The 264,252-nt window shown below is 40.1% G+C and overlaps 2 protein-coding genes across 6 annotated transcripts; both read left to right on the forward strand.

Moving 5' to 3' along the window:
- Positions 1 to 125,651: 125,651 nt before the first annotated feature.
- On the forward strand, positions 125,652 to 159,910 carry SEL1L (SEL1L adaptor subunit of ERAD E3 ubiquitin ligase). Of its 4 annotated transcripts, none has more exons than XM_030482064.1 (21): positions 125,652 to 125,884; positions 133,091 to 133,128; positions 133,478 to 133,700; positions 137,352 to 137,519; positions 138,129 to 138,234; positions 139,635 to 139,797; positions 141,385 to 141,438; positions 141,538 to 141,597; positions 142,228 to 142,309; positions 142,633 to 142,787; positions 143,543 to 143,599; positions 144,672 to 144,740; positions 145,990 to 146,067; positions 146,803 to 146,865; positions 147,596 to 147,683; positions 147,945 to 148,093; positions 148,658 to 148,823; positions 150,450 to 150,521; positions 151,641 to 151,813; positions 155,391 to 155,519; positions 155,914 to 159,414. In XM_030482064.1, the coding sequence occupies exons 1-21, from the start codon at positions 125,812 to 125,814 to the stop codon at positions 156,115 to 156,117; spliced, it is 2,370 nt and encodes a 789-aa protein (XP_030337924.1). In that variant the 5' UTR covers positions 125,652 to 125,811; the 3' UTR covers positions 156,118 to 159,414. The 4 variants fall into 4 exon arrangements, with proteins under 4 accessions (XP_030337924.1, XP_030337925.1, XP_030337926.1 ...); XM_030482063.1 differs by having other exon boundaries at positions 125,675 to 125,884; positions 150,447 to 150,521; positions 155,914 to 159,910; XM_030482065.1 differs by lacking the exons at positions 155,391 to 155,519; positions 155,914 to 159,414 and adding an exon at positions 153,523 to 153,843 and having other exon boundaries at positions 150,447 to 150,521.
- A 7,938-nt stretch (positions 159,911 to 167,848) lies between these two features.
- Positions 167,849 to 242,611, forward strand: STON2 (stonin 2). Of its 2 annotated transcripts, none has more exons than XM_030481629.1 (7): positions 167,849 to 168,050; positions 183,541 to 183,753; positions 184,163 to 184,417; positions 190,574 to 190,771; positions 229,659 to 231,494; positions 236,625 to 236,827; positions 238,119 to 242,611. In XM_030481629.1, the coding sequence occupies exons 2-7, from the start codon at positions 183,666 to 183,668 to the stop codon at positions 238,200 to 238,202; spliced, it is 2,664 nt and encodes an 887-aa protein (XP_030337489.1). In that variant the 5' UTR covers positions 167,849 to 168,050; positions 183,541 to 183,665; the 3' UTR covers positions 238,203 to 242,611. The 2 variants fall into 2 exon arrangements, with proteins under 2 accessions (XP_030337489.1, XP_030337491.1); XM_030481631.1 differs by lacking the exon at positions 167,849 to 168,050 and adding an exon at positions 172,684 to 172,711.
- The last annotated feature ends 21,641 nt before the right edge of the window (positions 242,612 to 264,252 follow it).

A 264,252-nucleotide genomic window follows, 5' to 3' on the forward strand; every position in this document is an offset into this window, starting at 1 on the left:
AAAATGTAGAAGTGCACTGCAAGAGGCATTCCAAGTCTGCATCCTAGCGAAGAACAAGCCTATTTCTTTTAAAGGTCCAACTTTTCACCTGCTCTCAGGACTCAGAGCAAGTAAGATGCACTCTAGATAGAACTGTCTCCTTAAGATAAGATACACAAAAGCACCAAATGATTATAACTTACTCCCTAGTTCTAGCCTGATTATGGATTCAGAGGAAAAAGTACCCTTGTTTCTACTATGAGAAAGATTTCCAGCTGTATCTTCACACTTCTTTTGAGACTTGTTCCACTACTGATCAAATCCTATTAATCCTGGGAGTTGGATCTGTGGACAAACACTTGCACTGCAAAAATAATCTACTATTCCATAAGATGAAAGAGGAATATCACAGGATCTCAGGCATGTATCTGCTTAGGTTAACAATCGCTTTTGGTTCATTGATTTTGACTGGGCTCTCTCACTGGTGGAGACCACACATACCAGGAGTTCCTAGGTTCATATCCTTATTGATCATATTTCTTTTCTGTTGGCAGTTAACATAGCTCAGACCTCCTATCACATTAGGTTAAAAAGCAGGTCACAGCTCTAAAGCTAAAAATATAAAACAGTCAATATCCGAAACCCAACCATGAAACATGTCAGTGACCTCATTTTTGGTGGAGCTTTCCCTCACCTTCAGATACCTCCCAAGAGTCAGACGCAAATGGAGTAAACACTTTCTCTAGGTTACGTTCATGAAGATACTTTGTGTGTTGGCCTCTAGTATCTTGTTATGACCCTGTGCAGCAGACATTGAAAGGCTATCTATCTTATTTGACCAATACTGCAGACAATAAACATTCTGGTGAGACTACACTAGCTTAACACAGTTGTCCAGTTTAATTTGTATTTGATACAACCATTCTCAAATACAGTACTAATTTGTACAGAGTCTTGGACTATAAAGAAAGGTTTGAATGCTGAGGAAATTCCACCGTTTAGATTGATTAAGCAATCTTACTCTGCTATCATCTCAAGAAGCCTTATCATTAGATTTAGTCCAAAATTACTACAGAGTGATGGGGAGCAGAATGCATTGCCTTATTGTAAAGGCTGTAAATGCAACTCTTTATGTTCAGGTAAATGATGATAGATGTTTTATCTTATTTTCCAACAGATCATCCCTCACAAAAGCAGCCAAACAAATGGAAGTGGGATACAACAACATAAATAATGTTCCATCTCCACTTGTCAAATCCTTCCTGCTGTCAAACCAACAAAAATATTTAAATTATTCAAACAGTGACATTGTCATGTTGAAGCTTTACAAATGTCTGATGTGTATATCAAGCCATGTGTTTATATCAGGGGAGATGGGGAAAGATTGTTGAGGTTAATACAAGGTAAAGAGAGAGTCTGCTTAGTGTGCCTTACTGTGTGGTGTACCCTAGAGTCTCTCTTCCAATAAGGCTAATAAAGGCTTTGGTTCTGAACACTGTTATATCAGCAATCATATTTAGTAATTCAACCAGCAGTAATACAAACCACTTGAGCAACAGGTAGGGAAACAGAAGGGGACAGTTCTTGCCAATTCCAGATCAAATACAGACATCCTTCTTATAAACAAAATAGTCACTACAGTCAAAGTAAGCTCTGAGTAAACCTCAGATGCTTCTTTGTGCAGCCATCTCTGAAAACTCTCAGAAAGTAGATTAGAAGCCTTATGATTTAGCTTGAGATGACCCATTCTTTAAATGAAGTGTTTAAACGGCTATGCTACACTAAACGCATACTGACGGGGGAAACTCACTTCCATCTAAGTGTTGTGTTACAGTCTATGTAGTTGGATGGGATATTCATGAAGCCAAGTGGCTGAAAAGTATTAAAACTAGTTTTATTACAAACCTTTTCAAAAGATTTTCCCATCCTCTGAGCATGTCACTGCTCTCCCTCAAACCTTTCTGATGGCAATGGGAAAAAAGCCACATTGCACATGAAGTGCTTTAAGTTAGCTTGTAGCATGATAGCTTCTAGCACAGAAAATACCTATCGACTATAGTATTCACAATCATTAATCACAGACTGAGTTTATGCACTGAAAAATGGGAAGGGAGAGAGAAGGAAGATGGTCTGGTGTTGTCAAATCTCTAATCTTCTCTCATTCTCTTAAAGGAAAAGTGGTCTGAGTAGCAAAGACCAATTGAACCTTGTTGGCTTGAGCACTCATTGGGTGGTGGAGATGAACCTGATGTTCTGAAGAATATGTAAGACAGCCACCTTTCTGCACTACATCTAATACCTATTCTTTTAGGGTGGCACCATACAGCGCTACTTCAACCATTTTCATTTCATTTAAAATTCAGCATTTTTCCTTCATGTTACAGTACATAAAATAGACCTGATATTTTTAATACTTTTCCTCCTCCATAATACAGCTTCTGATTAGGCAGCTGCAATTATATGTAGGTGTAAAAAGCAGACTACACATTATGAAAACATCAGCATTTATCACAGGGAAGTATATAGCTTTACAGCAAGACCTTCTCTACAGAATACAGAAAGATATCAGAGAGGTGCAGAAGAGAAAACCCACAAGTACCTTATTTATAGAATGTAGATATGATGGGGTTTTAAGCTGCCTGGCAGAGAAACATGAAAATTGTCAAAAGCTTATCCTTGAGAGCTGATTGAGAGTCCTGTTTCTGCCATTGACCAGCACCAGATACTCTGAAGGAAGGCTGCACATGAGACACTCGCCTCAAGCCTAAAGGTTCTGGTGAAAGGCTGAAATCTAAAATTGTCCCAGGCTGTGAGAAGGTTTGAAGAGCACATCACAGCAGGACAGTAACAGGATGTGCAGTAATGGGCTGCTTTACTTAACCCCCACTTCACTTCAGCCACCATTTCAAACTTTGGTTGTTGGGTTTAGGCCCTGAGGAAAACGTTTCAAGAACCTTCCCCCCAAGAAAAACAGTGAGACTAGTGGTACTTATGACAACTTCTGGTCATTTTGTTCCTTAGATAAATATTCTTTTCACATATACTGAGAAGCTATTGCCTTCAGTGATGACCTGCTACAGTCATTTTCAGGGTGTAATCACTTGTGTGAAAAACAATTATCTCCGCTTTGAATTTCTCAGTATATAACCCTATAAACTTTCAGATACATTTTTCTATAGAAATGTGCTAATATTAGTAAAATTGACATTTTGGACAAAAAGAAAAATGTGCGTCAGAATGCTAAAGAGGAATGCTTTTGCTGAATATGTGCTTTTCCCAGAGACATTGTTCAACAGCCTTATATTCTATTCAGGAGATACCCATATTCCTACACCAGCTCTTCACCTGCTCATCTCTCATTTCACACTCAACCTATTTTGATGCAACCTATTTTGGTGCAAATATTAAGATGGCCTTTATTTCTTTAAAATATATTTAGGTGGGTCTCATCCTGATTCTTTCCAGTGAAAAGGAAGGCAACTCAAATTGTGCTGGAGACCTGTTCTTGTGTGCTCTCACTGCAGAGTTAAAAGCCCAGAAAAGTGACCTTTTCTTTTTTTTTCTTATAAGTGGCTGGGGGTTTATTCCGGTTTGAGGTCAAATTTATGATTTCCTCCTTTACTAATGCTTCCTAGCCAACTGCAGCACTTGGCAATCCAGTTGGTATTTGCTCTTCCTCACCTCATCACCACAATAAGCATTCTGCAATGGAGCTTGATCTTCAAATTGATCTCTGTGAGGCAGCGAAGATTCAGCTCTTTCTGCTCTAGCTGTGGCTAGGCTACAAGCAAAAGAGCAGTAAAAACTTAATTTTAATCAGCAGCTATGACTTGAAGAAACTAAAAAAGTAGATAAGTCATAGAGGAAGTTTCTGCTTTATAGTTGCTTTTACGATTATTATGGTACTTAAACTCCATCTATAGTGTTTTGTTCTTTAATGCTAAATATTACCATGAGAATCCTGTTTCACTGCAAGTTAAGGGACAGTAAGTTTTGCATCAAAAGTGAATAGGCAAACTGCTGCAGGTAAAATGGGCCTGGCAGATGATCAGGATGCATTTAAACTGATAAATTAAAGCATTAAAATTTGTAACATAGCTAAAGTTTAGTTTCTTACTGCATACACACATGCGCATGTGCACATGCACAGATGTGTCTACTATACACACAAATGCAAGGTTGCAACTAATTTTCCAAGCTGTGAGACAAATGCATGGGCAGAATCGCCTCTACCTCTAAACAGAGATGACCACTTTTCTTCTCATGTAAATTTACTGAAGACAAGGGAATTACACCAAGGAGAGGACTGACCCAGAATGTCAACAGTTTTGAGAAAGAAGAGGTTTTATTTACTATGCAATTATTCATACAGAGGGACTTGCTTTCTCTTTTAAGAGGATGTGTCATGCAGTTTGACATCTGCTGCTTCTTTTGCAGAAGCTGTTTTCCCAGTTTGGGTGATGGCAGAACAAGCAGTGTCAGGGACATACATATTTGATTTGCCTGTCTTTGCAGCAGTAAAATAAAGTTTGCAAGCCAGCCATACCAAAACACATCGCACATCCTAGGACAATGGACAAGGTGGGATTCCTCCTGCCTGGCTGAAGAAAGATTGAGATGCATTGCAATGCATCTACCCTGCACCTATCGGTTTCCTGCTCTTTTCAGATCTTATCACTCCCCTTTTCTTCCTTTGATAATGCTTCAGTTCCTTGGCTACCAGCAGCACATCTTCCTCCTAGTGAATGTCTAGAACTTGATAAAATAGGACCAAGAAGTCTTTTCTGGCACCAAGACAAGTAGTTCAGGCTGATTTGTATATCCTTGGTTTAGAACTGCCTTCCCTCAAAACATACTGGCCATATTGATGCTCCATAGCACTTCCCTCAGGGTCTCCTTTCATATATAGTGATTTCTTTATGATTCCACAACATAATTCCAATAATTTTGTGCATTCCTTCCAGTTAAGAGCCAAAGGCCAAACACACATATGATTCCCACACACACGTGGGAATGGTTGGGCAGAAGAAATGCTTTAGTTTCTTCCTTGGCCCTTATTTGTTTAACACCACACACATACTGATTTTGACTGTCACTCTTCCTACAATCTTACGTAGCTTTCTACAGCAGATTTACTAGATATCTCTGTACCCTCTTGTGACCCAACTGGCATCACAGCTGCCTCTAGCCAATAGCTACTGGAACCCTTCTACTGGATTTCCTTTGCTCAAATATAGAAGTAATTCCACAGAGAATTATTATCAGTGCCTCTCTTTCTTCCTTCAAACTGAGTGCATTACCTTGCTTATATAGTCCAAGCTTGCCCCACATAATCCTAGACATACAACCAAATAAATAAGTCACCTTCAAAGGCAAGAGATAGGGAGACTCTAAGCCAAGTCAACTAAGAACAGCATTGATACACACTAGTTGATACACAAAACTAGGAGATACTGTAGGTGTCGGCATTTTTCTTCTCACAATATGGATGCCAAAATCGACCTTATCTGAGCATACTAGTTGATACACAAAACTAGGAGAAAAGACAGCCCTTAGTAGAAATAAACAGACTCCCACCATGTGTCTCAGTGCAGGTCTTAAAGATAGATATTCAGTGATGCTGGATCTCTCCATCACTGAATTCTTTTCCAGGACCAAAATCCAGGTCCCATATAAAGTTCCAAAGCAAACTCTTCCTACACCTCTTCGCATGTAGTTTCTATAGGAATAATCTCAGGTCCCTGCCATCACTCAGCACATTTATTACTCACCTTATAAATCAACATTTAGAAGCAAGTATTAACTCCAAAACCTCAAGAAGCTGCCAGCAAATACAAATTCGGAGACTAAACTCAGTGGGAGCAAATCCCTCTGTAAGCACTCTGTTTCTTGACAGATACCATCCCTCCTTTGCTCTTTTCAAAGAATGTGGTTATTTAACAAACAGCAAAACCTAGGAGGATACACAAGCTCCAGATGTACCAAGAAGGATCCACTGTCTTGATACCTCTTAGGACTGTTAACTGTGTCTCTCACACACAGCCATTAAGCAAATCGCATGCTTTTTACTATGGTGATTTCCAGTCAAAAGTGTTGGTATGGGCACCACCCAAAAATGAAATTACAAAGACAGTCACTGAAGTTCCGGGGCCAACATTGTTTAGTTCCTTATCAGGACTCGAGAAAAAGAGAGTACAAGGTAGTTTCTAGGAAAATCTAATCCAAACTTCACATGAAAATTATGTTGGCTTGGAGCTTAATCAGTATCTTAGAAATTGCATGCAAATTGACTGCTAAATTCATAGTTAATGTAAGTGTTATAAAACTCTGTCTTCTTGTAAGCTGAGAAACAACAAAAAGATGATTTACAAACTGGACAGTAAGCATATCAGCATACATAGAGTAAATAAGAAAGATCTTTGGTTTTGTATATGTAAGCTTCCTCCTGCTAGGTGGGATCCTTCTGTCTGAGTCTGCCTCTGTGTTGAAAAAGAGCTTTTATCTTTATGTGATAAGAATCTTACACAGCAGTAGCTCTCAGTCTGCAATCTCAGGGACAGTATGGTGCCAATCACCAGATGACGTTAGGAAGAAATTGCTTACAGAAGCGTTGTGATGAACTGATTTATTCTCCTGTAGTGTCAGTTCCAAACTTCCAACACAGTATCTTGTACAGTCCTTTAAACTGTCTGGGACACAGATCAATCTGACCACAGTGACACATACCAGTGACTGTGGTCACAGATACAGAAAGAAAAGACAAAGAAAACAGCTGAATAAAAAATAAATTATCATTGTGTAGTGACTGGATCTATACAGTGGCAACGCCTTAAATAAATGGTCCATATGGAGTATTTTATTTCTGATTCCAGAGCATTTCTGTCTGCCAGTTTTATAAAAGGAGACAAAAGAAACGCCTGAAACACATAGATATTCACCATGATCAAACTCATTTAAAATGCATCCCATAATTAAGGATTTTAAAAGAAAAAAATAGATTTTGTCCAATGTATTATTAAAGCATAAAAGGGTCCCCTAGGTCCCAATTAAGAAACTGATTAAAGAATGGTTGCGTTTAAAAAGCTGCAGGTAGGGAGTTCTGCTCTCAGCTGCCTTGAATTAGCATATTGATGGCACCACAGCTCTAGCTGGAAGGAAAGGCAGAGACCCAGCACACGTTTTGCTAGGCCAGCACAGTGCCTTCTGAGCACTTCTGCCTTATTCCAAGGAAAGAATTACTTACACAGTCATGTCTGAACAGCAGCAACAACAAAAAAATTACAGTACAGAAATGTACTGGGCAAGGTTTTTGCTGGTAGTGATACTGGGGGAATAGGTATTGTGATTGGAGCAACATGGAAAAGAACAAATGCTAAAACATAGGAAGTTTCTGGCTTGGATATGCCAGGACGTTAATCTATGGCCTTGATCTGTAGCAGAGCTATGGCCTCAGTTTCAGCATACAGCGAGGTATATTCCAAGTACCACCCTGAAATTTTCTTTATCCTGGATAACTATGCAGTCTTTAAGCTCATGATGGCAGCCCACTGCAGAACCATGTGCCCACATGCAAAGGGCATTTGTTTTTCAATTTAAGGACTCCCTGGTCTCTATAGTTTCTCAGGTTATAACAGCTCACTCTCACCTCTATGGTTTTCTTGCAAAAAGATTTTTCTCAGGTTTTGAAATGGCTTTCTCCCAAAAAGGGTGCATGAAGAAAAAGAATGAAAATGCAAACAAAGCCAAGAAAGTCATGGTTATAGCTGCCACAGCACCCATAACTTGGCTCTTCCCAGCACACACAGTACACTGTAATACTGAATTTGCTGCTAACCTTGACTGCACTGTATGTACAATACGTTATTGTGGGTTTGACCAGTCAGCTTGTTGCAGTCCGTTAAATACTAGGCGGCAGTTTTACATCTGCTGCTTATCAAACTTTGTTAGTCTCCTGGCCCCATTCTGGTTTCCATCACGACCTTTGTCACAGGTCCTGGACTAGAGTTTTATGGAAAATGAGGATTTTCATGATGCAAGGATGGAAGAATGGCCTAACGCTTCCCACCTGCACAACTCTGTATGGAACTGTACTCAGAAATAGCTGTAAGAGAGAGGACGCATGCTCAGGAAAGAAGATGTAGTAAGTCACCCAGCATTCCCTAGAACAGGGTATGCCCATAAACGATGTGTCTTTGTGTAGCACTTTGCTAAGCCTGAACAAGTACTAAATACCACATTCCTTGTGGGCTGAAATAAAACTGTTTTCTAGAGAACAATGCTTATGAATCCTCAGGTTTGTAGATGCATATTCAACAGTATTCAGAGATTACCTAAAGCTAGTGCGCATCAACACTTTCTTTGGAAATGCCACCTAAAAATGTCAACTGATGCCAACAATTTAAACAGACTCTGAAATACTGTGCATATGTGTATCCTTCACAAACGTAAGACAAATGAACACATGAGTTCTTCTTTCACATCCTGTCCTCCAAGGGCACCCAAAGACCTCGTGTCTTGTATCTGAATGTAAGATGAAAAAAAAAAGACATGGTGTTGCCTGCTATGCTGCAGACAGCAGAAGTAACACAAGAGACCCTTCACGCAGCAGTGAATGTTCAGGAAGAGTCTGTGTGAAGAAAAACAATTCTTTGGGGAAATCCCTGGAGTGCTGCTAACTTCTAAAATTGGATATATATTCTGACGAAGATACACAGAAACAAAACAGTCATCCTGGTCAGACAAAAGGTTAGTCTTAACTCAGTATTATGTCTCAGGGGACTGTAAATGCATAGAAAAAAGTATAAAACTAGGGCAAGCACATACAATACTTTCCTAAATACTCTTTCATGTTCCAAATATCTAGGTTTAATACTATTACTTTAAAATATGCAATCCTTCCCTCAAGAGGAACTCAGGTCATGAAAGGAAAATGAAAAGAAAGCAGTTGCTATGAGTGAATTCACATATTGCTACAACAATATCAGTCGTGCTCTTGAATCTATGCACAGGAGAGTTGCTGTTCTGAGTATGAGGAGGAGAGGATGCACTCTCATGCTAACCTTGTAGAGACCCTCATGATCAGGCAGGCCAACAGCAGCTCTTGACTACTTCCTTTAAACTCACCTAAATTCATAAACTTTTTCTTTTATAGATGAACCACTACAGTGAGGCAAAGAACAGTTTTCTTCTTAAATGCCCTATATTCACCTATAGCTTTTTATTTTGAATAAAATGCATTCATGTCTTAAGTGTAGTCATCTTTGCTGCATTGAAAACTAGTATTCTGCTGGCTTCTTAAAATCCCTGCTGTCACTGAAGTTAGGGAAAAAAAACAAAAAATATCTCAGAAAACTGTATTACAATAGTTTTTCATTTATGATGCAAATGGAGTAGTCATCTTCAAAATTTTAGTGAAATTATATGTGTTTGGAGAATGGCAAAACAAAATGAACATTTGACAGTCTTTGTTGTCAGTTCTTTTGATGTTCATAAATTTCAAGAATTCGGTTACAGTAACAGGGTTTCCATGTTATATGGAAAGCAGAAGAGCACACATAGTTATGCAATTAAATAAGCCCACATATCAATGCCCATTTATTTTAGCAATGTTGAGTGAGGTCCAAAAGGCAAAATAAATACAAGTCAAAAATAAATACAGGTCAATGGAGAAGAAGAAGAAATCAAGAGAGTTTATTCAATCAGCTCTTTACAGTTGCTTAAAAACAGTTCTAGAAAAAATCCTGGGGATGAAAAGCTGACATTTTCCCATGTTACATCACGGAAACCTGTTTTTTAATTATCCTAAATGGACTGGAATATCTGGAGTGCAACGCATAATATCTAGTGGCAGCTGGGTTATGAAAGAATTAGGACTCCAGCTAGTGATGTTTCTCGATCCCGGAACAAGTGGTTTGCACAAATCTTCCCTACTCTGGCTCAGTTTTTCTAACAGTAAACAAAGTTAGTACCAGTGATCTTATTACTAGTTTATCATCTTAAAGCTGATAGTGCTTCTAAAATCACTTGAGAGGGCATACAGAAATCCACGTACCCTGTAGCATTGTGGTGAAGCATTGCTGCAATACTAACTCAAAGGAGAATGCCCCACATCCTGCTAAACTCCCATGCTAATCCACTTGGCACTCCATAGGCAAGCCTGCAGACCTGTCAGAAATGGAAATTAGTGTGCATGTCCCCCTGTTGCTCTATTCAAGGTAAAATCTTTGGGACTTTGGGGAGCTGAAGAACTACATTAACAGACAGAATTTCCCTGGGCTGATTTCTAAACAGCTCTCTGGGGCCCTGCGAAATGCACCGAGGAGAGCTCCAGAAAAGGCACTCACTGTACCTGGAAGAGGACACAGAGGAAGAATACACAAAAGCTTTGGGTATCTACCTCACGCGAGGTAGAGTGAGGCCATTAAAGCCCTTTCTTGGAGATGGTGCATGTGCATTGATTTACTAGTGTAGTTTATATCCTTTGCAAAGAGCAGTGTTTATCTTGCAAGACTACCCTGGGGAGAAGCAAACAACTCTGGCCACTGACCTGTATTTTAACTAGGTTTCTTAAGACTAAGCCAGAAAAGCAAAGACGGGCAATTAATTTGATGCAGCAAGACAGCCCTGGTGTCCTTATCTCAGTGCAGATGTGCTCCAGTGCATGGAAACACAGAAAGAGAAGCCAAAGAATCAACACCTCCCTGTCCTGTATGTTTTTCCCTTACAACCTATCTTTTACCAGATCTATTATGCACCATGTCATACATTACTATCTAGAAAGCTATAAACGTTTAACACTGCAAGTAGGACCTACATTTTGTTTCTGTGTTTGCAGCTAATACAATGGAGTAATTAGTACTTTACACTTTACAACAGTCTATTTGTTTCTCAGGCCACTGTTTCAAGCTGCTCTAGCTTAATTTTTGCCAGCCACTTCTGTTGCCTTCTGTAGTCTGCTTAAGACGCATGTTTGCTCTGAGCCAAATCACCCGATATGGGAAGAATCTGGTCTCTGCCCAGATGCAATGAATTGGCTGCTACTGTCAAGTTATTCAAAATTTTGCTGCTCCTAGCAGCTTGTTTTATTAGTTCCCAATTTATATTAATTCCATATGCTGCAGTGTATTAATATCTCTCTTCCCTCTTGCCTTTAGAAATAAAAAATGTGATTTATCAGCAGCCTCTTTATACTGCCAGCATATAATTGCATGTGGGTTAATTGTTAAAGAAGTTCTGAGGGAGCTATACTAAAGGATCAATCCTTTTATTGCTGTAGTAATAAGCTTTTAATGGTTGGCAGGCTAGATCTGCTGGCCTTCCCAGGGAGGCAAACTTTAGCCATCCCCTTTCTGTCTGCCTATTAATCATTGGACTCCCATAACAGTATTCCAAGGGCAACAGAATTGCACAATGGAAAACAAGGAGCCAAGAACAAGACTCGTTGAATCTCATTATCTCCACTAATACATAAATACAATAACACTGACGATAATTTTCTTATGTAGTCTGAAAAGAAGCCCTGGATGCTCGTGGCCATGGTAAAGACACATCAAGCTTGTCTCCTCTAGGTCACTGATTCTGACCTACAGTCATTACCAATGGATGGCATGTTTAAAACCTCACACTCTGGGGAAACAGCCTGGCATCACCGACAGTTGTGACTTTCATAGTTGGTCACTGGAAAGCAATAGCAGGTTCATTCTGCAAGCCAAAGAGCAAACCTGCCAATTCAACTGCACTCCCAAGCCTGGGAAGAAAAAGAATTAAATTTGGTGCTGTATGTTTTATGGGTGAATAAAAATGCCAAGAAAAGAGGGGAGGGGGTGAAACTGGTCTGTTCAGGCAATGGAGCATAATGTCCATTGTCTGTATTACTTGGGATAGAAAAGGGATGGGCTTGTTTTCCCACATGGTCTGTCCAGTCCACATAACCAAACTGGTGACCTGAGAGAACAGTTACAGATACCCCTTCGGGACTTCAATTAGTATTACTAGTAAGACTTAGGATTACCTGAAATGTTCTACCACAGCTGCTCCTCCTGCTGAAGGGATAACATACATGACTCTACTTATCTAAACAGGCGTAAGTTGCTACAAACATCACTCCCCATCAGAGCATAAAGTCTTTTACGCCTGGCCCCAATGAAGCCACCTATCCAGGTTGATCCCCAGTCCCAAGGCAGCTGCAGAGCCATCTCTTCTCCCTGATATAAGGCAATGACTCATGGAGAAAACAGACTTCGACCTGAGGCATACAACTCAAGTACCTTGCCATGTTTGGTGAAAACATCATCCTTTACAAGACCAGTAGTCTTTTTTCCTGGAAATGTTAGACCTTGTTTTCATGACAGTACCTTTACTCAGTTCCCACCAGCAGGACAGTGTAAATGACTTCACACACTGCCAAGTGACAGATTTGTGGAGTCAAAAAATGGAGAGTGATCAAGTGAGCTACTTTCCTCAAGCCTCTGGGTAGGGCAGGAAATAAAGCAGATGGACGCACACTACTGACAAACCAACAACCATGCTACACTACTGCATACTGTGTCCCAAGGAAAGTGCTCTGTACACTCCAGCCAGGATGTGACCTAACAATTAAATGAGCCTGCTTCCTCGCTGACCCATCGACTATGAGGTGAGGATTCTGCGATTCAGCTCCTTTCAGGCATCATATTTAATTTCCATTTGAAGGAACCTATACACCATCTTGCAGGCAACGGCAGCCCTGGGCTGGTGGGAAATTACACACAAGCCTTTTAAGTTCTGTCATAAAAACCACAGGCCAAGCTAAATAACACTAGGCTTACTGCACATAAAGTAAATGATACCATCACACCTTATCACATATTACTTCTGCCAGAGTGTGAAGATTCAGATGATAACAACTGAGGAGTGCAGTGTGTTTGAGGACCTGGTGCTGAGGGAAGGAAGCAGCAATCTGGCTGTTTAATAAGCAGAAGAAACATCTTATTTCCTAGCAGTTACCTTGTGATCTAACACGCAACCCACATAGCTGTCCTTCAAAGAAGACGACCCAAAAAAGATTTTCACAGCCTACTTTTTCAGAATGAAATCTCATCTTTAAAAACAAAGACTGTTCTAAATACTGCTGAGTAGGAAAGAATATGAAAAAACACAGTGATTACAAAAATCAAATGGTTCCTTATTAAAAGAGCTACATTTAGAGAAGCTAAAACTGCAGTTAACTTTCCAGTCTTATGTGCCCAAATAAACTTTGCAGCACCATTTGTCCTTGCAGCTGACATGCTTCCCCCATCCTCCTTCCCACCCCCTAATAAACAAGAATATTTGTTTAAAGAGAAATGTAAGACTTTGGCACTGTGGTAGACAAGATTAGTAAACAAGTTTTTGCTTTAATCTTTCAATACCCTTTATCATTCAAATTAGGAGAATGGGTAAAATGCAAAATTTTTCTTTTTATACTTTGAGTGATCAGTAGTGAGAAATATGTTTTTGCAAGGGCAAATCAATTTTAATATTTTAGGATAAATACAGACAGAAACATCTGAAAGATTACTTCATTAAAAGATTCTTCTATTCTTATTTGTATGCCCTTTTCATCTGCATAGAGTTGAGCTCTTGGGTTCCCATATTTTGCGGTAGGACAGGCATAGAATACACCACCACCAGTAATGGGATGAACACTGCTAATGAACTACACTGCCAACAAACATATTTTGGATACAGACACAAAGTTAACATAGTCAGAATTATCCATGATGCAATTCTGTTATATATTCTACCCTTGTCCTTTGTTCCAAGGCAAAAAGCACATAAAATGAAAACTACACCAGATGGGAACCAAGGTATAACATTTCCCATTATTGTTGCTGGTAGCAGTATAACAGAGAATTGTGCTCTAATTTTCTAATTTGGTGGCATTTTATGGCCACTTTTTGACTAAATTTAAGCAACTACAGGAAATGCAGCAGTCAATCAAAGCCCTGTCATCTAGACTGCAATCTGTCTTTTGCTGTCAGCTGTACAAATGCATAGGATCTGGTGAAAGGTCTCCTTAAGGAGCCTGAGCAATAGCCCATTAAGGCACCCAGGTGCTAGGCCTGAAATGGCAAGAGCAGCAACGCAAGCCCCTGGCAGCCCTGAGCTATGTAGAGCAGAATCAGTCTAAAGGCAATGAAGTGCATTGTCAGTGGAAGCTGAGAGTTGAATAAACAAGCCTTGTTCCACCAGACTCTGCTTCTTAAGCCTGTTACTTACTGTCCAGTAAATTGGAAGTCGTCAGGATAAACAAGCTTTCAGGCCATGGGAACAGCTGGACACTAAGTGTAAAATGCTGCAATTTAGAAAGCAACATCCATTCCCTTATTGGATCTAGTAAATTAAAGACTCACCACCCATCGCTTTAGGGCAACCACCACCTTAATTTCAAACAGATAGAGGTGTATCTTGAAGCAATTAGCAATTAATACAGCTGGCATGCAGTGGAAAAACCCAGAAAAATTGGTTGCATCAATCATCTTTCAATATCCACTGTAATATCAAATAGAAATCTCATCTCCATATTATGATGCAGGTCAGAAACTGAACTGGTATTGCTATTAACTGAGATAAAACCCAACCTACACAATTTCAACCCTCATTTGAAATTCAGTTTATTAAATGCATCTCCCATTAAGCCAGTTTCATTATTTAAATAACATCATTCAATAAAAATACCTCAAGATTAAACTTGTGATTTAGCTGTAAGTCACAAGGAAAATGGTCTCACATATCTCTTCTAAGCACAGATTAAAATACCATTGCACAACTTGGCATGATTTGCACACTCTACTTGAGAGGAGTCTGGTCCTCATATATTAGAGATACATTTCAAGCTAGGACTAAGCATCCTTACATGGAAGATGCTCTGTGCTATCATCGACTCTACTTTCACACAGGCTCAGCTGTTGAAGCTGCACACACTGAAGGTCTGTACTACCTGGTACAGGTAATACGGCCTTGTCATCATCCAGACCTCACATAACAGGGGAGTTACAGGTCAGAAAGATGGTGTACCAACAATATTAGGTTGATGTGCTTGGAAATAATGCAAATGGAAGCATTGTTCACTCTCTTTTCTAATACAAGAACAAGGAGAAATCAACAGAAAATAAGCAGGCTGCAGGTACAGAAGAAACAGTAGGAGATTTCTCTCACATAGTTCAGCTGTTGAATTCCCTGTCACTGGAGATGGCATCTACTATATGTTTACAAGAAATAAAAAGACAATTGGACTAAATCCCAGAATAAAAATCCATCATGATTTAATAAGTACAAAGATACTACCTCCAGCTGATGAAGTCCTTGAGCCACAAATCATTGTATGCTGGAACAGTGCACCAGGGAGTTTTTCTGCAGGCTTAACCCAGTTCTCGGAGTCATCCCTGAGCACCCACCACAGCTGGCCAGTGCATGCATTTTATGTTCTGATCCAAGTACCAAAGGGTTAGACACCATATAAAAGCTTGGGTAATTAGGATGGAAAAACAAAACCAAAAAACACAGAAATTACTGTTGGATAGTGTCGTGGTTTGAGCCACCCCTTCTTCCGGGTCACGTGGTAGAGAGGGCTTACAATCAGACTGTAATTTGGGATGTGCATTCTCCAGAACCCCACAACACCTAAGAAAGCTTGTGTTTCTTTCTTTCTTTTACCCCCCGAGGAGAAAAAAAAAGATATGCAATTGCTAAAATATTTCATTATATACCTCCCAATGTATAGTGGTGATGGCCACGCTGGAAGCACAAACCAGACCAGTTTCATGATCAATGAGTCTATTGTATTACAAGTCATTACCATGAAGTACAGTGAAACAAGAACCTTAGCCCAGGCCCCCCAGCCGATAAACACTAAAACAGCAAATAGTGGCTGTAAGTAAGGTACAACATGCTGAAACTCTGAGATCAAGCGCAACACGTCTGAGAGCCAAATAATCACCACTGTGACGAGTAGTAACAATGAATGCTTATCACAAATATGATTAAACACACTCTGGTCAGATCTGTCGTTATCTCAACCTTTCGAGCCCCACGTTGGGCGCCAAAAAGAACTGTCGTGGTTTGAGCCCAGCCGGTAACTCAGAACCACAGCAGCCGCTCGCTCACTCCCTCCCTTCCTCCCCCCGCTCCCGGAGGGATGGGGAGGAGAATGGGAAGAATGTAACTCCCACGGGTTGAGATAAGAGCAGTCCCGCAACTAAGGTATAATACAAAACCACTACTGCTACCACCAATGATAATAATGATAAGGGAAATAACAAGGGGAGAGGATACAATTGCTCACCACCCGCCGACCGATACCCAGCCCGACCCGAGCAGTGATCTAGCCCTTCCGGGTAACTCCCCCCCGTTTATATACTGGGCATGACGTGCTGTGGTATGGAATACCCCTTTGGCCAGTTTGGGTCAGGTGTCCTGTCTCTGCTTCCGCCTGGCTTCCCCTCCTCCCTGGCAAAGCATGAGACTGAGAAAGTCCTTGGTTGGAATAAACATTACTTAGCAACAACTAAAAACATCAGTGTTATCAGCGTTGTTCCCAGGCTGAAAGTTAAAAAACACAGCACTGCACCAGCTACTAAGAAGGAGAAAAATGACTGCTATAGCTGAACCCAGGACAGATAGGAATAAGGCAAATTAATAGAGCTTTGTGCTGAGAATCTATGCCTTTGGGGATTACGTACGTATGGTTACATAATAAGGACAACACTCTCTGAATCTTAAGAGTCCCTTAATTTTCAGAAGCATCAAATTCATTGGTATATCCTAGAATATAAATTTAAAAACATGGGTCAAGTATGTACTATTTTACTGTTCTACAGAGGAGGAGCAGAAGTTTTGTTACTGGCAATGGAAGAAAGGATTGTCCAAGCATAATATTTCTTTGTCCAGGAAAAGACTGAATGAACCTGTAGTTTTCTTGCACTCAGAATCTTTCATCTGTGCATCCCAGTGCAAAGAGAACGTTAGTACTGAGAATAACAGAAATCAAGCTGCTTAAAGGACTTATACCCATTAAGAGAATTTTTACTGTTTCCATTTTCCAAGGGTGAAGAAACAACTCTGTCCAAATTAAAAAGTCAGACAAAGGGCCAGTTCAATAGGCAAATGAGTTTTCATACACAGTTAATTGTTGTGTCAAGGTTTCAAGATGATGATGCATTAAAAAGTGCACCAACAGCATGTTCCATTTATGTATGTCCTTCTTTGGGCATCTTCTAAACCACAGGTTAGAATACTCTGGCTGAACAATCTACCAAAATATGACGTAAACAGTTACAAAGGGAGAAAAGAATGACCAAGTGAAGCAACGAGAAACATATACATTTTCTTTTCCACAGTGTTTAGTAAACATGTATTAATCTTTAACACCTCTGCAAAACAAAGAATACAAGAGCTGATATTACCATTCAATAAATTCAAATAATAAAGGGTAGTTCTGCAAAGTCTATCTGAGTCTCTGTGTTTCACCCCACATTTCAATTTGAGATATCCACATTCCCAACTAAGCCTCCAGAGGCTTTCCAAAACATGGTCATGAATTCTTTCTTCAGGGTTGTTAAGCCAACCCTTACCAACAGTATGAATACAGGTCAGTAACACCCGCACTATGAGCCATGCATCCTGCATGAGTGGACAACATAAAGGGTCAACCTAAAGAATCTCATATCAGATCATGAGATCTAATATATCTGTGTACTATCGCCACAGGACTGCATCTCTCCAGGCACTGATGTGCAAAGGCTCTCACAATGCTAACCACAGAGTTACCGTATCAACCTCTTACCTTGCAGGAAGTGTCTGGATTTAGATAAATGGAGGAATCAGACATACACATCTTGCTAGAACAAGATCATAATAAACAGGCTAATATAACAGAAAGACACGTATAGGGAAATGGGATTTTAATACTTGTCTCCCTATTTAGCTGGAGGGAATAAACTACGCAAATGAACAGCAGGACCTTAAGACATTACTAATGTCCTTCCTGTGAGCAGAATATTTAATTGCATGTGTATTCCTTCCAAGGGGGAATGCAAGTCATTTTGGAGTGAGGAGTTGGGACAGATTTCATTTTTAATCTTAGATTCATGCAGCCACTCTCTAGCCTTGAATGCATGGTCTCTGCTTGTTTCAGTGCTCTTTGCATTAGGAAACAACAACACGCGCACACATGCACAAAGACAGATAACTGTAAAGGGGAAGATCATTTGCAAAGCGACAATGGCTCACTGAAAGGAGACGAAAAAACCCTGTGACTCCATGTAGAAGGAGAAGTGGTCAGGGTGAACACAGCAAGAGGTCACTGAACCACTAAGGCTAATATTTTTCTTTAATTCTCTCCTAGTTGATTCTAAATTACTGAAAGAAGATAAAATTTTAATAGCCAAGGTAAGTCTGCTAGCATATCACAATATTTACTGAGCCTAGAGAAAGGAGAGAGGAATCAGCAGCAACTGATTTGCATTTTGCCTCTTTTTTTTTTTTTGCTTTTTTTTTTTTTAATATATATAAGAAGAAAAATACCCATACATATAATTTGTTCACTTAATACCAAGAGGTTTGTGTCCTTTTGTTATCATCAGATATGACACTATGCCACTGAATGACACTCTCTGTTCCTAATGCCAGCTGAGATATTTTTACTTACTAACACAATGGGAGAAAAAACTATATTTACTGCAATCTTTAAATTCTACTGCCAAATAAGTTTTATTCTATGTCTCAGCCACATCCCCAAATCATCCAGCAAAGACATCCACTGTCACTTACAGATTAATATGTTTATTGGTTAAACAATTTGTAGGCGCTTATCTTCAGCAGGGAGTGCAGGATTTCGGACATTTCACTAACTGAACTTCTGGTTCTCTCCTACTCTTGGCTTTACGCATATTTCTACCCCCTCTCAGCAGGCAATAGATTGATGCCGCACTGTACTGCACTTCACTTCTGGAAAAACTGTGAGGTTGGAGTTCAGCCACAGGCAGGGCACTAAGAGTGAAATTAAAGCAAAGGATGCCAGAAGGCAGAAAATGGTAAAGTGCACTGCAAAAGCACTGAGCTCTGAGACATCTTGACAAAATACCATATTATCATGGCAAAGCAATTACAGTTCAGTCACTTCTACTGAGAGAAATGGGTCAGTTTTCTGTTCTCCCAACCTACTGGTTCAGAATCAAACAGGATTAAATTGATTTCCACTTCGCTCACTTGCAGATATATAATTAATAAGCAATAGGAATACACCTCCATTAAGAAAATTTCATACTAAAAATTATGGATGTGTGACAAAAAGTAAATTCTGTGGCTAAAGAACACAAGATCATTACCATAAATTAATTTACTCTTTAAGCAACCCTGTTAGAGGTCCTAGTTTTTCAAATGGGAAACTGGATCACAGCATGCTTAAAGAACAAAGTCACACCTTTTTCCCTAGGAGGTCTCCACCTTTTTTTCTAGAACTTTCAGTCTGATTTTCCCCTCCTTAATAGAAGAGCCCATGCCATAACCCTTCAGGACAGTACACACCAGACTCAGGTCTGCTTCCAACCACGGACTTTTTTAAAGATAAATATATAGAGCTTAGCAAGTCAGCAGAATGGGCTGGTGAGGAGTAGAAGGCACTGTTATCCATGTCAAAGAACAACTTTAAAACATTCTTGGCTTAATCTAGCAGAAATCTTCTGTACTGGGGAAAAGCGTGCAGGACAGGGACTGCCAGTGCCACCATGAGGTTTGACCCTGTATTCACTGATTACTGAGGCACAGTCACACACAGGGACTAGAACTGCATATGCAGTTTCTCTTCCTTTCCTCACAAATACTGAATTTCTGACAAAAATATAAGGAGGAGACAGAGAAACATAATATCAGTGAACAGTATCAAGGAAGTCTCCACTGGAAATACAGACTATGTCTATATCTTTTTGAACATGAAACGTATTTTCCCTTTACACTTCATTCAACAGAAAAAATCCCAGCCATTTTAACTGAATGACTGGATTTTATATCTGGGCTCTGGAATTGCTGCTGAGCAAAGAGAGTCATTAATCTATTTTCAAACCTGTACTAACAATTAGCTCTTAATGAATGTTTTTCATAAAACAGAAATAATCTCTTTTAAACTAAGGTGATTTCTGTACCTGCTCCAGCATGAGGCCCCTGTGCAACATCAGCGACACATGTCAGGTGCTTGAGAAAAGGTTTGCTTGTGACCTGCAGCAGGGGCACAGATAAACAGCAGATTTCAGAGTTCAGCTAGAAGTGGCATCACCTCCTATCCTTGCTTTGCTAGTGCACTTCATCAAAGGCCTGCAATGAGAAAACACCCACTCATAATCTAGAAAGCGAATTGTCATTTTTCAGCCAAAGATCTAACAGCACTTGACGAACCTGAAGAGTTTGACTACCACAGTATGCTGGCAACGCACTGAGAAGGGCTTTCAGGGGCAAAGTGAGACCATAGCTGGCGTGCCTCCCCACAGATGCCATGTGTGACTGTACCCCACATGGACTAATTCTGGTAGAGGCTTTTTCAGAGAATCATAGAATCATAGAATCATAGAATCGTAAGGGTTGGAAAGGACCTTAAGATCATCTAGTTCCAACCCCCCTGCCATGGGCAGGGACACCTTGCCCTAAACCATGTGGCTCAAGGCTCTGTCCAACCTGGCCTTGAACACTGCCAGGGATGAAGCATCCACAACCTCCCTGGGCAACCCATTCCAGTGCTTCACCACCCTCACTGTAAAGAACTTCTTCCTTATATCTAATCTAAACTTCCTCTGTTTAAGTTTGAACCCATTACCCCTTGTCCTACCACTACAGTCCCTAAGGAAGAGTCCCTCCCCAGCATCCTTGTAGACCCCCTTCAGATACTGGAAGGCTGCTATGAGGTCACCACGCAGCCTTCTCTTCTCCAGGCTGAACAGCCCCAACTTCCTCAGCCTGTCTTCATATGGGAGGTGCTCCAGCCCTCTTATCATCCTCGTGGCCCTCCTCTGGACTCGCTCCAACAGCTCCATGTCCTTTTTATGTTGAGGACACCAGAACTGTACGCAGTACTCCAAGTGGGGTCTCACAAGAGCAGAGTAGAGGGGCAGGATCACCTCCTTCGACCTGCTGGTCACGCTTCTTTTGATGCAGCCCAGGATACGGTTGGCTTTCTGGGCTGCAAGTGCACACTGCCGGCTCATGTTAAGCTTTTCATCAACCAACACCCCCAAGTCCTTTTCTGCAGGGCTGCTCTGAATCTCTTCTCTGCCCAGCCTGTAGCAGTGCCTGGGGTTGCCCCGACCCAGGTGTAGGACCTTGCACTTGGCTTGGTTAAACTTCATAAGGTTGGCATCGGCCCACCTCACAAGCGTGTCAAGGTCCCTCTGGATGGCATCCCTTCCCTCCAGCGTATCAACCGAACCACACAGCTTGGTGTCATCGGCAAACTTGCTGAGGGCGCACTCAATCCCACTGTCCATGTCACCGACAAAGATGTTGAACAGGACCGGTCCCAACACCGATCCCTGAGGGACACCACTCGTTACAGGTTTCCAACTGGACATCGAGCCATTTACCACAACTCTTTGCGTGCGGCCATCGAGCCAGTTTTTTATCCACCGAGTGGTCCATCTATCAAATTGATGTCTCTCCAATTTAGAGACAAGGATGTCATGTGGGACAGAAAAAATTCAGAGAAGCTTTTGAACTTAATACTTGTGCAGATATATAGAAAAAGGAAACTGAGCCACTGAGTCAGGCTAAAGTGAAGCCAGGACCCAGGAATTTTAATTACTATTCCACACACACTCGCTTTCACACTTCCATGAACACTCCCCCAAGCCCAGTTCATGGCTGGATCCAAACTGTTTAGTGCTGCTTCAATATAAGCAACTAGCGCGGGGCAGCCTCCTACCACACTGCTGCTTGATAATGAACTACTTAATGGTTCAATTAACAACTTTTAACAATAGCTTTCCTAATTTCCTCTTTTCACTGGTGTTTGTTTATTTATTTCATTCTGCTCCTCCTTCCTCCTCTTGTCAGGCAAATATAACTGGGAGAAATCTAATTAGCTGAGAATATTGCTTTGTAAAAACTTTGCTAATGACTTCTTTTGCCCATAAACCCTAGAGTGTCAGCTTCTCACAGCTTCCTGTGAAGCCTCATGATTTTGTATGTGAATTTTGATCCATACAAGAAAATTAATGACCAAACTCATATAGATTAATGTATCAAAAGAAGGCAATTTAGAACTAGCTGAAGAGATCTGTTCATTTGTTTATGGATCTGCTTGTGTACTTATCAAGAACATGCCACACAACTTTATCACATGAAAAACTTTCTAGTGAAGCCTCTGACTTTAAATGGGTCTTTTTTGCCTAGTTCAGCTACTTTTAGCCTAGGTTTCCTCTAGCTCTCTTAGCTTTAGGGCAGGCTTTTCCAAAATGGTGTCAAGGAAATATGATAAAACCCATGCTGTTAGTTCTTCTGTCATACACATCATCAACATGGTACTGTGGATCACAACACTTGACCTGGCTTGAATGAAGTACTTCAATTGCATTTGTCCCACCATCTCCTCCTCATTCACAACTTAACTCATGTCTCCTAAGCGGTACTTTGCTGTAATTGTCATAATTGGTGCTATTATAGCTTTGCTGGTTTCATCAGACCAGAACACATAAAAATCTTTACATGAGGTAAGATCCAAATCAGAACCAAATAATTACACTTTTTAGTCAGGTTGTGTTTTCCCCTTGTGTCAAAGTCAGAAGACCTGGGTGTATAGCACCAGAAAACCACAAGGAAAGCTGTTGCTGCAGACAGATCATCAGGCAAAGGCTCTTACAAGCTCTCAGTAATACAGTAGTTACATGAAGTGCCATTGCCTCTAGACCCTGGAAATTATTTTACCTCTCAGACTGTACGAAACCTAAGTCAAAATCAGACCAAAAAACAGCTTTCAGCTTATTTTTGAGTAAAGGATGGCAAACAGAAAATCTGGTTCAATGTACTTTTTCTAGGGTATATATATTTTCCCATTCTATCAGTAATTTGCACACTTTTCACATTGTAACATACTTCCCCCCCCCATAACTATATACAACACGATAACATAAAACTAGTTTCCCTTCTTTGTGAAGAGCTGCAGCCTCAACAGTAACCAGCATAAAGCTACTGTCTCCCTGACAAGGACTACAGGCACAGAATCTGAAATGCAAATCATACCAGCATTTATGTTTTAATAAACTGCATTGACAGCAGCAGATGGAGAAAAAGGGAACAGTGCACTCTAACTTTTAAAAAAGCTTGCCACAATTTCACTGTGTCAGACAGTAACCGAAAGTCAGATGAGCTTTATGGAAGTCACAAATGGGAACTTTTAAACATACAATATACACTACTGACATTTAAAAAGACAAACACCACGTACAGAGCAAAGGGAGCTAATTCAATAAAGTAAGGGCTTGGCGGAGAGTGTTTATTTGTCTTGGAAGACTTTTTTCTTTTTTTTAAAGAGCACCATTCACGTTGCTCATTTTCAGGCTTGGTTACTTCCCTGACGGATAATATTCCAGTTACTACCCTTATTAAAAAATACTAGACTATTTCACAGCAGTAGTCCCAATCGCTGTAGCCATACAATGCTGTGCATTATGCCATTCATCTTCAAAATGCTCCATAAAATATTGAAGACCAGTCCATAACACTGTGTTCTACCTTGAATAAAGGTAGTCTATAGCTATTCCAGCCGAAGAACTTCATTCTCTGCACCCAAATATTGCAGTTTCCCACTCGCATCTTTGTTTCTCTGAGGGGTTCAACAGAAGTGTGGATTTACTGAGTTTTTATTCCTTATTTGTCATCCAAATGAGAGCAGAGGCCTCTTTAAAAATCTAAGTATGACAGTAAATACCACACCCATAAAAAACTGGCCTTTCACTTTCTAAGGTTTCCTCAATGCTCTATGAAAAACTAAGCAGCCAAGGTAGAGTCTTCTACTAGAAGCCCATATACTAAAACAGTTTTCCCAAATCTAAACAGCACTGCACCGGATGACATTAAAAGCTTTAGAAGTGGCACTATGCAAAAACCATGTCAATGCATGACCCTTAGAAAGCTTTTTCAAATAATTCTCTAAGATGTTAGTTCAACTTACTAGCTTCAGTTGAAACTGAAGAGGAAACACAGAGGAAGGAAAAGAAACCCAAATTTTCCAGTTTGAAGGTTGTTTTTAATACTACCCTTTCATGCCAACAGTGTTATTATGAGTTATTTCTCATGAAGGCCACTTCCTGTAATCTTCAATACACTTAAGCTTGGTTATCAGCCGCTGCTTACTCAAGACCTTGGCAGAGCAGGGGTTAGCAGGCACTGTCTGTCTGCACTATGATGTGAGCACACATGATTTCCAGGTGGAGAGAAAAATTTCAATATTGCTCTAATTTTACATTGGGTCTGCATAAATATATTCTGTACCAAAACAAAGACGTTATGTTGCTAATTCATATACCATCGTAACAGATATATAACCTTGTGTCATTTAGATTTCTACTGTATCTTCAAAAAAAGAAGAAAGTTACAACTTCACTAATATACTGTTTATTTTAATGCAGAAGCACCTACAATTATATAAATGTTAAGTAACCATAGCTGATTAACTCCGTTAAGGTTAATTGCAGTTGAATGTAATTTAAAGATTCATTTGAAGTTAATTATATGTTCTTTTAATAATCAACATTTTCATATTGCAAAAAACAGATGGCAGGAAAATGCTTTCATGACTATTAAGTCCCCATTGAGGTCTAAGAGATAACAGGGAGATTTCTCTATGAAATGGATACAACTATTGTCCCTCTCAACTTCAGACACTTTAATGGGGTCTTATCACAAAACGTTGAGCAATTCTTTTCTGGAATTTAGACCACCTTTGGTACCTCAAATTGGTACCTCAAAACTTCAGTAACATATGCAAAATCAATCTGGAAAAATTTTGACTACAAGAGGCTTGTATCACAATGGGATGACAATCATTTCTGTCCTGGGTATTTCAACTCATCAAAGATCCAGTAGATCCTTTAACTTTTAAAAGAGATAATTTATTGGAGACTGAATATTCTAGTCTCACAGAATCATACTATTTTACCCAGTCCAAATTATTTTCAAAAGCACCTGGACTTCCAGAGAGGCACAGCCTTGTAAGTCTCAACACAAGAGCAGATACAAAAGTCCAAAAATATCACTGTTTCACACTTTTCCACCATGTTGCTTTACGGAAGCAGTTTCAACTACCTGCCCTGGTTTCTAGCAGAGATAAAAACTTTCATTTAACATATTAGAGGTTATATTTTGAATTCATATCTATCTTGTAAAATACCTGAAGTTAGTATTCTAAAAGTACTGAACAATGCCAGAGTGATATTTAGGGAAGTTAGATCTTTCACCTACATTTTCTGCTCATCATTCTAAAACCATAATGGTAATAGGCATCTATAAAAGTTAACAAAAAAGATTATTAGAAAGTATAGCCAAATTCTGCTATGAGAAGCCAGGTTCTCACCTCCCAGTGATCTTGCAAAGACTGTGTGAACAACTAGAAAAACATCTGTAAGAAACAAACAAAAAAAAGGGATGCTGACAGCAACATTTGTGAATTACAAGCAGGGACTTCTAAAAGAACTGAGACTGGAAGTGAAGAGTCCCTCTGCACTCCACAAGCTATAAAAAAAACACAAAACCCAACAGCTGAGCTGTTAACACAGTTTTCATTGACTTGACTGGGGATTACAGTGGGTCTGTGTTCAGTACAAACCCGAACACTTTCCTGCCATTGGAGTGTAGAACTATGCTGCTTCTGGTTCACACTGAGGTAAGAAATCAGGTGTCTTGTATTCTGGCTGTTGTTGGATATCTGGACCTTGCCACTGTAGCTGTGCTAAATTAGAGACATTCCACATCTGAGACAGTGTACTAACCCTATAAGAGGAAACCTTTCCATTACTTAACATAATGGCACTGTACCCAGAAGAGATAGGCAAAGCTCACTTGTAGGATGACCAGAGACATGTTGCCTACACATGTTGAAATGTCTAAAATTTTACCATCTCTGCATTTCATATTCAGCCAGTTGACTGTTCAGCATGTAGGCTATTACAACTAAATAATGTGCAAAAAGTGCTTGTCCTGGGTTCAGTATACAGATTCTAAGTTTTCTTCACGATAGCAGATGATGTTTTCAGACTGCCATCCTTGTAGTTCATGCAACTATCTTATATGTCTTTACTTTCTTCACACAATACACCTTTCAAGTTATCATCCTTCATTGTGCCAATGGGAACAGATATATGCTGTATCTCTTTTGTCTTCAGCGAGTTTAAAAGGCAAAGGATAATGTACCATCACCCATGATAAATCCATTTTTCATGAAGTACTTCTACTGTCTTTCCACCAGCGTAAAGCAGTTCGGATCTGACACCAACAGATGGAAATGGTCATGAGTAACAACTTTTAGTTGTTCCATGACACTTTGGAATACTTCCTTTAAGCTCAAATGGTTCCCAGGTTAAACTCTCATCACAAGTAACACTAGTGTCATGTCTCTTCTTCTGAGGACTGAGCACCAAGAATTTCTTCACAACATTGTTTTTCTTTACAGACAACCCCAACCTCAAGGCCCGGCGCCTTCTACTCTTCACAAGTCACATTGAGGAATGCAGGTGGTGAACAGGCATACACAAAACCAGAAGAGTCTCTAGACTGTCCCAGTAAACACATGCCTACAATAATTACTGCCAAATATAAAGAATGAAGCAGCAAGATGACTCAGCTACATGCCACAAAGTAACTTTCAGAGATCTATTTGTGTGAGAGTCATCAAGAGGGTTTTATTGTTGCCTTCGCAAAGACAAACATTTATTCATGTCAAGAAAAACAACTTGTAATATCATCTCATCTACTGTAAAATATCATCAAAATGATCTCTCAGAAAAGAAGTTAGCCAGACAGCTATAATTACTTCCCTTTATTGTGAATGCTGTAGATGCTCCTTGTGGAATAATATTTCATTTTCAAAGTCATCTCCTTTCTCACTTACCATTTTTGCTTGTATTCAGAATTTTTGACTCCTCCTCTCCCTACCTCATCCCCCACCCCAGTGGATAGCTTCTGTTGTCAATGCTTCTGCACATCCTTTTGCTAGACAACTATCCTATTTAATTGTTTTGGTTGAGACATAAAACCAAGGAGAACTCAAACAGATTTGAAAACCTAAGCCCTTCACTGAGTCTCCTGGGACATTCGGGAAAATAAGACTTATAGCTTGGCTGTTCTAGGAAAGGCGGAATCAGAGAATTGCACTTACAGGAGGTATAGTAAAAATCTCTGCACAACATTAAATAGTCTATTTTTTTACTGTTTGAGCTCTGCAACTCAGAACCGTAAGTGTGCAGGGACATGTTTATATTACAGGAACTACTGAGGGGATCCAGCAGAGAGTGAGTCCCAGTGGGCTCAAGTCGCAGCCAGCAGGTCAGGAGACAGGCCGATATCAACACCGTACAAAAGCAAGGTCAGGAACTGAGAAGTTAAGGTGTATATGATGTTGAAAGGCAAGGTAATAAGTTTGTTAGAAGTCAGAAAAATAGAGTCAAAAATAGCCACAAAGACTGGTTTTCCAGGAAGTACAGGATTGCTGGTCAGGAGTCTGGCTTCAATACAAAAGGGGCAGAGGAAGAGCAGAGAATAGAGAATCCAAATGGCTGCTCAAACAACGGAGCAAGGGTCAGAACTGGGAATCAGAGATGACTGCCCAACTCGCACATGCAAACAATAAGCGACCCAAAGCAAATGATGGGTTAAATCTTATGCACATCTGGATGCAGTAGATCACCCAACAGTTTTACAGACCAGTTCTCAACTGATTGGGCTTCTCAGGCTCTTTGCTGTCCAAGATGGAGTCCAGATGATGACAGAAGAGTTTGGTTGTCCAGCTGAAATCTAAGAGACTAATAACAACCTTTAAATAAATCATGACTTTCAGAACTCTGCAGCAAATACTGGTTCTTGTGACTTAATTTTTACTGAAGCATATACTGAAAACTTCCTTCATCACCCAGAAGAGGTTTTACAGAGTCAAGATATAGACCGAAGCACTGAAAGTTGAAAAATTAGATGCTTTGGGATATAAAATTCAGTTAACCATAACCAATGTTTGGGACCCCTTTGCAAGCAGCATGTAAGTTGCTTATTTCACAGCTCCCAGCAAATGCAACTGACAAGCTATCAACAAATAAAATTTACTTGTAGCTTTAAAATCCTGGTGTATGACATTTGTTGATTCAGTAATTGAAGGCAAAAGAAAAGCCAGATTAAAATTTGCATAGCAGAAGTTTCCTGACTTTGACTATCGTGGGCAAAAGGAGATTTTAGGATGCTGCAACTCCCCTAGGTGTTTTACACAGTACGAAGTGCTGGGAAGAACAGTGTCTGACAGGGTAGCAGGAGATGCAGTTCTGTTCTCTGGATCTCAGTTAACTGCTTGTTCTGCCCAGTAACCTCTGACAGGTAGTACTGTCAGAGCTCGTAAACTGCCTGCCCTCTGTGGCCACACTCTTTATAGAAGCTTAACCATGTCTATTAGGACTGTTATCATGGCTGCCTCAATGAAATTATTCCATTTAGAGTTTCTTGTCCTCTTGGAAACAAATGCTGCAAGCATGAACCGCATGAAGGTGTGGTTACACCTACACAGATACTAACCACAGATTAAATTAGACAGATGAAGCATCAGAAGTCAGGACGTTCTATAAACATAGATATTTAACATAAACAGATGACAGGTAGAGTAAGTGCCTGCTGATAATCTCTGTTAGTTTGATATAGTAATATAAAGCTTTATTTTAGGCTCAAGCAACAAGTACAGGATAAACTCAGACTTACTTAGCCAACTTTCAGGCCAAAGCAAGAAGAGGAAGGAATCCATAATCTGACTGCTAGTTCATTACTACAATACAGGGGACAGAAACCAATCTGTATCACAGACTGACAAAGAGTAACTTTGAGATGGAGTAAGGAGACTATACGACCCTGCTAAGATATACCTGGGTTTGAGTAAAATAATTCTTTTCAGCAGTGTTTTAAAACTGCATCCCCAGCTTCAATCAATCAAGCACATCTTGATGTAACAGGAATGCAGTTCAGAGGAACTTGAGCGGCAAAGTGCTAAAGAATGTTTTACATAAGAGAGTCACAGCATGAGGAGACTTGCTAAGAACTCCGCTGGCAGGACTCAAGAAAGAGCTGAGCAACTCTAATAAGATGATCAGGGTAAATGAAAGCAAAATATTAAAAAAAAAAAAAAAAGGCTGAAGAAGAAAAGAAAGGCCAATGCAATAGAAATCTTGTCTGACTACAAAGGCTGAAGAGATGAAAGGCAAAGGGAACTTCATGTGTTTTCTACCTTCTTGTTTTTGGGCTCAGATGTACTGGCACATCTCTGCAAATGTCAGCGAGTCAGAAAGCAAATCAAAAGAAACAGCTCTGATCTGGGGAGTGTGCTTTTGAAAGGAATACATCTACCGAGGGTGTAATGTGGCACATCAGGCCACCTGGATAATGAGGGGCAACAGATGAGAGGAAGGATGAATTATATCAGCTCCTAAATGAGAAGGCTGATGGCAGATTTGGGTCCATTTTGCTGGAGCTTTCATTAGGAATCATTTGTGTAGCAGCACTTTGGGCCTCAGCTTTGGCTCTGCTGTACAGAGCGAGTGATTTGGAACATGAGATTTCAAGGAACTAATCTCTGGCTTGGAGCCACAAATGACCAAGCTCTCTCCTCAAATCATTTCCAGAAGGCTTGCAAAACACTGAGCTAAAGTCCTTTTTCATTTTTGTTTCCTAGAGCTTCAAAGAACATTGTTAAGTTAAAAGAAATTGCCTAACCGCCATGACTTGTGAACTGTACCTAAAAATGTTGAATTATCTTTTAAGATTGCTAACTGGTTCAAGAATTTCTTGTGATATCCAAAGGCTTTTGTCTTATAATTGTAATAACTAAAAAAGTTACATTTATACATAAATGTAATGACAAATGTAAATTTTCTGGTGACGTTAAAAAAAAGAAAAGGAAATGAGTATGTAAATTGACAGAGGTTTAAATAAGCTTTTGAGATTTTGTCAAAAAGCTTTACACAGCAAGTTTACAATGGAAGTTCAGGAGAAATATGGATAAGTGTAACTATTGTGATGAAAAAACAAATGGTGCAACAATGTAAGTCAAAATGGCATGAAAAGGAATAGCCATGGTCTCTTTCATTTACATTTTAGCAATATGTTCATTTGAAGACTTTACCTTTAGGGTGAAATAAAAATAGGGTGGATATGTTAGCATGAACAACTTCTTAACTTGTGAGAAATACAGAATTAATCTTGTAACACTATTGCTATTGTTATTTTCATTGTATTTTGTGTTTTACTTCCACAAATATTCATGTAGCTACATGTTCCAGGGATTGAAGGATTCTGGGTGGAGAAGGACGTAAGCTACACACAGACACACATCAAACTGCTAGAAAGTTTATTACAAGATCCAGAATAGATATAAAATCCAGAGGTATAACCAGCTAGAAAGAGAGATAACTAAAGGCTACAAAAAACTAGGTTAGGCACAGATTCTTACAGAACCACATACTTATACAATGACCAAAAGACCAGCTCTGAGGTGCATCGTGAAGAGATGGGGTGGCAGGCACTACTTTAGCGGGTGTCCCTGCAGAGATAAAGTTGACCATAAAAGGTAGTTGGATCCACCTCCTTCTCGATCTCTCTCGAACCCTGGGCTTTTTATATGTCAAAAGTGCAGACCCATCCTGATGCAGGAGGCCAGCCTGTGTCAGCAGGAGTGGCCTTGCCGGCTCTTTTTCCTGCGCGCACTCGTTCTAATGCGGAGGCCCAGTCTGCGCCAGGAGGAGTGGCCTTGCCGGCCCTTTGCCGTACACACTCATTCTAGATGATTCGGGTGGTCCACCACGGACCAATTCCACAGTGTTAGACCCATCTAACACACTACATTTACTGTGCAACCTGAATTTCATTGCTTGCTGCTTCTCTTCAGAGAAGGAACTTTTCATTTACCCATATGAAAACACTATTCAAAATGCTGAAGGAATTAAAAAGCATGATCTAACTTAATTTATGGATAATCAATTAAACTAAAATAGCTAAATAAGAAAGGCAGAGCAAGTCAAAATCTTTTTGATTACAAATACATTTGGTGATTTAATTTAGAACTGGACATTGATACGTTTGTTTTTAAAAGAAGTTCTCCACTGACTAATCATCACTTACAAACACCTCGACAACAAGACAAGAAAGAGGAAGGCTTGAGTCAGGTAAATGATTAAGTACCAGTAATACTTTTTGACCAGTGCTTGGACTAGCTCTACTTTTTGATTGTCTCCAGAAAATTTGGTTCTTTTCTCATGAAATTTTGTATTATTCTTCTACCCAGTTTCACTCAGAGTTATAAGTGGAAATATTGAAAGAAAAAACATACTTGAAAAACAAAGCCATGAATAAGGTTATTTCTGTTCTGTTTCAAAGCCAGCGAGGTATGACAAAAAGCTCAAAGGAAAGTCTGTTCTAATAAGATTTCTCCTCTAAAGATTTTTGGATACACTTGGATACACATTTGAACCCTTCAGGGTTTATCTGATCAGAAATGAATTGCTGGCCAATCCTCTCATGTTCATGGGTCAAAGTCATGACCTGGAATGTCTTGTGCTGCTAGAAGTGGTAAAGCAATGAAACTAATAGCTTTATGAGAGTTAAAAGATTGAAACTGAATCAGGAGAAACACAGGATAATTAATTGGAGACCAGGAACTTTTTCAGGGTGTTTGGTATCCTATCTCAAATGCTATCGCAAGGCATTTCCACAAAAGCATAAGATATATATTTCACACGTTACAAATGAAGGTGCAAGCTCTCTTTATCCGGACGCATCCAGATCAATGCTGACTTTCATGTGAGGATGCAAATTTGAGATGGCAACAGATTGATAGAGAGACTTGAATTTGAGTCGTCCAGGGCAGAGTAGTTGATGGAAATACATAGTTTTAGAAAGAAAAAGGATTTGCTGGCTGACAGCTTTTAAGCACAGCTGCTTTCTGGGCACTAGGGAATTGCACAGTTTGCTCTTGCTTCGGTACGTTGCCACTTTAGTCATTTAAATCTCTGTCCAAGACTGTAAGTATTCGTGAATGAAACAGTCTAGCAATATAGTGCCTGAACCCATTTTCCTCTCTCAGAAGAGGAATAAGCTACAATATGAGTGCAGTCTGTTAACCAAAGTCCCTGTAATATCATGGAGACATAAGTCTTACAGCTCAAAAGTCTGCTCTCATTCTGACCCAAAAGCTTCATCTGAAAAGGACTGTGGGAAACCCAAATTATTACAGATGATGATTTTGGGGTCTAATGCAGGTTGAGATCGAAAGAAGTCTGAAGGAAATTGGACATACAACTTAGGTTTTACAGGGTTACCAACACTCAAGCACGAGTCTGTCCAACAAATAAGGGTTGCTGAGAGGAAGGGAGATTTCTCCATCACCTTTTTCTTTTCATTTCTGAGTAACAGTAGGGAATTACACAAAACAGCAGAGAAACACACCGCAGCATCCCCAGACCATGGGGCTGATCTGCAGTTCCCATGGAGACAAGTATGCTTACTTAGTCATTGAAAGAGAAAGGTCTTTTCTTTAACATTATCAGCTTTCTTATTTTTTAAAAAGGTAACACAGTTCAAAGCATTGCAATTCTGGTCTTTACAATTCCAAATCCAGAAGAAGTGGGTTTAAGACTTCATTCCATCATCATTCTCTTATTGAAATGTATGCAGCGAAACAATTAAGGGCAGAATTTGCTTGTAAAGCCCAAGGGCTTTCTGCAAAGAAATGCAGAGTTATGTCAAGCATAAAAAAATGAAAGAGCCAGTACTGTTTCTCTCTTCTGTGTATTTGCAACATTCTTGCTATGTACACATACTATCTCTGCTCTGTACAACAACCTTTTCCATTATTACCTACTTTACCTTCCTGAGCAGCATCCCGTGTTTTCTGAGCCAAAGACAGTGTGTTTTGTCAGCAATTGTGCATTTCTAGAGTAGACAGGGATTGGTAGTACTTGTGTAGGTTCGTTTGGCCAAAGATTGCCATATGTTACTTCAAAGATAGTAGTTGGGGGGGGTTTTTTGGGTTGGTTTTTTTTTTTTTTTATTTCCTATATGTTACTTGCCAGAAGTTTCTGAAGGTCTAAGCATAAGCCAAGAGCAGGTTTTAGTTGGTTCTCAGCACTGATCTCTCAACTTCATTGCTTAGAATTAGGAAAAAAAATTCAAAAGAAAAATAATCCAGACATAGTATTTGGATTTTTACATTAATTCCTGTGACTGTGAATAAGCTTCAAAACAAGAATTACTTACAGAAATGAGCCACGAAGGAATCAGAAAAATTGATCTACTTCAGATACTTTTAAATATGAAGTGTGAGAGATTCTCTGAATAGTGTATTTATTTTAACAGACCATGCAGAGAAGAAAGGCCTTGCAGAAGATCAGTTGGAGGCATAGGTCCTTAATTAGCTTGATGGACTTGAGCATGGATATGAGCAGGGGCCAGAAGGAAGCCAGATGGAAGCAGTAGCCATGTCCATGATACCATTAGTGTACGACAATACAAAATGCAGAGCCAAGTCAGAGACACGAACAGCTGTTATATTTATCGTAAATGCAACAACTGTTGGAGGATGTGAAATCAGCTGATTTTAAACATTAAAGAAAACATGAAAGCACAGTAAGCATGGCTGGACATTGCACCTAATCAGATGGGCTGTCCAGAAAAGATGGAGACAGCACTAAAGCAACAGAAAGAGATATGGATAAAGAAATCCAATTCATATCACATTATAGACAGAAACATGCAAGCCAGGAACCAGAAACATGGTGGCTTTATTTCATAGAGGGGAGAAGTGTAACTGGCAAATACATGGCCCGATGTCAATCAGGAAAAATATGAAGGAATAAATACTGGTAAATATAAAACCCCATGAACGATAATGTGATTTTATCTGCTAGGGTAACATTTTCTAGGGAAATTAGGTAAAATCTAATTCACTAGACTCAAGGAAAGTAATCAACATGCTCTCAGATGAAAAAATATTATTTAGCATGAAGAAGATCTGATGTGGTTCTCAACTGTAAGATGATTAAAGAGCTAGCCAGCATGAGGATTGAATTTCTGGTGATTACAGTTTTATAGGACTCTAATGTAGTATTTTAATTAATTAAGAGGACAGAAGGAGATGCCAATGGTATTTTCTGGTGAAAAAAAAAAAAAAAATGGAGAAGCATTGTCAACATAAATGAAAGCTGGTTTTGGTTTTATTTTGTTTTGTTTTGTTTTTTAAATAGGAAGACCTTGCCAGTGGTAAGTTCCAAAAGCTTTGAAAAACAGTGTCATAGTACAGAGCTGAGCTTCTACACTCTCTACCAGAACTACAATTCTGCTATTAAATGGGGAATCATCACTTGGAAAAAAACAAACAAACAATCAAAAATCAGAACTGTAAGTGTTAGTATTAGTTTATAGCTGCAAATACCAAGAATCATGATTCTGAGATTGACAAGCTCAATTCCAGGATATCGTACAAGGTAAAGTATTTCCAGTGAAACAGCCTGGTACTGTACAATCATAGAATCATGGTATAGTTAGGGTTGGAAAGGACCTTAAGATCATCTAGTCCCAACCCCTCTGCCATGGGCAGGGACACCTCGCACTAAACCATGTCACCCAAGGCTCTGTCCAACCTGGCCTTGAACACTGCCAGGGATGGAGCATCCACAACTTCCTTGGGCAACCCATTCCAGTGCCTCACCACCCTCACTGTAAAGAACTTCTTCCTTATATCTGACCTAAACTTCCCCTGTTTGAGTTTGAACCCATTACCCCTTGTCCTACCACTACAGTCCCTAAGGAAGAGTCCCTCCCCAGCATCCTCATAAGCCCCCTTCAGATACTGGAAGGCTGCTATGAGGTCACCACGCAGCCTTCTCTTCTCCAGGCTGAACAGCCCCAACTTTCTCAGCTTCTCTTCATATGGGAGGTGCTCTAGTCCCCTTATCATCCTCGTGGCCCTCTGGACTCGCTCCAACAGCTCCATGTCCTTTTTATGTTGAGGACACCAGAACTGTACACAGTACTCCAAGTGAGGTCTCACAAGAGCAGAGTAGAGGGGCAGGATCACCTCCTTTGACCTGCTGGTCACGCTTCTTTTGATGCAGCCCAGGATACGGTTGGCTTTCTGGGCTGCCAGCGCACACTGCTGGCTCATGTTAAGCTTCTCATCAACCAACACCCCCAAGTCCTTCTCCACAGGACTGCTCTCAATCTCTTCTCTGCCCAACCTGTAGCTGTGCCTGGGATTGCCCTGACCCAGGTGTAGGACCTTGCACTTGGCTTGGTTAAACTTCATAAGGTTGGCATCGGCCCACCTCACAAGCGTGTCAAGGTCCCTCTGGATGGCATCCCTTCCCTCCAGCATATCAACTGAACCACACAGCTTGGTGTCGTCAGCAAACTTGCTGAGGGCGCACTCAATCCCACTGTCCATGTTGTCGACAAAGATGTTGAACAGGACCGGTCCCAACACCGATCCCTGAGGGACACCACTCGTTACCGTTTTCCAACTGGACATTGAGCTGTTTACCACAACTCTTTGCATGCGGCCATCCAGCCAGTTCTTTATCCACCGAGTGGTCCATCTATCAAATTGATGTCTCTCCAGTTTAGAGACAAGGCAACAGCAGAATAATGTGACTCTATTTATTCTTGTTTAAGAAAAAAAATAATTTAAATTGGAACAAAGGGTGTTCCTGAAGGGAAAGGAGCAGTTAATTTAAGAAATAGCCACTGTTTGTCCAAGCAAAGTGTGAGCTGATGGAAAATATGACTGCTGTCTGTAAATACAGAGAGGAGGAAAATTAATTAAGCTAAAAAAAAAAAAAACAACCCCAACTAACAACAATCTGTAAAACTAGCAACAAATACAGGCATTCTAACCTTTAAAGCAGAGAGGTTCTGAAAATATCAGGAATTGGTAGGAGTATAAGAAAATTGCCTACATTTATGATAGAGCTAATATATGACAAACATTTTGTGACAGGACTTCAGAGACCAAGCACCTGCTCTTTGCCCTGGTTTGAGTGTAACATACCTCACCCTCATCGCTCTATGCTGACCTCTCTGCAGCTTGCCAACTTAGCTACCATCAACAAGGTAGGTGGGCTCTCACATCTAGCCTGGGCCTGATGCATTGACCGCTCATCTCAGTCCTGTGATCAGGATCCTCTCATCATGAAAATAACCTTTTGTCAGTGTCCCCTTAAATACAATTAATATATATAGAAATAGACATAGAAATATAAAGAGTTAATAACTAGCTGTTGTATAGAAATCAGTTTATAGAGATAAAGTTGGTTGCACATATGTTAGGGATGCAGTATTTTTCTTACCAAAAGATATTCTCGAGAGTAAGTACGGAAAGAACTAAACTAGAAACTATGCTACATTTGCTGTGTTCTTCATTAGAGCCACCAAACCAAAGGTGGGACAGATGTCTCTCTCTAACATCAGAAAAATATAACATCAGAAAAATATAACAAACAAACAAACAATGTTTGGCCGAACCCGAATTCATCCATTCTCAAAGCAGGTTCTGACTTTGAAGTGAAAGGGTACTTCTGCAGCTGAGGGTCTATGGCATGCGGCTAAGCAGTCTCGGTCCCTCCCACTAAAAGACTTAACACTACACACCGCTTGGAGCACAGTGAAATTGAGACTGATGATCGTCTGCTAACTCCAATGATTTGGTGACAGCACACTCGAAATTTTTATTGTCTGTTTTCTGGCACATTAACTGCCAGAGAGGTCAGAGAAGTCCCTCTCATGGCCATTATAAACAGTTGCACTGATCTCTTGCCCATTATTCCTTGTGAAAGAGAACCACTACATCTGGATTATTACAAATCCTTTTCTGTTACAGCAGCTCTGCATGAGTCACTGTGGCAGGGGAAATGCCATAGCTCTCCAAGCAGCTCTATAAAAAATATCTTTGGAAATAGGGCTCCATAGTACTGGGAGAATGTGACGTGCACAGCTCTATACCACATATCCTTCCTGCCAAGTGGGCACAGGAAAAATAACCTCAGCCAACAGTGTGGGAGCTCTTTCTCTTTTCAGGAGGTGATATTAAGCACATTCACCTTAGTAGTGAGGTCTACAGGAGCCCACTGTGTTCAGGAGTGTAATCTGCAGGGAAGAAATGGAGACTGCAAACCTCAAGAGAAAAACAAATTGATTAAATGCAGAAAGCATGAAGGCCCAGTCAGTATCACAAATGCCTCCAAGAGTTTCCTTAGTCAGGCTTAGTTTCTCTCAGTAGCTGTCATCTGCAGATCTAGCATGACCCTGTCTTGCATGTATGCTACTTTTCCACTAAATTGTGTACTGACTCAGAGAGGCAAGATGATGTCAATATCATTTTTCTAGAAGCTGTGTCCCAGTATTTGATCCCTGATACCCTGGCCAGATAAATTGGCAGCTTCACCACTACATTTCCTCCCCTTCATTTCCTCCCCATTCAATGTGGTGATCTCATTTACAATAACAGATCAAATTTAGAGGATACATACATTAAGTTATACTGAGTCTCACTGAGAAGTGATCAAAGAGCACAATGTGTCAACATTTTCTCTGATGAGGACATTACATCGGAAAGGATTCCCTGCTGTTTTAGAGTCAAAAGTTCCACAAACTAGAAAAAGAAAAAACTTAATCTTTTCTAAACCATAATAAAAACGGTTTTACATTTTTTTTCTTTTTTTTTTAATGAGGTAAGAGATTTCCTGTGATGTTATTGTCTTGCAACAAACCCAAATCCTAAAAGGCACAATTGTGACAGAGAGCAAAAAACAAAAAATGTGTGTTCTGATAAGACTGGCTGGTAAGAAAAGTTGCTCTGTACCTTTCATTGTCTTACTTCTACTGTATGATGCATCTATTGATATTTTATGCTTTTCTTAAAGCTTCAATTTCTAAAGGCCTCAAATCCCTAAGGCTTTCTAGGGGATAAAAAATAGTGTATTTTTTTAATGTGATGAATTTCTGTGAGGACTCTAGATACTAAGAATTTTCATTTGCTGTAGTAAATCAAAATTCACATTTTCAGGTTGGTACATCAGCCCAAAATTTCAGGATCCAGACATCTCTTTCATTATCTTTTCTTAGAAGTATATTCCCTTTCACCCACTGACATAATGCAGTTTCATCATTTCCTCCATCCTATCATAGTAGAGTTTCTGCACAGAATAGCTGCAAGGTGCCTCTGACTGCTTCACAATGCTGTTAAAAAAAGGTATTTACTCTCTGTCTCTTGTCATCTCTCAGAATGTTTTTGCAACATGAGTCAGCCCTGTCTGTTAGCAAGGAGAAAAACAGGGATGTACAAACATATAAGGTACGTATGGAGACAAATGAAGAAATTCTTTGGAAGAACCATGCTCATAGAAGGTTTCAGGCTATCATGGTGCACAAATGTCCATATTTCCTTCTATTGTATTCAATTTGATGATTCTTAATTAAACCCCTCTGATGAGTCCATCTGACTTTGGGCTCTAGAGCTACTTAAAGGAGGTTATTTCTCATCCTATTTGGTAATCATCCAATAAAGAGGTATTCAGTTCAAATATAAATCAATCATACTCATTGGGTCATCTCTGAACTCTTTACAAGATAGCATCTGTGTTGATGCACAAAAGCAGTAACACAGCTGACAGTTTTAATAGATCCTATGTATTAGGTGTGGATGTAAATTCAACAGCTCTACCATTGAGCAGAATAATAGACAGAATATTATTATGAATTATAATACGCAGAATAATAGACAAGATGCCTAAGGACTCTTAGAGGGATCTGATCAGAGAAGAGGAAGCAAGAAAGCAGATTTCCCCATTTCCCAGAGTTGATCACAAAGAAGCTAGATGGATAAGTTTGTCAGATAACACAGTGTTCAGCTTAACAAAAAGACCACAGGGTCAACAGCTGAAACAGCTGCATTAGATTAAATTCCTTCTAACACAATGTGTAGGTGGCAGAATATTCCAAGTCCAGAAATGTGCAAAATCAAAGCTTCAGAAGACCCTGAAAAGTCTTCGAAAATTTTAATTTTCCATTGTCATCTCACCTTCTAAGCAATTTCAACTAGCACCACTTGGCAGCTGTGACTTGAGACTTGAAAAAGCACCCACGTGTTTTCATATTCCACATCTACTGCATATAACAGAAACACTGCTTAATAACATCATTAAACTCTGTAACATTCTTACCTAATGAACAATTAATTTAATTAGACTGAAAGTTAATACAAATACTCTTTACTGGAAAATAAGCTGTGCTGACTTATTTGGTGGTTCCCGATTCCACAGTTCCCATCACACACCAATTCTTCCTGATCAAGGTCCTTGATAACTGGAGGGTGAAGAAAAATGTGAAAATTATATTAATTGAAAGGCATTTTCAAAGGCAATCAGTGCTAATGAGTCCAAAAAGAAAAGCTATAGCCAGCTAGAAAACTAAAGTAGCATGACACTTAACCCTTTGCTAAAGATGGTAATTAGCAGGAGGGTCAGGCTTAGTATTAATGAGGTAGCATTTTTATTTCAGTGAGATCAAGTTTAACAAGGCAATTGGTCTAGGCTAGTGAGGAACAGTTGCTAGTACCATCCAGAGCAACATGAAGAGGCAGATGCAAAATATTCAGGAAATATTAATGAAAAGACTGTTACCCATGGAAACCCATGGTATGGGGATACCTCTGGGGTTTCTAAAGGCATATGAATGATTAAGGAGGCCAAATCTTTGAGCTTGTTATCTGAATTCACTTGGGTACTCTTAAAAATCCCAGCCTAAAATTTAATTCTCTGCCAGTAGCACATAAATGTGCAATGTGGAGGTAAAGTATGGGGAGTCCTTCCCTTCATCCAATGAAACCAGCAGACCAAAACCTTGCCATACCATTCAAGCAATTCACATTGCACAGAGCAGCGTGATGGAGGACATCACACACTACCACCCTTGGCCTCACAACGACTGTTCAGCATCTTCATCTATGCAATGATTTTGTATTCATGAGAATGATACCTTTTAAACTATGTGCATAATGTCTTGTCTGTTCAATAGAATAAATAAAAAACACTGGAGAGAAGGGAAATACTAAGAACCACCCTACAGATCATCTCCTCCTACTATATTAATGTAACCCACTTCCTCAGCTAGGTGGGAATGAATTTGAATTTTATTTCTGAGGTGCTGAGAAAGAGGTTATATACATCTTGCTCACCACCTCTGTAAAAGCCACTGCATGGCATTAGCTGGCTTTAAGTCTTCATTTTTACACCCTGTGCCACGCTTAAGAGTCCTGGTTCTTATTGCATGATGAAGTGTTGGGCTTGACTTTTCCTACTAAGCATATTTGTGGCTGGGTGGTGGGATGGCACAATGGAAAGCACACACTTCATTCTCCACTTCCCCTCTCCTATAAGAGCTTCTCTCTATTCTTCCATATGAGCATGATCACATACATATGGATGCATGCAGAGCAGGATGCATGTGGCATAAGGCTCTCCCCAAGTATGCACATGCACAGCAGTGAAAGCAGTGTTTAAAGCAAACATGTCTTTGGTCAGGGATTCTTCTTGCCATACCCTGCCTATTGTTTCAGTATTCGGCAGAGCTTTGAATTCTCTTTGCTTAGTACCCTTTTCCTCTACACCATGAAGCATACACCAGGCCCTCACAGACACTGATCTTCTTGACATCCACTTCAGAATTAATAGGGTAATTAACAGGGAAAATGATAAAAAAACAGTCCGTTTAGACATATCAACAATAGGTTCTGGGGTACGGGGTGGTATTTTACCAAATGGTTCTCTGCCCATCTCTTTTAGTACCTTGATTTTCTTCAGTGAGCACCATACCTTTGCAGTTGCTCAGGAAAGCTGAGTCTTTTTCAAATACTAAATATTATTATTAAATATCAAGTATGCTATCAAATATGGCCTTCTACTCTCAAAGTCCCATCTATACTGAGATAAAGCTTCTCATTATAGATCTTGAGAAGACCTGAGTACCTGTAATCTCCAGGAAACAGACATCAGCTTCTAGATCTCTTGGATCAACCATTTCCATCAGCCCAATAACAGATTTTTCTCTAAGATTTTCAAGCAGTTACAATACTCCAGAAGGCCTTGTGAGCAACAGACAACTTTGAATAAAGAATAATGCTATACATACGGGCATACTGCAAGTACTGTCAGATACTTCTCACAATCAGGTCTCTGAAAATCCTCCCCATTTTTTCAATACAGAAAATTGTACACGTCATTACACAAAGTGGTTACTGAAATCTATAAAGCTTGAGAGATTGGTTATCTCCAGCAGTTAAGAGATAAGACTCTCTATTAATGCAGGTTAATGTGGTAATAAACCATTTGTTAAGAGCAGTAATTGACCAATTGTGTGAAAATATGCTGTATTTAATGAATAATGTCAGGAAAATAGAGTGCCTAGAAATCTGCTGGCATTGTTTTTCATATTTTTGTTATCTGTGGTAGTGGATATGGGTAAGTAGTTGCTTCTGATGGCAAATTGCTGTCAGAATCCATTACCCCATGAAGCAACAGAACTCCTTCCAGAGATAAGCTGTGATAAGCTAAATAAAAACAGAAGCTCAAAGTAAACACAGAAGTTCTCTATAACAACCTGTTGCTCCCCATGGGTTAAAATGTCATATATGATCTCTGACCATCAGATTTGCTAGTTTAACAGAATAGCTAGCTTTTCCAAACAGTCAAGTAATGCCTATATATTAACCAAGAGTAGAAACAAGACCTTTGGAGCTCTGTCTTCTTTTTTGTTGAGCTTCTGAAAGGGCTAAAACATAATATGAACTCCCAAATTATACAGAGAGAGAAGAAGAGATAAGTATTCATGTTAAAAAATCCCCAATTATTCTCATATCCCCAAAAGATAAGATTTCCTGCCCAGCTGACCCCCAAAACTAACAAAATGTGCTTCAACAGAATTTCATTATTTTTATCCTTCCTCCCCTTCCCATGTTTTTCTTGCACACCAATAGATTATATAGCATTCAGGCTTTCTTTTATTGCCTTCTTATTCTTTAGCTATACTCCTTTTCCACAGTACAGCTTTTCAGAAGTTAAAGTCTTGAAATGCCACTGAGAAACAAAAAAGTATAAACCAAAGGGAAACCATTCAGTTGTTTACTTCCCCTAGCAAAAAGTAGGACAAAGGGACAACAGGGAGGAAGATAAAAGAATTGTGTCACTAATTCAACATCTCTAGTTTTAAAAACTAAATGGAAGAAACATTTAAGGAAAGTTTTGCAAAAATACCTTAAAGATTCATGTCATCTTTTGATATTACAAAGACAGTAGTGGCTCTGGAAACAGTGAAAACAAATGTAAGGCTCTGAAAAGTCGTAACCACGTAGCATTCAAGGACCCTCAACTTGCCAGTTTTACAGTATTTACATAAGGAGAAATTAATCTTTTCAGATATTCCTAACAAAACAAGATTGTTATAATTCCCGTCATTATAGCAGGAATTAATTTCCCTATGACACAATGAATTATTGTAAATCCATATTTTTACTGAGATTTGATTATTAAAAAAATAAACCAATTTGAACTCCCATTTACCTTCTTATTTGCAACCATTCTGGAAACATAATTGATCTCTCACAGGCAATCACCAGATTCCAGGAAAGAATATAGGATTTATTTTTTTTTAGAGTATGCTTATCAATAAATACACAATGGTATAAAATGAAAATATGGATCTGAATTGAGACAGTTTAATTCAAGTAAAAAAAAAACAAAAGAAAAAACAACCTACTTAACATAATTACACCCTAAAAATAAGCAAACCAATGTTTCCCAGTTTAATTCTGAAAAGCACCAGTTTTATACTAGTTAATTTTGGAGACACTACTAATAAATCTTAGTATTTCCCAAAGAATTACAAATGGCTTGTAATTTAATTTTTATTAAGCTGTTACCAAGGCCTATGCTAATTAAATACAGGCATCAATAACAATTCTTCCAAAGTAAGATCTGTAAATGTAAATAATGTATTAAAATAAGTAAATACCATTGTGTTGCCCTGAAACAAGACAAGCCAAGAGCACAGAGAGACAATTAAAGAATTGCAAATTAGAAGAATGCCTGCTGCATTTTGCATGTATTTCACAATGACAAAACTCCTCTTTGTGTAAGCACTAAGGTTTGGCAACTAAGGTGGTGCCTTCTTCAAACAAAGGGTTTGTGAAAGAACCATTCCCCTGGGGCTGAGATGAAATAAAAGATAGGGAGGGATTAGAGAAGGTCACCAAGCAGAAGAGCAGCCTCCAACGGTTTACAGGAACAGACTTATTCCTGTTCTATGATAGAGACCCTGGTGCCAAGTGCTCTTCTCCCCATCCCAACAGACCTCGCACTCGCTGTGCCAAGAGTCAGTGACAAAATTCCTACTGTCTGCAATGGGAAAGAAGCAGATTCAGCAAGAGCAGGATCTTAGGTGCTTGTGTGTCTGGCTTTAGGTGTGTGCTTGGGAAAGTTTAAGAGATGGATCACATCATAAACATGGAGGGAAAGACTTGAATCTTCCTTTGCTGCCCTTGCAATACATTAATACGTCTTATTATCTGTATTCGAATAATATCTAGGGATCTCAATCAAGCTAGAGAGATTGATTTAATATTAAGAATTTATATGGTAAAAGAGAATCCTGGAAGATCTTATAATTTCAAAATAAAAGGTAGGAAAAAAGCAAATAAAAACTGTTTAGCATCTTATTTTGGAGCTCAGTTAGTGCCAAAAGGGTCCTGCCAACAGCACCACTGGTATTTGCTCATCCACCTCCTGGCAGACAAATTAATCATGCTAATTTTACAAATGGAAAGTGAAGGGCAAAAAGGCTGAAGAAATCAAGCTCACAGGAGAAGTTGCAGAGGTTGCAGTAAATAAATCCCACTATAATAAGACCAGTTCTTTAGATATTTGAGAAATACCTCTCTTTTAGGAACAGTTCAGTTTCCACATTTATTAGGGTGTGCCACTGAGACCAAAATACTGAATCTGAATATCTGGTTAGGTATACTATGACTAGGCATCCCAATGGGAGATGACACTGTACATTCAAATAACAGGAGATGCTAAAACAATCTGCCCTGAAATGAGGCAACAAACACAACAAAACAACAACAACAGAAAACACAAAACCAACATGTTGCTGGGTTTTTTTTTTTCTTTATAGCAGAAGAATGTTGAAAATTCTGTGTGTTAGCTGACAGCCATAGAAAAGTTTTCCATTAATTTATGCAAGCAAAATCAGACTGTCCAAGCTCTTCTGAACCAGGATGGCATACAGTCTTCTTAATGCATTGCTTTATAGTAATTGCTAACCTCCCCCCAGACACAAATAATCCATGGTGAATAATCATTTCTTATCTGAACTATACGTAATCAACAACAAAACTAGCTCCAGTCCTCCCCCAGATCACTCTGAAGTCTGTCTCTGCCTCAATGCTCCTGATGAGAACTGAGTCTCCCAGAGCTTGACTTGGGGAAAAGGGAGGGGAGGAAACAAAAACAAACCAATCTGTAACACCACCAAAAAAAAAAAAAAAAAAAAAAAAAGGAAGAAAAATAAATCCCAGGAATTATCAAAGACAAGGAGAAAATTAGAAAAAAACCTGGGCTCTACTTCAGATTCATGCTACTTTATGACCTTCAGGTTGATTTCCCATGATAATTCAACACTGCAACACCACAGAGGTCAGGGATGTAAATGACATTGCTAAGGTCCAGCCCTGTTTCAGAATGTGAAGAGCACCGTCCTTCAGTGAGATTCAATTAAATACAGCATAGAGAACTGGCCAAGATGACAGATTTTATTTGCATTCACAGAAGTACCTCCAAATAACTGATCACATAAAAGCAATATTATTTCTTAATATTCCACTGAATGATTTTAATAGACACAAATAAGGTCCAGACTTTTGGCCAGCATCTACCTACAGGCTGTAGCAACTCATTAATGCCTATGATCTGGACATCAAAGCTGAGAACAAGGACAGGGACTCCCCAAGCTTTGTTTCTGTTCTCTGAAACAGCAGGATGTATTGTCCCTGTTCGATGTCTGCAGCTAACTAGTTCCCAAAGGGGAGTTAGCAGATGATCCTAAAGACCAAACAGCCTGCGCTGCCTCACTACTAATTCTATCTAACTCCTGTATTTCAGTCATTTAACACCAGTCATGATTTTGGCTTTAAGCTCTTCTCACGTTGTTATTCATCTTAAAAATTCTGATGCTACCAAGCTCTACTCTAATCAGTCAGTGGAAGTGCAGAGGCCTCTCTGCATTTATGGAACAGATCGCAGTGGAAAAGCATAAAATCCAAGAAATTAATGCAATAACATACTTGGAATAGGTGCAGAGCCTCAACAGGAAACATTGCCTCACACACGTGGTACAAGCTGATGATTTTATACTCTTGCAATGATCCTGCGGGCTTCATGATTACATGCCCTTGCCTCTTGGAGAGGAAAAATGCTTGTGATCCCTGAGTTTGCTGTCTCCTGCCTTTGCAAAAAGCAGCCCCTCTGCAGTCCTCCCAGTGCCATGCCAAGCAGACACTGGGACCCTGAGAGAAGCCAACATCCTCGCACAGAGGAAGGTGCTACTGACACACACATCTCTCTTACACGAGAGCCAGCAGCTCACAGTTCCCAGTGACCACCAGGACCACGCTCCTAAGGCTGAACATGCACCGCCAGCCTGTAAAAGGCACAGGATCCCACAGAGTTTGCAGGAATATTCTTCTCTATCAGCCATTCTTGGTACATAAACAGCCAAAAATAATGGTGACAGAGTGTGAATATGTGAAAATGAAAGCTGACTGCAGCAAAGGAAAGAGTCCCTGCTCACTGTTCAATATGTCACTGCTCTGTGCATATAAAGAAAATGCAGATTCTCAGATTAACATACTTGGTGTTTAATGTTAGTGTAGGAGTGGAGTGCTCTTCTTCAGAAATATCTGGTAGTTTCAGCCTGCTTTTTACTTTTTAGCTACATATTTTCTTGGCTTTGTATTTTTAAAGTAAGCTCCAACAGCTCCAGCAATCTTCTGTTTGAACTGCATTTTGCTTTGTTCTGAATGCCAGTGCATTTCTAGGCATTAATCCTGCCTGTTTATTCTATGCACATGTTTGTTCATTCGCTTGGCTTGGCATGTAATGAGGTTGTTGGCAGTTGGGGCTTATTTTATTTGGTATCATTAGGTTTTATGATTCCTACAAGTTCCACATAGCAAAACATTCACCCTGATATTAAAATGCACAGAACAGTATCCCCCAATTCATACTGGCTCCAGAAGTGACCATGCAGACCCCATGAAATAAGTCTAATGAACATATTATTCCAGTGCTGACCTTTCTATGCCATTTTGTCTTCTAAAAGAAGAAAAATGTTTCTGGCCCTTCCCAATGACACGTCTTATGGTAAAGTGAAAAATGAATACACGCATGCACCATGTTCACAATCTCATTGAAAAACAGTCAACTTAAAAAAAAAAAAAAAAAAAGGCACCTTTGTGTTCAAACACCAGGTACTCCCTCAGGAAATAAGAACCAACCCAAGGTGACAGTGAAAAAAAAAAGCAGTTATCAGAGCAACAACTGCTGTCACAAAAGGCAGTTCCTGTGACACAGCCTTCTGGTCTGCACACCCCCTACAGGCGCTTCTCTCAGCAGTTGCTGGGTAAGGACCCAACGTGACAGCCACCCCAAATGTGCTGGTGTCGTGGTTTGAGCCCAGCCAGTAACTCAGAACCACACAGCCGCTCGCTCACTCCCCCCCCCCACCTTCTTCCTCCCCCCGCTCCTGGAGGGATGGGGAGGAGAATGGGAAGAATGCAACTCCCACGGGTTGAGATAAGAGCAGTCCCGCAACTAAGGTATAACACAAAACCACTACTGCTACCACCAATGATAATAACGATTAGTGAAATAACAAGGGGAGAGGATACAATTGCTCATCACCCGCCGACCGATACCCAGCCCGACCCGAGCAGTGATCTGGGCCTTCCGGGTAACTCCCCCCGGTTTATATACTGGGCATGACGTGCTGTGGTATGGAATACCCCTTTGGCTAGTTTGGGTCAGGTGTCCTGTCTCTGCTTCCTCCCGGCTTCCCCTCCTCCCTGGCAAAGCATGAGACTGAGAAAGTCCTTGGTTGGAATAAACATTACTTAGCAACAACTAAAAACATCGGTGTTATCAGCGTTGTTCCCAGGCTGAAAGTTAAAAAACACAGCACTGCACCAGCTACTAAGCAGGAGAAAAATGACTGCTATAGCTGAACCCAGGACAGCTGGTTCATGGGGCTCTGTAGATGTTTAGACCTCGTTTGTTCCTGGCATGTTCCTTCACCACCGGGTGATGGATCTGGAATAAATCTGAATATGTAGCCATGCTGTGGTGTGGAGGACAAAGCACTATGTAGCAGAAAAAGGTGAGCTTTCCCAAGGGATGCCAAGGAGAGAAAATTCACCCATAGCTGCTGGTATGGGATGCAGCATCACAGCTTTTTACCACGACCAGGTATCAGATGTAGCTGGACAGCAGAGCACAGAACCAATCCTCAGTGTCAAAGACAAGGCAGAAGAGAGGCCATGGAAGCTGTGCAGCAGATAACTTGAGGTACAGATGCAACAGCTGGGAACATGCAGAATGAATGAAATGTAAATCTCACACTGAGTGTGTGAAACTAGCTAAGCTAGACGTAAGAACTGTGGAAAAAGGCCAGCTGAAAGATATTCCAGCCCCTAAAGATGTAGGAAGGGTGTAGGGAGAGCGTTGTGGGCAAGAACATTGCCATGGGAGCAAAACCAAATCATTAAAAAATATTTTTAAATATTTTAAAAGGTATTTAGGAAGAAATTTGAATGTTTTTAATAGTTCTTGTAAAAAAAACAAGTGGTCAGCCTTCTTTTAAATTACAAGGAAGGAACCGTAACCATGGGTGGTATCGTTCATGTTTCTCTGACATTGCAGAACACTTAGGTATGGGGAGCACATTAGGATTACAGCTTTTGGTCCCCTCTGGATGTATAGCTAATGTAGATTGCTGTGAAGTGTATTGGCTTGAGACAGGGTTGTTCCCTAGACCATTATATACTAAATGTCTATTACAAAATTGTGTAGGACTGGATTCATTGACCCTGGTGATACATTCCTGTTCTATGCATCTGTTTCTTCATGCAGGGTTTATGAAGAACAAATTGAACATTTACAAGGATTGCACAGAGGATAATTTCGAAAAAGGTAGAACAAGATTTGTCATGTCTGGGCATCAGATTAAACATGCTTCTACTAACTTACCTCTATAAAGAACAGCATAACTTCTTTTGTATTTCTGATTATTCTGCACTTAATAATCAAGGTCGAGATTAATAAAAAGCAGGCATGTAATATATATCCTCAGGTTTCTTTGGGTGGGCTTGGGTTTTGTTTTTTTTAATGTCAAAATGCTCTATTTATCATACTCCAGTATCTCATAAATAATTGTATACACTGCACTGTAAACCCTAAAGGGAAATTCAGCTATTATAAAGAAACTACAAAAAACTTCATGTTCAGAAAACCAACATATCCATATATACTTCTTTCCTCATAAAAATCTCCCAGACACTTTCTAATTTGTTTTAATTATAAACTTCTATTCAGGGAACAAATGGTTTTTACATTATGCAGTATAAATAAATATAGCCAAACACAGAAATCTTTTTTCCCCCTAGACTGACTGAGCTTTTCAAATATTTGTCAGCAGGTTAAAATATACTTCTTACAAAAGCAATTAAAAGTAGTACCACAAATAGTCATTTCAATCCAGTCTCCTATAACATAAGCATTTTTGCCTGGACAATTGTGCTTAAAATAAATGTTCTTGTGTACTCCCTCTATTTTGCCCTCTCACTCCTGCAACATGTTACTCTCAATACTCTTAATGTGTTCAGCTCTTCCAAAAAAACAGATATATTTCCACAGAGGACCTATCTGTCAGATTATACTACTTGCTTCTCTTCAGAAATTCTGTCATCACCCTTTGAGACAGCACTTGGAAGATTATCCAAAAGCTGTTTCTATTAAACTGCAACAGAACACCACAGATAGAAACAAATTCCAGGTCTCCCCTCTGGCAAGCAATAGGCCTGCCTCTGAGCCTGTGTGCCCTGGGCTGCTCACATGACCTGCCCACCGTAAAACTGGGTGCTGCAAGATGAACTCAGAAGCTGGTTGGGGGGGTTTCTGCTTTTTCCTTTAAAATAAATACAAGTTCCAAACAGAGAGACTTCTTTTAAGTATAATACAGTAATGCAAATAACTGTAAAACAATCTTAAGAAGCTGTCCCATTAACATGACCATCCCATTTCCCCGCTACAGAACAGCGCAAGTTCTAAGTTCTACTAATGAACTACATTTAACCTTCAAGTGCTACTTTTATGAGCCAAGGTTATACCATTATGTCAGGTTACTAAATACAGCTAGAGCAATTTCATAGGTGGAGAAACTGAAGCACTGAAAAGCAATGCAACTCATCACAAAGCAGGGAAGACTGGAATCTTCATGGTTTTTTCACTCTACCCTCCCGCACTGCTATATGTAATGCGGAAGAAGAAAACTACTGCCAGTGTAAGAACAAGAGGAATTTAATTTTATTTCAGCCATATCTCAAGAATGTGGGAAACGGGAAAGTTGTATATTAGGCAGAATGGAAACCTGCATCTGAAAAATTAGTTTCAGGTATCAGGCACCACAAATCAAAATGCTCCCATACACCCAATTCTTCCAGTCAAACTCATTGATTTATTTTTATAAAGCTACACATAATTAATTCACCTTCTAGTTGTGCTGCAAACTCCAGAAGGTCTAAACCAGGATTCAGAACTGCAAGGAAACAAAGTTTCTTTCTGTCATATTTTTCTGCCTGTTGTGTGTTTTGGATGCCTCCTACTTCCCACGATTCTTGAGGGAGATTGAGAGGTTTAAAAACCAACTTTCCATGCGTATACAAGTGAAGGAAAAAAGCAGAAGATTCTGTGATCACCTGCCTCACTGAATCCCCTTTCCACACAGGACAGAGCGTAAAAATACTGAGCTCATTGTAAGATCACAGGGACGCTTTTCCTTTGAAAAACTATTTAGTAAGTACTCCTGCTCTTAAAGTTGCTCCTCTACCCCCCGCTTACAAAATTTGAAGTTTACATTAATAGCACAGAGATAACATTACTGGTTAAATATTCATACTTCATATGAATTTTGTATTTATTATTTCATTTAAGTGCAAGCACTTTTTAGTTTAGAGGCTGTGAAGTCAGCCTTATCAGGTGACAGTGCATCCAGGGAACATCCAAGCAGAACTGACATCCAGCCTACGCACTAACAGTGAGAAAAACCTGCCAGCTGTAATCACAACAGTGTCAGCTCTCCACAGGGGCAAGGATATTGACCACATGTCATCTGGAGCTTTCTGCCAGCTCTGCTGTGCTATGTTTTCTATGATTGACCAAAAATTTAATTTTAAACCAGGCTGATGAAATGTAACCCATGTGCCTAGTGGTGTGTAGTCAAGGAAATGCTATCTGCTCACATAAACCTTGCAGGTCTTAAGATGCAGCCTGTCGGTTTTGGTGATGAGTGTGTGGTAAAAGCCAAATCGACGCATGAATAGATGGGCGGCCCCTTAAAGTTAGGGTAACATTCGTTTATCTAGTCTTTACAGACTTTAAGCTGCAAGCATCTATATCCAAGCTAATTGTTTCAATTCTCTCTATAATCAGTGGAGATAACTTGCTTTTTAATTCACCCAATGGTTTTTACATGTATTTTAACAATACTACCCTGCTGAAAGCCTTTGGGGGATCTGATACACGGAACAGAGGAGGAAACTGTATTATACTGGGAGATCCACAGATGTATCAGATAAGGAGAGCTAGTGCAGTAAACCCCTCCTTCATTGCATGGTACAGCTGCATTTGCCCAAAGCTCTCAGTCAAATCAGAACTCGATATAACCCAGAGGGCTACAGCATATATTAACAGAAAGGCTCTGGACAGCATTACAGTCCATAAAGAGGATAACTTAGTGTAGACTGATATTTCTGACAGGCATCACTACCACCACTACCACAATTTTCCCCCTAAAGACAGAGGAGAGACTTTTTAAAACCAACAGAGTATGGCTGAAATCACCAAGCCACACAGTAGATTCTTAGTGGTAAGAACAGATTTTTAGACATGACATATGAAAGAGGTGTTTATGATCACTCATTAAAGAAAAATGTAACACCCCAGGAATACATGTGAATATATTCTCTAGCTCACCCACAGCCAACAGTTCTCATTCTGTTAAAGAATAAAGCCCTTCTAAGACCGTTAGTAAACAACTAAGTTCTTTGATCTGTTATTTTGATTCTGGAACAAAGAGCTTCTGAGCAGCATAATAAATTAGTTCACTCATATTACAGTATGTAAGACATGCTGTCATCTTGAATATTTTTCATTTCCCAGCTCTAAGATATGCAGTACCATCTACATCTCTTCTGAGCAATCACATATAGACCCTGACCTCTCTGCACAGTCCGGAACAGATAATGAGAAACTACAAGTTCTGAGGAATTAACGCCATGAGGCCCACATTTATTTTTAGACTTAGACAAGTTCATCATATCTCCTTAAATTCAAACCAGTGTACTTTGTTTAGTTTTAATCTTTATTTGAACTCGGTCTTCTCCAAAATGCTCCTGTGTTAGTAGGTATGATGCCTTCATCCATACAGCAGAAGCCAACAAGCAATGCACTAAATATTGAAGCCATAATGCACGCAGCTCAGGACTACTGACATTAAGTACCGGCAAAGGCTGCAGGAGCCATGAGTGCCTGGATATGAGAATATCCAGGCACTGATTTCTATGATTTCTAGAATGAATGGCAATGATTTCTAACAGCAGAAACCTTCTTACCATCATAGCTCATTATTTTAATACTTTGCATGGAGTATTACATCCATTATAGATAGAGGATGACGTCCTTCATTAACAGCCTCAAGACAAAAAGCCCTTAACTTCCCATTACTCTGAACAGAGTTGCATCCCATCACTAAATTTAAGAGCCACTTACAAAGCATTCAGCACTTGTGTTTTTCTAATAGACACTTGCACTGAATTTAGTCCTCGCTTTTGCTTACAGCAAGGATGACACATTAGACACTTCCACTGTTATCAACTGTCATGGCAGAAGAGTCATTAATTTACTGGGGAATAAGAATATTTTGCTTTCCTTCTTACTACCCATTCTTTTGGCCAATTCTTGCTCCTCGAGAAGATTTAGAGTATACTGAAGCTTTTGTTTTTTGAATGAAAGATGTCCTTCTATTCCAAATAGAAAAGTTTTCAAGAAAAGATAGTACTTCTTAAGGAAATGAAGAATAGAATGTTTGGAGAGTTGTACTTCCTTTATGCCAAGCTACATTCAAAAACAGATTATCAAAAACAGATTATCAAATTGATGTTTCCTTGTACTACTGTGTAGCTCTTTAAATGCTGGAGACAGTTTGAGAAAAGGTAAGCACTGAAAAAAATTAAAAAAAAAATTGAACTTGGCCTTTAATACATTTTACTGCAGTTACTGATTAGAAGAGTCAGCAGATAAGAAGCATGAAAATTCCATCCCCCCCGAAGAACATTATGCTTTAAAATGTGTATGCACCAGTTGCTTCATTTTCTAATCTTGTTCTAGCTCTATTTTCTGACAACGTCCTGAAAAGGTGATTCCTGTACCCTCTACTTGCATTGTGAAGCATTTTACTTTGTGATTACTCGCAATCAGGTTCAGAGAAATTATTTTAAAAGTGATCGCTAGCCTGATTACGGGTGACAAAACCCAGTCTGTATCTTGCCAAGATCATTATGGAGGAAAAAAAATGATTTGGCAAACCTCTTTTTTTTTTTTTTTTCCTTACCTCTGAGAAGCACAGAATGAAAAAGGGAAAGAAAGCATAAATATTCAGTGTTCAGTGCAAGCTAGAACGATCTAGGTTCTGCCTCGTGGCTGCAGCTGCCCTCAGGCACTTTTAACTAGTGCAGAAGTTCAAAGAGCATCTCTTCCCCTCTCCTACTCCATTACAGGCTATGGGTTGGCTAAAGGGTTTGGATCACCCCTCTCACACACAGAGACATACACACTCTTACTCGTACTGTCACAGTTGTGACTGTAACCTGTTAGACTCAATGCAATACAGGCACTTTTTTCCTAACAGTGTTCTTTGCACAAAATGATCCTCCTCTAACCTTATATCACTATCCATACTACCTTAACACCTGGGGCATCTTCAGCAGGCCATTTCCACATGCTCTTCAGCATTTGTTCACATAGCATAAAAAAAAGCTTCAATAAAAAATTAAAATTTGAAGTCCTAATCAAAGTTTATTTCATTATCAGTAGCAATTACTATATATTTTCAGCTGCCCAGTAAGTTACAGACTTCTTTACTCATTTACTCAAAAAATAGACCAACTCCTTTGAGTTCAGGCACATAAAGTCATAAACTATAGAGCTCCTCATCACTGCAATGCTATATAACTTGAATTCTGCTTTCTTCATTCAAAGCAGCTTCCTCATTAAATGTCTCTGACATTTTTTCACCTCAGTTCTTATCTGCTTTGTTCCTTTAACATCTGTTCCAGCCAGCATTCCTTTTTCTAAACTCCCTCCTACTTTTCTAGACACCATATTTACTGTGTAGGAATGCCCTAATGACAGAGGCAGAAAACATGATGTGTACTGGTATCATCGAAACGATGATATCACTTTGGCATTTGTTGAAGCTTTCCTTTTCTAGCTAAGCATGACCTGAAATGGGAAAATATGGGCTTCAAATATTTCAATCCTCCCTGATAGATAAAAAAAGCTTTGAAGGACTGTGAACAAGTGCAGGGGAAGAGAAAGAAAAAGAGGAGCACTGACTTCTGGTTGAGGGTAGAGCAATTCATGTCTCTATTGAATGGACTGTTCTTCCAGAAGTTGTGCATGAACGAATGAAAAATGTCAGAAGAATATAACACCAAAGGTTACAAAGAGCAAAACTTGATTAGCTGAGAAAGGAAATTTCCCTTATTATTGTATCTATTTAAATTCTTGTATAAACATTGAAGAAAAGGAAAGTAATAAGGAAGCAGGGGGGAAATAATAACTGGCTAACAAGCAATAGGAGAGAGCTTCAGCGTAATATTCAGTTCCCCTCTCCAGCATGTTGAAGGGACATGAAAGCTCCCCATCTATGTTAGTCCATTGCTATCTGTCTATTTTTATGACCCTGCCAAAGTCGAAGAATCACTCCAATTCTTTTAAATTTCAGCTATTGATTTCTCTCTTTTTCCTGTCCTTGTAGGAGAAATATGACTTACGAAGGGTTTCTCTAGTTGGTTTGGGCTTTATTATTTCTGAAAGATGACCTCTCATTCTTCCCTCCCATTCATTCCTCTCTGTATTCCAAAAGCTGGCATTGAAACCAAGAAGAGACACTGACAGCCCTGGTCTTTCTAAGGTCAACCACCACAGTAAAGCACACCCTCTGTGATTTCCTTACTTTATTGGAAAAAAGGCACACACAGAGTGCTCTTTGCAGAGACAGTGCACACAACTGAATCCCCATGGCTACACCAGACAAAATTTAATTGGACAGCAGGAATCACATTACCAGTCTAAGGAAATGGCAGTCATTTGGGAATGAAATTAACCCAAACCTCTGCATCACAACAAAAAAAGATCATCCTGTACTACCAACCTCACCACCTAAATACAGCTCTTACATACTCTCTAATTATTGATGAGAACTCCTGATCCCATGGAAGAAGCTGTTTGACCTTCTCAGGGCTCATCTAAGGGATGTAGCATTTACAAACATTGATTCACTTTCTCTGCTTAGTGAAAATGTTGTTTCACAGACAAAGAAAGGCTGGTTGCTGTGCATAATCAGAATTCATTTTGGTAGGATTTCTCCTCTCCATTTTCCTAGTTTAATTAATATATCCTGATTTCAAACTGTTTTTAACAAGTCATTTTTCTTCAATCAAAGGGCAAATGCTTTTTCAAGAATGTCACTCATCTAAATTATCCACCATTTTATAGCTTCCTGTCAAGCCATGACAGACTCTACCATAGAAATAAAATCTACAACTGAATTAACTTAGACTGTCTTACAAGAGCCTGCTATAACAGCCCTGCTCTCAATCTCGAAGGCCACCAAAGGCTGTGATCCTTAGCACTAGCTCTAGTTTTTGGAAGAATTACATATAGGAAACAATGATACTGGGACCAGAACTTAACTTCTGTTGAAGTTAAGTTAAGGCACTATGTATAAGTGAAGTTAAGGCACTATATAAAACTGGAAGGACTCTAATACCATCAGTCATTGTATATTTCGCATATACAATGGTACGATTGAAATAAATACTTAACAGCTGCTTTTTTTTTTTTTCCCTAATGGTATAAATAGGGGACTCTGAGAACCCCTAAACAGCCAACCTATGTTTCATTTTTTTGTTGAGTTGTTCTGAACAATTAAATAGTAAGAATGTTTTATTTCTCTCCTGCCAGTGCAAAATCACCACCAGCAGCTGAGATTTCTTTCTTGCTTGGCTGATGGTTACTCATCTTGACACTTGCTGGTACTCCGGGTTGTGAATAATTCAGGGATTCTGAGTTGTTCAGTGACAAACTCTGGAGGGTGAAATGAGATCTGACATTGCAGCCTACCTGTTTGTGCTTCAAAGCAGAATTAATAAGCAGGATTTCTCTGTTAAGCCTCAGGATTACTAAGAAGAGGTCTGAATCAAACTGCCCTCATAAACACACAAAGTGTTTGCTCCACTTCAGCTGAAAGGAATGCAGCAAAGAGGATGTTTGCCCAGCATTGTTCAGGAAATTCAAGTTGTTACCTGATTGCTGTAAATTAAGCAATTGACTGAAGTCTAGAACAATCCTGTTTGCTTCCAAGCTACACAATTAGGAACCGAGGGCCACAGATGCTTTCTGATAGATCCAACTATGCCACTGTAGAAGTGAATAGTTACCATGTCCTGCTCCACCTTCTGCAGGAGGCACGAACATCTACAGATCTTCCAGCTGAGCCCTTCTTAATTTGTTCAGACAAAATCACTTATGTTTTCTTGAGCCATAGTTCCAGTTGACCTACATGATTTTACCTGAATTAGCAAACCAGAAAGCAGTTCCACCACGTACTCTAGAGGAAGTTGGTAGCATGAGGTTAAGCTCTAAAAATTGATCCTGTCTCCTTACGGATGAGAGCATTTGTAGAGGAGGAATCCTGGGTTGCACTTGATGTGGCTGTGGTGAATCTGTCGTAGGTACCAGTGCTGCATACTGTCCCCATCCTACATCCAGCTCTTTTTACATTAAGGTTAAGAAAGGCCTAGAGCATGTTCTTTACAGTGTTACTTAACCTTAGAAATATCAGCAGAAATACTGGGTACAGTGGAGCATAGCTGTCGGTAACTTCTTACACAGATATGGTCAGATCCAAAAACCAATGTCTATGAAGGGCCTGGCGCCAAATGCCAAGAGCCTGTAGCCCAACCTGAGAGAATGCAGTCAGGCCACAGGGAAAGTTTTTTTCCTGCGACAGAGCAGCAATTCTCAGGACTTCTGTAATATGAAGGGCTTCTGCAAAGAAAAGACTGGCACAAACTGAACCATATCCAAAGAAAGTCTGTACAGTTACTGACTGATCATACCTGCAGAGTGTCTGGCCTTCTGAGACTCCAGCATTAAGGTGTTCTCCTTATCTCAGTAATATTTATGTTGACTTCACATTTTTGAGGAGAGGGATTTGGGGATTGGACTCACAAATAAAAAAAATGCAGATCCTTGTAGTGCCCTGGGTTTTGGCAACATAAAACAATTGTTTCTCCCCATGGTTTGCATAACAAAGACACCAAATCTCTCTTTTCTGTAAGCCCATGGGGAAGGTTTCTAATGTACTTGAGGCATAGCGGTCAGCCAGCCAGATTGAGGGACAGAGGGAAGGAGGCATTTATACTTCTAAACTTTCTATAGCACAAGAGAGGGTAGAGAGTGTAGTAGTAAACACTTAGTTTCTTTAATTAAAAAATAAAAAGAAGTACTAGTAATAAGCATAAGCTTTACAAAATAAAAATGAGGTTCTGTAAACCTTAAAGTGCACCTGTGATTAGCAAGCACTAGTAATAGCTCACTGCTAAAGACCACTAAAACTTTTGCTGAAGGGCATCAATTTATCCACATCGAAACATTCCTTTACAGCATTAGAAACCCAGTATCATGCTCAAGACTGAAAAATCTTAAGCAAATCAGGTACCAGCCATTAAGCTGACAGTTCTCATTTTAGTGCCTCAGAGGAAAACAGAGTCACACATACACAAAAACCCCAAAACCCAGCACCAATAATGAAAAATAAATGAGATTATAACCTGGATGCAGGTTACTCTGATCTACCCTTCCACAGCTGTAAAATTGCAGCCTACTCTCTCTGGGGACACCATCCGGTATCTCTAAAACATGGTAGACCTCATGAGCTTAACAGTTACTGGACTAATTTTGTCACTTGATAAGAGAGACGTTTTGATTAGGTTAAACATACATTCAGTAATAATAGTGGTGAAAAATTTGTCTTTATATAGTCCTTGCAGCAATCTTCTTCCCCCACACCACTCTCCAACTTTTTATTCCTTGGTTTGATTATTTTTATGATGCCCGAAATGGAGATCCTGTTATCCTTAGCTGTTTTAACATTTGTGCTGTTAGTAGGGATGCCATTGACCCCTGGCCTGAGAATGCTGGCTTTGTACTGTGTGTCCCATATACTGGATGCCATACACTGTCTTGTTAACATCTAGTTACTGAGGAGTCCTCAAATGCACAGAAAATGATCTGCTGCCGTAGAAGCACTTTTAAGTTCAAGGTGACATGCTATCTACTCATATTATTCTTTATGAACCCTGGGTTGGACAAACATGGGGTTTAGTGTTGCTGAAGAGTCTAGGGCAGGCTAAGCTGGCTTACCAAGTACATTAAACTTTATGAGTTAGCTGAATTACTAGATAATTGTGGAGGGAAAGTAAAATATTTTTTGAAACTTTTGGTAAAAAGTAAGAACAACTGTATTCACATTTTTTGTCACATGTACCCACATGGTCCCTATTTATTTATTTATTACCATTTATCCCAAAGCTGTGAAAACTCCAGAAAATGCCCTGTAGTATCACACTGCCACGTACGGCTGAAAGCCTGAAGTAAATCATAAGGCTGAGCAAATCTCATGGGAGCTTTGGCCATGGATCAGCACTGCTGAGCTGGGCAATAGGACTGACACTGCAAGCCTGCTTGTCTCTGCTGAGGGCTTCCATTCTTTTCTTTTCTAAATTTTCCATGCATATTTCATAGAGACAGAGAAAAATAAAAATTAGTAATGGAGATGACTGGCTGAAAAATGACCTTGTCCAGTCCCCCTCTTCACTCTTTAGTGTTTATTTTACATGCCTTGCACACTCTGCCGCACAGGTGGAATCTTTTTTCAGGCTGAAAGAATGAATTTGAGTCATTCTGAGCGGTAAATATTTCATGACAAACAACATATGCTGAAAAGCCCCATATCACTGACTGGGCCAAGCATATTTTGAATTTTCCATGTTAGAATTGAAAACAATGTTCCTGCTCTATTTTTGATTCATAGTAAAACTGGTGACCTGAAAGTCGACTCAGTTGGTTTTTCCCACTTCAGTTCTGAGCTGTTCTGTGCTCCTGATATACCCATAAATGGCACTGGAGCCAAAGGCTAACAAGAAGTGAGAAGATCAAGGAGGAGGGATCAAGCATTATTCATGTAGCTGCAGGAGTACTGAGCTGACAAAAGTAACTTCCAAGACCTTTCTCGACACAGATTCATCCCCAGCTCTGTCAGCTTCTGACAGCCTAGATTTGGGGAATGACTGACTGTGGTGGCAAAAGACTCTCAGAGGCTTATTTTGGACAGTGGAACTCTCGAGCAACCTTTACAACACAGTAATGAAACATGAAATGTTCACATTTTTTAAATAAATGACAATTTGCTGCTTCCTGCCATGAGTCAGATCTTGCATCAGAAATGAGCCAAAGGTATTTAGAGGCAGAGGCAGGCAGGAGCTGCAAACACGTGCTTCTACAGAAGGGCAAAAAGGTAGAGCAAGATGCTACCTGTCATCGGGCCTGAATACCACTGAAAGCTCCATTAAAGCTCATCTGACACAAAGGATTTGTACTTAATTAATGTATAATAAATTGCCTAATGGCCTTTTATTCTTCATGGGACTGTACCTGAAATACATCCAAGTAACAAATATTTAGCTACAATGTACACTCTTACTTGCTTCTCTCCAACTCTTTCAAAACCACAGAATTTCAGCCTGGAGGTAAGCTTGTACATACAGCTAGATTTCTTACTACATGTCATGGTAACATCCCACAGAGCTGTTGCTTCGTTGGCGATAGTGGTCAAATTAGTATCATAAATGCACTAATAATGTTATTCTCCATTCAAGGGTAGGTGACAGTAAAGGCAATGGCAATGGAATTTCCTTCTCCATTTTGTTGCTTTTGCCTACTAAATTAGTCTAAAAATATCCTGAAAAATGACGTGGTTTCTTGAAATGTATCTGAATAGTTCTCACTTATGACTCTCAGAAATAGCATTAGCACATGTTCTCTTCATAAGGTTACAGCTTATGATAATATGAAAAATAAAATCATAAGAGCATATGAGAGCTCCTGAAAAAATGAAGCAAAAGCAGAAATATCTGTTTGCCATTGGTAGGAAATAAAAAATGAAGAAAAAAACACATACTTGCAAAAGCCACTGCCTACATACTTCTGATATACCACCTGCTCTGACAATAACTTCATCTTCTGACAATGTCTTCATCTTCTATAAGGTCTCACTCTCCAACCTATGTACTTCTCTTCTTTGAACTATATACTCCCCAAGACACCAAATACTTGTCTGTAAAGCGTTGCATAGGAAGGCAATCCTCCGAGCCTTACCCAACCTTATTTAAAATTGAGAAAAACTTCACAAAAGGATGAAGAATATTCAATAATCTATTTTTGAGTCTTTTCTATTGTGTGGTAGCATTGTTTTTCATCATGTAGGGTTTTTTTTCCCCTGTAACGTCATACCTACATCCCATCTCCCAGACTTCAACTGAAATTGCAAGAAAATAAATCTATCCTAATGCAAAGACTTCACAGGAAACACATCTGAACCAAAAAACAACTTGGACCTTGAAGAAGAGAAGACTCTGGGGAGACCTTATTGTGGCCTTTCAGTTCTTGAAAGTAGCCTCTAAGAAAGATAGGGAAAGACTTTTTAGCAGGGCCTGTTGCGATAGGTTGAAGGGTAATGGTTTTAAACTAGAAGAGGGGAGATTCAGGCTGGATGTGAGGAAAAAATTCTTTACAATGAGGGTGGTAAAATACTGGAAGAGGTTTCCCAGAGAGGTGGTAGATCCACCATCCCTGGAGACATTCAAGGCCAGGCTGGATGTGATTCTGGGCAACCTGATCTAGTTGAGGATGTCCCTGCTCATCACAGGGGGTTGGAATAGATGACCTTTGAAAGTCCCTTCCAACCCAAACTGTTCAATGATTCTGTATTTATCCTGCTACGAACTTGCTTAAAACCTTTTGTTTTCTCCTTCAAGGCACTACCTTAGAATAAGTTTTCCTGATAATCTTAGTTTCCTTTTACTTTCAGAGAACAGCAAGAGCTATTCTCTTCTACATGCATCTTCTTTAATACATGGCTTCTGTATTTGAATATATGAAAAATGCTTCTGAATCTCAAGTGCTCTTACGAATTTGTATTGTAAAGAGGAAATAAAGGAAGGATGAATGTAGGAATCCCAAGTAATCCCAGCATCCCCTATTGGCCTGAAGATGCTTCTCAGATCTCTCTATGTACTCTAACACAGCCATCTACACCAACAGGAAAAATATGAAACTCCAGTTCTTTGATGCTGTCTTACCTCACATAAGAGGTTCGCACACTGATGCCCTCTGAGAAGCTCATCATGCATGACTGTGTTAGCAGAATCATAGAATCAACTAGGTTGGAAAAACCTTGAAGATCATCAAGTCCAACCATTACCATTAGAATGATGGCAGATCTAGATTCTGTCAAAATTTCTCATGGTAGAGCTGCATGACATAACATCTCTCCTGTAGACTGAGGAGTGTGGGAAAATAAGGTACATTATTAGGTCACTTTCTAAAATTATATCTAGGTAATTTTCACAGATAAACTACTTTTCTGCCATCTCCCTCCACGTCAGCTTTTTTATAACCTCTTTTAATTCTGACTATCAACAATTGTACTTAAAAGTGTAGGTAGAACAGAAAACTAGCCAAGTTGGCAGCCTGTAAATCCTTGTGTGGATATCAAGTTCAACGACCTTTGTATTATTTACTTCACTTACACATGCTAATGGTCTTAAAAGCACTATACAAACTGATCAATGAACCAAGTAAAAGGTTGTCTTTCGCCAGCTGCTGCAGTGCTGTATGATAGCACATAGCAACTAGGTGCAATACCTTCAGAGATAAGTGACTAACAGTCTACCCAAATGACAGCACTTGGAGATTTTACTTCACTGACCTATGGCAGTAATATCCAGCCTAACTGCCAAGTGTTCTCCTGCTTTTCACGTGGCCTCATCTGGCAACACTTACAAGTAAGGCTAAAGTGGTATCATTAGCTGTGTAGTGTCCCAACAGCACAGCTGTAGTCTTGGGTCTCTACTCTCCCTGACAAAACATAAGCCCTTACTAATGTACCTGAGATTCAAGCTGTAAGTGCAGCCTGACAGCAACTCATTCAATAGCAAACTAAGATAAACTTTCTAGACTGGAAAAACTACTCCTTTGGGCTATCATTACCTTTCACAACATCTCTCTCCGGGGCACACCCTAACCGTGGGAAGCAACAACAGTAGAGGAAGCGGGCTCAGCAACTGGAAGTGTCTTCATTGCTCAGGCTAGTGCAGTTGATGCTATATCCAACATAGGCAAAACAGATCATCAGTTATGCCTGACATACTCATGTCCTTTGGTCAGCACCTGCTTTGTGTAGTGTCTTGAACCGGCTCCAAGAAGGTTTTTATGTTCCAAGAATAATTCCTTGCCACGGACAACATCCAGTTTCCCTGAAGTGCTGATATTTAGTTACACTGTATATGCAGCCTGGCACTGGTATCAGCCAAGCAGGCAGATGACCCTTCTACTGATGACTGTCTTCAAATAAAATTAAAACCTCAGCCAGCTATAAATTGGCTTAAATTTTTGAAAGTCATTTTCATGCTTGGTTGACAGTTCTAGCTGGGGACTAAACACTTCCATCCACCAGTTAAGTAAAATGTAGCTAGTTGCAATGCTGTCTATCCAGTGAGATGGGACCAACCGATTCTAGTGAGATGGGATCAACTCTGTAGATGACAGAGTTCGAACCCTTTGGTCTATTCTGTCTAGTCTCTCAGGTGACAACGTCTGCCAGAGGACCAGCAGCAATATCTTCTCCTGCCTTGTAATAGCTCAAAAAGAACTGAACAACAAGCACTTGTGACCCGGACAGTGTTTGAAGTAGAATCCTATGTTGTACCAAGAGTCGCCACAGCTCCAAGCAGTTTGTTGCCCTACTTACAGCTAAAAACCAATCTTTCCTACACATAAACTTTAAAGTTTACCAGAGTTTTATATTGTCCTGATTTTTCCTCAAATGTTGACTACAAAACCAGATGAATGGATTAATAAATACAGAAACACAAGTTCAAAGCACACCATATGAGCAGAAGTACAGAATTGCAACATTAACCACCTCTAGCAGTCTCCTCTCACTAACAAATACTCTGTCTCTTGTGAAGAAAAAGAAGGAAAATAAACAAGCACAGGCACATTACAGACAGATTTAACCACTGAGAACTCCTCTTGTCAAGCACCTTGATAAAAGAAACTCCTTTGGCTCCTCAGCTGCCTTCAAATCAGATGTGTGAGGGGATTTCAACTGAGAAACGTGCTGACCAGTCTCACTGTCCTTATAAAATAGTTTCGTCATTTCTTCATTCACCATCTTACAGTTCACAGGAAGTTATTGAAAATGAAATGACAAAGAAAGTCAAAGGGAGAACTGAGAAATAGATCTCATTTTGAAAGTTGGTCCAAGGTCAGAACAAGTATAACCTAAGCTTTATCCAGAAAACAGGGTATTTCAGTACAAGAAGATGCCAAAGATGTTTTTGCAGTTTTATCTCATGGTTGCTTGGGACGCTGCCAAAACAAGAGAGAATACTTATATCAAATATGTGCTCTTACGGACAATTTATTCTGGGTCCAGCTAAATAATAGCTATGTTATTTTGAACACTGACAATTATGCATCTTCCATAATAGCACTCTGTGCTTTTAAAACTTCTAAGTGATTGATTACTGATGTGATCTTCACTGCAGAGAGAACTGTTTAATTCACTTGCTCTGCTGAAAAGTGCCCCGGTATACCAGGCAGCACCATACTGCTGAACATCCCTCAGGCATACACTGTGCTATCAGGCATCCTCAGTGCTCAAGGTACCCAAACTATAAACACCTGTGTAGCAATAGGTGGTTTCAATGCCAACAGGATTTCTTTATTGTCACTCATACATTTGGAAACAGCACCTAACATATTTTACTCTTAGAAGCAAGAATTCATAGAAAAAAATCAACTACCATTAAAAAAAAGGGTGCCCATTAAGAGAGATACCTCTGGCACAATTCAGAGCTACTCCATTAACATAAAAAAAAGCAGTAGCAGATAAGGATCTGGCCTATCCAATTTTAATTCTTAATACACGCATTCTTTAAAAATAAATAATTGAACTGTCAGCTCCATCTAACTGCCTCATTACTGTTCATTCATTTCCTGTCAGCACCACAAAAAATAGTTACAAGGGTTTTGCAATAAGGAGAGTGCTCACAAGGGAAAGGGGAGGGTGTTATATATAAAAGGGAAAGCAATGTTGACAGCATAGGGATGATTGTAGGGGAAGCAGGTCAGTGGGCAGTCAGTACTGAGGTATGGGATCAAACATCAAAAATGTAAACTATACCTGGGCAATGTGGCTTGGAAGGTGTTAGGAGCATAGGCAGCTATTTAGGTAGTTTAAGTTAAAGGGGACATTATGTACCAAGGAAAGGCAAATTTCATGTCCCTTGTGTCCTCTCAGTGTAAAAAAAAAAGGCCCCTAACAAGCCAATTCCCAACAGTGGAAGGAGACTATATACTAATGTATACCTTCCAACCCAGTATTATCACATCTAGAGATCTCCTCCGTGCCACTAGAAGAAAGCCTCACAGGCAGTATCTTTCACTGAAAACAGCACTGAAAACTACCCACTTGGCAACTAATGAATAGGCCCTTGTTTTCCTGCCTTTCTTATGCTACAGGCTATGAGACTGACTGATCATCTGAATTTCAGAGTAGTTTCTGCATGGAGAATGTAATTAAGACAGCCTAAAGCCATAACACCTGCCTGCCTGTACCTAGTAGTGGCAGTAATCCTTTATAGTTCCCCCATCCTACTGAAAGGGAGGCCGTGTGTCCCCATACTCTCTTAAGAGAGAAGAACAGTCAGTACTAGAGAGCCAGCTAGAGGTGTCAGGGCAAGAGGACACCAGAGTTCAATGCTCAGCTCCTGCTGAACCCCAGTCCAATCTTCACTACTGCTGTGTATTCAGGGGAGAGCTGGGGAATGACGGAATGGGTGAATGATAAATCAAACAGGAACCACTCACACTAACCAACTCTTGTCCTCTTGTGCCTTCCAGCAGAATAGCATTTAATTCTGCCCTTTGTTCTACATGGGCACTGGATTCATATATGTTTAACAATGAAAAATTAGCTTTAAAATTATTTTGCAGTCCTTATGAACACATCACTACTGTACAGTGAATTGCAATCTCTTCTGGCGTTAAGCAGCACTGCAATGGCTTTGCCTTATGCCCAGCACTAGGGGAAGCACCACCAGGTTAATTGAATTAAACTCTGTATATAGCACAGGAGTAACTGTAGACCTTCAAACCACCATTCAGCTGCAAACTTTGATCATCTTGTGTAGATGTCTACAAAGCTTACATACACATGCAAATCAAACTGTCATAAAAACAGATGTCAAAATAAAGAGCGGAAATACAATTGATCACACAACTATAGTAAATCTTTGTTTCTCTCCTCATAAGTGCCGCCTACAACATGAACTATATGAACCATTACTGTATTAAGTCTTGGTTCAGTAATAGCACTTCTCTGCATCATGAGAGTTTAAAAAATTGAGTACTTACTTAATTGTGTCTAATTATGAGACTAATATAATTGATTCTCTAATAAGCATTCTAGTGGGAATTCTGTTGGTTCAGAGAATTCAGCCATCTAACAACGCAAAGCTGTGTTTTGCCAGAAGCACCATACATATGTTTCATGTAAAAGTCCATAGTCTAGCCAGCTTGAGAAATCCAAGATGAAATCTAAATATATTAAGTTGATAAGAACTGCTCTAGTACCACATGATAACACATGATTATTACATATCATTGCACAATATTATCATATGTGGCTTGTTTCTGTCTACATGGCAAGAACCAAGCTGTATTAAGTGACTACCATATTACTATGATGAATAAAACTATGTTTTTGTAGGGCTGGATTTCTGAAAATGATGGCTGCAAATCAGAGTATACTGCTTACTGCCATTCTGCTCTTCTTGAATTGTCAGCATGTGCCTGCATAGCCAAAGGCCCCCATGGGTTTTCGTGGTGCAACAGATATGCCAAAAGCTGGGAACCATTCCACTTCAATGCAGCTTCTTGAGGAAAGTTCTTGGGAAACATATGTACTTAACATATAAGCACTTTCACTGTAGCATGTTTGACTGTTGTTGTTCCCCACCTTAACTGCCCATTTAAAATGCATTTTCAGTTTTCAGCAGAGCTGTGTGAAAAAATATTTGTGTCTCTCATATGGTGTGTTCTCCCCCATCCACAAATGATCATTTCCCCACAATAACACAAGGAACTAGCTTTCTGTTAATTGCTCAGTAAGAGTGCCTTGGGGCATTATTAAGAAAGATTTCTGAGGGACTGAACCATGTGTGACCTAAATTGGCTTCATAAGTGGTTTCTGGAGGGCATAGAGCACTATTCACAAGCATAATTGCCTTTCACCTTGATGTTAATTATATACTTTACTATTCAAAGTAAGTCATGACCATAAGCTGAAGCATCTGTAAACATATCAGGAAAGCAAGATACTGCAAAATGAACTAAAATGGTCAATTCAGTACTATTAAAAACTCCTTTCCTTTTTAATCTCAATCTCTAGTGCAACTTGAACAGAAAACAACCAATGGTCTCTAAAAGAAAGGCAGCAAATTTTTACCTCTCTAGGTTGCTTTGTTTAAAAATAAAAATGTAATGCATAGCTCTTTTCCTCCAAATATGAAAATAAATGGGCCTTGCTAGTTAATAACAATTTGAAGAGCTATAAGGGCCTCAGGGTCTCATAAAATAGGTTTCCCCTAAAAAAAACCCAACAAAATAGTTTTCCATAACCTATCATTTCTGCATTTCATTGTCTTTTTCTCTTCCCTCTTCTAAATCAAGGAGTTTTATATGAAAACAGGATCTTTATTTCTGGAATGTGCTCTACTCCACCAAAGTCAGTATGCTCTAATTTTGACAGTGGCTTTTTCTACCGAGATTGTTGTATACTGAATAAGTGGAGACAACGAGAACCCAGCAAAAATCACCATGACCCAGAAAGCAAAGTCCCTTACTCTAAGAGATGGCATCCAGGATTTACTGATTGCCAACAAGAAATAATGATGAGTTTGGAAAGGCAGGTTACAGAGCTGGCCAACTTTAAAGCATTGGCTCAGCTGAGACAAAAGTACTAGATTTCACAAGCACATCATTGGGTCATTTAAGAAAGATCATGAAGAAGATGCATATCCAAAAGGAAAATACGGAGGTTTTTTGTTTGTTTTAAATGACACCAGCCAGTCTGTTGCCAGTCCTTTGAAGATATAGTACAAAGAGATAAATATTTTTCCTGTCATTTCAAGTTTTGAAATCATCCTGCTCACTTCCTACTGGGTAGCCTGCCTCAGCCCCTCATCAGTCCCACTGGGGCACTGCCTCTGAACCATGGCTGTGCTCCCTTCTCCTAAGTTGCCTCCTACTTCAAACTCCAAAATTCAGTGTGAACAATTCCCTGTCTCTCATTTGATCAAGATCTCCATTTCACTCTCTTTTCTGTCCACTATTTTGTCTCCTTGATACCTACTAAACAAGTCCTCAATTCTCCTCTAAGTGTACAAAAAGACAAACTAAAATACAAAAATAAATGTATGTAGCTTCAGAAAAGCAAATTAATGACAGTTTCATGGAAGACAAATCACTGAAAGTTTCAGTACCTGGGTGAGTATTTTGGGGAAGTTTATTTTGTCTTTAAGCTTTTTTCTAAACAACTCCTGATGGATCCCATTAAAACAGACTGTCAAGACTAATCTTTTGCAGGGTTATTCTTACTTGCTGTCTGTACAATACTTCTATTCTTTGTTAGCTCTTTTATGTTTCTTCACAGAAGTGAAAACTAAGCTTCTTGCAGCACAATTTCATTGATATCTGATGTACCCTATAAACTAAGTAAATTTCGTAAACCTGTAACATCACCCTGTTGGGTCATACTGGATATTAGTTACAAGTATAATAGATTACATTGATACTAGAAGCAGTAACATGAAGCACTTTCTTTAATATTACAATAATAATATTTAGATTAAAGATTTCTCACCTCCTTCAGGATATTAACTGCAGACAGAAAAGAATGATGATGGCATTGACTAAGCACACAGTAGAATAAAATAAAAAATTATGGAAAATTATTAAGACTCTCTTAAGTCATTATTTTCATACATACACTTTAATTTTTCCTTTATAGGCCACAGTTCAGGTCTTCAGTCAAACCTCTAGAAAGGCATTCTGTTTTCAGTTTTCTGTCCAAACTAGCCCTCTTCTAAAATCCTCTGTAAGATTATTAGAGATGTCAGCACATTTCCTATCTATTTGTAGCATTTCAAGCATTTGCTTGAAAACATACTTAGTACTAAAATCTGTTCATCCTGAGAATGTCCATGAACATTTCCAGGTGTTTTGAAGAAAGGTGTAAGAATTGCCATTACAGATTATTAGCAGAATTGTTGTATTCCACTCTTATTTCCTTTAAAATTTCACTGATTTTTATTTCCTTTCTTAGGAAAAAGAGTGAACAGCAATAGTTAGTTGATCATTTATCTGGCATTTTGAATAACTATCTTATGCCCTGTTGTTAATATTCTTTCTGAGATTAATCTTTTTGCCAGTATTATGTTCCTATTTTCAAATTGTTAAACAACAGCTGAGGAGTCTTCCATGCAGCAGTTGATTCAGACACATTATTACATTCAGTTGGCACTATCATACCTAAAGGCATTGCTCTGATTCCTCTCAGTCAACATTTCCCAGGTCTTGCAAGAAAAACTGCTAGCTTATTGCAAGTGGTAAACATTTCAGAGATGACTAAGCCACCCTTCCAATGTGATGTTTTAAGTATATAAATCAAGAACCACCACCAATAATAAATATTCAAGGTATTGAGTTTCTACAATAGTAATGTAATTTATTAAACTGCTCACCGTAACTTGCAAAATAAAGAAAGTTGGGTTGAGATAAATAAGCTTAAAAAATGTCACAATGATGTGTAGTAGCTGAAAGGGCTAAATTGCTCATGGTAATGAACTGTGACATAATTATCAGACAACACTAGTAAGTCACTGGCAGACCTTCACCTCATCATAGAGTTGTACCATCTTTACTATTGGATATTGAATTCTTAAGGTATCTTAAGATACTTACCTCATATTGAAATGTTTTTAAGTAACCTTTAATAGGGAAGTATTTTACAGAAACAAATACATGCACATAATCAAGTGTTAGTGCAACAAATATATACTGATCAAACTGTAACTGAAAAAGAATAAGGAAGGTAATAAATTACTTGGAAAATGAGAGAGATCTGATGCAGGTAAGCATGCATCTGTGAAGGTTACAAAGAATAGCTGCAATTGTCCGGGTCCCACAGTAACAAGGGGCTTTTATGCAACTGAGTATGAGATATTAGTCATTCCTCAGTATTTATTACTATTAGCTGTAGTAAATTATTTAACAAATTTCCAGTTAGCTACACCATACTCATTGCATACACAAATTATGGCTTCAGTAAATTATTTCAGTAGTCATTCCTAAGAGTAACTTTACTCCAATGAATAAGAAATCATAAACAAATCAATATTTTCACCATGGCTGGGTGAAGTACAGATAACAACTCTATAATTACATCCACCAGCTTATCCAATCATTTAATAGCATCTAGATTAATATGAGTAGTAAGAAAACTACGACCTGGAAAGTAGCAGTAGAAACCAATCCCAAAATGGTAAAAGAACACCCTTTTAATTTCCTTTCTTTGTTCTCTTCAAGCTCAAAGCTCCAAAAAGAATGTATAGGTCACAACATTAATGAAATATACCAGCAACATTCATTAGTAATCATAAAGCAGTGTTTAGTTTCAGGGATTTACTAGCACATCTAATATTCTTCATAAATTATTATACGTCTTTTTCCCATTAAATTGACTGGGTGCCTTTCTGTAGACTGCCTTAGGCCTGAATGGGATGTACAGACTCTCAATAAAGGAATTCAAGAAAAAGCAATACAACTAATGAAAGGATTTATGCAGCAAATGTAAAAAATATACAAAAAGTGAAATAAGCTAACATTAGGTATGGGTATGGTTTAGCATGCCAAGTTTGGCAAAAAGAGAGCTATCCCCAAGAATGAGGAGCCGGACTTCTCTCTGTTCTTCTTCCCAGTAGGTAGAAAGCCCAGTTCTGTGGGAATATAAAAGTTTAGATCCCACAGGCCATTTGGTCCCCATTCCCCTGCTAAGAATATTAGCTGGTCTGTAAATTAGAACATTTCCTACTACAGGGGTGTGCATCCCACTAGGGCTATAATCAACACTACATGGTACAATCACCTTGGGGAAATTATCAAAGGTGACTGGGACAATCATGTACTTGCTGGTATCACTTATTCTTGCTCCTCGAGCAAAAGGCTTTTGTATCACTAACTATACTACATCTTATTGAAACATATTGATCTTATTGAAACATATAAGACTGCTCATTTACAGCAATACAGGTAGTATTTCTAAAGTTACAAAAGATTGTAAAAAAAAAAAAAATCTAATGAGTCCTTTTACATAAACTATTTAAAACACATTGGATGCTTTCACTTGCAACTATCACCTAACTGACTGGGATTGAGACCAGTTGCCAGGTATTCAGAAACTGACATCTTCTATCACTGATTCAGAAATGTTTTCAAAATTTCTGATAAGCATTTCCGTTCTTCCTCTATTTTCAAGAAGAAAAAACTTATATACATCTACTGATACCATATTAACTCCAACTTTATGAAAGAAAATTGAAAGAAAATTCAGTAAGCATACTAGGAATTAGTCAATTGTTCATCAGTGTTTGTGGGATAACAAATAAGGACAGGAACAGAATTACAATAAATAAATGGTGCTGAGAAAAGAAATCTCTCCATCATCCTTTTGATGATTCCGTCCCCATTAAACTTTCACTATGTGTTCAATTCGATACAACAGAAAGAGAATAGTATTCTTTTGTAGTTATTTACCAAGAGGTCAAATTAATCAAAATTTAAAGAACCTCAGCTCTGATAAAAAATTTCACAAATCCTACTTAAAACTTCAGTTCAACCATACCTGAAGATGTCTACCAAAAAGAGTACTTAATCTTGCCAGGCATTTAATTTAACAATCCAAGATCATAAATATCCATAAGCACTATTTCACAGCATCTCCATTAAGGCAGTCATTGTTTACAGGTGAGAAAATTAAGCTAAAGCCAACAGAAGTAAAACAATTTGTCCCACAGTTCCACAGAAAGTTGTTGGCAGACCTTTGGATGCAGAAGCCTGGTCTGGAATTGAACCATGAGGCCACACTCGCACACAACACTGCGGAAGGCACTGGAGTTGCATTACCTTTAGCACTGTATTTATTTTGTGACTTTCATGTTTTATCTAAGGAGATGCTCCTTATCTATTTTTCCTCCTATCAATAATACGATGCATTTGAGCAGCAGCAATGTCTGTGCCAGCATTTATGTGTTATAACAAGCAAGCAAGCAGCTTGTTATAAGCCATCATGGTATCAAGTTTGAAGCATGCCAGATTATTTCGGTTTAGCGGAGTGCTTTCCACTGGCAAACATTACCATAGTTTGTCTTTATTTACTGAGCATTTTTTAAGGTCTGTTAAGGTCTCTTAAGGTTCTGCTACCACCACAGTAACAGCTTCTTGTCTGAATAACATGATCTAAAAGAATAAGGCATAGCAGACAGCAGAAACTCTAGACTTGTATTTTGGATCAGACTGCAATTTGAAGTAGAGTTGGTAAGTGCCAACAGCAGTGCAGTTACCTAATCACTTCTCTAAAATTCATCTTTCAGTATAAAAACTGCCAAATTTCAAACTTCAACTTTCAAATAAAGTTTTCCATAACAGGTGCCTGCCCCAACCTGACCCTTTATAGTTTCACCTATAGTAATTTAGCTCTTTCTAATGAGGTTAAGAGAAAAACACCTAAGTCATCATGTCCCTGACCCTTACCCCCAGAACCATGCAGTCATTCTTGATAGCTCCAGGTCTGTTCTGGTAGTATCACTGTTGCCCATGCAGAAGAGCAGCAGGGGAACACACCAAGCCCCAGCAGTCCCTTGGCAATGTTCCAGATCATAAGGTGGTTTTAAGCAAGAAATTAAAGAGATTACCTACTAATGCTAATATTTATCTATTCATTCCTGAACACCATCAGAACTCTTGGCTGAATACCATCCAGGCCTGGACATTTTTACTAGTAGGTTTTATAAAATTTATAAGTACCTTTACAATATTCTGTATATTTATTAACTTCTATGTAATTTAGAGTATAGATGATCTCCCCTTAAATCTGCCCAGATGTCACTCCAGCAGCGGAATTCCACTTTGTTAAGTGGAAAGTAGTTTACCAATGCAACTCATGCCATAAGTGCTGTAGCTAATAAAAGTTTGCCTAGATTAAAAAAGCAATTGGACACATTAATGGAAGAAAAATCTGCCAAAAGCTATTAAATATAAAGACTTCCTTTCGGGCCCAGAAATACTTGGGAGTATTCTCTACAGAAGTATCATTACACTTTTTACCTGCTCACACAGTGCTTCGGCATTCACCATTGGCCACTACTGGCCATTCTTCTGTAATTATGTAATAGAATGAGAAGAGCAAAGCCAGGTCGAGAGTTCCATCTTCTGCCTAATGAAATGACAGACACTAAGAAATACCCATCAGTAAGAGCCAAATCTCAGCATACAGAAGAAACATTTATTTATTTCCTTTGTGTAGCAAAGAAATATCTCCTCATCAGCCTGCTCCATTAAATCAGCTCTGATCTGATATGCACTGCAGCAGATGTAAAGTTACCATGATGCTGATGGACAAGCATCCTCTGCATAGAAGCAACAGTTCTGGTTTGAAGTTTGGTGAGCTCAAAAGACTCTCTAATGAATCAATGAAGTGCAGAGACTGAACTTGTTATTTAGCCATCTGGGGACACTGAAGATGTGATGTAAATTGCACTGCTGTAGCCTGTGCTGTGTTGCTGCATAAATGGAAGCAAGGCTGACAGGCTGAAAACCAGCACAAAATACCCTCGCAGACTCAAGAAAAGAAATAAATATGAAGGATGGGAGGAGGGAACAATCCAACACCAAAGATAATTGCTAGGGATAAAGAATAGAGCTGTTTAGCATTTCAAAAGGGGCCTTTCTTCTTATATACGTTCACAGTGTTCTAAATCCGTCAACAAACCCAGAAATCCTCAAGCTAGAGTAGCAGCTGATCTGTTCCAAAGGAGATCACCCTGATGGATTGTAATATATGGAGCTGGTACATCAGTGGGCTAATCTGAAGCTACAGGGGGGATCTGTCAATTCTAACAAAGATAAATATAGCTTCTGTCTCACAGCGTTTCATAATGCCAAGCACTGGCCATTGGTTTCCCCAGCATGATGGATTTTATGGTCAGGTGTGGTGACATGTCATGACCTAAATAGCTTTCAGAGAATGACTGGTCTGTTTTGAATGATGATGGATTGCACTCCAGAACTCCCTGTGAAAAATGATGTTTCAGGCTTGCAAGTATTGCATGGATATGGATAACCCCAGCCAGCTCTTGGATTTTTACTTGGTAAGCCTCCTCAGGGCTTTATTGCAAGTGCCTGTCCATATTTTTTTGACACCTTACAACTCTCTCCCTTGTTTCTCAATCATCTCACATAAATCGATAATCACATCCTTTTCCATACATCCTTGCAAGGTTACATATGGAAACATGAGGAAGACACTGAAGTCAGAAATATTGCTAAATGAAGATATTAAACAGTGACAGATTTCAGCTAAAGATCTTGAATTTTAGCCATGATGGCAACAGTGACAAAGATATTAACAGTTGGGAACCTATTCTAACATAATCTGAACTTTAATGACATAGTAGCTATATCCTCAGCAAAAAGTATCTAACTAAACAAAGAAGAGATTTATTGGGGGAAAAAAAAAAACCAGTTCTAAATATAGTTCCTTAACCCAAGTTTAATCACTTGATTAAAAAAATAAAATGCATTCTATTCATAAAAAAAATACAACTCTGGTGCTCTGTAACACTTTACCACATTAGAATTTCTGCAACATTTTTACCACATTAAAATCATCTTTAGGAATGTAAAGGTGTGCAAGGAAGAAAATAATAAAAATCCATCATCTATGACTGCAAATCCAGCCCTTCCTTTCATGTGGTGACTGTGCAGCTACACTAGCGATGTGTCTCGCTGTCCTAGATGTACATACACAAGCTAGCACAGAAAGCACCATCATTGCCACTGGTTATGTGCTCCCACACCCCCAGAGGAAATTCCCACAAGCAGCACTGCCAGTCAGCAAGAGCACAAGGCAGGAAGCTCTGAAAAAGATGGAGCCACCTCTACATAGAACCAGACCGAATTCAACAGGTTCCTCTGGTGACGCTGCATATTTGCTAATGCTAAATTTAGCTCTGTATGCTTTATCATTTGTCTGCCAAACTAATGGAAAAATTGACTACCACGGAGTATGGATACTGCATCACAGAAGAGGGCCATGTCTGAATTAACAGGCGCAACAGTCCTCAAGCTACATCTCCAAATAAATTTAACTGAGTTGTGGACTTTAATAAGGACTGATGATTCGAGCTTTCTTGCACTATAGGCTAATGCACACCAATAATTTCTATTTTGTCCAGGCAGTGCTGCTGTTTTCTCTCCTTTCCAGTATTTTCCACTCTTTTCTCCTCCAAGGATTTAAGGGCTCTTTGTGTTAGGAAGAAGCATTTTCAGTTGAAGGTTTTTCTCTCTCTGAATGCTGTGTGTCATTTTTTAAATATCAGGCAGCACGCTGACAGCAGGGGAAAGCAGGGAAGCACCTCCAGCACTGCCTAATGGAGTAGACAAATACCACCTACCACAGCAGAATGAATTAAAGTCCAGAATATTCGTTCCATTGCTTTTCTATACGGTTACAAAGCCCCTTTTCAGTGTAATAGCCAAAGGGAGTTTAAACATGCTTCAGTACTGAAGGAATGCATTTTCACTAAAGAAGTTACCACAAGCAATGACCTCTTTCCTGTTTGAAATGCATTAATTACTGCAGCTCTTCACAAAGCAAGTGACTGCCGGTGGGCACAAAATTAATCCAGGCAAGTGTTACACAAGCTTTCCACGCACTGTTTTTTTGAGTGCCTGCCTCCGACCTGCAGCATCCGAGCTGCTCCAGTTCGTCCTCAGGCCCTCATATTAGTCACATCTCACATTTGCATCCAGACCTTGATGTTCTAGTACTGAATAGCTATTCAACACAGCTCAGCTTGTGCCACTCCCTTCTCCTATAATGCACATACATACCCAAGCTGGTTTCTGCGGAGAAAACATCCATGCTAGCAGATCCATCTCAAGCTCCTTAGTCAAGTAGCTTTAAACAGCGCTGAAACCCAGTCCTGCCATTCTGATACAGGCAAAACTGCTACAGAAGTCAGAGAATATTGCAATGATTGCCTGACTAGATACTCTGGCTCTTAGTTTCTACTATTTTATTCTTTGGAGCATGTTTTACAGAACTGGAAGTAAAGGCATCAGGATTAGCTGCTTTTTGTTGGATTAGTAACCCTGCAGGCTGGAATCTCATCACTTGGATCAGAAAGAAGACAGGAAATGTTGGAGGTCAGCTTTTAAGTTCAGTTAGTCACATACCAACCATCCCCTCTCCCCAGTAATCACATAGGCACTTCATGCTGGGAATATCCAAATTCAGCCATGGTCACTCCTTAGCTTCAGGATAATCAACTGTATTCCAATCAAATAGGTAACTCTGATGCAATGCAGATCCATCAGCATCAGGGGCACTTAACATGACATACAGACAAAGCAAGCCTTAACCCGAATCTTCACCCAAGAGGCATTTCGCGTAAGACCGCTCCCATTAGTAACTTACATGTACTGCAATATCAGACACACTCATTTCATCTTCATTTGTTTAAACAAATGCAGTGCTACCTACGAGTATACGGGTCTCACTGAGAGCTGAAGGTAATGGTCATTTATTCTCCTCTCACCTTAACAACCAAAGCCTGCTCCCTCTATACGCATAAAAACTGTGTTTAAAGGCTTTCCGAAATCAGGCCATGGGACCATATAAATATGCATAGGGAACTTTTCACAGGCAACAAATACAGCAAATCAAGCCAGTAAATTTATACCGAAGGGTTAAAGATAAGTGGTTAGTTTCTGTTTCTTTCAGAACTTCATATTTAAAAACAGTTCTAGAAACTCTTCATGATTTAAGGGATGGAGAGTATTTTACAGCCAAATTCCTCTTTATTAGCTCATGAAAACCACAAAAGAAAAAAAGAAAAAAACCAAAAACAAACCAAAACAAAGCTATTCACTTTTATTTGTTACAAGCAGAACTCTCACTGCAGGATGTTTAATATATGTTGGAATCCTGATATATCCTCTTCTGTGCATGAAGAATAAGGACAATTTTGGAAAGAGTTTCCTCCAACTTAACTAAAAAGAAGGGGGGAAAACACAAGTTCATTGCTTATTTTTCTTAGACACTTATAAAATAAAGAGCAAAGCCACTGCTTCCCAGCTACCAGTATGCGAGGTATTATAGACATTCCAATGTATCTAATGACAGAAGTCTAATCCTGCCTGCTCCAAAAGGCATGGGTTATCAACCTGAGCCTAAAAGAAATTTCCTCAAGCTATTACCACTGCGACACCCATGAGATTCAGTAAGTAGTTCTTATTTTATTGATAATGTTTGTCCCTGCCTAGAACTTACGTGTACAGCTTTATTAATCTGAAATATTCCAGTAAGCGTGATGCTCTAAGATTTCTTTTAAACAGGCTGGTATCACCAGAGCTTTCTATCATTCAGTCTGTTTGTTAACAGATGGCAACTTCTGTCACTTCAGCAAGTGATCTGTGTTGTACTTCCTAAATTTTATTGCATTAAGAAGAGAACCAGGCAGAAAGCTTGTAAAGATATTTGAAGAGTCTTCTAGTTCACAGCCACTCAAATTCCCCAAATACAATATTTATTCTGGTTTCTGGACCACATGCAGGGCCATGGGAAAATAGAAGATGAGCTGAAGAAAGCAAAAATTAGCTTCAGCACTGCAAGTAGGTGTTCTAATGGGACATACGTCTTTCTGAAAGGGTAGTGGAAGTCCCATGGAAGTTAAAAGTAAATTTACCCAAAGATCAGCCTCAAGACTCAACTTATTTAACATCATTACTAATTCAGGTCCAATAAGGAGGAAGAAGCACCTGTATCTATTTAATCTCAACATAACTATGTGTTACTGATACGACATGAACACATGAAGATCCAAACGTGATTCTAGGAGGTTTCAGGTAAATATTGACCACAATCTGGTAAGTGCAAATGTCACTATAATCTTCAGAGTGATGCAGCTGCTGTGCAGGCCCTCTGCTATTCCCACCTCACAGAATGGTATTACAGAAGTAAAGATTCAGGGATGGGTAACAAAAATGGTCAAGAGCTTTGAAAAGATCACACAAAAAGATGCTGAAATGTCTTCAACTGTTTGCCTTAGAAAGGGGCTACAAAGGATGGCTCATGATAAGAGTACATCAAATAAGGAAACATACCAGTAAAGGGAGATGAGGAGTTTCTGTTTTGTGTTGCATAATAATCAGGAGACATGTAATGAAACTGTGAAAGGTGGAATTTTAAAACTAGCAACAGGAAATCATTTTTCATTCAACATGTAGACAGATGGCAGAATTTATTTCCACTAGAGGCTGAAGATGCCAAGAACTTAACAAAACTTTGTAAGGAACTGGGTGTTTACAGGGCATAATTTTACACTCTGAATCCACTGAGATGGATGCAGTTACCAGAAGACATTTCTTCCTCACTAATATTCATGTTTTCAACCCCTAAGCCTGCCTATCTAAGAGAAAAGCATCCTGTTATCCTTGGGTGTCACTTTGTATATGAGAGCCTGACACTGCAAGATCAAGCTCCTACCTCAGTTTACATAACCACAATAACCACAAGGCACCCCTGAAACCAAACTTAACTGAAGCTGAGGTAAAAATAAAATAAATCTATTTGCAAAATACAAATACAGATTCTAAAAATACAAAAGTTATATTGCAAAAAGTAGGACACCTACATCTGTATCTACCCAACCTTATACAAGCTCCAAAGGTTTTTTTTCCATTATATACTGCCCAGCTGGCGAGCCAATCTGAACTCTGACATACCAATGCAGCTGAGAGATTTCCTTTGGAAAGATCTTGTTCTTTTTACTGAAAGTACTGACCATCTCAGCACTATTAACAACTACTATCAAGTCATCAACTTTCTGCAAGGTAAATGTGTACTTTTATGCCTGACCAAGCGATATTCAAACCTGAGGATGAAGCTTTTGCACACATTAAAGCACACACTGTGACCCTTCACTTCAATGTTTACTTAGGTCTTATGAAGTATTGCTAATACAAACCATACTCCTTCACCATTTTGGGAACAGAAGTGTTTCTGAGAAGGATGCATGCTGAAGAATTGTGTTATTAAATCCTGCATTCATTCACTTGTGTGAATTGTGAGGATAGATATGAGGGTAGATGTGAATGACCAACTGGGAGGTTAAACTGGGTTTACCAGTGAAAGTTGCTGCTGGATACTGACATACCTCTTGATCAAAGCATAAAATATATTATTTTATATTTATTATGCCAAATATATTATTCATTTCAATGTTAAACTGAGAAAAGAGGGGTTAAAAACAAAATAGAAAAGAACCGAAAAAGGTATGAAGGGAGCACTAACAAGTGATATTCTGTTCTTTTGTTCAAGAGCTGCAGTGGCAGGTGTGGCCTTGGAAGAGGACACTTTGACACGGTCCAGGGACAGGAAAACTTGCTGGAGAGCCAGACTGCTCCAAACACGTTTACTGTCCACCTCAGACCTGCTCCCAGATCTGTTTCTCTAAGCTATACATGCCCATACAGAAAGGATCCCTGGTGCCTCTACTACACCTTCCAGCAGCCTCTCCACCACTCAGGGGTACTGGAACATGAGAATTAAACAGTAAAAATAATCTTTTGCCTGAGTAATTTCCTTCTCACTCACAGAGACATTTTCTGCTTTCCTACACTGAAAACACTATGCAAGACAGCCACCTCAAGCGTGGGTACCTAGCTGATAGGGCAGATAAATATCTGATATACCTGAGACCCTGACCTTAAAGTCCACTGGCATTTCCCTTTGCTGGTATTTCCTGACCTCCCATTATAGATCAAATTAATTTTGTTTCTGAATTCCCTTCACAAACCACCTCCTGTACCTCCCTTCCCTCCATTGCCTTTCAAACCTGGTAAACACGAGCATCTCGGGCACAAAATACTTCAGCAGAGAGCATGACTCCATCAAAGCTTAATAACTTTACTCCCAGTAAGAATAATGGAAGGGGTGCTTCTTGGGCTGTATCCATCAATTTTTATTAAACATTTCCTTCAAAGCTGTCAGGCCACTCATTCCCCCATCTAGTGAAAGCAAAGCTCTGATGTGGGGCAGTGCTGAAAGGCTCTGGGAACATAAGATGAGAACCAGCAACGTGACCACAATCACCAAAACTTCAATCTCTCCAAGGCTGTTAGAGGATACACTGCTGGTTGCTATGAGTCACACAGAAAGATATCTGCTCTGCAGACTTCCAATACACCTTGAGAGAATTAGATTTTTCTAAGCTACGGATTGTATTTTTTTTTCTTCCCAGCTTACTCCATACCTCACTCAATCAATTTTGCTTTCTGTGTGTGGCAGGCAGGGGACACTGTGCTAAGCATATCAGAGGCCTGGCACCCAGTGGACTTTGGTATCATTTCAACAGAGTTCTGGTATACACTGAAGAATGGTTTTATTATTTGATGAGGATGACTGCAAAGCTAGCAGCTAGAGATCAGAGTCAGTGTGAAGGGGAGGGATAAGAAAAACGTATTACCTCATATGTGCTTGGAATGGGGTACAGTAATGCCCCCTGAGCCACCTGGGGACTCTGAGATAGAAGAGAGGATGAAACAGACCTACAGCCTGATCTGATCTGCAATTCCCATGCCTTCAGGAGAGCCCAACAGCAGAAACAAGTGACCTGCCCTACTAAGTCAAAGAACATCCGCCACAGCCTTGCCTTTCAGCAATGCAGAGCACTCACCGAACAGACCCAAACTGAGCCATTCTGAATGCTGTGGGAATTGTGACAGACTTTAAAAGCCTCTAACAGCCCTCTGGTTGGCAGAAATGCCTTGTAGAAAAGAAAGTATACCAGCAGCTGAAGCAGGGTCTTCTACCTGACCTAGTAAGTGACAGTCATCTATTCTTTGTGAGGGTTATCCAGGTTACCAACTGTTCATGTCATAGCTGCAGAGACAGTTCAGGTCCAGCTGGATAACAAATTAAGGCACAGCACCACAGATGTGTCCAGACTGGTTTTAGTATCATCTTGGTTCCAGTAATGGCACAACCACTGAAGCACAGCCCAGAGCCAGAACTAATAAACCCTGCTAGGCTTAATTTGGCACCATGCTAGCTCTAGGATTCACAATACACAGATGTCCCAGTGCTTTCCTATGTAATCAGCCAAAGGCCATCTGCACTTCCTTTCTTTAACCTGACCCAACTCCACAGAGACACTTCACCCACTCTCCACTCCTGACTTAGAGGAATTGTGTACTTGAGCCCAAGCTGTAATGTACCATCATTGCTCTGTGCTGAGGCCGATGAGCCCTCCTGAAAACCAGAGTACAGGGGAACATAACGAAGAGATGCCCCAACTCTGGATCCAGCAAATCTGGTCCAAAATAATCAGTGATTAGGGTAGTGGGTCCTAAGCCCTATTTATGACAGGAAGCTTTAAACTCCACACCACATGCTATTTGACTATTAGACTATTCTTGAATAGCTCAACTATCTAGTACACTGAATAATGAAAAGCTTTAAAAATATGTAAAATTATAGCAGAAGTGACATTACATGTGTGGCTCCCCAGGTCTCATCTGCTAAATGTGAATCATTATTGCTCACTCAAAGACTCATTCTTCTATTGTTCACTCATTCAAACTCAAAGACTACTGCTATAGCAGTTACTTGATTAATGGGGTAAATTCATAAGCGAGTTCAGTTCCCACTGACTTACAGTAGAGTCAACGTAGGTCCCATTTCAGCACTCATAAAATCCATTATAAAAGTCACTTAATCTCATATTATAATACGTAGATACTTTTGAGAAATTGGAGATATAAGAAGTTTATGATCTGTGTACTGAAATGATAGGTTTGTTTAGCTGTAGGAATAGCTCTGTAAATTAGCCTTTCCCCAGTAACATCAGAAACCTGAAAGATACTTCATGACAGATGAGAGTTGCATCCTTCTTTCCTCTCAAAATTCTCAACTATATTGCAAATTATATCTGAGAAGAAATCAATATATCTGTGCAGCAATGCTTTAAAAAGAGCACTTGATTACAAAATGAGATTCTGGCTCTACTACCAGTCATGATGCAAGGTCTGACAAGATTACAATTGGATGTGACAGGCTTAGCAGAAGATGCTTTGGATTATTTGAAAACACATACTATCTGGTAAGCCTGTCAGACCAGGATTTGCAGACAAACCAAAATTTGCCAAAAGTAAAGTGGTGTTTGATTCAGAACTTTGCTCCTGCCCACTAGTGTATTGCATGATTCAGAAAGCATTAATTAGAAGTGCTTGTGCAGGAGAGAACTCTACTCCAAGATCTGCCATACGACTGCTGTGTGCACCTTGTCAATTACTGCTTTCTTGCTTTGCTCCCCGGCAAGATAGGGCAATCTTCTTTTCGAAACTGCAAAATACTTTAAGATGTTATGTCAGAGAAATAAAAGAATACAGACCAAATCTCCAGATACTTCATCATATGAAGCAAAATTATTCTTTCAGTTGTTACCACTCTACCAAAATTGTGAATGGAAAAACTGTGTAGCTGGAAGCCCTATTAATATCCTGTGACCCACAGGATATCAAAGGAGATAAAAAGATTCAGCCCTTAGCAATTGCAGTGCATCAGATGTGGAATGCACAAATGTGGAAAACTGAGGTTTAGGATAGAGAAGTGATTTGCTTAGGACCACGCTAAGTTAGCAGGACACCAGTTTCTTGTTTCACATCCATTTTCCTTAGGCTCTGAACTCTGTTGTATCACAAACCTTCTTGGACACTTAGCCCTTCAATTCAAGGACCGTATAGAAGATTTTTAATTCTCTGCAAACACTCCTGATATGTCTGTTTCAACAAGTGTTCTCTCAGATACTTCTTCACTTAGTGCTGTTCACATGCAAACATGAAAATACATTGTGACCTTTAGCGTCTTCGGCCCTCAGAATTCTAAGTTAGTCATCCTAAACTTCAAACGCAAAGATGTGAAATTCAAGCTAGAGGGTCAGAACCTCCAGAAACCAGGAAATATTTAATGTTTCAACTGGACAAAAAAATAGATCTTCAGTATCTTGCCTGCCCCTTTTCTAAGAATCTTTAGGGCAGCTTTTGACATTTTTCCTCATTAGTTCTCCAGCTCTCTGACTGTGTTTGTCTCCCCTGACCTTCCTCCTGCATCTCTCCGGCATAAGGTAGGCCATCTTTCTGCAGTTGAGATGCTTATCAGCCCCAGTCCTTCAGCTGGGTCCCAGTGAGGACTCAGACTCTTGACCAGCTGGAACAAACATTCCATTCCTCCACCACCATGACACCAGCCACAGCTGGACCTTGACTAGTATGTATTCCATCCACAGTGAATGAGCGAGCACCTACACACGTTTGAACAGAAAATGCTACCCACCCACTTAGTAAATACATTTCAGATTTGATGTCACTGAGTGCTGTGGTTTTGTTCTTATGTTTACCTCACCCTAAATTCTACCGTGACAACCACAGCAGAATTTTGCTTCTCTCTAGCCATCTCATTACTCCTAATTCAGCCACAGTGACACAGGGCTGAGCAGCACCTGGAATCTGGTTCATGACCCAGGCACTCAACACAGTCCAGGATCAACAAATGGCTGTTTCGCAGCCTCAGCAAACGTATCTTTTCTAGCTTCAAGTTATTTAAGTTTGAACATTCCCACAAGGAGTCAAATGAGAATGAATGGCTGTGTCCAGCATTCCTTGCCTGAGGGCAGATTTGTTTTGGTCACAGTTATTAGCTCCAAGATCTTGCAGATGAAGGAAGCTTTTATGAAAAGACACTGAACCGCATCTTAAGCTCCCAGCTGTTTTGTAGTGTGGGTGATGAAACAGGCTTGCTAAAAATCTCATCCGAAATATGATCCAAGCAAATATAGCTCTAGTTCCTTTATGTGACTTTAAGAGAGCATACACGGGGACAAGACATCTTGACATACAAGCTCAAGGGCTATGCTATGATTTCCTTCCTTTAATAAAGCCTTCTTGCAGCCATGTGCTAAAAAGAAGAGCACTGAAAAACAAACAACCCCAAGACATGCATTTTTGGCACTGAACCTAATGGGCTGAAATAATTACACTTGCAGTAAACAACAAGGTTCCGTTAAAGGTTTTCTGGTAGGTTTCCATGAATCTTACAATATTCTTCCATGACAGAAATTTCCTTCACCGTACTTGAGTGCAACCACTACTTTAAAGAACACATCAGCTGCTAAGCAATATACATCGACAGCATGTAGCTGGTCAAAGCAGGAGGTGAAGGAGACTGATCCATCCTTTTGAGCAAGAAGGAGCTTTAAGAGATAGAAGACTTGATACAAATCAGAAAAGTCAGTGTACCTACCAGCTTTAGACTTTTGAAGTGTTTTAGGGAATCTTCTAACCTCTAGTAGGGATTCCAGTAACAGTTTTTCTCTAGGGGCTCTGTAGTCTTATTCTCACATGCAACATTACTGAGGCCACTGAAGTGGGCAGTAAACCTTTCAGATGTTTTGATTGTGTTCCAATTCTGTCTAAAAACTGAGACAGAATACGGGGTTACATATATCTTTAATTTTTTTAACAGGGTTCTCTTATTCTTAAAGGAAATCTGCTGGATAAGATAATGTCAGCTATATTCTGCTTTGAGGTCTCCATTCTAATGCAACACCTCGCTGTATTTTATACGCACAGCAATAAGGATGCTGTGCTGCAAAATCACTGCTTCTCTCCCAAAGACAAATGTCAAGTTCCCCACCCCTAGCAGGATGCCATCTGCTTCTGCCCCCAATGTCTTTCTGCTAACCCTCAAAACACCTGCTTTGTGTCGCACACAATGCATAGCTGCAAAGCGGGAATAAGTAGCAATCAGAGAGCATGGAAAGACTTCAGGCCCTCTCTCTCACCCCATCACCATTCATCCTGCTAGGTCCAATATTTGTATGGTCTCTCTTCCCAGCAGTGACAGGTTCAGGTGCTTGACTGAACAGTAGGATGCAGGCAGCATAGCTGTTGTCATTTATTTCAGGGACTAAGCCACCACTAATCTAACTTTGCCCTTTCAACTTGTACTGACATATAGAGACAGAGACAACAACATGATACAAATGCACAAAAAAAATTATCAGAGGAAAAACCTCCTATAGGTAGACTTTATCCTAGAAAAGTCCATAAACTGACCAGTAATTATTTAATACTCCTAGTAAAGCTCGTAGAGATCCCTATGTCTCATTTTGTGATAAATGACTATGTGAATTGTAACCAGAACTATCCACAGTCTTCATAGAGCCACGAGAGGAAAAGGGCAAGGGAAAGAGGCTCCAGCACTTTCTAGGTGTTTTTTGCTTCCTCTGTACTCACATTTTTCAAGACAAGACAGCTCTACCTGTTAGGCACAGAATGACTTTGCCTCAAGGTTACAAGGTCTTCAAAAAACTAGTAATGAAGCTGATGTCTAGAGAAGGACATGCCCAGTAACAGGACAGCATTGTGAAATTCAGGCAAAACCACCCAGTATTTAATGCATCTGCTCCTTAAGAAATTACTTATTTCAATGGTGATTGAAAGAGAGAGTATTTCTATTCAGAAAAGTATGTCCATTTCCTTGAAGAAGCAATTATTAGTCTAAAGGTTAAAAATAAAATATTCTCTACTTGCCTTTGTAAAGCTCTGATTATTTAAAGTAAGAGTAAAAAAACCCTGTACGACTCAAATATGCATTTTTTCTTCATTCTGTAGATACTTAACAGTACAAATAGGTTCATATTCACCTCTCCTAACCGCTTTCACAAGCACTAAAACAACTTTCTTGTCCTGATTGCAAAAGCTGCAGGAAGGTGTTTATTTAATGTGTGACCAAACTGTAGGTTTTCTAAAGCTTTATGCTTTTTCACTTCCCGAGAGAATCACAAGCCTACAACGCACACGCCAGAATGAAGAATAAGAATGAATCCCTAAATCCAAAGTAATCATTCAGGTCTGAGGAGACATTACTGTGTAAGAAGCTCAGACATAACTTGCATAGAAAGACAAGTTTTATTCCTACTCAGGTTTCAGAAAGAACTCTGGAATTGCTGTTATGAAGTGTGTATTCCTACCATCTACCTCTTTGTGACAAAATGTAATTCCCTTAGCCTTATTTCATTGCCTTCTCCTATTTGGTAAGCATAGTACTGCTTGGACCATACACACATACTTACAGATTAAAATGCACCAGTTTTAAATTGCATTCCTTCATCACCGCAGATGTGAGAAAATTAACTCATTGATGTGACCAGATTAGGAGTCAGGCTAAATGGAAGGCATGATCATCAAAATTCCTGCTGAAATGCACAGAAATTTAAGCTGGCAATACAGCTCGGACAGCAAGAGAAGACACGGTGCCCTGTGCTGGTATGAAGCATCTGGCAGCCGGGACAGCAGCTCTGGCAGTGCTCCCACACCAGGGACAGCCGCAGGTATCTGGTGTACCCCTGGTGCTTCCTCAGGCACTCATTTGAATCCAGGCAGCCAGTCCTTGAAATTAAATGCAAAGTCAACAGACTAACTTCTAAGTGCTTTTCTGCAGAACGAGGATATGATTGGACTTGTTTATTGCTCCAGCAGTTAAGAAATAAATACCTTTGGTAATAATCATTTCCCAGAATTCCTAATCCCATTCACCTCTCCAGCCAAAAAAAACTTTTATGTTCTTTACTGTTTAACTATCATCCTGATCACAAACTTTTCCCACTGTGGGTAGGAGTTACTACTATTTTAACACAGGCTAGAGGAAACTAGTTAAGTGTAGCAACAAGATTTTCCAAAGCAAGATGTGAACACTGTGATAGTGCTGGATCTGTATGAACAGCCATACCAGCAGCGGAGACGGGATGCAGGTTGACAGGGTTGATCAGGGATGGCCTGACAAGAAAGGCATGAAGTTCAACAAGGGGAAGGAAGTACAGTGTCCAACACCTAGGGAAGGAACAACCCCATGCACCAGTGCCTGTTGGGGGCCACCCAAATAAGGTTTTCCTACTAAAAATAAGTAAAGCGCTTCAAATTACGTGAGCTTTTCCCTTTCTGCTCTTTTTATTGTGAAACAGCTTTTCCCCCCATTCTGTAAGTAGTAGGGAAGGAGGATATAATTTTCTTTTGTTGTTTAGGAAGTTGGATAATTTTCTTTTTGATGAGTTTTTTTATTTTTGGCACAAGCTTCCAGCACATATTTGTTGAGCTTCTTGGCATTCTGATCTTGTCTCTGGCACTAATGCATGCTTAGAGCTCGTGGAAAGAGTTCTCCTATTCTTCAGATTTTACCCTCCTTCTCCTGTCCACCCTAAAATCTCAGTAGCTCTCAAAAACTGGCTGTGATACCACTTCTCTTGCTGACACATGTTAAACTAATTTTTCCTCAGCAACACATTTGCTAATTCTTCCTTGGCATTACTTATAACCAGATGTTAACAGATATCAGGAGAACCCAATAGCCAGTGATTTAAAACAAGCACAGAGTGAGGACACGGGAAAGGTGACTTTTACAGTGGTTCACCAGCTACCAATTTGGACCCAGTACCATCTTGTTTCCTCCTCTCCTCCCTCCTGTGCCTGAAGCAAGGAGCAAGCTGCTGCTTTACAGGCAATTTTCTGCTTAGATAGCTTTGGATGAGGAAATATAAAGCAAAGGGAGCACCAATAGGTGCCAGTGTTAGTTACAGAAAGATTCCCAGCCTTAAATTATAGATCACATTACACACACATGCACACTCATTCCCCTTTAGCCTCTATGGTTAAAATAATGGACTTTCATTAACCCATTTAGGAAATGGATCCTCAATGAAACCTGCTTTCACTCTTCCCCACTCAAGTCCCTGCTGCTAACACCTAGAATATACTCCAGGCCAGCACTCAATCTGGCCCCTCTCAGGAACGCAACAGTCAAGATACTCTGGGGCTTCTAAATACTCCAAGACCAATTTGAATATGTTGACATTAAAAGTCACACAACTTCTGCTATCTCAACTCTCACCATTCAAGCTGCTGTTCCTATCTCTTCTCACTAGTAATAAAGACTTCTTTAGCAGAATGGTCAGCTAAGTTCATCTTTTCGGATAGAGGGAATAAAAACATCTATCTCACTGTCCTGTGGTTGTATTAGGTCTACAGAACCAACAAAGGAATCAATGAACTATTATTTCATTGTTTATTACAAGAAAGAGATGATACCATAATATTTCTAGGGAGCTGCTGTTGAGAACTAACTCTACTTTTAAACTGGGAAAAATAAACATTAAAAGCTATGAAAAGTATAAGCAAAACATTCTGTTCTGATACACTACCATGATCATCAACATTTGTAAGTGTTAGCACAAAACTGGACACTAGGGTATAATTAATCTCACTGTCTTTTGAATACAAATGTGCAACTTTCATGATGTTTTTTCAACAGTAGCCACAGTTTAAGACAGGATGTTAGTTATTACAGCTTTGATATTTGGCAACATGTATTTGGCATGCTGTGTGTTTCCATGCAGGATTGTTTCATGTGGTTCTTAACTAATACAGATGATCAATTGCTCGCAAATGTAGAAGAACAATTACTTGACATTGTATCACTGCAGGTTTGCCTATATTTAAACCTTTTCAGAAAGTGAAAGTAAAAGAAGCGTGGCCTTTTCTTCATGTCTTTCAAGCATGTCTTTCAATGCAGATGCTTGTTTTTGTTTTGGCAGATACCATTCATTTGCTAGTGTAAAGGTTTCTGTGAACACTGTGCCTCCTTAACACTATTCAGGAGCAGAACTATTTCTTAATCAGCTTATAATGAAGTGAGAGCTCATTCTAAAAAAACGCTGGAGAAGGTTTAAACTCCCACCAAGCTGGGAACGTAGGACCACCTGCTAAACAGCATAGCAGAAATATTTGCCAGTTTTCCCACAAGGGGAAATTTCCCTTTTGTTTGCAGCATTTCCACTACTTTGGAAAAATAAGCTTTGAAGTGAAAGCTAGAATACAACCTAGCTAATTGGAGGTTTGTTTTTTTAAGGGAGAAAGGATACTCTGCTCACTCCATCCTACAGGCTACTCAGCAGAAGGGAAAGGAAGAGGTCCGCTCTATAAAACCTCTAAATGTAGCTGGATCACAGCAGTCAGGAAGGGATTCCAGCATTGTCCTCCAACCCTTGGATGGCACTTACAGGTGGCCAAAAGTTTAGTTTAAAGGAGGAAGTAGAAAGAGAGAATTCAGAGCTAAATTCAAAGTGGCAGTGAAAATGTACCACTTGGGTGCATCACCATGGACTGGAAGATTCCAAACTCTGAACAAGGCAGGACTGGGCTGCAGGAGGTATCAGCACAATCCACAGTCTACAGACTGGCTATTGTGCCTCCCAGCACATGGCTTGCATAAGACTGCAGTGCACATACACCACTGTAGCCATGTGTAAATTACACGCTATTTATGCCACCTCTGAATTTGGCTCATGCTGCTTTTTCCTTTTACCACAAATTGGTTTCTACATATGTCAGTTAAGACTAACCTGGCAAGTGGGAAAACACCTGTATAAACCTCTCATTATCCTGGCATCCCACATCAGTCATATTACATTTTAAGAATTCATTATTGCCTGAGGTGGACGATTTTTGTAATGTTCTACAGCCTATGAACTTCTACCAGATGAGCTGCCACTTTACCTAATCCCAAAGCTTTAACATTACCAATTCCTGATTAGCTTTGTGGATCAACCAAGTTCCAGGCATAACAGCCAAGATGTATTTTACCTAAAGGTCTATTCATAGTTGATTGGGAAATACCTGTTTTAATTTACAGTCACTGGTAGATCTGCTTCAGATAGCTCCTTGGAAGTAATTATCAGTTGTGTTTTGTGGATGCCACAAGTAATATATTCCCAACCCTAAATTGTATAGAATTTACTGGTTTCTTAAGTTTTTTATTCAAACTGAAGACTCTGATCACATTCATCAAGAGGATCACAGGCCTGGAACCAGTTTCCAAAGAACTGCAGCTGTTTTACGATGCAAATGTGCCTTCACTCTGCTTTGCTGAAAGAATAAAACAATTTGGATTTGGAATGTGTTTTGCTTTGGCAATTTCATACTGTTTAATCCTGAAACTAACAAAATTCACATTAACTAACAGATATTTGCCTGAGATTTGAACTGAAACTAAGCTTCACAAATCCTGCTACCACAGCAAATTCCTTATAATGAAAGAGAATTTGTTCTATGTATAGGATGCAGTTATAAGAAAAAACGGAGAAATACAGCATTCTTACACAACACTTACTCTATTCTGTTAGAGGTCAATAATATTTTGAGCAGGCAGGAAACTGCATACATACAGAAAAGGACAGAGATATTACTCGGGTTAAGCCCAAGGCTGATCTTGGTATTCATTCCATTTAAGAGAATCTGCATCCTCATCTCAAATTCCTGAAGTGGTTAGTAATGGCTTGAATTTTACTTGGTCCAAAAATTAAAGCAAATTCCATCAAGTTTTACATAACAGGAACAAAAAACTTCCATAACCTACCCTAATTCCATTGCATCTTTCAAACAGTTGAGTATTCTCCTTTGTACCACACTACCCATAGGGAACCTTTTTCTCTCTCTTTTTTTTTTTTTTTTTTAATTCTATTTACAGCTTCATCAGCTTTGTCTGATCCTGTTTTGAAGGCAGGCCTCTCTGAGAGTGAAGGAAAAGGCAGCATGATTACCATTCCCAACAAATCCCGATCAAAAATCCTGAGGAACAGGATGTAATAATGTGGTGGATTGACCCTAGTCAGCAGTCAAACACCCATTCTGCCTTTGCTCACTCCCCTCTCCAGTGGAACAGCGATTAAAAAAAAAAAAGGCAAAAAAACGAAGACCTCATGGATAGAGATCCTGAGAGTTTAATAAGAAAATCAAAGGCTGTGCATGCAAGCAAAGCAAAAAAGAGCTATTCATATCTTGCCATCGACAGGCAGGCAGATGTTCCTGGGAAGCAGGGCCTCCCCATACAACAGTTTCTTGGGATGAAAAATGCCATAACCGTAAATGTTGCCCCCTCCTCCTCTTTTCCCTGAGCTTTTATTGCTGAGCACAATATTATACGGTGTGGTATATCTGTTTGGTCAATTCAGGTCACTGTACTTTGTTCCCTCCCAACCTCTTGCCCACTGCTAGCCTACTCATAGGAGGAAGCTTTGACACTGTGCAAGCACTGCTCAGCAGTAGCCAAAACGCCAGCATTACCAACACTGCTTTAGCCACAGACACAAAGCACAGCACCTATATGAGCTGCTATGAAGAAAGTTAACTTCATCCCAGCCGGACCTAACACAAATATACATTTGATGGAAGTGTTTAAACCCAATCTAAGGTACTTCACTCTAGAAAATTTTTCTTTGCTTTTAGGACTGTACCTCATGCATTTAACAGCACCCTTCCATGGTTGTAGAACAACCAAGAAAAAAATTCAGAGACAACTTCATTTTCAAACACTTCTCTGCAGAGTAAGTACTACAGAACATGGATAGGATGATTTCATGAAAAGGAAGAAGTAAAAGCAGGGCACCCTTTCATTCTTGCAGATTATTCTTAGACTTTAACACTTCCATTCTTGAGAAACCTCACTCTAACGTCACTTCTCACCCAACCTACCTCCTTAAAAAATCATAAGAACCCAACCAAGTTAAGGTTGTGTCTCCCATACTCTGCACCATCTTTTTTCCTCTAATTTGCAGCCTCAGCTGGAAATGCTCTCCATCAGTGGTTCTGTTGCCAGTCTTATGCCTGATTGCTTTAATTAAAAGGCCAGAAGGGATGATTTAAGAGTCTCATCATCAGGCTTGACATAATTAGACTCCTGGACTCAGTGTCAAATGCTCACAGGGCTGCCTTAACCTTTCATCCTTCTAAGGCAGCTGTAGACAGTGCTATACAACATGCTTTGCAAGCTTTAGAAGAAAGGTTTCATCTTCTTTCTTGAAACATAAAAGATCCCCCTGGTACTTTTTCATAGAGTCCAGATTTGTGTTTATAACCTCAGCCAAAGCAGCCCTAACATTTATGCCAGAAGTAGCTTTATTTTAGTAATGCCAAGTGTATCAAGTTGAAAATTGCCTAGTGATCCCCTGGAACAGAACACAGTATGTAAATAGCTTCACTATTTATATTCTGTATTGGGCCAGCTTTAAACTAAAATGAGAAAATTAAAGGGGAAAAAGAGGTCACTGCACTTTCAGATATTCTCCAGCACTTGTCAGCATCAATTAAGCACAAAAGATCAAAGCATCAGAAACAGAACAAGATTGTTTTCAAGGTGTCTCAGATCCCACTACACTGAATTGACAACTGGGTTTGCACCACTGAGGTTTGCCTAACAGAGCCAGAAGTGATCCACTGAGGCCAGTGACAGGGCTCTAGTCTCCTAATTACCACCTTTTCTCTGACTTTGTTCTTGGAGATTAGGTTCTTTTTTTTTCTGAAACCTAAGCGCTGTTTTACATGCATCACTTTCACAAATTAGAGGACACTGGGACATCGTCTTAATTGATAAAGATTCTTGCCTCTTGTATAAAGGCAAAATTACTACAAACCAACAACCTGCTAAAACGTTCATTTCTAGAAGACCACTTAAAGAGGACATACACATTACTGAAATCTCACAGCTGGGGCCTTGTAGGTAGAACCTACACAGATGTAGCTAGCTTAGACAAGGCACATCATAGCTTAAGTAAGCAGTTACCATAAAGGATTTATTTTCACTGCTGCTGAGGTGCAAGCCTAAAAATGAAGCTTTTCTGCACTCCTTATTTCCGTAAGTGTTGTTGTACTGCCATCAAGTGGGGAACACGCAAAGTAAGAAGGATAAAGATAGTCATGAAGATGTATGAACAGAGGCAAGAGTAATGGAACACTGAATTCTGAATTCCAACAGTCACATTTTAGAAGCCAATTCCAAAGTAACATGCAGATACCTGGACAACTACTACTATTATTTCTACACAATAAAGAAACAAGACCAGGAGACTTGGACTGAGTATCTGTAAGGGGTATGCCACAGACACCAAAGGCTTGTGACTAGACCACAAATTAAGCCATATGAATAGATACTTACACAGTAATCCGAACTACCTTATGGCCCACATGCACAGAAACATTTTTCAGAGAAAAGAGGGGTTTAAGTTCAGCAATTAAGTCAGTAGCTGTGAATTATTCTAACAAATTTCTCAGAATTGCACAGCACTCAAAAGGCACATGTAACTCTATGGATATATCTCTCTTACCTTTCTTTGGGTTGGTCCGCTTTTATAGTCAAATGCACTTAAAGGGAAACTCTGGCCAGTTTTAGTCAATGAAACAAGTTAGTGCCTTACCTTGTGCCACTGGCTTTAACTGACTTGGGAATGAAGCACCCATTCCAACATGGAACCTGTAAAAGGGTTTTATTTCCCCCATCTTCCTTTTGTGAAACCTAAAGCCAGTAGGATACATGCCTGTCCCTCTTTAAAAGGGTCACAGGTGCCACAACTGGAAACTCTGCTGAGTTCTTTTCTCTGCAATGTCCTGCCCCAAGACAGACAGTGCAAACAACTCTGTGCGGCTGTCTCTGAAGAAGCAGCAGAAGGCATATTCCTGGGTAGACAAAAAGGTCCACTCACTTCAGTGAGAGTCAGCTTCCAAAGACGACAAGAAAGTTTTCTAAGGTTTTGAGGTTTTTTAACACGAAATGTATTCCCTCAGTTGCCTTTAACAAATGAATTTCAGGCAGGGACATCAGATAAATGGCATGGAAATATGACTATTCTATCCATTTAAAAAGCATGTCACCACCAAATGGTATTATCTATGTTTCATGAGTCTAAATGTGTTTTGCGTGTTCCTGAGTGTGCTTCCATTAACTCCCAGACACACAGGAACACGTTCGCATTTGGCAGCAGGTTGTAGACAGTATGAGAAACCTGAGACTGAGGGAAATGCAGCTGAGGGCCACCATTCTCTGCAATAGGCACTAACTGGCTGCAGAGGAAAGCTCTGCCTCTTACAGTCTATGTTGAGACCAAGGTTCATCCTTTGCACATACATCCTAGGAAGGCACAGTAGAGTTTAAGAGGTCAATGCTTTTAGAATGACTAATTTGTTATTGTAAAAAGGGCATGAGCCAGTTTGCACATATGGAGCTGCCAATCTGAATCGAGGCATTCTTCCTCTCTGGGCCATGTCAAAGTTGAGATCCAGGTATCTCTGGATCTACCCCCATAGTACTAACCATGGGTACATGGTTCTCCAAGTAGGTTATAGGCAGTGCTTGATTCACAGCCTCCAAAGAGGGACTGATTCACTTTCCATGACCTTGTTTTGGGTACAAGATAATACATAACAATTAAATTATTATGGGGTCTTCTCCTGAACCAATTTTTATGATTCTAGGAAACTAACAAGTGACAGAAAAGAGGGTGTGCACGTTTTTTGCTATTTGGAGGACAAAGTAATCATCTACTCTAGTTAAGTACTTAAGATGATACAGAGAAAACTACATAGGAAACCATGGATATGCCACAAATTTTAAATAACATCCTCCCTTTGACAGACCATCAAAACACTTCAAACAGTGGGGTCCATTTAACTTGGCTAGTTTTCTATTAAATTGGTCAGAGGACTGATATTGCATAGTCAGGATTTGTCCCTATCATTATTTATCCAATAAATTATATCAATTTATAATACAGTTGTGAGTTTGGTCCTAGATAACTCAGAGATCAACTGTTTTTTCTTTTTCAAACGTGATGCTTCAGCAGCTGAAATCCACAGACTCTCCCAGAAGAGCATCTTTTCATTTAATAGGAGAGGTGGCTGACGGGCAAAAATTCACACTACCGTAAGGGAAATAGGGAATTTTCAGAAAATTGCAATTACCTCCTCAGGAGCACCATACAGGCTATCTGTTTGAACAAGATAACAGCGCATAAGCTGAGGGAAAGGCCAGTAAGAACTGCTTGAGTAAGAGGGAGGTGTAGGGACAGATCAGTGATGGGGAGATAACAATGCTGCCACTGTTGTTATCTTTTGCTGCTTGCCTGTGACTAAGTAGAAACAGCTAAAACGCCTACATGTAGGACACCGAAAAAGGTAACTGAGCAAAGCCAGATTTCTCATCAACAGACAGTTCAGGAAGAATCATAAATACAGCTGAATCAAAAATGGAAGCAGATGCACCACTGGGACAGAAGACACCAAAATATGATGAAGCTGTACTTCAGAATCTAGAGGAAGACAGGCAGACAGAAAGAGTTTACTCAAGTCAAATATGTCACATCTCCCAACTGTGTGAAACTGCTGGTCCAAAAAAGAAAAAAAATAAATCTGTAAATCTACTTTCTTAGTGATGTTATTTTCTCCATAATGGCTCATATAAAAAAAGTCCCAAAGACCATGGACAGGAGGCTAGGCAGATGGACGAATGGATAACTTATCCTGCAGTTCCACTCTGTGGAGTGTGATGGATGTTTAAGTGTTCCCTGTCACACTGCCAGAAAAGAAGTGAGGAAGAGTCTTGCCTCTTAACTGCAAATGCTCAGGAAATTTGGGAAGGGAGGATGCCGTTACTCAATGGGAATGAAACAGTGACAGTGGAACAAATACTGCCTACACATTCTACCATCTATAAACAGCAGTGACAGCCCATCACTTGGGAACTTCATCACCTGGGAAACAGAAACCGGCCAGGGAAAAAATGCCAGGTGTGAACCAAGACCCAGACCTTGTATTACTATCCAGACTTGTACCAGATCAGCCTGCTTCTGAATTTCTCAGCAAGGTCCTATACTTAAAAAGTTAAAGCCACTTAACCTTAAACTTTGTGTTTAGGGAGCAGACAATCCAAAATCCAGATCTGGATCTAAAGCATGGACAAATACTCCTGGAATCATCACTTATTCCTAGAAGGATTTGCAACTGAGTAGAATTCATTTATTTACCAGGGAATTCTGTGACAATTCTGTGATTCTGTGAATTCCTGCAGTAAAAGCTGCTTCTGTTCCTGCAGCACAATGAATGCACTAATGGATGGATGAACTTTCAGGTTCTCTGGCTTTAGGTGCGCCCTGCCCCTAGGCTATTTGCAGTCTCCGATGTATGTGATTCTTTGAGCAGGGCACCCCACCACAGCCCTTAGGACAGACTTCATACTCTGAAATCCTTCAGTCAGGGACCAAAAGTAGCAAGGTAAAGCCTTCTCATCCTCACTAATACAAGAATGTATGCTAGTGACAAAATGCCCTGACAAACCATCCGTAATTCGACTGTGAAATTAACTGGGCGCTTACAACTAAGCTGAAACAATTTCCAGCTATTTTATGCTATCCATTTAACTTCAAATACTTCCACTTTAAGATTCGTTATAAAGAAAAAGTACTAAAGGCAGGAAGTGACTAAGTAAAGCTGCTTCCACCCACCAAATGGTTATCATTCTTAATAATGCATACAGAGGCAGAAAGCATTTCTCTTCCCACTGCTTGCTACAGCATGCAGCCTTTTTGACTTTCCTCTACAACCCATTCCCTACCATGAATCTACCATGTTTCTACATACCAAGTTCCTCTTCCATCCACCTGGGCATCAAAAGTGTTTTTAAAATGAAACTGAATTAATTTCCAGGGAGCTTGCTGTAGCTGGATTTTATTCTTGTGTTGTCTAACAAATCCAGAGCTATTTTAGGAGTCTATTAAACATTTCTCTACAGCTATTAAGGTGCTTCAAATGAAAGGAAGATATAAATAACAGGTACTGTATTTCATTCTTACCCCATGTTACACAGACTTCATTTGGGATCATGGCCTCTTTGCACAAGGCAACACAAGATGATCAAATACAGATTCAACAATACAGTGGAAGATCATAAGCAAGACTTGCAATACAAAAAGCCTCATCAGTCAGTGTTAAACTTCCTTGTTATTGGCCAGCGGATGCACAGCCCAGTTCTCATGAAATTGTTGCAAAAGAGTATCTGATGGTGATATTTTATCATGATGAGAAGCAGCTGAGGGAACTGGGGTTGTTTAGTCTGGAGAAAAGGAGGCCTAGGGAAGACCTTATTCCTCTCTACAACTACCTGGAAGAAGGTCGTAGCAAGATGGGTCTTGGTTTCTTCTCCCAAGTAACAAGCTATAGGACAAGAGGAAATGGCTTCAAGTTGTGCCAGGGGAGGTTTAGATTGGATATTAGGAAAAATTTCTTCATCAAAATGGCTGGCAAACATTGGAACACGCTGCCCAGAGAAGAGGTGGAGTCACCATCCCTGGAGGTATTTAAAAGACATGTAGATGTGGCACTTTAGCACACGGTTTAGTGATGGGCTTGGAAGTGCTGGGTGATTGGTTGAACTTAATGAATGATCTTAAAGGTCCTTTCCAACCTAAACAATTCTGCAATTCTATAAGATCCTGCTTCGCAACTGTGCCAGAAGACCACAACCAATGTTGTCACGCAACACTGTGACATCTTACAGGGCATTTCTGAATAACTACTGATTGATAACAGCACATTTCTGTCATAACAGCTTATCATCTCTGGGCTGCAGCACATGGGATTGTTAACATCCAACAAGTATTCAGATACTGCAGGGTATGGTGAGAGATGCCAAAAGCAAGCAGGTTTCCTACAATCTGACTTCAGGTGCCTAAATTAGAAGGTTAAACACCTTATACCATCCAGAGATAGCAGTACAAGCATTCATAGGACAACTTATAGCTACAGCTTAAATGACATTGTTCTTCCAACCCAAACTATTCTCTAAGTCTGTAACTCTTGGCTGCATCCTGAAAAGAACCGATTCCTACCACTAGGGAACCTGAGGAATCTAGTCCACATTTAGATGTCCAGTGTTTGACACAGACTGCAATGATTCAGATAATCGTTTGCAAAATTATAACACATAGGGCACAGGAGGACACACTGAACTGAAAGAAACAGTAGCAGGGAAGAAATCTTAGGCAGATATAAGTTAATATAAACCCACTTACATCACTGGAGTTTTGCTTGTTTCGAACTATCAAAGAACCACAGTAAAACTAGTTTGCTGCTGCATTCACTTCCTGTTACAAACAGGCAGTTAGTCTCCCAGTAAGAGTCTATTCAAAAAGTAATTAAAAACTGTAACATGTAAATGCAAAAACTAAAAACAAAAAACCCAAAGATAAGCTGGTGCTACAGTTGTTGGTATAACGTTTCCTTCATTTTGACAGCCTCCCTTCATAAGCTAAATGCTAACAAACCAAAGTGATTTCTTACAAAATGCATTTTTAAGTGTGTAGACATGCATCTCACTGACCTCAGTGAATGCCTGACTACAGTACCACCTTTTTAGTCCTGCTGCTAAAAGGAACTGCATCATGTATATATGTCTAAAAAAGCATATCAAACCAAGGTTTTTTAAACTAAATAGAATAAATTCTTTGCAGTATTCTTGAAACACACTATGCTCCTCTTTCCTTTGAGCTGCAATTGAGAATTATCGAGATCTCACATAAGGCTACATGAAAAAGATGAACAGCAAGCAAACCAAGCCAAGTGCTTCCCCAGCTCTGCCAAGAATTAAACACACAGCTCCATCAGCAGGAGGGCTTTATTTAGTAACAAATTCTGTCTCAGCCTGTACCTAAAAGGCTTTCTAAGGCTGCAAATTAAAGTTTAAAGGCCACTAGAAGAGCCTCAAGACAGTGAGAGCTCCTATAGGAAAAATGCTATATAGAATTTCCAGAAAGAGAAAGGTAATTATTACTTTTAGTAACAACAGTAATAGCAGCAATAGTCCCTATTTTTAATGATTCTTTTTCCCTAAAGGTCTCAGCATGTTTTACAAGTTATATAAGCACTAGCGTGTGGTTCACTCAATATTGAAATTCAGCCATCTCTGAGCACAACTGCAAAAGATGGTATTAAATTACATTTCAGTAAGACAAAAAAAACTAAATTAATTTGAAATCACAAGGGAAGTTTCAGAAGGCATTTGGAGAAAACACCTGGACTACAAAACGCTCCCTGGAAAAGTGCCATAGAATATTTAACAAACTGAAATGGTCAAGATTTCTTGCATGTCAAATAGAAAAAAAGGCGGTGTCTCTTCATCTCCTTCCTCCTGCCAGCACCACACTGAAACAAACCGGGAAGGCAGTTTGCCAGTGGCTAAAAGGGAAAAGCCCAAGTACAGTTTGGGATTAGCAGCCATTTAGAAGGCAAAACACACAGGCACTACTTGCCCTGGAAATGGATTTATCAGAAGAAGGATGGCGCAGCCCATTAGTTCCATTCCGCATTGCATATGTGCAAGCATGGGCTAACACATACTCATGGCTGATACATCTGACTGATAATGTAATTAGCCTGATTTGTCTTAGCACAGTATTAAAACTAAGACAAAGGTGCAGTATGATGAACAAAACTATAGCAAAACTGATGGATTTCTGAAGGAAACTAGTATGATTTGACAAGAGTGCACATCCCAAAGACAAATGCTACCTTGGTTTACATCTGTCCTACAGTAATTCTGCTTATTACTTCGTGACAGTGAACAAGGCTGAGCATTTCACATTCTTCCCTTTCTGTTAATATAGCACAATAAGTCAAGGCTTCCACTGTACAGAGCAAGCTGGAATACTGTTAGCCCTACCCCAACCAACACATAGATCTCCTGTGATGCGTCACATACAAACATTTCTACTCCTTCTGCTCAGTTTTTCCATCACCCATCGTTCACTCTCATCACTGAACTTCACCAAGAGCGTGGTATTTCTCAGGAATCAAGTGTTTACACTCAGGAAGCATCATAAAGTAAATAAAAACAACAATGGGAAAAGCACATCAGAAACGTGCGTGGACTCATTTTACATTGTGGCCAAACCAAAAAGATCAGTCTGAGAGCTGATAATCTAGTACCACCCCATCATGGTTAAAACATGCTTTATTTACTTTAATATAAAATAGCTAAAGACAGCAAGACAGAATTGTCTTTTCCCTTTAACCTGCTTTGATGGCTCAGCTGGCCTCTGATTACTTGAGGCTTACAAGTCATCTGAACACATTAGTATGCAACTATCTAATAACACTACAGTGATTAAGTGTCTGAAGTTATCTTCACCAGTTCACTGAATGTCTAACACAAAGTGAGCTAAATTAAAGGTGGAGGCACAATGGCTCTGATTATGGCAAGAGTATAACAGCCATTTCTTTAAATAGTAATCTCCTGTCAAATTGATGCCCATAGATATAATAAAATTGTTTAACACTGAAAAGTGGCCACATTGCTGTCATTCCCAGAAGACTTGCCAGAAAAAGGCATGGACCACAGAGACTTAAAACTGCCTATTAATGCTCATAAAGAGTCATCTTAAAAGGTGAAGCCTTGCTAATGCACCGGAAAGAAACTTTTGCAGAAAAGACAGTGAGTCGCACATTTTATTAAGTTCAGAAACTTAGCAAGGAACAAACGCCACAGCTTTTAGTGGCTTGGGAAGTTTAGGTAGTCTAGCACTGGAAGAAGTAATCAAAAAAGATGGAGGAACCTCCAAGCTGCATCAACACAAAATCACAGCTCACATGGTCTATCGATACCAACAATCCTACTCCCAGTAGGATGCTGGGTGAAATTAAGCTTAGAGGCCCCTTCCAATCAACTTTTCCAAGATTCTGTAATCTTGTGTGCCCACACAAACCAAGCCAAAACCTAACTGCAATGGGAAATGGTTGCAACAGCTCCTGATATGACAGTAAGGCCATATGGCTGGACAGCTCTCAGGTAAAAACCCACAAAAAATCTTGTGTAGATGCTTTCAGCAGCAACTGTTTTCTCCAGACGATGGATTGTGGCATTGCTTTCCACCTATCAGAAAATATTGTAGGTGAAGGATTGAGGTTTATCAGCCATTTCCTCCTTTAGCCTTTTCCTTGAGAAGCACTGTTCCGCTGAAACATGAGGATGTTCCTCATGTTCAAATTTGAAGTCTGGCACACTTCAATTCCCCCCAGAACAGCTGGCATCAGCATGTAGCTGGTTACAGATGCACAAAGAATCTTAGTAGATTAGGGGACTTCAGCAGAAAAAAAGCGCTTTCTTCTTTTTCTATTACAGTCTTCATGGTTTAACTTAGAAAAATCTCTGCTTCAAAAACCTTTCATGCATATGAACGTGATTTTTAGTTTTTCTTTCAACTTCACTGATACAAAGACTTGCTAGAAAAAAAAGTGGAAGGAATAGCTACTCAAAGGTAAATAAAATATAAAAACTGACAAACCTTTCTTCAAGGAGTGCATGGTTGCACCCTTCACCCTCACTGGTACAGAACATCTTCTTCCACGTCTTTTGAAAAGTGTGTGCAAGCACACATGAGTGTGCATATGCCAGTAAACACACTTCCATCTCCAATTTTTAATTAGCTGGTGAAGTTCCCAAGACACGATAAATTCAAATGTTTTGTGTACTTTTTTTTCCACCTGAAAAAAGAAATAATATATATATAGTTGTGGCACCAGAGTTTACAGAGAATCTTACAGGAAAAAAAAAAAAAAAAAAAAAAAAAAGGAGATATCTAGGGGAGTTGCCTTGGACTGCAAAAATTTTGCTCAATCTTTTACACCTCACATCCTTTTCGTTTCAGTAGTAGAAGAAAGAATTCAGGAGAAATACAGTTATTGCTGTGACTACAGTGGAAAGTCTCTGCATCAAGCTTACTCTCAGATACAGAGAGCTACTGTAAAAAGAGCATTCAGCAATTCATAAATCTCCAAAAGAAATGTTCTGTAGTCCAGGAATGAAGAGGGCTAAAATACTGAGCCCTGAATTCTTATGATCAGCTGTAAAAACGGATTTCCTTTGGCTCACATGCACCAAATTAAAAAGGAAGTTATTGAAATGACCAATAGATCATAGATGGCAATCAAAGTGAGGTCTTGCTTCCACATGAAGCACTTTATTCTTCCCCATAACAAAAAGTGCTAGGTGTAAATAATAAGTAAGGTGTAACTAACAGGCATGAAATATGTACATGCTCAGACTGAGGCATCTGTTTCAAGTGCTTCCCCAGGTCTTCACAGGTTTTAAAGCCTGCTGGATTCATTCAGCATGATTTCTTTCCATTTTAACACAGCTTTCCAGGAATTATATTTAAGTATGCTCTTTAGCGAGATAACATTAAATGTTAAAACTTCAGAAGTAAGGCGAGTCCACCACATTCTCCAGTGAACTCTCTGAAACCATCTTCACTTACATATTGCTTTTTGGTTTAGTTGGTTTTTTGTTTGTTTGTTTGAATAAAACTTGCCTATTTCATTATGTTATTGCAAAGAAGACTGAAAATCTTCTAGGGCGTCTTGCTTTCATCTAGAGTTATCTGTATACGTTAAGTCAACTTTCAGATGAGAGAGAGAGGTGGATTACATCAATGTATTCAAATTAATATCCAGCTAAGGATAAGTTTTATGCCCTTTTCTGAAGTTTCTCCAATGTTGCCATATCTGTCTTGAATTAGAAAGCCCAGAGCTGGACATAGGAATGTAGTAATCTTACCAGTGTTGCATGCAGAGGCAAGACTACGTCTGTATGCTTACCTGCTATTCCCCTTTTCAGTCTCCCAGTGCTCACAATAGAAACATTTTGCATATCACTAAGTAAGTGTCTTAACACTGGGTTTTACCACTTTAGTAATTCCTGCTCTAAGTTATTCCTTTCCAGAAGCTTCTTGGAAAGTTTGCTTACGTATAGCCAGTATTCTCTACACCTAAATGTACTATGTTATATTTATCTGTAGAAAATGCTCAACTGTGATGACTTAGATAATCCAGAATATTCTGTAATAATATGATAGTACTATCATGATATCATTTCCTGGTAAATAATTTAAATAAAATTTCAGAACACTGTTCAAATGCTGAATAGTATAAAAGCAAACAGATTCCTAAGGGACAGAAACAGAAACTCTGCATTCTTCCCAATAGTATCTTTGTTAGATCTGCCATGAAGCTAGATTTTAATCCATCTAATACATAACCTCTTAGAGCCAAGTTTCATTGGTTCCCTCCCATAAAGATGTTAGAATGATATGACAAACGTGTTTGAGAAATTCAAGTACGCTATATTCATTCTGCTCTCTTTATCAGCCAGATCTGTGATCTTGTCAAGTGATGACAGTTTTGCTTGACAGGACACATTTCCATAAAACCATCTTGACTGACAATAATATGTTCTTCGTCTCTAACCTTTTGTTGATGGCATCCAAACTGTTCTGCTTTGTTGCCAAGACTTATGCTAAATTAGCTATTCTCTTGGGTCTCTTGGATGTTGGATAGACCCTCAGAGTAATTTTAAATATTGTATTACAATGGCACGCCTGCACTGTTACAGAGCTTCCTCATTCAGCAACACTCTTTCATATTGAACTAATGTCTTAGAGAATTCAAGTGTAAGATTTATTTATTTATTTATTAGGATTCCAGAACTGCTGATCATAAAATACTTACTTTTACCTGAAGTTCTCCACATTCCACTTTGACTATAATGAATAAATTTATAAGGTCCATAATATCACAGGAGGGTTAAAAAATAGAGCAGAAACAGCTGCTGAATATTTCTACCTGTTCTGAATCATCGTTTATAATTTTACTTTCAGTTTAGCAATGGATAACCCAATCAACATCAATCAGCTGGAGGGGTATTGTTTCTAATATACCTTAAAAATGCCATCTTACTACTTTAAATTCTAATAGCTTTTGTCATTCACCTTCTTCCCCCATGGGTTGTTTTAACACAGTGACAAAGTATAAATCGAGTTACACAAAAATATAGTCATGTCAGCTTTATCCTGAAAGCACAGAGGGGAAAAAGATACAATAAGATTGTCCAAGCAACAATCAGCAGGGGGGAGGGCGGGAAGAAAAATCACACTTCATTGAAAAAAAAAAATCAAATCAAACTGCAAACAAAATTTAGAGAACTACTACTTCAATGTTTTTTACTTGACTGATGCTTTGAATGTTGGGAATTACTTATTATTTTTATAAGACACAGGCAAATACATAAACCCAGAAGTTGCTCAATTTTCCTATAATGTAAAAATTCAAGCTTTGCCCATGGGAAACACAGCCAAAAGAAACCACTTTTAAGGAAGTCAGAAAATACTTCATCTTAGATACCAACATCCCAGACACATACTCTCCACTTGCTTGTTTTCAAGGGGCATACAGGGAGTTAAGGGACAGAAAACTCTGCAACCCTAACCCTTTCCAACAGAAACAGAATCCAAAGGTAGATTCTGAGCTGTAGTTCATTAAAAAGGACATCAGTGACCAGCAGATCACAGAGACACAGAGGTGTTCTGACTCTTGATTAGATCGTTGCCTAAGGGTTGGTGAATTTCTACTACACAATTTTATGCAGCAAAAGTTTGTTCCAGGCTGTTTCTCTGAGGAGTGGGAGGAGATGGAGGAGAAGCATCCATACCTCTCCCAATATGTTCAGTGCTGTTGTGCTTAGTTGTGCATATGCCAGGGACATGAAGCATATGGCCTGGGGGCTGGCAGTGTCCCGCTTAGCAGATGTCCTCAATACATCCTGCCATAAAAAGTATTTTTGGAGGCTGGTTAACTACTTTTTATCAGACAATTCTTTGTCTCTGGTTGACAGAGAGTTACTCACCTTAACTGAAATCCCACTAAGCACCTTTACAGAACTTGCGCAGCTTTTGAAATCCAAGAACCAGAAAATAAGACTTTACTATTATCTCAGATTAAGTCTGCACCTAGCAGATAGATTGACTGCAAACTGACTACTAGGTGTCACAAGAAGTCATAATTTTTCCTAAAGTAGGTATGCTTGAACAGGAACCAAACAGTCAGAAACACAATCAAACTTCAAAAGCAAGCACTCTTCTCTGTGTGGCATTACTCCCCAGGCAGCCAGGGATGAATACACCAGGTAATACATTTGTGCAAGCCCGGCATGCCAACAGGTAAAGAGGAAGGCCCATACATCTTACAGAAAAGCAAAAGAGCAAGTAGCTATCTGGAAATTCACTGTAAATTAATCTTGCATCTTGGCATTGAAAGGACTCATGAAATTTCTTGAATCTTGAAAAACATTTAATCCTGTAGGCTGTTTACAAATTTCTTCACCTGAACTGTTTTCTGGCAAGTTAATTTCCACTTAGTATTTGTGCATTTGACGACTCCTTCCCCATAGGGTTTCCAGTGTTTGGGCACATCCATCAAGATGACAGACAAAATAATCCTGGTAGAAATTATTCCTTTTTGTCTTTGTAGAGGACAGATCAGACAGTGAAGTATTGGCTGGATGGATTTAAGAAAATGCTGTTACACAATATCAAAGCCAAACACCAAATCACACGACAAAAACTGGAAAGTCAAAGCATGAAAGGCGATTAGTCTGTCGTCAGTGAGCTCAAAGGCAGAACACCACACAAAAAATATTTCATTTCTTTTTTAGTTTATTTCTTGTTATAGAGGCTGGACACCTCCACCAAGCATCACAATCTGGTTTAATTCTGATCTAGAGCTCAACATCTGTACCAGTCTAAACTTTCACATCCTCACAAATTAGAAGGGAAAGACTAGCACGCTTTTTGATCCCTCATGAAAATACTTTATAGAATAAGACCCAAGTGAATCCAAAAGAGTTGCCCTTCAAATGCCTCAAATTTGGAAACAAATACTTCACTTTGAGCATTTATTCCCCCAATCAGTGGTAGAGGCATTCCCACTCCCTAGCTGGCAATACAAACATGCCGGGTTTCTCCCAAGTAGTGTTTCCAATATTCAGGCAAACACCTCACACAAAAGATCTCATTTATTGATTTTCTTCTCAATGTAGTCGAAAACCCTGACTAAAACCAAAATTATACTGCCTCAACAAAGTCCAGTCTTCAGTAGGCGGTGTCTGCCCCCCTTGCCTCAACAGAAGAAAAAGAAGGTTTTTCTTCATTATCTCTAAAAAACAAACAGTATCTTTTCAACCAAATGAAAGAAAATATGGATTATTTCTCCATCCCCTTCTGCAAACCCCATGTGCCAGGTTCAGCATTACTTCCTTGTGTCTGAATTACAGGATAATCCATGCTTTAAGAACAATAATAAGCTTAGGTCTTCAATGCTTGCACTATGTAGTTGTAAATACCCCAACGGACGATGCTTCTCCTCCCTTCTTTGGGAGGCTATTCCCTAGTCTAATACATTTCACCAACCATTTGGGATTCAGCACTCCACAGATCATAAATTCTGAACAGATTAAGAGAAAAGTGTCTAATTCTGCAGATAAAACACATTCCAGAGTAACCTTAATGAATTTTTGTCTATCCTCCTTGGAGAAATTAACCACGTAATTTCTCAGACTTTCACTACTGTGTTGTGTTACCATTTTGATGCAACACAAAATATAAATGTAATAAGCATATGCGAAAATATTAAAAATAACATAACTATTTTTATTGTCTTCAGTTGCTGCTTAATCCTTAGAAATATTTTCCATTGGCCCTGATTCAGCAAAGCCCTTACAAGCACATTCTCCCTCAATTACATGCCAAAATCCAACTGAAATAAATCATACTATCTTTTCCATTCAAGTCAAGACATAGACAAGATTATTACACATAATAGACACACTGACCTACTTCAGCCTAGTATGAGCCCTATCTGCCCAAACCACTCCGACATCTGTTGATGACTAGACTGAGCAGATTTAAATTACTTAAATAATTTTGCAGATTTTACATATTTGTAATCACCTGTTCAAATTTAGGAGTGTAAGCATCTATCTAGCCATTGCTGTCTAAATAAATCCTTACCCCCCTTCAGCTGATGAGCACTACGGGCCTACTGGGCCAGCGGTCACAATCTTTGAACAGCCCTTGCCTTCTGACTGTTCAACTGTTCATCTTTGCAAGACCCAATGACCCCATCGTTTGACATGCAGTGCAGAGTCATTGCTTCAGGAGACCTCAGCAATGTCACGTTTATATTTTCAGAAATTAGAAGCTGCTTTAAACATTCCTACCCACAGTCTCATGATTAGTCTGTGGAATTTCCTTAATCAGACAAACAAGAAGGAAAAAAAACTCCTACCATGACCAGCATTCGGGAAAAGAAAAAAAAGAGGGTAGAAAAAGTAATTTTCTTGATGCAACTCTTCAAAGAATAGCTTCAACTGACATTTTTCAATTATACTAAAAAAATTGTATGATCACTATGGTGTGCAGGTAGTTTGTCTCAAACTAAGAGAAGGAAAGGAAAAGAGAAAGAATGTCAAGTACTGCCTATCTGTATATTTTCCGAGGAGAGAAAGATGCATGCTGGTGGTAAACTTAATAGCATGTAAACGGAAGTAAGGCAGTGGCACAGTGCCAGACTGCTTTGTTTTATTTGAGAAAGCACTGATATATGAGATCACTTACTAGAGGAGCTGGGAGAGCAATTCACAATAAACAATTTAGTCTTCAAATGTGGCTCTTTTGCTATTCAAACTGTGCACAAAGCCATTGCCATGTTTATAGATGTTTGCCATTTGTAATTACCCAGACAAGTATTTCCTTCTAGTCCACATCAGTTTAAGTCCTGGCTTAAGTATTTGGAGTTCACAATGATAGCACTGTAAGTGCTCAGGCAAGTCAGCTGGTGGTGTTTCTACTGCTTCAGCTGAGCTGCATAAGGCAAACTCCTTTATGCACAACTACAAATTTCTGAAAGTTCTGTCTTGGCACCTACAAGCCTGGGGTTATTTCTCTCCAAACCTTAGCATAACCCCCCTCCCCGCTCTTTCTGCACACTTCACAACTGATGAAAAGAACATGTCACCACGGGATTTTACTGTGAGGTTAGCCAACATATTTTTACTCATTTCTCCAGCTTTCCTTTAAAGCGCACAGGCAGAAAAGGAATTTAGCAGATAAACAGTCTGAGAGACAAGACAGGTAGAATTAGTCCTTTTTGTCATATCTGCTTTGTTGCTTTCCTCCACCCTTTGAAATTCAATTTTTTGTTTGCTGAGATAGCATCTCATAAAAGCTTAACCAGAATACCTGTAAAACATTTCTTCTCTAAATCTAAGATTTATCTTTTCAGAAGGCAAGTATAAGTGCAAGAGGATCACATAGCTACTTTTCTAAATGTAATTTGATTTAAGGCCTAATACAGCTCTCAGGATTATGGCATGGTGACATCATGTATCAGGCAGGTAATTTGATGTACATTCACTGTAGTTCACATGCATACTCTGTTTAGTCATATTAAGCTGCAGCTGTTGAAGTACTTACGTTTCAAAAAATAAAACCATCAGGGGTTATGCCCTGGGATTTTAGTAAACTGGTAGAAAAGAAAGGAAGACATCTTAAGATTTTTTTTTTCCCATTTCCCAGTTATGTGAGGTCAGGTTTATCAGTTCTTAATGAAGCCAATGGGTCATGAAAGAGCTTGGCATTTTCCTCTACAACCCCAAAGACTCAGGCTGAATCAACACAATTGCCTTTTCCAGAAGTAGGCTGCTACATTTCTGGAAACAAGTTTACAGTTTAGATTCGTTTTGTTCCCAAAGGCACACTTGCCTAAGGGAAACAAGAATCACATGAAAACAAGAGAAATTGAAAATAAATTTGCTAAGACAAGGTTCCAAGCCTGTAGACCAGCTAGAGCCTAGCATTTTTCACTACAGTGGTTAATGAAGAGGTAGTTACATGTTTTCAAAGTGTTGAACAAAGTAATTCATGTTGGCTTTAACACTGATGTTTATGGCAAACTAGCAGATGCACTTGGAGCTCAGCAAAGACTAGCTTTAGCTGCCCGGAAGTAGCAGAAACTTACCCACGTTAGGCTCTGTGCTGCTGAACTAGAATAACCACGGTATAGGAGCTAGCTAGTTTGGTAGCTCTATTATTAGGCAGCAGATATACCTTGGCCTTCATTAAATCAAATAAGTGAGTTCATACCATTGTTGTTGGCATGGCTTAAGGCACTCTTCTGTCAGATTGAGAACTAAAAGGAGAAGCAATGCATAGGTGATACAAAGGGCTTCGGACATTCTTTTCAATAAGAGGAATATTGCAATTCTGCAGAATATTGAAAAAACTACAAAAGATTCTTGAAAACTGCTCTATCTGACATTTTTGTGCTTGTAATTTTCTCATTTGACAACTGGGAAAAAAATTTAAAAATCACTTTCTGCATCTTATTCTGGGGGGAAAATGGGGATGATTTCATATTTTAGCAGGGAGGAAAAAACCATTGCCCCATATTATAGGAGCAGCAAAAACACAGAAAGGGAGAGGAAATCCATTTCACAGAGTCACAGAATGGTTAGGGTTGGAAAGGACCTTAAGATCATCTAGTTCCAAACCCCCTGCCATGGGCAGGGATGCCTCGCACTAGACCATGAGCAATTACACTTTGCAATCATGTCACAAAGCACTCATACGTGACATGTTGACAGCTAATCTGTCCTCAACTTTCAGTTCATGTTAAAAGAATCTATTATGTGCTATTACACTTTATATTACAAGAAAATAACATATCTGTCATATGATATAACCTGGTGGAAAAAACTGCTAGTAGGGAGTGACTGAAATAACCATACAAAGATGATCCAGAAACAATAATAGAAAGCTGCTAAACAATCTCATCTGGACAGGAGAAATAGCACCAAAAAAACCCCAGGTTCTGTTTAGCCTTGCTTCTAGGTCAGAGCTACCCGAATCCAGAAGTAATATTAAGTCATAATTCCAGTAAGCTTCCTTAAATTCAGACCCAGTACAGGGCACAGCACATACATAAGCCACTAGAGTGGTAGATGTATATATTCAAAACCAGCAACATGCAAGCCACATTTCTGACTTAATTCAAAAAATCATGCAAATCACCAAGTGCAGTAGAATTTGGGGGAGAGGGGTGTCCTAGAATGAGTGCTAATGGAAATACATCCCTTCTCCATCAAGACTGCAATTCTCTGGGGTAATACAATTCTTCATATAGAAAAACAGTGTTAGATACAGTATTCCTAAATAAATCTGGGTATTCTGTGTAAAACAAACTGCTTCATAATGCCATACTTCTCTGCTTTCTGTAAGATACAGAAAACTAAAGATACCAAGCAGAAAACAAGGTCTAAACATTGTTTAAATCCTAGATGCTGAAACAAAAAAGAAAGGTTTGCTGTAATTCAGCACTGGAGAACAAGCGAGATAAAAGGGCCATCAAGTAGCAGAAGATTAAAAGAAGATATCTGTAAAAGTTCAAGGAGGATTGTGCTATCTCAGAATTAGAAGGTTATCAGTCAGACACCATGGATCCCCTGAACACAGGAAGGAAAGAAAGGGGGGAAAAAAATAAAAATCTGAGAGCACCATACTCTATTCTGATCTAATGAAGATTTTCCTCATAATGGGCTTCTTTCCATAAAATCTGACCTAGTAAATCATTCACAATACTTTGTTTTCATGTGCAAGTGATGCCATGCATTTCCAGAAGACTATTCACATGGCATAAGAGTTCAGAGAATTCACAGTTTGCTTCAGAAGATCAAAATAATTAAGTTCTTGCAGGATGAGCCCTTCTGCATTAATCCTGTATTAATGAAACCAGCTATCTGAATGAAAAGGCTATCAATTTCCAGTAAATGGTCAGTCCTCTTCTACTGTGCTATCAGCTAGAAAGATATTTTTCATATTAACATTTTATTGTCTATTTAGAGATAAGATTATTGTTGGTGATACATACTCAGTTAAGGAAAACAATAAAACCGTGGTTGCAGGTAATTAAAAATATAGTTACAGTGACCTGAGATGTGTTTTGTATCAGCATCTAAACCAAACGACTACGTTATCCTGAGCTGGATTCAAACCAGTGACCTCTGATTAGAAGATACTGTATCGCATTACTAAACCTCCAAGGCACGTGCCTTCATTGGCACAATACTGATCATCACAGTGCTTTCTAACTTGATGCTTTCTGTCCTAGAATATCTGTCTCACTAATTTCAACTTAAACTAAGTTTTTTAGCAGCTCTCACAGAAATGGGTCTGTTACTTGTAATTCACACAGACAGTGTTCTATTTTACAAAGTCTGTTATTTGTTGGTTTTTTTTTTTTTTTTAGCCAAAAATACAAAATAAACACATCAGCGTGAAGGAAAAAAAAGTTGACAGCAACAGTTACTTTTCTAAAGCTATAAAGAGACTTCTAAGGCATGAGAGGTTTTATAATAATATTTCCTTCAGATTACTTCAGGATCACAAGTCTCCTTCAAATGTGAAAAATAACACAAACATCCACATATGCAACTGTCCACAGGTATCTGCATGATGTCGATTACATATAAAGAAAGTCTCTATAAAACTGTAACATTCTGTTGTCTTATTCTCTGTTTGTACAATTTAGAATATGACTTTTTTGCATGCTGAAGTAGCAAAGAAATATAGCCATATATGCTAATCGATTGCATGTTTCATTGCTCATCCATTCACTTACTGGTACAAGAAACTCTAAAAGAATCATCCCGCATGAAAGGGGGAAGAGATCACCTAAATTATATAGGGCTTTCTTCCTATCCTCAATCTTTCCTCTAAAACACCTATCAGCAAAATCTCAGTAATCCAAATTTCCACTGCAAGGGTGACACGCAAGCTGAAATAAGACACTACTGCAACAGGTGGTACTAGGTGTAGAATTGGTTCTCCACCGCATCTGAACATATACGAAACCTGTATGGAAAAACATAGGCAACAAGCGTATATGCAGTTCACTTAATTTGAAACTCCATATTATGTTTTCCATGTGTGAAAGAGCAGCACATACAGGCTTATCAGAATAAATAGCTTATTTTAAAGGAAAAAAAAAAAAAGCAAGTTTTCTTCAGCAGGTGCAGTATATGTTAGATGCTGACCCATTTCTGCCCTCACAATATGCTGATTCACTGCAGCAGTTGATAAACAACTAGGAACAAAGAGATCAACTTTGAAATAAAAAGCTAACACTAATCATTGCAAAACTGAAATTGGATGAACTCATAACAACAAGCTTCAGCTACATCTGCAGCAGAAAAACCAGCTTTAAATTAGACTGTAAACCTTAGCAACAGCTAGTCTGTAATGTGTTAGATAAAAATTACACATTCATCTGTTTTTCAGTCCCAAGTCAGAAAAGTGTGCTTTTTCAAAATAAAATTGTTTTGAGACATAAGTTGGTCAGAACTCGAAAGTGAAAACAAAGATGCCACAAGAAGTCAGACTATATCTGGAAAAAAAAAAAAAAAAAAAAAAAAAAAGGTAAAAAAAACCCCAAAACCAAACAACCAAAACCAGTAAAGTCAATGTAAAGAAAAAGTGAAGAATCACAAAAGCATAAACTGTTCTTCATGCCTTTGATACAGAAGGCATGAGACAGAAGTACCAGAAGTGAGATAAAGACACTTCAAACATGTTCAGACACTGAAATATCTAAGTCCCTTGAATGACACTTGTCTTCATTATGAAGAAAGCAGCTATTATTCCACAACTTGGTGAGGCAGATAATGCACAATGGTGTTGTGTTATTTACTGTACTGAAGTCAGTTTTGCCCTGCATTTGCTTTCTTTGTGATGTTTACCTAGAGATTCAATAGCCTTATGTTGTGGTTTAAAGCCAGCTGGCAACTAAATACCATGCAGCTGCTCAATCATTCCCCCTCACCCTCAGTGGAGAAAAAAGTAAAATCCATGGGTTGAGATAAGAATAATTTAATAATTGAAACACAGTAAAATATAAGAACAATAGTAACAGCAACAATAATAATAGAGACAACAGAAGAGAAAGGAATAAAACTCAATAAGCAGCAGTGATGCACAACACAATTGCTTCCCACCCACTGACCGATGCCCAACCTATCCCCAAACAGCAGCAATTGGTGGGTCACAGCCAACTCCCCCTAGTTTATACACTGGGCATGACATGCTGTGGTATGGAATACCCCTTTGGCTAGTTCAGGTCAGGTGTCTTGTCTCTGCTCCCTCCCAGCTTCTTGTGCCCCTCCTCACTGGCAGAGCATGAGAGACTGAAAAGTCCCTGATCAGGGTAAGTGCTACTTGGCAACAACCAAAACATCGGTGTGTTACCAATATTATTCTCAGACTACATACAAAACACAGCACTGTAACCAGATACTAGGAAGAAAGTTAAAACTCTATCCCAGCCAAAACCAGGACACCTAATTATTAAAATACCTCCACATATTAGAATACTGTTCCACAAGCAAGTTCTTGTTCAGTAAAGAACGGATGCATTACTAATGCCATTTCACAGTTAAGCAATGAAAGCCTTGAGAAATTAAGCCAAATCTTCTCAAAAAGTAGACTTTGAGCCAGAAAAGCTTCGCCTGTTATTTTTTGGGATACTGAGTAGCGGCACTCTTGCAGCAGTACCCCACAATCACTAACAGCAGTAGAGTTCAAGATGCTTCAAGACACTCAAAACGAGACCCACTTGATCAGTACAATCCATAGTGGAAACCTCTCCAGAAATGCCGGGCGGCTGGAAGCCGACACGGCAGCGCCACCTAGCGGACAGAGAGCGCTCCTGCATGTTCGGGGCGAGCGGAGCGCCGGGAGCGTGGCGGGATGGAAAGCCTGGGCTACAGGTAGATGTAACAGAAAACACCTTCATTTTGTGGTGTGTATTGTACTGTGGTGTCCAGCTTTCACAGCTTTTGTAAGTTTTGAGGTATCTGGAACTGGGTATTTTGGGTTAGTACCTAACAGGAAACTTAAGTGAGAATTTGAGCAGAGAGGACCCCCCTGTATTTCAGAGCAAGCCCAATTTACACCCCAACCCAGCTTCTTTAAATTGTTAAGATTTCACTTCATCGTATAGAACAGGTACTGCTGAGGAAAGATGCCCAATTACTAATCTTTAAGTGATACGTATGGCAGAAACAGCAGTAAAGACAGCTTTCTGATGAAGCGAAAATGTCTCTTAAACCTAAACTGTAACGCTCCTCCTGCACAACAAATGGGTAGTTGGATCTCTAATCTAGTCAGTTTATAGCTGATCGTACTGCAGTTTGTAACATGTACACTGCGCTCCATCAAAACTGTTTATGCGCTGTGGGTTACAGAGCAGCTCAGCAGACAAAAGCCAAGATCATGAGGGAAGTAAGCTGATCACCAGTGCAGCTATCCCGAGAGAATGTTATTGAGTCAGAAAAGACTCAGGAAAAAACCCAAACATTTAAAACTCACAATCATAACAAAGAAATCCAAAGTGTAGTTTGTACTCCTTCCCACTGTGACAATCATCTGTCCGACCATGGTGTGAACTGATGGATGCTCGCCCTGCTGAATCTGTATGCAAGCTCAAACTCCTGAAGCAAGAGATGAATAAGGCCTCTCAAATCATCTCTGACTGGCAATACTTTAAACTGAGTTCCATAACTCTAGTGACAACTGCATGTCCTTTAACAAAGCCCAAAATGAGGTTGCATGCAGCAATAAACAAAATTAATTCCAATTTATTTCCCCACTGTCTCTTACACACATCTAACCCTGGTTTTGAAAAACAGAAATGAGCCACTTACAAGCCAAAAGCCATGTAACCATATTAGACCAACCTCACTGAAAGCCATGTTTATGAAGCCGAACACAGTGTTAAAATGGTACAGTTATGTGTCTTCCAGACCTCAGTTGGCTTTAATTTATCTCCTTAGAACATATTGAATATACAAAATGAACTTGGTTCACTGGTCCAATTCTCTGTCTCAGTCAAAAGTAACATGTTACAGAAATTACAGCCCATTAAAACAGACCAAAACCATGTACGCATTAACGTTGTCACTCATTTCATTGGTAGCGAATACAGTTGTGATTCTCCAGTATGCAAAAGCATCTGTGTATTATTTATCTTATTCAGATACCAATGGAAGTCCATTAAATGAAAACAAAATGAACATTTCCGTACTTTAGCCAGATACTGGATTTCTTCACTGAGACATGAATTTGTAAATTCTCCAGATTATGTGGGGTGGCAGACAAGGTACTTCTCCTTAATGAGCTAACACATACCTTAAAATTGTCTGCTCTGTGCCTAGTAAGACTTTTTTTTTTTTTTTTTTAAACACACCAAGATATAGGAAGACCAATATTAGACTAAGAAAAATCTCCCTGCAGAACAGAGGTGAAATCATGAGCACAGGAGACCCTTCTAAACTTAATAATTAGCAGTTGCAAGAACTGTTACTGATAACAGAGGTAGATTAATTCCATTTCCTCCAATGAAATTTGTCTTGCCAGTTAAGGTCATCTTCTATAAAAACATGCAGGACATCATCAGCCGCCCGTATTAGCAACCTGGCAGCTTTTATAGTCTTCACTAACAAAAAAAAAAAAAAAAAAAAAAACAAAAAAACAAAAACAAAAAAAACCTAAGTAGTATCAGAAACATGAGCCAGAGAATTTGGCTCAAACTTTCCCTTTTCCACCAGTAGTTCAGATTCAGGATCCCAGCTCATTCCTAAACACCAGAATCTGACATGATTAATTTTGTACCATAAACCTCCAGCTGCTGGAGGCTTTTGACATCAGCACCCTGAACTTATTTTAATTTTTCTGACATTTCTAAACACAGCAGCTGTAGAGCAAAGCTTGAAAACATGAATCATTCCACAGGGCAAAAAGGGCAAGTAGAGATGATACCACAATTACATGTTTAAAGTATCATTAGTTTTAAGCTATGGTCATGCATTTTTTGCAGCTTGTCTGTCCAAAAGCCACTTCGAGCATTCAATACAGGATGTGACTCCCCACCCCCAAAAAAGCAACCCTTAAGTGTGTCTATACTCGAATGAACGCAAACCCAGAAGCATACATACCCAGCTTTGGGATCCATATCTAGTGTAGTAATCTGAAATAGCAGCTCTGCACCTGTGGCATGGCCCAGAGCACAGATTAGAATCCATTACCATATTCCACTACCAGGTTGCTCTTTCAGCTTTTATTGTTCAGGACGTAGTTATAACGCTGATCCCAGCCACCACTTGCAGAGTTAGTCAAATGCTGTGTGGGCATAACGCTATCAACCTCAAGAATTTTGCCAATTCAAAGCCATTAAGGCCAATATTTACTGAGAAACACAGTCATTATAGCACTACCTGACTGCAAACAAATAGGCATTACCGAAGGCTTTCATCATTCTCAGGTTTACAGTACTTAAATTCTCTTTCAGGCAGTTTATACCCTAATTGTAACTAATTTCAGCAGCCCCAGGCCACAACTTCACCTAGTGTTTCACTAAGACGTGATGGTTTTACCTCTTGCTTTTAAGGACAGCATAGAAATACTGGTGTGTGAAAACACCACAAAATACTGATGCATTTTAGCGGGGAAATCATCCCTATAGCCAACAACAAACTTAATTTTACTTAAATCATACTTACCATATGCAAGGAAACTATGATAGGAACAAATACATAGTCATAGTATGGAAGAGTAGTAGAAATAGTTATTAGAGCCCAAATTTATTTCATTTAATACAACTATTCCCGTTTCCAATGCTGTGATAAATTTCTATGTCATCCCAAAGGCTTGCGAGTTGAAAAAGTTCTACTCAATCAACTACGAAAAGTTCACTTTGTAGCCAGCTGAAATTGTGCAAGCCTCTCTTCCCTTGTCTTTTCATAACAGACTTGTAAAAAGATTGTGCATCCTTACTGCATGCTGTCAGTTGAACTAGTTAACCTGCTTTCAGCCTCCGATTTACTGCTACCTCTTGGATCCTTTGACAATAACTAATGGCAATTAAAAAACTTTATCATGGGCAGGCTTTACTTCCCGATTTGACACTCATACCTTGGATCTCATACATCTCTATTTATTTTGACCTATTTGTCCACCTTTATATGCACATGGCTTTACAGCATTAGAATTTTTACCTGTCAAGGAGAATCATTTCGAACAGACTGACACACTGAGAATACCTGAATATACCGAGAATCATACTGTGCAATGTCAGCTGAGGTCAGTATCCTGCCCTCAGCAATGGCTTGCACAAAATGCCTAAGGAACAAAGTATCAGAAAGAGCTTCTCTTGGTCATTTCCAGTTTTCTATGATCAGAGAAGTGTGTACTATTTATGGTGAAGACCAGATCCAGGTCATCAAGGTTAATCACCAACAACAGACCTACTCTTTACAACGTTCTTCATACTTTGTCACAAAAATGTTTCCATTAGCCTTCACTCCACACTGGGTGAAAAAGGACTCCCTCCTCCAATTTTAAACCTGTGTATCATTCCTCTGGATACCTGCTGAAGTCCTGTGTTAGCAATGGTGAGTAATCATTCTTTATGTACCTTCCCCATACTACCTGTGATTTCATAAACTTTTAATATTTTTTTTTCAACTGCCTCTTTCCCAAAAGAAGCTCCACTTCATTTAGTTTCCTCTCACACTGCAGTTGGCCCATCCCTCAGAACATCCTCAGTGCCTGTGCACTTTCTATTAAGTCCTATTATATCCTTTTTAAGATATGGTGGACAGAACTGTGTAGACATTTGGACATATACTACCTTTTCTATTCTATTCTTCCCCTAAGAATTTTGAATGTTCAATCCACTCAGTGTTGCTGAACACAAAACTGATGTATTTGAGAACTATCAAAGATAATTCAAAGATTGTCACAGGACTACAGCCAAGCCATGCAACACAAGAATTTGTGGCACACTTGCTGATGCCAAGCAGTGGAAAGCTAAAGCTTCTGTAAATCCTCTCCATCTTCCCCACCAACACCACAATTTTGCACATGAAAACAGCTGGGCAGTCTCTCCAATAAGAGGTTTTTACAGTGATCTCTCCCTGATGTTGTTCCAGTCCTTGCAGTCATTCCTCAGCTACGTTCTCTTCCCAAACACTTTTACTACTGCTCTTATTTTCCTCACTGTCTCCTTTATTCATCTCCCTGTTCAGTTACTGATTTCTCTTTTGTCCTTGAGCCTTCTATTTCTCTCCCTCAAGATTTTTTTGGCTAAAAGTACGTAAAATTGTCTCTCAAGCATATGGACAGCATGCAGTGAAAATGAAGTCACTTAGATTATATAAATTCATGAACATCAAATTCAGTATAAGCCACAGTTCACTCACACACTGCATGCAAGATCCACTCACTTTGCAGCTTATGCTTGTAACTAGAGTTAAACCATAAACAGGAGCAGCTAAACCATTAGAGGAAACAGCTTTTTCACCAAAGCAAATATATTTAAAATAAAATAGGTTTGATACTCTTCCATCACTCACTCACTAGACATAGGATAACTAAACCATTTCCCCCCAGGACAACAGTCCAGCTTTCCTTCACGTCTCGGATGTTTGATCAGAGAAATGCCATTTTAATGGCTTTTAGTATAGTGAACATTGATTTTCACAGTCAAAGCAAAGATAAAAAAGCACAGCGTTTTGCCAGCTTTTTAGTGCATCAGGGGCCTGACATGAGAGAGAAAGGCAATGAAACTGCGGGCAGGAGAAACTCTGTGTAAATCAATGTGACAATGCCACTTGGTGGCAAGGTAAGACCTGTGCAGGCTTTGCTGGAAGCAATGACATATGGCTGCACATCTAGCCGGAAACCACTGACTTTCACCTTGCCTCCTTCAAAGTCCTGTGGCCCATTCTGCCTCATGGACACACAACCAGTTACACCACCTCACTCATGGCAGCTACAGAATCAAGGCATGACAATAGCCTAATCCTGCAATGGGGAACTCTTCCTCAAAACTCTTCCATATATCCCCTGGTCAAAACTTGTGCTGCTATTCCATTCCTGAGGAACAGAGCCCAACTCGTACACCTCGGTCCCAACCTCCCACTATTCCCATTTTTTACACCCCAAGTTGGTTCTCTGATGATGTGATTCAAGCAATCTTGATTGGGCTGACATCTATCTTGAATATTAACTTCTTACTCTATCAAGTCTGAAGTTCTTTTAGATGCAAGTTATTTCTACATACATGCTTTTAAATATATATAGCTGATCAATTTTTACTATTTCCTGCTCCCAAATAACCCCAGAAAAAAATTACTCTCCTGAGCATGTTTATTATTCAAAGTGTTTGTTGAATCATTTTTCTGAATAAATTACTCTCTGCATGAATGATAAGACTGTTTATTTATGATTGATAGTTTAATCCTTGTGATTGTTTTCTGTTTTTCCAGCTGAGTGACTCGGATTTTCTAAGCAAAGCCTTATGAATAGTAAATAACCATATCAGCTAACTGAAAAAGTCCCAGAAATAACAGCATTGCCACAATGTAAACACAAATCAGGTACCCAAGAGGTCACAGAAGGCTAGGGTACAGTCACTGCAGCAAAATACAACCTTCTCAGAGGTGCACTCTTCTTCACCTGGCTTTGTGTTGCCCCCAGAATCACAACTCTGGGGATGTTTCCCAGTTAATTCCTAACCCTACTCCCATGAGTATCCTGTGAGCATCTTTGCCTGCTCACCTGATCACCTAGCAGAGCTCTTGATTTGGGCCAGGGCCTGCAGTCAGCACAGAAAGTTTCAAGACGATGGCTCACCAGCTTGAAAGAAAAACATTGCTTACCTATCAAGTCCTACTTACCCCTGAATCTATCTCTGTACTGCACTAGTTATCTTGTCCTATTTTACCTTGAAGGCTTTCAGTCCCTCTGAGCTTTTCTAACGTTAAAGTAATTCACGTTACTCAAGAAATTGCTCAATACAATCAACACTGCTACATCCATAAGTGCAAAGTGTATGAAATTTTTAGGTTGCAGACAGCATTAGTTTTAATTTCCTTCTGCATCTGCACTGCATCTAATGAGACATGTCTCAGAAAATCATGTCAAAGACACTCAAATATGCCTAAATTCGCATGTATGTGCAGCAGTACATAAAAGGGAACAGACTACCTCTTGCAATTTCCATTATAGACCCTTAACTGTCATGCTATGTTTCTTCTAAATAAAATTATTTTTCCTCATTTTGTCCAGCTTCTGAAATTTAGGGGCTAGAACAGAATTCTACTGATTTTACACAGCATTACTTCAATAATTACAATGTTTTTCAAATTACAAATGCTGTGTTTTCACCAAACTTGTACAAAAGATTAGCCTGATATCACCACACAATCTCTAAATTATGCTTTGTGTACGCTTTAACACACTGTGTTTGCTATTGATTGTCATCTAAGGACAGGACCTTGACCACACAGCCAATGTATTTTTAGTGCAAGCACACCAACTGTCCTTGCCAGAAGGTTTCCACACTAGGCAGAGAGATGAAGCTCTTAGCACAACTCAGAGACATAAGAAATCTATACAAGTAAGTAACGTATGCCCCTGGGACTGTGGAACTGTAACATTATAACTGCAGTAAGCATGTAACACTCAGGTTTCATTAAATCCTATAGGAAAACTCCCTGAAGATAACTGGAGCTCTTCCCTTGAGAAAATGAGCACTAAAATATGCAAGTGACAGCAGTAACTCAATAGCCGAGGTAAAACCAGAACCAATACAAAAAGCAGCATGATTCTAAGACCTTAGAGTTTTTTCTCTATGCCACCGTAAAAGTACATAGAACATAAGAGCATCTGGTTCATTAAGCGATCTGGTTAAGGACTATTAAGTGTAATAGAAATAACAAGCAACAAGGAAGGCAATAAAGCAAACAGACACACAAGCACTAAAGACCAGGTAATGAGGTAGACAAAGTCCAGAACTCTTCAGTCATTGATTGATGGGCTATTAAAAGGAACTACTCAAGCATAGCTGGGGTGGGGTGGTGGAATAAAGAGTTAAATGAGATTTTTAAGGGATTTTGTGGAGTGTACCAAAAACATGGAATAATAGAAAGAGCTTGTGGGATTATGTAAAAATTATGGAATCTTCAAGGGAAGTGAAAAAGGCAAGGAAAGTGAGGGATAAGAATGGGTAGCAAAGAACAAACATGGGACACTTGTCTGAGCCCTACACCTGATCAACACAGTGTATCCTATCTTCTTATTAAATCCTGTTACTGACTTTGCTCTGTCATCTCACTCTATCCTATGAAAGTGCTACAATGTCCAACTGCCAGCAGCTGGAAAGCAGACCATGGGTCACCAGGCCTGTAGATCCAGGTGCCACCAACAGAGACACCAGAATACAACAGAGATCTTGGTGTCAGCAGCTGGAGAAGGGACCACACACCATTGGGAGTGGGGTGTGTGCTGCTGGGATCTAAGTGCCAGCAAATGGAACAAGGATTGTGGCTCACAGGGCCCATAAATCCATGTACAGCAGCAGGAGAGACCACACTGTATTTCTCTTGGGAATTTAATTGTGTGTACACATGTGTGCATGCATGTGTACACATACACATAATTTGCTAGCAAACCTTAAGCTGGACTAGCCAGTAAAAGCTATCTGGAAAGACTCTGGGTCTAAGTCAGTAACCAGGTAAAGGACACAGGGCCCATGCATGGTCATTAGATCACCCACCTAGTGATCTAATATTTGAGGGTTGCATGAGCAAGGGGTGCCTGTGAGAACAGTGCATGAGTGCGTGCATCTGTTTTGCTAATGAACATCAAGCCTACCTGGTAAGTAGAGAAGGCCCTGCATGCTGGGTAAGGGCCAAGGGTCCAGGCATAGATATCAGAGCCCACACTGATATTAGTGAGATCTGTGGATGTGTTTGGGAAGCTAGAGAGCAAGGGCTGATGTTTTCACTAATGAGCTTCAAACCTTCACAGCTGGCAAGGAGAAACAGGACTGAGCTATTTGCATTTCTGTTTATGTGAATGCCAGTAGTTCACAATGTTGGCTAATTACAGATTGTACCTCTACAATTTGTTCCTGGTCTAGAGTAGCTGACAGCTCTTAGAGCTACCTCCTTGTTCCTCTTGACTGGAGTTCTCACAAAAGCCATGCCAACAACTTACTTTCTAACATGAAGTAGAAGAATGTTCCTTTCTTTCTCTATTACTGCTTCTCTTCCCCTCATTCCCTGTAACAGGGCACTTGATTATCACAGACCAGGTGATACTAAGCTTGGTAATTTTCACCTTTTCTCCCTCAGGTTGCTTAATTAACACTTGTATTGCATCTCTTACTTTGCATATGGGTCTTGCTAGAATCATAACCCTCCTACAGCCTTGAATACATGAACATGAGATTTAGGAATACTATTCTCCTTGTAATTTCTCCTCAGAAATAAGTGTCCAGAAACATTAAAAAACACAGCAAAACAATGAAAAAAAAAAACCAAAACACAAAAGAAACTAAAAAGCTATGATGATAATTAAAAAATCTATATATTTTGCATTCTAATAAAACAATAAATTTTTTTTTCTTTTTTTAATGTGTTCTTTTCGTTAGAAAAATCTGTCAGAAAGCTAGTGTATTTTGGGACAGAAATCTTCCCTGAGAGGTGGCTGAAGCTTGCTGCTTTTCATTTTTTCCGAGCAAGCTGAAAAAACTCTGAGAACATTCTTCAAGTATGATTATTGAGAACTAGCTCTTCAAGATGTACCAGGTTTCATACTTCTCCCACTTCTGCGGTTTTACATTTAAAAAATAAGAAGTCATACAAAAAAGTTTTCACAAAGTAAAAAGCAAAGGAGAAAGTTGTGTGATCAAATTACAGAGGCAGAAGGCAAGCATAAGAAATACTCTGAAAGTTATCATGCGTATCACTAAACTACTCAAAATGTAACTCACATACTTTCATTCTCCTACCCAGAGAATGACTAATACTACATCATGCCGTATAAATACTAGGCAGTATTTAAATAGGTCCAATTCAAAAATCTCTTGAAAATTTAGATAACTCTTTGAGAAATTACACTTAAGTATAACTAAAACACAAAGCATGCAGTTTGAGCCCTTAAGATTTGTCTGGTCACTTGGACATTCTGGCATAGAATAGAGAGGAGGAACACAGCAAAAACCAGCTTCCATCCAAACCTTCATAGGAGACGATGTAAAACTTATTACGAAAAGTAATGGGAATTTTATGGCTGCTGCACACATAAATGGAAAGGCAGCAACAAATTTACCACACTCTTGGAGTACAGCACATACTAAATTAATTTGAACTAACTCAGTCTGCAATATTATCTGATTTTTTTATTTGGAAGGCAATTAATGAATTCAGAAAAAAAACACCCCAAAAAACCTAAAACCATTGCACTGTTATATTTCTCCTCTTGTTCTTCCATTTCACTTAACACCATCCTCTTCCCCCCAGCTTTAGATGTAGAATAAATTTGGTTAGAAGCAATCTCTGGAGGTGACCTAGCCGAACCCCTGCTCACAGAAGGGCTGATGTGATCAGGCTGAGAACAAATTCATTCCCTCAAGTCCTGAACACCTGGTTGTGGATAGAGTTGACACACTTCACTTGCAAGAGAGAAGTAGTGATATGATTATAGATGTAAAACAACAATTTAACAAAGTCTGATAGTAAATGGGGCAGTTTTAACAAGATTCAATGGCAATTACACTTGACTATTTGCTGCATAGAGGACAGGGTCAATCAAAACTGCCAGGGAAACCCTCCTGTTCTCATGAGGTTCAGAAAGGACCCCCTTGCATTCTAAACTCCTTCTCAGAGGGAAGTTTAAGTGCAGCTGATCCAGACTTAGTCCCAAACTTAGTCAACAGCTTATGTCTAAAAGATTGTGTGTGCGCAATCAACCCATTATATCACTTAGCTAAGATTTCTACATTTAGCACTTACCGGGCATCTGATGCAATAAGGAATCTCTCAGCCTCGAGGAGTAACCTTGAGAGGTGTCCCTACCCAAGAGAAGATCCTGGCATACGGCCTCCTGCCATGTAGAAGAGCCCAATGGGCACTGGGCTAACCACTGTTTATGGAGTAAGGAAATTAACTTATAGTCATACTTGTACACTAACTAGAGATGTTAGTTTCTTCCAAACTGGGCTTGAGCCTGACCTTAACCAGCACTGTGGTTAGGGGGCGCGTTGCTCAAATTAGCCTTTAGCTATTGTGGTGGTGTCTCCCCTGAACCCACTTTGAGCCTGATGCAACCATCACACCCAGACACATCCATTACGTCTGCTGGTGGTGGCTACCACCTGAGCGGGGTTATGGGAAAGAAAGCTCAGACTGGGGGGGGAAAGGAGGAGCACCCGGAGGGCTTTGCGCAGCTCAACCCAGCACCTAACAGCTCTCAATCACAACAACCCGGCTACCGCTGCAGAGCTGCGGCAGCGCCGAGACATCCTGCACCGCCCCAGCCCTGGCCGCGCACACACCAACACCCACCCCATGCTTTCCCCCTAGCGCCCTGTGTGCGGCAGGGCCTCCTGCCCCGCTGCGGGCGGCACCGCGGCCCTTCCCGGGCCCTCCGGTCCGCGGTGGGCAGCGGCGTTCAGGAAGAGGCGGGCTTGGACACGGTTATGCTGAGCGCGGCAGAGGTTAAACTGGCCCCAGGGCAGGGCAGCGCCCTGGGGAAGCCCCTTCAGGCCACGCTGCCGCAGCGCAGCCCGGGCTGCCTCAGCTGGCGGCGCCGTTACAGCTCTACGGTAGCTAGGAAAGCTTACTGGTACTTAAGCGTTCTCCCGATTAGGATCAGAACTACTTGTGAGACTTGACCGAGGCATTCAGACACCGTTCAGACGCCTCCTGGCAGAAAACCCCTCAGCCAGCGCCAGTGGGAATGCGTGTCCCTCGGATCCCGCCGCTGCCACCCATCCCACAGCAGAAATACGGACGCTGGTGGCGTGGCTGCTCCCGCCCCGCAGAGCCCCGGCTCTAGCGTGGCAAGGATAAGATCGCTTCACGCTATTCAGACAGTGTGAGGAAAATCCACTTTATAATTCAGCACAGCTTTGTGCAATAGCATGGTCCAGTTACACAGTAACATTTACTGCCCAGTCACCTTTCACTCCACTACAGGTTCAGACACTGCCACCCCTTCATAATTTGTTGTTTACTTGACCTACAGAAAGATCATGCCATCACAGAATCATTGAATGACTTGGGATGAAAGGGACCTTAAAGATCATCTAGTTCCACCCCCCTGCCATGGGCAGGGACACCTTCCACTAAACCAGGTTGCTCAAAGCCCCATCCAACCTGGCCTTGAACGCTGTCAGAGATGTGATTCTTAGGAGAACTAGAGTTGTACCCACGGTCCTCAATCCCCTACCGGAGCTGGCACCTTTCTGAAGGTAAAGTTCAACCGATGACACACTTTGGATCTCACATGCTTCAGCTGTGCCGGTTTAGGCAGGCGTTTAATGCACTGCTGGCTCCCATACATCTAATCAAGCAAGTGTGTTCTGGGATTCTCGTCTGATAGTTGCAAACTGAAGTCATAAACCATAGTTTTCCACTGCAGGGGGAAAAAAAAGGTTGACATAGAAGCCTAATGATAGAGGATAAAAACGTTGTAAGAGAAATAAGAACTCAGCAAATTAAGCTAAACCTTCAAATTCCCTTTGCAGATGCCCTGGAAAAGCGGCTGGAGCTACGGTCCTGGCTCCAGTTTCGCTCTGTGTTTCCAGTCCTACAACCAGCCCAGAGCAGAGGAAGGTCGGTCCCGCAGGCGCTTACCGTGTGCCTGCAGTGTTCCCCCTCCTCTGACCCCAGGCACCCAAACTTGTGGCTTATGGCGCTGTCCGGCTCTCACCGCCCTCTCCCCTCACCGCTGCCCGACCCCCGTGCTTCCCACAGCCACGAAAGGCCGCTTAGTTCCTGTCCGGCGCCTGCGGGATGGGCCCCGCTCCCCATCGGAAGAGCGGAGCCGCCACCAGACCACAGCGTTCCGCCCGGCTCTGCCGCCAGCCTCGAAGTTCGGCGCGGGGAGTTGTGGGTGACGTAGTCCCTTGCCCCGCCTGCGGACCCCAGCGGCCCCTAGATCACCGGCAGCGCCGTGCCCTTCGCAAGGCGCTGTGGGTATTGTAGGAGCGGTCATGCGAGCCAATGGAAGCCGCCGTTTTGAAAGAGCTTTCTTACGTAGCAGATGCTCGCTGACGGACGTGTTTTCTTTTTCTGATGGCATTGGCCAATAAGAGGGCGTGACCGGCGATCCATTACTTCCCCGAGCCAATCGGAGTGGGCCATGTAGAGCAAGCCGTTTCCCGGCGGAGTGCGTGTACTGCTGCCCGCAGTCGGGAGTTGTTCGTCAGCGCGGCCGGCAGATTGGTGGTGGCGGGGCAGTGGGCGGGGCGAGGCGGCCGGAGTCAGGGCCCCTCGGCGGCGGCGGCCCCTCAGGAGCCCGGCGGGATGGGGCACCGGGCGCGGCTCGCGCTGCTGCTGTGCCTCGCGGTGCTCTGGGCCGCAGGACTGGCCGCGGCCGGTGAGTACCGCGGTTCCGGCTTTCCGCGTCCCGCTCGGCCTGGGCACTGCGGCGGCCTCGCCCCCCGTGGCCTGCAGCGGGGGAGCGGCGTGCGCGCTGCCGTGCGGTCTGTGGGGGTCCTGGTGCCGCCGCTGGGGCGCGGAAGCGGTGGCAGCGGGGGAGGATCCCCTGTGTCCTCGTGGGGGCTTTGGGGTGTGAGGGGGCAGCTCTGTCCTGGCCGGGGCGCTAAAGCGGCGGAGGGGTGGGAGGGGCGAGGCAGGAAGGGAGCTGGGCTCCTGTCAGCTGCCTGGCCGCGAGTAGCCGGGCTCGCGGGGGGCGGCGGGCCCATTGCTCACCTTGTGCCTGCTGTTCTCCGGGGGCTGTTCGGTAGGCCTGCTGGGTGTGAATGTTTTGTTTGGCTTGGCTTCTGCCTTTAAACAGCTCATTAGAAGCCTACTTTGTAATGTCTGCTCTGTTCAAAACTAGAATGAGACTTTTTTTTTTTTCCTTCCTAGTACGCATTTTCTTGATGAGGAGCTAACAATGCTGATGTTAATGCTATCAGAACAGTTTTCTCACACATATATAGAGAGAGCATTTCTGGGGCCTGCATTATGTCGCAATAAAACCTTTTTTCCAGTTTCTTTTGTTGTTATGCAGCATGGCTTTTGTATGCTTCTCATGTGTTGTCACCTACTTCCTTTCCTGGGGTTTCTGCCTCCCACACCCTTCTTTCCACCACGGGCGGGTGGGGGGAATGTGCAATGCATTTATTTATACAGTGTTTCTAAAGCTAGAAAGCACTCCTTTAATAGACAGCCTTATCCACTGCTCCTGGGGATGTGCTTTTAGGATGTCAGTGGTATTTCAGGAAAGTAACTGAAAGCTTTCTCTAGAGCCACGTTCTATGGTTTGGGGTTCATTACTAGGAAGTTGAAATTTGAAGTTTTGTTACTGTAGTTCAGATTCAGATAATGTAGTTCAGATATCAAGCACAGTTATATGAGCTTTGTAGATATTGTTACAAGCCAGCAGGACTCTTGGCAAGGTGTGGAGAAGATACATAAGAGTTCTGTGAAGCCAGAGAGATGTACCCAGACTTCTAATGGCATGTTCTCACAGATAGTGTATATAAAGAAAAAAGCTAAGGTGAGATGAGACTGTCCATATTGGATGAATCATCTGCTTTGTACATGGAAGTGTGGATGTTAGGTGACAGAATTAAGGGCTGTTCAGGTGTGCATATATGCTGTGCAGTTCTTCTTTTGACTGTCCAGTGTCACAAAACTGTGTTTGTGAATATGAAGTTCTGATAACTTAATTCAGCCTTTCAAAACCGTCTGTTTAGAATCAGTTGAACTAATCACAATTAGTAGGCCCAAGAAAGCACATGGCACAGTATTTGAAGGATCAGGAGCTGTTGCCAAACTTAAATCACTATTGTGGGGTAAACTGTTGATTAATAGCCAGAATTAATTAGGAGAAGTTGTACAGAGTCCAGCTTTTGGCAGCAAATTGTAATAGAAGATCTTTCTTGCTCAAATTTTTGTCAAGAATCATTCTGAAAGAAAATAAGTCATCACACCATCCGTGTCTTGGTTTCCTACAGTAACACAACCACTTTCTCCAGTGTGGTACAAGCTTAGAGACTGTGTGTTAAATGCTTTCTTGAACGCTTGTTCATTCCTAACGTCTGGTCTGGAAACAGTCATCTAGAATGTGAGTACATTGAAGGGAGGGGTTTTAAGAAGGATGAGTGAAAATGGTTCAAGTATTACATTTCCTGACTTCAGAAGATGTTTTTTAATGAGGATTTTTTTTTTTTTTAATAGCGGGTCTTTTAACTATAGCTTTAAACCCTAATTCTGTACTCATAAACTTTGCTTAAATCAATTTTTTGAGAACTTGAGGTGAATGCAAGGAAACTCAGGCCAAAAGAAATGGGCACTGTATTTTAAAATTATAACATTAATACAGATTATACAGAAGTTGCACATTGGGGCATGGGGAAAGAATATTAAGGAGTCTATGGGCAGTTGTCAAAAGCAGCTAAAAAACTAGTGACTCTTCGTGTTCGGATGAAGCTGCCTGTCTTCTGCTTATCACAGTGGCAACGGTCTTCTGCTGCTTCTGTTGATTGTTCATTAAGAACATTGAAAAAATCTTCTAATTTTTTTCTGGTTGCTGATTCTTTTTTATTTTTCCCCCTTTTTCTCAGACTAAGTGGTAGAAATTCTGTCATTCTGCCTGAAGAAAGCAGAAGTGACTCATGCTCTGACTATCCTTCACCTTCCAACGTTAACTTCAGTGATAAGCAGAGGTTTTCATACTGTGTCATTAACTGGTAGGACAAATGGGCAGTCACATACTTGTAGGAAGCTCTGTACCTAGTCTCTCGAAAGACACAGCTCAATGGCTTTCCCTGACCCTTCTGATTTCACTTGCCTAAATGGAACATGTTCGCTAAACTTGTTGCCAGGTGGACAATCTCGGTTCCTACAGAGAAACTGCTTGAGAGTAAGTTTTGTAAATAGTTATCCAGCAATTGCAAAGAGACTGGAAAAAAGATTTGTATTCAGTGTGAGGGTTGACCTATATCTTAAAGATGAAGTTGCACTAAAATGAATACACTGCACAGATTGTAGCTGGGAACAATTTGCTTGCTGCCAAGGATATTTGAAATTAGTCTTGCCGAATAGATGCCACTTAAGGATTTTGCTTAACTCACTGCATGTTTTAGAGGTGCACATAATAGGAATAGCATCTGTGCTATGGAGTCTGTTTCTGTACTGAATTTAAATTGAAAACGTCATGAGAAACAATCTCAGGTAATATTTTTCTTAAGATTTCCTTTTTTCCTGCAGGAATAAGATAAGCAGGGTTTGCATTCTCTTTCGAAGTCCGACTAGTCAGTTTCACAAAAGGAACACTGAAAGAAATAACTAAAAGTACCACAAAAATATCTCTGATGGATACTCTAAAGCCATTGTAGCCAAACCTTTTTTGTTCATGTACCCCTCTCAGTAATAAAAAAAAAAATTGAGTGTGCATCTTCAATGTTTAACTTACTAAAAAAATTGTGTGTACTACTGTACTAATGTATTATGTATATCATAAAACATGCACAAAAACAGAAATGAAAAAAACAGTGAGATAAAGGTGAAATAAACACTCTATTAAGAGAAGTTTTTATTAATTAGTGGTACAAAAAGTATTTTCTTCCTGCACCCCAGTGGATTGGTTAGTGCACCCACTGGGATGTACATCACTTCAGACTCTTACCAGTTGCTTTGTTGTGATAGTGTTTGAAGTTTGAAGAGATTGGCAAAAACTGGAAGGAAACTGACTACAGTGATAGTTAGGGCATTCATCAGAACTTTGGGAGATTGCCAGCAGCTTCCACTTAAAGACTTTGTGACTATTTTCCAAAGGTGAGTGACCATTTTAACATTGAAACTAATAGTATTTCTTGTCTGGTAGTAGCAGTCCTTTAGCTTTATAGACTGTCAGTTGATTTGTTCTTCTAATACAGCAAAACTTTGGAACTGTTGGACTCCCTCAAGTGAATGACATTCTTGCTGAATCACACTGTGTAGCTCTTGTTTCTACCCCTCTCTCCATAGTGCTCTTTTCAAAATGGTAATTCTCACAAAATGATAGGATCTTTATCCAGCATATGGTGGGATCTTTCTATCTAGCATAGGCTGCCAGAGTACTTTTGCTATATTTAAATAGACTGAACACTGGTATTTCTAATTGAGGAAAAATGAATAAATTTTAAAGCTGATTTTAAATATATATGAAGTGGTGGATGGCTGAAACAAGTGTTTAGCTCTGTGGAGTGCTCTAGAGTCCCAGGTGGGCATGAGAGCACCCAGCAGTGTCTACAGCTCAGCACTGTAAGTGAAGCATTCTGTACAGCGCTGGCAGCTGCCTGTTTCAGCCACAAATATTTTTGCCTGCTTTTGCTTTTAATGTATTATTGCATCTCCTTAATTCATTTAGCAAATGGTAGGATTAATTTCCAATTGGCCTTTTCAGAAGAGGTTTATAGAATTAGGCAGCCTTGGTAATAGACACAATTTAAAAAAAAAAAAAAGTTACTATTTTTAAGGTAACTGTGGAAAACCAAACTAAACTATCAGCTTTAATCTCTGAAGCAGGTGTACAAACATAACATCTGTGACTTTGTTCAGTAGTTGAGCCTTGACTAGTAAACTGTTCCTAGGTCAAACTGTGACCTTCCATAGACCTTTCATTAACGCTTTCAGAACAGTTTTCTTAACTGTTTCTTAGAAGTACACACACTTCTATGAGTAGCGGGTGTGTATTAGTCAGCACTTCTGCAGAATAACAAGGCTGTAAATGATCCCTCCTCTAGTCATATTATCTGTCATCACTGCAACCTCATCTGCCTAACTTAGAAGGAAGTCCCAGAGCTGAGAAGAGTTAAACTAATATTTTGTTGTTGCTTTAGTGCTGTTTTGGAACCACTGTTTTGGAAACAGTTCTTCAAGTACAACTTCTTAGGAACAAAGCTGGCTCCTTCAAAGAGAGTTTAAATGATGCAACAGAAATGAAATAGGTTTATTTATTTTCAAGGAGGAAGAGCAAGCATTTAATGAGCTCTACCTTATGTTGCACAGATGTCTCTTACCTTTCAATTTAGTAAATTTTTTGCTCTGCATATGAGGTTACAATAAAATTGTTCCTTCGTAAGTGTGCATAGATGGTACACCCTCTTTATTTTTGACCTTGTGTGGTCATTTCTTGTAAAGTCAACCTTCCACAAATTGAAATCAGTTAATAAAGCCTTTACCAAAAAGTTAGAATGGTCTAGTGTGGTCAGGTATGTAGGCTGATTTTAAGCAGACCAAACCAATCACTTTAGCTGGTATAGCTGTTAAAAATAACATGATGTTTGTTACTGCAGTAACAGGTATTGTATAAGTGCTTTGTATATATTAATAGTAGCATACAAGCTACTGAGTAGGTTAACCCTGGTTTAGTTTTCCCCTAATCCAGAAGCTTTTTTGAATCTCTTGACAGGCTCTGGAGTTTGAAGTTGTAGGGGTGGCATTTGGTTTTAGGATAGTAGAATGTAGTTTGTGGGAAACATGGTAAACTTGAATTTGTCTCATGATTTCAAAATGCAAAGGACCAGCAAATATCCTAAATGCATATGTACTTGTACTGTATTTAAAAAGCAACTGTTACATGGTGATCTGAAATGTTGAAGTTCAGTAATAGAACTTCCTATGACTTACTACATTCAGCCTTATCAGTTAGATTTCTCAAACTGATAAGCACTGTGGTCTCTGCCAAAAATGCAGCTCTTTTTCCCTTGTTTTTCCCTTATGCTTCTTTTGGTGTTTTTTCCAAATTGGCATGTGTTCTTATGCTGTCTTGGTTGCTGCTTGCAGGGCCTGTTTCATCTGGAGTGACCTTTGCTGTCTCCACTAGTTTTTCTGAAGGGCTCTACATGCTTTCATTTTTGAACCTGTAGGTTGCAGCTGCTTACCAACATCATCTGTTCTAGATACTTTTTAGTCCTGTGTCTGCCAGCAGTCAAACTTTTTGAGCTTTACATCCTCTTCAGTATGTTCAACAGAATATCATCTGTTTGTCTCAGTTGCACTATCAAACTCATCACCTTAGTTTTGCAGCTTCACTTGTCTTTGCATTTCTTCTTGATTTTTATTATGCTGTTATAGCTTGAAGTTGATTCTCATCTTTTTACTTGTTCTAATCAAAGGTTATGTTTCAAATAACAATGTGGAAATCACTTTCTGGAACCTGGCTTCCAAGATTAGCCCTTTCGTTGCAAATACATGCAGTTGCACTGTTATAGTAATAGTCTTCAGAACATGTACTGATAGTGTCATGTCTGTAGTTTGTCACTTCAGAGATAATTTATCTCTGATAAGTCACTTTATTTGCATGAGGATTAAAAGTATGTAATTTTTCTTTGCTGCCAAATGCATATCGAAAGCAGAATTCTATAAACTTTGAGAGTTTTGTTGGCATTCAGTATTTGTCTTTAATAGCTAACTGTAACATACTAAATGGTGTATTTCATGTACAGGGCACTAACTTCTATCAGTTTAAGTACCTTTTCTATTCACAGTGCAGGTCTCCAGCCTTCCAATGTCTTACCACTGCTATAGGGCATTATACGTCCCAGAGTCTCAGAAGGGGGTTTCTAAATGTAGTAGGAGTTAGTGGCAGATTTGCTTAGTTATCTATTTGAGCTTTTATTTTGGTTTAAGTGAGTTGTGTACCAAAGGGAGGGAGGTCTGTAGCACCTTCTTTCAAATGTGTGTAGGTGGGTGGTTGTTTATCTAAATGAGGTAATATCAGATACTGATGACTGAGAACAGTCATGTTTCAGCTGTGATAAATTTAGAGGCTTTCAGTCAAGATGTGTATGAACCACGTTGTTTGAAGCACAGCGAGTAGCCCATTTAAGTTGCAGGAACAAAGGAAACGAAACACAATTCTGCAAACCAGTACTAAAACTGTCATAAATAAGCTTTTCTCATTATCTTCTTCCTCCTTTTCACCTCTGTTCGTTTAGGTCTCTGCCTAATAGCATTCCTATTTTATTTAGCATTTCTTCTCTTTCCAGTCTTTCTAATCAAATATCATAACCCATTCAGATAAGAAAGATGACAGTTAAACAAGGCTTGCAGCCCTTGAACAGTATCTTAAAGACAATCTAGTTTCTCACAGTTGTGGAGAGAGACCTCTATATAAAGGTTTGAATATGCTGGACAGGCAAAATGAACTGTTATTCTATAAAGAACAGTGCTTAAATAGGGAGGTGTTAATGTAACTTTCTGGTCACTAACAAAGCTGTTTAAATTTGATTTGGTGACTAAAAACCTTAAATTCCATAGACCCTTTTCAATTGATGCATACTTCTTTAGGTAGTTTAGTTGGACTGGAATAATTGAGACTGCGTAGCAATCTAGAGGATTGATTTGGGTTAAAAAAAAAAAAAAAAAACCAAAAACCAATCCACACTTTTTTCGAATGTTGGACAAACAGTTGTGTTGGCATAACTTAACGAAGAAGAGGATCACCTGTGAAACATTTGATTCCTCCTGACAACACTGATATGGTCTTTCTGGAGTGCATTAGTCAACTTAGTACATTAGAATATCTTAGAACCTTAGAAAATAATTAATGGAAAAGCTTTTTACTGACTTAAGACATCTCTTCTAGATGAAGAGGGAAATCAAGATGAATCACTGGAGTCAAAGGTGAGGAATTAAGTTTCTAGTCATTCTGTTTTTCATGTGGAGTGAGAGCAAAGGTCTCAAATTGAGAACTATGATTTGATTCCCATAGTAAACTGTTGTGTAACTCTTGCTGTCTCATTAATTTCTTCTGTGCATCATAAGAATTAATGTTGTGTTATGCTTGAAAATTTTTTTTCTCTTCAAAGAACTGAAAGGTATAGACTCAATGAGAGCTGATAGAGGTAGCTCAACTTTTTATGCTATTGTTTAAACTCTAGTATGTTAATAATATCTTGAAGAATAATGTGGGGTTTTCACGAGCTGCTGGTCAGTTTCTAATTGTCTAAATTATGTGGCTGCTTTCCTTCAGACTTTATCTGCAGAGGACCAGGTAAAGGACCATTCCACAGGAACTCGAGTGGTAGCAGGTCAGATCTTCCTCGAATCGGGGAAATCAGACTCTCAATCGGAGGATGAAGAGAACTTTCACAGTCAGGAGGAGGAAAAAGAAAATTCGCTGGAAGAATTGAACTCTCTAGAAATGTCAAATCTATTAAATAAAGACTTGGAAGAAGCAGAAATGCAGAGTCCAGGTAATTACTCACAGACTTTTGAACAAGTGGCAGTAAGGATGCATCTGAGTAACTCTGGCATGTGAATAAACACAAATAGTAATTTTGAACATATGAAATGACTAGTGTCTTAACCTTTCTGGAATGGAATGGTCATTTCTGCCTTTTCCATTAGAAAATAATATCTGAAAGTTTTCAAATATATTGTGACTGAAATCTGAGTGGTTATTTTTAGATGCATTTGAAATGGTTTTCCATAATTCTTGTTGTTTCCATCTTGTTGGAAAACTTTAACTAGCAAATGGAAAAAACCCCGATTTCTTCAAATAGCACTCAAGTACACATACTATGCTGTGTATACATGGACCAGCCACAGAAGGAGAAGTTGCATCAGTGTTTCAGCCTGCTGGCTGTTTGCCTGGAGGGGCAGTTGAGGAGAAGGAGCAAATAGTGATGCAAAGACAAGCTTCCTAGAACAGCATTGGGAGCCTTAGGGCAACATCTAAATTGCATGTAGACTTCAGTAAACTTTAAAATATAGGTAAAACCTTATGTCCTTGTGTATAAATTCCCAGGAAATTCTAGTATTTCTTCTTTACTACTAATAAAACTATAAACTTAATACAATTTTTTTGACATGCAGTTAATAGTAGGTGATAACTAAATGGCACAGTTGAGTACCCTAGCCTACGTATCAAAGACTTTTCCTTTTCACTTGTTCATAAAATGCAAATCTTCAACTTTACTGAAAAAATATAATTACATGGTAATATTAGTCTATCTTCTCAATTCAGATTTGAATGTGAAAAGAAAGCAGGAGTTACGAAATGAGCTCTGTTATATACTAACTCTGCCTGTTTTGTAATAAGCCATCCTTACTAATCCAGAACTAGTATACAGTTCATCAAAACTCAGTAATAGGATTAACTATTGCTGTCGATAGGCATGGTGTTGTACAGAAAAAAGTATAGAAAATCCACTAAATAGCTTTCTGCCACAAACTGAGCTAAGCAACATACTTAGTGCAGTCTGTTTCAAAAGTAAACTTTGAGATACTTTTAATCTCACACAGAAAGATGTAACCAGATTTCTTGCTCCCTGGCAACTATGCTTCTTAACTATACCTGTCAAAGTACTGCAAGTGACTTTCAAAAACCACAAATTTAAAGTCTTGCATAGCTTTTGGAACCTCTTATGAAGTAAATAAGTGATGTGGATGGAAGGATTACTCATTTTATCTAAGAAGCCCTTCTGAAGGAAAAGTACTTGTATTCTGGTAGGGGGGGAAAACCTGCGAAAGGGCAGCTTTACTGGCAAACTTTTTAACTGAGCAAGACAGGAATCTAGCTTAACTACGTGTGTTGCATCTCTTGAATGAGCTCCTGGTGGCAGGACTGCATTAAGGGAGAATAAAGCTTTTTTTAAATATTTTGGCTCCTGTGTATGGTCATGAGATTGCACAGGAGAGAAAAAAAAAAGTATTCTTCAAGTTTCCACATGTATTTTGCAGGAAATTGAGTAGGAAAAAAATCTTCAGTAATTTTAAATTAGTACTACTTGGGCTTTTAACTTTCTAAGAAAGAAGCTGTCCTACTCTCTTCTGATTAAGTGAGGAGGTCTTGGGTGTATAGGAAGTGGTATTTTTTAGTTTAGTTTTTAGTCTTTTGTTTATGTAACAATAGAGTTCTATATGGACAGCTTTTGCTGAAAAGTGACCACGAGTTCATACAGAGCTGACAATTCCTGCTGTGTTTATTTTCCTATTTGAAGGAATCTTATAGTAATGTAACCAGTACTTAAAAGTAGTCTATATTTGGGTTTCCTGCAGCATAGAATGTGAGAAGAGATGTGAGTAAATAAGGACAAAATATAATGATAAAGTACCATATAATTTATTCAGACATATTAAAACCGGTAAATTGATACTTGTACACTCAGTTTGACAAAAAGTAATTTATTCTCTGAGTAAATTATTTGCCTCAGTTTGTATTTATCATTCTTCAGGTACATGATAAAATAACTTGTAAGCATTTTATCCTGGGATTACATTGCTCTTTCACTTTAGGGATTGTTACTATCTGGGGGGCAAAACAGCATTATGATTGAATTTAGAATCTTTAAAAAGGTAAGGGGAAGGACTGGTGCACAGCAACTTCGTAACTTTAATGTACAGCTAACTCTCATGCAGAGCACTGTATAAATGTTTTATGTTCTATTACTTTCAATGCAAGAGACAAGGTACTGAACAATACAAGTAAAACTTCAAGTTCTCAAGTAATGTTAAAATCCTGGGCCTGGAGTTTGTTCAAATGATAGTCTTAAGCAGTCCCATCAGTTGTAGCTATATGTACACTTAGCATGAGTTTGTGCATCTCTGTGGTTAACAGATATGTAAATTGATTCCAGGCTAATTGCATCTGGACACATTATTTTTGAATGCAGCTTCTGAAAATAACATTTTTCCTTCTGTGTTATGGGGTAATTAATTTGGAGTGGTGTGGTGAAACATCTGCTAAGGAATCAAATTATGAAGAGCAATTTGGATGGCTAACTAATCCTGGAGACTTCCTTATGCTTCAAAAAATCAACATGAAATTTTATAATTAGTATGGTCTGTAGGCATCATGATTATAGACCCTAGAAAAAAGAACTAGCTTTCTCTATAACCACAAGAATTACAAACTTAACTTGAAAAAACACCATATAATTGAAATTCTCAATTGTATGACTTCACAAATGTCTTCAAATGAAGCAGAACCCAACTGCTGGATTTATCTTAGTGAAAGAGAAGAACCTTTATAAAAGGCTAATTGAAATAATTTCATTATCAAAAAATGAAGATAATTCTTAGTCTTTATAGAAGATTGATTTTATTTAAAAATATTCCAATGTCGGAATCAGTAACCCTTGAAGTTCCGGTGCATAAGAAATAATAAATCATGCTGTTCAAAGTAATTTCGAATGCAACTTAAATATATTGGCGAAGTGAAATAAAGTTATCAATGTAAGTATATGCAACAATAGAAAATTACTAGACTCATGATTTCATTTAAGTCTTGTCTTACAGTTGTATGTACAAAATGCACTCCCTCCAGATATTCAAGTACTTTCAGTGTCACATTTGGCAATGTGAGTGGTTCTGTCATGATTATGTCAAACCTTGGGGCTAAAAGGTATATATGCACTAGAATGCACTTCAAGGGCAGTCTTTTGCATCAGGAGGGGAGTGCAGAGAAGAGAAAGTGAACCGAAGGGCTGTTTATTTTGGTAGGCAGTAAAAATGTAACAGATTTGCCTTCCCCAGTATAAACTAAAGTATTTTCTAGTGTGAGGTGTCCCTGCCCATGGCAGGGGGATTGAAACTAGATGGTCTTAAGGTCCTTTCCAATCCTAACCATTCTCTGATTTTTGTTGCTTAGAACTAAAGGATATAAGAAACTTATACCTTCTGTTTCATTTCCTAATTAAAAATAAGAATAATGTAATTTTAAGTCCTATTCAGAAAAATAGTTGTTTTTTCAGGCTTTTGTAAATCAGAAATTTACTGAAAACTTTATTAAATGCAATTTACAGAAATTAAAACAACATATGAGTGCTTTCCTAAATGTAGTAAGTGACTTCAATTTGTGAAATAATGGAAATCAGTCTTAATTCCTGAGTGTGTATTTGCAGTTTTGACAGCTATTGGAGGCACTGCAGATGGTGAACCTTGCCACTTCCCCTTTTTGTTCATGGAGAAGGAATATGCAGAGTGCACTGCAGATGGGAGGGAAGATGGCAGGCTTTGGTGTGCAACAACCTATGATTACAAGAAAGATCAAAAGTGGGGCTTCTGTGAAAGTAAGTAACTTGATGTCTTGTTCAAGTCCTTACTTGTTTCAGTTCTTTTTATGTTCTTTATTTCAGAGTCTAGAAGTCCCTGTCGTATATTAATGTAGACTTTATACTGTGATATACAAGTAATTATAAAGGCAAAGTTCTCATGATGGAAGATTATAATGTAAATGCCACTTCCCAAAACTATTTGGGAAATCTTGCAGTGGAGGCATCTATAAAACTCTTAGTTTCTGAGGCTGTCAGAGTATAGGAAACATTGACAATGTTTCCCACTGTATGCACTGATCTGTTGCATGAAGGCAACCCTTCTGTAGAAACGTCCTCGTGAAGGAGGAAACTTTTTCTTCCTTGCACAGCTCACTTTAGAGCAATTAAAAGAATATTTTAACAGCAAACTTGTACATGGAAGATATCATGTGAGAAGAAACTGTCTACCAAGATACCCACCACACCTTCTTTAGACAGCTATTTGTAATCACTTGGGTCATTTAGTGGTCTTCAGAAACATATTTCTGGTTGTATTTTCCCTTTAGAAAGCGCAGCTGTGTAACTGGAGCTCTGAAGATACCTGGTTTGTTGGGTTTTGTGTTGTGTTTTTTTTTTCTTTTCTAGCTGAAGAGCAGTCTAATAAGAGAAGGCAGATGCAAGAAGCTGAGGATGTTTATCAGACTGGAATGAAAATCCTTAATGAAAGTAGTAAAAAGGCTCAGAAGAAAGAGTAAGTCTACCTTCTCCGCCTCAACAAGAAAAGGATGCCATAGCTGGTCACTGTGGCTTAACTGGAAAAGAACTTAAATGAGTTGCCCTTTATTGGACTTGGATCAAACTATGCAGTGTTAGTACTGAAAATGAATAGTAATTTCAGGGTATTTAGAAAAACAAATTTATCCCTGCTTTCCTCTGAATCCACTAAAAATTGTATAAGACTAATTTCTGAAGAATGAATGTCATCAAAACATTGACTTAATGCTTGTAGATGAAACAAACAAACATAAAAAAAGGAGTGAAACAAGTATTCTGTTCATTCTGGTCTGTTTACTTTCTACTCTGTATATATCCAATAACCGATGAAATGGTTGTCAGCTTACCACTATAATTAAGAATAGCTATGTTAATTTAGAACTCCCTGATACTCAAGTTGGCAACTTCATCACTAAGTGGTAACTTCAGGCTGCTGACTATTACATGAGCACTATTACAATATTAAACTTGTTCATGTAGATAAGGGAGTGTATTTCTACTTCAAGTATCAGGGAAACTGAAGCACAGCTAGAAGCTGTCCATCACATTTTGGCAGAGACAAGTATCTGTTAGACTCTGACTGGTATTCTATTATATAAAATAGTGTAGGAATTGTAAAACAATATTAGATCTTAGTTCTCTTGAACACTTTACCCTTTCTTAGAAGGTGAAATTATGTGAGGAACCAGGTGTGCCTCAGCTTGTTCTAAAGAGAGGAAACAAGTCTGAGAATAGAACAGTGGTAAAGAAAAATCTTGGAATGCTCTCAGAGGTCCATGAGCATGCTTGACAGTACTGTGTTATGACGTTTAAAGTTATAGTTTTTAAATTGCTGCGAAACCAGATGCTGTGAAATTACTTTAGAGCACTACTGTAAGTTCTAAGGCTGAAATAACACGGAGTTTCCAGAGAGCTTTCTCATTGTTAGTTTAATTGTTTCATCATAAAATTGATTATCTATACAATTGTCTTGCACCCAATACTCATTGTAGTGTTTTCATTGGAATGATTTTGTTCTCAACAAATCAAAGAGACTCCATAGACTTTAAGACTTCTTTTTTCTGTCATGATGTGAAGCTCTCGGAGTAGTAGTCCTACATGATACCTAGCACAAGACTTAAAATTCTTGCTACAAAAACATAATCACTTTACATAAGGAGTAGAGTGAACTTTAAATCTGGTTTGTCTAGTAGCTAAATCATATGAGTTGTTGCATAGATTGACAATTCGAAGCTGGAACAGAGGACTGTAGGTAGATCTATTTGTAGAAAATAGAGGCTAAAACAGAGGAATAAAACACCTTCCCAGAATCTTCAAGTCTATGAATGGAATCCGCTTCTTTGCCTCAAAGTGACTAAGAAATTGTTTTCTTTTAAGAGCGTATCAATATCTTCTGAAAGCAGCTGACATGAATCATACCAAGGCAATGGAGAAAGTGTCTTATGCTTTCTTGTTTGGGGATTACCTAAAGCAGAACATACAGTCATCAAAAGAACTATTTGAAAAATTAACAGAAGAAGGTTCTCCTAAAGGACAAATGGTATGTATGTCCTTAGATTCTGCAGAAGTTCTTACAGGTTTATAAATTGTTTTATAGATGGTACTTTAAGGTGATTTTATAGATCGTTCTTGCATCCAAAACAGAATGACAACAGTAAGTGGTATCTGTTGCCTGGCTAAAAAAGACAGCAGACAGTGCTGCTTTTTTAAACTGTTCAAGAACTTGATGTAAAACACTTGATTCAGGAAACTGTATATTATTAATGCTTGACTAAGCATTTCCTAACCCTGACTACTCGTTGCTTTTACCTTTTAAAATTTCACCAGTGCCTTGCTTTGATTCAAAGATTGTCCCCCAAATGGTTCTGCTTTACCTGGCTTCTGCATGCTGCTAGCATTACTGAGGGTGCAGTAGCAAATGGCACCTGCACCCTCAGTGTAAACATATGGAAACAGTTCTTCCCTTTTGAGTTTAAAAAAACAGCACTGCCAGTAATATAGTATAATGGCAGTTTTTTCATTTAATCTCTTATCTGTTCTGTCACTGACTAGGTTGGGTGTAGAAGTCAAAAAATGGGTAGATACAGGTGACTCCAGCCAACAGATCTTCTCCGAAACTCTGTGTTCTATTGTGGTTTGTGTGGGATGTTGTGGCTTTTCATCTGCAGTTTTATCTTTGACTTTGATATAAGTCGATATACACATGCACAAGTTTATAATCTAGGAAGTTATAAACTCCTAGGAATCTTGAAAGCTGTTTAGTGGAATGGGACTCCCTTTGTCCGTGTGCCTTTGAACATTATAGAATTGTTCATATGTAATTGTACACATGTAATGTCATATAATGTGGGTGTTATCAATTTTAATGTCTCAATATCTGAATATACTTATTGTTCTCTTTTGATTTGGAAGTGTCAGCTTCTTTAGGAATTAATCCTGTTTCTTTTAGCTCTTTGGCTACCAAGTCTCTTGCTGTTTCCTGTTTAATGTTGGAGTGCTGATTCAGCATAGGAAGCCGGAACATGTTTTCTCTAGAGATTTTATATCTTAATGAAGATCTTGACTTTTATTGGTCTAGAATTCAGTAGTGTCTGCATGAGGTGATTAGTTTTGTGTGTGTGCTTTCAGAATTATCTGGAATATTCTTAGAACACTGTGAAATATAAACACCTCTATATATACACTGTTATCTTCTGTGCTACCAGTTTCTTTTCTGAGCCACACAGCTGTAACAGGTGTTATAGACAGAGCAGTAATTATGTAAACTTTAAGAATAAAAATAGCTTGTGAAAAAACCTCAGCCAAACAGCTCTGTGCATTCTAACTGCTTATAGTCATAAATGCAAGTAACCCATGGCAGAACAGATGCAAAATACGAAATTCATAGGATCTGTTACACAGTAAATCAAACTGTAAGACTTCTATGCTAGGGTCATAGGCAACTGCATAATTTAGAAACTTAATGTTTTAAAAGGGGCAGAAAAGGCACTAGATGCAGGAGGTACCAAAGTGAAGGTAGAGCTTGGCATGTTCTTTGCAGCTTTGAATCATTGTTTGACTTTATACTTAAGTATTCCAGGAAAACTGGTTTCAAAGTATGTGCTGACAAACTTTATTTTATTTCTAGGCTCTTGGATTTCTATATGCATCTGGTCTAGGAGTCAATTCTAGTCAAGCTAAGGTAACATAGAAATCTTCAGCATGTGCTCTTCAGCATGTGCTCTTGTATTTTACCTTGGAGGCAGATGTTATCTAAGTAACCAGTGATTTTTGTTTTAAGGCCCTGGTGTATTACACTTTTGGAGCTCTAGGAGGAAATCTGATCGCCCATATGATCTTAGTAAGTAAGATAGTTAATAACTTTACACATGCACAAACTTTCTTGTAATCTTAAATTTTTAATGTAAGATTTGCATTCATGTGAATACACTGTCCAGATGTTAGATAATTATGCTTGCATTGCATGGGCAATAGTATCTTTCCCGTTATTCCTTGTTAACTTAAGGAATAGTCTGCTCATTTTAAGCTGTATGCCACTATGAATTTAGATGGACCATGTTTGCATCTCTTGACTTAAAGCAGAAGTGTCAGACTTTTAATTCTTATAGGCTAATAAGAACTGTGAAAGCCAGAAATCTTTACAAAAGATCTTTTATGTAATTATATATTAATATAATTAGTATTGTGAGATTTGACAATAAAGTGCAACATGTGTAAGTAAAAGGCTTTAGTTTTTCATCCATAAGTATCATTCTGCTTATTTGGTTTATCCTGAGTAATATCTGAAGTATATTGGCTATGCTTAACCTTTAATTATACCAGTCAGTTGCTTTTCATGCAGACTTGTGGCTTTTGTTTTGCCTATTGTATCATCAAATCTTGCTCAAGTAAGGTGAAAAAAGTTTGTAACCTGGCAAGCAGTATGTTGTCAAATAACCAATAGTCCCATATTTTTGTATTTTCCGTCTAGGGTTACCGGTACTGGGTTGGGATAGGAGTCCTTCCAAGTTGTGAATCTGCTCTCACTCACTACCGACTTGTAGCTAATCATGGTAAAAACTTGTTACTAGGCTAATGTTCTTGACTTTTATCTGTATTTTTGTATCATTCACCTAGAAGATACTATAAGTACTATCAACACTAATAATATAAAAATAGAGAATTCCTGCTATTAAACAAGTTATCTGTTTGGCTCTGAGTCATGATATGCTATTTTAATCTCTTATCTATTGAAATGTCTTTAATTCTTAGAGAACATCAAAGTAATTCATTCTTTCCATATAACAGTTTGAAGCTCTGTAGAGATCTGGTTTTACTAAGTAGGAGTGTAATATTTGTATTGAACAAAACTGAAAATTTCTTACTTGTTTTCCAGTTGCTAGTGACATTTCTTTGACTGGTGGCACAGTGGTTCAGAGAATTCGCTTAGCAGATGAAGTAGAAAATCCAGGAATGGCAAGTGGGATGCTAGAAGACGACTTGATTCAGTATTACCAGTTTTTAGCAGAGAAAGGAGATGTACAAGCACAGGTAAGATTAAGTTCACCTGGTGACATGCAGAGGTTGTCAAGAATTACAGAAACAGCTTTATGAAAATGGAAAGTCATTGGAGCTTTAGTTTTTTCTTCCTCCTAAATCAACCTGTTTGCTATTTCCTGTTTAGTTTCTATGAGAAGAAGCTTACACCTTAGTGTGTTTAAGGTAGAACTTGGACAGAATATGGATTTTTTTTTTTTTTTTGTGGAAAAGAAATTCAAAACATTACAACTTTAGTATCTTAGGAAAAAGGATCTTGGCTTTCACTAGAAACCAGCCAGACCAGTTTAAGGATAGCTTTAGATGTTGTGGAGGAAGAACAGGCTCTGTCAGGGGACCTCAATTTGTTGCTGTACCTGTTCTTGCATGACTTCTGCATACTGCAGGCTGGACCTCTTCTAGACATAATGCAGAAGGGTGGGACACTAATAAAGGCAAATTGTCACAATTGAAGTTGCTCATATATGACTTAAGAATTAGGCAGGCAGAATTCAAATGAACTATAATTATTTTGTATCTGGAACAGTCATGTCACTTTTATCTAGGCTAAATTTCTGCTTAGGCTAATGTGGAAAAATAGGGCTCTACTGCAGTTATTGAAGCAAATCTGTGCCTTCAGACTTTGTGGCATCTTTAAGTCTGATGTTGTCTGTCTTTGTGCATTTAATTAGCTCACTGGTATCTGTGTTAATGGAAAAGAAAGTCCCTAAAGAAAACTTAGTTATTTGCAATGTAAAATTTATTTTTAGGTTGGCCTTGGACAGCTGCACTTACATGGTGGAAGAGGAGTAGAGCAAAATCATCAGGTACCCTTTCTGTATATCTCATGCATATTACCCGTGGTGGAGAGTGAAAAAGTATAGCTGAGACCACAGTGAAGCAAAAGTGTTTTAAGTACTACTGTAAGGTATTTAATGACTTCAGTATTCCGGTTTGATAAAATTCATTCAATAAAACTCAATCTTTATGTGACTAATACATGGAGCTGATTTTCTTACACAATCAATTTTAGACTAATAATCTTAGAAATGAGGAAGTCAGAAACAAAGACCAGGTTTTCATCAAGTACTACTTGAAACCAGCTGAGCTTTTGCACATGTGGTAGAATCTCCATGATGCATTGTGTGTGCATTAGCAATCATAGCCTTATTTGCAAGAATAATTTGCTTCTGTAGGCAAAACAGTGCAACTTTCAATACTAAGGATATTAAGTGTGCATGGAAAACTTTCACTGATGTTGGCCAACCTACATACTGCTTGTAGAAGTTAAAATAGCTAACCTTTTCTTAAAGTGTGTATTGAAAAAATGGAGAGGTGAGGATGTGCAGTCCTGATAATTATTTCAAACTCTGCTACTGACCAGAAATCATTTAATGGTCATCGCATTTAAAATACCTTAAAATGACTGCACTAGAAGGGTTCAGAGATTGTCAGTGGGTCAGAATTAGTATAACCAATCTCTTTGTAAAACTGGGAATAGGAACTGGGAGATCGCCCTCTTCTAAACAAGGTTTTGGAGCTACAATAAGGAAACAAAATTTACCTGTGTAGCTTGTACCATATAGCAGTTGTAGTATTTTTATAAAAAAATACTACAAATAATAATACTACAAATAATACTTCTATTATAAATAGAATACAGTATAAATAATACAAATAATACTGCAAATAATACTACTATTTTATATTTATTTTTCCTCAGCTCAGTGTTCTGATTATAAGTGGGGAACCCTGTTACATATATTAAATTAGGTGGGATCCATAACTCTTGTCCCCAGAAGAACCTGGTAACTTGGCAAACAAACTCTGCTCCATTTGCAAGAAAAGGTACTCAAACCATAGTCATGGTGGCTAAAATTCTTGTTTTCTTCCCTACAGCGAGCGTTTGAGTACTTCAATCAAGCAGCTAATGCTGGCAATTCACATGCCATGGCCTTTCTAGGAAAGGTAAGATGAACACTCTCAAAAGTAAGCAAATTGACTGCCTTTCAATGAAAAATAATAAATATTTCCTACTTTCTGATATCAGGCCATATAAAACTTGAATGCTGGATTTGAAGCATTTCAGTTCTGCTACTGTTTTGAATTTTCTTGCAGTCTATTATGTCTAGTCTAAATTTTCTACTTCACTTTAGGATTTTTTGTGTTTTCAAAATAGTGCTTGAACTAGATTTAAAAAAAAAAATAATCAAATAGTTAAATACCTAAATGTCCTTTTTCTGTGGTAGAGTTGAAAATTCAGAGTAGGCCCCTATGCTCTCCAGTGTGTTGGACAGAAGTTTCTCAACATTTTTCTTATTGGGAAATATGAAGTTCAGGAAGGAAAGGGGAAAGACATCTGTATTCTTATTCCTTGTAGAAAACTGAGGCACCTGAGTCAGAGTTGCCAATAGGTCTGCATGTACTCTGAACCAAAGCCTGAGTCTGTCTGCAAGGTGGGCCATTGTTTCAGTTTTCTCAGATTTAAATCCTTATTTAATATAAAACACGATAGACAAGCTGCTAATGGTGATGTTAGTATCTTACTGCTTAGGTATTTAGGTCACTTGCCTGAGATCTAGGTGGCAGGATACCTTCACCCTCTGAGGAGCTAAATCCTTATTGCTCTATTTGAGTACACTTTAAGGTTATGCTGCAATAAGCAGCAGCTCTAGTTCATCTTCAGGCTGTCACTGCAGTAGAGATTCATGTCCTTAGAACATGAAAAAAATAGTATAATATGCTAGTCAAGGCACCCAACAGGAGGAATTGCAGGTTTCTGCTTTCTCTATTGCTTGAGTCTATCTAATAAATGCTGAAATGAACAGGGTTTAGTAACTAATTTTTGCTTTGTTTTCAAGAGGTATTTTAACTGCCAGTGTAGTTAGACTTCCAGTTGTCTCACAAAATTTTTGCTTGTGTTCTTTACTGCACACTGGTAGAACTCAAAGTTGAAGGGTATTTTAGTGAAAACTTTCTAATTTTATGGGAAATTCATTCTCCATTTTGACAGTTAAACCCTCTGAATCTGAATTTTACAGTTTAAAGATGTGTTTTCTGCTTCTGGGCAAGTTTTTTAATGACTATTCAGTAATGTAATAGTCAGAATAGTCTAATAGTGCAATAGTCACCCTCATACGCAAAATGAAGATGGTTCATGATCTCCATGCTAAACTGACTTCTTCAGCTGTTCTTCAATAATACCTTTCTCTTTCAGATGTACTCAGAAGGAAGTGATGTTGTACCTCAGAGCAATGAAACAGCTCTTCAGTATTTCAAGAAAGCTGCTGATATGGTATGATTATCTTTAAGCTAGAAATACAGCATGTGTACTAAAAAGCTGATTAGCTCAGAAATGCTGCAAATGCTTCTTTTTGTGCACTTCCACATGCATATACCTACTCCCAACTTCTTTCCCAGATTAACCCATAATTCAACCCTGCTTGTCTGAATATGTAAGAAACTGCCTTCAGTTCTGATCATGGTGGTTAATGAAGCTATGTTCAGTACAAGGAGTCTAACTCTCATGAATGCTGGCATCAGTATGAAATACTGACCACCTAAGTAGCCTGACATTCTGTAAAGTGTTAGTTTTCATTAATCTGAACCTGTATTGTCACAGCTGCTTTTAAATTGAGACAGATTCTCAGGTTTCCTGTAGTTGTTTTGGGAGCTTCTGTAGCATCTGGAGCATTCTCAAACTTGGAAAAATTGAAGAAGAATAAGTTATTAATGCCCCACCTTTCTGTGAGTGTGGGTTATAAATTTTGTATGACATTCTGAAAGTGCACAGCAGACTTTATTAACTAGTATTGAAAGCTTTCCTTTTTCCTTTCGACTACCTGTGTAATTACTGAATAAAATTTACCAAAGATGCTATTTTCTGCCTAAATAACTATTATTAGCTAGGAGCAAAGTTAAAACAAATATACCTTAAGCACTGCTTGTTTTAGTGATTTTAAAGATAAGTTTGAAAGATGCACCTGTAGGTTTTGCCTTTCTTTGCAGAAGTGTTTTCCTATGTTTTCAGGGTAACCCAGTTGGACAGAGTGGATTAGGAATGGCTTACCTTTACGGAAGAGGTGTTCCAGTGGTAAGTCATTTTTCTAATCATAGGTGATTGTGTAACTGTTGTCAACACACTTTTTCTCTGGAGTGAAGTGCTGCAAAAGACTTATTTATGAAGATTTCTGTTACATTGAAAACTTCGTGAGGAAATCTGTAATAAAATAAAAAAAATCACTATGGAGTCAGCAGCTCTGAAACATGCAAAGTTCCCTCTAAGTTCAAAATGTTGCTGAAGCTGTGAGAAATGCATAACTGTGAATTTTTAGCAGTTTTGAACTTGGATCTAATTTTCTCGTGAAATAAAAGAAATCCAAACTGTTCCCGAGAGCGGAGGAACACTTTGAAACTTTTAATTATTTCGTGTGCCTTGTGGCTTATCCCATGAGGTTTCTTTTCAAATGTTTTATATTTAACTATGTGAACAGGTACTTAAAAGTTGTATTAGCCCAAAGTTGAGAAAGTAAGTTAAGTAATTGTTCTAGAAACAGAACACGGCATCCGTTCCATGATGCATAACTGTTGATAGCAATGCTATATGCCAGCTTTGAGATAGCTACAGACTCAAGACATGCCAATATCATTGTAGGGTGTTTCATTTTTTGTTTCCAAATTTTGACCAGGTGAATAGAACATCTTGCTGTAATTTTTCTGTAATATAGATTTGTCCTTACATATGCATACACGCCTATTGTCTTTCTTTATGTAAATTGTGATGTATTGCAAGGCTCTGATGACTGGACCGTGTCTTCCTGCAGAACTATGAGCTAGCACTGAAGTATTTCCAGAAGGCTGCAGAACAGGGATGGGTTGATGGACAGCTTCAACTAGGTTCCATGTATTACAGTAAGTGGCATCAAAATAATGGTTTGCCAGGTCTGAGCGTCTGCCCTTTCAGTAACTGTTCACTAGGTGGCAATAGAAGTGTGTGTATATATATACAGCATGTAGGTTGGTTTAACTGGATTGACTTTATATTTTATTGTTTTTTCTTAACACTTTCACAGTGGTTTTCTTTAATAATTTTAAAGACTAAGTACATACTGTATTTCATACAACTTGGCTTTTCAAGAGGGGTTAATAGCAATGACTTACTCTTCCTTTTAGATGGCATTGGAGTCAAGAGAGACTATAAACAAGCCTTGAAGTATTTCAACTTGGCCTCCCAGGGTGGCCATATTCTTGCATTTTATAATCTGGCTCAAATGCATGCTACTGGCACTGGAGTGATGCGATCCTGTCATACTGCTGTTGAAGTAAGGTCATCCATTTATAAGGGTCAAATAATACTGGCTTGCAAAAAGTTGAATATAACCATGTAAGCTTATGTAGGAAATCTGTCTTGGCTAAAATCCACTGGTGACTGCAGAGCCAGGGCTATGAAAAGGCAAAGTGATATATTATCAAATTCATTTGTATCTCACGAGAAAAATCTGTTTTCATATGTTGATATGGCAAGTTTGTATTTGCTTTATTAACTCTGAAGAAAATCAAAAGAATGTAATACGAAGTAAATACTTGTAAGTACCAAATTCTTCATTTAAGCATGGGTTTAAGTATAACAGAAAAGCTCATCTTAAGAATAATTCTGAGTAACCATCTGAATCTTGGCATGTGTTTGCTTAGTAACCTGTATCTTAAAGTAAGCCTGTCTTAAGCAGGCTTAATCTATTAAGTGAATTAATCTATCAAGTTTTTCCTGTGAAATGTAAATATTTTGAACAGGCATTTGAATGTTAAAGGTTTACATCTTGTAAAACCTAAATTTCTGAAGTTGCTAACAACCAGTCTTCCCCCATATTTGTTTTATTCCCCTGCAGTTGTTTAAGAACGTATGTGAACGGGGGCGTTGGTCTGAAAGACTGATGACTGCCTACAACAGCTATAAAGATGGTGATTCAAATTCTGCTGTGGTTCAGTATCTTCTTCTGGCAGAGCAAGGCTACGAAGTTGCACAAAGCAATGCTGCTTTCATATTTGACCAGAGTAAGGACCTGTATCTGTACTGAATTTTTTTTGGAGTTGGCCTGCAGTAGCCCATTTGGTAGAATGCTAGGGTGCTCAAAGATAAAATTACTCTTGTTCAGTTAGAACTTCAGTGAGATTGTTGTCCTCTTGCCTGCTCTTCCCACTGGAAAGCAGTCAGTTTTAATTTTCACCTCTAAGGATAACTTTCTGGCCTAAAAGTTAAAATACACTTAAATTCTGACTTAGAGGATTTAAAAATGGGATAGGGAGAAAATGCTTTAGAGGCTTGCACAGTACTGAAGAGTCTCTTCCCTGGACTTCCTAAACACAGCCTTAACATTTTTAAATCTGTGAAGCAGGAAAAGTAGGAATTGCATTAGTTTTACCTTTGGCTTTTACTATGCCTTGCCTACAAGCTTCAGTTTTCTTTGTTCTTTATCTTGCTATGTCTTTTCTCAGCACTCTTCCCTCCCCCTCTCCCCTGAAGTTTTTTGTAACTTTACTCGTACTACTCTTGAAACGGGGATGAAGAGCTGGGCAGTTGGTTCTGTTAGACTTGAAAAAACTTGTCCTAGATCTCTTATTGCAACCTAGGTGGCTAGAACTTGGATTTCTTAGAGTTTAAGGTCATAGGGAAACAATGGAAGTACAAGCGACAAATCTATCTAGAAACTACAAAACACAGTATTTTAAACTTTCGAGATCTCAAATCCAGAAATCTAGGACTCTTATTACCATCTTTAGGGCTTTATATCTTAATATAAAAATTAGCATATCAGCCATCAATAGCTGTTCTAACATCTTAATTTTTTATTAATGTTTTTCAAAGGTGCCTTAATGACTCACTTTTAGATAAGCTACAGCAATGACCATCTTGACTAGGAGTGCATACTTAAGAAATAACAGCTTTTTCTGAGTTAAAATTCTGATTGTGATTACTCAGATATATCTGCATCTTGACTGGAGGTGAATTTAAAATTATTTTATACACTTTATACAGAAAATCTGTATGTCAACTCTGAGATAGTATAGCTGAAACCATACTTAAACAAGACATGAAAAAGAGTTTATCCTCTGAACTGTCTGAACTCTGATACTTCAGCAACCCTCCGTTTATGACATGGACAAGTAAAATAATTTCTGTTCTGAAGCAGCTGTAGCACAATATGTGTAAAATATTCAGTCACTGGCTGGATAAAGAGTTTAAGCCTTTGTTTTACTTGACTGGTGTGGGGGTTTAGATAGTCAAACTATAGGTTATACTTTAGCCTTATATTTGAGTGCATCTTTCTCAGAGCCCAAATTGTGTGCTTGTAAGACTTACATTTTCTGGCATTCCTCAAGTATGCTTCAGAATCAACTACAGCAGGAATGGGAGAGAGACTTGGTAAGGAATATTTCAGGGAGAAATAATACAGTTTGTTCCTAGCTCTTCTATGGGCAGATGCATGGGAAGACCACATAAATGAAAGAGGGTTTTTTATAAGTTTCAGATGGGTTGAATCTTGTTTGTGCTATAGCACAGATGACTTCAAGTTTTTAATTCATTTCAGCGGACTGACTGTAAGCATGGGGGTGTTTTTTTGTGGTATTGTGTGCATATGCCATGCTCCTGTTTAACTGAGTTACTTTCTCCTCTAGAAGAAGCTAGCATAGTAGAAGAAAATGAAACCTATCCTCGAGCTTTGCTTCACTGGAATAGAGCAGCTTCTCAAGGTATGTCCGTACCTCACAATTCCAGTTATTTTATTTTTAGTAGAGCCATTAATGTTTGTTTTCATGTTTTTTATGAAACAGGGAGGGAGGGAAAGCTTACCTTCTTCAGTTCAACATTAGTTATATTTGACACAGGGTAGTTGCTGTTCTATGTTCCACTCTAAGCTATAATGCCATTGCAATATGCATGCAGTTCTGAGCTATTCTGAGATCCTGAAGATTAAAAGGACTAAAACACATCTGTACAATGTGTTTCTTTTGCTGTTCCATACAGAATTATAGAGCAGTGTTAAACAACATTACAAATGATTACACTGATTTTTCTAAAAATAAATCCACTTGGAAAATAGATACAAAGTAATCTTCAGGATTTTGGTACTTGTCATATGCAATTTCTTATTCAAAGCAAGCAGAGCTCAGTCATGAACAATGCAGTCTTGATATCCAGCAAACCAAAGTTTAAACTCTGGTGCTTGTGATCCTGTCCTAAAATATGCAAAACTTAAATCATAAAATATCTCAGTGTGAGGTCTCTAACTTCCATACAGGTGCATCTTCATTAATGTCTGTCTTCTAGCTTTTTACTTATGAGCAAGTGCATCCTGTAAGTGGAGCGAAAGAGTTTTGTCTGAAATTCTTCAGACCTGCTTGGCATTTAGTAGAAAGTTAGGAATTGAGAGAATGGAATGGTTAAGTATTCAATTTCTAAATGATGTTGAGAGACTTTATTTTTCAAGTTTTAAGTGCCTCTGTTTCAAAAACAAAGATGGAGCCCTTACTGACCATGTAGTAAATCAGAAGTTTTTCTGTAATAAGTGACTATGAACAACATGACATGGCTTTTCAGCTGATGCCACTAAATAGCAATAAAAATATTAGTAGGATTACTTAGGAAAAGACTTTCCTGAAAATAAAAATCAGTTGTGTTCTGGTTAGCTAAACCAAATTAAAAATAAACAACACAACAAAGCCAAACTGTCTGTAAGAGAGGGAAAAGGGAAGACAATTCGTGGAAACTGTGAAAAGTAATATTAAAGCCCTTATTGCAGCTTCCTATGAAACTAACAAGGCTTTCTTTGCCTAGCTATCTGATTTTTTTTGTTGTTTCTTGATTTGTAGGATATACTGTTGCAAGAATTAAACTCGGAGATTACCATTTTTATGGTTTTGGTACTGATGTTGATTATGAAACTGCATTTATTCACTATCGACTGGCATCAGAGCAACAGCACAGTGCTCAAGCAATGTTTAATCTGGGCTACATGCATGAGAAGGGATTGGGCATCAAGCAGGTGAGTAAGTTGTAGGCTGATAGTCTGCTTTATTACAGTGCATTTACTAATATTAGATTAAGTCCATAACCACTACTGGGCTTTGTGCACTGTATAACCACTTAGTAGGAATTAGCATGTCTCCCAATACATTCTCCTATAGCAAACGGAGAAGAATATCCACTTCACACTTGCCTATGTGAAGAAATGAGGCATAGACAGGAAAAAACTATTTGCCCAAGATTGCAAGGATTGACAAAAAGAGTGCCGTGTGCTTGAGTAAAGCTTTCCACACTTTGAAGTGTAATGAAATGAATGCAGATAATTTCCAGGTTCACAGTATTTTGGCACAAAATTGTTCTCGTCATCCAAAACACTGGTTAATTTGTTCTCTATCATGACATCTCGAAAACAAGTTCTGTGCATCTTCAAGTAACAAACCATAAGCACCAACAACAATGTGATTATTAGCTATGGTTTTTTCAAATTAGGCTAGGCCACAATTTGGTTTACAAACTACATTGCCTAAAAGAAGGCAGTGTATCTGGTTTTGTTAGGAAGCCTGATAGTGCATCGCTGTCCAAGAGTTAAGTAAAACTTATGGAATCCAGAGCAATACATTCTTGTATGTGTCAAAATAATGCAGTTAATAATTGCATACTAATTTTGAGCAGCCTACCTTATTTTAATGTACAATTAAGGCATGCAATTTATGCATGTATTTAGCAGTATCTTCTGGGTTACCTGAAACTGTAAAAAGTAGTCTCATTTTCCTTATTTCCAGTGACCTTCAACATTTGTTTTTTTGTGTAGGTATGTACCTTTTAAGTATTCTGTTGGTCTATTGGAAGACCAGTTGTTGTTGATTTTCCCCTAAATTCATGGCAAAAGGTCAGAACAGAGAAGGGCAAGTCTTAGGGTCAATATTGTTACTTTGGGAGCACCAGGCAATCAACATTTGAAAACTGCTTACTGACCTAGCTGTGAAAGTGACAACACAGTACACAAACAGCATTCTTTCTAAAGCTTATCTTCAGTTTTTATTTTAGGACTCTTCTGGTTTTAACTGAGTCCTCAAAATTAGTTAATTTCTGAAAATGAGCCTGCATCTAAAAGCAACAGTGCTACAGTTTTTCTTCCTTAAAAAAAAAAAAAAAAAAATCCTTTCAGACATGGATTTTTTTTATTTCTTTTGCTTCTGCCTTGAAAATAGCCCAATTTAGAGCATGTAATAAAATGTTGAAAATACTATTACGTCATGTTCAGCTCAACTTCAAAGAATTTGAGAAACCTGAGTCCTAATGCTGTATTTGCATAGAGTATTCTCCAACCTGAAGCAGAGATGGCTACACATAGATAGCTGAAATGAGTACACAAGGGCTCATGATCAGCATGTGCAGCCTTGCTTTATGCAGATGAGTAATACCTTCCTCTCATACAGATCCACTATTGAAGGAAGAGTTGGACTGAAAAAGTGATAGTTAATACAAATATGGCAAAGAAGCACTGAGAATGTTTAAGCAAGGAAGTTCTGTGTATAAAACCAGGCTTGGTAATTCTAGATGTATAATGTCTTCACTTGCTGCATCCTAAAACTCTACAACTGTAAGATGAGAGAACGGAGATTTAGGGCTGACTATGTAAGACTAGGGCTGGGCTTAGGATATTCGGAAAAAGGCTAGGACTGAATTTTGAATGAAACAAAAGAATATTTGGCTTCCCTTTCCCAGAACGGAAGCTGTTGAATTTTGAGCACCAAATGACTGACAGTTAAAAAAAAAATCATGCTTCCTAATGTAGCGTGTGATGGGTACCGCTGAAGTCCGTTCTTCCACTAGAGGCCTCTGGAAAGGAATATAAGGATTTTTAGCACTGTGGTATCTGACAAATGGCGATTTAGTCGGTCAAAGGCAGGGATGCGTACTCTTACTCCCTCCCCGTGTCCATATCATTAAGACTGCAAGCACTCTAAAGTTAGGGAGAATGATCCAATAAGGTGGCCTGCACAATTTCAGTTCAGGTCACTATTCATTCTGGTTAATCCTGAATCAGTACAGTATTTCTTCCTGGGTTTTGTTTGATTGGTTTTTTTTCCCAAACGGCTTTTACCTTATTCTCTCTTGACTTATTGAATAAATAGTCTTTCTTACATACAGCATTCTATGCTGTATTTCATGTACATAGTTGGTTTTCAGACTCATCAGGTCAATGTCAAATATTAAGCCCTTTCAGAAATCTCACACATGTACATTGTTACACTCTTTTCAATCTATGAAGTGTGTGACAGTGTACACGTGTGAGATTTCAGGTTGTCCACTTCCTGAGCCTGCATGTCAGAATGAAGACTGTTTCCATATACTGCTCAAAATAAGAACAAATTAATTTTCTCATGGTCTTCTCTTAAGATTTGGCATGGTATTTCAGTGCCATTTGTGTGTTAAAGCTCAGATTCCAACAGTACTCACAGTCTGTCAAGTGAGAGTGAAGAGTGTATAACCAGAATGAAGTGCTTGCTAATAAGAAATGAAAATAAGCCATGATTCTGCTTCCACACTTATACTACCACAACATGAAGGAGATAAGGAAACCCTTTTAAACATTGTACAGAAGACAGTCTTTCCAGGCTCAAGGGTTATTCAGAGTTGTTTTATTAAATTAAAATGCTAAAATTGTGAGCTAGTACATCTCGTTCACATAATGTGATTTTCATACTGTTATTTCCACATATGTTATGCAACCAAGCTTACTGTGTCAGTGAGCAGAAAATCTTTATGGTATTTCATAATCACGATAAAATTATAAAATGAATGTTAGTCATGAAGTCCTGGAGATTTCTCTTAAGTGTCCAACTTGGCACACTTCTAGGGGTAAGTCTTCCACAGGCCTGCCCTTCACATCACTGAGCGAACATAGGCAGTTTATATCCAGCTGTCATAACATTGCACAGTATGTATCTGAACCAAAGCCAATAAAACCCCAAACAAACAAGGAAAGTTAAACTATTCAGGTACATGTATCCGCTGTTCTTCCTACAGTTACCTTCTTGTTCTGACTACCACAGAAGAGAACACTAATTTAAGCTCTTCCTAAAGTTTGTGCTCATGCTTTTGCCAGGCTGCCCTCACTAATGCAAGTTATGTTTATTTTGGATAAGGAGTGAAAGCTAATTTAGGAGTTACATGCAGAAATGGTTAGAAGCTGCGCTATGCGGCAGGCATACTGGGATGGGTTGCTGCTGTGTATTCCTTCATGGCTTGTGCTTTCTTAGTCTTTCATGTTTGGTGTGATGCTGGAGATGATGTAGTGTACCAGGGTTACCTAAATATGTGCCTTAGTTTACAGTGCATGGGTCGAATATGTAAATACTAATCTGTTTGTGAGCTTCAATTCTAGCATCAGCTCAAAGCTTCCCTTTACTTGCCTAGTCAAAGGTGAACATCCCTCAAAAAAAGGGGTAATTTTACTGAATGGATGTTTGACTTGACCAAACACCTTGCATTCAAATGACACTATACAATAGCTTACAGTAAAAGCTGTATGTTTTATGGTTATTTTTTTAAGTTTTTCAAAATTGAGCTTTGTATTTTCTTAACTTTAGGATCTTCATCTCGCAAAACGATTCTATGACATGGCAGCTGAAGCAAGCCCAGATGCTCAGGTTCCAGTCTTCCTAGCACTTTGCAAGCTTAGAGTGATTTATTCCTTGCAGTATGTACGAGAAATCAATGTAAGTTATGCAGAATTAAAAGAAAAAATAACAAATGTGTTTTCCATTTTAAAAGAAGCTTGTCTTGTAATCTTACTTAAGTAGAAGTCTAACTTGAGCTTTCTGAAAAGTTTAGATGTGTTTTGTGGTGGTGTGTGCTAAGAAAGTTACTGAACCTGTGATTCCTATTTCTTATTTGTGCAACTGTGTGAAACTGAAATGTGCACAGCTGTTCTTCCCTTGATGAGAATTTCCCTAACCTGTTTCACTGTTCTTATCCGTGATTATCTGCTATCAAAGTTAAGCAGATAGCAACTGGTACTTGTACATGAAAAAATGTTACAAGTCAAATTTAAAATCAAAGTAACTTCCCATTCTTGCTCTCTGATATGATGATGTGGACTTCTTGTTTCAGATAAGGGAGGTATTCTCACATGTTGATATGGACCAGCTGCTGGGGCCTGAGTGGGATCTTTACCTTATGACCATCATCGCCTTGCTTCTGGGAACAATTATAGCTTACAGACAAAGGCAACATCAGGCAATTCCCAGACCAGCAGGACTGCGGCCAGCTGTGCCTCAACAAGAACCACCACCAGAGCATCAACCACCACAATAGCAACAAAAGCCTCAGTGAAAGAACTGGATTTTTCCAAAAGGAACAGTTTTCATTGTGATTTAGGACTTTGGTTCAATGGTCCCTCCCCCAAAAGAGGCGCAAAGAAGTTGAGGAAAAAAAAAAAAAAAAGTCTGAAAGCTGCTTAGAATGTTGCCTTTTTTCAGGGATAAGAAAATTCTATTGAAACTGATTCGAATGTTATTTCAGTGCCAATGGAATAACACTATGGCTTTTTTCATGGAAACACAAGAGTGCTACTACAAAATTGTTGCCTGCTGTATCTAGTTCCTCTTTATTCAGAGTCCTTTTCGTCTTCTAGAGATAGCAGAAGGCTAGCAATGGAAGGCTTTTGCCTGTTTGATAGCAGTTGCCCTCTATAAAAGTAATAACAATTTTATGGCCTATTTAAGTCCCAAGAAGCTGAATTATATTGAAACTCTAAAAAGACTAGAGCTGTATGAATTTATATTCTGATCTCCATCCCACGTGTTTCTACAATCCTTATTTCATTTTCTTAATATTTCCTACACTTTGGTCTTTTATGCTGCCTTGGGTGGTTTAACATGGATTATTTATAAACTCTGTAGAACTAGCCAGCAAACATACCACTCTCTATTTGTGCTCTTTTGAGTATTTTCCTCTGTTCCCCTTAGTCTAGACTAGGCAGTTCTCAGCAGACAGTATGTAGCCCAGGAGGCAGACTGGGACAGATTGGGTCTGTAAAGCTCAACAGTTAAAAACTATCCACATGGTGCCCAGATCTTGCATCCTTCTAGAATTTTTTTGGAGCCTGCACACTTGGCAATACTTTAAAACATAAAACCAAATTGGTAGTGTTCCTAAATTATTTAAATTTGCTCTTACAAAGAGGCTGAGTCTAGGCTGCAGAAAGCACCAGTATTATTGCGGACACTGAAGAAAGGACAGAGCCAGAAATCTGTGAGTTAGCTTACATTTTTTGTTTGGTTTTAGAGGTGGAAGTTTTGTATTTAATTTTCAACAATCCTGTAAGTGATCTGCACTGCAATAAGGAAAGATGTGGTATCTCATGAAAGCATCTGTTTAATGCATCTACAAAAAAGGGCCCCAAAGATCTTTACTAAATGCTAGTGATGCTACTTCAAAGTTTGGCTGACTGATAAAAATCGTATGTTAGATTACATCAGTGCTCTGGCTGTCTCTAACCTCTCTTGTACCTGGCATACATGAGAAAGTCAAAATAACATCTGGCTGTGCCATCTGGAGGATCGCTTCTAACAAGAAAACCCAAAGAGAAAGATGACTAATGGTTTATGGCTTCCTGATATCACCAGGTCAGTGCAAAGGCCTTTTAAAGAGTGTAAAGAACACGACCTGTGGACTGATGTTTTTGGACTGCAAGTGGAATCTTCACTTAGTAAGGATTTTCATTGAATTATAATTTCAGGATTTGGGGGTGGGAAGCAGTGGGGAGTAGCTTAGAGGCAAGAAATTAAGAAGTTTCTGTTCTTATTTACCAATGGTAGTGAAATACTTGTTTCTGTACTAGCATTAAATCCTCTAAATATACTGTCTTAAAGCTAAATGAAATACAAATGAAAATGAGGAGGCTTTAGCTGCTTTATGAAAAAACCTGTTGTGCTTAAAGGGTTAAGGGCTTCCTTTCATGCAAATTTTTTTCCATTGGATTGGTGCAGCAACATATCAGTTCACTTTATTTAGAATTGAGATTTTGTTATGGTTTCATACTTAGTACATTTGCAAGGAGACTGCACAATAGATCTGTAGTTTGGGAAAGGAGATTAGCAATACACTCTTTTGTAAACTGAAATGTCATGGATGACTAGTATTAAAATATAGATAGAACTTCTCAGTACTTCAAAATGCTTATACTGGTCATGTGAAGACAAATCTTTCATTTTAGTTTGGAGGGTTGCAGCATGTGATAGAAGAATGTCTTGTTCAGTCTTAATCATCATTAGCAGATGGAACAGTATTGAACTTAAATCTGGTGTCTAAAGTGTACAGCACTCCCCAGGTGCATTTCTAAAATGTGTGATTTCTGAACACTCCCTCTGAAATATTTTTGCCTCTGTCACTTAATAGCTTTTTTTAGCTTGGCATGAATAAATTAAAGATTATATGGAAAATGCTTTTCAGTTAAATAACATTGGTTCATTGGTATTGGTCTCTTAGGACATTTAACAATTTTGTTACTGCATTATTAAAATGTTTTGGTGGTTTGATCTACTAGAACTAAATTCTAAAAGCTCTATCCTATTTGCATGAGAATCTTTCATCATTGCTGCTATGTGACAGTCTTATAGCTGACTTTTCACTGAACCTGATGCATTTTTACATCCAAGAAATCGGCAGAAGAAAACGATTGAAGATCAGCAAGTTATTTCACTTTAAAGAACTGCCTTTTGAAGAAGCAATAAGGAAGTCTTTCTCCTGCTTTTTTCCCTTCCACCAAATTATTACCACTAACTTTTTCAGATGACATTCATTTGAATGAAGTGGTAGTAGTAGAAAGGTACTCACCATAAGTAATGGTGAGTTAACTCAGGGATTAAAGAATAAGTTCAAATCAGTTATCTCCAACATGGCTTAAGTTTTTGTGACAATCCCTTGCTACTCTGTTCTGAAACTTGCATTTGAGGGTAGTTAACTCTTACTAGCAATATGTTTCTTGTGCACTCGATTTATCAAGCAGCTTTTTTCCTAAAGGAGCTGGGTTTCTCAGTTTACTGCAGTGAAGAACTTATTCCCTTTTGGTAGCACACAGGTTGTCTTGCAGTTTATATGCAGAAGTGTTTTAGAAGGGAAACTTGATTTAAGAGAAGCCTTTCTGGTTATGTTCAGCATGCTTTGAATGGAAAAATTGTATTCTTTGTCTGTAGTAATGTAGGCCAAAGCTTGCCTATTTGACCTTCTTGGACACATGCTCTTCTTTCCTTGCACAGAGAATGTGAAACAGTTACAGAGCAGTAACTGTTGTCGGTGGGAGTTTTACATGTAGGACAACTGTGGAAAGATATGGGGAAAATGTTCTGCATCTCAAATTATTAATCAAACACACTTGCTGGTTGAAAAAAACACTGAACTGTTGAGAAAACAGGATTGTAGTTCATCACTCTGAAACCTGCCCCAGAGCTGTCTGCTGAAATACTTTTGTTTTTTTGTTTTTTGCTTTATATTGTCCATTGTGGGACAATGCAATAGAAGATAAGGCTTTTGATACAAACATCCCAATAAAACTGTTACAAGACAGTTTTACTCACTTTTTAGTCATCTTTCGTAAGTCAGCTGCTCTTATTAAGAAAAAACAAAACCAAAACCACCCAGCTATCAGATGTTATTCTTTTTGGAGAACATTAAAACATGGATTGTGAAAGAACTTTTAAGACTATGCATTATCTAATTTCCACCTATTATATGCTAGTTTTGGCCTATAAAAGGGGAACACACTCACCTCTGCAAGTTGCTTCCTTTTTCAATAGGCAACAATGAACTGAAATTCTATTTTTGTTTCAGAGAATATTAAACTAAAAAGATTTACTTTGATTTGAACTACTGCAAATGCATACGGCAAATAGGGACTATTGGGGGGAGCCCTTTGTTTTTATCAGCTGCAGTTCTTTAAAGGGTCTTGTTAGGAGTTTTGTAAATTTATTTTGTATTTAAAATCAGTATAAAGGCTGGTCAAATGTAATATATTTGTGTAAACAAATTCTGTTAATAGAAAGATGTACAGATTCATTTTGTACTGTATCTTTAATCTTGTGAAATAAAAATACCACCTGTGTGGTTACCCTCAGCGTTCACAGTGGTTCTGATAAAAAAGGATGTCAATTGTTAGTCTTATGCACTGATATATGCCATTGCTAAATGCATCACGGATTTCTATAAGGATACTCATACTTCTTTCACTTCCTCTTCAAAAACAAAATAAATCTGTTAATTTTGGAGGTGCACGAAAAGGGGAATAGAAAATTATGCACTGTATCTTCAGCTGTGCTAGAAACTTGCCCTCTGTATATGTGTGCGTGTGTGACCCTTTCTTCAGTATATACAGCATCTGTACTGTGCATGGCAGACCCAGAGCTGCTGTGTGATTTGAGAACAGTGACCAGTATCCTTAGGATTACTATTGCATTTTCAATCCTAATATAAGGATAATACAGTGACTAGAAACAGATACTCCAAGCTGACATGTTTGCTCACTTTTTAGGCCTTTTTCAACCCACTCATCCCTTCACGCTCTACCTGTGGACACTCCCTCGTAAATTTATTATGTTGGTTTGCTTTTCAATGTGCTTATTAATTTGGAAGAAAACAATTGGGGAGAAGGAAAGTAAGGAGGGTGAGGGAGCAATGATAACAGCTATGGAAGGTATCAGTAGGTGAACTGTCTTGGGCATTAGCCCAAGTTACTTAGTTTTCTGATGTATTTGGACGCTCCCTGCATTGTCAACTGTTGCCAATAGCACTTGTTGCAGGTAGGAAACAACTGGTGCTAAAACCAGCCTGGGTCTGACTAATGTAGCTGAAGCTTAGTGAGACCATCCCTTACTTTGTCGAAGAGTCTGTGGCTTGAGATAAAGTGTGTTCAAGTGAGGTTGGTCAGAAGGGTAGATACCCTATTTTGGCTTGTAGCCTGTATCAATAGGGAGTTTTCGGTGGTGGGCATAGAGTACTAAGTATATACATAGCTGTGAAAGTGGGGAGAGTGTTGGATTTGTCTGGTTTAGGGGTTTTTTGTGGGTTTTTTTTTTTTTTGGGGGGGGGAAGGTGGGAGATGTTTGTTTTTTTAATAAAGAGCCACTGAATAATGTTCATCAAAAACTAGCATATTTGGTTTGGTTTCCTGGTTTGGTGGCTTGATTGGTTTTTATGTTGCTTTCTTCTCAGTCTAAGTGTAAAACACTTCTAGTAAAATGAAAATATCAATAGAAAGTGTAGTTTGTAAACCTGTAACACCTGTTTCGTTAGAATGTGTTATTTGGTGTAATGCCAAAATGTTCTTCCTCATCTGTAAATGATCATTAGCTTAATTGCATTTCTGAATCCTGATTTCAATTCCTATGTTTATAAAGAATTATTGAGGAAAAAGTCTCTCTAGTCTACTTGTTGCAAAAAACAAAAAATCATGAGACTGTAAATGACTTCTTCCAAAGCTAAGTTGAAGGAGGTGTGCTATCTATCCAGGTAATACTTTAACATCTAGTCTTAACTTTCATTTTCAGAAAGAAAAATAAGTGGACATGGAGCACTGTTGTAGTTGCATTTCAGGTAGGAAGAAGTAAATGTGATTTAACTTCCACAGCACAGTAACTGAATTCTGTAGTGAGTGTCAGACAATGTTTTTACCCCCAAAGGTATCAGTGCCACTGCCAATTGTTCTGGTAAGCTTTTCTGAGCGCAGCAGCATTTCAGGCAGACCTCCACTTAAGAGATAGGTTGCTCACATTTTTATTTCTTAGCTACCCAACTTTTGGGGCTTTCCACATAACGTGGGCTTGCAATTCCAGATTTTTGAAAATAATTTGGAAGAATATTAATTTTTGTGTCACAAAGCACTTAAATTCTGTTATTCCAATTATATCATCAGGCATTTTCTTTATTTGCTTATTATTTTGTTTCTATGCTTGTTTTTCTTCATACTCATTCTTCCTCCTAAATATGGGCATAAACTGTACTGTAGAATTCGATGTTCCAGTTCCCATCTGTTATTTATGAATGTGACTCTATTTCTGTACAATATTCATGCGAATTTTTTCCTCTTTTTATTGCTTCTGATTACTTGCTTTTGCACACGGAAAAATTTGTGCCTGGTGTATGTGTTTTCAGCCACAATGGGGCAGCAGATATCAAATGGTGACTCAAATGGAGTTGTTAAAAGTATTTCAGGCCTCAGCGAACAGGAAAGAAGTAACTTACCCAGTTTCAGTCATTGTCACATTATGGGAGCACATATGTATGTGCACACACATGCATATGTATTGCGAGAGAAAAAAGTGGTTACAGGAGCTTCAGAAACTTACTGAAATAAGATAATTCGGTGCTCTTATTTCTCTCATATTTATAGAGCAAAAGTCCAAAATTAAAAATCACTATAGCTTCTGGAAAGACCCAGTAAAGAATTACCTTCCCTGGACTGTTAAAGGGTTTTCAATATGTGTGTCCATCAACCTTCTGTCATACTGGACTGTAATGCAACATCTTTTGGAATATTACGTACAGATAAAATACATACTAGTTGGGCACAGCTTCCAGGATGGTGACTCTTTTGCAAAGTTAAATCCAGATTTTCTTAGAGTACAAACTCCCACTAAAGCAAGTGAAAATGTTTAGCAATAGGTGATGAAAGTCTCTTTTAAAATCGCATTTTCACTGAGACCATCTGGTGAAAGATTTGAGCTATCCAAATAGTTTGAAATCTGTATTTTACCATATTTATTTCTGTGCAATCCTAAAGTTGGTAGGCTCTGGACTTTGTTATATACTGAAATTCCATTAATAGCATTTTAGGTGCTTCTAAATAAGATTTTTTTTTTTTTTTAATTTGGAAAGTTTCCCCAGATCTATTCAACAGCGATGTTAAAGAAAAAGCTTGCTTGCATTAGTAGTATTAAAAATGGATGTGTGAAAACATCAAATACGCTTCATAGACTCCAAGTCAAATACACTTCAATAACTTTCAAGTCATTATTATAGCTGATGTTAAAACTGTGGCATGTTCCAGATTAAGGTTTATGACTTTGAATTATAAATAAGATAGATACTCCTTAGAGAATCATCCAACTTTGAATTTTAAGGCTAATGTCCTGAAAATCTATATGTTTGGTGAGTTTTTCCAGTAGCTGATTACCTTTGTTACTGATGCTGTGAAATCAAGAGGACTTGAATTAATTCTTTTCCAGTTGTATTTAGTTCCGTCTCTAGTTTTCACAGATTGCTTATAGGACGGTACAGTCCCATTAGGAAGAACAGCCACACCAAAATATGCACACCAAAATGATATATATTGTGGAATCCAGAGTGTAATGTTAAATATTCATCTGTAACTGGATAACTAAAGGATTTCATATATATTACAAATAATTTTGAATCTGACTTGATTGTTGAAATCTGGGAAACATTGCGCAGAAGGGAGGTGACTATAGTAAAAGAATTCAGCCTCAGTGAGATAAATGTGGTGATCTCACTGCATGCAGCTGTGTTGGCTTTTTCTGCCCCTTTCCTAAACAAACAGCCTTAATGAGTTTTCTATTAGGAGTCTGGTCTTTTTGTGGAGGGCAAAGGGTGCAAGTAGGTAAGAATTTCTCGAAAGCAGGACAGAAGGGTTTCTTCATTAAGGTATTATCTCTCAACTAACAAATGATATCAGTGAATGCTATATATTAACTATGTTTGCCTACTCTGCTATCTTGCATATTCAGTGAAAAGCTCCATAGAGATACAAAAAATATTTACTTTGCACGTGTAACATTTCTTTCTGTTACTGTTTTGGTTTGAGGCCTAGTTATTATGTTTGAGTTTACAGGCTCCCAAAAGTCTGTGTTTCACTACATTTGTCATTCTTAGTACAGCTCCAAAAGATGGATTGAGGGGAAATACTTTTAAATGTTTCTGGTGATAGTAGTTCAGCATCATAAAACAGAGCTTTTATAAACAGTTGGCAAATAATCCTTTGCTTGAGAACTGAAGAACTCTTATGATAAATACTGAAATTGAACAGAAAAGTAAACTAAAAATAAATCCCTTTTTCTAACATTTCAAATCTAGTGTCTTATTAGTCCTTTCTTTGGTACTGTGAAAGGTGCTAGAACAAAAGATAGACTGTCAATTCAAAAAAATATTCCTTATCTAAGTACAAATAAAATATATTTCCACTGTCTCCTCTGGATTTGTAGATGCTAAATCATAGACTTTGCAGGTACAGAAAAGGAAGTTTTCCAGTTACATAAATGAACACATTCATTAAGCCTTTAGCTCTCCCCGTGCTGCTTATGTTAAGCATTTGATACTTCCAAATTTCTCCACTAGCCATAACACTCCCAGCACTGCTATTCTACAAACTCTTCACTTGGTCAAATCACAGGCAGAACATGCTCTGCAGCTACTGAATACTTTGGTTTGCTGTTACATGGCAAAACAAAGGTGCCTGGACACTGGAGTGATTGCTTTCCTTGGGGAAAATGACCAGCCTATGAATATGACAATCAAAAGATTGACAGCCTACCATGCTGGAAACAGTGCCTTTGCCTAGAGCTATGGATTTTAAACTAATCTTGCCGTAACTTAGACATACAGTTACACGAATCTCTCCTGAATTATGATCTTCCAGGCTTGGCTGTGTTGGCTGAAGCAAAGGCTGTTCACGTCACCTACATATGTACAAAGTAAGGAAGCTAAGCAAACAATCCTTGGCACAACACATCTATTTTCTCTTACTGTTCTTTGGGTTGTGTCAATATCAACCCATGGGCTGAGGATCATGCATGAACAAACACTCCTGTAAGGCTGTACTTTGTGATACAGTATAGAGTATGTGAAGTACAGATTTAATTGTGGAAGCAGGTCCAGATCAGTAAAAAATTCTGGAAGTGCTTCTGTACACTTCTGAATGGGGTCTCTCTTGGGATACCACCAAGGGTTAAATCACACTTCCTCACTTCATTTAATATGATGAAGTATATTGAATTCTGTTAACTGATGAATTCAATTAAATCTCCACTAAAGCTTGCTTGTGAATTGTTGTTCTGTGTTGGAATAAAAACATAATTGAGAGTTTCCCAAGATGTAATGAATTACTAATAAATTGTCTTTATAATGAAATATTAACATTTTAAACCCTAATTATCTGTCAGGTTAGAAGAACAAAAAGTCAGGTGATGTGTATATTCAAAATGAATTAGAGTTGGGATTGTTCTAGCCTTCAAAGAACGTATGTTTATAGTTATGATGTCACATGCTCTGACTCTGTAGAGTCTCATCATAAATACATGTTCAACATAGGGCAGAATGTCAGCAATAGAATACTATATTTTTATATGCAACATTATGTCATTCTAGAAAATGGGAGGATATAATCTTTGTTGTTCAAATCAGAACTATTCGAAGTAGGCAAACCAGATTCGGCAGTGTGTGTGATTTCACCACCACCACACTTATGCTGGTGCGGGGAGAGGGGAGAAGATAAGTATATCTTAATTTCCCTTGCTATTGTATGAATAGTAGTTTTCACCCAGAAATTTAATGTATAGCTATTCAAATGTAGAAATTTTGTTTCTGATTCTCTGATGTAATAGAATGTTACATCAGGGGCCTATGATGACCACCTAGTCCAACTGCCTGACCACTTCAGGGCTGAACACAAGTGTTCTCTGTGGTTTTAATTCCAAGACGACTTGAAAACCTGTAGCAGGTATGTTACCTGCTAGTCTTTCCATTCTAGATCTTACTAGTAAAAGTATTTTGGAAACAAAAAAAGTAAAAATTTCTTACAAGTCCAAGTAGAATAATGGTATTAAACAGAGGTGTCTGATACTGTGGTAATGGTGTAATAACTTTGATGGAATGCGTAGTTTGAGAGAACCAAATGTTCTAAATCATCTCCCTCCCTCCCATATTTAAAAGGATGTCAAATATAGGAACTTCAATTTACTTGATATCAGAAAAAGTAATCAGTGCTAGAGCCAGATTAAGCCTGTTAATATACATAAAAGAGGGAAAAGTGCTAAAAAGCAATACATTATATGCGAGCCTTCTTCATTTAATGTCTTTTTAAACGAAGAAACATCCATTTCCTCAACCTTTAAACTATCTAAAGGCTATCCATAAACACATTTGAGGATGCAAAGGACAGCAAAGATGGAAAACATAACTTGTGTTTCTGATACTGGGTCTTAATTACAACCTTTACATGAAATTTCATGCTGTGTGTTTTTAGCAGTGCAAGATACAGCAACCACTGGAGCTGTTGGGCTGTTCCCGACAGCATTTGTAGCTGCCTTTGTGACTACAGGCTCATAGGACTGTTGTGCAAAGTTACTCTGTAATGGCTGATCCTGATGCTGCTATTCAGAACCAAACGAGGAAAAAAGAAAAAGAAGAAATGGGATTCAGGACTTGACCAAAACCAGGAAAGGATTGATGGTCTTGGAGTCTTTCTAGTCAGGATCTCTCCCACGCTGGTACATCAGAGGTCAATTATGTTATTCCGGACCCTGTATTTATTAAAGATGGAGGAGATAGAGGGAAACAATTGGAAAGCTAATCTGTAGTTCTTTCGATTCATGAATTAATTATGAGACGAAACAAAGACACCAGTTGTACCTGAGCAGAACTATCCTGTGTCCTTGTTGTAGTTAACCTTTACGCATGTAAATGAGCATGGCTACCAGCCTAAACATCTCATGGCAAAATGGGCGGTATATGCAAATAAACATGGGGGGTTTTTTACACTTCTGGATAAGACTATGCGTGATGTGCGAATAATTTGGGAATGTTCAAGTTGTGTATTATTTTCCCCCAACCACCTCTAGTTGGCACTCGTGTCAACGTTTTGTACCAGACGGTATCCCCACTTGTACCACGGGGGCTTTGGGTTTTGAGTGGCGTGCTTCGTTTGAGTCACATGTTTTAACTCATATCCGCAGAGTGGTCTGTACCAGTAGTAAACCTTCAACCCTCTTTGAAAGCTCCTTCGAGGCACAATCAAGCGAAGCAGGTATGCTAAACTGCCAAGCGGAACATCAGTTACCATAACTGTGTGGTTATCTGGCACTTTTCATCTGAGACTTTCCCAGTGTTTTACATGAGCACTTTAAAAACTGTTAGTTCACCTGGAGAAGAGTTATATTTCTGTAATATTTTTTTCACAGTCAGTCCCCACTACTAATTAAGGCTGTTATGATAAATTTTTAATGTAAATGTTAGAATCATAGAATGGTTAAGGTCAAAAAGCACCTTAAGATGTCCCAGTTCATCTAGTTAAGGTTATTAATCTTTCTCAGCTTGCAAGGTTCAGTTTTGGAGGAAGCTCTGTGGTGACTCTCCAGAATCATCCTCCGAATCCACCAGTGAGTGTGTGTGTGCACAGCTGTGCTCATGTTTGTGTGTGGTTTTTTATGCACGTGTTCATTCTCCGTTCTTCCTTTCATTGGAAGCTTTGAAATTGTAGCAGAATTACAAATTAAAGCCTCCATAAAGACATTTGCATATACAAATTGCAAACTGAAATGTTTAAAGGCACAAATAATATTAATATTTTAGCTATATGTTCTTAGGTCTGTAATGATACTACAATTTGACAGCTTAAAACCAACTTGGTTCATAGATGTTGCGTTAGTCCTGACTGATCCATACTACAGGGCTATTTGCTGATCTGTGAAATCCGTCAGGGTCTAACAAAAGAATAGAGACACGTCTATTTGTATTAGAAGCGGGTACACAAAATTATTAGTTACAAATAACTATTGTCATATTTAAGCATGCCAGTGGCATGAGCCCGAGCAGAATGATGTTTCTGTATTGTATTTTTCCTATCTACACATTCGGGTTTGGTTGTGCATTTCTGCAAGAGGGGGCTGCTGTCCGTCAGGAGCGACGCGCATTGCCTCTGACTCCTGTTTAACAACAGGCCGTGCATCTCTTCAGGTGGATCCGTTCCGGGAAGAAGGATACTACCGGCTGTTCCAGCCCTCCCACCGCTGAGGACTGCACCGGCCGCTCGCTGGGTGCCGCTCGCCGGGTCCCGCCCGGCCCCGCGGGCCGCCCTGGCCAATGCGGCGCCGCGGCCCCCCGCGCCGCCGGGGAGCGCCCAATGGCGGCGGCCCCGCGCTGCCGCTGCCCGGGGGGGCGGGACGAGACGGGGCCGCGCCGCCGCCGCTCCGCGCTGTCCGCACCGTGACCCGGGGAGCGCCGCGCCGCGCTCGCCGCCGCAGGTGGGTCCGCGCAGGGAGCGGGCCGGGGGGAGCTAGGGGGCGGGGGGGTGCGCGCCCCTCCTGACCGCCAGGGACGGGCGCAGCGGCTCCGGCTTGCGGGGAGCGCAGGGGCAGGCGGAGGAGTCCCAGGTACCAGAGACGAGGAAACCTAAACCGAAGGCAGGTGGCCCCGCTGGCAGAGCCGGGGCAACCGCCTTCCCCTCGGTGCCTTCGCGACCGCTTTACCCCCCTGCGGCTCGGAGACGGGCCGGCCTCTGCTGCGTGCCCGGTGGAGCCCAAGTTTCCCCCCCGCGCCCCAGCCCCTTGCCCTGACCGAGGCTCACGGCCCCGCTCCCAGCCCTGACCGGCTGGACCGAGCTTCAGCGTGCCGTGTGTGCCCCTCTCTCGGTCCTCATACCCGCCTCATGGCTGTTTGCGTGAAAGACTGTTTGTGATAGGCAGCCTAGCAACCCCCGGCCATCCTCTCCCAAGTCAGGGCTCTCCTCTAGGATCTGTAATAATGCACGCTGTGTTTCTGTGCAAGTGCTAGCAGCTCATTACTCTGTGTCTGCAGAAGGGTTAATGAGTCATTAACAGCGACATGTGGAAGCTGCATATATCCACCTACCCCTCAGCTGCTCCATGCAATTACTCATGTTTTGGATTTTTCCTTGCTTGAGTCTACTGAACTGTGCTGCTTTTGAAATGTTTGTCTGCGGGTAAGATATTGCAAAGCAAAGAAAAATCACCACTTATCTTTCTGTCGTCTCGTTTGAATACACTAGGTGAATTATAGGTTTTAAAAGCTCAAATTAGGTATTTCTATGCCAAGTGGATTTTTATGTTGATATATGACTAGACAGCCCCTTTCCTACACATTTACCTAGTTCATGTTTCTTTCTGTACCGCAACTCCACTTTCCTGTGTTGATTTTTAATTGCTTTGTTGACTAATTGGCTGTAATTGGACTCAACTTTTCTGATTCCTGCCCCTCCCCCCATGGTTTAATCCTTTCTGAGACTTCAGTTTTTCAGAAGGAAGCAGGTTAGAAAAAAACACTCGTCTGCTGGGCTAGGTCAGGTGATGCCTTACAGCTCATGTCTTCCCATACCTAGTTGCACCTTTTGCTGGGAATTATCCTTAGAATAACTTCGCTGACTTGAAGGCATTTTTAGTATTGTCAAGGCAAAAATTTGGCAAACATTGGCATTTCTTTACTTGTGAATCAGCTATGAATCATTCTTGTCTCCTGTGAAACGTGCGTTTTGTAAACTTACTAGTTCGGGCAAGTAAATTTCAAACTACAGGTTGATTGCAAAATGCTTGTGTGCAGTAATTGCGGCATGTGACTGATTTCTTATTTCCTCTGCTAAGGACTGAAATGTTACTGGTGTTACACAGGCAGGTGAGCTCTGACTTTGCCTTAATATTTTTCCAGGTAAGCAGGTTGATGTTAGTAGACGAAGTTTGTGTTATCATGGAAGAGCTTGAAGAGCAGTGTCCCGCTTCTCCAGTAAGGTGTATTACATGGGATTATGCAACACTTACGACTCTCCTAAATACTTAGTTTCTAAAATGGCTGGGTTCTCTCTTCTCCAAGAATTTTCAGATTTGACTGATCGCTATATAAAGCAGCATTTGCTGTGAATTTTGCTGTGAATATCATGTTTTTGTTGGGTAAGTCTTTGACTTTTTCTATATAACATTAAAGGCTTTTCATGATACTTTTTTCATGATACTCCTGCGGAGGTCTCGAGTACAGAGCAAGTAGCAGTAACTCCCAAGCAGATCTAACATACCATTTGCCTTAGGTATTGGAATACAGCTGGCAGCTTTAGTGATCGCTGCTCTTTTATAGCTGTAGCTTTTAAATTATTTTTTAAATATGAATGCCATCAGCAGGCATTCATATTAAACTTTCCAATAAGAGAAAAGGTCAGGGTTTTTTCTCTCGTATGTTGCACTCTATCTCAGTTCTGACTAGCTGTACTCTCTCATAATTCATGTCCTTAATTATCATTAAGGACTTAACAGCATACCTTGGTCTTTAACTGCAGATCTCTCCTTTATGTGAGTTCTTTGGATCCTTTGTTACACAGTGATATAGTTAATACTCTGCTGTGTGGTTGGTTTAGATAACAGTCCAAGGGGCACAAGGTAAAAAAGCAACAGCTACATCTCAGTAGTGGCGAGCTCCCCATCTCAAGTCCTAGTTTGTGCTACCTTGCCAGCTTTCTTAAGAACTAGTAGCTGATACAGTTCCCTGGCTGAGAAACCCAGACGGTGTGTGGGTTAACACCATACTGTGAGTGGGCTAAATTGTAGAGTCTTTAATTTTCAGCTAACCCAAGTCTGGCATCAGCAAATGAAGATGAGAAATGATATCTGTGTGTTACGAGTCTCTTAAGATGTTCTGCTCTGCAAGGCTTCTGCCCCTGTTGTAGAACAGGTGGCTTTTCCACTCAGTGAAGCAGTTGCCAAGGTGGTTTCAGCTACAAGGTTGTAGCTTGTGGGTTCTCCTGCTCTGACACTTTGCTCCTGGTAGTACCCTTTCTTCATGCAGCTTTTAACCCAAGTATTGCATGGAAGCTTTGTGCAAAGCACCTGTCATGGTCTTTGCCACTAAACTAACAGAATAAATGAATCCCAGATAGGGATTCCCTCTTAACTTCTGCCATCAATTTTCACTGTCTTTTAAATATGCAAATAAGGTGAATGAATAGGAATTTTCTTCCTAGAAATAGGAAGGTCCTATTTCTTTCATAACTTCAGGGTGTAAAATTTCAGAGATTGATATTGAAAAAGACCTGAGAGAATGCAGTCCCATGGAGATGCCAGGGGGCAAGCATCAATGCTCCAGGATTTCCTTCTTTTCTGGAAAACTATGGATGCAAATACATTAGTGCATTAGTTAAAGCAGGAATGCACTTTTGAAATGAATGTCCTGATCATCCTCACTAACTGCACTTCAGTTTGCATCTTGGAGCAAGTAAACTGATTTTGTTTGGGATAAAACTGCGTCAGAGCTACTCCAGGAGCTCACTTAATGTACTCCGAATGCTAATGCAAATTCAGCCTACGGGATCAGTCTGGAGATAATTGGAAGTAAAAGCCACCAAAAAAAAGTAGTGTGAGAGCTATGCCCTCAATGCCAAGTATTTCGCCCTATAGCTCTACACCTACCCGTAAGGTTTTACACTGCTTGCTAGTGTAAACTTAGGGTATAGCATCTTGAACAACTTATTAACAATTTTTTAAATGTGTCATAATCCTAAGTATATATTTACAGAAAAAAATACAAGGAAAAATGTAAACACCGTAGCTTAATGTTAAAAAAGTTACGACTTCAATACATGTGTCCCTTAGATAACTGTAGAAAAAAATAGTGCTTTATTAATAGAAAATAATCTTAAAAGGAGTAGGTTACTAAAATGCATAGATTTCTTAAACATCAGTTCTATAGAGATACAGTTGGTGAAAGGTAGCCATGAAATTAAAGAGCTTTTGCCCTCACCCATCCCCAAAATCCTTCAATAGGTACTTTTCTGACAGCAAATGTTTTCTAAAATGTTGAAAGTATTTTCTCAGCAGTGATATATTGAGGTTTGTCAGTCCACTGCACTGAAATTCTACAAATATGTATAAGATTTGTGGAAGTTTACATTTTTATTTATTGGAAGAGGTCATGCTCCAGGAACGTCTTGATTAGTTGTGCCGTTACTTCAAATCAGCACTTTGTGATTTCATCTCGTATTGCTCAGGGGCATTCATCTGAAATGAGATGCAAGTCTCTGAGCAGCAAACCACTGCTGAAGTGCCTCTTGTTCATTCTTTGCAGAGGAAGGCAGTTGTTACGTGTTTGATACTGACAAGGCGGGATAGGCAGATTGCAGTTGTACTGATATGTTTTATTGTATAATGCAGTTTATCTTGAATATTAAATGTGGTTTTTAAGCTTTGTTACAGAGATTCTCCTCTGGGAAGACAGAACAAAGTGAAACTCCTAGGAAAGAGTCCTGAAAGAAATGAATAGCAGCCTTAGAAGTAATGAAGGAGGGAGCCAAAAAGTAGCATGGGAAAATAAATGAAAATGTGTGTGTGGGGGTTATTTAGTTATAACAGTAAATACCTGCATAGAAGCTCTGCGTCCCCAGGAGCATGTGCTGTAGAGTTTGGGGAATTAGACTCTCTGGAAGAGTGGGAGGATGTACACTAACACAGTGTATCAGTGAAAGGGGAAATAGAGTATTGGTATTCTTGGCTGTGATTTGGTTGCCTTAATTTAAGTGTGAAGAAGACATGCAAGCCTAAGTTAGTTGCTGTAGCCTTTCTGGAAGGGGATTTACCTCATTCAAAAATAGATCAGAGGAAGGATCCTGTGGAGGTGTTGTGTTCCTTCTGTCAATTATAAACAGAGCATCAGGTGACTATCTCAGATGTCTAACTGGGCGTCTGGAGTTAAACAAGAAGTGATCCATCTTGCTTTATTAAGGTAACTGAACTAAATGTCTTGCACAATTCCTTCAGCTTGAAACAGAGGACAGAACTGACCGGTATCCTCCAAGATCCTAGGAAGGAGCTCTAGTAATACAAAACTTCCCTAATGTGCGAAGAGCAGGCGGCGTGCTCTGGAGCTGAGATTTGGAGCGGAGCTCCTAGTCCAAGGGCAGCAGACCTGCCTGGTGAGCTGGAGGGAAAGGATGTCTATTTGCTGAGCTGTGTTTCTTGCTTCATTATGCTCTTTTAGGCCAAGTTTTAGTTGGCATTTATAGGCATGAATATTTATAGAAACTAATTCTCTCTGTGGGCTCTTGGGTTTGCCAGCCGTGAAATGAAATGAAAGAATTATCTCCAATTTACTTTTGAAAAAGGGGGTGAGTATACGATATAGTAATTTTGTTCTCTTGCTATCTGAAGCAGGGGCCTCTTGCGAACAGAAGGTAGCATTTTGCAGAACTGCATGGTGGTTTTGTGGTTGTGTGGGTGATGGAAATGCATGGGAAAAGTACTACTAAGCGTTTTTGAAGAGAAAGAGTATTACTAGCTGCATAACTGGAACCTGAGCTGGTCAAGCTCCACAGCACAAGGCCAGTTTATTTTCTAATAAAGTAGTTTCAGTGGAACAGCTGTAGGGAAGAATTTGGCCTATGGAGTTTAATGATTAGTTGTTGTTTAATTGCTAGCTGCTCCTGAGGACAGACACCACCAGAAATGCTTCTTTCTCTCTGATCTAGGTTGTTTCCAGTTCATTGGAGTTCAAATACTTACCTGGCTAAAAATTTTATCCTAGTTATGAAAATTATATATAGTGCAAACTTTAACTGCATGTTCCTAAATCTCATTCCAAATTACAGGTTTACTAACAAATCACAGCACTGTGAAACCATGAGTGTTCAGCATGAGGAATAAGATCTCAGCTAATAGGTGCATGGATTTTGTAGGAGTATTCACTGCCAGAATCTCGAATGTCACTGAAGGGGATAAAGGTGAGGTAGAATAGATTGCACAGATTTGGGTTTTCCCCTTCTAAATAACTAATTTCTGACCTCTGCAATCTAATTGTACTAGTCTCTCTTCATGGAGGCAGCTGTATTAGTTTACTGTGCTATGGACATGCTCAGAGTGTGGCACCAGCATTCACTTTTTTTCCCAGAAAAGATTGCAAATTGTCCCTGTATTCAATCCAGGCTATTGGTACGAATATGCTTGGAGCTAAGACTGATCGAGAGAGGGCACAGACCTTTGGGAGCTGCAGCTCTGAAGAGCTGCATTAAGCTCTTCAGTGATACTGAAACAGGCACTAACTTTGAAGTGATAACCCCTTCTTTTCAGGAAGGTTGTCTTGAAAAAAACTGAAATTCTTCGAATTCTGCTGATTTTTGGTAGTTTGTTACAGGTTTTTGTTTGTGTCTGCGTGAATTACGCCAGTGTCAAATCTGGAACTCTGCCAGGGAGTCATGAGGTGCAACTTCTGTCTTGGTAACAGAAACAGAGTCCCAGTCCCCTTCTGGGTCTGTGCCTTTATGAGAAAGGGAAGTAAATATCTCAAACACTTTAAAAATCTACTTGTCTGCATCCCTTTTCCAAAACTTATCCATTGGGTAAGGCAGTCTTTGCCAGAGGTTAGTTGGGCTCAAATTCCCTAGAGCTGGCAAGAGAGCTGTAATGCTTCATTAATGTCGCCATGAACTGGTATTTCCACATATCTTAACGCTGTGCAACTGAGATGTATCGTGGGCTGAGAAGCAGGATAACTGTGATCGCTTCTGGCTACACAAGGTTGGGCGGGGAAGTGAGGTGACCTGACTGTGTTACTTCCATTTCCAGAGCAGGCTCAGTGAGCAGCTGTGCTGTCACACACGCAGCACTGCTGCTAGTGTTACCTGAGAGGGATTGCATAGAGGAAGATATCCAGATTCCAGACTTTTTAATGAAAAAGGCCTTGCTGGTGTACCTGAGTGCCCAGGATCCATTCCCGTGTCTGCTGTGCTTATATTAATTTTGCAACAAAGTGAGTGAAGTCTTCATAAAGTTCTCTTTCTTTTGTTTTCCTGACTAGACTACAGAGTCTTCAAGGCAACACTAACCCATCTTAAACTTATGGGGGCTTGGGTGGGAAGGGGGTGTTGGAGTTGGGGTCTTTTTGGTGGTTTTAGGTTTTGTGGGGTTTTTTGGGGTTTTGTATACTATTGATCTACTAAAGCACATGGATAACACATAACAGGTGATGCATAAGCCAGACCTGATGCTTTCCTTCAAAGAAAATTACCTTTGGGTTACACAATATCTAACAGCACCCAGAAGTGTAACATGGATTAAATTCTTGTTTAAAAATTTGGGAAGCAAGATATTGTGTTATCCAAGTCCAGCTGAGAGCTGAGTATGTTTGTGACTTCACTTGTCTTAACATGTCAGTTTCATCTTACTCTCTTAGTTTCCACGTGCATAAGTTGAAAGTGTAGGCAACTAGAGCACACTTCAGGATACACAGAATAGCTGGTCACCTAATGCAGTTAAATTTTGAATGATTTACTGATAAAACAAATGTCTGCTATTTGAAACTGAAGAGTTAGTTGTCTGAGAAGGAAAGAATAGTGAAATGCCTCACGGTAGGGTTTTTTCTTCTTTTTTTTCCTTTTATTAGAATATTGATTTGAAGTAGGCAGCTAAATTACTCCATATCCTCAAAACACAGAATTTTGAAAGATCATATCACATTCCTATATCTGTGTGAAAACTGGAATTTTTTTCATGCACCTAGAAAGACCAGTTTGTTTGGGTTTAGATTCTTTGTACCATGTGTGAGTACATACACCTTATACATGCACCATATACAGCGCTTGCGTATCACTGTCTCAAGCCAGGCACATAAGGAGCTGCCATTACAGAAGCTTACCCAGCAGTTTTTGGTTTTTAGCTCCCTGCTATTGCAGTTTTGACAATTTTCTTTGACAATAGTGCCCCAACCATTGAGTGATTAGCTGTCATCCATGATTTGGTTTTTGGTTTTTATTTTCTTCTTAATCGTTCTGTATTATGATCTGCCAGTGGATAGCCTCACATATGCATTGGTGGAATGGCTGTTTGTTTGAGCCATTCCAACCACTGTGAAACCAGGGATTGTGCCACACACTGTGGGAGTGGGTTCATATGAATTTAAATGTATAATATTGCATTTTTGTCAACACCTTGAATGCTTCATAACTGGGCATTTCTGTCAGATTAAAAGATGAGCATCTCATGGAATGTTGATATTAACTATATGATGCTTTTGAGTGTGAGGTGCAACTGGTCCTCCTTCGTGCTGTTGATACTCAAACTTGCAATGCCTCCTCTTCTAGCTTCCTCAGCAAAATACTGAGTGTAATAAAATATGAGTGATTTGCTGCCTCCATATGCCACAGGTATCTACCTCTCACCGTGTACACCTGCAGCACTTACATGATCTCATGCAGATAGATGGCAACGTGTCTTGGATTCCCTTTCTGGAATGCACAAGGTTGCCTGCTGTCTTACAGGCACAGCTAACTATCAAAGGGGTAGTACCATGAAGATGAGCAGCTGCTGCTCACCAATTCAGATGATGCCAAAGCATTGCTAGTTAGAAAGCAGAGTATTCTGAACTTCATTTTCAGTAATGGGCTCTACCCCTGTGCACCCGGAAAGCTGCCTCTTGTGTTCTGTTCCCTGCAAACTTACCCAGAGGTAAGCAACACACAGGGACGAATATTACCCCTATCGTCATCTTACTAACCCTTCTCTCTAGGTATGGACCTGCTGGCAGAGTTACTACAAAACAGGTTCTTTCTGGGTTTTTTTCTCCCCTGAAAGATGTTTTATTTTTACTAACACCACTTAATGTCTCTTAGTAAAAACAAAACAAACAAAAAACCCAATAAGCCCGAAACCAAACAACAAATAATGAGGGATCTTCTCATATCCTGTGTTCTATATTATACTAGTATATCGCACATTCTTATTTCGTGTTTTGACAGTTAGACACAAATGTATTAGACAATAGCATGGCAAACATGGTATTTTGTACTGCATATGAATTTGATTTGCCAAGATCTTTGTTTCTACTTCCTAAGTAGTTTTGTGTAATAGTATATAAAATACTGAGTCCCTTTAAATTCAGTCTTTGCTCAGGCATGTTTTTTTTGCTAGAGTTGCTTTTCATTCTTTTGAAACAGGAGTAGTCATGCTAACCAAACAGCACCACCAAGTCTAATGGGCCTATATTTAGAGTGTCTAAAATAGAGAGCGACAACAAACGTGATATTTGTGGGTTGCCCTGAAGGGCTGCAGTGACCTGGCATCACACAAAGTTGCATAATCTCGATTGACTCTCCAGGCACTAGAAATGAGGAAAGACCAGTTGGATCATCCATGGAATTTTCTGCCAGGGCAGGCTTGTTCCCTGTGATACCTCTTCCAGGGTGTTGTTATTTGTCTGGCTTTAAATAATCGAGCAGGACTTCCTTAAACTGGGGGACAGCCTCACTGTTTGTTATAAGGTTGCCTTTATATGTAACAATCAAAAGGGATCTCCCTTATAATAAAAATCCCTTTTTAAACTCTTTTCCCTGGAAAGGTGCTGCTAGTACAACTTAGAAGTTATAAAAGATGTTACATAGAAGTGCAGTTATATAGAAGTTATTTTTATATATGTAGTTGTTAGTTATGTGGAAATAACAGAGAAGGCTTGAACAGAAGATGGCTTTTTCACTCAGTGTTCCTAATCTTCCTCTCCAGCCAACATTCAGCACAGGAAAATTTCTTTGCTTTCTTTCACGACTGCATCGCCTCCTCAATGGTCCTTGTCTTCCTGATGCTTTCACAGTTGGATTCTGTGTTTTTCCCTTACTCTGAATCTGTTCTCCTGTTCAGTGCATACTCACAGCTCAGCTAGATGAATTCCCATCCTCTCTATAGCCATACAGCCTCCAGTGAAGCATCTCTGTCTATAGACTCCTGTTTCTCCCTTGTCTTGAATGTGACTAGTGTTTGAGGGCTTGACTTCCTTCTTTCTTTTTCTTTCCTGTTTTGGTTTTTTTGTGTGTCTTTTTTTAATTCCCCTAGCTTTCTTAGTCTAAAATGAGTTTAACTGATGCTGATTAATGGCAACTAATTATACCCACCGTTTTCAGGGAAGATTTTCACCTAACTTCTAGAACAATCTTTGCTGTAATTCAGAAGATGAAGCCCTGATTTCATGTGTGCAACTGAAACTAGTCCTGAGGCACAGGAAGAATTATGCTGGCTCTCCTTTTAGTAATGGAGGCAAGATCAGTTTTTGAGTTTACCAGTATTCACTGTGTAAGCAGTAATTTGTTGCCAATGCGCACATAGGCAATGCTGGCAGGCAGAACATTTCATATAAGCCAGGATGTGTGTTTACTAGAAGAGTGTTCAACATCCAGCACATTATTCCAGAAAACTTATGGTTGCTCACTCACCTCCCTGTTTCTTCTGTCCTTAGTCCCAGTTTAGAAGAAGGATAGGTGCAGGCAGGGCTTTGTGATCTGTGTTCACCTTTTGATGGTTGTCTTCAGTGATGTCAGGCCTCAGTGACATAGCTGGCTCAAGGGTGATTGATTGTAGAACATAATGGCTTTTATGTGAGTGAGATAACTTAAATACCGCACCTTGATAATCATCACAGCAGCAAGTAAAGTACAATAGCTTTTGGAGAGTTTGGTAAGTGGAATACCTCTGGCTATAACTTGTCTCAATTGTGCTCAATTTAGACAAGAACATATGAAAGCATCAATATCACATGTGTGAACCAGGGTGCTCAGTGGAAGCTTTCTTCTGAAAAACATGTTTCTTGTATGATTCCCTTTTTCAGGTTTGAAGGAAGAAACCAGTTGTCAAGCCCAGTGCCCTTCCCATACTATGATTGGAACATCACTTATTATAGAATTATGTTGTGCAATAGTTGTGACTACTGCAAATTCACCATCCTGAAGTAGAGAAAGTGTGACACATGTAATGGTCAGGTGTGGAAGTCTGGGATGTGGGTACTGCTTTGGAATTCTGCCTTGTAGAGGCCTTGAGAAAAGAAAGAAGAGTGGTGAGGTCCATGCACTCACCCTTTCATACGGGGATGCTATCAACCTCTTCCCCCTTACTGCATTTAGATTTCTTGTTGCCTCCTGTTATTGCCAACAGAATTTTGTTGAATGAAGAAAAACCTGATCTGTAAAGTGATTCTGAATTAGTCTAGCCCTGGGGAAGGCAAACCCTTAAATTAGTGTTTTGCTTATTTTTTTCCCTATTTGTGTAATACTAACTGGGGGAATAGGAGCCCAGATTTTAGAGATGCAAATGTTCTGCTAAACAAATTGGCATGTTGCCTCTTTCCTGTGATCTTGTACCAATCTAGTTTTAATGTGCTGTTGCTCTATATGGTAAGGGAATTGGCTGATCTTTGCCTCAGATTCTTGTTTGAGTTGGAAGACTAGCAGTTCAGGAAGTTATCCTTCAAGTTTTAATGCAATTACATGACTGGAGGTTTCAGTTACACTTTGAACGCATCATGGACTCGCAGTGAGCTATATTTAAAATCCTGAAATGTAGAGCTTCTACTTTGCCAATGTGACTGGGGATGTGAACTATCACTGACAAACATTCTGTTTGGCTTGCCCCCTTGGTTTCTACCTGTTATACATTCTTTCTAATTTCTAATTGCTGCTCTTCTATGGTGCCTTTCTACATTTCTCAAGTTCTTGGGAGTGCAAGGAGTAGAGGAAGATGTTGTACCGTTTTCTTCCAGTATCAGATTTTGAATCCCACTAAACAGTATCTTGTCTGACTGGCTCTTGTTATGATGCATCCAGAAGCCGTGAAGTATTTTGAACGCATGGCGTTGGCAGAAGAAGAGAGACCGTTGCCTTCTTAACTGCCTGGTATTGCCTGCAGGAGAACATCTTAGGTGGATTTTCTCTCTCTGGAAAACAGAGGAACTTCTGGGGCAGATAAGTTGTGGTGTAAAGAAAACAGCAGCTGTTGACCTTTCAGATATTAGCCTTGACGCAAATATTCCTGAGGGAGATGCGTATGACTTTCTTACCAACGTGTTCCCTACAAGCTCTCTTGTATTACTGTTAGGAAATGTGAGCTTGCAACAAAGATGCGTATTTATAAGCCATGGTTTTATGCTTGGTGGCTGGGTTCTTGTGGTGTATAGAAAATAAGGGCATTCCAGGTCAACTCAGCTTTCACGCTGCTTCTGCCACTGACTTGCAGTGTGGATTTAGACAGATCATATCTATTGGAATAACTGGCTACGGCCATTAATTAGTGTGGCTGCACTGGGTCCTGTGCTCAGGGACACCCCCACTGCTTTTCTGTCATCCAACATACTAGATGGCTCTAGTCACATTCAGTACCACACTCTACCTCACTCCATCTCTGTCTGAAATTGCCAGGGGACAGCAGTAATGACCTGCCTTGTAATGGCACAAAGTGGATTTGACCAAGCTCTGAGGACAGAGTTCTATCAAGGCTCTTGTTACCATTCACTTAAGTGTAATCTGTAATGGGAAAAGCCATCCCTGCTTCCAGAGAGGCTGCAGGAGTTTCACAAGGGACATCCATTTGGCTCCCTTTGAGCCCTAATTCTTCCTTAAATATTGAGAGCTTTCATATGAGTGTTACATGCACCAGGTGGTGACTGAGCCTGCTTAAGCTACATTTGAAGTTGTGGGACGTGTATGAATTAGAGTAACTAAAACTGGGGTGTGTTCTGAAATGTAAGAGATTTTCTTAGGACAATTTATAAGCTGGGGAACCTGTGTACATGAAGAAAATATGATTGTCGTATTAAGAATACAATAATTGAATAACAAAATATGACTTTATTTCTGTCATTATTTAGGTCATTCATAAGGTAATATTACCTCAAGTATTTAGGCAGAGACTGGTGCAGTGATATTTTCAGTAATAATAATAAAATCCAATTCCTTTATTTCACTGGGCATCTCAAGTTTTGGTGCTTGGAGTTTTTGTTTGGTTGGGGGTTTTTTGTTTTGGTTGGTTGGTTGGGGTTCTTTCTGTGTCATTTACACTGGGTTTTGGTTTTGCTGTGGCACCCTAAAGTACTCAGGACTTCCTTTTGATGCTTGAGAACAGATTTCCAATGCGGAGCTTGTTTTGTTATTCAGGTCATGATGTACTGATGGTCAGTCCTTGTAACAGGCCAAGTTGAGCTCTCTCACACTTGGAAATTTGCCCAAGGCAGCAATCATTCGTCAGTTCGTGCTACTAAATTGTTTTGTCTGTACAGGTTTGCCAAACACGTGGTCAAGATAATATGACATATTTTTCCTTGAGACTTTCCTGGTGTTAGCGAGACTTGATTGTTACAAAAAAAGCCATGGTCAGAGTCTTTCCTTTCTTTACTGTCCCTTTGGCTTAGTTTCTTTTTCTGCTATGGGGAATTTAACAGCTTGTCTAGTTGTTTTCCTTTCCATGGTCTCCTACAATAACCGAATTCAAAGTACAATAACCAGTTAATGTTTAGGTCCCTGGGTTTGTAAGAGAATATATAAGCAAGAAAAACAGTATCACTATATGGATTATGGGATTTTTTCAGTGGTGCTGCCAGGTAAGGCATGTGTCGTCTTTGTTTGGTTTTTTCCAACCTAACACATGCATTCTCAGAGTGCCTCTATTCTGGGAATCTCTGACATTATGATACACTCAGGCTGACTTTCCTCTCTTTCAGGCTGCTTGTCAAAAAACTGTGACAACCCTGATAAGTCAACACAATCCCCTTTACCAAACTGGGAAGTCTGTAGAAAATTCCAGCCACGGGAAGGTTGTATAGCTGGAGTATGCACTTCATGCGGCACTGCACAGTAGTCCATTGCTTTTCTGGGCTCTTAGTGCTCACTACCCATTTTAAGGTGTTTTAAGTTTTGCTGTCTGGTACTGAGTGGATTTAGAAAAGTCTGCTTGTCACAGGGCAGTAGGGTAAAAGAGCAAATTCATCCTGAAATAATGGTGTAATTCTCCCACATATATGCACAGCTGAAGCAGTCTGTTTTCTTGGCTTCTTTCATGCCTGTACTGGAGTCTCTGTGCATTAAGGGCAAGGTAAACTGTTTTCTTTTTTAATTTCCTGCCATTTCATGCTTCCGTCAGGACTTTTCCAGGAGAAAGGAGAGGTCAGTATTCATTTGTTTGGGAAAAGAAGACTCGATTACAGATATTTAAACAAGCCCAAAACAAACAGCTTAACTAGTCACACAAGGAAAGCAAGATGCCAAGATCATCCTCTCCTTTGCTCATATGGCCTCCATGTGACCCTAAACATCTGATTATTCTTTTTTTATTAGCTTGATTCTATGTTTAGCTTTGTAGTTTCTATTAATAGCACCCAGAATGGATGCTGTGCAAGGCAGGCAGAGGTGTCTGCCCACACTGCATGCAGGCAGGCGTCCTGCCATGGAAGCGGAGGAAAAGTGATTTGGGCTCAAGTGCAGCTGTTCCTCCAGCATTAGGGAATTGGTTGTGGAACAAGGGAAAGATATGCAGGGCGACTGGCTGTGGGGTGCCATAGGATCTGGCAAGCCCCTGGAGGGAGGATCAATCTTCTGGCAAATTGCACTTAACCATCAAGATTCTCTTCAGGAATCCTTTTTTGTGTTTGCAGGAAACTGTACATTTTGTGTTCAGTTCTGCTTGAAAAGATTCATCTTAAGACAATGAACATGGACCCATGAAGTCCCTCTGAGTGTCAGGCTGGTTTGTGATTTCCAAACTTCTGAAGTTTTCAGCTCTTTCATGCAGCTTTTATTTGCTGACCTGCCTTCAGAAGGCTAATAATCATACCGGAAGCCATTTAATGATAAACTTCCTGCAGGCAGTGCTTAGAGTGAATGCATTTAAATTTCGGTCTGCTCTTTGGATCTAATGTTGTTAATGTAGGGTAAAGAGAAATCTCATTGAAGTATCTGTTCCTGTACATCAGCTTGAAGTTTCACCCAAAAAAACCCTTTAGTTAGGTGAGAGAGAGCAGGCCAAGAGATGCCACTTGAAGCTTTTTAATAGCCAAGTCTGAGTTTTAGTATTTTCAAGTACTGGAGTACCATGGCAACAAGAGCTTCAATGCTTGAGATAATTGGGTACCGAATTCACACACTTCCCTAGGAGGAGGCAATAGTCCTCTGAGAGTTTTGAAGTGGTCTGCAAATCTGAGGCAGTCATGGGTGCTTGTCAAAGAGAATTTCTCTCCCTGGACCTGACCTTCTCAGTTACTAGCCAACAACCAGAGCACTTTGCAGTGGCCCATTCCATCTAGCAGATTCCCAGGTCTGTGTGGGGTTCATTCTGTTGGAGTGCGTACTAATTAAAGTTGCTGCGTCTGTGAAAGCATTTGCTGGGCTACAGTAAAATCATGCTTAACTCTGAACGAGATCAAAAATACTGTGTTTCTAAATTAAAATGTGAAATTCCAGTCCAGCAGCGGAGTTGAAATTGCAGCTGGCTGAGAGGGCATATCTTTACACAGACCATGATGAAAATCGTCGGCAACCCATCACACTTATAGAACCAGTTACATAAGTGTTATTGATAATGAGATATGTGGCTTATTGATTGCTCTTGGGAAGGATCAGATATGGTAAGCAGCAAGATGAGCAAGGGCATGCTGACATCTTGGAACTGGGGTTAAGTTGCATCATAATCAAAATTTGTTAAACCTGGGAGAGTCTTCTCATCACTTGTCATGCTAGGGTTACAAGAGGCATAGCTCCCTGAGTAAGGAATAAACCATTGTTTTCATGATTGATGATTTTAACATGAGGATGTTTGAAGACCCTCAGATGCTTTAATCAAGGAATTGCTCAAGTGTCCCTCCTCTAGACATAGATGACATTCCTGCCTCAAAGGTGGCAGTACTTTGACAATACTATGCCTGCCTTGTGGTACATGAGTTGGTTACAGTGGCACTCATTTCTTCAATTGTCTAAAGGTGTAATTTACTCCTTTCTTACCTTAACAGTGCTTGAACAGAAAAGAAAGTGCAAAGGAGGTGTTTCCCTCAATTGACTCATCTTCACCATACCTCTCTCCCATTCTGCTTCCTCCTTATGATTCCCAAGTGAAGATGAGTAGCCTGCTGCGAATATGACTTCTCTGACTAGTGTCATTGCCTCCCACCAGTCTGAGTGGGTGTCCTTCAATGATGAGCTGCTCCTCCCTGTTAGCCTACAAGGTAAGCTGTCTGATTGTCTTTGAACATTGTAAGACTTTGTTTAATTGGAGCAGCTACTGTCATATATCTAGCATCACAGAGCTTGTCTTCTAAGTGGAAGCAGTATGTGCAGAGGTTGAATTATCTCCTGCTACCCTTGTGTAATGAAACTGGGCCAAAAGTATAAAATACTTTCTAATGTGAGATTTCCTTAGCATAGATCTATTACAGGGTTTGGATCTATCCTTTTAGATATGGAGGAAGTCTCACCTTTTGTAATCAAGTGCAAAACGATGCCCAGTGTTAGTCTAAAAGCTACATTAGGTGAAGGACATTTTCTGCCTACATTTAAATGCAAATTCAGGTATTTCAATAAAAAGCAATGAAGTAATGGTGAGTCCTACCAATTTTATTTTTGTCTCTCTTTTAGGTAGGACTGAGGAGCCTCTGGAGAAATGTTTTTCTTCATCAGACACCTCCTCAGAAGAGAACCGCAATGCGGATGGAGAATTTCAAGACCTCTCCCACACACAGCTGGAAAATGCAGTTGACCAACCCAAGGTGGATTCTGCTGTGCTTGGGAACCATGTGTGTCCCAGTGCTGATCTGTCATCATCCATCAGTGCTTGGGTTCAGTTTGAAGATACACCATGGACCAGTGCTCCATTGAACCACACACAAGCAGGTGAGGCAAATGAATGAAAAGGTCCCTTCCAGTAACATAACAGAATACAGTGATAGCCTACAGGAATTTTTTCCTTGCTTTTTCATTTCTCAAAGGTTGAACTTTGACTAGTTCTAACTGTATTTTAACAGAGTTAATGTTATCAGGGTTTCAAAAAGGGCTCGTCATTTTGTTCTGGGTTGAACTAGCAGTGTTTTATTTTTGTAAAGAAAATGAAAGGTTTCTATGATTCATTCCACCTATGTCTTGACCCTGGAGACTGCCAAAATGGGGAAACAGCATAGTGGTGTTTTCAGAAGTGACATTTCTTATGTACGGGTATGAACAGCCATCTAAAAAGTCTGAGCAGTGTTTGCCTCTGTAACCTGGAACTAAAAGAATGGTGATCACTGTCCTTTGAGGTCTTAGTCTTTATCTGCTCATAGTCCCCATACGTTTTTTGCCGGAAGCTTAGTGAGACCAACAACTAGTGTGCCCATTAGTACTTTCTGCTGTCTTTTGATGCTGTGATTTAGCAGGTGGAGAATTACAGAGACAACCGAAGTTGACTGTAATTCCTGGCCTGCGTGTACTTTTCACATGTAAAAGCTCATTCTGATAACACTTCAAATGTGCATGCAAAGCCTCTGGCTTGCCTCCTCAGCTTGTGCTAACTGATATGGCTATACGAGCTTCCAGCTTTTGTGTAAGAACAGACTTCTGGCCCTCTGCGCAGGAGGCTATGGAGCAATTGCCCAAGTAAACATTAGTTTACTTTCTCATGTTTAAATTGAGATTCTCTCTTAATTCCATTCTGCTAGTTATTAAAGCAATTTAAAAAAGTTACAGCTTTACTCTGATCACTGAGTCCATCAAATACTCCCTGTAATGTGAATAATGCTTCTGTCAGAAAACTTGGATTGACAACTTTGGGTTGGGTTTTGGGTAAAACCCAGTAGTTTTGCATTTGCTCTCTTTATGGATTCTTAGACTAGTCTGAGACAGTGGTTAGACCTTTGTGCAGGAGAGGTGAGCGAATCCTCAGGAAAAAAGAAGTTTCTGTTAAGCTCTGCTTAAGACCTTCTTATATTTATTTGTTGGCTGTTATTCTTGGTTGTAAATGCTTACTGATCCTGGTGGTGAGGAGAGAAGGAAGAGCACCAGTAAGTGTAAATCTATAAAACTGAGGTGGTCTCCTTTCCTATTATTTAATTTCATGGTTAGACGATCCTTACTCTTACTCATACAGCCACACACTTTTTCAAATGGAGCTGTTGGTTGCTCTGACATCCTGTTTCCTTCCTAATGTTGCAATATCCTTCTTGAATGGAAAACTCTAAGTGCACCTTCTTATTAAACTAAAAAAAAAAAAAAATATTCTTTGCTTAGCCTAAATAAAGCCGTAACAAAGAGTCTTCCATAAAACTAATCTCATGGTGTATTACTTGATTTCCCATCCTGAAAGGGATGTGGCCCAGGCTTAGGGCATGTACTTGGCAAAAGCACCACCTCTTGGTTTGTGTTTTCAGTCACAGGGGATACTAGGTTGTAGGCAGAGCTCTAGGATGTACAAAAGAGGTGTTCAGAGAATATTTTCCAACAGCATTGCAGTTTTGAAGGCAGAACCCTTTTGTGCCCCTGTAAAGGCTTGTCCTAAGTGATCCATGCCACTGGGGGGTATTTACACACGAATGTTTAGCATCTGACTGAGATTCGTGGAGGAGGATGGTTCCCCTGGCAGTCACATCAGGAGGTACTCCATGTAATCCTTCTGTGGGAGGCTGTTATTCTTTAACTGTATAGGAACCCTAAGGAGGTGGTGTAGATATTTTAAAATCCTAATTTGTGAGCTAGTCCCGCTCCTATTCTGGACCCTGTGTTATAAATGGCTTGGCCAGTGCAGCTGACAGCCTCTAAAGGGAAGGTCATGGGGCAGAAGAGATGACAGCTCTTTGCCTCTGGCCCACTACTCTGAGGGGCATTTGGCAGCAAAGGTAGGATAAACTTCAGCCTTCAGTTGTTCTCAATTAATCTGCAGGTCATGTCTTCTTTCTATGAGCGGCAGCAAAGCCGGAGACTTTGTCTTATAACCAGGACATGCTGACAGGCTCAGTGGAAACCCTGTGGTGACAGCAATTACTCATTTCTAGTAGCAAACAGCCCACATAAGAACAATAGCAAATAGTCAGATGGGGGAGGAGAGAGTATAAAGGCCAAGTATGGACAGACGGATTGGTGTGAGAAGGATGGAGATGTTTGAAATGTTTCCTGTGCAGGCAGCTGTGAAGAGCAACGTCGTGAAGGTTCAGCACCCCTGGCCATGTTCCTGTCCTGGTTCCAACGCTATTAGGAAATTATCTGTCTGTCCATGCTGAAGCAGCTGCACAGCTGACTAGATTATTACCCAGGCTGATGGCCAGGCTGCTTGGAAACACATTTTGAAAAGGGCTTGCAAAGTGGCATTTCCAGAGTGCCATGAGAGCGGAGAGCATGGGCCCTAGGACAGAGAGATGCTGTCTGACCGTAGGGTTACAGTGTTTTTGCACGTGTTCCCCTGAAAGCAAATCTTTATCCCAAAGTGCTCGGAGTCTGAAAAAATAGTAATTTAATGATAACTGCCACATAGTGGTTATCATATAGGAAATATGCTTAAAAGAAAACGAAGGTTGATGCTGGACCCTTGTGGTCCTGGGAAACATGAAGGCACAACTGGGGGAGCAGAAATTAGGGGGACTGATAACAAGAAACAGGGTTGAAAACACAAGCAAAGTATTTGGTAGCTGAGAAGAAAGATCAAAACCTGAGGTATAGAAATTAAAAGCACCCGTTGTATGTTTCTTAGTGGAAATTATCTTTATTTAGGACATTCTTGTAAACCATTCTACTAGGTTCAGGCAGGCTAAATGCTAGCCAAAATCTTTCTTTCAAAATATTTCTGCTTTTCAGGTTTATGCATAGATAACTCACAGCTGCCAAATCCATGTAGGTTGCTCCCTGAGAAGCAGTAACTCTTGGACAAAGCCACAGAAATATTTACTTACAGAAATTATACATTGTGGCACCTTCTACCCCATTTTCCTTTTGCTGGGGAAAGTTGAAATCTGATTTTTCTCATAGTTACTATCAGGCTAGTCAAATTCATACTGCAAAAGTGAAAAACGAGATTTTTAGCCTCACCCAAATGCTCCCATCACAGACATGACACAATCTGTAAATGATCATAGCCAGCCGGTGACGTGACATTTGCATTTGTTACACAATGGGCCTCCAGCTTGCCGTCTTGTATTCTATCGGTGTTAGCTGCGCTCTTGAATTCAAAGAGGTATTCAGCAAAGGACCAAAACTAGAGCAAGGCAAGATCTGTTACATCATCTGTTTCACACACCACACACACACCACCCCCCACTTCTTCCCGAGAGCTTTGTCTGGTTTTAAATGGCTCAAGTAACTTGGACTCCCTACCATGTCCCTGGAGAGGCTATCCCACAGTAAGGCAAATCTCAATTTAACCATTTTGTGTTGTTCTGTATGAAAATAGGAGGTACATGCAACACAAGATCAGCTGCTGAAAACTAGACCAACTCTGATGCTGTCCTAAAATCAGAAAATCTGAGGTGCTAGGAAAGGAATGGGCGCTAACAAGGATGATTGTAATACAGTGTAGGGATCAAGGAACGGATCCTCAGAACATCAAAGAGGAATGAACACTTACAGGTAAATCTGCATGTTAAAAGCCAATCCATCGTATTAGGAACAAACATGTCAAGAAAATTAAAATGCACATAGAAGTCAACGTTTTTCATTTTTAAATGAATCAACGAGTTCATTTTCAGTATGCTATGCATGCTACAGGATTTGCATATTAGGGAAAGTTCTGGCACTGGTCTTTCATTGTAAACTGATTTCCAAGAAATTCCTGCAGCTGAAAGGCTGTGAATCTGCATCTATTGACATTAGAGAACAAATTCCAATTTTCTAGGAAAAAAACCCCTACCTCATTTAGGAGTTTGGTTTCAGTGCTTCCAGGAATCTGGAGAGCAGCAGAAGCATCTGAAGAGGGACCTAAACATGTGTAGGTGTTTACTTTTGCTTGTCTTCCTTTTTGAGATTGATAGATTGTTGTTTGGCTCATCATAAGTGAAAATGCACTTTAACTAGTTCCAAAGGTTAGTGTTGGGGAACCTAGAACACTCATAGGTGGACGTTGACTATTGTAAGATTTTAAAGAATATCTGTTGCAGAAAAGCTCTCTGTGGTTACGGTTTTCCAAAGTACAAGTCTCATTCTTTAGAAAGGTCAAATAGTCATATTCTTCCAAAGTGGCACAACTTATCTGGAATAAAATTAATTTTCCCTTATATAGAAGTATTCTGTAACACTGTTACAGTCAGTCTCCCTCTTAGACAAAAATTGGTTTTGGAAAGTACATCAAGTTGACAGTATATGAGTTACTAAATCTTACGTGTTTCTAAAGTAGCTTGTGTTTTTCATATTGCTGTGTCTGAATTTAAGAAATACTACAAATCTAAGATCTTTTTTAATAAAATAATTCCACAATTTCTAGTGTTCCATATATAAAACACAGTTAAAAAAACTTGGCTCTTGCTATTGGTTCATATATGGAGCTCAGCTTTTCAGCTGGTCCTCTATGTCCAAATAAAGCACTCTGTCTGTCAAAGCACTTTCAGGTGAACTTTTAAGGGTGGCTTTCAGATGCCTCATGCCATGTTTAACAAAAAGCCTGAGAGTGGGACTGGCAGATCATAATCATACACATGCCATTGTTTCTCTACAGGCATCAAACACAACACAGTGTAGAATTACTGGAGGGAGAAGTGGGGGGTTTTGGTCCTGTCACTAACACAACTGTCAATATGTGCGATAAGGAATCAAATCTCCTGACTTTCAGCTCCTCATCCTTAGGGGTGACTCTACTTGAAAGGAGCTCGGTACATAAGCTCACAGCTGTACAGATATAAATACATTAGTGCTGCTTACCTGAGGGTCACAGTGCAGCTATATAGAATAAATTTGCACTTTTCAACTGGCAAGGCAGGGAGCACTGTTTGGATATTCCCTCTGTGCACACAGAAAAATTTCCATAATGAGATGGTGTCCCATCACGCCACTTGGAAGGAGGAGAGAGAGATAAATCATCTTTAACATTATTTTGCCATTTTCTTCCAAAGAATATCTCAACATAATAAGGGTTGTTTATGTATTACATGCTGTGAAGAGAACCTCTGTGTCGGTAGTTATTCTGTAACTGCAAGATTTGGGGTGCGTTGAGGTCTTTGTTGGTTTAAAAGATAAACATAGATGTACTAACTCAAGAAACAGTTGTTATGCTGACACTGAATTAGAATTAGTCTCTACCAGTACACTTTTCCTTAGTTCAGAAATTTTTTTTTTACCACATCTTTTTTTTTTGTTTATTTCCTCATTAGAATCACCCATTGTTACGAACATTTATGTGATATTGTGGGCAAAGAGTATGCAATACAAAGAGTATGCAATAGAAATTCATAGCAGTGGATGTATAAGATTGTGTTCTGAACTCTGGATGTTGGTTAGGCAGGACTTAAGTCTTTGACATGCAAGTCTGGCAAGTAAGTAGAACAGGATTTTTGGCCTATGCCAAGCAGAAATGTTATGCAGTTCATTCAGATTGCAGCACTCCATCGTGCATGTTCAGAAACAAAAGCCATTTCTAGTGCCCATCAATAGGTCAATTTCAGTTTATTTTTATACTCTCCTCCCATGTAGAGCATTCCGGAGATGACAACTACGTTTGAGTGGGTGTCACAGATAGCGAATGCTTAATTGCATTATTTATAAAAAGCTGTAGTACTATAAAAACTCCACTGTGTTGCACCACACAGATATTCAGATCTTGTCGGCAGTGGCAGAAACATGAAATCTTCCTGCTTTGAAAAGTCACAGCTTCTGCAATACATGAACAACAGGAAAACATACAGCAGCCAGCAGTATGGGATCTAAGGCAGACAGCTGAACAGTGCAGGCACTAGTTAAGTTGCTGTGTGTTTGTTATAAAATAACTGCTGCTGTGGATGTTGGAATTTATGTTTACAGAGTTTCAGTACACTGATATAGCGTGGTCTTGGAAAATTGCCCTGTAAGTCTCTAACCAATACCTGTTTGTTTTCTACAATCCAGTGTCTCCATCAAAAGCACCCAGCTGGGCTTGCCCCTCCTCCAGCTCTTCTGAGAAGCAAGCCCATGCCTCTGAGAGCAGCTGGACAACCAACTCTGAGGACACCAGCAGCCCAAGCATTGCTCCCTCCTACACAGATCTGCAGTCAATTAATACTGAGGACTTGACCAGTGGGAGAACATCTGCAGCAGACTCAGCTGGTAAGAAGGAAGCCTTCAAGCTTCCATCTCAAATTTTTTGATGCTCCTCAAACTCACTGCTCAGAAGTGATCTACGGGGAATGGATCTGGAGCAGTACAAACTCCAGGATTAGGCAGGCTAGCAGTTCTAGTCCAATTCTCAAAAAAATCACATCTGGATTTGACACATTCCTAATATGTGCAGGCTCCCAAAAAGCCAAGTGCAACTATCTACCTGTCGGTGGACTTGAGTGAAATGTTGGAGCGCTTCTGTTTTTCGCATTCCACTTAAGCTGATCTAGGGGCTGGTTCTCAGTATTTTGTGGGAGAAGCTGGATGCCCTTCCTAAAATTCTGTGCAGAAATTTTCTTAAATTGCGAGTGTGTTCAACTGAGGCAGGCCCAGCTCCACATGCCCCTCTGTTTCAGAGAGTGCCAAGACACATATCCAGGCTGCTGGTTGCATTCTTTGCACTGTACTTTGCATTGTTGCTATAAAGTAATGCAGAGAGAGTGTAGGAGATGACAGAGGGTGGATCAGTAGCAGATTTAGATCATTTAAGGATCCTTTATCTGACCTTGTAGGGAACTATTCAGATGATGTCCTGAATGTGGAAAAATGTGCTGCATGGCATTGTAGCTCATTGCTCCTCAGTTATTCTCTAGATGAGGAGAAATAGAGTGGTGTAACCCAGGTCATGCAGCATTGGGATGACAGGAATTCCTGAATGACAAAGCAGACTTTCACAGAGCATAAAAAGAGCTGGCATGTCAGGGCACACAAAGGAAAAAAATACACAGCTTCAGGAGGAAGCACCTGTAGTATGTTGGAAGCTGTTCACCCCGAGCTGAGGAAAGTCAGTAGCTACCCAGCTTGGTGATGAAAATTGATTCGCTGGCATCATGATAGGTCAGACTTGAGGTATTTAATGTGTTTTCTCTCAGTTGGTGAATGTCACAGTATGTGTGAAATAAGATCTATGTTGGGAGAATGAATTTCCTAAGCCCCACTGAGGTCACACATCCCTTCCATAAGAAACATATACATACATCACCTGAAAAGAGTATTATTTTATGGTTCAGTGAAACTGGATTGGATGTCAGGGAAGGTTCATAAATACCAGCATGATAGGTACTGGCTGGGTGCTTAAGAGAAAGGATTTGTGGAGAAATAGTGTTTACTTTGGATAAGAAAAGACCTTTCTTTCTTTGAATAATAGAGTTACTACAAGTCAGTCTGACCAATTATGTTTTAGAATACTATGCTTGTCTGTACCTCCAAGTTTGAAAGAAACTGGTAGAAAGATAGAATAGGCAAGCTGTCATTGTGTGCTAGCTGTTTGGATGCCAATATGGGCATCAGTTCTCTTCTGATGAGCTCATGTCTGTTGGGGTGAAGTGTAGAAGTTTTCATTTGGAGCATGTGCTGGATGTTGCTGTACTGTTGATTTGTTATAAGGTGCCAAAAGGTGGATGTTGTCACTGGGGCTGTCTCCATGTGAGAAAGGGAAATGAGGGATGCCCAGCTCATATATGACTTTGCATCACATAAACGAAAGGCAAAAGTGCTGCTGTATATCGCTGGCATATGTGTGGAATTATTTGCTGTACAGGGCCAAAACAGAAGTTGATATTTCAGTTAAAGCTTTGTTTGTAACCTTCTTACTCCTTTTTTTTTTTCCCCAGCCAGTCACACACTGTTAATAAATTAGTAAAACAGGTTAAAAAAAAAAATCCAATCACCTATAGATTTTCAAAAGTAAAAAAAGTAGGTAATATAGGCAAGGCGGCTGTGTCATTAGCTAAAACATAAGATACACTACCTTAATGGTATAGGAACTTGAAGTAAGAAATACATTGAGTCTTCCTACCACCAGGTATGGAGTTTGCAAAAGGGAAGCATGAACAAAGCACATCCGCTTGTTCGTGTTTGTGGGATGGCTCCCAGGCCATCCCCGGAGGTGCCTGCTGGCATCAGGCAAGGTTTGTGGAGGTGAGGGAGCTGAGGACCTGGTGGCCCATGGAAGTTTTGTACAGTTCTGGCTGCTTTTTTATTGTTCACTCTGCCTTCATCCCACCCTCACAGTGTGTAAATGGACAAAAATGCATAATCGTGTTCCTTTCTCCTTCTTCTCTGCCTCTCTCCAGAAATCCAGTTATTCAAACCTGACTTGATTTGAGCATTTGATTTGCATTTCTCTTCTCAAAAGACTGCCTGCCTCAGTCTGTAGTGGAGTTTTATTGCCTTGATGCAGCCTTCAAATAACATGTGTTTTTTCCGTGAAGGAAAAGAGAGGAATCCTTGTGCTCTACATGATGGTGAAGTCGCGTTGCCTGTTAACCAGTGATGGAGGGGGAAAAAAATTGGTTTCATTTCACTACTAAAAAATGCAATGGAAATAAAAAATCAAAATTTGATCTACTTAGACCTGATTCTATACCATCACTATAAGAGTAGCTCAGGTTTAATGCTGTTTCAAGTGACAAAAACCTATTTGTGAGAAAAGCAAACTACTCAGTGGTCAGACACTGAGTAAAATAGCTATTTTTAGCCATGGTGAATTTTTATTGCCTGAACAGCATAGAAGAGAATCCAGGATATTCTGTTCCGTAATTTCACCACTGTCTTTTATTTATTCTGCACACAAAATGCTTGAGCATCAGGCTGCCTGTCAAAGCTCAAGGCTCGGGGTTTGGTGTGGGCACCGATGAAAGCCTGAGGTGGGTCTGACTGCAGGCATGCACAGAGCTGAATTCCAGCTGTGAGAATGCACATCTTGGTGTCTGGGGCTGGTAGGCTCCAAGCAGGTAAAATTGACTGGGAACCAACTTTCTCAGAACTGATGCAGAATTTAAGTATAAAACAATTCCATGGGCTTGAGCTTTGTCTCGTACATGTGTTTATGTAAGATATGACCTAGGGAAGATATCTGAGAAAGATGGTAGAGGCCTGAATGATCTAAATCTGAGAGTTTACCCTCACTATGGGGGGGACGGCAGAAAGCCTCCCACTGGTGAGGTCAGGATAAGCTCAGTGATGTCCTGTAAAGGCAGCAGAGTTCACGGTGGTGAAAGTAAATATTACATGAGCAGACCTGAGAAAGATTTGCTTTTCAAAGTGCAGCTGGAAGATGCTGCACTTCTATTGCCTGTGCCGGTTTGAACTCTGGCACCAAGAAGCCTTTTATATTGTATTCATCATTGTCAGCATGGGGGGCTATTTTAGCCTGCAGCAGCTAGCCAACAAATTTGGGTCAAGTAATAGCAGACTGCTCATTTAACATGAGCATATTTGTATGGTTATAACAACAGGCACTTTACAGGAGCTGGGGTTTCACACTGTGTGCGAAGCTCTAATAGGTGCTGGTGAAGTGGCCCATTGGCTCAGAGCTTCCTACCATGCAAGGCCGTGTTGCTCAGCTTGAGTCAATGAGCATGGAAAAGAAACAGGAACTTTTGGCGTTTGTGCTGTACTCTGCAAGTTAAGTAATACAGGACATCTCTGTTACTGATACAAGTATTTATTCATTCTGAAGCAGATGCCTGTCTCAGCTTTCAAGAGGCCAAGTATCTACATGTCAGAGGAGCAAGGAAGAGGCCTTCTTGTAGCTATGATTATAGCTCTGGAAGTGCAGGGATCTGTTCTGAGGTTGTGCACAAATACCTCACAGCTTGATTTGGCTTTCTGCATTTCACCATTCATTCTAAAATAATGTTTATTTATCTAAATGAAAATTAAATATTGGCTTGTATACAAAAAAAAATCATATTATCAATGCATATATAATAAAATACATAATACATAATTGTATGTTGATAATATGTAAGATATGTGTTTGTATAGATCATAAAATCTATTATATATTTAATAGAATATATAAGCCATCTATATTATGTAATAGTGCTCTTTGTGTGTGTGTGTATCAAAAGCTGATTAGCCTTATAAGTTCCATGATTGATAGATATTTTACATGTGTTGTTGCTAGTTCTGTTGTTGTTTCTGTTGTGATTTGTATCTCAGCAGAGCTGCAGCTACACCGTGTTTGATGCTGATGGTTCAGTTTGCTAACCAGTTGTTCTGTTTGGCATTCTCCTGAAGCTCTGGGACTACTGGGATACTGAGGAAATCATTTTGTTATTATTTTCTGAGAACATCTGCATTTTTGGAGATAGAAGGTTGCATGTGTGACCCCTAACTGCTCAAAACCCAGAAAGTTAATAAATAGCACAAGGAATGAATTCTGAGAATGTTGTTGTTTCCAAAGTAAATTGCATGGTTTAAGGGGGTTCTGCTACTTCTGTTTTAAAACTTGGAGATTACAATTCTGGCAGGCTTGGCTCCAGCCATTTCTTGAAGGTAATGGAGGGCAAGTATTAACTTTTCAAACTTTTTCCCAATGCTTTTCTCCAGAAGTTCTCTTACAAATAGGTTTTTTTTCCTGTAACTGTAGCCAGCTGGATACTGAGCCCTATCTGATGACTGCAAGAATGGTGTTCTGTAGGTTTCAAACAAGCAACTTCGAACAGATTATACAGCTACGCAACGTGTTTGCGCTGAAGGCCAGAAACAGGCTACAACATCTGAAGATATTCCATGTTAATTGTCACAGCAAGGGGGAAAAGAGCATATGCTGATGGTTACCACCTTCCTTCCAGAACTGCACTCTAGTTATGCTGTGTAACTATTCACCAACTTGTTCTGGTGTCCCAGTCCCAGACACATGAAAATTGTATGTGTGAGCCTGCCAAAGCCAGCTGGAGAGACTGCAGAGGGGAGCATCAAACACCTGCTTCAAGGAGCAGGGGACCCCAGAATACCATGAGCAAATAGCAACTAACATGTTCTTGTACAACTCCAATCTGTGAGGGCTAAATTTGGCATCAGAGGCAGAAGGGGTTTTTTTCATCCTCATGTCCAGTATTAGCCACCAGCTAGCAGTTCAGGGGTTTTATGTCCGAGTTGTTGTCCCATATTTTTCTAAAGGCATTTCTAACTTCTTTAGGGCTAGTGCACCGGTAGGGCAGAACTGGGAAGCTAGGTCTAGATAATTCATAGCAACAGAAAATTTTTGATCCCAACTCAGACCTGTGTACTGGAGATCAACTGTTCTTTGACACTTCATGGCCACTCCGAGAGATCAACAATGTCCCAGTGACCTCTGCAGCAGTGTTGAATCCTCATCCCTGTTTTGCAGTGGGGGAGCTTGCAGCTCAGTTGTGCAGGCTGGACCTAGGTGAAGTAGAAATGGTCTTTGCCGTATAGTCTGTCTGTCTTGCGCTCTCAAGCAGCTGAAGATTGCAGGTATAAACCATGGACCAGAGTCACTCTCTCAGTCTCTCCTTATGGCAGGAAGAAAAGGCACAGAAAATCTGTCAGGAGGAGGGGGGAAATGTTAGAATGAGGGAATAGCAGGTACAATAATAAGCAAAAGGTTTTTTCTATCTATTTAGTACAGAGGATTACAAACTAAGCTTGGTTGGCAGTCATCTGACTCATACACTTTAAGGCCAGAAGGGAGGACTATGATATCATTATTATCGTCTAATCTGGCCTTCTGCATGTCTCGGGCCAGAGAACCTCACCCAGTCATTTCTGCACCAAACCCATAACTTCCGTTTGAGATATAGCATACCCTGAGCAAATATGTCCATAGTATTTTTCTGATGAACATGAGCTGCAGCAAAATTTGCCCCCATTCAGCAATCTCCAACCCCTTAAAACTTCATTTTTGAAAAAGGCTGTCGTAGTGATAATACTCAAAGCAGAATTGAGATGTCACTGCCAGCTCTTGTGTGCTCAGCTGAGGCTAAATGTAGTCTCCTAACTTCAAAAGGTTCAGTATCTGCGTCGTCTATGCCCCAGAAAACAACACTGATTAGTTATCTTCTCTATTACCCTGCCTCCTAAGGAAGAGTGGTTGAAGCTGCTGTAGGACTATCAGATTCTTGCTTTTTCTTCAGGAATGATGAAGAATTTCAGGGTGTAGGAGTGGGGATATAACATTACACTAATAACAAGAAAGGAGTTAGAAAAAAACTCAAAAGGGTCTGATTATTCTAATTCCTGCTAGGCTGAGTCTTAACCTGCTCACTTCTGTGAATTTAACAGGCCTTCCGTGCTCCTCCACATTCTGAGAACATGAGGTGAAGAGTGTAAAGTGTGATAAAGGAAGAGGTAAAGTGTGAGAGGAGAAAGGGGTAACATGAAAGAACTGGGTCTGATTTTCATTATTGCTTATAAATGTTTTAATTAAAAACATTTTTATTTTAAAAATACATATTTTCTGAAAAATTGTAATTTTGCTGTTTGATGGAGTGTTTTCTTGCCTGCATCACAGCATAGAATCGGCTCTGATCTCATCCATGTCATTGGCCCTGTGCTGCAAACAACTAAAGGTTCAGGTGCTGAGTATTCTCCTCATGGCTATTCTGAAGTGTAGGCTACAGTAACTATGGATTTGTAGCAGGATTATTCATTGTTATAAAAGAGACAAGTGCTGAGCCTGCATGGTGTTCTTGATGAATTTCACTCTTTCCACACCTATTCACTGATGGTTTTGTATAGTCAGATCAGCTGAAAGGAAGGCAGACAGAATTCCAGCCCCATGTCAGTCACAGGACTGACATGCTGATCTCCCTTTATGTAGGCAGTATCCCAAGAGAATAGATGTAGTTAGATGCTTTGTAGTTTATCTCATGCCAGTGAGGGAGACTAGGTGGTTTGAAGCCCTCTGTTTGTGTTTGTAAGGCTGTAATTCCTCAGCCATCGTGTTTACATTGGCTCCAGTTGCTCTCTAATGCAGCGCAGAAAGCCACATGCCTATGCGATAAGGCAGAGAGAGGAGTTCAGTAGGAGATTTTGCAGCTGGGCAGGATATTTCAGTTTGAAGCTTAATTGGAGATGGAGCACTTAAGTGCAGCGGCTATCTGTGATTGCCCTGTTGAAAGAGGAAAGACTAGGTTTGTTAGGAGCAATACTGCAGGAAGCTAAAGAGCTTCTGAATGAAGGAAGAGCACCAAGGTACCCCACATCCAGCTCTTGCAAAGTGGAAGACATCAGTGGCAATCTTCAGCAGCGTTATCTCGCCATTTGCCTTCAGTTCCTGGCGACATGCTGCTATACCACTGACACGAGGCAAAAATGATCTATAGTGGTATCATAGTGGTGGCGCAGCACTTGTCCCAGCTTCGTGCTGCACAGTCATGTAGCTGGTGCCCCACAGAGCTGGCTGCACCTCAGGGAACCTGATTCTGCAGCTCTCAAACAGTGGGGTTCACCACATGGAGAAGTTACCACCTGAGGACTTCATTTTCCATTGTTGGTTCTACATGGCAGAGAAGTAAGCAAGGTTTCAGCAGTAGTACTAATTAACAGGAGCTGAAAATCATTTCATGTTCCTTTAATTAGAGATCCCAGTTCTGTGTGGAATTTCCTGTCTGAATACCAAGGGGGTGAATAGAATTGGCGGTGTAAAACAGCAGGTGAAAAGGCAGGCAGGAGCAGGCAGGAAGTAAGAAATTTCATGATACCCAAATGCATGGAATTGCTTGTTTCTCCCTTACTGTGATGGCATCTGAAACTTAAGAAAGAGTCAGGGAATCACTGGGCTACACAGCACAGGAATTGGAAAAGTAAGGATGAATGCCTTTAGGGGATCAGTTACAGAGTCGTCTTCTCAAAGCACAGTGTTGGATAAAATGGGGAGCAGGTTTGTTAAAAACAAGAAGAATGTATGAATCATTTAAGCAAAACTTCCAGCTTCTGAGTTGGCAGTTTATTTTTTTTCCCACTTGCAAACTTTTTATGATTATTTTTAATGCCCATTTTTGTTGGAACTTCTGCCTCCTTTATTATTTTATTCAGCCCCAAAGCTAGGGAAAAAGAAATGAACAGAGTTACATGAGAGTATTGTAGGGAGATCGCTGATGCTCAACATCTCCATTTGCTACCTGATCTGCCCTTGATCAAACCAAATAATGCCGGACCACAGATATGACATGAATCTTGCATAATGAGCTTATTCATCTGTTATTAGAAGCGATTTGGTCTTAATAGTCTTTATGTTTGACAAATGAGACCGAAATCCTCTGCCTAATCTTAGAACAGATATAAACTGGTATTTGCATTATGACCATGTTCGTTACATGAGATGAAGAAGAGACTTCATCTTCATCTTTCTTTCATTCTCATCTTGGTTACCAAAAATGAGGGTTGTGATTCAGCATTTTGTGACACGGATGCCAGTCTAATTTACTTGTCATAAACTTCCTACTGGTATTGCAGTAAATGTTGTGGAGACTGATTTGAACTAACCACTTAGGATTCAATATTTAAAAACTATTTAAAGCACTCAGCACCTATCATGAAGCAGCCCAGATCTGGGTTTGGCACCTAATACTGCTTCCAAAATACTCAGGTCCCAGCTCTTCCTACTATGGCATGGCAAAATAGCTGCAGTTCAGTGTGCCCCTCTCCAAACCTATTCATTTAGTTTAGTGCCTAAAAGGAGAGTAGACATTCCATCAATGTGTCCTTTAGCTCTGCGTCCCCATCCACGTAGCAGGCTTTGTAGAAATTATGCCATATAAGTGCAGACTTTAGTCACCAATTTATTGAAGCTAGTGTATTTTCACATGCAGGCGTTTCAGAAAGCTTTAAATATGATTTACTTCAGATTATAGGAGTGGAAGCTATTTCCCAGGATACTGGTGTAAATGTATTCATGACTACTTCCTATCCACATGTTCCTGTGCCAGTATTGTCTTTCAAATAGCTTTTTGCCCTCTCCAGTGTAAGCCCTTTAATATATTTATACAGTGTGATTATATCTCTGTTTTCCTTTGCTAAACTGAATGAGACAAGCTCTTTAGTATTCTGGTTCTCTACTTTCTTCCTCCTCCTCCTCTTAGCAAGCCCTTCTCAGCTCATGTTCCTGTTTGAATTAATCTTTCTTGGATTGGGTGACCAAAACTGCACAGGCCGAGGCCTCATCATAGCGTGATATCAAGATATTACTGTCTCCCCATCTTCTGCAATTTTCTCCTTGATACACCCCAGCATCTTCTTTTCTTTTATGCTGGTGCATGAGGCAAGTACCCTTTCACTATATTCAGATTGTCTGTCTATATCCTAGATCACTTTCATACATAATTGAAGAGTTCCTTCATTATAACAGATGTATCTGTCCTGAAATGCCTGATCATGAACTTGATATTGTTGCATTTAATCTCATTTCTGCTACTCCAGTCCTCAAGATGAACTACTCCTTTCAGTATGATGTTCAAAGCTTCCTTTATATACACAGTTCCTCATAATTGTGTGCATTCAGCAAATACCATTAGCATGTTCATTTCTGTGCCATGATCATTATTTAAAAATATGGATAAACGTAGTCTTAATCATGTAGTCTTAATCAAGAAATTCTACTTGTAGCTGCTCTAGCCTAATAGTTTTCTTAAAACTCAATGGTCATCTTCCTTTTAGCTTGGTTTTTACTTCTGTCTTAATATTGGTATTAGTCTCTATTTTAAATCCTTCACAGGTGGCACCACATTAAATGCTTTTTCTAATATAGACAGATTTTTCAATTTTTTTTTCTAGATCTGTTGTCAATGAAATCTGTTAGGTTTGGTTGGAACAAACTGCCTCTTTTAAACCTGGCTTCTATCCCCTTTTTTATCTTCTGATTTTTACTTTTTCCTTCCAAAGTCTTGCACAATATTGTGGTCAGATTCAGCCTTGGTTTTTCTGAAGTAATTTTTACCCCTTATTAATAGAGTTACTTTATGTGCTCTTCGCCAGTTGTATGGTACCATCCCCATCTGAACCAATTCCTTTAAAGTCCTTGTGATGAAAACTGTAATTACATGTGTCAGGAAGGGAGCTTGTCAGACCTCCTGATCTGAGCACAGTAACCTCTCCAAAATGTTTTCTTGCCTCATTAATGTTAATTTCCATTTCCACTCCCTCCTTTTCATTATCTAGCCTGCCTCCTGTGCACTTATCACTACATTCTGCATCATTATTCTTATTAAAGAGCAGTGGCAAAGTATTCATTAGCTTTGGCACAGTGTCTAGATGTGTTAATGTTTAATTATCACCACAGCCCCACTTCCTTGCTCTTTATATATGCATGTATGAGGTTTGCTTTAGCTCCAGTATGTAACATTACCACCAGAGATTATTTCTGAGAAAGTTAGGCCCCATTGAGACCCAGCTTTCAGGGTTGACTAGTCCTGTGCTGTTTTTATTGAGCTTTTATCTTCAGTAAGAGTATGGGAGAATCAAACAGTGAGACTGACAAAATAAGTAATCTCTGTAAGAAAGAAATATCCCTCCTTTTGGTGCCTTAAACGTTAGACCAGGGATGAAGCTAAACCTGCTTAGAAAATCAAAATATTAGGGAAGGATCCTTTCCTGTTAGGTTTACATGCTGATTAGAGCGTGCATAACTAAACTAACATTTGGGAGCAAAGGGAAGAAATTAATCTTCAGCACTTACATTAGTGCAGTGACACAACTGTATTGCCACACACTGTGCACTCTGATCAGATAGGGAACATGAGGAGAGGAACCGGAGCTGGGCAGGGCTGTCCGATGGTGGGGAGAGGCACGCCGTGCAGATGAGGGGTCTGATGTGCCAGCAAGCTGTGGATGTGGTCAGCAGTCCCTTTTCACTCTTTCTCTGCTTCTTATCCCCTCCTGCTTCACCATGCCTGAGGTTACAGGACCTGTCTCTGCAGCATCCCATGCTTTGCTCCTCATAGTGGAAGGTGGAGCAGGAGAGGAGTTGGGCTATGGTCTGTTTCCACTGCAGGAAGGGGAGAAGCAAGGCTAACAAAGACGAGACGAGCAGGTAGAGGCTTTCTGGTCCTGCTGTTAAGAATGTGGGAACTGCAGTTTGCAGGAGAGCTTTCCACACCTTTGTCAGGAGTGGAGCAAGCACCAGAGATCTGTGGCAGGTCAGTGTCAGCTGTAGGAGGCAGAGCAAACAATATCTGTCTTTGGCACAGGGCAGCCAGCAACCTGCCATGCCTGGCAGTCCAGTACTGTTGGCTGACATTTGGTTTTTGCTCTTTGCTGGCTTTACATATGCAGACACAAACATACTCACTGGCACTTAGAAGAGACATAAACTTTGCTGGGCATAGATTGTGAGATTGTGACCTCTGTGGGTGTAACTACCTGTAGGAATCTCCTCACTGGCTGAAATCTCGGTGTGGATAGCATTTGGGAAGGTTGGTGCCTGTTACAGACAACTTTTGGCTTTAGCCCTAGGGTTTGTTGCTAATTTTCACAAACATAGTAATTATGAAGTGCAGTTTCCAGAAACATCCTAAGGCAGATTTTGGAGCAATGGAATAATTTAGTGTATGAGCAGCATAAACAGATAAATTAACACTTGGGTGTCTTTAATATTCCATACCAAAAGTGAAAAGAGTAGGACAAGAGGAAATTGGTGGTTAGTGACTAAGGGTAACTCATAATATAAAATGAACACATTGAAGTAGGTGTTTCAGCAAGTAGCTGTTTTGAGTATTATCTGAAATTCAGATAATGCTTAAGCTTAGACTTGCCCCTTTCCCAGATTTCAGGTTGTGTTAAAATAGACCTTTAAAAGTCTTGGCTCTCTGGCAACGTGAAGAGGACAGCTCTCCACAGGAACACTGGCATGGCTGGAGGGGGCAGATAGTCTGTATTCAGACTGTTCTGGTAAATCTTCTGAAGGGAGTCTTCTGAAGAAATGGTATATATGGCATACTCTCAACAGTTGCAGCTATCTGATAGTAGTTAATATAATCTGTACAACTATCTGTACAGTTCTGTCTCTACACAAGGAAATGTACCTACCACTGGCAGGAGCCAAGCTTTAGGCCATTCATATTTTTATTTCAAGTCTGTTCCACATTTAAAATGAATCTTTTTCTGAATTTTTTTAATGTGGTTGCATAATGGTGAGTGTGGTGCTGAGATATACATGTTCGTACAAGAAATGTGTGGTAAGAAGAGTGCCAGTTTTGAATTAAGTGAAATAAATTCATGTTCTTGCATAAGCACCAAGAACATTCTTCATTCTCTTCATCAAAACGTACAGGCTGTTCCTTCTCCTGAGAAGCCCAACAGAGGTGTTCATTCAGTGCAAAAAGCACAAGGATTTCTATGTGGTTGTACCTACTATGTTCTGCCTCCACTAAACATGCATTTGCATGTTTTGCGGTAGGCATGAGTCTTGGGAGGGGTCGGGATGGAACGGGAGCACATGCCAGTGCGCAGGGTGCAGAGGGGCACACAGTCCCTCTGGCAGGGCAGACAACTGGAGGGTGTTCGTGCATTTGACACGCCAGCCAGAGTGCCAGCCTCATTGCTTCGCTCCACTTCAGTGCAGAACAGCGAGTTGGCTCTGGAACTGGGACACAAGGTTGGCCCAGGGTGCTTCACTGTGCCTCCTCTGCGGCAGGCCCTTCACCAGCCAGCCCGAGCTAGGGTCTGGGTGGGAAGTCTTACACAAAAGAAATAGGGGGGCTTTACTGGAAGCTTTGCTTTCATGAACCCATCACTTCTCCTCCCCCAGATTGATTTGTTTGTTCAGGCTCGGTTGCCTCCAGCAACACATTATTAGTGCGAACTATGGTGTATCCTGGGAGACCTGCAGGATTCCCTGCAAACCTTTTGAGTTCTTCGTCTCCAAGGAGGGAGAAACACACAGGCATTTCACTCTGTTGACGCAGTTGCATGTACATCGTTACCCTTCTTTGAGTGTTGGTGTGTCTCTTTAGCAATTGCTGTAGCTGGAGTTTGCAGTCTTCATCTTGCTTCTTCATCTCAGTCAATAGAATATACTTTTCTTGGTAAAGCCACCAAGCTGTACTGCTTTAAAGGCTGTATTTGAGACCATGCTTAGCTGAGGAGGTTTCAGCAGGGCTGTGCACTTGTTATCTCTGTACACACAGGTCAGTCCTTGCAGTTTGTAGACTTCAGGCTTTCAGGGTAAATCTGGCCTTAAGGTAAATGCAGATTGCATCTTTCATGAGCAGCTTTCTGGTTGATTTAGCATGGCTACAAAAGCAGCAAAGACAGTGCCATGGATTAGCAGCAAGGGTGTGTACTCAGGGCTCTACGAAGACCATACATGTCTGCTAGAATCTGTGCCGCTGCAGATTCTTTAGTACAAACAAGTGTACCCCATGATGTGGTCAAACCCTGCAGGTATGCTTTCAATCTCTGCTTGGTTTGAAATTACAAGACTCAGTGATTCTCCTTAGAAATCTGCTTCAGCTCCTTTGGCTGTTCTGTGTCCTGGGCTTGCAGGGACACGCCTATATGTCACAGCATAGTTAAAACATCATGAAAAGCACTTGATTTCTTGATTAGTCACATATGTGTCCAGAGATGGACAGCATCAGATGAACTGATCCGTAAAGGTCAAGGCAGGTTAGCTGAGAGAGGTCAGTGCTTCAGTAGTTAAGGCATCAACACCAGATGGCATCTTAATAACAAGGCAGAGGTGAGGCACGTGAATGGTCCCAGGAGAGTGATGCTGGTGGTAATGGGGGGCTATTGGGACGGGGTTAAAGACATACAGAGAAGGTGTCTTGAGTGTGATCCCCTTTCGCCAGGCAGTTGAGGCTTGGATGCTGAAGAGCAGTGCAGTTTCTTCTGCGTGCTCACATTAGGGCTGTGTGTATTCAGCAGGAGTTTCGCAGTGAGGGACATGGAGTGCAGGCTGTAATGCAGAGCTGCAGGCACACTCAGGGCTGCGGCCTCTGCCTTGCAAGGCTGCCCTGTACCCGTGTGGATCTGGCTGTTACCTGCAGCTGGGGCATCAACCCTGCCCTCTGTTGCCCTGCCAAGCAGCTCCAGGCCTAGAAGGGTGCTGGGGTGCTGTTGGCCGAAAGGGTTAGCTGTCCTCTGCCGAGATGGATAGTCCAGCTGTGTCCACAAAACACAACCAGCTTGTCTCGTGCGTCTGAACAACCCAAAGCTGAACTAATGGAGCAAACAGGTGTGAAGGGAGAAGGGTTTTGCCTGAGCCATTAGCCCCTTGTCTGCTGGATAAAAGGAAAAGCAGGTCAGCAGGAATCTGCACATCCCTCATCAGATTGCAGGGAGAGGAGTTGTTCTTCAGCAAGCAAAGCATTTGGGATTAACTCGTTAATTCCCGGGGCTCGTTTCCAAGGAGATCTCAAGTTAAAAAGCATGGGACCAGGTTGTGTCAGGCTTCTCCTGCCAGACCTGGAGACCCAGCTCAAGTGCCTCTTGATTTCTTTTTTCCAGGAAAGAAGTGAGGAGGAAGGAAATACAAGGACAGATAGCTAGGCTACACTTTTTCTACATTTGAATTCTTTCTTACTATGTTACTTACTATGTTAAGTAGTGAACAGCTTTAATCATAGAATCATAGAGTAGTTAGGGTTGGAAAGGACCACAACCCTAATTCCTCTTGTTTGTTCCCCGTACTACGGGCGTTCGTATAGAGGCATCTGCGCCCACATGCTCCAGCCCATCCACTGCTTTACAGAGAAGTTTCGGGGTGGTTCTTAAGCCTCCTGGCTGCCAGTGCATTCTGAAGACAAAAGGGAGCCAGCAAAGGCTTCCTGGTGAAAGGCAGTTCTGTTTCAGGTATGATAATTGTAAATGATACTGCCTTCTTACATGCTTCTGCAGTTTTAAGGAGAAAAAGCTATTTTCCACTTGCCAATTTTTGTACACTTCTAGAGAGACTTTGTATTCTTTCTCAGAGGTGACTGACAGTTAATTCACGATACAAAGTTTATACTTTGGTTAGTGAAGTCCATGCAGTGCTCTGGGATCGTTTTGGTTGGAAGCTGCCATATTGTACATAGATAAGATCATAACTAAGCTCATTCTTTTCTTCCACAATTGCCAGCCTTACACGTTTACTAGATTTTAACAAAGCACTCTTAACACACTTTCCAAACAGCCCAGCAGCCTGTCTGTTGTACAGACTGCACTGAAACACCATCTTAACAAACCTGGATTAAACTTCTGTGTGGGCTTCATCCAAATTTGTAGTGCTGTCCAGGATTTCTTTTCCTGTGTTACAGGACTTTCATACACCTGTGATGCAGAGAGATTCTGGGCAGAGATAAAATTTTGCCTTCAGTTGCTGAAATCTCTAAAATCTGTCACCTAGCTCTAAGAAATGTTCTTTTATCCATAAGGTCCCTTTTCGCTTCCTCCATCTCAGGATTTTCTCTCTTTCTGTCCATTTTTCCTCTTCTGGGTGCTGTATCACTTTTATTCCTTTCCAGTTTAAGAGAACTTAAATGCGTAAGAAGTGTGATGCAGGCGGCTTCAACTCGTTCCTAGTGGGTGAATCTGCTGCGTCTTGTCTTCTGGCAGCAAAGGTAAAATGGGTAAAGGGACTGTCATTCCCCTTTACTTGGCAGAAGACCCCTCTGCATGCAGAAGAACTTCTTCATAGTCTGCTTAAGAACTTAAATTGCTGTTTATTGACTGGATAGTTACTTCATTACCTTGCAACAGTGCTACTGTAATGGTACTCTTTGAGAAAATGCTTCCCAATTCTAGCAGTAGCTAATGCTAAACTGAAGTGCCCTGCAGCATCATTTAAACTTCTTCAGTGGTGATAATTTTTGCACCTTAGAGTAATCTAAAACTGCAATGTTTTTCCAACCATTTTCTCTTTCTGTATTGTGCTCTAGGACTTCAAGTCTTGTATCTATATTTCTACTGTAGCATAAGAAAAGTGAGTTATCTTTAAAATTCAATTTTCTGGGTGAAAATTTTACAGATATTTTAATTTTTCAAAATTAATTAAATCATTCCCTTCACCCTCTCCCCCTCCCCCACGAAAAAATAAAAAAATCTTTATTTCCTATACTCTAACACCATGACTCTAGTCCCACTTAATTTGGCATGAATTGGGAAAATGCCACTCAAATCAGTGAACAAGATTTGAAGGCAACTGCTCACTGCGTTTAACAGTATAATCACCTATAGTGCCTCATGCAACATGCTAGAGAGACACATAATACAGGCAAATTTGCTGGAGTCTCACCAAACCTGTTGTATACCCAAATTAAAGTGTAAAATAAGTTCTTGTGCAATTTTTAATCTAACTGCATAGTAATTGTCAGGAGGTAAATATTCCTCACAGTTTTTCCTCAAAAATTTAAGAATCTAACACTGCTTTTATATCTCTGAAGTTTTATTGTTTCAAAAAGCCTTCAACTCAGAAAATCACAGCTGTTTGGAAAATACTATATTCTACATTTTTTCATATAAATGGAGTTGGCTTTGCAATGTGTTTGACAAAGTCAGTTTCCATACTGACTACTTACAACCAAAAGGGAAGATGTTTGAAAAGAGGAAAACATCATGGTGAATATACAGTAATGTTTAAGGTCTCCAAGCTGTATGCTGAATCTGCCAGTATAGTTTATTTTAAAGTAAATTTCAAGCTAACACCTGTACAAAACAGTGAACAAATGGTGAAAATATGAATTCTGTTGAAAAAGATCTGCTAGAATCGCTAAGGCAATGAACTATGGCCACAGCATGTGCATTACTGTCTCACTGTCCTCTGTGATGAATAGCAGGACTGTTGATAATTCTCTTTATTACTAGCACTATAAGGATAAAGTCATTTTTAATTCCTGTGATGAGGTAAGATGGTGGGAACAGTGAAGATCCTCCAACATAATTTTCTACTCTGGTTTCTCCTACAGAAGTTTGAGTACAAAGGCTGCCTTTATCAACTGCATATTTATTTTCCTCAGCTTCTCATACTTTATAATTTGGCTGTGAATTTTAAAGAGCGTTAAATGGAGCACAGATTAGAAATTAGCACCCTTTGTGTCCTATTGAAAGGAGAGCAGCCCCTCCTCTTTAGGCACTACAGAGTTCTTTGCTAATAAGTCTGACTGAAGAAGTCTTCATTCAGCTTCATGTTTCTGGGCTGGAGAATTTATTTGGCCCCACAATCCGTTCAGACCATGACCTGGACAAATCAGCCGTGATGCCTCAGATGTGAAAAGCCTTTGTTTGGCTTTCTTGTGTTCTTAATACAACTAGTAGCTCTGCAGCTCACATCCTTGGGCAAGGTGGGATCACGCCGTCCCTTCGTGCAACTGCTGCTCTCAAGGTAAATCACTTGGAGCATCCCTCAAGTGATTCAGTAGCATGCGATTTTAGCCAGGTAACTCCCTATCCCTTGGAAGTGAGTGGCAGATGAGGATAAACCTGGATACATCCAGTTGTCACAGGCACTCTGTAGTGTCTGTGCTGGCAACCTGCTAGGAAATATAATAGACCAAAATTTCCTCTGAATTAGTGTAAAGAAACTTGATTCTGCAATATGTCTGTCATTAAGGTGACTGAGGCTTTTCTTCGCCTCCAAACATTGTGGTGCAGATGTTCACCACCCCTTACTTATGACCAGAAGGAAGTTACAATAGATGTGGCTTCTGTGTATCATTGCAGACTACACACAAGTTTTTGATTTAAAAATCACCTTCCACTTGAAGATAGTTATTACAAATAATACCAAATAAAGCAGACAGCTTTTTGTAATAGTCATTAAAGCCTTAGGAGTTGTTTCACAAGTATGTAATTTCTTGAGCATGTCAGAGTTTGCTTTGCTCCAGAACAGTGAAAGGCCAGAGTTTGAAATTGTACTTCTTCGTCATAAATCCTGAGGATGATGCATTTACTTTGGCACTGGTTTTGCTGCTGCTTCAGATTAGTGCTCTCTTCCTTCAGTGTTACTGCAGTGGTCCATTCATTAGGGTCAGGAGTTAAGATTTCATGTTTCTTCCCCCAGGCACTGGATGAAGCCTTTCCCTTTTCTGTGCCTTGAAGCCACAAGGCAGTGAAAACACGCAGCAAGTGAGCCAGGGTGCTCCCTCTTTCTGTGTGTCTATGCATATAATTGTTTATATGTGTGCGTGTGCATGTATACCTGCTTTTATTTATAGGTTCTTGCAGGACATCAAAATCTAACTCATGTTTTCTATTGGAAGGGAAGGCTGAACATCACACAAACCCAACCCAGTGACTGTTGCATTGGATAGATCTTAATGCTGCTGTTAATACCCTTGTCCCACCCCTGGCTTTCTGGCCCACATCGTCACCCTTTATGCACACAGATCCAGGAGTCCTGGGCCCACAGCACAGATTGCTTCACAGCACCAGGAGAAATGTTTTCTGTCAGATGGCATCCAACCACTGTGTGAAGAAAATAACATTCTCAGGCTCTTCTGAATCAGCCTCATCTTTGAGGGGGACAGAGCTCCTGCCTGCAACTTGGAGTCAGAGAAGGGCTTGGTTACATGTGACCTATGATCCAAAGGGATCTATTTCTAACCACAGCAAAATTGACATGGATTTGAATGGCAGGCACGGTTAGGGCACCCTGAGGGGTGAAGGAGGCATCTCTGAGAGTTCCCAGTATGAGAACTGGACCAGCTAGGCAGTAGTCTGTGGCCTGTGAACTTCTCTACACCCTTTCCTTCTCACAGACCTTAAACACTTACTGGCAAAACAGCACTTCAACCATATGGAAACATGTAACAAGCAGAAGCCCATCTGATACCATGTCTCATAGAGCTCCCGGATATTAGTGGGTTTGGCTATTCATATTTTCGGTCATGAGAAGCTGAATTTAGCTCTGACTAGTTGCCTGGATTGAGCCATGTATTACTATATAGCTGAGGATTATCTGGCTGTTCCTCACACTGTATTTTGATGCCTTTCATTCCTTATGTGCTGTTTTACTTTGAATATATCCTGGCCTAAACCATCCTGTCCTGCTAGGATGGTACTCCAGAAACCCATTCTGGGCCACTGAGCTTTAATTTTGCTAAGAAAAGGATCCTGGGATAGCTTCTGTTCAGAAGTTGCTGATTGCAAGATAAATTATAAACGCAAGCTGAATGTGGCTGACAGAGGGTTGTGTTCAGCTGAGTTGCACAGGCTGGGCTTGGTTCCTTCTCTTTCTCAACTGCTGCAGGATGAACACAGGCCAGCAGCAGCAAGATACTGCTTAGGAGCAAATCCTTATCTGTTATTAATGTTTTAAATGCCTCAGGAAACAGAGTTGAAACAGGTTTTCATCCAGGTTTCATGTTTTGTAAGGACGAGTATGAATAAAGCCTGGTAAGGTGTGATGAAAAGTAGACCTTGTCATGGGTAGCTGAGAGAGCTTAGGACTCTTGTTCTCCACTGATACACATTAGGCTGTCAAACAGGCCTCAGTAGTAAAAGCTCTAGCTATCTAGAACAGTATCAGCTAGGGAAGTGTCAAACATGAAAAGGACAGTCTCAGAAGGGGTGAACCAGACACCTAATACTAATCAGCTGGTTTTAGTTTTTCTGCAGGGGTTCTTAGAAAAGTTTTGTGGCTGTACTGGTTTTGTCAGAACTTCAGTCAAGGTCCAAGGTGAGGTTTTGACGGGCTCGACCTAAACTGGCAATGCCTGGTGGGTAGGGTTCTTTTCTAAGATGAAGGACATAAATCTCAAGTTGAGCTCATGTATAAACAAGAACAGAGTTGAACCTAGGTTTCCCACAGCCAAGCAGAAAGCCTGAGTCACCAGCCTAACAGGCATTTTGGACAGAGTTTATCCTTCCGATTTTTCACAAAGGCTATTGAGAGTCTTTGAGGTGTTCAGCTTAGAGATAACAGCAGCACTTCAGTACATGTAATTTTTGGAAAGGAGATTTCCTTCCTCCCCCCTTTCGCTCCCCCCACACCCCCCCAAATCTGATTCTGCTCCTAATTTGAGTTAATTGATGTGCACATTTTAAAAGTGCTTTTTTATCAGGCAGAGGGGTCATGGGACTAATACCACGTGAGGAAAAATACCCTCTGTTTCCTGAGAAACAAGTTTGCTTCAGTATGTCCACAACATCCCAGCACCCCATGCAGTGCTCTGTCGTGATGGCCAGATTAATTATGGACTTTAATTGGGAACAAGAAACAAAGGAGGGAGTCTAAGGGAAGATGACTTCATCTCCCTGCTCATCTTACATTGCTGTTTCACACAAAAAGTTTGAGGCAACAGACAGAACAGCAGACAAAATTATCTACATAAAGGTTTCCCTCAGCCGAGGAGAGGGAGGATGAAATGAGAAAAGAACCATTGTTCATCTGGAAAGTCACAAGAGCAGGTCTGAGTTTTCATCTTTTCCAGCCAGCATGTTTATTTAAGCCTTACACCTTTAAAAGTTTTTGTTCAAGCAGTTTATCCTTGGGCTAATTTCTCCCTCTCATTCTGCCCTAGCCTCAACTTGCTGCAAGCCTGGGAATTTTTGGCCTCTGTGAAACAAAAAGTGCTTTTTCTTACACTGATAGAGAAAGCCCTATCTGCTATATGAAGCTGTTACAACAACGTGCAGGAGGGAGATGAGCAGTGACAGCATTGCATAAGGGACAGCTTTGTAGTTGGCGGACCTGGGGGTATTAGAAGACTAATGTTCCAGCTCTGCCATTAATTATTTAATTTCAGATGAATAGTATAAGCTCAGATTTGCAAGGGCCTGGATGGAGAGCCTGGTACTAGGGGGGACAGTGTGTGGCCACTCTTAAGTTGTTTTTCTTTTCCTGAAAAGAGGCATCTAACCACTGATTCCGTACCCTCACTGCCAACACAAACATACCCTGTCCGTAAGGCAGTTGTGTCTCTTCTGCAGGCTAGCAGGCACCAGCTTTGATGCATGCTGTTCTGCACCTTTCCTACCTGAAAGACTCCTGTACAACACATTTGTCCCTACAGTACCTGATTACATAGTCATGCATTCCATCATCTAGTCCCCCCTTCATCATTTAATTCACACTCAACCATAGACCAAAACCCAGAAATCATAGCTTTGTCTTTCCTTGTTGATTCTGCACCCTGTCATGCTCTACCATTCAAACCATAAAGCCATTTACCTTCTGCCATTAATTCAGTGTACTTAAATTATTTCTATACTGTTTTATATTAATGTTTAAATGTCAAATCAATAGTTTATTTGTAAGCCAAATACTTTCTGGCATGATTTCCATATTATCCAGATAACCTTGCCTTCAAACAATCTGTTTGTTTTCCTTAGTGTGTCAAAATCCCAGATACATTTTGTTTCTCCATAGTAACTGCTAAGGGGAAATGAGAAAAACCTGAGTAACCCTAGAAATGTCACAACGGAGCAGAAGGATGCTGGCTGTTTCTCAGAGGTGCAGACAGTTTGTCCCTGTGGTTTTCAACCTTACATCCAAACTGCAGGGGTGAGGCAAGGGCAGAAATGACGTAGGCTAAAATGGGACATTTGGGAAGACCCAGAAGTGTATTTGGCAGGTAGAGCACTCTGTGTTGGTGATCCTGGCTGTTTGGTGGGTAAGTTAGGTTTCCTTCTTTCATTCGGCTTTTATGGGAAGAACTGACAAGAACTTCCTGGATCATGAAGTCTAATCCCCTGCTATCACAAATGGACATATCCTGTTATCACCGTCATAAATTTGTCTTGTTTGGTCCTTTAAAACCAGGATTTTTATGCCCTTCATTTTCTTTCTGTAAGGCTGCACTAGAATCTCATTTACTTCCAATGATCAGAAACCGCCCTCTAATTTCTGTCCTTTAGTTTGAGAGAGACATAGGAAAGTATTTCTAAGGAGGTGCAAAAATAGAGACTAAAAATGACAGTCTTCTTTAAAATGTGGCAAGTACTTTGCATGTAAAAGTTACCTCTGTATTTACCCAATCTGGAGTAAATCCAAACAGTTCCCCTGAGGGGACAAAAGAAAATCCCAGACCTAAAACCATCTGGTATCTGAAGAGTTAACTGGACACTGTAATTCAGCTTCTGACACAGGGAGCAGCCTGCTGCCTTTCTTGCAAGGTGATCAGTTGGAATGCTTTGGGGTTTGGTTTGGTTTAGCTTTGCCCCAAGAATACAGCTTTTTTACGAAACAGGAAAATGCAATACTTAGCTTATTTGTTTGGCAGGGTTTAACACAAGGTCTTGCGCCCGTTCAGCCTGCTGCTCCCAGCCTTTCTGCCTGCCCCTCACCTTCTGCTTTCCTGGGAGTGCCAGATCTGAACGTAACCTGCACATTTTTCCATCTCTACGCCCTGCCCACCCTGCAGAGCGTCGCGAGGCTGATTGGCAGGCAGGGAGCCACGGCTCCTGCTCCAGCATGCAGGGTGCATACCTCCCTACTCGGCTCCCACGGGGGCAGCCATGGACAAACCCGGGCAGAGGCAGCCAGCCCAATTGACATGCCTGCGGCTGGCACCGCCAAACTGAAGTTATCTGAGCCCCGGGTAAGTGCAGCAAGGAGAGAATCCATTCATCCGAGCTCTCTGGATGTAGTATCGGTGGGAGGAGGAGCGTCTAAACTTCATTTAGAAGAAAGGTACTCTAACAGCAGGGGCCGTAAGTGGCGGGGTCGGATGGGAGGATGGGAGGATGGCTGGTGGATGAACTACAGAGAGAGAAGGCTGGGAGAGACATGAAATTTCTTCCCATGAAGTCTAAAGAAGTCTAAGGGAACCTTGAACACCATACCACTGGCTTGGGAAAGTTTTACTTACAGGAAGAGTTTGATGCTGTGAACACTGGTAGGATGAGGCAGAGGGCTGACTTTTGGTCCTCTGGGAACAAGTGATTAAAAAGGAGCTTGCAAGTTGTATGTATACAACTAAATCAGCATGTAATGTCCTCCTGCGCCTTATTCCTAGTGCCTGCTGCACTGGTACAAAAGCACCGTGTTTTAAAGCTGAGGAGGATGTGGGGGAGGAGGGCTGTTTGGTTCATGAACTTCTGTGGGAGGTTATTTCTTTTCTGATCCCACGAGGAAAAGTAGGCTGCTTCCTTGTTGATAAAAGCTTCTGTGTAGTATAAGAAGATAAACTGAAACATAAAAAAAGAGCTATATGAGTTTTCTCTAAAAATTGCTGATGGGATAATGGAAATCTGTGTCTGTGCCTGCTGAGGTGCTCAAGAAGGGGAAGGTTTGGAAGCAGGTTTTGCTGTGAGATTAACAGCTCTGAGCTGCTCTGTATAGAATTTCAGTGGGTGAGTGAGCAATTCAGATTCGTCAAGTGCTGCATTGTTAGGGGACTTCAGTGTTTCGGTATTTGTTGAAAACACAAGAAACACATTGCCATCGTGTACGCAGGAATAAGCAGCTGGATTTACACATAAGCACACATTTGGAACTGAGTTCTGCAGTGCAAAAACCAAAATTCAGCGATGTTGTGATCTACAAGAGAGGATAATTTGATACAACTCCTTTTTTAATTCCTCTGTTTTTTTTAAATAGCAGTTTGTACTGCAGTATTATTATGTGTAGGAGCATGTAGGTCTGAGCACTTTGAGATCAGGTTGTGTGAGGACATCTTTACAGATACATTTATATTTGGCATCCTGAATACTGGCCTGGCTTTCTTTGTAACTTTTACTTTCCATTCTTTACAGCCAATTCTGAAATGCTCAATTTGACCTCAACTCTCCATACCTAATCTAGTTACATTAACATTTTTCTATGAGGGAGCAGCACTAAAATTCATGCAGCTATTTCAAAATCCATCGCACAACAGGGGAGTGAGATGGAGCTACTTAAATAATAATTGCTGTGTTTTTTTCCCATGCAGATTAAAAGGTTGAAAAGCTTTAAATCAATCATGTAGCTGGACCTTCTGTATATCAAAAACCAAAGCGTGCCCCTGACTTAGTCCCTGTGAGAACTTAAGTCTTACCTGCCCTAAAGCACTCCCATGACATGGGACTTCACTGTGCAGAGTTTTTGGTAAATCAGTTCCATAGTTAATTGATTTTGCTATTAAAACTCTGCATGATTTCTAATCTCAATTTCTCTGTGTTGTCTTCCAACTATCACATATCACTTATTAAATCACAGCAATTTTTCTTTTATAATCTTCTGTGTAGGAGCTTACAGACTGATTGTTCCTGAATCTCCTGCAGAGCAGATTAAATAGAGCTTTTGTGTTTTGCTGTGTGTTAGGGGGTTTTATTCCTTTATAGCCGTTGTGGATCTTTTCTGAACCTTCCTCAATTTTTCTACATCCCTGAATTCTGAACAGAGGATCGGGTCATAGTGGTCCACCAGGAACCAGGCCATCTACATACGCAAGTTAAATGACTTTCCTTCTGCTTCATGTTTCTCTGTTCCTTAATACTACATCAGGTTTTTTAGCCTTAGAATTGCGCTAGAGGTGATAATCATCCAAATCTTTTCCAGAATCACCGCTTATAAAGGTGCCCTCCACCCTGTAACATCGCCCTACTTCCCCTGACCCTCCTTACCTGAGTGAAATCTCTGCACATTATCCCAAAGTGCATACTATTGAACACACCATTCACAGTAAAACACAGTTACAGATGACAGTAAAAGAATTATTTCCATCTAAAAGTGGCTCTTACTAGCTCAGTGTAGCAAGAGAGGCCCTCTTTTGTCTCTTCAGCAAAATCGCCACTCACAAATACAGGAATTCTGCTTTACATCTCTTTTATCTGCCTCATCGTGCAGAGTGCAGACCGCCTAAGCAGCCCAGGAGCATCTTCACCAAGTAGTGCAATCTCCTTGGCATCTGGCCATCCAAGGGCAAATACGGCAATCTGCTTTCCAGGTGGTCCCTTGCTAGGAAATGAATGAAGTAAGGTGGAGGAAAAGAATCAACCTGAACTTTCTCCTTCCCAGATTTAAGCCAAACTCCAGAGCTTTTCCAAAGCCGGAAGCTGTTCAGTTGAGCCTAGCTTATTGTCTGTTTGCAGCTGCCTCAGCATGTACAGGTTCCAGCCAGGACCAACAGAGAATCACTGAAATGTTGTCAGAAATGCTGATCCAGGAGACTTTCTGTCCTGACCTGAAGTTCAGATAACTCTCATGAGAGCTCCTGTTCTCAAGAGGTGTTCAGTCTGCTTTGCAGGTCAGAAAAATGCTAAAGAAACACTCAGACTTCGGCGTACTTACAGGAACATAGTTTACAAACTCTTGGAGTAGGCAGCTGCTGCAGGCAGGATCCTTGATCCTCCAACCGAATCAAAAATAAGGCTGCTCTTGGCTGAAAAGGGAATTGTCTGCTGGACATTGTTCCCACCATTTCTGTACCGTGGCATTACAGTGTGTAAGAAGTGAAGTAAGACAATAACAATTGATCTTTTTTCTTTTCTTTTTCTTTTTTTTTTTTTTCTATCAAAGATCATTAAAAAAATGTTTTGCCTATCACAGAAATAACCAGAAGCTTTCAGTTTGGACAGCGAGTCTTAGGTGTGGACTGTATAAACATGTATACTCTAGAGCTGCATGTACATAAAGAGACTTGATGCTGAGAGCCAAAAGTTAGTTTAAACACACAGGATTCCAGTAGCTGCCCTGCTATTAAACTCAACTCTGAATTTACAAAGGATAATGCTACCAATGCTATCTATATTTATTCTTTGTGCTTGGGAAGTGTTTGCCATTTCCATTAAATGACTTGCTAATGGTTCACACTGTAACATGCTGTGTGGGAGAAAGAGATAAAATATGCAGAATTAGTTCTTGCTGTATGTTTAAGTTGCAAAACCACCTCTTAGTATCCCTGCTGAGCCAAAGCATCCTGGAAAATGACTGCAACTGAGCACAGTCGTGTTTTCTCCACCATTTCTGGTGGGCTCAGAAGGATGCCAGTTCCAGGCATACTATGGTTTTACCCTGTTTGGTGCTTGTTGCTTTGATCTATTTCAATTCTGTAATGAGCACCAAGGCTTGCCTGGACATGCAGATGCTCCAGAGGAGCACCCTGAGTGAAAGGTAACCTGCATCCCGCACACTCGGACCGCGCTTGTCACTGACTTCCGTATCCAGGGAGACGCCGTTTACCCCAGTGCAGCAATCCTGCCCCTTCCCTCGCTGGCAGAGGGCAGGCAGGGGTTAACATTCCTTCCTGTTCATTCACGCCTGCCTGTCGCCCGTGGCCAGGCGGGGGGGGGGTGGCGGGCCGGCAGCCCCGGCGAGGCAGCGTGTCCCGGAGACAAAAGGCACGGCACAAAAAAGAGACTAAACAGAGGGATAAAAGTTTAAAGGGGGAGAGATCATCCGCTTAATTTATGTTTTAACTATAGGGGAGAGAGAAGAGTAATAATTCTGGCTTCTCCTAAATGATAGTTCTCACAGGAGGAGATGGGGCATAATTAGGTTTTGCTGGGATTCGGTAATTGCTTCCTGATGCCTCATGAAACTATTTCCAAGGAGCCTGGCTCACCCGCTGGAGTGCGTGGCACAGCATAGTCGGGTTTGCTGCCATCTGACAGCTGCTCGGATCCTATAATAAAAGAGTTGGGTTTCAATTTGCTGTATGGCTGAACCAATTTTCATATCCAAAATCATACCACAGTTGATGGAAGATCAAAACTCAAGGAAGAGTTTTGTTCAGGTTCAGCTCAGAGCTCAAGAACAGATTTCACCATGTGTTAAGTAGATATCTTGTTTTCTAGGGTTGCCCTCTGATGTTGTGGTGTGCAGATGATGGAGAAATTTAGCGGGGAGGATACTGCTGAGTTAGTAAATACAGGATTTAATCTTCCAAGCTGTCAGCATTTCTCTAACATTATTAATTCTGGTTCAAATAAATACACTCCCTTCCAGTACAATCTCTTTCCTTGTCCCAAGCAGAAACATGCTTTCGCTAAGCCAGAGCGAGGGCAGAATTCTCCTTCATGACTTCAAGCATTCATATGCATGTTCCGTAACAAATCCTACAAGAAATGCCATTTCACACGAGATGTTAAATTCAAAGCTTTCCAGGAGGTGCATGTTCTTGTCCACATGACTGGCCTTTTTATTTCCACCGTTTGACCTTGACGTGACCTAGATGAGTGGTACCAACCTGCGAACCTGGGAGATGCAGCGCAAAAGATCAGATTACATCATCTTCCTAAGCCCCTTTAGATGTTTTTTCTAGGCTTGTTAATCTAGGAGGCTGCTGATGATACATTTTCATCTGACGCCTATTTCTGATTCTTTATCTAAGTAGTTTATTCACTGCACCCATGTAAACCAGTGGGGAAAAGAAATTCCCCACCCCACATTTCCATATGTACTGAAACAACTCTGCAACATTATCTCATGAATAAAAAACACTCTTTTCCTAGGAAGTGATCAACTAATTTCTTGAAATGTTTGAATGTAATGCGTGAATATAAATGTAATATAAATGAATGTAATGAGACACTCATTCTTGTCCATAGCAGTGTTGTTCTTGGGCAAATCCTGTCAAATCTCTTCCAGCAGTCAGTGCCACTATATAATAAGATGCCACTTTAGGGTGTTTTAATTACCTATTAAGTCTTTGTTGCCCATTTGTTTCATGAATGTCCATTTAATCTGTTTATAGGAATACATTAATAATTATTTTTTTCCTTTTATAGTCTGGGTAGCTTTCTTTTCAAGCTCAGTAAAGTCCTCATATTATCTTATTATCCCACATTGCTCGGTTCTGTAATCCCTGTTGTTTCCTTCAGGCAGACCTTGGTTCTTTCAGGGCTCTTCTGCAAAATCTCACATGGCCCTTCAGAAAGCCATGCTTTGTTTACAGGGCACAGCAGCTGTGGGGGCCCTGTTGTTTTCCTTCACATCAGTCACATTCTGTGCTCAGCTCTTGTCTCTCAGCTGCCATCAAACCAGCTATGCAGTTTGGTGATAGAGGCCGTAAGGTTTCTTATCACACTGTCCATCTCCTTTTTGATTCTTTTCTCCCCTAATCTTGTTCTGTACCCCGAAGACCTGCTAGGTCTCATCCACATTTCAAGAATGCAGAAGTTTATTTCCACTTAGCTTTCTGTGGTGTGTTTCATACAGGGATTACCCTCACACTATCAGAGCCCCATCCCATCCAGCCCTTGTACCCTGCCTGATTCCTAGTAACTGCTACCCCAGGACAGAAACTTTCAGGATTCCTTGTTCATCACCTTTAAAGCCAACAACTTATTCTCTCATGTATATAGGTGTATGTGTATGTGTATACAGCAAGAGGCTCACTAACTGATACGGCTGACATTTGGGATCTCTTGTTTACTTCTCCACAGGATTATGTTGATGTTTTCCACAATTTGTTTCTATCTTACAAAGAAGAAGAGGTGACTTGACAAATCCACTAGCTGCTCCCCCTTTGCACCTCCATCAAAAGAATGGGGAGCATCATTTGGGGAAGAAAGAGGATATACAGCAAAGACTAGGTGGTGATGGGGGGAGCTAAAACTTAATAGTAAGAAAAGAAGTCAGCGTGGCTGAGAAGTTATGCAGGACTAGTGTAAGGGAATTTATGCAGTGTATACCCTGTGTTTTGCCCCCAGGCAGAATCGTAACTTAGAGGGAAGATGCTTGCTGAAGATGGGAAGTTATAATTTGTGCAGAAAGGGAGGAAGTACAGGTTTCCTCTTCACTTCTCATCACAAAGTGCTGTGATAACATCATGAGTTACTTCTTTCCATTCTTCATGCATGAGTCTCTTTTGGTCAGACTCCCACATTTAACAGTGAGACCTGTGCCTTTCTGTTCACTGTAATCACACCAGCATGGCCCAAGGCAGAGAGAAAGAAATTGCTTGTTGGATCATTTCTGTTTGGCTGCTGCTGTGGAGTGACCCTGAATAATCCTGTGTACTGTGGTAGCTCCACACACACATACAAAAAGGAAAAACAAAACTCCAAATGACATAAGATAGATTAACAGCCCAGTATTCAGTTCTGTTGATTTCCTGCAATTGTGAATAGATGCACAACAGCTGGACTTTTATGGTGGGAGCCTGTGCTGAAGGAAAGGCTGCAATAAGGGAGTCCCAGACCTGGAACAGATGATTGTGCAAAGAGAGGAATGGCCTCATCAATCAGAGCAATATGTTGTAAAACAAGCCATTCCCTCATAACAGCCTCCAGGGCTGGTCAGCAGCTGCCTTGAGGTTGGAGATGAGGTGCTGATAGCGCCATGGGATAATAACAAGACTCAGACTGGGTCAGAGGGGCATATAGCAGGAGCAGTTACCTGAAATGTAGTTGGATGAACATGCTGACAAGTTTCTATTTTCCAACATCTTTGTGAATCCTTCCATGATATGCATGTGAAGGGTGAGCTAGGTCATCTCCCTTAGTCTCCAAAGTTGGTTGAAGCTGTCCCTGGTATGATTGTGCTTGTCGGACTGGCAGGGCCAATACAGCTGTGCTTTTAGAAACACCTTCCAAGACAGCCTGTGTAATGTCACTATAGTTTTCCTGGATGGGCAAAAACTGAGAACAGTGTCACCGTAAAGGAGGCTGAAGTTAGGTTACCACCACTGGGAATGTTTCTTTTTACTATGTCCTATCTCTGTAAACCGTCTTGCTTGGAACACATCTTTAAAGGCCTCAAGGGGTGGAAAACAGCAATGCAGCACCCTGACTCAGCCCTGCAACCACTTTAGCAACAGCATAATGTGGATTTTGAAGACAAAGTTTATTTCCAGAATAAAGTGGTGCTTATCTGACTGTAACAAGCATGTTTCAGTATCTATTGTAACAAGAGTTTGCTTTCCAAGGTCTTGGTAACTGTTTGGAAACTGCGGGGTTTCTCTCAGTATTTTTACTCAATGCAAAGCTTTTCTTGTTTGGGATCTCTGAGCAACCTACTTTTGTTATCCCAATTCCTACCTAAGGTCCTTCAGTTGCAGTTAAAATACCAGGTATAAATAGTCTTTGTGCCCTTACAATCCCAGGATGAGGAGCAACTCTATGCTCACCTTACACACCTGGAAGAACTCCCAAATCTCTTTCCATTTTATAAATGTTCTCCAGGTCACCTTACCACTTGATCTTGGTGTTATAAGCTTTTCTTTGTCCCAGTCCTTGCTGTTTATTCGAAGCAAAATCAGGCATGAAATACTTGGGGGTTTTCTAACAAAATAATAGGGATATTTTCTGTATTTTGTCTTTGTATAAGAACATGTCTCCCTGATAATATTTTTTGGTGTTCCAACATTGTGCAAGGCAGATGCATTAAAAAGTAACTGAATTTTAAATCATTCATTCATATAATAGTTTTCATTGAGAGCTGGAGAGATACATTCTTTCTATGATCAGTTTTGCCAGTTAATATCAGGTCAGTCTTGGCAGAGGGAACCATGCCATACACTCTCTCTCTCTTTAGAAAAAACAGTATTTGTCATACTTGGATCTCAGGCTATTGCTGAATGGTATTAGAGGCCTTTTTGGCTTACCTCCAATATTTTTGGTGGAATCTTTCTTGCTTGTAAATAATGTGGACAGTGCTCTGTTTCTCAGCATATGGGAGGAACAAACAGTAAGACGCAGATGCCCAGCATTTCTCCTTGCAGTTCACAGCCAATCCTGTACTTAAGCATCCAGTCTTAGCTGTTTACTGCATCTTCTCCACCTTTCTAATTGTTCTCCTCTTGATACACCTACCTGAAAGCAGCCAGTGCACAAGGACATTCCTTGGCACACATGAGTTAAGTTTTGCTCAGCCGAGGGCCACAGCTTCTACTGTCTCCAATTGGTTCACTTGCTTATTCCATTTATCCTGCATGGTCCCTAGAAAGCCCACAAGCTGTCACGAGTTATCATAGCCTATTCATCAAATTGACTTGACAACAGCCATTAACACTTTCCATTACATCAGTATTTTTGCTTTGCTACAGAAAGAAAACTCAGAGCAGAGGGCATAAATTGCTAGCTGAAAGTCACTTAGACAATCACATAGTTCATACCAGCACCTGAGCCCTTTGCGACCTGTTCCTATGTCATATCCTTTGCATCATGCTGCTTCTGAAGCACCTGTAATTATTATTTGTTGAGGATGGGAGTGTTGCATTGGCAGGCCAGGTGGATCAGGCATCACATTTAGGCAAGGCTGTCCTTTCTGTTTTCTCACACTATTTCCAGCCAGTCACCTGCGGTCCTTTGTGTTATGTGCCAAATATCCCCCCAGGAATAAAAAAAAAAAAAAACATATTCAACTACACATAACTTTGTTATAGATCCTTTCAGCTTTGCATTGAGCACCTCCCCTCTTAATTCATGAAACTTCACTGTAGCCTGGAACTCCCATATGCTCTGAGTCAAGAAGGACTGTCCAAACTGGCTACCCTCACATAGTTACATGCTCTTCTCTGCACTTTGAACAGAAAATGTTTGTATAATAAACTACAAGGTGGGAAAGAATTAACTTAAGCTTCAGGCAAAAGTGGAACACTTAGCTTCCATAATTTACAAATATGTATCAGCTTTGTTGTCTATAGAACAAATCTGTCTTTACAGTTCGTCAGGTTAACTAAATGATTAAAATAGGTAGCTGAAGTTGAAGTTTCCACAGAGTTTTACATTAGAGATTGGGAAATGGGTCCTTGGGTTTTTTCGAAATAATAGCAGTGGCATAACTTGTAAATAATTTTGCTATTGCTCAGGGTAAAGGTAGTGTATAAATATGGCATAACCTGAGATATGCAGACAAGTCTGGCAGACAGGATGTGAGCTGCTGACTTGCTATGATATAAAACTTGATCCTGGGATCAGTACTGCAGCTGTCTTTTGGATCCATATCTTAGTGCGTAAGACCATAGTGAGCTGCTTTGCAGTCAAAGGCTATGCTGCTTAATGGGACCCCAAATTCTGAGAGGATCCAGTAGCTGGCACATTTCCATCTGCAGTCAGGCACTGCGAATGTCAGGCTTATTCCACATGGTACGATCTCAAACACTGAAGACAAAATTTAAGAGGTCAAAACCAGTGCATCACGTATTGTTTGTAAAATTATGGCAGGATGAAGTAGCATATTGTCTTTGTACAAGAGATTTATATAACCGCTAGTATCAGCTCGTCCAAGATGAAGTGGGATTGTCTGTGCGTTTGTAGGATTGGCTACAGATTTATTCTGCTTGCCAGAATAAATTCCTAAAATATTCTGGGCTAGCAGGAGCCTCTCTCTTTCCTTATTCACTTTCAGAATATTTCTGCACGAGCTCCATGGTCTTGTCTCAGTGGCAGTTCTGCTACTGAAGGATATGCTGTATGTACAGCTGAGTAAAATCAGGGATGGAAGCAGACCTCTGGATAGAAGCAAAGTCCAAAGTCCATTCAGAGTCAGACTGACTTTGTTTATCTTCGTTAATGTACTTTGAAAGGGACTGCTTCTGAAAAATGCCATGTGCATGTCTTCCATTGTTCTTGTTTGCTCCTTGTTCTCCTTTCAGACGAAAGATGAAGCAGAGGGATTCAGAGAACCTGTCATTCTCTTATTGATCCCTGTGCTGGAACAGGTTCAGCTTTGTGCTTCCTAGCTCTTCTCTGTTCCCTCACGCACAAGCTTTGTCTAGCCTAGCCGAAGTGGGAGTGTAAGTACTCCAATGGTACTAATAATGGCTAAGGCTAGGGTGTAGTCATAGTCTGGGTCACGTCTGGACTGAGCGCACCTTGCTGAAAACAAAGTTAGATGACACAGTGGTAAAAATATGTCAGTGGTATCTATGCTATGTCTTCAGGGATAGAAACAAAGTTGCTTTGTAATGAAGCATGAACATACATAAACATATGATGTTTACTTTATGAGTATATTATGTTTGTTTAATAGGAAAAGCGAGCAGTTTCTAATGCTTCCTCCTCCACTTACATGAGAACTGTTCACAAATTGGCTCAAATGATTCTTAATTATAAAATAATATTATTATGTCACATATATATTGTGAATTCTTGGAACAGGCATAGTGTTGTCTGAATCTTGTAAAAATCTTGAAGACTTTTTCTAATTGTATCAGTCTTAATGTACCACCTTCTGGCCAGCTAATGGAAGCACACCAACTGATATTCAGGTAGAACACTTGCTTTCTAGATCTGTGACTTTCAAATGGGTTTAAATCAAAAAACCTTCTTTCTGTAATACTTTTGGGACCCATTCACTGTCATTGTTTTACACAGAAGTTTGTAAGTATGTTCCAAGAACAAAATGTATTTACTTTAATTTCTTTGTAAAGTAGCCTTTACTGAAAAAGAAAACAACACAGGAAAACAAAACAACACAAAAAGCAAGAAAGCTGGGTTTAAGTGATAAATGGTGCTTTTTCTTAGAGTACCTAATGTCTTCTAGCTATCACTAGGAGAGTCTTATTCCCTTTTAAAGTTCGTTATTGCCTCTACCTTCTTGCCACATAATTCCTACCTGACATTAAGATCTAGCAGTTTCTTCAGGACACTAACAGCCTCATCCATGACTTTCATGAACTATCTGTAATTTGGAATCTACTGTTCAGATGATAAATTGGTATTAAATGGAGTCCCAGACATATACATCTATCTTTTGCAATGTTTAGGTGATTTCTTGATAGATTGTATGTTTATTCTTGACTGTAATTCTAAGGGTATTAGTACACTAACTTCTAAGTGTTTACAGACTAAAACCTAAGCAGTATATTTGGAAAGCACATTTTCTGAATCTGGATATCTGCTATAGGAAACTAATTTACCAGTTTTGTGCATGAGGTGTGTTACAGATGCTTGGTATTGTTTTAAGACTAGCCACATTCACTCTGATTGCCCTGCACTCTGTGCCTGCTGCATAGTACAGACTGCAGAACATGTAAGAAACTTTTACAAAACTATAGTTGCACAGCCAAGAGCAGATGGCATAGCTGAGATTTATACAAGGAAAAGGGGAGTTAACAGTACATAGATTATGAGTTGCTGAAATATTGTTTCAGTTATTACATACCACATCTGAAATGCCTTTTTTTTTTCATGAGCCAGTTTTAACTACTCAGTAAACATAACACAATAAAAATACTGAGTATTTTTAAATTTAATCATTCAGGAAAGTTCTAAGTTAGAAACAGATTTTGTTATCTTGAGCATTTTTTTAAGGAATAATGACAGGGATCTAATTGAATTACAGTCTTTGTTTAATTAGTTTCTCCAGTTGAATAAACAGTGGGGAGGAAAACAGGTGAGACAAAAAAAGGCACTCAAGTAGCATCATACATAGCTGGTTGCAATGAGACTTCCAGCTGCAACTACCATTGTTCTTATGAGTAGTCTGATACCAGTTTCTTAATGGTTAAGCCAGACTCAGGTTTTGGGAAAACGTTCTCTTCCCTCTCCAAGCAGCAAGAAGCAGCATGAGTGAAGGAGACAGAAAGCAAATAATTCAGGGCAACAAAGCACAGTAAGCATGAATGCCTGAAACACAGTTGTCCTACCTTCCCATAAATACATACATTTGTTTAGATACAGAATAATAAGAAAATCTCAAAACATAAAAAAACCAAAGTCCACAAAATCTTCTAAGATCCTTTAAGATAGTAGATGGAGCACAGTCCTTTTCAACATTGTTCTTGCAGTATGAGGACTGTGGTAATCTAGCTGTGAGGGGCTAAGTCATAATTTGCTTGTATTTCATCTTCAGTTTAGGAGCTGTATGATGGCTTACACTTGAAATACAGGAGTTCTTATAAAGATTAGCGACTCATGGGGATAAATTAAGAGAACGTAGATGAAATTCATTGTGTTTAAATAGAGCTGGAAGCTCAGTGATATCACTTTTTCGTAACTTCAGATTATTTAACTTCTTTTGACAATTAAACTTCTTTTGGGACTTGTGATGTATTTGCAATAGTTAACCAAGCAACAGGCATCATATTTAAGTAGTCATTAATCCACTGCTGGGAACAGACTATGTAGTACTGCAGATTTGGGATAAAACTGCATTGAGTTTAATTAGGCCACTGATTTACATGGCCTAAATTTAGACACCCAAGTTCAAAGAGATGTAGTGATAGGATATGACAGAGTATGATCATCTGAAAAGTTACTGAAGGATGAATCCATTCAATGGGATCTGAGAAACCTGCCACGTGGGAGGAGAAGGAATAAGAAAGGGAACCGTAGAGATTTGGTTTGTGACTTCAGCCTTTCATCTTGCACCTTCTCCTGATGGTTACTTAGTTTGTGATGATTTTGAAATGTTTCTTAGCTGTGCCATAAAGTATAAAGTTGTAAACATAGCATTTGTATTAAGAGTTCAACACACTGGGGAACTAGACTGTGTTAAATTTTTGTATATAGTGCGTTCAGCTGCAGGAGTAGTGGGCAAGGACTGTGTGAGGATTCATCTCTTCCACACATCAGATCTTGCAGAGACAATCAAAATTTGCATGAATGCTTACAAATTTATGTTCCAGCCTCTATTAGTATCCTTTAACGTGATAATACCTGGTGGGTTTGGCCAAAATACTTTAAATAGAAAAATGCAAAGATGAGAACTAGAGCCTTCTTTCCTTGTAGTGAGTCACAATAGGCTGATCATGGCGAGATGTTCTACATCCATTATAACAATGCTGGTTTTCAGTTTATCATACTGAAATGATTAACTATTTTGCTACTGAACCCCTGTAAAACTAACAAAATATTAAGAGGTCTGTGGACAAAAAAAAGAAACATTACAGTTCAGGTTGGCATGAAGTCACTGTGGACTTAAGTTTCCCAATTATTTAATGGCTTGATAATTATACTGAGGCATGTACATAGTAAGGTACAGCCAGTGCTGGTTGCAGGCACCACTTCTGTGGGGAAATGAATGCAGAGATGCATAGTTGTGTGGGTAGCCTGAGGCTGCTTGCCCAGAGTTCACGTTGCTGGTGTCACTGGGAAAGAAGACAGAGCTACTGTCCCCTTCGCCTTGGTAAATCTCCTCCTGTGTTTTGTAGCTGGCTGGAGCAACCTGTCAGGTTGGACTCTGGCAAGGACAGACAATTAAAAGGTATTTTAATTTTGCAAAGAAAACACTTATCAAAGTCATTTACTTAGGAAAGCAAAGTCAGTCGATCAAAAAGGGAAAAACAAGTGTTTTGTTTTGATCACTTCTTTTTTTATGCAGATCTAGTCTTAATCGGGAGTCACTCTGGGTTGAAGAATGCACCCCATCAGCAAGCTATCCTCATGACTTATTTTGTAGGAAGGAATTTTGAAAAAAGTTAAAAAAGCAAGGAGCTCATCTAGGGAATCACTTTCTTAAGTGTCTTCTCCCAGACCTACTGGGTTGCTGCCAAATGGAAGGACATTCACATTTTAAACTTTATCACCCATGTTCAGGAATTCATCAAAAGTCAAGAAGGGAAAATCTGAAGTAATAGTCTAAGCCATCCTGTAACAATGACAAGATTTTTCACCATGCTGTATTTGCCTTTCCAGCATAGGTTCCAATATTTCTCTTGGGAAACACACTATTTCATCTAGTTCTCAGGAACTTACTTTGGATGCTTAACTGCATTAGCATACTGTTATTTTTATCCTCCTGCTATTAGTCATTCTCTTACAGACAGAGCTAAAAACCTCTTTCCTAGAACCACCTCTGTATTCTTCAAACATTTATAAACCCAACCATATGGTTCTTTGGCAGAAGAATGTGCTTTTGATTTTAGTTTGGGAAAGAAAGATTATTTCACTTCCCAGATTTGACACTTTCACATATCAAATCAAATAACAGTTTACTGATTTCTTCTAGAAAACAAAATTACGCAAATGACTACACATGTGAAACCATCTTCTCTTAGTGCTTCTGCTGTATTTCTGGGTATCTGGGTCAAAAAAAGCATTTTATAAAACTTGTTCAGTTTAGAAATAAATTCTTCAGGTGATTTCTGTGTGGTTTTCACATGGACTCTCAAGAAGGTCTTCTCATCTGCCTCTATTTATTATTTTACTGCTTTATTTGTGGATTGCCATTTGGTTTCTGTAGTTCAAAGGCTAAGATATAGGAAAGGGGAAAATTATAATTGCAGGCAGGGAAAAGGTGGTCCACTCTTAAGAAACCCTGATCTTATAAACACAGGACTTCTAGAAGTCCTAAAAGAAATGAGGAACGTTTTCCCAGAAATACCATAAAACCAGAGACTTTTACCACATCTTTTCCTTGCCTTCGCTGCGCTTCAGAGGATTACATGCTTGCTAACCAAAGTACTGGAAAAGCATGAGACAACATAGGAAGGTATTGGTGTGGACCTGAGAATCAGAACGACGTCAGATTATTCTTGGTGGGGGATTTATTACTTTCTCTCTTAGGCTGTGTTTCTGGATGATAATAAGGTGGCTTGGTTTTTTCCCCTCACAAATCTATTTATAGTCTTATGGCAAAACTTAACAGATAAAAGACTCACCACTGTGGGTCACTGGAGACAGAAGAGCATCCAGTGGTGTAAACAGTAGCAGGGACTACAGAGAAGCATTGTGCAAAGCTGGGAGTAAAATGGCAGGGTAGAGAAGAAAATCAGGGAAATTGAGATAGATAGTGCCACTTCTTTTCAAATATACTTTGAAATGCATGGGTAGTCTGTAAAAGCTATCTGTTCTTGTTATTGCTTTGTTATTATTGTGGCTTGAAAAACAAATTGGTATCATTCTCTTCATATATAAGTCTCTTTTATATTAACCCTTAGAATTTGCATCATGTGTTTTACCCTTAGATCAAAAAGTTGGGTGAACTTCCATGCAGCTGGGATGAGAGGCCCAGAAAATCAAGTTACCCATGACATTATAATGAGCTAGTGGCAGGACTTCGGCTAATATGAATATTCCCTATTTCATATCCTAAATAGTAACTGGAATGAAAATTCAAATTGCCTATTATGGTTGAGGCAGAATGGAAATGAAGCTCAGCTTTTGGGGGAACTGGTGGCAATTTAAATAATTACTTAAATAGGTTGTTGCTGTTGTTATTGTAAAATATCATAGGTGTGCGTCCATACCAAAGTGCTACATTTTACACTCACTTTTCTGCTTGTACTGAAGAACAGTGACTTGTGTAAAAACATGGGACATATATCTATTAGAAGCAACAGGCACAAATGCTAGTACTGTTGTATCATACACAGAGCAAACCCCTGGTGCAGCTGCAGAGTGTAATTTCATGCTGGCTGCTCATTTTGAGGAGCACTTTGATTCATTAGCCCAGTGGGAAGAAAACTCTTTAATTTCTGAGCTCTAAGAATGTATGCTCATTTTGGAAAACACCTTATTACCACTGCAGCTGTCTCCACCAGAAAGAGCTGAGATTGAAATAGCACAGTAGGATGTAGGCTTCTGGGAAGTGTCTTGGCAAAGCCTGAGATTAGGAAAATAGTGGTCAAAGGTGCCATGTCCTGACAGAGGATGGGGACAGCTTCCAGAATACAAGTTAAAAGAAATGTTTTTCCTTATGCTAACGTACATCCCTAGATCACTGCTTCTCTGAGAGATTCTTTGAAGACATCCAAGGACTGGCAGACTCTTTACCACTGGGTAACCCAAAGAGTCTCTTTGCTGAACACATCCTGGGCAAAAATGCCACCCACACACCCTTTATGGTGCTTTCACCATATCCCCGTGATTTTGTCTTAACAGCAAATGTGCAGACAAATATGTAGGAACAAAATGCAGAAGTGCTCTTCCTCAGTGTTCGTTCCTTCTCCCTACTGGGTTCTTCTCTAGAGCAGAGGGTATGGGGACAGAAAGGGAAAAAATGAGAACAAGAGTGAGAGGGAACAAAACAGGCAAATGACAGAAGGTAAGTGGAGAGAAGAAATGCAGCATGAAAATTTAGAGAGGGAAGTTTTAAAAAATCACTACAACGTGGGCTAATTTTCTTTTTTTTTTTAAGTTATGTTGGAATGAGAGCAATACAATCATTGCTGTAATTCCTTTTCTATTTCTTGCTACATTCCTTTTCTGTGTTGAGGTGTCTATTTCTTTGTTAATTCTTGCCAGACTCTTGAGCATTTTAGCCAAGTCTTCTGATTATCTTTCTTGCCCAGCATATGAAAATGCCTTTCTTGAGCGTGTTGTGCAGACTGTAGTTTTCTGTACTTGGAGAGAACTAAGTAACTTCAGAGTAATTAGCTGAAATTTCCTCCCCTTTCCTCTTTTTTTAAAGACAATTCCTCGTCTCTCCAGGAAGATGAAGAGATAGATATGGAGGCTGTCAACTGGCAGCTGAACAACACCTCCATGAATGGGCATTCATCTACCCCAACCACAGTTCGCTTTCCCAGCTGGGTGACTTTTGACGACAATGAAGTCAGTTTTTCACCGCAGAACCTTTCTCCCTTGAAAACAGACACCCCACCTGCAGAAACACAGACTCCAGATGTTAACTTTAACCTCACTACATCCTTTAAGAAAAGAGAACGTCCTAAAAGCACACTGGGGGACCTCTCCAAAATTCAAAAACTCAATCTCTCCTCCTTAACCAAGTTGCCTTCTGTTGAAACACCACCATGGAGTGCTACTAATCCCTTCCTGGATGAATCTCTGCGAGATGTCCAACCTTCACCCATCAATCCATTCAGCTCATTCTTTGAGGAGCGAGACAGGCGTTCCAAAAGCTCTTCTGTCTCCGGTGCTCCAGGCAAAAGCCAAAGAGACTCTCTCATTATTCTTCATCAAGAGTCTGATATCATCAGTTTCCATGAGACAAGCAAAAATATAACCCACACAGATGCTGTAGAGCAGCTCAAGCAACTTCAGATTGGAGACCCAGATCATGTGAGCACCCCTACCCTGCCTGATGATGACCCCATGATGCCATATGATCTGGATGCAGCCTTATTTAATCTGGCACCAGCTCAGCCAAAGGATGGATGGCCAATGATGCTTAGGATCCCAGAGAAGAAGAATATTATGTCATCCAGGCACTGGGGACCAATATATGTCAAGCTGACTGACAGAGGATGTATACAACTTTATTATGAGAAAGGACTGGAGAAACCTTTCCGGGAATTCAAACTTGAAATCAATCATGAGATTTCAGAACGCAAACTCCAGAACTATGATGAAAATGGAAGGATACACAGCGTGCGGTTGGACCGCACAACCTACAAGGAGAAAAAGAAGTATCAGCCTAAGCCAGCCATTGCTCACACAGCAGAGAGAGAGCAAATTATCAAGCTGGGGACTACAGATTATGAAGACTTCCTTAGCTTCATCAGTGCTGTGCAAGACATACTGATGAACTTGCCAGCCTCATCAACAGATCTGAGCACAGTAGGACTGAACTATCAAGAAGAAGAAATCACAGTTGATGTCAGGGATGAGTTTCATGGCATCTTGGCCAAAGGGGACAGTGTGATTCTCCAGCACAGTGTGCTGACCCATATCTATGTTCTCAGCTTCCTTTCTGGCCTGGCAGAATGCAGACTGGGCCTTAATGATATCCTGATCAAAGGGAATGAAATAGTTGCAAGGCAGGATATTATGCCCACTACTACCACTAAGTGGATTAAATTATACAGCTGTCGGTTCCATTCATGTGTGGATGAGGATGTGTTTAATAACTCCCGTATTATCCTGTTCAACCCCTTGGATGCCTGCCGGTTTGAACTGATGCGATTCAAAACTGTCTTTGCTGAGAAAACTTTGCCTTTTACTCTGAGGACAGCTGCCAGCATCAATGGGGCTGAGGTGGAGGTACAGAGCTGGCTGATGATGTCCACTGGGTTCTCTTCCAACCGTGACCCTTTAACTCAGGTCCCTTGTGAAAACGTGATGATCCGCTACCCAGTGCCAAGCAAGTGGGTGAAGAACTTCCGCAGGGAGAGCGTCCTGGGGGAGAAATCTTTGAAAGCCAAGGTGAACAAGGGGGCCACTTTTGGATCAACCAGTCTGTCTGGTTCTGAGCCAGTAATGAGAGTAACTTTGGGAACTGCCAAATACGAGCATGCCTTTAATTCTATCGTATGGAGGATAAACCGACTGCCTGACAAAAACTCAGGTAAGTGGTGCATACCATCTCTGCAGGCCTAAACTAAAAGGAGTTATGTATTTTGGAAGATAAGGAACACCGGGCTTACATGGTGAGGGATAAATCATGCTCTGTAGTATACCAAAAGGCATCAGTTATTTAGTTGCATGAAGCATTTGTCTGAACTTTCATTGCAGTAGTTTTATGTATCTTACAAACATTGCTAATGATAAAACAGGTTTAGGTTTTCCAGATGCAAAAACATGCCTTCTGCTTTGCTTTTATGAGTACATTACGGGACTTAGGCATCAAGTGTACTTAGCACTGTTATTGAAAACAGGGCTTTTTCAGGTAACTTGCAAAGGCAACATACTATGCTACAGTGCTGAATCACAGAACCATGTAAATTGCTGTAGTTCCTCTAGCACATGTGATTTCTTTTCCATGCGTTGCCAAGCATACTGGGCCAGTGCTATGTACTTCAACGCATATACCACAACTAATGCCTAGAAAGTATCTGGAATGGGGATTATAAGAAGACAGAAGATATTGTGCAACCATTAAAAAAAGACATTTCCACGGACCAGTTTGTGGCTGTGTTTCTGTAACCAGTGCAGACAGATAAATACAGCTTAAACCTGAAAAGGGAAGACCAGCATAAACCCCACAATTCTTTGTATTTCTAGTAGCACATTCATAATTAAACATTCAAATATTATGCGCAAACTACTGTTCCCTTTGGCCATCGCTGCCAGTCATTCCACTTCCTGCCTTTCATCTGTGGTGTGCAATAAAGCTAGACAACTCAGATTTATTTTTATTCATAGTGAATTCTACTTCTTAATTTCTCTGATCTAGACTAGCTTTTTACAAACATGGACTTTTTAGTATTAATGTATTAGTGCTGTAGTAATGCAGCTGGGTGACTGGGGGGGTTTCTGTATTCAGTATTCCCTGAAGGAAAGTTCATTACCAGATTTGGCACTTTTAAGGACATATGTTTTCCTGAGTTTAAGCTATAGTGTCAGCACAACAGTGATCCAAGTCTTCTAATCTGTTGGACCACATTTCAGCCCAAGGACACCAGCTTACACCACAGGTTACAAATTTGGAGGGATGTTGCTAACAAAAGTGAAGGCTCCATGTTTTCTGTAGTGTGGGACATATGAAGAGAGAGCTTGGGAACTCAAGAGAAATATTGTAGTGCAAAATTAACCTCAGGCTGTTTATGAGCAGTAACATGCTTGTGAGGAAAATCTCACTATGCCGTCTGCATGCTGTGAAATTGGGCCTTCTGTGGCATCTTCTCTCCAAAGATCTCAGTATACCATATAGACATTACAGCTGGGGAAATGAAAGCCCCCAGACTTTAGCACAATCACAGAACATGCCAGTAGCAAACCCGGAGAAGAGGCAGAACTCCAGGTTCTACTGCATCCTACGACGTGATGGTTCCTTACCCATCACTACTTTGAGGAGGATGTTGATCTATGCCTCTTATGTGCTTGATCTTGCCTCTCCCAGTGTGAGGCTTTATTATATATCCCCGTGTCAGGAGGAAATGCATCACAGGCTTGGTGCTGCTGTTGGAGCCCTGCCACAGAGCATCTATCCATCAGTGTCACCATGCAGAACTCAGGGCAGTTAGTATTTGTTTACATCCTGAGAGGAAGAGAGTGTCGTCACCCCTCCGGTCAGGTCAGATGTAATTTCAGGGAACGGAAGGGCCGTACAAGCACTGTCTTGGCCAGGACACATGAGGTATGTGAGAGAGAGGGAATCCAAAAATGATGACAGGGCAGGCCAAATGTAGCTTAAATCTGACCTTGCCTCTCAGGGACTGTTTACATTTCTTGATGGCACTCATCCCATGGTTTTCCTTACTCAAAATATATGGCAAACAATGAGGGATGTAAATGGTACTCAAAAGCACCGATTCCTGATCCTTTTTAGATTTTCCTGATGGACCACATACTCTTCTGACCATGTGATACTGATGTGTGACCTACTCCCAACCTTGTGTATGCTTGGCTATATCCAGCCCTACCCACAAGTCACCTCCACCTATTTGCAAAAGTCCCTATAAATGATGCAGTTCTCAAGCACTAAGTATAAAAATACAGCCAGTGCCACATCCTACAGGAAAGGAGAGCTGGTCTCTCCCAAAGCTCGCTGCTTGCATTCAGGTTGTAGTATCCTAGCTCCCAAACTGTTTCAGTAGCTTTGCTGTCTTATCCAAATGTTTTCTGTTTGTGCTTTCTAATGGGATGGAGCCCTTTGCACTCTCACTTTAGGAACTTGTTACCAGCTCTGTCTGTAGCCAAAGTGTCTGCTTATGACTGGACATGTAAAAGCATATGACAAAAGAAGGAGAGTGTGTACTCTGACTGTGATTTGACCTAACAAAAAGCTATGGACTGGATCCTACTAAGCACATTGCTCAAATCCTTTCCAAAATAGCTTGTTGAACTTTATTGCCCTTCTCACATTCATAATTAATGTGATCAAAGCAGTTGATAAAGAGACCCTATTTACAGGCTCTGCAGAGCTTCAGTTGCAGCTGGCTGGGCTCCACATGTTTGGGTTTTTTTAATCCACCAGCAGAATATTAGGAAAACATCCACCTGCTCTTCAACCATGGGAAAATGCACCTCTAGCAAAGCAGGGATGTAGCCTCTATGCAGAGCCTTGGATCTGGATATCTGGACTTTGTTCTACTTTGGCTGTGGATTCAGGCACCTGGTATACTTTCTGAAGTAAATTAAATCCTTTAATCCAAACATGTTAGGATATCAGAATCGTTTGGAACAGATTCCTTCCAATCACAGTAACCCATGCATATATATGAATTATATTACCAGATCCTTGCTTGTTAGAATGAAATGTTAATAGCTTAAGGCAGCAAAACAAAAGCAGTCTGTTGATTGATTTTACTAAAAACTGTACCTGTCCATTAGAGAAAGAGCTCTGAATGAGCCTGTTGAACAGAGAATCTATAGAACTTGTGCCTCATGTGCCCCACTGATGAACACTCACATGCTGGGTACTTTTTGCTATAGCTTTGGTGAAGGACTTGCTTTGTTAATCACTTCACCCTCTTGCCTACCATGCTGCGCTGGTTTAAATGAATAACTTCCATATTTTTTTTAGTGTTGTGCATGGTCTTTTCTGTTAGTGGGCACAACTACTGGAAGAAATTAAACTATTGAAAAATTGCTTTGTTAGTTGCATTGCATTAATATTTTTCTTCTTTTTTTCCCCTTTATTTCCCTCCCCCCCCCCCCTTTTTTTTTTGAGCCTGTGAATATCCACCAACATGTGTGTTAGAAGAGTGCTTGGTAGTTCCATGTGTCCAGTTAAAATTATGAGAAGCTTAAAAATTCAGATGTCCAAAGCTTCTGTCACGCAGTGTGCTCAAGCCTCCTTAAACACTTCCTAGCGTTACTTTCACGTGTCCATCCGAAAAGCAACTGAGCGTAAGCCAGCTCAAGAGTGCAGAACACAAGCTGAACATCTTGTAGCTGGGAAAGTGGCTTGCACCAGTGCTGTGTTGCCACTCCTTCAGACTGCTGTGGACCTCCACTGCAATCCAGGCAGTCTGAAGGAGGGAGCAACCCATGGCAATCTATAAGGAGAGGAAAAGCATAGCAAAGCAGAAGGAAGAGCAGGAAGGATTGCAATGAGTCTACTGAGCCTGGCATAGGGTGAGTGAAGAGATATGAACGGACGGGGGGCCTGAGACTGGGAGTTGGTTACCAGCACTAAGTGCTGAACACGGAAATTTTGAGCCAGGAATGACTCATTTTTAGGCATCTGCATAATGCAGTATCACAGAGGAGTGATTCCCAGCTACGTGCAATGGCACCCGCATGTCCCATGGCAGAGGCTGGACTGTACTGCCACCACAGATATGTCCACCGCAGCCGAGCCCCAGAATTGGCCAGGAGGAAAAGCCCTGCAGTGCTGGAGACACAGTGATCTCCCCAAGAGCATGTGGGGCTGCCGCTGGCCTATGGTGTAAGGCATCATCTTGAAGGTCTGCTGTGTGCCACTGATTTTAACCTGAAAACCGGTGCTCCAGCTACGAAAAGCTGGGACATGCTGTTCAAGAGAGCTCCCAGCTCACTCCAGAACTATAGTCAGCACTCTGCTTGGGATAATTCATCCTGATGAAAGTCCTGGTGATATATTTTAATGCTTGCAGAACTCAAGCTTTTATATCTGATAACTGCACCCACTCATTCATAACCTGGCTCCAGCTGTGGTGCTGCATATCAGTGCTGTCTCTGCTGAACTGCATAGCCTCTCGTTGGATTTGTTGCAGGGACGTAAGTTGTGAAACCTCCCACTTGTGAGGAAACTCTGGATCCCTTCAATCAGAAAAGCCCAAAGTGGCTTTGAAGGCTTTCGTTCTCATTTTGTAGACAGAAAAATTGAGGTGCGGATCTTAAATGACTCGCTCAAGAGCTCAGGGAGTTGGCAGCAGTCAGAAATAAAACCAACCTAGCTTGACTAGCAGTCCCTACTTCAATTTTTAAACATCCCTGCTGTCCAGCAAAACACAGGGAGGGAAATAGTACCAAAGGTTACTATTTACAGATGACAGAGCTAAATGTGATTACTTCCTCACCTTGCCATCTTTAGGGACTGTGGTAGAGTAAAGAATAAACAGTTACTTCCAAGCTGTGTACAAACTTGCTTTTTGAACCCAGGAAAATTATTTAACATTATCCAGTATATTTTCTTCTGCTAAAAATGAGGATAACACTTTCAAACAAATATGAAATATCTGCCAAATCCCACCTTTCCTCATTACCAGTACATGACGTTTCAGAAGGATATGCCACAATGTGCTTAACATGTTACATACACTGGGGAAATCAGAAAAAGGAAAATACCTTTACCCTTCTGTGCTTGATTTACATCTTGTATTTTCACTACTAAAAGAACACCAGAGTGATTAGCAATTCTTTTTGCAGTTTTGTTTAATTCCTATAATTCCTGCAGCACTGAAACAGGTAAGATACTGTCACTTGATATGAACTAGTTCACCCGGCAGATTCTCGGTTTCTTGCAGTTTCATGATGTTGCTTCTTCCTAGATGTTGTGTTTTCTGATCCATCCAACACAACTTTCGTGTCTTTTTGCTCTGTTTTGCAGCTTCTGGCCATCCTCACTGCTTCTTCTGTCACCTAGAGCTTGGCTCTGACCGGGAAGTGCCTTCCAGTTTTGTCCGCTATGTAGATGTGGAATTCGACATGCCCACTACTTCTGCATCCAAAGCCACTGTTCGGTCCATCTCTGTCGAGGACAAGACCGACGTGAGGAAGTGGGTCAACTATTCAGCACACTACAGTTACAAGGTAAAACTGAGCATGTGGCGATCACTGTGGTTACTTTGCATACTTTATTGTCTTGAAAACTGTAGGCAGACAAATAAATACCATGGGCAGATGCGGTGGGAATTTGACACATGCTAGGTTCTGTGCAGAAGCTACACATGTGCAGCCTACCGATTCATGGTAAAAAAGCAGCAGATTATCCCTCAGCAAAGGTGGAATAAACTTGCTTGCAGTTGGTTTGTGGAAGAGCGTACACATAGCTGCTGGAGATTAGCTGATACAGTAAAAGTGTGAACAGGGAGTTTTGCCGTCCTTCATAGCATCTACAGTGGGAGTGCTACAGCACACAAAAGGATCACATTATTTCTCTGCTTAAATATTTCTTCTTCCTGCCTGCCCTAAGGAGAGGAGCAGATGGGAAAATGTGCTACGTATATACCTGCCAAGAATCTCAGTATGCCAAAATTTGCATGTTAGCTGATCACTCAGCAGAGAAATTGGCATCCTACCTGCCTTCTTTAAGAGCGGTGATGAGAGATAATGAAAAGATCTCATGGCAAATATTTTTAATGGTAATACATTTTTAGTAGCCTCTTAAATTCTCTGGAGAAGGTATCTGATCTTCCTAAGCATTCCTCTAAAGAACTGGACATTGGATCATCCCTGAGTTTTTGGAGGTGTTGAAATTTAGAACACAAATGTAGACAACCTTGGCTCCATCCCAGTACAAATTGGCATCTGTAGCCCAAAGCACCTGAGCCTGAGGATGGCAAGAATGTACCAATGTCTGGTTTAGTGTTAGGCAGTCCTGCGAGGAGCAGGGAATTGGACTCGATGATCCTTACAGGTCCCTTCCAACTCAAGATCTTCTATGATTTTGTGATTCTGTGCATTTTGAAAATGAATCTCTTGCTTTACACATCAGAGTTTAAAATTTAAGCCAGTCTTCTTCTGTCACTTAGGAAGCCACCTATCCTCTGCAGATTTCATTCTGGGTTTGGATTCAAAGTACAACTAGAGATGGTAATTAATATAAAATCACATGAGACCAGTTCTCTGCATGACTTTTTCTCTTCTGGAAACGATGTCATGACACTGTTGAATTGTAACACTGTTTGGATTAGACTTACTTAGACACTTAGAGTAAATAAAATCCAGCTTTCCCTCCTCAGTCTATTTCTCTTCAAAGCCCTCTCATTTTACCAACAGTTTCTTTACCTTAGTGTAACATGGAGCACCATTAAGGAAGTTTTTGTTATTCTTTCTGTTTCCTTTCTCATTACCAATGTTCTCCCCCATTTTCCTCTGCCAGGTCGAAATAGAGCAGAAAAAAAGCTTGAATGAGGATCTGAAGGGAGAAGATACAGCAAATGTCAATGAATGTGCTACGCAGTGAAGAAAGACCAGTCTGCAAGTCACAAGAGGGGTGGTCAAATTAACAGACCTGGAAGAGAGAACTTGCAGGGATTTGGTATTTTTCTTTTAAAAAGTATGCAGTACTACTCTCAAATTAATGCTCTGAAGAGTGTTAGTTTTTCTTGTGATGATCCATCCTTTGAGAAGAAACTTGTATGTGGTTTGTTCGGAGTGGACCCATGGAACGATTTAAGTACAGTTGGGGTATAGACAGAATGACTTGTATTATAGTCAAGCCTGCCTTTTCTGCCTCTTCACCATCTAGGTTCTGCACTGAAGTATAGTCTGACTAGCATCACAGGCAAACCAGAAAGCAGCCTTTATCTCACTTACAGTCTTGCCTCCTACATTAAGCTTTTCTTTTGTTGTTGTTATATGCCTGTTGGTTTGGTCATTGGCAGATTCACTTCCTTCTGAACTGCCAAATAAAACCCAGGCAGCATCGAGTGAAAAATGACGTAAAATCTCATTTCCGAAGTGATCAACAGAGTGAAAACCCTGAGCATCATTCTGGAGAATGAACAAACTCTGCATCTTAAACATAGTAAATGGTCAAGCACATGAACTACAGACAGAACAGCTAATCACGCAGCCATTCTTCTATTCACCCCTTCCTGTCTCATCCCCTGAACGACAACATGTCATTGTGCACATTTTCATGGGGTCTGCACAAGTTACAAGAAAGTCTCTGCAATTTCTTAAAATTTTTATTTGTTAGTCTGTTCTACTATCTTGACTGAACATGATAATGGCTGCTAGTAACAGGGAATGTGTCTTATGATAGAGGTGATACAGGAGGGACTTGGCTAAGATTCGATCATTCCTGCCTAGAAAGATATTTAAGGGAGAAACACTAGGGTTTGGGCTTGGGTTTGGTTTTTTTTCTGTTTTCTTGGGTGGGAAAGGTGGGTGGTTATTGAAAATGTCAGAACAAAATTGCTTTAGCAATGTTGTTTGCCTTCCTGAAAATCCTTGGAAGTCTGTCCAGCACAATATCACTTTCATGTTCTATCTTGAACCTACAACAGAAGTAACTTGTATTTTTATAAAACCCCTGCTAACTGGGACCTAAAATCTCTTTTCAAAAATTAATAACAAGCTTCTATCATGGAGATTTTTTTATCTCCACTTAGCTGAAAGTAACAGCAAGTCTTAAAACTTCTTTCTAAATAAAAGTGCGGAAGGCAAAAATCTCATTCATATATATTTTCAGAGAAAACGGTGTTCAAAGTACCCAATTTTTGTAGTTGTTTCTCTGGCTTGTGTAATATTTCATGTTGAGGTAATTTTAAATGTAAAAAAAAAATAATTTATTAAATCACTTATCTTTTGAAAGGTTACTGCTGACTTTAAAATCACATATTTGGAAAGCCTTGGCAATGTAATTTAAAATCATAATGAAAATGCAAGCTTTTTTATAGATTTATAGATTTATTTTACATTTCATATGACACAAAATTAATGCATTCTCGATTTGCTACTTTGTAGTGATTTCTAAAAATCACTACAATGTTAAAATCCCAAGTGAAATGTGATTAATTACATTTAATCTAAAACTGGTAGTGGTAGAATTTAAAACAAATTATAGAGAACTTATAAATGCCTTTTTGTATGCACCTAAATTTCAGGCCTAGGTCAACTTAGTGATATATATTTACACCGGTACACCTCTGTAAATACATAAAGTTTCAGTCCTTCTAGGACTTTTTAAGAAGCATGAAATATTCTACTGCAGGTAGACCTACTGAAGCCCAGGGAGCTGCCCAGAGCACATCAGTTAGTACTAAACATTTGCAACATCTCTCTGTAAATAGATGAATACCATCAACTTTTATGAACCATTTTGATATCAGTGGAGTAAAATTCCTGATGAAGTGCGAAGAATTATTTATTAAATGATAACTTTTATAGGTTGTGAAATACCTGAGAGCACACTGCTGAATTTATGACTGATTCTCAGCTCTGTTACAGGCTGATTGTGGTGAATTGCACGGCAACTCCTGTAAGATTCACTCCTCTTTTCAAAGAACTTCTGAGTGTTTTTCCTGTTTTTCACTGTAGCTCCTAGTTTCCGAAAAGGACCAGTAAGAAATCCAACAAAACCAAGCTGAAGGAGTGCTGAGATGTTGCTGAGGAAGCACGAGAATGTTTTGTGAGAGGAACAGTCGGGAGATTTCCTACTCTGATCTGCAGGCTCAGTGTCTAAATTTTTGCCTATTGCCCCCCAGCCCTTGACAACACAAATAAGTAATAGCAAATAAACAGTGTTGTACTCCTTAAAGAGGGGAGAAAATCAAAGGAATATCATTTTCCATCTCTGAATTCTTAAACTATTCAGTTACTCCAGCTACAGAATATTCATTACCACAAAACTGAAAGATGAACATATGAGAGGCTTCTGGATTTACTTAATTTCTCTACCCTTTCATCACCTTTTTTTTTTTTTTTTTGTTAATTCAAAGTTAATGAATGAAAGAAAGAGTATGGGCCTGACCCTGATCTCTCTTACGTAGTTAGTAATACAACAGAAGTATCTATTCCAATCTTTCCATGGAGTTATGCAGGCAAAACTGGTAAAGTGTTCAGGTTTATAAAAAAGCTATTTTAATCCATTCTGATCACTGAAGAACATTTTTCTAATGTACCTTCCACTGAATTCTCAAAAGCTTAGGATGAATAACTTAGAATCATAGAATCACCTTGGTTGGAAAAGACCTTTAAGATCATCAAGTCCAACCTTTACCCCAGGAAATGCATCTGTAGCATGATGCTATAGATACTTGGCCAGAGTTTCAAAAGATCTTATTTCCCATTGAAGCACTGAGGTAGTTTGATTTTTCAAAAGAGCACTAACAGCCAAAATATTCAGAAAATCTAGTGTTGGTATCACCAGGTGTCACCAATGAATTCTTTTTTCAGTCCAGCACCATTACAAGCATTGAGCATTTGAACACTGGGATCCTAAGTGCCCTTTTTGAGGCTTCCACTGTTCTTGCTTGATTAAACAGTGCCAATTTTTCAGTGTTAGATACTGTCACATATGAACTTTATGTACATGAACCATATACTCTTCATCCATAGGGCTACAATAGTAATTTGGACAGACTGCTGATGGGAGTGGTGGGAAAAGATGTGAGAGGTTTGTCAGTTTTAGAGGAGAAATTATTTAGATACAAGCTATGCCTGTAGTGGGGATTATTTTTTTTCTTCTTCTTTTTATCTTGGGGAAAAATCTCTTTGAATTGTTTCAGTGTAATGCTCCTTTTGAAAAAGATACAATCACTGTCCTTTGGTGTATTTGAAAGCTTTGTAGTACTCCATGCAGGAAATGTGCCTTCAAGGTAAGCATACATTTACTCCCTGAAGCTATTCCCACTTTCAGCCTTCTTTCTGTTTCTCGTGATGGTTTTGTTTCATTTTTGACTGTGGTAAGAGTTGAAGTATTGCAGGGAATTTTGCCTAGAAAAATAAACAGTCTTTGATCACAGGAGGTAAAGATGAACAACACCTCTGGGCAGCTGAGCTTATTTTAGTGAATGCTTCTTACATTTATTAACTATGGACACCCTCCTAGCAAAGGAAAATGGGCAAATTCTGAGAAATACTGTAACTGACTGATGTTATTTTCATCTTTTATTTTATTTAGACTCAAATTTAGTCATCCTATGAAAGAGACAGATATAGTAGTATCATAAGAAACTGCAGAAATAATTTACCTTTTCTGGTGGGTGGCTGACATATTTACTTGACAGGACATCCAAGATCTGTTGGTCTACTTGTCCACATGACGTAGTAGCTGCTAAAACTCTCTCTTGATCATTTACCTCCCAGGATAGAGAGAAATTGTGTGAAAGCAAGAGGAAAAGGTGTATAAAGTTCAGCCTGGAGGTACTTACTCTGTTGCTTGCATGAAATTCTCAGTAATTTCCTTAGCCTTGAATACACACAAACTAATCAAGCCCTCGACAGGTCACTTCTGTTCCAGTGGTGAAAAATTCCTTTCAGTGACTCTTAGCAGCTTGTGTTTAGAGCTGTATTCATGTCCAGAACTGGCCAGCACAAGAATTTGCAGCACCCAGAGATCACTTATGGATGAAGTGTTTACCTTGTTCTGCCGCTAAAGTTCAATCTACATGATGAGTTGTCTGAGATACAAAATTTTGCATGGTAACAGGCAAGGCTGTTCCTAGCCTTCCTGTTTTGTTCAGCCAGCCAGCCATCCATCCATCCATCCATCCATCCATCCTCCCATCTGTCCTACCCTCCCTCCAGCTCTCTCCTATACTTGCAGTTCATTCTTTGCACTATTGACGTTGATTGGTTTGATGATTATTTTGTAACATGTTCCTACCTTTTAGTTTTGTAAAATAAGAAAGTCTATACACTGGCTAACTTTATAGAAGTGTTTTGGTTTGTTTGTTTCATCTTTTTATTTTATCAGGTGAAATGGGATGTCATATTTTGTTTGAACTATGGGAAAACTGAAATAAATATTAAAATGAAACATCATGTCCACATATTCACTGTGAAATTGAAGTTGTATGTGCTGTGTAATTTGATAAGTCAGAAGTCTTGAATTCAGAAGAGGAAAAGGGAATGTTTTGAATGGCATAAAGGAGATAATTGGAAGTAATGGGACTATATAGAGAAAAAAGACTATATCATTTGATCATCCACTTTGAATGATAGACTGCAAAGGAAATTAAGCTTGAGCCATATGTGTGGAGCAGTGCTGATATAATATAGACGATCCAACGTTTGAATGAAGCCATCCTGAAACAAAGTGATTGAGAATTGAAGCTTCTGCTCAGTCTCTTCTACTTTTGCTCTCTGACTGCTAAAGCCAGGAGTACCTGCAAGAGCAGCGTCTTCCTGTGATGAAAACATCTGTATGCAAAGCAAGAGTAAGAATAGGGTCTAAACTATTTACAGAGTCCTCTGCTATGATTCTCTATGTTCTTTCAAACTTGAGTAAGCCATGTATCATTTCATACATCCTTACACTTCTCTCACAGTCACTGAGGCCAATTGCAGTCTGCTGTTTTTCTCAAAAGCACTCCCTGAATCAAACTGAAGAGCTGAGCAGTCTCATTGACTAAAGAAAATCAGATACCCATCATAAGGGCTGCTCAGATTATTGCTCTGAGCTCAGCACATTCTCTGTAGTATGCCTCAGTACAACTGACAGTAAGTCAGTCATTTTACAATAGAAGAAAATGGAGGTACACAGGGAACAATGCTTCATGTTCATTATTCAAGGATAAATTGGGTCAGACAGAAGAAAGAAGGAAGGTTAAATAGATTCAGGGACTGTTACTAATAGTTTATTTACTATAATTTAGACATTCGCTGACATTTGGAAATTATACTATAAAAATGGGAAGGTAGGATCATATTAACCATGATAACTTGATAATATGCAAAATGGTGTTAAGAAAAGAGAGTTATAGAAAAAGCTGAAAGTTTGAAACGAGGGTGCTCAAAGTTCCCTGGTAATAGTGTAGTCTTTCGAGACAAGCCAAAATAACACCCTGCAAGAGATGGAGAAGTCAGAGTGCCAGCACAATGTGTACCCAAACAAAAGACATCACTATAGTAAGATAGCATGATTTGGAGAGAAAAGAAATCACAGATTTCTTTCTCTTTTGTTTTTCTCTTAGTCGCCACGATTGCCTTTACCATCTAATCTGGATATGTTATAAATTTATGAGTAGGTCAAAAGCTGCTGAAGGTCAGCTGAGGTAAAGCAAAACACAGAGCAGCAGCCCATTATTTCAGCTTATGTGCAGGTCTGTATCGCAGAAAACATGTCTGAAACATGAAGCACACCAGCCCCAGAAAACACTCCTGTCCTTTTAGTCGCAGTAGCAGAAGCCTAACAGCAACTGCCATATGTAAACAAGTAGATGGAGTAGCACTTTAAACACCAGCTATGAAAGTCTTTCTCAACATTGAATAATGGGACAGCAAAGCCAGATGACTATACCACTGCCTGCAGCTGCACTGGGGTGCTACCGCAAGTGGCAGGACCCCTAGGATTCAGGGAATCCTTTCCTGGTCAGGTCTTCTGTAGTCTCCCAGTCTCTACTGCCCCAGAGGTTGTAGATAAACTGGGAGCAATCAGCTTGGCCTAAAGAGCTTCAGAAGGAAAAGGGTGAATACAGCTAAAAGTAATTTCCTAAGGTGATAGCCTCTTTCATAAAGGTTTCCCTTATGCAAAACAGAAAAGGAGAGCTCTACTCCTCTGTGAGGAAGCAAAGAAGATTGCTAGCGAGTGGTCAGTTCAGCAATTGCATTAATACAGAGAGTACTCAGATTAAAAAGGAGTGAAATAATGCACACGTCAGTGCACAGATGCAGGCAGAACTGTAGTGGAGTTCTGGCTTCTCATCAAGAAGAAAAAAAAACCAACAAAATTGCAGACAGTTTTCAACTAAGAGATTAATACAATTCAACTGCTACAGCATCCTCTGTCCCTACCTCGCTTGGATCAAAATCTTGTCTAAATTGCACTATGTCAGTTAGCAAGCTTTATTTTTTTCTTTTCAAGCTGCTATAGGTACCCTTTGCCCAGGATGGAGTAATCTCCCTGGCGGTCAGGAAGTGACAGTTGGTGCAAGAGGAACAACCAGGGGAGCGCAGGTGGCAAAATAGGATACACTGAAGTTACAATCTCAACAGAGAAAAATGTGTGTTAATACCTCATGAAATCCATGACAAGTCAAGAATTACGCAAAAAATGTGATTTCAGGTCCACACATACTGATCCTGACAATAAAGGAAAAAATAGTAAAAAAAAAAAAAGGTATGAATATTATGAAAGATTAGAAGGTTTGTGAACGACTAGAATTGGATTTGGAACTGAAGCACATTGTCAAAATCAGTTCTCAAATTGTACAGGGCCAGAGGACCTAAGAGATACAGGATGATGAAAGTGTCAGTTGACTGTGGCATGGGTAAGTTGTAGTTTGTGGTATGGGTCCTACCTGGAGAAGTAAACTACAGATTGGAACAATGAGGTGTTTAGTTAGCTGTGTGTTCACACTCCCTCTGTTCACAGGAGCTATGGGACTGGTGCTCTCTAGTGGTCACTGCAAGCTGCCAGGTTTTTGCCTGGACTACTGACCCGCTTCATTGAGCAGACTCAATGAAATGAAAGTCTCACTGGATTTCAGGACTGTGAGTGCAGTCCTGCATGCAGAATTTGGCCCATTGTTGACACCCTGAAAACCAGTTAGATCGTAAAACTGGGTGTAAGAGTTGACTATCTCGATTCCATCTTTAGCTGAGGAAAGGCCAACAAATTAATTTTTCAGTGGCATTGACTGCTCTTTTAACCTAAGTAGTTCCAACCTGTCTGCACAGTCGTGCACAGAATCAGTTTAAATTTATGTCCATAAAGCACTTTAAATACCTCCAACAAAAAATGCTTTTGTTTTTTAATAGACAGTATTTAAAGTTATCCTTTTACAGCCTTTGAAGTAAATCCCTTCCTTACAGCATGAGGACAGTTTTCTTTCCCAGCACCTACAAACAGCACATGAAAATCAGTTTCAATCTGTCCTGAAGTAATTTCTTACTTAAATTTTAGATTTAAGAAAAAGATGAAATAGTAATTTTCAGCTCAAATTAATCATTTAACATTTCCTATGCATTATGAACCTACTTTTATAGAACTTACAGCCAACAGTCATAAGAGTGCTTCAATTTTGAGTGGACAATTTTAGCACAAAAATGGCAAATTTTGAAAACACGTCCCGATTCAGGGTTACTATACTGGCATAGGAGTTCTGCCTCCCTCTTGTGGCTACGTCTTTTACTTTCGACTTGAAAAAGAAACATTTACAGTGCATTCACAACCAGAGTTCAAGATAGTTACCTTCCTGATGTAAGCCTCCTCCTCAAATTTGCTAGAAAAGCTCCATTATGTTGAGCATCTCATATAAAAATTTTCTAAATAAGGGAGAGATTCTTTTTCACTTTCATGTGGGAACAACTGAACATGTTTGATAAAAATCTGTGGTAATTCATGCTGGTTACATTTTGTAATTGATCCTGAATGTTCAGATTCAAGTCAGCAAAACGTCTGAGCTCCACCTAGGAGTTATTAAGGTATATTTCAGGTGATGTGATATTTTCAAGTAGTGCAAAAACTCATGGCCCATACGTTTTAGGATGTCACTTTGTCCTTTCCTATCACCTTCCACTTATATATCACATATCTTATCACCTTCCATATAAATATCACATAGTCCTTTTCAAATATTAAGAAATTAAGCTATCTGAAGAGTTAACTGAAACAAAAGACTGTACCTCTCAGACAATAAGAAAGCTAAGGCAGCATTAAATCACTGCTTTTGAAAAATAGAGACCCAGCTGAATGTAAGTCTAATGTCCCTCCATTTTTCCCCAATCCAGAAGAACATCTTCCTTCAAGGTCCTTAGCAGACTTACAGCATTTGTAGTGTGATCTACCTTGAGTGACTCTGCTCCGTGCCCTTGTATTCTTTATTCCTTAGTAATATACACTGATACTAATACAGCACATTGCCTGCCGCAGCATACAGAAAGACATGTGAATTGTGTCTTGAAAGACATAGCTGGAAAGTGGTCAGGAGGGACCTGGAAATTTGTAGCAGAGGTCTACAGTAATGGAAAGAGAATAAGCTGCACAACTTAAACCCTATCGCTGGTCTTCTTGCTTTGGCAGGTCTAAAAGAAAGCGCCTCTGTAGTTCTGCACCACTGTACTTGGTCACATTCTCCAGCTTCATCTCTAATTTCAGCTGGCTTTGGCAGCAGGGCAAGGGACTGGCTTTGACGACTCATACATTTATGTAACTGTCTGGGTGATGTGGATATATTATCACTTTGGCTTTGAAGGTACTCTCAACTGCCTCAAGTTAGATGATACCCATCAGCACCTCCTTGGCAGCTGGCCAGTGAAAACATTCGCGGGGGCTGAGCCCAGCCCCATACAGAATCTGCCAGGGGCTGGCTGCAGCAACAGCTAGAACTTTCAAAAAACCATCCCTGGTGCCTACAGAGCACAGAGCATAAAAGCAGTGTTGGGCCCTTGCCCTGTACCTGTTAATACTGCGACTGCATCTGGCCAGACGGGTCAGAGCATGGATCAGTCCTTCCAGCACAAATGCAGCTGTCTTAAAACTCTATAAACTAGAAGTGCTGTTTCCTGCTCATCACGTGCTCTGTCCATACAAACAGGTGCAAGCAAAATTGCAGGTATAGCAGGTGTGATGGGATGCCTCACTAGAAATGTTTTCATTCAACAGAGACACAGAAGTGCTGACTGCTAATCTGCCTAGAGTCAGTCTGTGGGAGAAATGAGATGGCTGACGACAGTAGGTCATATTGCAAATCTAGGAAGATTTATAGTGGAAGATGATGCTTAAGATGGAAAAACAATCTTTCATCCAAAGCAGCAAGAGAGGGGGTAGGAACAAGCAGCTGAGGGAAATGTGAACTGTGGTCTGTAAGTGCAGCTTCCCATTTTTTCATGTTTGCAGCTGTCAAAATCTTGGTATGCCCAAGACTCCCAGGTTGCACATCATTTAGCATGAAAACCCAAGCAGAAAGGAGCTCTGGAAATGGGTCATAGGTTAGAAATGGCAATTAATGCCTAGGGTCCTATAGCTCCATTACAGGATGAGCTGGGCTGGCTCGTTCCTGCTGTTTTGCTTTCTCTCAAAGCCAGGGACTCCAATTGCCCAGCAACCCTCACGCTAGCACAGGTTTGCCAGTTAGATAATTAGCCTCAGCATGGGAACTGCACATTGACTGCTCCTATGCCATAGGTTGGCCACAACGTAGTTCATCTTCTGTGTTCCTCTCTGGGAGGGCTGAACACAGCCAAAACTTAACTGGAGCCATTTCCTGCAAATTCCACCCAGTTCTGTGAAAAACAACCCTAGGGGGGGGAAAAAAGATATTAAAAAAAAAAAAAGAAAAGAAAAGAAATCAAAGATTCGTCTTGTCTGCCTGATGCCTCTCATTGCTGGGTCCCAGAGGGGACATAAGATCACCTCTGAATAGGCTGCAATGTGTAGGGTAATCCCATGCTTTTTCCATGAAAGGTGTAGCCTCTTTAAAGCAGCTCTACTGGATCCTCAGCAAGTCGGAAGCTTGCATGATTTGCAAGGACACCCACTTGGCCACAGAGGAACAGACTACTAAGCAGGAGGCAGTGAGCATCCAAAGTGGATCCTTCCTTGCACAAAAGCTTTTTTAGTTTATGAACACGTGAACGTGTGCCTGCAGGACAAACCGCTGAGTAAAATACACCACAGCACATCTCTGCTTGGCAGTGGCTGCCTGTGTGCAGTCTCCCACCCTGCCAGCTATGTGAGGGAAACCGAGGCTACACATACACACGCACTCCCAAAGGAATCACAGGGTTATCATGCACACAGACCAGCACTATGCCGTAGTTATATGCTGCATATTTGTATTCTGGCATACTCTAGGGTGATTACTTTATCCTAAGTGACAATGTGGTGCCTGAGGTATGTAAGGCTTGTGACGCCACACTATGGATCATTCTGTGCAAATTTTTCTCTACGAATATTTCACTCTCCAATGCCTGTATATATCAGGAATAACTTTGCTGAAGCTAATTCAGTTTTGCTGTGAACCTTTGCACATCATAGCTACTGGCTGGAATGTATGGCAGTAATCAGTAAAAACATTTATCAGCATGCTAGGTAAAACTTTGCTTTAGATCAGTAATGTAGGACATTATGTAGGACATGAAATGTCGGTGTAGGTGGCTCCAGCAATACATTAATCACCATAACTTAAAGTTCCACTTAGTGTGGAGACCCAACAGCAATGTGTAGCAACTCATGATGTCCCAGTGCAGCTGAGCTGGTGGGTTTATTCAGTCTCAAAATAAGTGGTGTTTACTTTGCAGCTCCTGTGCAAAGGTGATCTCCTGGCTTCTCGCCTTCCACAAGAGCTCGTCAGTATTCCGGTATCCAGGGCCAAGTCAGGCAGCACGTGCACTTCAAGAAATTGTAGAGTCTCCTACACGGTATTTTCTTTCAGCACAGTTTTCAAATGGTAAACACCTGTAGTTAAAAAACACCACAAAACCAAACCCCCAAACCACAATACAACATCGCCCACATTTTGGGTCTAAAATGGTAAATCAATTCAAATGTTTCCAAGTGTAAAGTGCAGAGAACTGACAAGAAGGTTTAGCAAATTAAGTTAGCAGGAATCAGCAACCTGGTCTAGTGGAAGGTGTCCCTGCCCACAGCAGGGGGGTTGGAACTAGATGATCTTTAAGGTCCCTTCCAACCCAAACCATCCTATGAATCTATGGTTCTATGACATTGTGTGTAGGAAGACTAATTGGTATTTTAAGTGTAGATTTTTTGTTACCTAACTTCTTTGTTGCTTGGCATCATGGATCAGAGCCAGTAGTATTTTGGCTGTTGTCAGAACTTCATCACAGTTGAGTAGTTGTGATTCATAACAGTTGCAGTCCAAGTGGTTAATGCTGCTGCTTAAAAAGCACTTAAGCAAGGTAGTACTGACAGAATGTGTAACTTGAAGCTACTCCTTGAGCTCATGCCCTTGCAGAGAAGCTCTAACCTTCAGAATTTTAGGGGCTTTTTTTAGCTATTTAAGAATCAGTACTCTGTATTCAAATTATGATTAATTCAGTCTGTAGAGACCTAAGCATTAGGTCAAACGTATACACGTGAAAAATAGGGGTGGTCTCTGCCCTAAGACCAATAATCTTCCTCCTACAAACATTAGAGCTTGCTTACAGCAAGTGGGGTGTGCATTTTAGTAATGGCCAATTCTTCTTCAATAAAAGGAAGCTTGGAGACTCTTCTACATGACAAAGCATTTGGCAACGATGTTGTTTTGAAGCATTTCCTCTTCTGGTCACTTATTTCTACTCCTGTCAGCTCTTTCAGTCTCACTAACACATCTTTTGTGGGGCTGCCCGACGAACCAGATCAGGAAACTGATCCAGGTTAAAAATTAGCCAGCACAGGGGAATTAAAAAAAAGTCACAGCCAGGAACTGGCACAACTGCAAAAGCAGAGCACGATGGCACAGGCACAGAACGAGGACCCAGTGGTATGGGAAGGAAGTGCAAATGCCTGAAATCCTCATTATCACTGAATGCATGGGGGTCGTGAGAACCACGGGGTCAGTGTCTCAGTTAAGCTTTGCCAACCAGACACACGAGAAACACAAACTCTGATGGACAAATGTGTGCCAGCAGAAACCTCTGCTAAGGTGTAAATACATGCAGCACATGGCAACAGCCTAGAAAAGAGCTTGTTGCTTCCTCCAGCTGTAGCTGATCACTTACTGGAAACAGCTCTTCCAAAGACCACGGTGCAGCTGTGTGAAGTGATTTTTTGAGGGGTGGGCTGAATAAGGTTAAGGAAAGTCAATCCTCTAAGCAGAGGAGGCACAAGTGGTGCCTAGAAAATGAAATGCTGCAATATCTGACATGGAGTTTGTGTATAAAAGAGAGAGGGAAGTGCAATTCTGCTAGAGGAGAAGTTAGAGTGTTGAGAGAACAGGGCTTAGTAGTTAGTGGCAGCTTTAGAAGAAAGTCTTCTGACAGGCGTACAGGCCACTGGGTTTTGCAGTGGTGTTCCTTGGCCTTTGAAAGCCTGAGAGGTATGTTGGAGATATGTGGGGACAGGAGTTACAGTAACAAAATAACTATAGTAGCTGGTCACCTGCTAATGTAGTCTTCTGTGAAGATGTGACTTCTGTATTTTGTTTGGAGGAGGGAAGATGGCTTTCTAATGTTGGTAGTTATGTGGCTTTGACTGTACAATTAAGTACATAGTTTTACTGTCCTGTTTAGACATGCCCTAATGAGAAATGTGTATGTTTCAGTTGTTTTCAAACAACTATATGCATCCTAACAGTAAACAGTCTTAATCTGTATTAAAGAAAAACATTTTGTGCTTCCTACTTTGCTTGAGTAAGCACTTGGTAAGAGCAGAGCAAGCCTGAGGCTCTAGGAGTCTAATCACGAAACAAAGCTTCATGCGTAGCAAGCTACTCTGAAGGCCTTGCCCGCTCTAGCACTTCAAGATGAGAATTTGCTGAAGCATGACTGTCTACCCTTCAGAAGGTCGCTAGAGACAAACCACACTGCTTGAGGATGACAAGGTTTGGTCCTCTGTGGGCTGTGAGGTAGGCAGTTGAGTTGTGCATGTGTTAGACCCTTAAAACCGGTGTTAGTGTGCTTTAGTAAAACATATTGTTGTGCTTCAAATTCTAAATGTGAAGGTAAACCTATCTAGAAAAATAGAGATCTGTTGGAATAAGGGTGATGGGAGCTGTTTCATTCCATTTCTGCCTTGCTTAAAAAGTTTTTGGGGGTAATTTAGTCCTGAAAACAAGGGATATTTTTACTGGCTTTTGTTTTCGGCTACTAGTACATTGCAAGCAGGCTATTAGAAGGAAAATGTCACCCTTTACATTATACCTTTTAATTAAAGAATGTTTATACAGTATGTGAACAGTCTTTAAAACTAATATCAGATAAGTTCCATTATGTGTCAGCATCTTTTCGACTCTTGAGAGTTGCTTGCATCCAGAAAATCTTCGGTATGATGTGTGTGTTTTTAACTTCTGCCTCTGCCCAAAGTTTTGGATTGCAGCTTAGGCCAGTTATTGCTTTTTTTTTTTCTTTGCATGTACACTTAAAAAATAAAAATCTCAAATTTTATTTAAAGTTGTATTTTCTCTTTGGTACAGTGAGTGGAAGCAGCAAGAGCAAGTTAAACATAGAGGTGAAGTTCTAAACTCACAGTGTGCGAACATAACTTCAAGCAGCTTTTTTCCGTGTTAATGTTTTCTAGACTGGCTTGGTTCTGTGTATGCTCATGTTTTATCCTTTTAACACATGCTGTGCAATTTAAAGTTTTATATATATATCCTCATACTTCTGGAAAACTGCCATTTCAGAAATTGGGTCAGAAAGTTAATTTCCTTGACTAATAATAATGCCACATTGCCAAACCCTTCTGAAAAGTGTTCAATGGCTTAGTTTGTTATAAGGAGAAAGTGTAATAGACCGAGTGAAAATTGTATGTTGTCTTCATACCCACAGTGGGAGACTATGCCAGCACAACTACAATAGCAATGTGGTTGTAACAGGTAATGTGGACAAGAGCTATGATGACAAATCTAGAAGGCATGCTGATGGCAAACCTTGTTCTGTCGTCTGTGTTAAGATTTGTACTCCTGTAATATAGTTAAAACCAATTTTTTTTCCTTTATTAACAGCCCCCCTGGGGTCAGATGGAAATAGTTGACATGATCATACTTAACATGCTTTTCTGTTGTTTCAAGAAGTAAGAGATTATAAACAACTGTCAGCAACACTTCATACTAGGTACTCTATGCTTTGCTGCATGATCATAAATGCTTTCAAAGAAAAATGAGGGCATGCTGATACTGATTGGTACTGATTTCCCCAGGTGTAGGAGATCAGATTTACTTACAGTCTGCTTTTGGGAGGCAGAAAAGTAGCTTCAGGTTTTTTTACCATTTTCAAATAAACCAAAAAGCCTCAATTTAAAACAAATCATAAATAAACAAACAAAAATTAAGATCACAACTGAAATTTATTGTGTTTTGACTCAGGAACAAGACTGTGTTGTTCTTATTTTCATCTGAATTGCTACCTGGTGCCTTTCAGTGGCAATCACAGGTACTTAGCACCTTTGAGTTTCTAGATTCAAGTGTGTCACATCCCTCCCCTCATTAGCAAGTATTTACACATCAGTTATTTCTTTGCAGAATATCTACTTGAAAGATACACTGTGAAGAGCAACCATTAGTACTTGCCTAGAATTTTAGAATGGAAGTACTATCAACCTAAAAATCATACTGAAGAGAATTTATTTCCCCCCCCTTGCCCCCTTCCTCCTCACAGGTTCTAACAAATCTCTCTTCTAAAAGACGTAGTTCTGTGATAGACCAAACAGGAGATGAACTAAAAACATCTCAGTGTCCAAGACCCTTTATATTAACCTAGCAAGCTACCGTTGCAGTAATAAGTAGCTTGATCTGCTGAGGACAATCAAGGGATGCTTCTGGTACTAACAGGACAGAATAATCCAGGATATTCAATGTAGATCTTGTGCCTCTGAGCACAAAGTGTGGGCTATAAAAGATGATTTGTTTGTCTGAAATATTTGAGACCTTGACAGGCTTGAGAGATGGGCCCATGCAAACCTCATGAAGTTCAACAAGGCCAAGGGCAAAGTCCTGCAGCTGGGTTGGGGCAATCCCAAGCACAAATACAAGCTTGGTGGAAAGGGGATTGAGAGCAGCCCTGAGGAGAAAGACTTGGGGGCATTGGTTCACAAGAAGCTCAGCATGACCTGACAATGTGCACTTGAGGCCTTGAAAACCAACCATATCCTGGGCTGTATCAAAAGAAGCGTGACTTCCAGGTCGAGGGAGGTGATTCTCTGCCTCTGCTCTGCTCACATGAGACCCCACCTGCAGTACTGCGATCAGCTCTGGAGCCCTCAACACAAGAGGGATGTGGACCTGCTCGACCAAGTCCAGAGGAGGGTCACAAAGATGCTCAGAGGGTTGGAGCACCTCTCTCATGAAGACAGGCTGGGAGAGTTTGGCTTGTCAACCTGGAGAAGAAAAGGCTCTGGAAGGCCTTATAGCAGCCTTCCAGTACCTAAAGGGGCCCACAAGGAAGATGGAGAGGGACTTTTTACAAGGGCATGTAGTGACAGGACAAGGGGGAATGGCTTAAACTGAAACAGGGTCAACTTAGACTAGATATCAGGAAAATATTCTTTATTGTAAGAGTGGTGAGACACTGGAACAGGTTGCTCAGAGAAGTTGTGGATGCCCCATCTGTGGAATTTTCAAGGTTGGACAGGGCTTTGAGCAATGGGCTGTAGTGGAAGGTGCCCCTGCATATGGTAGTGGGTTGGAACTAGGTGAGCTTTAAGGTCCAATCTAAATGATTCTATGATTCTGTAACAAACATGTATATTATTCCAGTCTAAAAAATGCTAAATTAAGTAGAATCCCCTAAAATTGATACAGCAGGCAGCTGCAATGCTGGGGAAAACCAAGGGGAACAGACTTCTTCAAGCGGCTAACTTGCTTGTTCTCCCTAAGCAGCAGCTGAATTGCCATGAATTAGATGGACCATTAGTCTGGCTCAATGGGGCATTTCTCATGAGGGCTTGATTTTGTTCACAACAATATTCTTTAGAGGCACTCAGAGTTTGTAGTGCTGCACTGTAACCTGGTATTAGTGTCCAAGAAACTGTGACAGGGCTGTGCACACAGGTCTTACCTTCTGGGTACGACTTCCATAGTCTGCTGAGCTACGAAAAGGAGCATGATGCCAGACTGAGCTATTACTGCTGTCATGCCTGTATGTTATTTTTTTTAAATTATTCAGTAAGCCACTCTGAAAAACAGAGAGGGGGTTCCAGGAAAGGAAACTGTAGCTATCCAGAGCCTCGTGTTGAAAAGAGGAAAGGTATGAATGGCGTTCTAACTCCTTCCTGGTATCATGCCAATCACTTCAGCAGTTTCACTTCACAGCGAAGTACAAACTCTGAGTGAGGGATTACTGCCTTCTGATTTGAGGCATTGGAAGTCAAGTCACACTAGCACATCAATCAATCCCTGTAGTTCACCACAGCTTATGGCTTCCAAGGAGGCAGACCCTCTTTCAGTCCTGTTAGCTGTGCTATGCAGGTGGAAAACTCCAGCAAAAACATGGAGTTTGACAGCTGCGAATGGTTAAACTTACTAAACTGATTTTTTTTTTCATCCGGGGCTCCAGCAGCATGCGCAGCAAACAGTGGCTTCATTAGCTGGCCCATGGCAAACTAGTCACATCCCTCTGCAAACTCTGAAGTCCAGAAGGGGAGTGTTTGTTCCTGTAGAAATTAAGGATTCAGGGGAATAGGAGGGGCAGGTCTGCTGTACCACTAACAAACTCCTTCCTGTCAAAAGGTACCAGACAGGAATTCCTGAACTCGTTACTTGGGCTAATTAATAGGTAGGACTGCAGACTGCAGGTAACATAACAACTGCAGTCTGCACCACAGTATATGTTGAAGATATGTAACCTGCTATCCCTTGTGTATGCCCAGTCAGAATTCAATGTTATTTGTCACTTATGCTTGAGAGGAACTTACCCAGTTGACTTAATGGTGGAGATCTAATGGATGAGCAGAATTCAAAAGTAGTGCTAAGGACCGAGTGAAAGTGGCAGTGGTTAAATTAACTTTAATGGAACAATGGTTGAGAAGATACTCCTGTATTACGTGCCGCTCACAGGTTGCCATAGAGAAAGGGGATAAAGAGAGAGGCTGTGAGGGAAGGCACCAGCGCTTATCGGGCCGGGCAGGTATTAAGACCCCCTTCTTGTAGGCCAAAAGAGAGATTTCTGTCCTGAAGCAGGCGGCTGCAGGTTTGGATTGCCGTGGAGCAGGGTGCTCCCAGGGACCGAGCCGAGGGGAGTTACTGCCTCCCCCTGCCATCCCCTCGTCCTGCCCTCCCGCAGCCGCCGCGGCCGTCCCCGCGCGGGCGCACCGCGGGGCCCTCGGCGGTGCCGCCTCGCGGGCACCGTGACGCCCGGCGCAGAAGAGGCGGGTCTCGGGCGCGGCGGGGCGGTGCCAGACACTTCCGCCTCGGTAGAGCCGGCTGCGCGGGAGCCAGGTGCACTACCCTGTGCAGCTACTTCCGCCTCGGTAGGTGTCATGGCGGCAGGGCGGGCCCTTCACGTGACGACTCCCTGCGAGGCGCGGTCTCGCACGCAGCTCTCGCGGTGCCTCGCCCCCCCCGCTCCGTTCCCCCCGCCCGCGTCCCCCTCTCGCCCTGGCCGCTCGCGCAGCTGCTCAGCTCTCGCTATATAAAGGGCGAAGCGGGCAGAGCGGGCGGCTGGCGGCGGCGGCTGCAGCCCCAGGGCCGGCGAGAGAGGCCGGGCCAGGCCGCGGGGCCGCCCGTGAGCCGGGGCGGGACGCGCGGGCTCTGGGGGGACGCAGCCAGGCAGGTTTATTGTTTTAGGGGCGACTCCCCCCCGCGGTTGGGGGCGTCCCGGGGGGCTCGGGACATGGCGAGCTCGACTAACACAAACCCCGTGGTAAGGACCGGGTCGGGGGGCGAGGGGGCCCCGGGGGCAGCGCGGGCGGAGGTGGCCGGTGTGGCCCGCCGGGCCCGCCGCCCCCTCCCCCGCACTCCCTTCCTTCCCTCCCGCCGCCCGCCCGCCTTGAGCGGTCCCGGCCCCCGGCGGGAAGGGGCTGCGGGGGGCGCGGGGCAGCCTCACCCCCGCGGTGGCGAGACAACTTGTGGCGCCCGGCGCCGGCCGCCTCGGCGGAGGGGAGAGAGCGGAGCCGGGGGTGGCGGGCGAGGGTCGGCGGGGGCGCGGGGCGGCGGCCCGGGGGCGGCAGGGCGGCCCCGTGGGGGAGGCCGGGGCCGGGCCGCCGCCCGCGGGCCGGGGGTCCGGTGGGGAGGGGAAGGGCAGGGCGGGGGGCGCCGCCGCCGGAGGGAGCCGCCCGGGGAAGGGGCGAGAGCCGGAGCGGGCGGCGGGGGAGCGCGGGCGATGGTGCCCGCTCCGCCGCCGTCCCGAGGCGAGGGGAAAGGGCGCCCGAGCTAGGTTTCGGTTTTGTGGTGTCGGTGGCGGCGAAGCCCAGCCGGGCTCCGCTGGAGCCATTTTATGTTGCTTTGTAAGAAGGAGACGATGGTTGTAAAGCACTTATCCCAGCCCAGCCGGATCGAAAGCCCTCAACTTCTCTCCGGCGAGGAGCGAGGCAGTATTTATTTAAAAAAAAAAAAAAAAAAAAAAAAAAAATCCCCTCTCCCCCTGTTCCCTTCTCGTGCTTTCTGCACCGTGGCGGGTGGCTCGCTGCTGCACTTGTACTCACGGAGGTTTGCAACAAGCAGTCACACAGCCCTGCGCGGGCGCCGGCTCCGGCCCCGGCCGCCGCGCTCCGCTCCCCCTGGCGCGCCCCCGGCCGCGACCCCCGCCCCGAAGTGCTGGAGGAGACAAACCCGGCGTCCCGGCGGCGGGCTCGGCCCCTTGTCTGTGGCTCTGAGATCCATCATGGCTTCCCCCTGCCTTCCTGCCTCCCTGCTCCTTGTGTTCCTCCTCCCTGTGGCTGCCCTGTTTATATAGAGCTATTGCCGCTCTCTAATATAGACTCTGCTCGGATGGGAAGGTGCTTTCCAGCCCCACGTCACCGCCTCTCCATTTAAACACCACATCAGCCTTTAAATAGGGAGCGAGCCGCGGAGCGCGGGCTGGGAGGTGCATGCGTCCGCGGCGGAAGCTGGGAGACGGGCGGCCGGTCCCTCGCATCCCGGCCGGGTTCTCGCCGGGTTTCCCTTCCCTACGCGCCGCCCGTCCCCGTGGCCACCGGCCTGCGGAGCGGTGCTGCTTTCTGCCGGCCCCAGCCGGTGTAAGTGGCTTTCCTTTGCTTTTATGCATTGCACAAAGACAGTTTTCACCCTCTCCTGCATTTGAAACGGTTTGCCTTTTTTATTTCTTTTTTCCTTTTTTGTGTTTCTATGTTTTTTTTCCTTTGTCCCCAGCATATTGCTAGCACACATGCCAGTGCCCCCATAAGCTATTCGAAGTAGTTTTTCTGCTGCATGTGAAAAAGATTTTAAACGGTCCTTACCCAGCACATCAAGGAGAGATGTGGTACTTACTTTATGGCGCTTTGCCAAGGTCTGACTACAGCTGTTGCCCTACAGTAGTATTAATATTAAAGTTTAGTCTGTGGGTCAGGGGCCACAGATAGTACTCAGTGATTTCTGTGTGTTTCTGGTGACTAAAGCATAACAAATATTTTTATTACAGTCGAGACAGGGCGAGGGTTTTAGAATTTTCACTAATATTTAGTTTACCTGGAATATTTGTATACTGCAATACAGTGTACAAAAAAGAGTGGAAAGCATCATAGTTTTCCTTTCCAAACCTGAAATTTTAGAGACCTGCATGTGAGTTAGGTTCACGCAATTGCGAAGTAGCATCACTGCTTTGCTACTTCATCACGTTTTTTATCAGGACATGTTAGGAAAGTAGTCAGCCATCAGATGCAGGGCATTTACTCAGTAGGATGCATATTGAATGTGTGTGATCTGAATCTGTTAGTTGTCCTTTTGCTTATAAATCTGTGGCTTTTTTTTTTGATTACAAGAAAAGGATCTATTTTCATACATCAAATTGGAGGACTTGCTTTTCTTTTCGGCCAAGTTTGTACTAAGCAAAAATATATGTATTGAATAATCTGCAGAGTACTTGTAAATATCTTTGATTCAGGCAATTTACTAGGACTTGCTTTCTCTTGGCTGTATTTCTGTGCTGTCACAACTTCTGTAAAGTTCTCTTGAAAGGTGTCTCTGATTGTTGTGTTTGGAATAGCAAAAGCCAAGTTTAAACCAACCCGGCTTCAAATAGGTATGCGTTAGGTTAATTTTGAATGAAGTAGTAAAACCATTCAATCGTGTGCGGTCAACTTTGTCACATTCAAGTTTCATTTCCATAGCAAGGATCACAGTGCTTACCTTAGGGTTACCAAAGATGAATAGGAACATTTTTGAAATACTGCAACCAGGTGCTAACTTTAGGAAGCTAGACTTTGAGCCTAATGTGGCAACAGTACCACGTCAGCATCCGATCAAGTCTGAATTGGTAGAAATCCGTTCTTCCTAATAAAGGACAAATACAAGATCTTAAGTTATATGCAGTATAAGATTTTGTAGGTGACACAGGTAATTTACTTGTGAAAGTTCATGGCAAGCTAAAAGGATTTTAATGCTTACAATCTAGATTATGTGTTACTTCTTTTACGCACATCTGATGTAATTGTGACTAAAACTTGTTTACAGTGTGCTTCTGTAGCAGTCATGTAGCTAGTTTCCATCTCTAACCTGCGCAGATAGGAGAATGATTAGCGATATTTCAGGGATAAACTGCAGAAGCCACCAGAAACAAACTACTGTCAAATGCACAAAGCGTGCCATGGTATATCTCTCCATAATGTGTTGGTTATTGGAAACCCAAACTGCTGAAATCCCAAGTGTTGTGATAATAATTACAAGGAGATGCAGTTTTTGTACTCTGGAACTGGAGGAGTGTGGGAAGTGTAAGCCCTCAAAGGCATGTGGCATTTCTTAAAATAGCTTGCTGGTTGCTCCTTGGATTTGGAGCGTGTGTGCGTGTGTAGCAGTCTCACCGTACTCAGCATTTTCTTTACAAGATGCACAGAGAAAGTGAAATATAATCGTTTCCTTATGTTCCCAGAGGGGGAAGTACTAGATTTCAGATCTTTTCTATGTGTTTGTGGTTGTATCTAATAAATCAGGAATTTTAATTGTTGTCTTTAATCTATAGTAAGTGTTTGGAATAGTGTTTATTGAAGAGTGATTTGAGTATTTTGCTCTTAAAAGAGTTTGAAGTTTACAGCAATGTACTCTTTATGAGGGAGGCACTTTAATATAAACGAGATGAAAGCATTATTATTTTAATAGCAATCCTTAAAGTTTCCATTATGTTCTCATTGCTTTTGCTGACTGAACGCGGAAATTTATTGGAAAGCTTAACTCACCTGCTATCCCATCTTCAGACCTGTTCAGTAATTGTGTTACCATATTTACTTTTTGAGTAAGCAATATATGAAAAAAATTTTGTCATTCAACTCCAGTCTTGGGTGGTTTGTATAAACAGCTTGAGCATCATATAAATAATGCTTACAGCCAACACTTAGTGTATATCTAAAACAATACAGTGTGCTTCCTTTTCAAGACCAGGGCTTAAGGGTGTTTTGTAATTTTACTGAATTCACCTCTCTTGAAGTAGGAAGAGCATCCTGTGATAATTTTCAAAATTCCACTATGGATGGCTCTTGAAGGTATTGCTGCTCCCTCTGTGGAAGGTGTCGCATCCACCTGGGCTGGATGTTCAGTAGCAGTGCACACAAGGGAGTATTTTCAACCGGACAAGATTTTTCTCAGTATTGTGTAAACATGCATAGGTAAAATCAGACAGACACTGTTTTGTTTTAAGCGTGCAGATGCTTTCTTCTCTGTTCCCTTCTAATTATACAGCCATGACTGTATCATATATTGGGATACTGCGTGATTAGAACAGCATCCAAAAATTCTGACCCATCTTTATATCCTGTGCACTGTGCGGCTCATGTGAAGAGGCACATGCATCTACAAACTGCTGGTGGGTTCGTTAAGCATTGCACTAGACTCACCGCACCCCTGTGGTGCTGTTGTCTTTTGGGGGGCTTAGCTGCTTAGTTGGGCTGTTGGAGGTTGTGCAGAAGGGTGCTGTGTCAATGACAGAGTGAACATCCATGCTCTTAACCTGCCTTTCTGCTCTCTTGCTCCCTTAATGCTGGACACCAGAAACCAGCATCCAGCTGCTTAAACTTGTTTTTTTTTTTTTCCTTACTAAGCAGGGAAGGAAGGAAACATTCCCAAGGAGACTGTTGGACTGTAGGGTCAGTTTGTTGTATCTAAATGTTGATATTTTTTCCTATGGCTTTATAGACAGGAGGCTTTGTAATGAATAAACGTTACAAGAATGACTGAGTATGGAGAAAGGAGAAGGTAACTGCTGGTGGAAATTCTTAGGGTCTGTTTGTGTAAAATCTGATTTGTTAGAAAAGTGGACCTAGTAGAGGATTTAAGGAAAGGAAGATTGAAGGAGAAAATGCGATCTCCAGCCTGCAGGAATTTTGGTTGTAATTTCAGACATACAGGTAGTTCTCTTGACTGAAGTACAGTAACTCACATGCCGGAAGTTAAGCATGTTTATTTGCAAAATGTGATTTTGGCCTTAAGCAGCAGATGCTTTTAATACAATAAGGAACAATATATGGAATAGGTTAAGTAGCATTTCTGTGCTAGTTGAATTGTTTAAGCTTTATGCAATTTGTTTCATTACAGAAATAATAGGACTTAATGTCATTAAGTAGAATGTCTTTCTGCATCTGCTATGAATTAAATCCAAGCGGAAAAATGATCTTGGTAATGATGCTTGGTAGTTCTAAGTGACTACGCAGATTTAAAATACTAGCACTCAAATAGGCTTTGCAAGTCTGTTTTAAATGTCTCTATAAGCATAATTAATTCTGTACTTGAAGCCTGGATACATGAGCATGCCATATTGTTTTGAAACAAAAAAATCTGCAAGTATCTGGCATGTTTTGTTTCTTTTGGAGAAGTTTTGGACATAGGTGCTGTAAATGTTTTCAAGGATGGCAAACTTACTGTTGCTTAAGGCCAGATTTTCTTTTTGTGGGACACATAACAAAAGGATGAATTCTAAGGCTTCAGCTACTTGATTTGCAGCAGCATGTTTTAAAGCTGAAAAGTGACAAACTGATGAAATATAAAATGAAGAAAAAGATAGGTTGCTGATAGCATGTCACTTGCCAAAATGTGGATGTGAGGTCAATAACATAGAGTGGCTCGTTACTGGTTTTTTATTATTATTATTGTTGGTTTTTTTTTTTTCCCCACTGGGCTTTTGTTGTTGTTTGTGGTTGATGTTTGTTTGTTTGGTTTTTTTAGGAAAAAACACTTGAGTATGCCTCAATGCGAGTTTGTTTTAAACACTAAAGACATAATGCACTATGCAGCCATCGGACTGCTTAGTTCTTAGTTCCAGGCTTCCAAATAGGGTCATTTCTCCCCTCCTAATATCAGTGCATTCCTTTATGTTATTTTGTTATTGTTGTGGTGGGCTTTTTTGATTGGTTGGTTTGGGCTTTTTACCATTTTAATGCAAAGATACTCAACTTCTTTTTGTGCTTATAGGCCACTCAGCTTTTTCCCAGGCTAGTACATCATGTGCTGTTATTCACCTCCATTATTCCGTAACATAGGCATAACAATTTCCGTAACATGTCCAATATAATCTTTAGAATGTATGTAGCAAATTCAACACTTCTGGGAGGCATCAAACAGTTTTGTATGCACAAAATACATGTTTCAAGTGCGTGCAGTAAATCTGCATAGTTCCAGCACTGCTGGACTAACTGCATGTGCTTGGTGCAGGGTTTCTATGTGTGGATTGGAGGCACAGCCCTTCTGGGGTGCCAAACCTACTGCACAAGCACAGAATGATTGTTTTTCATATAGACAACGTATCTCGTGTGTGACATCATTTGGGATTTATTGCTTAACGAAGTTAGGGAATGGGATAGAGGAAGAGATCAGCTTACAGAAAGTTGTAGCTACTTTCAGATGAGCTTAAGAATGGCCTACCTGTATAGCAAGGAACAGCGTTGGTCAGTGACATATATATGATTCACAGGCTGCAGATTCATCTGCCCTAATTTAGAGCGAGTAGTGCTGCCTCACAGTTAGATAGCACGGATATTTAAACCCAACCAAAATACCGTTGAGGTTCACATGTATGAGAGGTCCAAGCTGTACTGTTTAAAAGGTACAGCACGTGTATAGTGCTATTACCTTCTGTTCTGTGAATTAAATTTTGTGGTTTAATTGATCTGGTTAAGTATTTTTATTCTCTTCTTAAAACTGTACCTGCATTTTAAAATTCGCAGAATGGTTGAGGTTGGAAGGGACCTCTGGAGGTCATCTTGCAGCATCGGTGCATAAGCAGGGCCGCCTAGAGTTGGTTGCCCACAACCGTGTCCAGATGGCTTTTGAGTATCTTCAGGAATGGAGACTCCACAGTTTTTCTTGGCAACCTTAAGTGAATTGACAGTTCGCTTCACCATTGACAGTGTAGGCCTATAATCAGCATAATAGAATAGTCTCCCTGAAAAATTTTTAATGTGAAAATGTAAGTAATGATAGAAAACAGAAGTCTGTCTAGCCCTATATAGTTTCTTCAGAAATTTCTGTAAACAGATGCCTAAGGAAGAATAGGACATTCACATGAATACTTCCAGTTTTTTGACCCTTTAGTGTTTTTCAGTTTGAGATCGTTCTGAGCTGTATTTGGTTCCTGTTGAGCTAGCAGGCACTAACAACTTTCTTTTCTCTGTATTTATCTAGTATCCTTTTGAACTTTTAACATTTTTTGACATTAGTATTTTGCACACCCTCAGATATTTTTGAATATTCAATATGTACATTGGCAAGCAGGTAACAAATTCACTGGATGGAAAACAATCTCCTTTTCTCTGTTTTGAATTACACTGCTCAGGGCTTGAAAACTCATGCCGTAGTTATGTCGCAAAAGGTAGCGAACATTCCCTTATCTTTTCACCTCATTTGAGCTGATTTATACCTCCTTGGATATCTTAGTCACTTAGAAACGTGCAGTGTATTTCATAATAGAGTTTTCAGAGGGGTTTTTTTGTGGGGGGAAATCTTATATTAATGTTACAGTGATAAGTTTCTTTCAAAACGATTCTGATCAGTTACTCTTCTTTTAAAGCCTAAATTGTACAGGTCTGTAATTGAAGACGTCATCAATGATGTCAGAGAAGTTTTCTTGGATGAAGGAGTGGACGAACAAGTTCTTATGGAACTCAAAACAGTAAGTTGCAGCTTAAAAGGTTTTTTTTTTTAATAGACTGATGCAGCAGTTGGTTTTTTGGATCTGCTACTGTTGTACACAGTAAAAATACCAATTTTTAGTTAGCGAAGCATTGCATTAATCTGCATATCTGTAGCCCCATATAATTTGAACTACACTGCTGTATAGAGAGGTCTGCTCACCTTGATTATTTTCCCTAACTGGCATGTCAAACTTGATATAAACAGCAGGCATCCAAATTCACAGTGGTTTTTGTGTCCCCAAAATGTTGTATCTTAAAAAAAGGGGGGATGGAGAATATGTCTATTTCTGAGGCAGACAATTCTTAAGGTTTCTCTGCAGGAAAAATAAAACGTCTGCTCTGCTTGAGGTTTTTGTCTTTCTGAAGAACGGGAGTTGCATTGTCAGATGCATTGTCAGATTTTTTGCATGTACGGTTTGTGGCTTGCAGAAGTATTTTTTCTGGAGGGTGGTACATAATAAATTGCGCTGTG

This window comes from Strigops habroptila, chromosome 4 (assembly GCF_004027225.2).
Source record: "Strigops habroptila isolate Jane chromosome 4, bStrHab1.2.pri, whole genome shotgun sequence".
NCBI classification, from domain to species: domain Eukaryota; kingdom Metazoa; phylum Chordata; class Aves; order Psittaciformes; family Psittacidae; genus Strigops; species Strigops habroptila.

Bases quoted from the DNA above. Each gene is read 5' to 3' on its own strand.
- SEL1L (XM_030482063.1), top strand. From the start codon at position 125,812: ATGGGGCACCGGGCGCGGCTCGCGCTGCTGCTGTGCCTCGCGGTGCTC. The intron at 146,068-146,802 runs GTATGATTATCT...CTATGTTTTCAG, and splicing joins TCAAGAAAGCTGCTGATATG to GGTAACCCAGTTGGACAGAG. The intron at 155,520-155,913 runs GTAAGTTATGCA...TTCTTGTTTCAG, and splicing joins AGTATGTACGAGAAATCAAT to ATAAGGGAGGTATTCTCACA.
- STON2 (XM_030481629.1), top strand. From the start codon at position 183,666: ATGACTTCTCTGACTAGTGTCATTGCCTCCCACCAGTCTGAGTGGGTG. The intron at 183,754-184,162 runs GTAAGCTGTCTG...TCTCTCTTTTAG, and splicing joins CCTCCCTGTTAGCCTACAAG to GTAGGACTGAGGAGCCTCTG. The intron at 231,495-236,624 runs GTAAGTGGTGCA...TCTGTTTTGCAG, and splicing joins ACTGCCTGACAAAAACTCAG to CTTCTGGCCATCCTCACTGC.